The 255475-nt window shown below is 47.1% G+C and overlaps 3 protein-coding genes across 13 annotated transcripts; 2 read left to right on the forward strand and 1 right to left on the reverse strand.

Moving 5' to 3' along the window:
* The first annotated feature begins 14289 nt into the window (after positions 1-14289).
* Positions 14290-143836, forward strand: LOC102454880 (mitogen-activated protein kinase kinase kinase 3-like). Of its 7 annotated transcripts, none has more exons than XM_006120564.4 (17): positions 14291-14530; positions 49747-49826; positions 80115-80224; positions 97157-97200; positions 98242-98341; positions 106332-106445; positions 108390-108498; positions 122287-122420; positions 124915-124988; positions 125905-125972; positions 128019-128111; positions 128678-128872; positions 129966-130114; positions 130847-130978; positions 133289-133418; positions 133881-134058; positions 136756-143836. In XM_006120564.4, exons 2-17 carry the CDS (start codon positions 49823-49825, stop codon positions 136982-136984), a joined length of 1863 nt encoding a protein of 620 aa, XP_006120626.1. In that variant the 5' UTR covers positions 14291-14530; positions 49747-49822; the 3' UTR covers positions 136985-143836. The 7 variants fall into 7 exon arrangements, with proteins under 7 accessions (XP_075778982.1, XP_006120626.1, XP_006120627.1 ...); XM_006120565.4 differs by having other exon boundaries at positions 97160-97200; XM_075922866.1 differs by lacking the exon at positions 80115-80224.
* A 4389-nt stretch (positions 143837-148225) lies between these two features.
* On the forward strand, positions 148226-171031 carry ACAA1 (acetyl-CoA acyltransferase 1). Its single transcript, XM_075922868.1, has 12 exons — positions 148226-148455; positions 152509-152602; positions 152907-152964; positions 157458-157537; positions 159192-159234; positions 162434-162532; positions 163168-163248; positions 164385-164575; positions 164731-164910; positions 165336-165391; positions 167982-168127; positions 168890-171031. Exons 1-12 carry the CDS (start codon positions 148285-148287, stop codon positions 168963-168965), a joined length of 1275 nt encoding a protein of 424 aa, XP_075778983.1. The 5' UTR covers positions 148226-148284; the 3' UTR covers positions 168966-171031.
* A 2450-nt stretch (positions 171032-173481) lies between these two features.
* On the reverse strand, positions 173482-240463 carry DLEC1 (DLEC1 cilia and flagella associated protein). Of its 5 annotated transcripts, XM_075922860.1 has the most exons (38): positions 240348-240463; positions 237212-237352; positions 235459-235615; positions 231610-231720; positions 229167-229363; positions 228664-228884; positions 228010-228091; positions 225346-225433; positions 222397-222570; positions 221035-221171; positions 220588-220680; positions 217804-217894; positions 215695-215857; positions 214207-214399; positions 212877-212935; positions 211777-211948; positions 210477-210570; positions 208608-208738; positions 206647-206805; positions 204604-204743; positions 203257-203410; positions 201510-201620; positions 198617-198747; positions 197764-197952; positions 195616-195683; positions 194141-194292; positions 193301-193416; positions 192161-192231; positions 189716-189933; positions 186179-186331; positions 185490-185612; positions 183679-183773; positions 183494-183578; positions 182720-182902; positions 180638-180799; positions 175246-175399; positions 174262-174379; positions 173482-173618 (listed from the first exon to the last, which is right to left on the reverse strand). In XM_075922860.1, the coding sequence occupies exons 1-38, from the start codon at positions 240420-240422 to the stop codon at positions 173495-173497; spliced, it is 5085 nt and encodes a 1694-aa protein (XP_075778975.1). In that variant the 5' UTR covers positions 240423-240463; the 3' UTR covers positions 173482-173494. The 5 variants fall into 5 exon arrangements, 3 of the variants coding, with proteins under 3 accessions (XP_075778975.1, XP_075778976.1, XP_075778977.1); XM_075922861.1 differs by lacking the exon at positions 231610-231720; XR_012902132.1 differs by lacking the exon at positions 173482-173618 and having other exon boundaries at positions 175125-175399.
* Positions 240464-255475: the final 15012 nt, after the last annotated feature.

Genomic DNA, 255475 nt, shown 5'->3' on the forward strand with positions numbered 1-255475 from the left:
ATTGCTTCTATCCACAGAGGTTAAGAACAAACTCATAAAGAGGAAATAGGGTCAGGCAGCTGTGTGAGAACTCAAGAAGGGCAGGGATTACAAAATAATCATTAGTGTGGAGAAAATGAATAAGAAGAGTTATTTACCCCTTCACATAACAGAAGAATCCAGCATCACCCAATGAAATTAACAGGCAGCAGATTTAAAATAAATAAAAGGAAGTACTTCACACAATGCACTGTCAAACCATGGAGCTTGTTGCCAGGGGATGTTGTGAGGGTCAAAAATTTAACTTTGTTAAAAAATGGAATTAGATAAGTTGATGGAAGATATGTTCATTAATGGCTGTGTGTCAAGATGACCAGGGATACACCCACATGCTCTGAGGGAGGGGTATATGGGTGCAGGAGAGGAATCTGACCTGGAGGAGGAGCGTAACGGGGAATGTAGGTCTGGGGGAGGAGGGGTGGTGACCTTGGGCAGGGGTGCAGCAGAGGTTGCAGGAATTTGGGTTGTGACCTGGGGCAGAGGATCAGGGAGCATAGTCAGGGAGAGGGTATGGGTGCAGGAGCAGGGGTGTGCAGAGGGTTTGAGTTATGTGGGGTAAGGATGCAAGGGAGGGCAGATGGTTGCACGGGAGGAACTGGGGTATCAGAGGCCGGCTCTGTGGCCAAGAGGCGCTTACCTTGGCAGCTTCTAGACAGCAGGTCCCTCATCCAGGCTTCCTGCCTGCCCTTCCCCCAGCTGTAGACTGCTCCTTATTGCGCAAAAGCCCCTTGCGCAAAAACGGCAGCTCATTAATTATGCAAATGAGATGCCACGATATTCATCACTGTGCCTCATTTGCTCATGTTCTTGTGCAAAGCTGGCCAGTGTAGACGTAGCCACAGTGTTCAGAGAAGCATATGGCCCCCGCAGCTCTCTCTTGACCTTACAATGGAATATCCTGCAGGCAAGTGACGCTAAACAGAACTAATTTATGCTAGATTGAACCCGTGGCTTTAACCAAAATCTTTCCTTATGCCATGTGTCAAGTGGGTTAGATCCAGCTTCCTCGTGACCTATTGCTGCTTGTATGTGACCACAGATGTGAGGAAACCAAGACATATGGCTTTCGTGATAAGAGATTTATGCTAGTTGTCCATGGAGCAATGCGGCAGCTTTCTATACAAGTCCATTTATAAAACAAAACGTATGTAAACAGTCAGGTTCTCATTGTTTCTGTGATTGCTCTTCCCTCACATCTGCAGATTTCCACGTGACTGGGTATGGCATTCAGATGGATTGAAAGCCAATAGGACAGATCCTCAGTTGGTGTAAATCAGTGTAGTTGCACTGATGTCAGTGGAACCACCTCAGTTCCATTGTGTGGGCCCTTGTGCATGTTTGGGATGAAATAAAAATAAAATAAAAAACTCAACTAGTTCATCTCAGGTCATAAGACTAAGAATGTGCCGGTAGACGTATGCTGCCAGCCGCCTCAGCAGGAGCAGGTATTGAGTGCAAAGTACTGACTGAAGAGACAGCTGAGTCCAATAAAATAAGTATAATGGGTGACTTCAACTAACCTTATGTGAGCTGACTCAGTTTCACATCAGGTTTGAAGAGGCAGGACCAGATTCTCAGCTATTGTAAATTGCATTTAAATCAACGGTCAGGACAACCCAGACATTCAATCCAGAGCCTGACTTTTTTTTCTGCCAGTTTTAGCCCAGCCCCATCCAGTTATTACAAGCGATGGGCCGAATACGAGAGGTTCAGATTTGCGGGGCTTTGTTTAGACAGTGTCAAGGGGTTCTTGGAACTTCTTGGGAAGCTGTAAAGTCTAGCTAGAAATCCAGGCAATACCCTGGGATTTTTGGCCACCCTGCTCACAGTCCTAGTCACAATGGACTATTTAAATTGACACAAGGAGAGTCTTCCTCAGGGTATTTCCATACTGCTAGTTCTGGCCGTGGCTAAAGTCCTTGAGTGTTTTGAGATAAATCTGGCTCTGGCTGAGAGGTCATGCTCTCCCTGCTTTGTGCACAAACAGATGCCATAATGACCTGGGACTCTCAGACCAGCATGTTTTCACCAGCAGAACTCTAACAACACATAGGATGCCCTTGTAAGTGGTCTTGGAAGGGCAGAGGTTCAAAGGATTCTGGGGTGGGAAGAAGGGTCCTTGAAAATATGATCCCATCTCCCTTTAGTTTAGCAGTCCCCAGTGGCAAGCTCTGCATTTTCACTCTGCCCCTTTGGTCATTGTGTTCCCCTGTGGTTGGTCCATGCAGACGAGTGGTTTGCAAGACATGGACCGTAGGCAGTATGGGAGCAGCATGCTACTCTCAGCCCTTCTCACACCTGCAATAAGCACAGGGGAGCAAATTCATTCATTGTGTCATGCAATTGATCTCAGGGGAGTAACACCCTCCCTTTCAGGAGTGATCCAAGATGCAGGAGATAATGGAAATGAACTAAAAAGCTAGTTGAGTAGGTTCATATGGACAATTGCCTTTTCCTTATCTTCCTGTATGTGTCACATTAACCCCTCAGGGCATTATACATTGATATCTAGAGGATTTCATTTTTCTATTGTTAATGGGAGGATAGGTAAGTGCATACAGTAAATAGAATTAAGTGTCTGTACTAAACAGTGATAGAAATGTAGCCGTGTTAGTCTGGGGTAGCTGAAGCAAAATGCAGGACAATGTAGCACTTTAAAGACTAACAAGATGGTTTATTAGATGATGAGCTTTCGTGGGCCAGACCTTTTTGCGGGAAAGTGTCCATGCCAATCTAGACGTGCTTTTCCGCAAAAAAGCCCCTATTGCCATTTTTGCGATCGGGGCTTTTTTGCGGAAAACAAAGCTGAGCTGTCTATACTGGCCCTTGCCCTAATGGGAGCAGCATAGTATTTCCGCAAGAACACTGACAATCTTACATGAGATTGTCAGTGCTTTTCCGGAAAAGCAAGCGGCCAGTGTAGACAGCTGGCAAGTTATTCCGGAAAAGCGTCTGATTTTCCGAAATAAGTGGCCAGTGTAGACACAGCCCCAAAGTATAGGAAATAAATCACCCACAACTGATGCAAAGCCCCCTCTATAAAAGAAAGCCTGGCAGATGTCTAACCAAATACCACTGCACCATGCCAAAGGACAGAAGCTGAAAAAGAATATTGTATTAAACAGAAAGCATGGAAGATTTTTAGGCTAGAGTGTATTCAGGGGTACGGGAATTTGGTCAGTGCTCTGGGATATGTATTCATGTTCCACAGAAATCCAAATATAGCTTCAAGTCATCAGATCAAGTTAAATAAAGTTAGATCTCATTTTTTCCTATTCCCACCTCCCAATGTAGTTACATGTTAAGTCACATCAAAAAGAGGAGAAAATACAACTATGTAAGTTAGAACTCTATGGTTGTGTCTAGACTGGCCAGTTTTTCCGGAAAATCAGCCGCTTTTCCAGAAAAACTTGCCAGCTGTCTACACTGGCCACTTGAATTTCCACAAAAGCACTGACTTCCTACTGTAAGAAATCAGTGCTTTTTGCGGAAATACTATGCTGCTCCCGTTCGGGCAAAAGTCCCTTTTACGCAAAACTTTTGCGCAAAAGGGCCAGTGTAGACAGCTGAGATTTGTTTTGCGCAAAAAAGCCCCGATCGCGAAAATGGCGATCGGGGCTTTTTTGCGCAAAAGCGCGTCTAGATTGGCACGGACGCTTTTCTGCAAAAAGTGCTTTTGCGGAAAAGCATCCGTGCCAATCTAGACGCTTTTTTCCAAAAATGATTTTAACGGAAAACTTTTCCGTTAAAAGCATTTCCGGAAAATCATGCCAGTCTAGACGTAGCCTATAAGTAAACTATATTGTTCTCAACAACTCTGACAGCCCAACGTGCATAGGATAATCCTCTCTATATGAATGTGGAGGAAGGCTATTAACGCAGATTACTATTCATCTGTGGTTTTACATGACAACTCCCTTGTCGGCTCCATAAATACTGTGCAAGTGGGAAAAACTATATGATTACACCGAGACCATGGCTGGTCTAGTAAAATCATTTATGGAGTGAGAAAACACAGAGTGATCTGGGCTGCAGCCAGGCACTGTTGTTTGGTATACAAAAAGGGGTTTCTATGGATTCTATTAATAGGTCATGGCAATTATACACTAGGATGTCAAATGTAAATCTCTTCGGAGACTGCGTTGGGTTGGGTTTCTATGAGCTTTACAGACAATGCTGCTGACTTTCTTGCAGCAACTAATTGTTAAAAACCTAAGGAGAAGGGGGTCAGCTTTAGGATTTTGCCTGCGTGGGGATGAGGAGCGTGGTCAGCAAGGGTATTTTTACAAGCTCTATATCCCTCACGTTTAGTCTTTTCCTCCCTCCCAAATCCACCCCCTTGGGGTGAAATTGAATCCAAAGACTTTGCCTCACTTACTCTGTCTTAAATTCATAAGTGTTAGGTGGGATTTAAACCCAGGGGCTTTGTGCTGGGCTCTCTGTGCCGAGGTGAATTTCATCCTTAAATAAATGCTGACGGGAGAGGGGCAGTTGCCCCAGGGCCCCAGTGATTTAAAGGCGCCTGGGGCTCCCAGCCACTGGGGCAGCGACTGGAGCCCGGGACCCTTTAAATCCTTGCCAGAGCACTGTGGGGGAGGGGGTGCTGTGCTCTGTGTGGCCCTGTCCCCTCTCACACCTTGCTTAGATGCCCGCAGGGTCCCTGTGTAGGCCCATGTGAAGTTTCCTTTAAGGGGGGGGGAGCACAATGGAGCCCTGGAATGCACATTGTAAATTTAAAGTTAAGCCTGGAATAGCCTTAGGACACAGGTTATGCAGCAGCAGGCTCTTAAGACAACCTTTGATACCCCTCACCTTGCTGCAAGCCTAAGGATGGGGTCACGGAGAATCCCATCCAGGATTTTAAGCCAGGGGTGGGAAACCTAAGACCTGGGGGCCTGATGCACCCCACAGCTTGCCTGGATAGAGCCCCCAAGACTCAGGACACCCCCCTCTGCATTGGGGAGCCCACACTGGTGCTCCAGCCCCCTCCCAGACCTCTTGCAGGGCTGGAGCACACAAAATCTACTAGTCCAGGCCCCCCTAAGATCTGGTATGCAAGGGGAATGTGGGGAGCGTCTTTCCCCTTCTCTGTTGGGGGCCACGTCAGTGAGGGGTTTTTGGTTTGGGGGTTTTTTGGTTTTTTTTGCTTTTCACTTGTGTGCAGCACCTTGGCTGATTTTTCTGTGGATCAGCGGCCCCCAACCCCAAAAAAACATTCCCCACCCCGGTAAGTATTTTTAGCTTGCTCCACAAAGGAAGTGAGACACAACCAAAGCAAATGAAACAACCCAATCCCCCACATGGCCCCAGAGTTTCTGCCATGCAGAGAAGGTTGATTTCAAGGGGGGTGAAGGGCGGTGATACAGAGAATGCTGGGGTCATGGCCTGTCCCAGGCTTTGGGACTCAGTGGTTCCCCTGCTGGAAGTCCGTGCTGTATTGTATACCCAGCTTTGCAGTTGTTGGAGGCACACGAATGTGTCCGTCCTGCACTGCACAGAGCTTAAGCTGCGTCCACACTACAAAACAACAGGGCTTGGACCCAGGTCACAGTGGGACTCTTGGCCAGCAGGATAGGGGAATAATGAAGACTATTTAATTGCAGACAGTATCAGGGGAGCAAACCGCCAAGAGGCACCCAAACAAAAGTGGCCACGCTACAACAGGGTCTTAGCACCTGGGTCCTAAGTGCTTGCTGACCTCCGCCCCCACCTGCTTGGTATGTGCGGAGAGCAGGGGAGGCCTGGGTCCGAACGCAAGCCGATCCAGATTTAGCTTGCAGTGTAGGCATGGGTGGGAGGGGCTCCACTTTCGCTGCTCCTCCTGACTCCAGGGACTCGGGGAAAGGCGGAACCAGGCAGCAGCTGCCTGAGCCCCACTGGCTGGGGCCGCCTGGTGTCACCGCTTCTGCCCCCGCCTGCCATGGGGCAACAACTGGCAGCAAAGTTTCCTTGCCTGTGCGGCTCCTGCAGCAGCCTCCGCCCTCGGGGCTCGCAGCCGGGGCGGCCCTGATGCTGGGACTTGGGTTCTGCCGTGGAGTAGGCACTGGACCGGGGCAGGGGCATGATCTGACCAGGAGCCCGGGCGCTGCGCTGGGTGCGTTTCACCTGCCCCGCTTGCTGGTGCAGCAGAAGGTGCCCGCTATGGAGCGGCAGGTGTGAAGGCAGCGTTGGAAGAGTAAGGCAGGGAGCCCCCTGCTCCCGCCCCTTCAGGTCCTCTGCCCAGGCCTGCAGCTGGGTCTCCTCTTCCCCTGTTCCCAGCGCACAGAGCGCGCCTCCTGCAGCCCCAACGGAGTCCTGTTAGGGTCTGGGATGCAGCCCCAAGTTGGTCCTGGGTAGTAAGTTTGTGTCCTGCCTCCCTGCTCCCTGGCAAAACCCCGTTCTTCCCCAGCCACAGGTTTCCCGTTGTGTGTTAAAAGTTGGAGTGTTATTAACCCCCCCCCCACACACACACACACTCGCAGAAACAAAAATCAGGCCTACATAGCACTTTAAAGACTAACAAGATGGTTTATTAGGTGATAAGCTTTCGTGGGCCAGACCCACTTCCTCAGATCAAATAGTGAAAAAAAATTGGCACAACCATATATACCAAAGGATACATACTCGCAGAGTGCTTCTTCCTCCCCACCCGTGGAGTTTCTGTTCACGTATCATTATACAAAGTTGTAGTGTTACAACCCCCCAGCACACACACACTTTGATTGCAGGCTTCCTGCATTTCCGGGTCCCTGGGGAGCTGGTTGCATGAATAATTTAAGTGCCAGGAAAAGCAGCTGCTGTTGGGAGGCCTGGCATGTGAGAGGAAACCCTGCTGGCGCTTGTTCGGCCCCGATTCACAGCGTTCTTCATGGGAGCGCTGAGAAATCAATACCGGAGTGTCCTGCTCAGCAGCCCACCCGAGTTAAACGGGGAGGGGCAGGATGGTTCCTCTGCTGGGGCTCTGCAGAGCACTTCAGGGGAAGGTCTCCATGTGGCAGGAGTCACAGGTTTGGATGATGAGACATGGCTTTAGCTTTTCCAGGCTTGGTAGCAAGGCCATTGTACATTTTCCCCTAGAAATAACCTGGATCTAACAACAAGTAGAACAAAGTTAGTGCTAACAAAACAATGCATCTGACTGTTTTTTTACTCACAAAACTCAATAAATCGGTTGGACTGTGATGTACCACAGGACGCCTTGTTGTTTTTGCTGATACGGACGACCACAGCTATCTCGCTGAAACTTAGATCTAACAGATTAAAATACATATTGAGCTGAGAACTCACGTGAACTCTCAAACAGTCCAAAGTCTAGTGGGAGTGGATAAAGATCACAGAAATACTCACGTGAAATTTGCATTCTTTCTGTGTACCAGCCTGGTTGGTCAGGCCGCTACAATGTAGGGACACTGTTTTTGTTTTGTATTTGTGCAGTGCCTAGTACTACTTGTTCCTGATCCATAATTGAGGCTTCTAGATGCTACTGAAATTCCAATAATAATTCATGGACCATTGACCAATTAATCAATTGTATCCAACAATAGGCTTGCCCTAGAGGTATGTACAGAGTGGAGTTACAGGAATATGTAACATTTGTTGGGTCACATGCAATCCCAATTTAACTAAATTATCCTTTGCACTCATTTGGTCCCTGATGATTTGTAATCGTAAGTCTACAAGTCCCTGTGTGGAGCATGTAAACAAGCAGAGCTTCCTGCTCTAAACACCTGTCAATGGAAAGGTCGGATTCCTTTTATCTGTTGTGTGTGTGATGTCTATTGACATCCATACAGAGTTGGACAAGTGCTACAGATGAGTCCCAGAAGAAGCTCTGGGGTACAGTCAATGAAAGGGGACGGCGCAGGAGGATTTGCATCAGGTGGAGGTTTGAAGGCAGGAAGACAGAGGGTGTTTGGCACAAGGAAGATTGTTCCGAGTGTGGGGGTGTGGCATGAGCAATAGGCCATTACAAACCAGTGGAGCTGAGAAATATGGCACAGACTTCCCTCTCCACCCAGCTATTTGTGAGCAGATTGCAACACAGAATCACTTGCATCTTGAGCCGTGCAGGTTGATGTTGCAGGGGAGTTGATTTTGCTAGCACCAAACTTCAGACAGACGGGACTGGACTAAGAGCTGACGTGTAAGGGGCTAGAAGTTCATGCCAGTACGTAGGCGTGAGCCCGAGGGAATCTGAAATTGGTGTATCACGTAAATAGAAAAAAGTGTCTCTCTCACCGGCTAGCTATGCTTCTGAATTTGCCTCACTGCCACTGAATTTTCTGATGCCATCCTTTCCCTCTTTATGCGACGGGATGTCGCTTTGCAGATAGACCTGATTTAGTTCATTGCAGGGCAGAGGTTGCCTGCAGGAGGAGCTTTTGCCTGAGTAAGAGCTGAAAATCAAATGCTCCCTTCCCCTTTTGTAAGTGCAGAGCAGAGGATGTGGTTGAGGACTGTGGAGTTCTGTGCAGTCATAGAAGGAAGCAGGCCCCTGGAAGCATTGTAGAGGAAGAAGACTTGGTTTCCAGTGGAGTTTCTAGACTAGTTTGTGCTGATTTGGGATTATCCAAGGGGTTTATCTGGATTAAACCACCTGCCTGTTCCATGGAGGGCACAAGGGGGAACATCCTGGCAGAGAGGGCGGTAACTTGTTGATTTTTCTAGTCCCCCTGGGTACCGGTTGTCAAGCTTTAGGGAAAGAGACGTGTAGAACTGATTCCCGAGAATGCAGAAATGTTCCCAAGTTCTGCAGGAGCTGAACTCTCTAGGGGTGTGTCTAGACTATAGGGTTTTGTTGACAAAAGTGGACTACACTACTGCCGAGTTCTGAGTCGACAGAACACGGTAGTTTTGTCGACGGCGGTAAACCTCATTCTATGAGGAATAATGCCTTTGTTGACAGAATTCTGTTGACAAAAGGTCAACAGGGACGCAGGGAAGAATTTATGTCAACATTAACAGCCTCCATGAAGAAGCCCTGGTGGACACTCCTGCCACATCTTTCAACTCTATTGTTCTGGCCTGCAGCCATCTTTAAAAGGCACAGGCACCCAAGATTAGCATTCTGGCAGCAAGCCAGCTACTGCCAGGACCCTGAGACCACGCAGCTCTGTCCAGTCAGGCAGCTCAGAGCCATGTCCCAGGGACAAGCCTCCCAAGACCCCCGGCCCTTCCAGGGACACATCCCCGCAGGAAGCCAGGGGCACCAAACGCCAGGCGCCCTCCTGGTCTGGGCCCGAGATAAAAGCCCTCTTAGAGCTCTGGTCTGAGGAGGAGGCTCTTCCGCTCGCACAGTCGAGGCGCAGGAACGTGGACATCTAAGCCAGAATGGCTGATGGCCTGGCAAGGAAACGCCACTACCCCCGCACCGTACCCCAGCTCAGAGCCAACGTGAAGGAGCTGCGGCCGGGGTACGTCAGGGCCTGTGAGCGCAGCTCCCACTCTGGGGAAGCGGCACACTACTGTGCCTCCCTACAAGGACTTGGACAGGATCCTGGGGGCAGGGGAATCCCTGCCTCCTGAGAGGCTTGTGGAGTCTGGCTTAGACATCCCTGTGCAGCAGCAGCCGCAACTCTAAGCAGACGACCAGAAGCCCCAAGAGGAGGAGGAAGACAGCACCAGGAGCACCCAGGAGCCAGACGCCTACGCTCAGGAGGCCTCCCAGACAGCTTCGGACACCGGGGTGGGAACATCAGGTGAGTGTTGTGAGGGTCCAACACTCACAGGGCAGGGCAGGCGGGAGCAAAGTGGATGGTGCAGTGCTGTGACGTCATGCTGATCATAGCCGGGGGGGGGGGGCACACCTATAGCCGCCTACAGGGAGGGCCGTCCTACCCCTGCACCCGCATGGCTGCGAGGCACCACCTGCTCCTGCAGGCAGTGATGCCAGGTGCGAGCATGGGTTGGGGACCCTGGGGTTGCCACACAGTTTCAGGCCTCTCAGCACTCTGCGGGAACCCCAACCGTGACCTAACACTTGTCTGTGCTGGTTGGCCATGGGGTGTGGGGGGGGGGCAGGATGGTGGCCTGAACACCTTCTGGGCTCCAGGGAGGCCGTGGCTGCTGGCCAGGCCACACCATGCCTTACTGAGACGCACAGGAGCATCCTCTGACCCTAGGACAGGCACTGCCTGCTGAGAAGAAGGAGGGCGTGCCCTCTGAGGGGAAGTGTGAGCATGCATGACTGACGACTTTTCCCTCTTGTCCTCCACAGCTGGACCAGCTGACCAGGAGGGGGCGCCACACCACCCAGAGGCTGCAGGGAACCCGTCGTTACAGGCACACGTATTTGGACCTGGTGCGCCAGCACATCTCGATCCTGCAAGGGATGCAGAAGACATTTAACCGGACAATGGAGGCAGAGGCAGAGTGGCGCAGGCTCGTCCAGCAGCGCTGCTATCCAGGAGGTCATGGCCTTCTCTGGTTCTGTGCCTGGTCCTGCTCAGCTTGCCCCCCCCCCTCAGCCCCTGCTCCCCTCTCAGCCCCTGCCATCCCAGACCCAGGTACAGCCCCACCTGCCCAGCCCCCTCCTGTCCCAGCCCGCATGTGCGGCCGTGTGTGAGAAGGCCTCCACAGCCATAGTGCCAGGGGCTCTTCATCAAGGCACCACCTTCAGCCCTGAGCCTCCCTCCCCCCTTCCAGGCTGACATTCCCCCTTCCTACCTGTGAGAGTCGCTGAGGGAAGCACTTTACTTGGTTTACAAACCCTTTATTTTTCTGAACAAAAGAGTATTTTCATTTTAAAAAAAACCAACAGTGAAATAAGCTGTGAACATTTTTTCACCCACACCCGTCTCTGTTCTCAGTGTGTGATGAATGAGTACAATGTGTGAATGTGGGGCCAGAAGGGGATTTGGGAAGGAAGGCACTGGGGGCATGGGGCCATCCCACATTTGGAAGGGCCCGAGGAAAATCATCGGCCTCCTTGGAAGAATTGCTTCCTCGGGACTTCTCGAATGCGCAAGCCCAGCCGGATGGCAGCTGTCCGGGGCTGCTCAAAGTGCCTCCCCTCCACATCAGCCTGTGTCCCCCATGCTGGGAGGAAGGCCTCCCCTTTCTTCTCCACTAGGTTGTGCAGCGCACAGCATGCTGCAACCACATCGGGGATGTTGTGTTCCGAGTGAGCAGGCATCTAAATCTGCCCTTCAGACGGCCAAAGGCGCACTCCACCTGGAAGCGAGCCCTATTCAGGTGAGAGTTGAACAGTTCCCTGCTCGCGTCCAAGTGGCTGGTGTAGAGCTTCATGAGCCAGGGCATAAGGGGGTACGCTGCATCGGCCACGATGCATGGAGGCATCTGCACATCCCTGACTACATAGTTCCTCTCTGGGAAATATGCCCCAGCTTGCAGACTGCAGTACAGGTTGGAGTTCCGGAATATGCAGGTATCGTGTGCCTGGCCTGACCACCCGACACAAATATCTGTGAATTGTCCCCGATGGTCGACCAGGGCCAGCAGCATCATGGAAAAGTAGCCCTTTCTATTAATATACTGTGCTGCTCGATGGGGTGGTGCGCAGATCGGGATGTGAGTCCCGTCGAGTGCTCCACTGCAGTTTGGAAAGCCCAGCCCTGCAAATCCGGCCAAGATGGTAGGCAGGTCTCCGAGGCAGACATTCCTGTGAAGCAGCTCCAAATTGATGGCTCTCACCACCTGCAGAAAGGGACAAATACAAACACACAGAACAGGACATTAGAGGAGTTGCATGACCTGATGAGAGGTGCTCCCCCACCCTTCCCTCCCAGACCCCGAGAGCCCCCCCTCACGCAACCCCCCTGTGACCCCCGCACCACCGCAGGATGAGGCCAGGCAGGCTTCTATCACTCCCACCCCATCCCCTATTCCCTATGCCCGGTCCTGACCATTCCTCTTATCCGCCCGCCCCTGCCTCCATGGACTGTCCCCCGAGAGTGACTTACCTCCATCTAGACGGCTCTGACAGTAGACCTCCCCACACCGAACTGATGTCCCACGGAGCGGTAGCTGTTGGGGGTGGCCAGCTTCCACAGAGCAATAGTGACGCGTTTCCCCAGGGAGGTGGCGGCCTGCAAGCGGGTGTCTTGGCATTGCAGGGCAGGGGCAAACCAGGCACAGAGCTCCTGGAAGATGGACTTCTGCATCCGGAAGTTTCGGAGCCACTGGTCGTTGTCCCACTGCTGCATGACAAGCCGGTCCCACCAGTCGGAACTGGTGGCCAGCCTCCAAACTCGCCTTTCCAGGAATAAGGTAAGGGGAAAGGACAGTAGGGCTGCAGCCTGAGTGAGGGGCTCAAATCTGGGCTGTGAATCCAGCTCTGCTGCAAACGTCATGATGCTCTCATGAAGCTGCAGCAGAACTTCCATCATCACAGTGTGGGGCCATTACCTGCCCATGGGCAGCTGAAGCTCGATGGCCAAAAACACAGTGCAAAGCAAAAAACCAAACCTGAAAATAAACTGCTGTGGTGTCTGAGGAAACAGGGCAACCCAAGCAAGAACTGCAGTAGCTTTGCTTTCCCTCTAGGAGGTAGGCAAGCCAGAAGCAGGATTTGAGCAACAGCTGTCCAGGAGCATCCCTTTACGCACGCTCTGCAAAGAGCATGCAGCAGTGCCTGGACTTTACGGCTGCCCCGTGACCTGCCAGAAGCACTTCCAGGTGCCTTCTTTTGTCGACAGAGGATCTGCCAGTCTGCACGTCTTTGTCAACAAAGCGGATCGATTTATCGATCCACGTAATGCAGTCTAGTATCAGAGGGGTCTAGCAGTCTAGACGCTCTTTGTCGACAGAGGCTTTGTCGACAGTATCTGTCGACAAAGCCGCTGTTGACAAAAGCCTGTAGTCTAGATGTACCCTAGCTGTGCAGCTGCTGTACTCATGAGGAATTTAGGACCAAGGAGTTTTATATTGGTTTCAGGCCTGCCAGGAGCCGTGTGCAGAGTTCATCTGTACAGAACTGCATCTGCACAGTTCTGCAGTCTGTTGCATTTAGGGGGTTGATAGCGTCTAAGAGAACCTCTGTGGGTGCCAGAATGCACGGCTGAGTGTTTGACAGTCTTTTTAAAGACTCTTTTATATGTTCCTTCTCTAAAATGGTTTCAGTGCCTTACGTTTTTTCCATGGGAGGGTTTGAGGCTTTTTTCCTTTGAGGCAGTGAGAGGAGGTGCAGCCACCAAACGGATACAAATTGGGACCTGGACTGGAGGAATTGCCAATAGGGCGAGGGGGGTACTTGGCTAGTAGCCAGTAGGCTTAGGTTAAAGCCTCTGGAATGTGCCACCTCATGTTGTCTGCTGATGACTGGCATTATTATACTGTTTGACAGGCTTGAAATAACTCCCAAATCTACACTCCATACCAATGAGATAGGGAGGGTTATTCTTCCTTTCTGAGTGTGGCCAAATCTTTGCATGCTGAGGCTGGGGACCAAAGAAGACACACTCACCCCTCCTTCCCTCTCTTGCTCAGGGACCAAGCAGGAAAGGGTTAAGGGCTTTGCTTTCCAGCTGACTTGCCCCTCCACCTTTGACACATGGCAGGCTCTTAACCATTTCCTGCCCAGTGTTTGAAACCTGCTGCAAACCCTGGAGAGGGGAAGGGCTTTAGAGTCACTCTTCTCCAATGACTTCAGCACCCTCTTTTGACATAGACTCCTTGCAGGGGGGTTTCAGTGGATCTAGGACTTGGCTGTAATGTTATCAAGCCTTCTCTTGATTTTTTTTTTTTGCCCTACCTCTCAGATATTGATTAAATTACAAACGTAGAACAAAAAAATTTACAGAATGTCTGCTGAGTAGCACACAGATGGAAACATGATTTCTAGACGGATGAAGAGGGGAAATATGGAATTCAGTGTGGTTATTTTTTATTACTGTGAGACCTCAGACACTCTTCGGGCTTCCCGGAAAGGTCTATCTGGCCCACCAATCCTGAGACTAGCAGTGCATGGACTTGCCGTGAACCCCGCTTGTTTGGTTTTCGTTTAAAGCAACGCAAGATGAAATGGCAGATCCTGCTGTCTCTGTGAATCCCTTCAGGAAGGCATCAAAGGAATAATCCGGCTTGCAGCTGCAAGGACTGAGTTACCCGTTGGGGCAGAGCAGTGAGCTGGCTGCATAGAGCCATACCTGCTGCGCAGCAGAACTTGCCAGCCGAGCTTGTGTTTCCCGTGTTGCAATCATCTGTCTTGAACAAGTGTCTGTTTTCAGAGCACTCCGCAGCTGCCTGGGCCCCATTGGCCGGGGCCGCCTGGCGTCACCGCTTCCGCCCCCGCCTGCCGCAGGGCAACAACTGGCTGCAAAGTTTCCTCGCTCGCTCGGCTCCTGCAGCAGCCTCTGCCCTCGGGGCTCGCAGCCGGGGCGGCCCCGACGCTGGGACCCGGGTTCTGCCGTGGAGTAGGCGCTGGACCGGGGCAGGGGCATGATCTGACCAGGAGCCGGGGCGCTGCGCTGGGTGCGTTCCGCCTGCCCCGCTCGCTGGTGCAGCAGAAGGTGCCCGCTATGGAGCGGCAGGTGTGAAGGCAGCGTTGGAAGAGGTAAGGCAGGGAACCCCCTACGCCCGCCCCTTCAGGTCCTCTGCCCAAGCTTGCAGCTGGGTCTCCTCTCCCCCTGTTCCCAGCGCACAGAGCGCGCCTCCTGCAGCCCTGTTGAGGTCCGGGATGCAGCCCCAAGTTGGTCCTGGGCAGTAAGTTTGCGTCCTTGCTCCCTAGTAAACACCCCTTCCTCCCCAGCCACAGGTTTCCCCTTCCGTTCCTGGGTTAAAACTTGGAGTGCTCTTAAACCACTCTCCGCACCCCCCCCCCCCCACACTGGCAGAGCGCCCCTTCCTCCCCACCCGCGGGGTTTCTGTTCACGTCTCGTTACTCAAAGTTGTAGTGTTACAACCCCCCAGCACACACACGCGTTGATTGCAGGCTTCCTGCATTTCCGGGTCTCCAGGGAGCTGGTTGCATGAATAATTAAGTGCCAGGAAAAGCAGCTGCTGTTGGGAGGCCTGGCATGGGAGAGGAAACCCTGCTGGCGCTTGTTCGGCCCCGATTCACAGCGTTCTTCATGGGAGCGCTGAGACATCCATACCGGGGTGTCCTGCTCAGCAGCCCACCCCAGTTAAACGGGGAGGGGCAGGATAGTTCCCCTGCTGGGGCTCTGCAGAGCACTTCAGGGGAAGGTCTCCATGTCTGGAGACACAATTCTAAATAGGCAGACGTTCCCCACTCACTTCCTCACCAGAGCAGCTCAAGTTTGGATGATGAGACATGGCTTTAGCTTTTCCAGACTTGGTAGCGAGGCCATTGTACATTTTCCCCTAGAAATAACCTGGATCTAACAACAAAGGAGGACGAAGTTAGTGCTAAGAAAAACAATGCATCTGATAGAGTGTATTTCCCCACAAAGCTTAGGTCCAAATAATCGTGTGGTCTGTGATGTGCCACAGGACGCCTTGTTGTTTTTTGCTGATATGGACTAACACAACTATTTTGCTGAGACTTAGATCTAATAGATTAAAAAATATTTTGAGCTGAGATATGTACGGAGTGGAGTTACAGGAATATGTAACATTTGTTGGGTCACATGCAATCCCAATTTAACTAAATTACCCTTTGCACTCATTTGGTCCCTGATGATTTGTAATCGTAAGTGTACAAGTCCCTGTGTGGAGCATGCAAACAAGCAGAGCTTCCTGCTCTAAACACCTGTCAATGGAAAGCTCTGATTCCTCTTATCTGTTGTGTGTGTTATATCCTGACATCAGAGGGAGCTCCCCATGCAGAGTTGGACAAGTGCTATGTGACTACAGATGAGTCCCAGAAGAAGCTCTGGGGTACAGTCAATGAAAGGGGACGGTGCAGGAGGATTTGCATCAAGCGGAGGTTTGAAGGAGGGATTGGCAGGAAGACAGAGGGTGTTTGGCACAAGGAAGATTGTTCCGAGTGTGGGGGTGTGGCATGAGCAATAGGCCATTACAAGCCAGTGGAGCTGAGAAATATGGCACAGACTTCCCTCTCCGCCCAGCTATTTTTGAGCAGATTGCAACATAGAATCACTTGCATCTTGAGCCGTGCAGGTTGATGTTGCAGGGGAGTTGATTTTGCTAGCACCAAACTTCAGACAGACGGGACTGGACTAAGAGCTGACGTGTAAGGGGTTAGAAGTTCATGCCAATACGTAGGTGTGAGGGAATCTGAAATTGGTGTATCATGTAAATAGAAAAAAGTGTCTCTCTTACCGGCTAGCTATGCTTCTGAATTTGCCTCACTGCCACTGAATTTTCTGATGTCATTCTTTCCTTCTTTATGTGTTACAAGGGATGTCGCTTTGCAGATAGACCTGATTTAGTTCATTGCAGGGCAGAAGTTGCCTGCAGGAGGAGTTTTTGCCTGAGTAAGAGCTGAAAATCAAATGCTCCCTTCCCCTTTTGTAAGTGCAGAGCAGAGGATGTGGTTGAGGACTGTGGAGTTCTGTGCAGTCATAGAAGGAAGCAGGGCCCTGGAAGCATTGTAGAGGAAGAAGACTTGGTTTCCAGTGGAGTTTCTAGACTAGTTTGTGCTGATTTGGGATTATCCAAGGGGTTTATCTGGATTAAACCACCTGCCTGTTCCATGGAGGGCACAAGGGGGAACATCCTGGCAGAGTGGGCGGTAACTTGTTGATTTTTCCAGTCCCCTTAGGTACCGGTTGTGGCTTAGGGACTTTAGAACCAAGGAGTATTATACTGGTTTCAGGCCTGCCAGGAGCCGTGTGCAGAGTTCATCTGTACAGAACTGCATCTGCACAGTTCTGCAGTCTGTTGCATTTAGGGGGTTGATAGCGTCTAAGAGAACCTTTGTGGGTGCCAAAATGCACAGTTGAGTGGGGCTGAGTGTTTGACGGTCTTTTTAAAGACACTTTTATATGTTCTTTGTCTAAAATTGTTTCAGTGCCTTTACGTTTTTTCCATGGGAGGGTTTGAGGTTTTTCCTTTTGAGGCAGTGAGAGGAGGTGCAGCCACCAAACGGATACAAATTAGAACCAGGCAGGACTGGAGGAATTGCCTAGCCAGTAGGTTTAGGTTAAAGCCTCTGGAATATGCTACCTCATGTTGTCTGCTGATGACTGGCATTATTGTACTGTTTGACAGGCTTGAAATAACTCCCAAATCTACACTCCGCACTAATGAGATAGGGAGGGTTATTCTTCCTTTCTGAGTGTGGCCAAAACTTTGCATGCTGAGGCTGGGGACCAAAGAAGACACACTCGCCCCTCCTTCCCTCTCTTGCTCAGGGACCAAGCAGGAAAGGGTTAAGGGCTTTGCTTTCCAGCTGACTTGCTCCTCCACCTCTGACACATGGCAGGTTCTTAACCATTTCTTGCCCAGTGCTTGAAATCTGCTGCAAACCCTGGAGAGGGGAAGGCCTTTAGTCACTCTTCTCCAGTGACTTCAGCACTCCAGTGACTTTTGACCTAGACTCTATGCAGGGGAGTTTCAGTGGAGCTGTAATATTATCAAGTCTCCATATAAGTATCTCAGCTTGATTTCTTCTTTTTTGCCCTGCCTCCCAGATACTGATTAAATTACAAACATAGAACAAAAATTGTACACAATGTCTGCTGGGTAGCACACAGATGGAAACATGATTTCTAGACGGATGAAGAGGGGAAATATGGAATTCAGTGTGGTTATTTTTTTATTACTGTGGGACCTCAGACACTCTTCGGGCTTCCCGGAAAGGTCTATCAGGCCCACCAATCCTGAGACTAGCAGTGCATGGACTTGCCGTGAACCCCTGCTTGTTTGGTTTTCGTTTAAAGCAATGCAAGATGAAATGGCAGATCCTGCTGTCTCTGTGAATCCCTTCAGGAAGGCATCAAAGGAATAATCCAGCTTGCAGCTGCAAGGACTGAGTTACCCGTTGTGGCAGAGCAGTGAGTTGGCTGCATAGCTTCACACCTGCTGCGCAGCAGAACTTGCCAGCCGAGCTTGTGTTTCCCTTGTTGCAATCATCTGTCTTGAACAAGTGCCTGTTTTCAGATCTCTCCACGTGAATGAAGCGCGGCCATAAAAAATAAGGTGGTGGAGAGCGCTGTGGTCCTGCTGCCCACCCCCGCTGCACTTGACAGATGTTGGGCTGGCACCTAATATTACTAGTGTTGGTGAGCCAATGGGATTGTTCGATAGGCTGACTTTCACTAGGGGAAGTGTAAGGAGTGGGAGTCCGGAGGACTGGCTTCTATACTTGTGTGCCATTTGGTGGCTGCCTGATTTGGGGCAAGTCTCATTTTTTGTAGTGTTGTTTCCCTCTCTTTAAAAGAGTGTTGATGATACTTACCACTGGGGGTACTGTGAGGCTCAGCTCATTAATGTTGCAAAGCGCTTTGAGATCTGCAAAGACTGCATCAGAGTGTGAAATTTTATCTCAGTCCAATAGAGTAAAATCTGTTCTATTTGTCCATGAGTCTGAATGCTGTATGGAATTCATCAAGTACAGCATCCATACCAAACTGAAGTTTTATCAGAGCTGTGTTTTATCACCACTATTATGTGGATCAGAATGCTGGCGGATGACAGAGTACGACCTCGATAAATAGACGACTTTTCACACCAGAAGTCTTCGGTGGATCCTCTGTATTTTTTGGCCAAGAGTCATTTCAAATCAGGAACTGCTTGTGCGGTGCAAACAAGATGACATGGCTACCATCATTATGAAAAGACACTGGAGATGGATTGGGCATGTGCGCAGGAAAGATGGAAGCTTCATCACAAAGATTACTGTGCACTGGACCCCTGAAGAAGTGGAAACGAGGCCGACCCAAGACAGCATGGCACTGTACTGTTGAAGTAGAAGTGAAGAGCAGCAATCACACTTGGGGCACTATTGAGAGGCTGGCCAGAGACAGACAGAAGTGGAGGACCTTTGTTGCCGCCCGATATGCCAGTGGGTGTGATGGTGGTGATCTATTTGTCATCTGGTGTAGTGCCCATGCATGTGGAATCAGTTTGCCTTTGAGAGATGTCTAAAGCAATGTGACTCACAGCTGTTCTGTGTGGTTCAGTCTCCATTCCTTTCCCTAGAAAGGGAAAGAAAAGTCCTCTTCTGTTTGGATGGGACATTGTCTGTGTGTGTTTAGGTTGAATGTTTTTTTTTTTCATCTTTGCCTCTTCCTACGGTTCTCTTGAAGTCTAACATTGCAGCTGATCAAAACCAACGAGGAGTCCTGTGGCACCTTAAAAACTAACCAGTTTATTTGGGCATAAGCTTTTGTGGGCAAAATTTTACACATGCAAGTTATTCCCAAATAAATCAGTTAGTCTTTAAGGTGCCCCAAGACGACTCAGTGTGTTTTTGCAGATACAGACAAACACGGCTACTCTTCTGATTGCTGTTGATGATTATTAAAATCCTGCTGTTTTGTCCAAGCACCAAATAACCGTGATCCAATTCTGATCTTTAATAATAAAAGGACTTCAGCTATTTAAAAAGTTTCAAATAGTTACCTGGTCCTGCTTGTGTTGGACTCAGTGACAAATTGCCCATTGCAGAAGTGCGTCCCATGAGATTGGGAGGGGGTTGGCAGGCTTTGTAATAGCAATAGAAGATATCAGCTGGAGAATGAGCAGTTGGTGGGGGACATACAACTTCACCCCCTGTTAGCTGCATCTCTGTCTCACTGATTCCAGTAGGATTGGATCCTAGGAATGTAGCATGCAGAAACCCCCATTTTATAATAAGACTGGCTGAACTGTGTCTTATTTCACAGCCCTCTTGCTCAGGGAGCCCCTTTCCTGGGGGGGATACAGACAATTCTCATGTGTAGCACAGCTTGTGACGCTAAGGGCCAGTTGGGTGAACAGCTCTTGGTGCAAGGAGTCCCACTGAAGTCATTTGGAGTGAGAGTGTGAAGCAGTGTTTTTCAACCAGTGGTACGAGTACCCTCAGGTGTACTTGTGTTGACGTATCCTCCAGACTTCTCTCAACTGAAATGTGAAGAAAACTGAATTTTTGTGTTAAGTTTTACAGCGCTTTATTATTTTTGTACTTTTTACACCCCAAAATTTCATCGCCCACCTGGCTACGATTAAGTTGTTTAAGCAAATGTGTTGCCATGGTAGAAAAAAAATGTGTGTCTGAAACCTGTAGGTACTGGGGAGATATATATTGAAAAAGGGGTTATTTTTTTTAATGAAAAAGGGGTACTTTATATTAAAAAAAGGTTGAGGAAACACTGGTGTGAAAGGATTGCCCCACAGGTCAATTAAGGGCGTCACAATCTGGTCTTAAAACTTGCCACTGCTGCTCCTACTGGCTCACCTCTGCCACGAGCAGCGGTGGCAGGATCACAAACGTAGACAAAGCATTTTAGGCTCCTTCACAGACCTGTTCTAAATAGCTGAACGACACGGTTCTGGGAGTCTAGTGTGCAGTAGGGCTTCTGCTGCGATTACCACTGGGGCCACTGTGGCGGTGCGTTGGGGACCCCCTGATCCTGCATCCTGTCTACAGCAAGATGAGACTCCGCCAGCCAGTAAATCAAGAGGATTTATTGCTTCTGCGAGGTACAGCACAGCCCGGGGCCAGGTAGCCTCCAACCCCTTGGGCCCCTGACCTCTCAGTTCTCAGCTTAGTCTCTTCACTTCATCCCAGCCAATAAACTGCTCATCTCTGAGGCCCTGCTCTCCAGCCAGGTGGCCGTCTCCGCCTCCCTTCCTGTGTCTCTCTCCCCCTGCAACGAGCCTTGTTATCTGCTCAGGCTGGGACTAGGTGTCTGGGCCAATATGCATGTGGGGGAGTCAGTGGGAATCGCACATCACAGCGTAGGGGAACCCCAGGATACAGAGCAGACAGCACCCCCACTACGTCACAGCCACAAAAACAGAGACCCAAGAGTGGGAAACTTGGGGCAAAAAAAATCTGATGGCTTCATCCAGTTCTTATGGGGCAGGTCTCTTTGGAGAAGTCCAGATGAGTGAGGATTCTACCCTGGGCCTGCCCTAGTTAGAACGAGGAGAAGTTTGTCCCTGGAATTAGAGCCTCCCTGTTCTACATGCTGTGGACTGGGAGGTAATTTAGTGGTAGCCCAAGGAGGAGAAGCAGCAGCAACAGCAGTTAGGAGGGAGGGTGGAGCTCAGCTGGAGCTGGACTCTTGGACTTTGCCCCGCACAGCTCCCAAGGCTCCAAGTGGTCACGTGTGCAGTGGCTGGGATCCTGGCTAGGGTGGAGCTATGGCACGAAGCAGCAGGCATAACACCCAGGAATAAGCGCATGCAGATGAGGCCCAAAGAAGGGATGGACAGATCTACCCAGTCCCGGGAGGGGATGGAAGGCCAAGTGATTCTGGCCAGGGGCAAAGAGCCTGGAGTGTTTTTTAGCTAGTGGGACATGGCAGCTGGGTAGGGAGGTGTGTTCATTGACTAGCATGGTAGCTGGTAGGGTGGCATGTTGCCAGTTTTTAGGAAAGGGATGTCATATGAAGCTGGAGCTACCTGCTCTGGGAAAGCGGTCAGTGCGCTGTTAAATCCTTTTGCAAAACCTCACATCATCCCGGAACTGACAACACGTAGGCCTGACCGCTGCCGAGAGGGAAGCCTGTGGAGTATGCAGAGATGAGTAGGTTCTAGGATGGGTAGTGGCTGTGCAGATCCACACCGGCCCTTAACCCTGCCCTGGAGGGACTGCTGCGTGAAGGAAATAGGGATGTAAAATCCAGATTAATCAGTTAACTGGTTAAACATTAGGTTAATCTAACATTTAATCGACTAAGTGGGCTCTTGGGCAGGGGGCTGCTCCATCCTGTGGGGCTCCCACCCCGAGCTGTATGTGGTGCTGGCTGTTGACTCCTGGCCCCAGGCACCAGCCATGTGGGGTGGGCTGGGGGCTCTTCATGGTGGCCTGACGGGGCTAGAGCAGCCCTCCGCCCGCAGGGACTGCTTGCTCCCAGGAACCAGTTAACGATTATGTGTCACCCAGTAGGGGTGATGTTTACCAGGTAACTGGTTAACTAGTTACCTGTTCACATCCCTAGAAGGTGAGTTGAACTGCCATTCCCCAGTCTTTGCACTTGGACTAACTAGCACTCTTAGCTACTAGTTAGTCCCAGCTGGGGAAGGTCTGCTGAGGTCACTTGTTCATTGGGATATTTTTTGGGCTCTATCAGACTCAGAGTACATGGGTGCCACTAAACAGTGAGTTGTATTGATACTGCTAGGTGTGTTGCTTACATATTGCCAGAGAAGTGCATGGCACTTGGTATGTCCTGGGTCAGCTAGTTGGATGGTGTAAATCTTTTGACTTACCCAGGGACTTAGTGAGGATCTGACTACAGACCGATTCCCTGCCCAGAGCAGTTTACAGTGGAAGTTAAGACTAGAACGTCCATAGGATCTGATAATGCGGAGATGTGACATTGCCTATGCTACAGGGACCTACTTTTTAACATCCAGTGAACTGAGGCCTCGTTACCTTGGAGACCAACTCTCTCCTCCAGTGACCAGAAGAGGTGTTTGAGCAAACAGCTGTGTTCAAAAGAGAAGTGGCTGCTAGAAGAGAGTTCTTGATTCTGGAATTTGCCCTGGTAACCTTGATGGCCTATTACAAAGTTTTATTCCTCATGCACGCACACGCTTCTGTGCTGGAGGTGAGATAAGCGATACCCTGTAGTTTGGCCACATTTAGGAGCTTATTGGCACTATCCCCAATCTGGGAATGTCGTTGTCATTGGAGTGGCTTGTGTGGGCTGCTCAGATGGAGCACAAGCCTTAGATAAGATACAGACTCCTCAGGGAAAGGCCTGTTGAATATAAACCATTGCACAGCTAGATAGAATCTGGGTGACGTATGATGGTGATTGGTCTTGCTGAATGTGCCCAACCCCTGTTCTGTTCTATTCCTGTTTCTGTGAGGGTTCTTACAGCACACACACATTTCAGTATTTTGCAGCTATGCGTTATCTGTCCTGTGTGTGTTCTCTCCTCTGCCACCCTGGGGGAGAAGTATGTGCAGAGGTGCCATGTGGCTTGCGGTTTTTAAATCTGTTTGCCAAGAAGCAGCGGAGTTTCCTATCCAACCAGTGTTGTTAGAAACCATTGCCTGTGCTTTTACGGATGCCCATTTCCCAACACACATGCGTTCAAAGGCAGCGGTTGTGGCCAGATCTGCAGAGAGCTAGCAGAAGCCCACCTTTCTGGACTTGGCTCAGCGGCGTAAGTTGTGTCATTAGACACCCCTCCCATCCTCTCTTGGCTGGTTTCAGATGTCATAGGCAAGCTATGAAGGTGTTCCTCTCTGCAGCTCCTGTCCTTCAGAGATGCGGACTCGGAGGATTCACGCACAGACAGCTTGAGAGCCTGCTGCTCGCTTCCCTGCACATGTGAGGCACCAGCAAAACATCTACGTATCTCTACTGTTTATCTTTAGATGGAGGCTTGAAAGCGTCAGTAGATGAAACTTAATTGTTTCTAGTCCACGGTGTGGGAAGCTTACATCCCTTATGGATGTAATATTGTAGTCAATTAACTGATTAGTATTAACCTATAAGCTTTTGCTTTAGACCAGTGTTTTGCAACTTTTTTTATAAAGTACCCCCTTAAAAAAAAAAAAAAGTACCTCCAGTACCTACAGTTTTCATATACATAATTTTTTTTCCCTACCATTGCAACACGTTTGTTTAAACAACTTAATCGTAGCCGGGCAGGCAATGAAATTTTTGGGTGTAAAAAGTACAAAAATAATAAAGAGCTGTAAAACTTAAATTCAGTTTTCTCCAAATTTCAGTTGTGCTGACGTAACCCCCCCAGACTTCTCACAAGTAACCCTAAGGGTACTCGTACCACTGGTTGAGAAACACTGCTATAGACTCACACATTTCTCTGCCTCCCCTTCCTCCTGCCAGTAAACTTTTTAGCAGGTTTGCTAGCAGCGTGTCTCATTTTTGACTTGTGACAGATCTGGGACCTACCCCTGCTACAGCTCTGTATTTAAAGTGTTATTAGGAAGTAGGCAGGCAGGCAGCCTGGTTCAGTTCTGGCTCGCGCCGGATCCAGGAGATAAGACACCCCCCTGGACAGGCGCTGCTGCCACCCCTGTATCAGAGGCAGCAGCGGAGAAGGGGGGGGTGACAGGCAGATGGTCTGCAAGGAGAAGCTGTATGGAGTGGCAGGTGACCTCCCCTCCCCGCCCAGGCATGGGGCTGGAGCGTACTCGCTTCCAGCCTCACTTCCAGGGACTATAGAATAGTCGAGTAACCAATAAGAATTCATAAGGCTACTCAACTATTTAACCGATATTTAACATCCATTCGCCGCAACACTGCAGGGCTTGACAAACGTAGTAGGCGGTTGCTAGTCAGAAGAAGATATGTCCTCTCCAGAGAATGAGTTAAAAAATAACATGTGAGGGTTGGGGGTGCACCAGTGAAGTTCGTGGGTTTCAACAAGCTAGTTTCAACACCAACTGCTGAGGGGAAGGTGCTGAGAGTCCTACATAGCAGATGCCTCTCTGGTCTTTGAATCTGCCTCAGGCTCGCAGTTGCCTGATAATGTGAAGCAGTCCTCTTTGGTTTGTGGAGTAGGATAGGGCTTGTCTCTCTTCTCCTCCACATCCGTAGTCTCCTGTCTATTGATATTCTGGGTTCCTCTAGCCCCCTGCACTCTTGGCAGCTGTGCAGGGTGATATTTGGATCTAGTTTGGACTTGAGTTTTGTGCTCAGCTTTGAGGGCAAATAGAGGTTAGCGTTTAGGTCTGGCTATTCAAGGGAGGCTTGAATCAGCATCAGGAAATGACACTATTTGCTCTTTGGGGTCTGTCCTGGAGCCAGAACTCATGAGGGCAGGAGTGGCTCCAGGATTCCAGGGTGTTTGGGCCAAAATTCTGATTTGGTTTCTCATCATTGGGCCTAATGTGCTGCTTTAAAATAGAGGAGAGGAGAGCAAGAGAGAGAGACATTGCTTAAATGGCAAAAGTAAGGAGATGCTGTTTTCCATGACTCATGAAATGCACTCTAGGCTTTCCTACGAATGGGTGAGCTCATTATTTTGACTGGGACTTGGCATCTCACTTCCTCAGCAATCTTGGGGGAAGGGAACTTGTAGGAAGGATGGAGTTGCAGGAGGGGGATTTCCAAGCTTGTTTGTTTGAACATATGATGTGAACTCTTGGATTTAGTTAGTGTAAAATAGAAAGTTTTATGCACTGCCAACTTTATGGCAAGTTGTGTAGGTTTCATAATATCCCATTCATTTTCTCGGGAATTTTCTCCCCTAAAATGCTGTACCAGCACCCCTATAGTCCTTCAGTACTGACAACTGGAAGAGATTTTGCTGTTGGCATAGGTAATCCACATCTGTGAGAGGTGGTAGCTAGATTGAGAGGAGATCTCCTCTATCCGTGTAGCGCTATCTGCACAGGGGGTTAGGTGAAAAATCTGTACCCCGAGAGACCTAGCTGTACCAATGTAAATTCCTAGACCAATATATATTATTTATTCATGCTTTGTCTTACGGGGTGGGAGGAGAGGGAAATACTGAATAACATGATGGAACTGGATCCAGTATGTTCCAAGCAGGTGTTGATCTAGTCAATGAAGTGAAGAAAAGTAGAGAAGCAATTTTTATTTATTTATTTGGCAAATCTACTGATGTATTTTTGGCCTGGATTCTGCAGAAACAAGCAATTAGGGAAACTAGGGATGTAAACGACTAGTCGACTACCTGATAAGTCTAGGCTTATTAGGCAGTCGAGTCACTACTCAACTAGTCAGAGGCAGCAAGTGAGGGAGCAGGCACCAGCGTTGAGGGCAACTGGCTTAAAAGCCGGTTCCCCCCAGCACCATCTTTACGAGAGGCATGGGTACAGTGAGGGAAATTGCACAAGCTGGGATTGAGCAGCCGGGTCCCAGACGCTGTGGCTCTGTTTTTTAAATGTAATAAGAGCTACCAGGTTCTTACTACATTAAAAAGCGGAGCTGCAGCGAACCCCTTTATCAACTAATCGAGTAGTCAATAGAAATTCCGGTGACTACTCGATTAGCTTCCCAACCACTATTTAACATCCCTAATCAGAACCACAACCGTATGGATTAATACAGAATGTTTGCTGAAATATGAGATGGCTGGGTTTAGCAGCCTGGAAGAGGAAGCTGCATCAGCACAGATTTATGGGAGACCATCTAAACAAGATTCAGTTTCTCTTCTGGAATGTTGGGCAAGTTTGTTTCTCAGATCCTGTGGGGGCATGAGGCCTGATTCTCTTTAGTGTAAACCAAAAGAAACATCATTGAGATAAGCAAGTTAAACTAGTGTAAGACTAGTGTGGGAGGAGATTCCAGGGTATAATACTCACAGATTATTGTGAAGAGTCCCAAAACTTTTTATGAACTCTTAACCTGTTTCTCTTCAGTGGCCACCGGAATGCAGCTACCTCTGGAATGGAAGGTTGTCTGGTTCACAGAGCCTAGCAACACATCTTAGGGTTGGAAGTGAGGCTAAAATAGGGACAGAACAAGTTAAAATTTTCTTAGACTGGTTAGATGTTTTCCTCAGGCAGTCCTGATGAAATACATCCTAATATTTAAAGGAGCTGATTGAGGAGATAACTGAGCGGTTATCTTTGAAAAGTCGTGAAAGATGGGAGAGATTCCGGAAGACTGGAAAAGGGCAAATGCCCATCTATAAAAGGGGAAATAAGGACAACCCAGGGAATTACAGACCAGTCAGAGGAGCTTCAGTACTTGGAAAGATAATGGAGCAAATAATTAAGCAATCAGTTTGCAAACACCTAGATGATAATGTTGATAAGTAACAGGCAGCATGGATTTGTCAAGAACAATTCATGTTAAGCCATCCTAATAGCTTTTTTAGATAGGGTAAGAAGCCATATGGATGAGGCGTTGGAAGTGGTAGATGTGGTATAGCTTGAGTTAAATAAGGTTTTTGATCCTGTCTGCTCATAACCAAACTGGGGAAATACAACCTAGATGGAGCTACTACAAGGTGGGTGCGTAAGTGGTTGAAAACCTGTTCCCAGAGAATCTTTATCTGTGGTTTACAATCAAGCTGGAAGAGCATGATTCACAAGGATAAATGAGTCAACACTGTGAGACTGTTGCAAAAGAAAGAAAAAGCAAACATCATTTTGGGGTGTATTGGCAGGAGTGTTTGTAAGCATAGGTGCTGATTCCGTGGAACGCGCATGGAAAAAATGGTGGGTGCTTAGAATCCACCGGCAAACCACCCCACACACACCTTCTGCAAGGGTCCCTGCCAGTCGGCACCTCTCCCCCAGTGCCTCCACCAGCTGTGGATCAGTTGTTTCATAGTGTGTAGGATGCACCGAGGGAGAAGAGTGGAGAGGTGGAAATGAAGCAGGGACAGGAAGAGGCAAGGTGGGATGATGGCTTGGGGGAAGAGGTACAGTGTTTGGAAGCATTCCCTGTCACATGAGAGAGCTGGCACAGTTGTCAGCAAGACACGTGCGGTAACTCTTCTAGTTCTCGCCACACTGATTAGGTCTGAACTGAGGTATCTAGTTCTGGCTGCCACATTTCAGAAAGGATGTGACCAGATTGGAGAAGGTCCATAGAAGAGCTACAAAAATGATGAAAGGTCTGGCAATCATGATCCATGAGGAAAGATTGGGAGGGAAATTGATTTGTTTAGTTTGGAGAAGACTGAGAGGACATAACCACTTTTAAGTACCAAAAAGGCTGTTTCAGGAAGTCCCCGGGTTATGTACAAGATACGGACTGTAGGTTTGTTCTTAAGTTGAATTTGTATGTAAGTCGGAACTGGTACATATTGTAGGGGAAACTCTAGCCAAACATTTCTCCAGAGCTCAGTTTTATTCTCCCACACCTCACTTCCCTCAGTCCTTTATTCTCAAGCTGAGGTGTCTGCTGAGAAAAGCCACTCTGCATCTCCCTGGTCTGCTGGGGGGGGGGGGAGAGGGAGACGGGGAGCGGCTTTTCTCGCCGCAGAGGACGCGGGCGGCGGGACTGCGGCGCGTCTTGGCGGTCTGCTGGGGGGGGGGATGTGCAGCTAGTGCGGGGTTGCCTCACCCCGTTTGTAAGTAGGGATCCGATGTAAGTCGGATCCATGTAACCCGGGGACTTGGGATTAGGGAGACAAATTGTTGTTGTTGGACTCTGAGGATAGGACAAGAAGCAATGGGCTTAAACTGCAGCAAGGGAGGTTTAGGTTGGACATTAGGAAAAACTTCCTAACAGTCAGGGTGGTTAAGCACTAGAATAAATTGCCCGTGGAGGTTGTGGAATCGCCATCACGGGACATCTTTAAGAGCAGGTTGGACAAGCACCTGTCAGATATGGTTAGGTCAGGGTGGGCAATCATTTTTGATGGAGGATCCCTCCAAGATTTTGATAAGGGCCACACTTTGCTATGGAGGGGTTCAGGGTCTGGGATGGAGGTTGGGTGCAGAAGAGAGCACACGGTAGGGAACTGGAGTGCAGGAGGGGGTGTGGAGTCTGAGAGGGAGTTTGGGTGAAGGAGGGGATTGGATTGCAGGGTCCAGGATGAGTGCAGGAGAGGATTCTGGCCTGGGGAGGTGTGTGGAAGGGGGTGCAGGCTCTTGGACGGTGTGTTGTGTCCTGGGGAAGGGGTTTGGGTGATGATCTGGGAGAGGGGAATAGGGTGTAAGGTTGGGGAGAGGGTATGAATACAAGAGAGGATTCTGGCCTGGGGGAAGAGAGTAGTGGGGGGGTTGGAGGGTGCCCAGGGAAAGGGAAGGGCTGGGCTGGGAGGCGCTTACCTGGGCAGTTCCCAGCTCTGCAGGACTCCAAGGCAGGCTCCATGGCGGCTGCAGTCCCAGGCTGTCAACAGCTAACTATTCCCTGTGGCTCTCTGCTCCTGGGCTTTGTGCCCAGCATGATCCCTTGGTTCCTATTGGCTGCTTTCTGGATTGTGCTGTGGGCAGGGGCGGCACATGAAGCCTCCTCTCCAGCTCCCGGAACAAGCCACAGGGAGCAGCCAGCCACTTAAAGTAGCATGGGGCTGCTTTGTGCCTTAGGGTCCTGGCAGGATGGCCCGTGGGCCAGATCTGGTGACTTGCTGGGCCGGAGCCAGCCTGTAGGTTTTGTCTTGTCCGCCCCTGTTCTAGGTAATATTTAACCATGCCTTGAGTGTGGACTAGTTGACCTTCTAGTCCTATCATCGTGTGATTATCTATGATTATAAAGAGGCCTTCCCATGGCAGTTCTAGGTAGGTAGAAAGCAATTGGGATGTATCCCAAACACTGGCTTTAGTGCTCCTGTCTCTTGCTGGAGATTGAAAAGCAGTGGCAGCATTTAAATCATACCTGATGTAGGGCCCATAAAGATCCGTGTATGTAGCAACACCAGCTGGCATTAACTAATCCGTTCGTGCTGATGGAAATCCTGTTCTGTGTATTTTTTTGTGTATGGCTAAACATCCCCAGTAGGGCTGGTAGAATCACGCTCAATGTGTTGGTGAAAATCTGGTTTTCCGTTGAGTCGAGGAGGTGGAACAGCACAATGCAGAAACTGAACTAACCAGCCAGCAGGCAAGGAGTTAAGTGAGGCAGTATTACAGAACAGGTCTTTATTTACTTCCTTGTGATCCTAAAGATGAGACCATTTCAAAGCCCGACAGCATTTGCCAACAAAGAACGAGGCTTCCTTTTCATGCTTATGTGCATATCCTGCAAGACAGGAACAGCTGACTTGCTCTCTCAGCCTAGGCAGCCAGTGGAAAGCAAAACTTTTATGCTTTAAAAACAGCCAGGGCCAGATTCTTAGCCTGTGTAAATTGGAGTAGTTCATTGAAGACTTATACTATTTTGACTTATGGCAGCTGGATCTGGTTCTGAAGGTCTTGCCTTAAAATAAGTGGTGGTCTTGAGCAGCATAAGAGCATAAAGCTGTCTCTTAAAATCCCCCAAATAGCTTTTTAAGTTGAGATTTTACATGTATTTGGGGGCAGCCATGAATTTGTGGCAAAACATAAGGATCTCGGTGATTTACAGATCCTGCTGAAGGATGCCTCGCAACAACCCAGTGAAACTTTCTTGCTTGTTGTTGGTTTATATTGCAGTAGCAGCCCCGGCCATGACCCAGAGTCCAATGTGCTAGATGCAGCACAAACACAGTATAGAAGGTCCCTGTCCCAAGGAATTACAGTCCAAGCTGTTCTTGTGTTCTTCCAGTCCTGGGAATATTTTCACCAGCTAGAAGCTTTTTCAGTGCTTTATTTGTCCTCTGAGCACTCCAACTGGCTTGTTTTTTTTAAAGCAGTGGAGTCTGATGCCACGTACACTGGTGTAAATATATAGGGTTACCAGGTAGACCCTGCCAAAAAAACAGACACACTTGATCTAAATATCCCCCGCGGTATTTGCATTTACATGGCTGCTGCTTTTTTCCGGCTCGGGGTTATGCCGGAGAAAAGCTCCAGTCTAGATGCGATTTTCCAGAAAATAAACCCTTTTCTGGAAGATCCCTTATTCCTACTTGAAAGCATGTCTAGACTGGCGCTTTTCTCCGGCATAACCCCGAGCCGGAAAAAAGCGGCAACCATGTAAATGCAAATGCCGCGGGGGATATTTAAATCCCCCGCGGATTTGCAATTCCGACGTGTCTCATTAGCATCCCTTTTCCGGAAAGAGGTGCCAATGTAGACGTAGCCCAGTGCTTCCTCATTGGTATTTCCACCTCTCACGTTAGTGAATGTAGTTGTGGGAACCTGAGCTTTGGATCTTCAGACTTACCCATATCTTAACTATACCTGGATGAGATTCATAAACTTCAGATCCAGAGGAATTTGTAAGTTTCGTGTTGATTCTTCTGAAAATGGATTTTGTGGAAAACTTGCAAACTGCAAGAGTATTCATTGGAAAATACATTGGAGCATTTTGGAATGATGCATTTGGCTGGCCTGTAACTTGCTGCCTGGCCAAGGTTGTATTAAAATCAGACTCCCTGTCACTTGGAGCATGAATAAGTGATGGTGAAAATTCACTATAAATGCTTCTTTCTTGGGGAGGAGCCCATATAGCATTGGAAAAAAATTTCAGACTCCTCCGTTTTTTGTCTCGTCACACCCTTCAGCTGCATGGAGCTGAGCTCCTGCATGTCCATCATGGGAAACTCGGGCTGGGTACTTGGTGAGGGGAGTGAGGGTTTTTTTTTTTTCTTCAGTGCCTTAGGTACATGGATAAGGTCTGTGTGCCTTGGATTTTACCAAAGGTGACAGCCTCTTGGCTGTAAGTTGTTCCTTGGACAGCTTAACTCTGTCATGGTTCATCTGTCTTATGAAGCTGTTTGTTTTGATACCGAAGTTTTGTACTGTTAGCATCACCGAGATAACGTCAGTGAAACTAAACCAAGTCAGAGAGTAACACTCTCCCAGAATCAGTGTCGAGGTGAAGCCGACACATTTAATTATAAAATGGGAGGTGTTCATGCACAAAAGTTAGTGAAAAGCGCCTGTTGCCTGCCAGTGTGGGATTGCCCATTAGCACTAAAAAAGATGATAGTATATGTATGATATATGAGGTGATTTGCAAGGAGTTCAGTGTTCTATGTTCCATATGAACATGTAGGAAGGTTTTCAAATGACACAGTGGAAAGCTGCAGGTGGGAAATTCTCTTGTTATGACAAATGACTTAGTGCTGGAATTCCACGCTGCAACGCTGAGACCATCAGCACGACCTCGTTTATTGCCTTCCGGAACCGTTGCAAGGCTTCACGTTTTAATTTCTTCTCCTCGCCTTACAAAAAATATAAATTGTGATTCTCAGGGCTGAACTGGATGCCAAAAACCATCACTTCACACTGACTTCAGTGGCGGCTGAGTGTGGTCAGTGCCACGCACGATTGAGCTCATTAACATTTGTTCAGGAAGGGGCTGATTCTGGAAGGAATGTGTGCGTATGTCTAACTCCCACAATGGAACTTATGTGCATGCCTAAACTTAAGTATTTGCTTATGTGCATTCCTACATCAGGACTATCCTTTGGGTTTTGCACAAGTGTAGCTCCATTAGTTTAACTGGAGATGCACCTGGTTTACACTGGTGTAGGTGAGATCAAACTTGGACTTAAAAATGCCTTGCCTGCATTAACGCTAATAATCAGTGGTAGCAACAAGCAATTGTTTTATTGTGATTTTTCAGCCGCTGATAGCGTGTGCCCAAGTGGGTGATCTTGAACCAATCGAAAGGCCTATTTTGCGTTGCATGCTTTTTGAGGCACAATTTAGTCTTATCTGTGTCTGTTATATAACTTCTTGGAACCTTGAACATAGTATTGAGTAATGAAGATGTACAGTTCTAAGCAACATGCTGTACAAAGAGTAACTGATTAATTCTCACCTTACTCTAATAAGTGACCTAGTTTTTCCGAGGTGCTAAGTATTTGCTGCTCCCATAGACTTGAATAATAGGACTTCTGGGCTCTGTTCAGCTCCCCTGAAAATCAAGGACTCTTTCTGTTGATTACATGGGGCTTTGGATCAATCTCTTACTGAGGTGTCCAAATATGTCCGACTTTAGGCAGCCTGAAAAAGTGTAGCCTTTGTATCTCATCAGTGTAGAGTGATGGCCCTTGTCGGGTGTGTATCGAAATACAAAACTCAGCATCCTTTGTCCTCAGAAAAAGTCTGTAAAGTGTTTGTGATGGGTTCCCCTCCCTGCCCACCCACCCGATTTTTCTGAGCTCTGTTCAGCTGTGTTGGCATTCCCGTCGCAGAGAAGCAGTCCGCCTGTAGCCAGCACATTGCAAAGCTTCCTGTGTTTGTGTAGGCAGCCTGCCAGAAAGCAAGGGCAGTCTCTTCTGGCACAGGAGCTGTCACTGGTGTTTCAGAAGAAAATGGAAACCTTGGTGCCATTCATCCCTGGGGTTAGTAAGACCCTTTCCGGAGTGTCTTGATTGTTTAATTCCCTTTCTTTGCTGCCAGGGCTGTAAATTGAGCCTTGGACAGAAGCCAGCCTTTGGAAAGCAGTTGCTCCACCATATATCCTAGGTGACTCAGTGCAAGACGCCAGCCCCCAGAGTGAAGCAGAAGGGATCTCCTTGGACCTCTTTTGTCTGCTGAAGGAAACATCTTCTCCCTTGCTGAACCCTATGCGGCCCAAGTACTTAGCCAACAAAGAGGGAGAGGGAGCATTCCGAGTGGTCAAAGCAAAAGACTGGGAGCCAGGCGATTGGTAGAGGATGGTTAGACTTGTAGTTAAGGCCCTTGGGATATTTAGCTGTGGGACATACATGGCTCCCATGCCTGTAGTATCTGAGCACTTCCTCAATATATTCATTCTCACCATACCCTTGTGAGGTAGGGCAGTGCTGTTATTCCCATCATATAGATAGGGACCTGAGGCACAGAATGGTTGTGACTTTCCTAGGTCACACAGGAAGTCTGTAGCAGAACAGGGAGTTGACCCTATGTTTCTTGAATCTGCTAACTACAAGACCATGCTTCCTTTACCGGACATGTAGGTTCTGTTCCCACCTCCGGTACAGATTTCCCCCATGGGTCCTGGAGCAAACCAGTTTTAATCTACCCTCTTCCTAAGTTGCCTGGCCATAGAATGGAGGTGATTGGAAAAAACTTCCATCACGGGGCTTCTCTGAGAATAAACCCCTGGAGCCTGAGGTAGAGCTTAGATATTCCCTCCGTAGATCTGGTTGTCCAGAGATACATGGTGAGTAGATGAGTGGGGCTCAGATTCTATTTGTGGCTGTACTATGGATTCACTGGCTGACATTGGGCAAGTCACATAATTGCTCCCTGCCTCAGTTTCCCCCATGTCCCTCAGCTGCTAGATGCAGGGGCAGCTTTGGGAGCTGTATGCACTCCCCACCCACCTCCCAAATGCTCACTCTGAAGCTCCCATTGGCCTGGAGCCACGGCCAGTGGGAGCTGCGGGGTGGTGCCTGCAGATGGAGGCAGAGCGCAGAGCCAGCTGGCTGCTAAGGATGTTAAGAACTGACTAATTGATTAATCGCATTTTGCATCGACTATTCGAATAGTTGATAGGGTGCCTCCGCCTTTGAAGGCGAAAGTTCCACATGGAGCCCAGGGGTCAGCTGGGGACTTTCTTGCTGATCCCAGGTTCCCTGCGGCGCTGCCGCTTTGAAACATCATGAAGAGCCTGTGGCATTTCAAAGTGGCAACGCCGCAGGGAGCCTGGGATCAGTTGGAGAGTCCCCAGCTGATCCCAGGCTCCACGTGGTGCTGCTGCTTTGAAACATTGCATGCAGCCTGAGGACACCCCAGCTGGCCCCGGGCTGCACACAGTGTTTCAAAACTTGCCAGTCTAGACACAGCTGAGAAGTAGGAATGTAAAATTTCACTTAACTGGCCGACCAGTTAAGCATATTGTTTAACTGGTTAACTGATAGAAGGGGGGGTGAATGCCCCCACCTGCCTGTCTGTCACTGGGCTGGAGCTTTTCCTCCCCTCCCGCCACAGGCAAAGGATGCTCTGGCATACTGATCAGAGCAGCCCTGCTAGGGGTAGCCCTCTCCCCTCGGGGCAGGGGCAGCCCTCTCCCCTCGGGGCTGGGGCAGCCCCTCACCTGTGGCAGACAGGGAGCTGCTCCAGCCCCCAGCTGTTTAAGGTTAACCAGTAAGCCTTTCCCGTTAACCCCTGACATCCCTAATGAGAAGGATCATGCCTGTTCAGTAACTATCTGATGATCAGCATCTGTGTCATGAAGCATTTTTTTCCCCATTCTTGTTTTGCAAGGGGAAGGAAAAAAAAAAACCCTGCCCCATGGCAGCGGCGGCCTCTTTTTGAAGTGTGCTGAACAAGCTGCAGTCGCTAATAGTCTGACATGTTTGACCTTACCGATCGATTCGAAAGGTACATCACAATCGGCCCCGTGTGAGCACGCTGGGAGCTGGAGTGCACTAAAAAGCGTGCTGTGGTACGGCACACATGGGAGGGCATCAAGAGGGGCTATTGATCCGGGGGTGGAGGGTGTTGATGAAGGACGGCAGGGTTGAGAAAGGATGATGGCTGGCAAGAGAAACCGCTTGCAATATTTGAGCTTTTCTGCCAAGTGCTGTCAGCAAGATACTGAAGAGGATCAGAGAAAGTGGGTTAGTTTACAGACGGGCATCTTGAGAGAAAGCAAACAACTTGCAGCATCTGGTGCTAACTGAGAACAGCTACTGCTGAGGCCATATTGTTTTTTTTTTTTTTTCATTTGCTAAGTGCCTCTTGTCTTAAGTGAGGATTGTGACTCCCAGCTCTCTACCCTCAGTTCACAAACAGGTTTCAGGGAGTCACCACTACACCTTTTTTTCTACACCTCTAGATGCGGGGCGGGGTGTAAGCCTTGAACTTTTTGGATGAGTCTCAAAACTCTTCTGTGGTAACATAGGGTCACTGTATGGAAAAGGCTGAGACCCACGGACCAAAATTATAAGCTCTCCAGAGCAGAGACGGTGTGTGTACAGCATCTAGTGCAATGGGACCCTGATCCGTGATTGGAATTTCAGCTTGTGGAAATGGTTGCTGTCCACATTTGTAGCCTTTTGGATGTAATAAACTAAAAGACCAGGAACCAAGTTGTACATTAGAGAAGATATAGCACAAGCAAAAAGCCCAACTCGTGCCTAACTATGGCCTGAAACATCACTTATCTTAGTTTATTTGTGCCTTTTTGTTTTTTATTAGCCTTGACTTGATGGGTCTCTGGTGTTTCTCATGCCTAATGGATCTAGAGGAGGGGTTTGCCTCTTGTTACGTGTGGTTTGCATTTCCAGAGACTGCTGATCTTGATGGAACCACAAGACTTGTCTCATACACCAGAGTACTTACTGTGATTTAGTGTAATAGAGTTACACTTGTGTAAGGGGAAATTCAGGCTGAACATAACTCATTGGAACAGTTTCTCCTAGCTCTCTTAAAAATATGCAAGCAGGGGGTGGATTTTAAATCCTTTCCTTTTCCAAATCACTGGAAGGTGATAGAAAGTCCTTTTTTATTATTGTCTGTTAAAGTTCTCACTCTATGCCCGCAGTATGAAGTAGTCAGCAGGATGGTTTATATACGGAGTTTCCCTATCTGAATCACCGAAGCCATAGTTTTGATTCCTGGTAGGGTTGCGTCATTCTTTGGAGGTAGATGAAGTCCCAGGAAGTCGCAATGTGTGTGCCATTTGAAACATGTCATTTTCAAGTATCAGTCCATCCAAAGTAGAACTTTCGAAGTTTTGTCATGTGTACTTCCAGATAGCTAGGAGTTTGCATGGTTAAATACAAACCAGCAGGCTGCCCTAGTACAAGCAGAGGGCAGATATATTTGTAAGCGGCGGAATGGTTCTGGCTTCTATACTACCCCGGAGAAATGGACCAGCGAAAGGGTCTGAGTCCTGGCTCCCACTTCCTTTATCCAACCGCCTCCCTGACCCTGAGGGCTCCCCTTCCACTCTCCTGAGTAGCAGAGTCCTCAAAATCCCAACAAGGGTGGTCCCAGGTTTCCTAGGGCTTAATCCCCGACCTTGTAGTCACTTGGGGCAGAGGCTAGGGTGTCCCCATTCCGGGGTGCTCTCTACACTGGATGCTTTCTTGACCCAGTGATCATTACATACAGTTCAAAGCAAATACAATTTATTAAACATCAACTGATTGAAAAGAATAAGAACAAATGAGAGAGGTTAAATGAGAACACACAGTCCTGCTCTGTAGCACAGGGACATCAAAACAGCAGTTTGCAGAGTGTAAGGACAGTTCGCAGTCTCTTCCTTATGGGTCCCAGGGCTCTCTCTCAGGCCCTGGCTGTGCTGCAAGGGGGCTGCAGGCTGGACACGCTTGCTCTGGCAGTGACCACATGGCCTCAGGCTCTAGGTGGCAGGACCTCTCTCCCAGTCTGGCCTGCAGGGCCTCTTGGCTGGTGATATCTCCCTGCCCAGAGCCTCTCCCCGCACTTTGCGGGTCCCAGCTGCTCACCACACCCAGCTGCAGGCTGTGCTGCTTTGCCAGTCGCCAGCTCCTAGTGTTGCTTCTCTGTCCCCTTTGGCTCTCTGATCACTGCCAGTCTGCTGCTCAACACAGGGTCTGCACTCCTTGGGCCGTGTGTGCCTGGCTCTGTTGCTGCAGGACTGCCTCTTAGCACAGGGTCTGGGCTCCTTGGGCTCTAGCACTGCAGGTTGGTCTCTCCACACAGCTTGCTTTTCTTAGCTCTCTCTGCTTTCTCTCAGAGAGACCCAGAAAATCCCAGTTCGCACGGAGGACAGGGCCTGGCCTCTTAATTTTCTCAAAAAGCGACGAGGAGTCCTGTGGCACCTTATAGACTAACTGAAGTGTAGGAGCATAAGCTTTCGTGGGCAAAGACCCACTTCGTCAGATGCATGTAGTGGAAATTTCCAGAGGCAGGAATAAATATGCAGGCCAGGATCAGGCTGGAGATGATGAGGTGATCCAATCAAGGAGGATGAGGCCCACTTCTAGCAGCTGATCTGGAGGTGTGAATTCCAAGAGAATAGAAGCTGCTTTTGTAGTTAGCAAGCCATTCACAGTCTTTGTTTAATCCAGAGTTGATTGTGTCAAACTTAAAGATGAACTGTAGCTCAGCAGTTTCTCTTTGAAGTCTGGTCCTGAAGTTTTTTTGCTGCAGGATGGCTACTTTTAGATCTGCAATTGTGTGTCCAGGAAGATTGAAGTGTTCCCCTACAGGTTTTTGTATGTTGCCATTCCTAATATCAGATTTGTGTCCATTGATTCTTTTACGTAGGGACTGTCCTGTTTGGCCGATGTATATAGCAGTGGGGCATTGTTGGCACATGATGGCATATATTACGTTGGTGGATGTGCAGGAGAATGTACCAGTGACAGTATGGCTGATCTGGTTAGGTCCTGTGATGGTGTTGCTGGTGTATATATGTGGGCAGAGTTGGCACCGAGGTTTGTTGCAAGGATTGGTTCCTGAGTTCGAGTTATTATGGTGCGGTGTGTAGTTGCTGGTGAGAATATGCTTCAGGTTGGCGGGTTGTCTGTGGGCAAGGACCGGCCTACCTCCCAAGGCCTGTGAGAGCGAGGGATCATTGTCCAGGATGGGCTGAAGATCGCTAATGATGCGTTGGAGAGGTTTTAGCTGGGGACTATAGGTGATGGCCAGTGGTGTTCTGTTGGTTTCTTTCTTGGGCTTGTCCCGTAGCAGGAGGCTTCTGGGTACACGTCTGGCTCTGTCAATCTGTCTCCTCACTTCCTCGTGTGGGTATCGCAGTTTACAGAATGCTTGTTGAAGGTCTTGTAGGTGTAGGTCTCTGTCTGAGGGGTTGGAGCATATGCGGTTGTACCTCAGTGCTTGGCTGTAAACAATGGATCGTGTGGTGTGTCCGGGATGGAAACTGGAGGCATGCAGGTAAGTATAGCGGTCGGTAGGTTTTCTGTATAGGGTGGTATTGATATGACCGTCACTTATTTGTATCGTGGTGTCCAGGAAATGGACCTCCCGTGTAGATTGGTCCATGCTGAGGTTGATGGTGGGGTGGAAGCTGTTGAAATCATGGTGAAATTCTTCCAGAGTCTCCTTCCCATGGGTCCAGATGATGAAGATGTCATCGATGTAGCGTAGGTAGAGAAGGGGTGTAAGTGGACGAGAGCTGAGGAAGCGTTGTTCCAGGTCAGACATAAAAATGTTGGCGTATTGTGGGGCCATGCGGGTGCCCATAGCAGTGCCACTGGTCTGGAGGTATATGTTGTCACCAAATCTGAAATAGTTGTGTGTGAGGATAAATTCACAGAGTTCAGCCACCAGTTGTGCTGTGGCATCATCAGGAATACTGTTCCTGACAGCTTGTACTCCATCTGCATGTGGGATGTTAGTGTAGAGAGCCTCTACATCCATGGTGGCTAGGATGGTGTTTTCTGGAAGATCACCTATGCATTGTAGTTTTCTCAGGAAATCCGTAGTGTCACGAAGGTAACTGGGAGTGCTGGTGGCGTAGGGTCTGAGCAGAGAGTCCACATAGCCAGACAGTCCTTCAGTAAGAGTGCCAATGCCCGAGATGATGGGGCGTCCGGGATTTCCAGGTTTGTGGATCTTGGGTAAAAGATAGAACAACCCTGGTCGGGGCTCTAAAGGTGTGTCGATTTGTTCCTGTGTTTGTTTGGGGAGTGTCCTGAGCAGATGGTGCAGTTTCTTAGTATATTCCTTAGTGGGATCTGAGGAAAGTGGCCTGTAGAATTTGGTATTGGAGAGTTGTCTGGCAGCCTCCTTTAGGTAGTCAGGCCTGTTCATGATGACAACAGCACCTCCTTTGTCAGCCTCTTTGATTATAATGTCAGAGTTGTTCCGGAGGCTGTGGATGGCATTGCGTTCTGCACGACTGAGGTTACCAGGCAAGCGATGCTGTTTTTCCACAATTTCTGCCTGTGCACGTCGGCGGAAGCATTCTATGTAGAGGTCCAGACTGCCATTTCGGCCCTCAGGAGGAGTCCATGTGGAGTTCTTCTTCTTGTGCTGTTGGTGGGAAGGTATCTGTGTGTCAGTGCACTGTTCAGTGTCGTGTTGGAAGTATTCCTTAAGACGGAGACGGCGAAAGTAGGCTTCCAGATCACCGCAGAACTGTATCATGTTAGTGGGGGTGGCGGGGCAAAAAGAGAGTCCCCGAGAGAGAACGGATTCTTCTGCCGAGCTGAGTGTGTAGTTGGAGAGATTGACGATATTGCTGGGTGAGTTAGGGGTACCATTGTTGTGGCCCCATGTGGCAGGTAGGATTTTAGACAGCTTACAGTCCTTTTTCCTCTGTAGAGAAGTGAAGTGTGTAATGTAGATCTCCTGTCTTGTTTTAGTAAAGTCCATTTGTGCAGAAGGTTGGTGTTTTATGAGAGACTCCAGATTGGAGAGCTCTTTTTTGATGTTTTCCTGTTTGCTGTACAGGATGCTGATCAGGTGGTTCCTCAGTTTTTTGGATAGTATATGGCATAATCTCTCACTGTAGTCTGTGCAGTATGTAGATAGCAATGGATTTTTCACCTTCAGTCCATTTGGTATAATGTCCATCCGTTTGCATTTGGAGAGAAAGATGATATCTGTTTGTACTTGTGCAAGTTTCTTCATGAGGTTGATAGATTTCCACTCCATACGGCTAAATGCAGTGCCTTGCATGGTGTCAAGTATCAGAGGGGTAGCCGTGTTAGTCTGAATCTGCAAAAGCGACGAGGAGTCCTGTGGCACCTTATAGACTAACTGAAGTGTAGGAGCATAAGCTTTCGTGGGCAAAGACCCACTTCGTCAGATGCATGTAGTGGAAATTTCCAGAGGCAGGAATAAATATGCAGGCCAGGATCAGGCTGGAGATGATGAGGTGATCCAATCAAGGAGGATGAGGCCCACTTCTAGCAGCTGATCTGGAGGTGTGAATTCCAAGAGAATAGAAGCTGCTTTTGTAGTTAGCAAGCCATTCACAGTCTTTGTTTAATCCAGAGTTGATTGTGTCAAACTTAAAGATGAACTGTAGCTCAGCAGTTTCTCTTTGAAGTCTGGTCCTGAAGTTTTTTTGCTGCAGGATGGCTACTTTTAGATCTGCAATTGTGTGTCCAGGAAGATTGAAGTGTTCCCCTACAGGTTTTTGTATGTTGCCATTCCTAATATCAGATTTGTGTCCATTGATTCTTTTACGTAGGGACTGTCCTGTTTGGCCGATGTATATAGCAGTGGGGCATTGTTGGCACATGATGGCATATATTACGTTGGTGGATGTGCAGGAGAATGTACCAGTGACAGTATGGCTGATCTGGTTAGGTCCTGTGATGGTGTTGCTGGTGTATATATGTGGGCAGAGTTGGCACCGAGGTTTGTTGCAAGGATTGGTTCCTGAGTTCGAGTTATTATGGTGCGGTGTGTAGTTGCTGGTGAGAATATGCTTCAGGTTGGCGGGTTGTCTGTGGGCAAGGACCGGCCTACCTCCCAAGGCCTGTGAGAGCGAGGGATCATTGTCCAGGATGGGCTGAAGATCGCTAATGATGCGTTGGAGAGGTTTTAGCTGGGGACTATAGGTGATGGCCAGTGGTGTTCTGTTGGTTTCTTTCTTGGGCTTGTCCCGTAGCAGGAGGCTTCTGGGTACACGTCTGGCTCTGTCAATCTGTCTCCTCACTTCCTCGTGTGGGTATCGCAGTTTACAGAATGCTTGTTGAAGGTCTTGTAGGTGTAGGTCTCTGTCTGAGGGGTTGGAGCATATGCGGTTGTACCTCAGTGCTTGGCTGTAAACAATGGATCGTGTGGTGTGTCCGGGATGGAAACTGGAGGCATGCAGGTAAGTATAGCGGTCGGTAGGTTTTCTGTATAGGGTGGTATTGATATGACCGTCACTTATTTGTATCGTGGTGTCCAGGAAATGGACCTCCCGTGTAGATTGGTCCATGCTGAGGTTGATGGTGGGGTGGAAGCTGTTGAAATCATGGTGAAATTCTTCCAGAGTCTCCTTCCCATGGGTCCAGATGATGAAGATGTCATCGATGTAGCGTAGGTAGAGAAGGGGTGTAAGTGGACGAGAGCTGAGGAAGCGTTGTTCCAGGTCAGACATAAAAATGTTGGCGTATTGTGGGGCCATGCGGGTGCCCATAGCAGTGCCACTGGTCTGGAGGTATATGTTGTCACCAAATCTGAAATAGTTGTGTGTGAGGATAAATTCACAGAGTTCAGCCACCAGTTGTGCTGTGGCATCATCAGGAATACTGTTCCTGACAGCTTGTACTCCATCTGCATGTGGGATGTTAGTGTAGAGAGCCTCTACATCCATGGTGGCTAGGATGGTGTTTTCTGGAAGATCACCTATGCATTGTAGTTTTCTCAGGAAATCCGTAGTGTCACGAAGGTAACTGGGAGTGCTGGTGGCGTAGGGTCTGAGCAGAGAGTCCACATAGCCAGACAGTCCTTCAGTAAGAGTGCCAATGCCCGAGATGATGGGGCGTCCGGGATTTCCAGGTTTGTGGATCTTGGGTAAAAGATAGAACAACCCTGGTCGGGGCTCTAAAGGTGTGTCGATTTGTTCCTGTGTTTGTTTGGGGAGTGTCCTGAGCAGATGGTGCAGTTTCTTAGTATATTCCTTAGTGGGATCTGAGGAAAGTGGCCTGTAGAATTTGGTATTGGAGAGTTGTCTGGCAGCCTCCTTTAGGTAGTCAGGCCTGTTCATGATGACAACAGCACCTCCTTTGTCAGCCTCTTTGATTATAATGTCAGAGTTGTTCCGGAGGCTGTGGATGGCATTGCGTTCTGCACGACTGAGGTTACCAGGCAAGCGATGCTGTTTTTCCACAATTTCTGCCTGTGCACGTCGGCGGAAGCATTCTATGTAGAGGTCCAGACTGCCATTTCGGCCCTCAGGAGGAGTCCATGTTAAGTTTGACACAATCAACTCTGGATTAAACAAAGACTGTGAATGGCTTGCTAACTACAAAAGCAGCTTCTATTCTCTTGGAATTCACACCTCCAGATCAGCTGCTAGAAGTGGGCCTCATCCTCCTTGATTGGATCACCTCATCATCTCCAGCCTGATCCTGGCCTGCATATTTATTCCTGCCTCTGGAAATTTCCACTACATGCATCTGACGAAGTGGGTCTTTGCCCACGAAAGCTTATGCTCCTACACTTCAGTTAGTCTATAAGGTGCCACAGGACTCCTCGTCGCTTTTGCAGATTCAGACTAACACGGCTACCCCTCTGATACTTAATTTTCTCACTGGCCTGTCCAACCTGTCAATCAGGCTGAGCTGGAGTGTTGGCCTCTTTCCATTGTCTGTCTCAAGGCCCTGATTTCTCATGGACCCTTCCCCTTTTGGTACTGGGAGCGGGCCAATCAAAAACTCCCACTGAGTTTTAGTAAGGGGCTAACAGTCCCCTTACATATTGCTTAGTAGCTTGACCCGTGAACCCAAATAAAGTTTTACCTTCTAACCCTGAGTCATACAAGTAAGAATGATTTGTATGAGACATCCCACAGAGGTTAGAGGGTCTGTTTTGAGACTTGGGCTTGGAAGACTAGACTTAGTTTGTGTGCAAATTTTCAAAATGTTCATTGCTAAAGAAAACATAGGCCTACAACTCCCCCCCCCCCCGCCCCCAATCTCATAACCATAACTCCATGCTTAAAGATACAGGTGTGTCATTTTGGGCTCACCCACCTGAAAACTGCTTTGGAAAACATGACCAGCATGTTCCATGAGTATAGTAACTTGCAGTCACCTCGGGGAGGGGGAAGGGACGGACATCAGCCAGGTACACAGCAGGTTGTGCTACACTGGGGGGAGAGAATACCTTTTGGCAAAGCTCCCTGGTGCATTTCCATTAGGCTGTGTATACTGTCATTTGTAGAACAAAACTAGAATGTTGTAGGTATCCGGCTGGACAGACTATATAAATTATTATTAACAGGGAAGGTAACGAATCACTAATAATTTACAAGGGTTGTGGGAGATTAACCATCGCTGGCAAGTTGAAAATCAAGGTGGGATGTATTTCTAAAAGATCTGCTCTAAGAAACTCTCAGGGAAGTTTTTTGGTCGGCGTTCTACAAGAGGTCAGATTAGATGACAGCCGTGGTCTCTTCAGACCTCTGAGTCTGTGCAACCTGCTGTATTGTTACACTCTTCAATGCTTCTGACTTTATACAACCTGCAAGATTGGCTTGAAAGAAACAAACGTGTTGTAGGATGTTCAAGTTAACACCATTTCTCTGTTCGTTGCTGCTGTTTTGAATGCTGCCCCAGTCCTGGCCCCCAAAGCTTGTGAAAATAACGTTTAGAATAATATTTTTAACAGTTCCGTAGTATACAAAACTCCAGCATCCTGGCAGGCTGCCTGGAAACTTGCTGAAAGTTAATGCTGTTGACTCTTTAGAAGGACAGATATATTTTTTTTTTCCACTTGACTCCCTTTGCTTGTTAAGCTCTGAAGGCCCAACATGCTACTCCCTGCTGCTTGGAAAACAAGGAAAGTTTCCGAATTTAGCTAGGGATGCAAAGGGTTAACTGGTGAAGTGGTTACCCAGTAAGTATGGACCTTACTGGCATGCTTATTAGGGGTAACTGGTTAACTGGGTGGAGGGAAGAGAGGGGGAGTGGAGCGGCCAGAGCAGCCTTCTCTCTTCCACCCCCTCCCTGCCCGCAGGATCACGGTTAACCAGTTAAAATAGTTAACCACTTAAAATGAATTTTATCTGGAATTTTACATCCCTAGTTTTAGCAAAGTGAGCTAGGGTGTCTTTTTAACTAAGACACATCTAAGGTAGATTGTCCAGCACTAGCTTAGAGTCTCTAGCTAAGTTTGAAGACCCTTCCCTCCCCTGCTCTACAATAAGCAATAATCCCGGTCCTGAAGAACAGATCTAAATACACAAGCCAATGGGGAAGGGCTGGTGAGAGAGGTGGAAGTGGCATGCTTTTGCAACATGCACCAGTTGGATGTTCAGCAAGGGCTTGATGCTTCATTATATAGAGTTCATTTTTACATGGGTCTGGGAGTTGAATAAGACCCTCATGCGTTGCACCAGAGATTAAAGGATAGTGGTTTATGACTACGATGTCACTGAAAAACTAACCTGAAGGAGACCAGCATTCTCCCAACTGTTGCTTTTATTGCTTGGCAGGAGGTATTCCTCTGAGGCTGGGCTGTGCGCCAGTACTTTGTCAGGTGTGCTATTAAAAAAGCTTGATTGTGCAGGCAGAATTCACGGGTCGTCAGGAGACCTGGGGTCTATTTCAAATTGTAACCTGCCAGCAATTGAAAGCGCTAACAAGGGATTCTGGTGCTAGCGGAATGCTGTTTCATTCCACTGAGATGCATTGGAATAGGAGAAATGTATAAAAGGATGCTGTAAAATAGCAATATTGTGCTTAAAAACAAGGATTGGGCCTTCCTCAGCTAGGAGAGCTAGTATGTATTGCTGGGTATCTGGCAAAACCAGCAGAATTTACAATCCAATTCTAAGGGCATCCGTTTTCCTAGTCACAAATGTTAAAATGGAAACCTGCATATATTTACTTCATTGTACATGGATGCTGGCTTGTTGTTGTAGGGTTGCTTATGGGAACTAAACGGTGGGAGCTCGATGACTTGTAATAGAGGAAAGACAATATGCATGTACTAATTTGAGGTGGAAGGTCATGTAGGATCAGACTTTCAGGCATGCATCTATATGAGTTCCTTGTGTGAACAGTTATATACATTGCATATTTGCCTGGGCAAATGTAGAGATGTGTCTATTTGCCCATTCAGACAGATAACCTTGTTGTCATTGGTGTACTTGTGTGCACCAATTAGGCAGGGCTGTTCTTAGGATTTATAGGGTCCTACTCAGTACTGTTAAACTGGTGCCCCTATGTCTGAGGGCAGCCAAGAAGGGGACAATTTTGTGGAGATGTGATTTTTATATTCTTCAGCAACACACTAAACAGTTTTAAAGCAGATTTTAAACTAAACCCCTGACGACTAACACAGCACATTCAGAAACTGACAGTGTATATCTGGGGTTGGCACATGCCTGTTACATGGCTTCATTGCAACCTGACTGGCTCTGTCACAGGTTTAGCGTTCTGCAAATAGGTCTGGCAGGCTACTTCACTTTTTAAATTAACTAGATCCTCTCTGGAGGAAGTAGAGTCTCAGAACAGGAGTAGGAAGAGAGCGGTGGGTGAACATTAAGAGGCAGTGATGCCCCAAATTTTTGGATGCCTTACGCAGTTGTGTGTTCTGCGTATTGGTAAGGATGGCCTGCGTATTGGTAAGGATGGCCTTGAAACGAGGCATACAACTTTATTTCTGAACGTCTGATGTGGACTTTGCAAACAGGTGGAAAAAAGAAGTAGGTTAGATTCTACCCTTTTCCAGCCAACAAGGAAATTCAAATCTCATTGAAATCAGTTTGAGGGCTAGCCATCTTAATCTGTTTCAGCAAAAACAACAAGGAGCCCGGTGGTACTTTAAAGACTAACACCCGTATTAGGGCATAAGCTTTCATGAGATACAACTCACTTCCTCAGATGTGGAAGGGAAAAGAAAACAGAAAAGGAAGGGATACAGAGATGGGAGTGTGACGTCTGTGCTAATTCAGTCAGAGTGAGAAGGTGAGAGCATCTGAGGAAGAAATCAGCTGTTGTAATGGGAGAATCACTCCACCTGTCTATTTAAACCTTGTTTCAGGGTGTCAGATTTGCATAGGAATTCCAGCTCAGCAGTTTCTTCTTGCCAGTCTGGTTTTGAAGTTCTTTGCCTGAGAATGGCAACTTGTAAATCAAACTGTGTGTCCAGTAGGAATATGAAGGGTTATACTTGCTGGTTAACCTTTAACTGGTGATGCTTACCTGTTCCAGGTAACCATTAGGGGCTGGAGCAGCTCCTTGCCCATCATGGGCAAAGGAGTTTCAGCCCTGCGGAGTCCTCAGCAGATGGGGGCTGCTCCAGGCTTCTGGAACAGTCCCTGTCTGTGGCCGGCCCAGCATGTTGTAGATAAGGGCTGCTTCAGCTGGGCATCAGGAGCAGCCCCTGTCTGTGGCAGGCCCAGGGAGGGGAGGTGCAGGCAGGGGCTGCCTTGGACAGGTATCCAGAGCAGCCCCTACTTGCAACCGGGGACTGCTCCAACTCGGCTGTGGTGGTGGTGAGAGAGACTGGAGCATTACTGGAGCAACTCCTCTTGACTGGTTAAACTTCATGTTTGACCAGTTAACTATTTAAATGGGATTTTACATCCCTAGTTTCCAGGGAGGTTAAAGTGCTCCCCCACTAGCTTTGTAGGTTTCCATTCAGACCCATTTTTACTGAAATCCGTAACAGTTTTCCCATGGAATTTATTGGGCTTTGGATCAGGCCCGGAGGCAGGTCCATTTATCTGCGATCAGTGCATTCTTCCCTGGTAGAGATATTAAGCTTTTCCATGTCCCTCACTTTTGCCTTTGTCTTGAAAGGTTATAGAACATACAGTCCTCGGTGGCTTCATACTCTCAAGCTAAACAGTGCTGTTGCTCAGATAGGAAGCAACAACAGCAAAGGAATAACACACTTAGTGGCACATGTAAATTTCAGCGTATTGGCTGGTTTCTTATCTGTCTCCCTTCCTGCTTGTCTCTCTCAAAATAGGTTGGATAAATATGCTAGTGCTTGCCAGGACTAAAGACCAAAGTGTCAGATGTTTTCAAAAAATTAGTTTTAGGTCAGATCATGAAGTCGCTCTTGTATCTTCCCTGTGTCTTTTAGGAGTTGTTTTTATAGTTCTTTTTTAATCAGCTTGACACTCTGGGTGCTTTTGCTGCTTCATTGTGTTACTGGTGAAGCATCTTTCCTAATAGATCCAAAGATCTGCACAAAGATCCAAAATAATTGCCTATTGCTTTGCACTCAGACCTCCTCTTGATTTCAGTAAGAGTTGTGTGTGCAAAGACAGACCCCTGGGTAAAAACAATTTGGTGTCTTAGCTACCTCAAGCAATATTCCTTCTAATCTTTTCCATCCATGGGCGGTGTTTTTCCAGCCATGTTCAGAATAAATTTTTATGTGCACCGAGGCACATGCGAATGTGCATGACGGACAAACACAACCTAGCTGTGGACGCTCTGCTGATCAGCTGGGCAGCTTTTGAATTTCTCCTGAATGGCCACACAAGCGCACAGCTTACAGGGACCACGGACTTCAAGTTAGGTCCCTAAATCCAACAGCTCCCAGTGAAGTTTGAGTACATATCAGTTGACTTCAGTGTGAGTTACCTGGATGCTCAGTGCATCTAAAAATCAGGTGTGTAAATGGCATCTATGGACTTAGGCTAGGGATGTAATAGCATAAAGGTTTAAACTAGAGATGTAAGCCACTAATCGACACACTAGTCGCTTCTTCTCCCCCCCCCCCCCCATCCCCAACTTGCTACCTCTATCACAGAGGTAACCGGGGGGGAGGGGGAGAGGAAAGAGAGGGACTGCTGGAGGGAGCTGGCTTAAAAGCCGATTCCCCCCAGCTCTAGCTCCGTGGGAGGGGGTAGGGGCGCAGCAGGGGCCAACTTTGAAATGTACAAGAGTCCCCACTAGGGCTCTTGTACATTTCAAAGCTGGCACCCCCTGAGGAGCCTGGGGCCTGCTGACCCCAGGCTCCTGCTTTGAAATGCACAAGAGCCCCTACTGTGGCTTTTGTGCATTTCAAAGGCGGAATGCGGAAGTTCTTATCAACTAATCAAATAGTCGATGGATATCCCATTGACTATTTGATTAATTAATTAATCAAAATTTTACATCCCTAGTTTAAACCAGGGGTGTGGAACCTAAGGCCTGGGGGCTGGTTGCAGCCCCCCGACTTGCCTGGATCCAGCACCTGAGGCTCAGGACCCTTCCCCCCCCCAGCATCAGGGAGCCCACATTGGCGCTCCAGACTCTCCGCCACCTTACTGCAGGGCCAAAGCACACAAAATCTGCTATCCTGGGCACCCCGAGGTGGGATGAGATTTGGGGGGAGACTTTTCTCAGTCAAGGGCCTTGTCAGTGAGGATTTTTTTTTTTTTTTTTTTTTTTGCTTCTCAACTGTGTGTGGCCCCTGACTGGTTTCTCTCCCCCCCCCCCCCCCCCCCGTAGGTCAGCAGCCCCCAAACCAAAAAAGTTCCCCACCATTAGTTTAACAGATAAACATGAACTTATCAGTTACCGTAACGATTACATGCCAGCTCCTGGCTCCCAGCCCTGCTCCTGGGGAGCAGCTGCCACCCTGCACTGCTGGTTCTCTGTCAGATATCTGCTATATCAGAGGCAATCATGCAGGGCGGCAGCCGGCTCCCAGGGAGCAGGACTGCAGGTGGGAGCTGCTGTGCACCAGCTCCCAGGGAGCGGGCTGTGATTGCGGGCTCTGCAGTATAAGCTTTATATTGCAAAGTCTGCAGTGTGTAACCACTAAGATTTTCAGCGGTTGCACAGTGACCTAGTTAACATCCCTACTTTAGGCACTTATGTACTGATCTGCCTCCACTCGGTCCATAGGAAGTTTTGTCATTTCCGTAAACAGGAGTAGCATTTTGCCCTCTGGGTTTCAGACTTGTCTTTTGGACAATTCTCAGGGCTTACTTAACAGAGAGAGTCCTATGCATTTGTTCTAGTGTTGACCAAGTGCTACATGCTGGATTTAAAAAAAAATGGAGGTCTGTATCTATTTGAGAGAGAGAAGATTTGGAGACAACTGGAGATGGGTGAAGGGGAGAGGTATTGGGAGAGGGCATCTGGGATTGCTGTGGGAAGACAGCCTGCCTTTAAAAATGTAGTTGTTCTTTGGTACAGTTTCTCTCCATAGCTGCTGCTATCTTGGCTTCTCCTTAGGAGGAGGCAGCTGTACTAGGGGGAGAATGGTCCAATGGTTAAGCCATGAGGCTGGGACCTGAGAGACCTGGTCTGTTAGTCCCTCTGTCCTGCCCAGTCATTGTCTTGCTCAGATACATTGACCTCACAGGGACAGTGTGAGAAGAACTACATTCAATATGGCAAGGTGCTTTTACGCTGCACTAGGTGCAATAGATCGGTAATCTGCACTTGGCGGAAGAAGGTCTCTGAAGCCTGTGGATGAAAAGTATGTCAAGAAGTGAGTAGGTGTCATTATCTCTGGTTAACAGATGGGAAAATGGAGGCACAGCAAGTGAGTAGCTAAAGGCTCTGTACCAAGTGGAGACTGGACTTGTGGGGAGGGCAGAGGAGTCGAGACGCCTTGTTTAAATCCTGTCAGAATCTATGGGCTGCATAAAGAGGGCAAAAATGGAAACTGGGTTGATAAGAGTGAGCCAATCAAAGGTCTATGCTTATAGCTGCGTTGGTGTTTACCTGTAAATTCTGTCGTTATTGCAGGGTGGACACCTGTGAGTGGAGGACAAGGTGTGATTGTCCGTGACCCGTGGAATGGAGGCCTGATGTCAATGCAAACATGGGTAAGGAGTGGAATCCATTGGAGCAGTTGCATGTCTCACTGGTGGATACTATGGGTTTGTGGTCCTGACACAGAGCAGTAGATGCTGCAGAAGTAGCTTTGATCAGCATTAAATTGGCTTGCTCTTACCTTCCAGTCAAGAAGAGAGTCTCAACTAAAACACTGCCTTCGGGATTTTGTGATCTGATGGGCAAGTTACTTCAGCGGTTTCATGTTTATGCACAGAGGGGAGGCAGCTCTGCAGGAGCTGGCACGCATGCCGGGAGCTGGCTTTTAAGCCAGCTCCCCATGCATACTGGCTCCCATGAAGATGCCTTCCCTCCATGCGTAAATGTGAAACTGCTGAAGTAACTTGCCCTCTCCTCCCCTCCTCCATTGGGGGCTTGATAGCAGCCTTCAGCTTCCTGAAGGAAGGTTCCAAAGAGGATGGAGAGAGGCTGTTCTCAGTGGTGGCAGATACAAGGAGCAATGGTCTCAAGTTGCAGTGGGGGAGGTCTAGGTTGGCTATTAGGAAAAACTATTTCACTAGGAGGGTGGTGAAGTACTGTAATGGGTTACCTAGGGAGGTGGTGGAATCTCCATCCCTAGAGGTTTTTATGTCCTGGCTTGACAATGCCCTGGCTGGGATGGTTTAGTTGGGGTTGGTCCTGCTTTGGGCAGGGGTCTGAACTCGATGACCGCCTGAGGTCTCTTTCAGCCCTAGGATTCTATGATATGTGCTGCTGTCCCTGTTTCAGAGGCAGCAGGGCTTGCAGGGAGCCTGCTTAAAAGCTGGCTCCCTGCCCCCGCACTGCTGGCTCTGAATCACATCCCTAGTATAAAGGGGAGGGAAATATCATCCACTGTCCCCTTTTTCTATCTTCCCATCTTAGCCTTTTGTTCCCATAGGAAAAATGGGATTGGGGAGAAGAGATTATTAGGATGGCTTTTTTGCTTTAGTAAAAGATGTTAGAAGAGCAGGATGGAATTGGGGCAAAAAAAATTCAAAGAAAAAATATCCTGGGACGATGGGGAAAGAAAAAATTCAAACAATGAAAATGTTCATTCTTGACTATGTTTAAAATGGAAGACCAAAACTGCTATAGCTGTTGTCTTCTGATGACTGCTGTGCAGTGAGTTGGTGGCTTCAATGCAGTGCTTAATTGGCCACCTATGTGGTGACTTCCCCTTTTATTGTGATCCTGGAGTAAAAGTGCTGAGCTAACTCTGGGATTAGATCCCTCTTTAGTGTGTGAGGTGTGGCTGGGTTCCGTTTGACCGTGCCTCTCAGCACTCAGGTGGATGTCCCATGCCTACAGCTGTTTCAGTCTCTCTGGGACGACGCGCCTCTTACATACGAACTGTATTATTCAACATAGGTGCACAGTCCATGTGCCAGGCTACAGTGGACAAGAACACAATGTGCGCATAACTCTGATCACACTGGCCCAGGTGTTTGGGTGCGGTGGGTACAAGGTGTACAGTATATATTGCTGACTGACCGAGATGTTACTTTCACTGATCCATTTACTTCTCCAGACTGGGAGTTTATCTGAGGGTGCACTGAAACTGCAGAAATATGAAGGGGAGATGAATGTTCAGTCTACAGTGAATGGGAGTTTCATGGGTTTTTTTACTCTACAGCAGGCAGGGTTTTAAAGAATAACTAGAAAACACATTGCTTATTGTCCAGGTGTGAGCACTGGGATACCCCAGCAGCACTGCTTAACACAGCTGTGTCTTCAAAATCCTAACTAGGATTTCCTTTAGATTTTAAAAGAAACAACCACCCCAGATCCTTCATAGAGAAGATCATTAGCACAGACTTTCTTTGTGGAGGCATTTCTAAGAAGTAGCATGGCCCTATCCATAGAGCACAGGATGAGAAGTCAGAAGATCTGGTTTCTCTCTGTTTTGCCACATACGTACTGCGTGCCCTTGGGTGTGTTACTTAATGTTCATGTCCTATTTTGCTCCGTGCTAATGATATTGCTAAAGAATGGATGTTTCTGTAGGTGGCACAATAAAAATACCAAGTATCATTAGTTAGTAACCAATCAGAGGCATTTCCAAGAGGCAGCGTGGTCTAGCCATTAGAACAGGGTTCAGTGGACTTGTGCTGAAGATACACTTGTATGACTTGGGGCAGAACTTTCTATTTCTAGCTCTCTCCCTGGATGGGTCACTTACAACCGGATTTATCATTGCCCTATAACCCCTCTGCATTAGACAGTGTAACCCACAAATGTCTACTGTAGGCAGAAGCGGTTGGGAGGCACGTGGATTTTAGTTTGGCTCCTCTGAATAGGGCAGCTTTGGTTGAAGGCTCCAGAGAAGTCACAGAGACGGGGAGTGGTAGCTATTGGGCGTGCCGCATAGCTGTTTTGGAAGTGGAGGATAGGTTTCTGTGGAGGACAAGCAGTCTAGTGGGTTCCACACATGCACCACCCAAGCAGTCTGAGACAGGGAAGTTATAGATATGGGTATAGGAGTCAGCCCTGCAGGCACCGTGGGTGATCAGCAGGCTTAGTCTTGGGTGTGGACCAGGGTGCCATGGTCAGAGGAGTGCGGTGGTTGCCGGGGGCGAGGTGTAGTACAGCAGTGCAGAGCTGCATGTTGCTGGCTGGCGGGGGTGTGCTGCAGATTTGTAGAGGTGATGCGGGGGGTTACCCAGATTTCTCCCTGCTTTTTTTCTAGCAGAGGAATGGGGTGGGTGTGGTGAGCGGTGACACACAGAGTTTGCTCACTCTCCGTGGGCATTCTTCTGAACACCCAGAAGGTGGGGGGGGAGGGGAAGAGGAGGACCACCAAATGCTCCATGTATCTTGCTCACTTCCCCACTAGGGCTGTGTTTGTGAAGCGAGCTGCTGCTCTCCTACCTTCCCCTTGTGCAGCCCAACTGGGGAAAATAATTTGGATGCATGGAGACCTGATGTTGCCATTTGCTCCCCCCGGCATAGCATCCTTGAGGGTGCAGTGAAGCAGTGTTAGAGGTGGCAGTACCCTACGTGATCTGCTGCTGGTGGCATTGCTGCCTTCAGAGCTGGGCACTCAGCTAGCAGCCATCCTGCTTGATTTGATTTTAGCAAATATGGAGGAACTGGTTGAAAATTTCCAAGTGGATGGTAGCTTGGGTAAAAGTGATCATGAAACCATAGTGTGCATGAATCTAAGGAATGGTAGAAAGGAGAACAGCAAAAGAAAGATCAGGATTTCAGGAAGGCAGATTTTAGTAAACTCCAGAGAGCTGGTAGGTAAGGTTCCATGAGAAGCAAGACTAGGAGGAAAAACAATGGAAGGCAGTTGACAGTTTTTAAAGGGACGTTATTAAGGACCCAAAAGCAAATTATTCCACTGCATAGGAAAGATAGGAAGTTTGGCAAGAGATGACCGGGAGAACTGTATAGTGACTTACTTGCCTGCTTGGTGCGAAGGTTGCGGATCTCACGAGACGTCTAAATAGACTTATGTGTAGTGCTGGGGAGGAGCCAGCAGTCATGGTACATGTAGGTATCGGTGACATAGGGAAGGGTAGGAGAGAGGTTCTGGCGGCCAACCTTAGGCTGCTAGGAAAGAGATTAAAATCCAGGACCTCTGTGGTAGCATTCTCTGAAATGCTTCCTGTTCCACGTGCAGGGCTAGGTAGGCAGGCAGAGCTTCAGAGTCTCAATGCATGGATGAGACGATGGTGTAGAGAGGAGGGGTTTCGATTTATTAACGATTGGGTAAACTTTTGGGAAAGGAGGAGCCTATACAGGTAGGATGGGCTCCACCTAAACCAAAATGAAACCAGATTGCTGGCATTTAACATTACAAAGTTTGTAGAACAGTTTTTAAACTAAGGGCTGGGGGGAAAGCCGACAGGCACAGAGGAGAACGTGGATCGGACAGAGACATCTCTTAAGGGAGCGTCTATTAATAGAGATTCTCTGTGTTCTAGTTAGGAGGACAGGATGGAAGATGATGGGTAAAATGAGAAATATGGATAAAATTAGAAGTAATCAAATGGAAAAGAGTCTAACACATCAGGAAATGGCAGACAGTTACATAGTGGCAAATTTTTAAAGTGCTAATACGCAAATGCTAGACGACTAAATAAAAAAAATGGATGAACTATAGTGTTTTGTAAAATAATTGAGTTGGTAGTTTGGAAAAGAGTACACTGAGAGGGGTCATGATAGCTGTTTTCATGTAGTAAAAAGGTGTAGCAAGCAGGAGGAAGAAAAATGGTTCTCTTTGACCTCTGATGATAGGACAAGAAGCAATGGGCTTAAATTGCAGCAAGGAAGTTTTAGGTTGGATATTAGGAAAAACCTTCTAACTCAGGTTGGTTAAACACTGGAATAAATTGCCTAGGGAGGTTGTGGAATTTCCATCACTGGAGATATTTAAGAGCAGATTAGACAGACACCTGTCTATTAGGGATGATGTAGATCAGGGCTACTCAACTTTGGAAGCCCCGGGGGCCACAATGATACTCACAGCACATGCCAAGGGACGCAACTTAAGTATGGTTGCATAGACGTACAAATATATATGCAAACAGCTTCTTTCACACAATGCCCAGGTGCTCCTGGCACCTCCTCTCTGGGGGCTAGAAATGCTGACACCCTGTACCTGTCTGTTCCAGCCAGCCCGTCTGCTTGCATCTTTCAATGCTCATCCTGCCTTGGAGACACCTCACTGTTGTTCCCAGTGGAAGTCATGTTCAAAGGATCCCATCCGAGGGCTGTGTGCTGAGCCCCACGTAAACCCAAATTGCACCACGGGCCACAAACATGCCGCATGCAGCCCATGCGTTGAGTAGCCCTGATGTAGATGGTGCTTGGTCCTGCTGTGAAGGCAGGAGAATGGACTTGATGACCTCTCAAGGTCCCTTCCAGTTCCAGTATTCTGTGATTCCATGCTCCGGCTGCCCAGCCAATGCTTAATTTGTGTGGAGGCTCGCTGGGGCTGAATAGTGTCACCTCTTTCAATGCAAATTAAGCCCTGGGGGAAGTCACAGGGCTCTGGGTGGTGCTCATGGGAGCCAGCGGCACCAAAATACAAGGTTTTTCCAAAGCGCCATTTTCCCCTAAGGTCGTCCCTGATGATAAAACCGAAAGGCATCTGGTGTGAGGGCTGCATCCCAATTCCTGTTTCGGTTTGAATGCAGGCAGCCATTTCCTCACTGGGAACCAAGGAGAGAGCGAGCGGGCCAGGGCGAGACATGTAGGGGAGGGAATGGGCAAGGTGCCGGCCAGTAGCAGGTGGGGAGAGTGGGAGCTGGTGCCCTCGCACTTCCCGGCAGGGGTGAGGGAGGTGGTCGAAGGTGTCCCCGCCACTTTGCTCTCCCAGCCGCATCACTCCAGGGCCCCTGGCAGGACTGCTCGCGCTCTCCAGCCTGAAGTGGAGTGTCGCAATGGCCAGGGGAGCAAAGCAGAGGGGGCCGCCTTGCTCTGCTTACCCCACCACTGCCAGTAAGTTGGGGAAGCGTTGAGGGGGGGCAGAACCTTGCTGACCGCACCAGCTCCACTAGTCCCCAGGTCTGCTTCGGTTGAGGAAAGGGGCTAGGGGCAGGGAGAAGCAGAGCCTGGGATGGGGGGGGGGAGGGCGGTTGTCCGGGCCTTCCCCTGGGCTGGGGGGGGAGGTCACGTGACTGGTGGGCTTCTGGTTTCCCTCCAGCCAATTGCCTCTGGAGTTGGAGAGAAGCTAGAAGGCCACCAGTCACGTGACCTCTCCAGGGGCTGTAATTGCAGCTGGCCACGAGGTTCTTTGGATTGTGTTCCTGCAGAGATTCTGAGGTTTTTGGGGGGTACTGAAAGGCTGCCATTCTCCTTAGTTTAAGACAATCCAGTGACACCTCCCCCTTTTTGGGAATCCTACCACATGCCTTCACAAAAAGGGGGAGGTGTCACTGGATTGTCTTTATTAATACGTTTCCAACTACAGTTTGCAAGGGTGTTTTTTGTTTACTAAGAAATTGTATTTCTGTGAAGCTGAATGGGACCAGTTAACACCTCCAGTCAGGGTTTTGCATATCCTAGCTCTGCGGCTGAACTCTGTGGGGTTCTGCTGTCTTGGAAAGGTGGAACGCTGGAGGGTAAGCTGAGATGCAGAAAAAGGGGAGTAAAAACCTCAAGGGGGAGCCATCTTAGTCTGTAACTTAAAAACCAAATGGTTTTGTAGCACCTTAGAGACTAACAAAAATATAAATATGTTATGAGCTTTCGTGGACGCAGCCCACTTTGGGTAAGTGAAGCAGAAAGGAAGCTGGCTGACGGTGTGGCTGAGAGGGGCGGCAGTTGGGGCAGCTACTGGTGGATTTCATCCCCTTGCAAAACTCCCTAAGGACTGTATAAGCAGGGTGGAATCTGAGGGTTGCACCAGCCCTTGCAGCAATGAATAGAGAAGGTGCTAAATACCTTCCCTTGTCCCTATATTAGAGCCCACAACAGCGCAGTGATGAATCTACCCCTTCATTTTTTTCTGTGTTTGTTTCCCCATATTGTAAAATCAAGGCCAGGCCTACCTGTTTGTGGTTTGTTTGGTTTTTGTAAAAAACGTATTCTCTAGCTCCTGCTAGAGGAGTATCAAATGCAGCGGGTTCATAGTATTGTTCCACATTTCCCATAACCTTTCTTTCCCTGGTCACAAATTACGATATTTATTTGTGTTTATACAAGTGTTCATCCCTTCCAGATCCTGTGCTTCTGAGTCATCCCACATTCCTTATGCGCTCCTGACTCCAAGGAGGAGTCTGGGGTACCCAAGCAGTGCGAGAGCAGCCCAGTAATGCTGTATTTGGGACACAGCAGCCATTGTCCTGGCAACAGATTATGAACTCTCCGGTCCAGGATTGTGGTTTCACTATAGCACTGAGCACGAGGGGAAGTGGGGCTGGGAGGGAGAAAGAGCCCTTTATGAGAGTGCAAATACCTTCAGTGGTATCAGAGGGAGCACAGGAAAAAAGCTCAGCCAGCTATAGTTCTGTGTAAACATTTTCTTCTTTCAAATTTGCTCCAGCATCACATTCCTTCCTTAAGGGCATGATCCTGCATCCCTTGCTCACAGAAGCCTGAGGGAGGGGGGGTTTAACTTGAAGCAACAAAAGATAAGACTGTTGCAAGCTTGCCTGTTAGGCCCTGATTCTGCAGGTTACATGAGTCGGGGTGTAAATTCTGTAGGGTCCCTTAGGTTTTATAGAGTAACCCTGGGGAACCATTTAAAATCTCTTTCTGTGTTTCTACATATGCCTCCAATCTTCATGGCGTGGTCCTCTCTGTATGCGAGCTTTGTATGCCTCTGCATAGCATTAATAACTCGGTGCTGTTAATGTTTAACTGAGTTGAAGCCATGAAGGCTGGGTTCATTTTGATTTCAAGTTCCTTGGAACCTTCCCTCTGCACAGAGGGATTCCAGCTTGGGTTGCCCTGTGGTATAACAATTGCTTTTTCACACCAGGAGTCATTAATCTGTCTCTAAATTATTTTACAGATTTTTGAGGTGGGTGTGGGTGTATTGAAGTGGTGAATAGCTAATTATAAAAGAACTTCTGTAATCCTGGGCATTCATCTCTCTCAATACAAATACCTAGGTCTTTTCATCCATACATTTCAAAGTGCTTTACAAAGGAAGTCCAAGTTGCCAACTTTCTGACTGAACAAAACTGCACACCCTTGTCCTGCCCCTGATCTGGTGCACCATCATTTCTCCCTCCATCCCTCCCTCCATCATTTTCACAGTCTAGGGAGGGCCTCCTTTCGTCCAGGTGTTCAGTTAAAAATTGGACACCTGGCAATCCTTATTACTGATGAGGAAACTGAGGAATGGGGTGTGATGTGACGTGCCCACGGTCATCCAGCAGGCCAGTGGCAGAGCTGAAAATAAACCCGGTCTCAGTCCCTGTCTAGTGCCACTAAGCTATCCCCAGTAATTGTTGCTAATTAATACTAAGGATGTTACATTTTGATTAATCAGCTAATCGAGTAGTCCACCAATAAGTGAGGCTGCACCGCTGCCTTTGAAATGTAGCAAAAGCTGCAGGTTCCGACTGCTATGCCTCTGCTTTGGAAATGAAGCAAGAACTGCAGGCGGCTCTTGCTACATTTCAAAGGCAGAGGTGCAGCGAGGATCCCAGCGCTAGTGGGGACGGAAGCTGCTGTGCCTCTGTCTCTGAAATGTAACGAGAGCCCCTCTCTCTGCCCCCACCCCCGCATCATAGAGACAGTGCTGAGGGGAACCAGCTTTTAAGCTCCAGCTCCTGCTCCCTCCCTCTTGTTGCCTCTGATGTAAATATATAATGATCGTGTTTTTAAAATGTGTAATAACTTCTCTTACAATACACAACTTTGGAGGTCTCTGACTTAGGCATTTCTAAGACACCTGTCACCTTGTGCATTAAAGAGTAAGTCTTCCCTCTCTTACACTGATGTAAATAGGAGTACTGTAATTCCATTGCCTCCTGTGCAGTTGTACTAGTTTTCTGTTTCTTCATCGGGGAATTCAAATGGGAGTTAAATTCCATAACAACCATCCTGTCTAATCGGACTGTCAAGATGGAAACTTGCAAATTATTCTCTCATACAAACTAATTGGGGACTGACTAACACGGCTACATTTCTATCACTATTCTAATTGGGGACTGACGTTCATAAAATGGAACATTTCACAATTACAGAAAGTCCAGCGCATTACTTGCGGCATGGTATACTGCATCACTTTCTTTTTTGGCCTTCAAACCACTGTAGAAGGATTTCCAATGCATAGGTCAGGCCTGTACTATATCCAGAAGGTCGGCTTAAGGTACACAATTTCCGCTTCTTAAATGACGTAGCTGGAGTTGACATATCATGAGCCAAGTGTGACACCATCTTCACAGTGGGAGGTCAACAGGAGCTAATGCTCCAGTTGGTTTCTTTTACCCCTTGTGACTGTGAGTACCGGCTCCAACCAGGGGTGTCCTCAACATTCAATTTAGTGGTTTTTTTCCTAGACCTGCTAAATCAAGCACTGGAAGATCAATTTCCAGCATGGCAAGTGGTGATATGGCCATGGAAGGCATTAAAATGTGAACTGAAGTCAGTTTAATTGTGTCTTTTTGTTTTTGTTTTTTTGTTTTGTTTTTTTAAGTTTTGTTTTTGCTATAGTGGAAAAATGGTAAGCATAACCGGTTGCTTGTCAGATGGATCCTAAAATCAGAGCTCTGTCATATTAAGGTCCTCATCAAGCAAATGCTTCAGTGTTTGCATAACTTTATGTGCTAATTCCCTTGCAGCCAATGCCTATTCATGGGCATAAGTGTTTATAGAAGTGTCGTCTTGTTCTCCCATACACTTAGATGTGGTGGTCAGAATATATTCTGAGCTACACGGCAGTTATTTAAGATAAAAATCCACTTAAATGAGTTGAAAGACGCTTTCTGTCTGAGGAAACAACTTTTAACCGTGAACATGTCCCTGGAGATGTGGCCTAAATGTCCTCCTGGTTGGTCATATTCCTGGATTAAGGTGAATATGTGTTCAAGAGCTTGTAGTATCTTAGGGTACATCTAGATACAGGCTTTTGTCGACAGAGGCTTTATCTACAAAGAGCTTCTGTTGACAGAGCATCTAGACTGCATCCAGTTCTGTCGACAAAGCGACATGACAGTGTAGACGCAAAGGACAGCGTAGATGCAATAACGCCTTCTGTCGACAAAAGGCGTTATTCCTTGTAGAATGAGGTTTACCACTGTTGACAAAACTGCCGAGTTCTGTCAACATTATGTCGACAAAACTAGGCGGTAGTGTAGACGTAGGTATAGTTTTGTCGACAAAAGTCCACTTTTGTCGACAAAACCCTGTAATCTAGACACACCCTTAGTGTTTTCCTGTACAGCAGGAGTGGGCAATCATTTTTGAAGGGGGGCCACTTCACAAATTTTGGGAGTGGTTGTGGACTGCCCCGGAAGGGGCAGCGCCTCATGAGGCCAGGATACTTCTCATGATCCCCCACCCACAGACCCTGATTAGCCTGGGGGGGAGGGAGTGTTCAAATTCTCTCACCCTCCTCCCTGCTAGGGGTGCATGGTGCCTAGAGGGAACTGGTTTGGCAGGCCAAATCTGTCCCGCGGACACTGTCTTGCCCACCTTTGTTGTGCAGTGATCCCAAGTTGCTTAGAGCATCAATGAACAAACTTTCAAAAAGAGTTCACAAATCCTGCATCACAATAAGGTCTCTCAATACCTGATCGCATTCCACTGGTACATGTGACGTTCTGATCTACGTTCTCCCACAGTTACCCCATTGTAACCCCATTGACCTTTCTGATGAGGTTGCATGAAGGTGAATGGTATCATTGCTTATGACATGTCACATTCTGTTTTCAAAGAAGTGTGCTTTGTTGGTAACCATAGTTTCAGCACAATATGCAGCAGTCTCATAATGACTGGGGTTTTTTTAAGCTGAAATGTAATATTGCTTCTCCAGTGTGACTGGGTAAATGATTAATTTTGCACTGCTGGCTTATGTTTAAATGGAGGTGTCTCCTATTCATCTAATACTAGATGGACATTTATAATATTCTCTGTTGCTGAAGGCAAGAGGACCTTTTGCTAGAAAGAATAGGAAGAAGGCCAGAAAATCGCACCACAGGCAGAGGTAGGTCAGCTCCCTACTAAAGAGAATGGACAGTCCTGTCACCAGAGCTGATCCAGAGAACAGAAGTGTGTGCTTTCTGCTGGGAGCCAAGATATAGAATGTGGACCTGAGGCTGAAGCGGATCCTAGTGGGAGAGGGAAATGATACACTGATGGTTTGTTGTGTGGGAATAAATGATGCTGTTAGAGTCTCTCTGGAATGCATTCGGGCAGACTATGCTGGCCTGGGGAACACATTTAAAGAAATGGAGGCTCAGGTGAACTTTAGTGGAATTTATCCCTCCCTAAAGGAGAAAGGTGAAGACAATACAAGAATATGGTGATCAACAAGTGAAGCACCAAACAATGATGCTATGAAGAGGGCTTTGGGATGTTCAGCTATGAGAGGGTGTTTATAGCTAGACAACTGTTCTCATGTGACACACTCCCATTCTGTTGGGAGTTGATTACAAGAGTTCTAATCTAGAAATTTGGGGGAAGCAGTTGGGAGATGCTCATGTAATCTCCATGCCCGATTCTAATACCGAGTGGGAGGAAAATCAAGCAAGGGATAGAGGTTGGGAGAATGAACTTCAAGAGGAAATTGCCTATGTCAGTGATGCTAACAGTCAGGTAGACAACACCGTAAGTGGAATGATTGTGCCTTTTGGGCGAGGAATTTGGGTGAAGCCTAACAGAAACAACTAAGATGTCTGTACATCAGTGGAATAGCCTGGATAAAGCAACAAAATGGAGAAACTAGAATTAGAGGTGCAGGAAGTGAAACCAGATATTATAGAGATAACAGACATGGTGGAGTCCTGACAGGAATATGAGTATTGAATGTTGTGTGTGCTGTTCAGGAAAGGTGGAAGTAAAAGTGATGGCATAGCACTGCATATTAATGAGGTAAACTACAAAAAAAAATGAGAAGCGTTAGAATGGATAAAATAGAATCTGTGTAGGTTAAAATCACTTGAGGAAGAAAGCTAACAGATGCTCTATTGCAGGCATGTCCAAAGTCCGGCCCGCGGGCCAATTGCGGCCTGCGGTCGGATTTAATACGGCCCCCGCTTCTCCCGGCTCCCCAGTGCTCCTTTCAACTGGCGCGCGCAGCGCGCCACTTCGGGCTGCGCTGCCGCCGCCGCCGCAGTCCTAGACCCTGCCCTGTAGGGCACGTCCGCAGCCCCGCTCTCCCGTTTGGCTGCGGGTTCGCCCTGCCCCCGGGCCGCCGTGAGGCCAGCGTGCCCTGCGCTCTCCGACCCCGCGGGTCCTCTGCTTTGGGGCTGAGAGTGCGGGGACAGCCCCCGCTTCCTCCCCCTCTCCTGGCTCCCTGGTGCTCCTTTGAACTGGCGCGCACAGCGCGCCGCTTCCGGCCGCGCCGCCGCCGTCCATGGCGGCCACTGCGGTCCTAAAGCCTGCCATGTAGGGCACGTCCACAACCCCGCTCCCCCGCTTGGCTGCGGGTTCGCCCTGCCCCCGTGCCGCCGTGAGGCCAGCGTGCCCTGCGCTCTCTCAGTTTCACCCTTCACATTAGTGTAAGCAAGTTTTTTTTTCAATTGAGATGAATACATTGTAAAATCTCAGTTAATGTCAGTTGGTCTAAATCAGTTATAAATATATTTGGACACAACATGTACAGTTGGTGTTATGTTCCTGTTCATATTTTTTGAACTTAAAAGTTGATAATATGTAATGTACTTTACAATGTTCCTGACATATATTTCAGCTTCCTGGATTTTTTTTTCATCTGGCCTTCAGATATGAAAGACAGAGTGATTTAACACCTGTTTAGATTTGTCATCCATGTGACGAAATGAAAAGTATGCCGTTTGCAATAAACTTTGCATAAAATAGTTAATTTGCATTTAATTTTAATGGTTCAAAGAATGTCAGGCAAAATGGTCGGCCCTCACGCATGTTCACTTCTTCAAATCTGGCCCTCTTTGAAAAAAGTTTGGACACCCCTGCTCTATTGGGATAGTGCTTAGATTGTGCTACAGAGCCCAAGTGTCCATTCTGGATATGGATAGAAACCTACTAGGGGAGATCCATAGACACTGATCTTGAGACCAGTTTCATTTAATATTTTCAGTAAAGACATTGGCACAAAAAGTGGGAGTGTGCTAATAAAATTTGCAGGTGACCCAAAGTTGGGAGGTATTGCCAGTATGGGAGAGGATTGGAATATCCTACAAGATCTTTACAATCCTGAAAAGTGGAGTCCTAGAAATGGATATTTAAAATGGGGACGTATCAGTTGGAACTGCCCGAGGAGGAGAAACACAGGTTTTAGTTGATCACGTTTAGGAGTGTGAGCCACCAAAATGATGTGACCATGAAAAAGGCTAATGCAGTCCTAGGATGCATTGGATGGGGTAGTACCAGCAGAGAGAAGGAAGTGTTTGTACTGGTGGGACCTCACCTGGAATACAGTGCACAATTCTGGTGTCTCATGTTTTAGGAAGATGAATTCAGACCAGGACAGGTGCAGAGGAGGACTGCTAGGATGATCAGAGGACTGGAGAACCTATCCTACAAGGAGAGATTTAACTCAAACAGCAGGTGTGAACAGAGTCCTTGTTTAGCCTAACCAAACAAACTGAGAGAGGCATGGCTGCTCTTTTTAAACACAACAGAGAGATAAATACAAGAGAGGGAAGGGGAGTTACTGAAGTGCCTAGGTTGAGACAAGATGGAATGACCATAAACAAGTTTAGGCTTGAAATGCAACATTGTCACCATGAGATGAGTGATGTCCAATGGGAGCGAAACACCCAACTGGCTTGAAGACTGAGCTTGGTAAGCTTATGGGGGATGGGATGGTGAGGTTGCCAACAATGGCATGTGACCCAGATGCGACTGCTAGTAGCAAATAACCCCAACAGCCAGTGATGGGACACTAAATGGGGAGGGCTGGGACTTATTCCAGAGAATTATTTCCCAGATGTCTGACTGGTTGGTCTTACCCACATGCTCTGGATCTAATTGTTCGCCAATTTGGGGTTGAGAAGGAATTTTCCCCAGGTCCGATTGGCAGAGATCCTGAGGGGGTTTTGCCTTCCTCTGTGGCACGGGTCACTTGCAGGTTTAAACTAGTGTAAATCTTGGATCCTCTGTAATCTGAAGTCTTTAAATCAGGGGTGGGGAAACTTTTTTGGTTCTGGGGCCGCTGACCCAAAGATAATTCATTTGGGGGCCATACACAAGTGAGAAGTGCAAAAAAACCAAACAAATCCTCCCTGTTGTGACTCACGGTTGGGAAGCATTAAATAATGATTTGAGGATGTCAGTAACTTAGCCAGAGGTAAGGGTCTATTACAGCAATGGGTGGGTGAGGTTTCTGTGGCGGGTGAGGGACAGGAGGTCGGACTAGATTGTCCATGTTCTTTTCTGGCCTTAGTCTGTGAGGTACCATTAACATATGTATAGTGCTCAACACATAGGAATGTTTATATAGCCTACTGGTGAGCGTGTAGTACATGACCCCTGTCCTCCTGTGCCTTGGCTCTTTAGCTCCAGCTGTAGCAGCTTACGCTTCTACTCCATCCCCTACTGTTGTGGCCAAGATGGCAGCCGTTGTAGTTCTTACCTGGGAACTCCCTTCTGATGTACATTCTTGGCGTCACTGTGGATTTTGCTGGTTTAAATGTTGCACTCCTAAGTGATGTTGCTGGCAAGCTTTCTAGACTTGGCCTCTGCCTTGGTTCCCCTTCTGCAAAATGGGTATAGGTCATTTCCTCCACCCTTTGTCTGTTTAGAGGGTAGGCCCTTGAGACCGTCGCTGAGGACATAAGTTCCCTGGTGCGGCCTCTAAGGCGCTACTGTCAGGTAAATGGTAAGTAGTGAATGAGCTGCAAAATGAACTGAACCCCTTGATCAGAAATGCCACATCTTATAAAGTAGGTCTGACAGAAACAAGGAGGGAAAGATGAAAGGTCACTTAGGGCAGCAGAGCTCAAGTTGTTTGGGTCTTGTAGCTCTGCATTGGCCTGTTTCCATATATTTGGGTTTCTTTTAACTATAATCTGATCTATAAAGCCTAGGCTTCAAATAATAGGTTTTGATAGATGACATGTTCTTTGTCAGGTGTTCTTAAATACTCCTCTGTTACCAATCTGCCCCATCAGCCTTCATGTGGCTTTCTCTGTCAGGGAATATACACAGGAGTTCGATCCCCACCGACGAGGTGGGGTGGAGCCAGTGAGAGGGCGTGTGGAATTTACACCACCACCATGCTCAGGCCAGGCTAACAACGCTACTCTTCGAGAAAGCACCGTGGGATATTTGATGACTGTACTTGGTCAGGTCTGTGGTTTTACGTTTTATCCAGATGTTGGCACCTCTGACAGCAGAGAGCCGCTTTGTGGCATGCTGAGGCATTGGTTGTTCAGGCTGGAGAACGGTTACTATGGTGATCCCTGAGGAACTTCACTATTTGGGGTTGAGAGAGAAATTTCCCCTTGGTCAGACTGCCATATTTTTTTCACCCTTCCTCTGCAGTGGGCACAGGTCACTGGCAGGTTTAAACTAGTGTGAGTGGTGGATTTTCAGGTTTTTGAATCATGATCTGAAATTTTCAGTAACCAAGTCAAAGGTTTTGGGCCTGTGACAGATGGGAATGGGTGGGGTGCTGTATCCCACAATGCCCAGGGGGCCACACTAGATGAACATGGTTCCTTGTAGGCTTAAAGTTTAAATCTTTGGTTCAGTAATGACTCAGCAGCTGCTATTCTTCCCTTCTGTAGCACCCTGGGTTTTTCCTAGATCTCTGTCCCATCCTGTTTAGCTAGTGAGAGCTGATGAGATCATAGTCGGCATTGCACACAATTCTTCACAAGATCCTACTATTGCTGCCTCCTTGTCCTCACTCAGTGCAGCTGGTGCTTTTGTGCGTTGTTGATGGAAGCACATCCACGGATCTACCGTTAGCTGCCTCTTAGTAATGACTTCTTAGTGACGCCAACAATAACAGGACTGTCTAGACTCTAGGCCATCTGAAAGCTACTAAATTATTTCTTTGTCTCGTCTTCATGTTCTGTCTCTCTTCACAGCTGGATCATTTTGGGTGGTCTCTTATGACCTTTAGACTCTCAATTTCTGCTGTCATTTTTCTCACGCAGAAGCTTACTTTGCCACATCGAGACTGAAACTTAAAATCTCCGAAGCCCTCGGTCTGTTGCACACTGTAGAACAGTGTAGCAGGACTTTGAAGTATGCACCTGATGCAGGGAGATAGCCATCAAATTGCAGAAGCTTTAAATGGATTTCACTTGGTACCTGGTCTTTCAGAGTGCTGAGTCTCCTAAACTTCCCATGGTAATCAACAGCTACTGTGGGTACCCAGCATCTTGCAGGATTTGTTTGAGATCTTGCTGAAATGGATAGGAAGGGTTTCTTTAAGAATACTGCTCTGCCCACCTGCCACACCACAATTTTTGTAGAAAAAAGACCACAATAGATTTGGTAGCAAAAGTTATGAGAGAGGGGACACCACATACTCAGAGATGCTGAGCACCTGTAGATTATATAGAGGCTGATCTGAAGTCAGTGGGTGTCTCTTCCCCTCCCCCCCTTCTTCCTCATTGCTTTTATAGGAACTTGGATCAGGCCCCCTGAGTTCATTTAGTGGTGTAGGCACTGAGCACTTCTGAAAGTCAGCCTCATTTCCTTTGAAATGATAGTAGGCCATGGCAGCCTGAAATAAGAAAATAATTGCCCCCTCCCTCTGATATGGTTTTAAATTCTCCAGTGTGTGTTGGTGATTCAGCAATCAAAAGGAAGAGGGCAGAGGGGACAGTACAACGAATTCACCAGAATTGCTTAAAAGCAGTTGATGATGAATATGATGCAAGTGTGGGGTGGAGGAGAAAGAGGGAACTGGAGACAAAGGCAACAGATAATACAAAATGAAATACAGGCAGTCCCCGAGTTACGCGGATCTGACTTATGTCGGATCCGCAGTTACGAACGGGGTTTGCTGCCCGTCTCCCTGGTCTGCTGGAGACCAGCAGACCAGGGAGACGGGAAGTAAAGCCTCTGAGGATGCCGGCAGCAGGACAGCCGCGGCGCGTCTGGGCTGTCCGCTGCCCGCGTGCTCCGCGGCTTTGCTCCACGTCTCCCCAGACCAGGGAGACGGGGAGCAAAGCCGGGGAGCACGCGGGCAGTGGACAGCTCAGACGCGCCACGGCTGTCCCGCTACCGGCGTCCTCAGAGGCTTTGCTTCCCGTCTCCCTGGTCTGCTGGTCTCCAGCAGACCAGGGAGACGGGGAGCAAAGCCGCGGAGCACACGGGCAAGGGACGGCCCAGATGTGCCGTGGCTGTCCCGTTGCCGGCGTGCTCCGCGGCTTTGTTCCCCGTCTCCCTGGTCTGCTGGAGACCAGCAGACCAGGGAGACGGGGAGCAAATCTGCGGAGCACGCGGGCAGCAGGACAGCCGCGGCGCGTCTGGGCTGTCCCGCTGCCCCCGTGCTCCGCGGCTTTGCTCCGGACGCCTGTGGTACAGCAGCTGGGGCGCTGCTGGTTGGTCCCGTAGCGCTGCTCTGGGCGCTACTGGACCAAGCCGGCAGCACCCCAGCTGCTCTGCCCCAGGCGTCCTGATTCAGCCGCTGCTGGTCAGTTTCAGCAGCGGCTGAATCAGGACGCCTGGGGCAGAGCAGCTTGGGTGCTGCTGGGTTGGTCCAGTAGCGCCGAGGAGCGGCGCTACTGGAGCAACCCAGCAGCACTCAAGCTGCTCTGCCCCAGGTGTCCCCAAGTCAGCCGCTGCTGAAACTGACCAGTGCTGACTACAGGAAGCCCGAGGCAGAGTTGCTCTGCCCCGGGCTTCCTGGAATCAGCCGCTGATCAGTTTCAGCAGCAGCAGCTGACTTGGGGATGCCTGGGGTTCTTAAGTTGAATCTGTATGTAAGAACTGGCGTCCAGATTCAGCCTGTTGAAACTGATCAGCGGCTGATTCCAGGAACCCCGGGGCAGAGCACCTCTGCCTCGGGCTTCCTGTAGTCAGCCGCTGGTCAGTTTCAGCAGCGGCTGAATCTGGATGCCAGTTCCGACTTACATACAGGTTCAACTTAAGAACAAACCTACAGTCCCTATCTTGTACGTAACCCGGGGACTGCCTGTATACTTAGGCCCAGATTCACAGTGGTGTTTAGGCTTCTAAATGTGATTAGAAGTTGGGAACCTAAATACCTTTATTCTTTTCCTGAGTTATTGTTGCTGTCACTATCACCTTCTCTGGTGCCTGCTCTAGTGAGAGCAGTGATGCCTACGTTACACATGCTCTGTGGAGAAACAGTGGACTCAGCTCCTCCGGGAATTCATTCTAGAGATTGTACCTCTCTGGGCTGGCACACTTGGTACCTGGCTGCTTCAGGAGGGAGTTTGCCGGACCACAAGAGTTCGGCCCCTCTGCTGATGGATTCCAGGTCTATCAGCAGATTGCAGGGCTCCCCGACTACTGGGCTTCTGGCTCCATAGCCCTCCCTGGTACTGCTGGGGTTTTATGGTCACAGATTATGCTGGACCAGAGAGTCCTGGATCAGAGAGGTTCAACCTGTAATACATTTCACCAGTGCTGAATTAACTGGTGTAGTGAACAAAAGGATTGAGGTGTAAGGGGATTGAGGGGACTAATTCCCCTCACCAACCATGTCGGGAAAGCCGGCTTTGAGGGGATCTGGGTTTTGCATAGTACTTCCTTTGCAATATGTAGCTTTCAGTTGTTTTGCTCTAGATCAGCGACAGAACGAGGAGTTTTTCGTACTTGTTTGTAAGGCTGCAGAGCATTACCAAAGAACTTGATCTTGCAAATCCCTCGTGTGTGGGTTTTCTGGTGTGATTTCTGCCCATGGAGGGCTCACCAGTGTGCACCCCCAATTTTTTTTTTAATGCAGCTACGTAAAGAACAGCAAAGGCTGACGCATCTTTAGCAGGAGACTCTTAGGAGTGGCATTTGGTTTTGATTAGCCAGCAGTTTCTACTCCTTGTTTGACTCTTGATTGAACTAGCTGAGCTGGCTGCTCATGTCCATGAAACCAAGTTCCCCACCCTTCAGTCTGCTTGGGGATCCCAGGAGGTGCAATTAGGACAGACCAGAGGGTAAATCTGGGCAATGTCAGCCCTACACAAGAACTTTGTAAACAGGTCCGTGAAAGGACAGTTTTGCAACCGGTGATGTAAATTCTGCCTCTAGGCTAGATGCAGCTGAAATCCTGATGCTTGGAGCATTTGCTGTTCAGCTGGATGATTGAGAATCTGTATTGATTTGTGTTTCAATCTTTGAAGCTACTCTTGATGCTGAGAAGAGACAGGCTTTTCAAGGAGCTTAGAAAGGGGCTCCTGAAATACTTGTGTTTCAGTGGAGAGAGAGGGTTTTTCACGCTCCATTATTTGGCTTCACTGGCTCATCTTGTAGCAGGAGTGACAACTGTGTCATGCTTTCATACCCTGTTCAGTGTAGCAAATACTCTGCAATTATTTATGGCTCTTCATCGAAGGATCTCAGCATGCTTCTGAAGATGGGGCTTATTTACCCCCTTCAATAGATGGAGACGCCAAGGAATAGAGAGTTTTAAGGCCTCGGTATGTCATGTGTCCACTAATTTTGGTGTCTCCTTTTACAGGAACCCAACCTGAAACCACTAGGCTCTTACTTGTTCGATTGCGAAACATCTGCATTGCGTGTTGATTTTCAGGCAGAATTTGTGAGAGTGGGCATAAAATCAACTGATTCAAGTTGGACATCCCAAATTAGCGTAAGTGACTTGTGTCTGGCATAAGTGACTTGACTAGCATCCCAGAGCAAAGCATTAGCAGAGTCAGCATCAGAACTAGGATCTCCTGCTCAAGCCACTGAACAGTGCTGCTAGAGGAACTTTCCATTTGAGGAATGTTGTCTTGAAGTGAGCCATGTGCGGGTTGGTCTGGAACACAACTAGTGATGAGTTCTGTGCATGGTTGTGCTGTAGAGTTCTAGCGCTGCTGGAATTTCTGCTGTCCATGTTGTGTTGCAAAGGATAAGGTTCCATGCAGAACCTGTCAGGAGCTGTGTCGGGCAGGATTGTGAAACAGCAGTCACCGCTCACCTCTGTGATTATGGTGGGTCCAACCTATGCAGTGACACTTCAAGCAGGAGCAGCAGAGGAAGCAGCTTGCTCTCGTACTGCTTTGAATTAGGTTTTAGGTTTAACATAAAAGGAAATATTCTGGAGTGCGTGACCCTTATTGCTGCTCATTTGGGAAGAGTCTGATCCTGGTGGAATCAAGCTACTGACGTGATCTGATCTTGCCATCAATGGGCTTAGTGGAAAGGCAGCATAGTAAAGCCACATTGTGTATTTCTAGAAAGGGGCTCAAGATATGAGCTTTTCATGACTCCGTTAGCCTAGGCAAAAATCACAGCCTGTGAAAAGGAAACCCTCCCTTTCCCCCAATCATTATTGTTGTCACTAATATGTTAGCCAATGAAGTGGAGGAGTTTAGGGCTTCCCTCTTCATTATGGATAACAGTCTTCTTTCTATAACCTCATCTCCTTGTCCCTGGACCTTTATGCCACTAACATACATGTCCAATTGATGGTGCTCATTGGCTTGGTAGTGCCTATTACCCTCCAGCTAGCAGAGTTGTGTTCTGGTGTTGGTTAGTTTAACTCATGTCTGCAGTTGCTGGCATTCCAGTTTATATGCTATGACTTGTGTCCAGAAACCTATGTGAGGTCAAGGGGACAGCAGTGCACGAGTTCACAGTTCAAGTGCATGCTAGAGATGTTTGGTTGTTTCTCAGCCTGTTTGCATTTTGCACGGCTGATCAGCTCCAGTTTCCTTCTAGTGAGTTGCCTTGCAAGTGTCTCTTGGTCTACTGTCCCTGGAGCCAACTGAGATCAGTGCACGGAGATTGGGGGGGGTTCAAATTCAAGTTAAAAAGTGAGGTGGGTTGCTGAGGGGTGCCCTTTCAGTACTACCTTATCAATGATGTTGACTCAGATTATGCTTTAATCCACATTTTTTTCCAAATCATTTTAATGTTGGATTCTTTATAACTTGAAGTCTTTTAACCATGAGTGTATCAGCCGGAAGTCAGGGGTTCGTAACAGGAGTGGGTGGGGAATTTCTGTGGCCAGTAATGTACAGGAGGTAAGACTAGATGATAATGGCTTTTTCTGTCTATGAGTCTAAACATTACCACTTGGGAACAAAACTGAATCATTGATCCTGAAGACCTTTACAATAATATAGTTTTTGGATGAGGCATAAATCTGACATTCTGTTCCTTTGTGCTCTTTAAAGATCTCATGGTTTATTTTTGTGAGACGATTGTTAACCTTAGGGTGTGTCTAGACTACAGGGATTTGTCGACAAAAGTGGACTTTTGTCGACAAAACTATACCTGCGTCCACACTGCCTTTGAGTTATGTCGACATAACGTTGACAAAACTCAGCAGTTTTGTTGACGTATGTAAATCTCATTCTACGACCAGGGAGACACGAAGCTAGCCCCCTCCCCCCCCTCCCCCCAGCAGACCAGGGAGACGTGAAGCGGCTTTTCTCAGCAGACACCTCAGCTTGAGAATAAAGGACTGAGGGAAGTGAGGTGTGGGAGAATAAAACTGAGCTCTGGAGAAATGTTTGGCTAGAGTTTCCCCTACAATATGTACCAGTTCCAACTTACATACAAATTCAACTTAAGAACAAACCTACAGTCCCTATCTTGTACGTAACCCTGTAGTCTAGACATACCCTTAGTGTCCTAACCAAATTGTTAACATCAATGTGTTCTGCCTAATAGTAAATCCATTTTGTAGTTAAGAACATAAGAACAGTCATACTGGGTCAGACCAAAGGTCCATCTAGCCCAGTATCCTGTCTTCTAACAGTGGCCAATTCCACGTGCTTCAGAGGGAATGAACAGAACAGAACAGAGAATCATAAAGTGATCCATCTCCTGTTCCCAGCTCCTGACAAACAGCAGTTAGGGACACCAGCCCTGCCCATCCTGGCTAATAGCTGTTTATGGACCTGTTCTCCATGAGTTCTAATTGGATGTGGAAGAGTTTCTTAAATCATGGTCCATGGAACCTTCATGGTGATTCTCAAAACTGTTTCATTCTGTATACAGGCCGTCCTTGCTAAAAGTCCAAGATACGTTCCAAAAAATTTGGACTTACAGTGAAACAACTTAAAGTGGTGAATTTTTTTCCCTGCAGCTGACTTCCATTTGTGCAATTTTTTTTTTTTTGCGCACACTTAAGAGCAGAGAATGGGTGGACTTAAAATGCATCAGTTCCTACAACGTCAATAACTTTAGTGGGGAGCGAATGTATACCAGGGTAACTTATAGTGGGGACACCCTGCACTAAGTAGTGTGGGATAGCTGTCTATAAAATGAAAGAGCTAGAGAATTGTTCTGGGTTTTGCATAGTACTTCCTTTGCAAAACCCAGAACAATTGCAGTTTTTCTGCTCTAGACCATTCAGAGGAATGCTGGAATCACAGGGATCAGTCTTGTGGCAACTTATAAAACAACATACAGGCAGTCCCTGGGTTACGTCAGTCTGACTTAAGTCGGACCCCTGATTACGAACGGGGGGGCGCAGCTAGTGCGGGGTGCCTCCCCCACTGTCGCCACTTGTGGCGGCGCAGGGGGCGCTTCCCCCCAGCAGACTAGGGAGACGCGGAGCTAGCGCCCCTGCCCCCCCAGCAGACCAGGGAGATGCAGAGCGGCTTTTCTCGCCGCGGAGGACGCGGGCGGCGGGACCGCCGAGACGCGCCGCGGTCCCGCCGCCCGCGTCCTCCGCGGCGAGAAAAGCCGCTCCGCGTCTCCCTGGTCTGCTGGGGGGGGCGCAGCTAGTGCGCCCCCCCCCCCTCCCCCAGCAGACCAGGCTTTTCTCGCCGACGCCTGGGGTAGAGCAGCTGGGGGGCTGCCGGGTTGGTCCCACAGCGCCGAGGTGCGGCGCTACTGGACCAACCCAGCAGCACCCCAGCTGCTCTGCCCCAGGCGTCCAGATTCAGCCGCTGTTGAAACTGATCAGCGGCTGATTCCAGGCTGACTTGGGTACACCTGGGGCAGAGCAGCTGGGGTGCTGCCGGGTTGGTCCAGTAGCGCCGAGGAGCAGCGCTGCGGGACCAACCCAGAAGCACCCCAGCTGCTCTGCCCCAGGCGTCCCCAAGAGCAGCTGGGGTGCTGCCGGGTTGGTCCCGCCGCGCCAAGGGTCAGAGCTACCAGACCAACCCAGCAGCACTCCTGCTGCTCTGCCCTAGGTGTGTCCGATTCAGCCGCCGCTGGTCAGTTTCAACAGCGGCTGAATCTGGACGCCAGTTCTGACTTACATACAAATTCAACTTAAGAACAAACCTACAGTCCCTATCTTGTACGTAACCCGGGGACTGCCTGTACCGTATTATCCATGATTGACCGGTCTCAGAGTAGCTGTGTTAGTCTGTATCTGACTCGTCAATGTCCATTATTGTTATCCACTTGTGGCTTCTGGTGACATGGAATGAATCAAGGCTGTCTCTCTGGAGAAAGATCTTTGGGGGCAGCAGTTCGTTAGATAAATTTTTCTCATACTTTTTTTTTTTTTTACAGGGGGTACTTTATAAAAAAAAAAAAAGGATCCCCAGTACCTTCAGTTTTCAGACACACACACACACACGCTTTTTTTTTCTACCATTGCAACACATTTGTTTAAACAACTTAATTGGAGCTGGGCGGGGTATGTGAAATTTTTGGGTATAAAAAGTTAAAATAATAAAGCGCTGTAAAACTTAACACAAATTCAGTTTTCTCCAAACTTCAGTTTTGTTGACTAACATCTCTTGATTACCCCTAAGGGTACTTGTACCACTGGTTGAGAAACACTGCACTAGCTGTTCCATGGTTCAGATGTCTTCTCCATATTTGCATATTAGGGGGGTAGCCTACATTTTCCATTTGCATAGCAGGAGCTGGAATACCTGCATGAGTACACATGAAAGCTGCTGACATGAGCTCCTCAGAAGGAAGATGCTATAGAAGTGCAATTACTAATTTGAACCTCTGAAATGAAATAGCAATACATTTTCTGCTCAAGACTTTGGGTTTATTCTTTTCAGACTCTGTTTACCCCAGAAAGCAGTTTTCTTTGTGTGTAATCATGTCTTGGGAAAGATTCTTTCTTTGTATCCAACCTGGATTTCAGAGCAACTGAACTAGAGATTGTTCTCAAAAGAAATTGTTTGATTTATACCAGGCAGATTCCCATTGGAAGATTATCTCCCCATGGGCACACTGGCACAAAAAGTGGAGGAGTGGCGGCTGTCATTATGCAGTTGTCCATCTAGAGTTGCAAGGCTTGATTCTGATCGGATTTATATTAATTTTACTCATGCTTTATTGATCAGTTACTCCTGACTTGCAACATTCTAAACGAGGTCTTAATTGGACCCAGAGTTAGTAGGAGCACCAAATTCTGATCCATCTAAGACTCTTCTGTGGCCCCCCATTTCTGTAGTATCTGAGTGTCTCATCATTTTCAAAACACTTTATCCTTGCAGCATTCCTCTGAGGTAGAGTGATGCTATTATCCTTATCATAGAATCATAGGGCTGGAAGAGACCTCAGGAAGTCATCAAGTCCAGACCCCTGCCCAAAGCAGGACCAATCCCAACTAAATCAACCCAGCCAGGGTTTTGTGAAGCCGAGACTTTAAAACCTCCAGGGATGGAGATTCTACCACATCCCTAGGGAACCCATCCCAGTGCTTCACCACCCTCATAGTGAAATAATTTTTCTTAATATCCAACCTAGACCTCCCCCACCGTAACTTGAGACCATTGCTCCTTGTTCTGCCATCCGTCACTACTGAGAACAGCCTCCCTCCATCCTCTTTGGAACCTCCCTTCAGGTAATTAAAGGCTGCTGTCATCCTCCCTCACTCTTCTCTTCTGCAGACTAAATAAGCCCAAATCCCTCAGCCTCTCCTCATAAGTCATGCGCTCCAGCCCCCTGATCATTTTGGTTGCCCTCCGCTGGACCCTCTCCAATGCGTCCACATCTTTTCTGTAGTGGGGGGCCCAGAACTGGACACAATACTCCAGATGTGGCTTCTCCCATGCCAAATAAAGGGGAATAATCACTTCTCTAGATCTGCTGGAAATGCTCCTCCTAATGCTCCCTGATATGCCATTTGCCTTGACTACCAGGTCACACTGTTGACTTACGTTACCCTCTCTGTGTCTTGGTTCCTGATATGTAAGTGGCTTGGCCAAGATCCCACAGGAAGTCAGAGGTGGAGCAGGGACTTAATTCTAGGTACTAGGCTAACACCCTGGAATAGCCTTTCTCTAATTGGTTTTATGCTGCTTTTATTCCACAAACTTTGATAGAGTTCTGGGTGTACCTTGGTGTAGCTGATAACAGAACCAAGCCTTTTGTTGCAAGACATTAACTCCAGGCCTACTCCAATTTAGGAAACTGTAGTTGGGTTGCAGTGGGAGAGGGCAAAAAAAAATGCAAAGTCTTTCTCAGATCCCTGCTGATTGCATTTGTGCACAGTCCCATGAAGAAAAATAGACTGCCTGAGGAGTAAAGGTTTTGGTACATTGCTGCTGTGATAATTGGTAGAGAGGGCTGCATGCAGGCACATGCATACAGTTTTTCTAAAAATATGGTGCCTTTTGGGTGGTCATGTTATTTAATTAGTGCTAAATATGGCTCTGATCTAGCCAAACACTTAAGCAAGTGAATAGTCCCCTGCGGGTAGATCTTCAGATGCTGTAAAATTATTGTAGTTCCATTGGAAGTCAAAGATAAAGTTAAGCATGTGTCTAAGTGCTTTACTGGATTGACTTGCAAATATTTGGAGTAAGCACTTTCTCCGTAGAGGAGCTGCGGCAGCCTGATGCAAAACCCATTGGACTTGATGGGAGTCTTTCCTTTGACATGTTTTGGTTGTGGCCCATACTCTATGCCGATCCTGGTAGCGCTCTTATTCCAAGTAAACGCCACGGTCCAAGGCACATTTGGTCTGCTCCTTACCAGCTCACTGCACTGCTTAGCTCTTCATCTCTATGTTGCAAGAAACATTCTGAATTTTTTTTGTTCCAAAATCCACTTGTTCCTCACATGAGGAAGAGCAATAAGGAAATAGCTTGCACATGGTAGCAGCGCAGCATTGCTTTTGGATTCTCCGGCTGCTAGCTGAGTCATTTCAGAAATTCTTTCATGTTTGGCTGTTCTTGGTGTATTTTGCACTGGGCCAAGTTTCCCTAAAACAGCCTTGCCAATGCACTTCAACATTGATCTGCAACAATGTCTTCCGGACTTTATTGGAGCAGACATGATTGATTGTGCTAGTGCTTCACAGTTGATAGTGGGTGATTTTGTTATGTGAACAAATGTCCTTTTGGAGGTTTGGAGGCGACAGATGTTCTCTTGGAATGACAGATGCATTTAGGGCAATATTTCCGTGGGTAGAAGCTTCATGGTACATTCTGTATTCTCTTAGGATAACTCAATGGTGAGGGAGTGTCACAGGATTCAACTCTTTAGCCCATCCACAGAGGAGATGTCTTGGTTACAGCCCTCAGCTAGGCTATGTCTACACAGCAGTGTTGTTCTGAAATAACGTAGTGTACATCTACACAGCAAGTCCGTTATTTCAAATTTATTTTGAAATAACAGGCTTCTTACTCAGACTTCCATAAACCTCATTTCATGAGAAGTAAGTGAAGTCGTGGGGGGGGGGGGGAGAGTCCTCTATTTCGAAATAACTGCTGTGTAGACTGCGTCAAAAGTCGAAATAAGCTATTTTCAAGTCGAAGTAGCTTATTTCAAGTTTAGCCCTGCTGTGTAGATGTACGCTGCTAGAGAGCTGTGACTCAAGTTTAGCTCATGCTTTTAGGTCTAGGGGACCCTAGTTCAGTCCCTGATGTGTCATCCAAGAGGGTAGCCACTATTGCACTAGCAGACATTGGTCTCCATCATTCCACATTGGAGACCCATTTATCTGTTGTGGTATTTGTATCGGTGCCTGGTACACATTGGCAGAATCTTCCATGTTAATACTGATTGAAATATGTTGGGTTAAACTTCTTATTTTTCTTGAGGGGCAAAAGGCTTTTTATAGATTTTTGTGTGTGAAAAATACTTGGTATTTTTCCTTCATAATTTTCTGTTTATTTTTTCTAAATGAATCTGGAAAACAAGTAATCCTCTTCTTTTCACAAAAAAAAAAAAAAAAAAACCCATGAAAAATTCAAAATCCTTTTTATTCTAAAAGTTTAGGAGAGAACAGTTTTTTCCCCCCTAAGTTACTCAATTTTATTTTGGAAAAGTTCAGTATTCAATCCCCTACCACCTTTTTAATTCCTGCTACCACACCCTTCCTTATTTCAGTGGCAACACAGAAAAAGAAAAGGAGGTGCAATGGATTCTGAAACTTATTTTTTATACATTCCGAATAAATAAAATATTTCCCCTCTCAACCTACAGAATGAAAATCATTGAATTTTACTCCTCCGTTTGAGGAGGCATTGCCTACATAGATTATAAGGGTCAATGACTCATACTATGGCACCTCCTGCTAGTCACTCCAGGAATTAGGTGCTCAGAGGCTGGACTGAGCTCTTCTGGTGGTGTCTTGCGCATTGTTACCTGTCTCTTTTTGTCTGTTCTCCACCATTTGTCAGGACCCACATCCATCCCAGACTTCAGTGCCTTTCCCTTCAGGTACTGGCCTATGTCAGTGCCTACACCCTGACATCTTCCCCTCACGGGAACTGCAGTCCCTTCATAACAGTGGTTCCCAACCTTTTTTCATACTGGGGACCGGCAAACCTGTTCGCAAACTTGTGGCAGAGTGGCAACATTTGTGTATTTGCATATTCATTATGCAGATAAACCATTTCCTGTTTGCCAAAATATGTATCCTTGGCCCCTCATACACTCCAACCCTGACTCCTATAGCCCCCCAACTTTATTTTATTCAGTCTTGGTAGCCAGAGCAGCCGCCCATTGGATGGAACAGATCCTGGCCATCCGTCCGCCATGCAGCGGGTTCCACACCCCCCACCCCTGGCTTCCCCTGCCACGCAGCCACAAGCCTCCCTGTCAAGCTGCAGGGTCCAGCCTCCCTCCCTTCTTTTGAGCAGGCCCCACATGGCTCCAGCAGGCTCCTGCCTCTCTTTCGAGCAGGCCCCACACGGCTCCCGCAGGCTCCTGCCCCTCTTTCGAGCAGGCCCCACACGGCTCCAGCAGGCTCCTGCCCCTCTTTCGAGCAGGCCCCACACGGCTCCAGCAGGCTCCTGCCCCCCTGCTGGAGCAGGGCCCAGCCACCTACCATGCAGCCGTGGTGCAGGCCCTGGCCCCAGCTGCTCACCACGTGGCTATGGCGCAGGCCTGCCCCTGGCTGCCAGAACAGGTCCTGGCAGCTCACCTCACCACAGCACGATAGCATCCCAGCCACTCTCCACGTGGCTCCACCAGCTGGGCCATGTATGTAGCAGCTGTCAGAGCTGGAACTGGAGCCACGGTGAGGCTGTCCCAGTAGGAACAGCCTCACTGTGGCTCCAGTGCTGCCTGCTGCCCTACTCACCCTGCAGCTGCATGGTGAAGTGGGCAGAAGGGAATTCCCTTGTAGGTGGGGCTAATCAAAAGCTGAGAGTGTGGCCGGGCAATGTGCCACGGCCCAGCAGGCCGGGGTCTGTGGACCGGCGGCTGGGAACCGCTGCCCTATACCCACCTTGCCTCAGTGACCCACTGGCAGTCATCCTCTAGCTCCTGCCTCTGGGGCAAACTGCAGCCTGAAATACCTTATTGGCAAGGGGGGTTGGACCTGCGGCCTGTTTCTGACTTGGCTGCTCCCCTGCAGCCTTAATAGCTCCCTAGGCCCCTGTTGCTGGGGCTCATCCTGGGGTTTATTCAGGCCTGAGCTCCCCTGGCTCACCCAGCCTTCCCCCAACATTGTGTCCAAGGTACTGTCTACTAGCACGGCCCTCCCTGTCCCTCCCGAGAGAGAGTGAGCGTGCTTCTTCTGGCCAGCCATCTTTTATTACAGCCCTGCTGGGCTCTGGCTCCCAGCCTCGGCCCCCTTCCAGGGCTGTTATAACCCTTTCCATTCCAGTGTGGGGCAACCGCTCCGTCGCACTGACGTTAGGATGTACTGCATGTTTAGAGGAATCCCTTTCCCAAACTCTTCCTGTTGCAGGATTGCTCATCATAAAATCCAGCCCCAAACAGTGTTGGGGAGAGGAGCCAATGCTATTCTTGAGCTTAGGCTCCAAAGTCCACTGGATTTGAAAAGATTCCCAGGATCTTAGAAGCATTTGAATCAGCCACTACATGATTTCACACTATTTTCTGTGTGCGCCTGTTTGTTCGCTCTCTCTCTCTTCTCAAAAGTGCAGATAATGTCTCAGTATCTGTATTTTCTCATAGAATTTGCGTTTTGTGTGCTGGATCCTTCGCACCTACACAGTTGGGTGGGTTTCATAATACAGTTTCTTTCTTGGTTGCCGTGATTGAATCTTGGTGGGGGAGGTTGAGTGTTTGTTGGAGGCACTCGCTTATTTTAAACAGCTTTACAAGAACCAACACTTGACCAGTCTGTCTGATTTTAATAGCTAGAATTTTTTGCCAGTGAAGGCACCTGAAGCTGGATTTGGAGGATGTACTAGTAAGTATAGGCACCTAAAAAAGAAGCAGGTTGATTTCAGACTGAGATCCGTCAAAATGCCTCTCTCTACCCAGTCATCCAGTTTATTCTCCTTGTGCCTAGTGGATTCTGTGCACTTTCCCTTCCAGCCTACATGGACAGAAGTCTGGTTGCCCCGTCTATAGTCCCCCCCTCCCCCAGCAGCCATCGGTCGCAGGATCTAAGGAATGCAGCCTTAAGTATCTTTGGGTATGTCTACACTAGCCGTCTAGTTTGAACTACGGAGGCTAATGTAGGCATTCAAACTTGCAAATGAAGCCTGGGATTTAAATATCCTGGGCTTTATTTGCATCTTCCCGTCCGGTCGCCATTTTTAAATGCCACTAGTCCGGACTAACTGTCCACGGCTACTTGCGGCAGTTAAACGGTAATTTGAACTAAGTCCTTAGTTCGAATTAACTGTTACACCTCATTCCAGGAGGAGTAACAGGTAATTCGAACTAAGGACTTAGTTCGAATTACCCTTTAACTGCCACGTGTAGCCGTGGGCAGTTTGTCCGGACTAGTGGCATTTAAAAATGGCGACCGGATGGGAAGATGCAAATAAAGCCCAGGATATTTAAATCCCAGGCTTCATTTGCAACTTTGAATGCCTACATTAGCCTGCCTAGTTTGAACGAGGGGGCTAGTGTAGACGTACCCTTTGAAAAGAAATGAGGCTATAGATACGTGTATGATGGGGGACAATGAGAGCCTGATCCAAAATTCACCGATGCCAGCAGAAAGACTCCCATTTAACTCAGTGAGCTTTGGATCATGCTCGCAATGCTAATATTTTGAAGCAATGTGCCCCTTTCACAGATTTGAGTGGGAATACCCTAGGAAACATTGGGAAAAGGGAATCCTCCTCCTTGCTGGGGAGCTAAGGGAGGAAGCCTGTGCTGTATAACACATAGCTTGAAAAATAGCATCTATGCTGCTGCGACCGCTTTGCGTTTTTATCCTCTGCTAGTACTGTGTGTTCAAGACTGTGCTTCCGGGCGGACGCTTCTCGGCACACTACACTCATCCTCTTCTTTTGCAGATGAAGAGGAAGCGCTTAACTCTATTATGAAGGATCTGGCAGCACTGGGCAAATGCAGAGGACTGCTGGATAGCAACAGGAACAAAAACAGCGTCCACTCCAGCAAACAGGTGAGCTACCCACAGAGTCGCATCTGCGACACTCCAGAACTCTTGGAAGTCTGGGCGTGGCTTCAGTCACTGCATGGAGAAATGTGATTGTTCCTTCAGATACCATAGGAGGGCCTGGCTCTCTATGGGCAGCTAAAGAGATAACAGGCTCTCCGCTTCAGAATTTGTGTGGTCTAAGATGAGTGCCAGCCAACACCTACCAGAGCAGGAAGTGAAGAGTGGTGGGCCTGTTTCTCAGAGGTGCAGAGGACCTGCAACTCCACATACAGTTAATAGGACCTGTGGATGCTCAGTCGGTACCTCGGAAAATCAGATCACCTGACAGGGGTGCGACCAAGCAGTCGATGTATTAGATGTAAATCCAGTGATGTAGGTGCCTGGTGCCTCATAACACTGTGTGCTGATGAAAACGATAACTTGTCCCTGAGAAGTGGAGCACAGTTGAATTCAGTCTGCAGCTCTTAGGGGCCAAAATACTCCATCTTGTTAAAATCAGGCAGGGTTATTGCAATTCTGTATCAAAAGGAAAGTAAATGAGACCTAATTCTGAAGCTCCCATTGATTTCAAAGGCAGATGAGTTTTCCTTATTCGTAATAATTAATGTAGAGCCAAGGCTCCCTAGTCACAGACCAGGACCCGATAGTGCTAGGCATTGTACAAAGAGCAAAAAGGCAGTCGCTGCCCCACAAGCATCTCTCTTCCTATTTGTATCACAGTAATGTGGAGGGAGCCTGTGCTTTACAGACAGATGGTAGGAGTGAGGTTCCCTGCCCCAAGGAGCTCTCAGTTTAAATAGGTAAGCCCACCTAAGAGCAGGAGGAAGGCCGAATTGTTCCCATTTTACAGAAATGGGAACTGAGGCCTAGAGATAGTGATTTTCTACTTTGCAAGACCGCTTTCACGTAATGTATCAAGCTAGAAATTGGGCCTAGATCTCATGTGTCCAAGCACAAGACCATCCTTCCAGCCCTTCATTAATATTGTAATCAAATGAATCTATTGCTTACCAGGCTATGGATGCTGTAATGCTTTAAAAAATGAACCAGTCACATAAACTGAGTTGCCAACTTTCCAGTTGCCAACTTTCCAGTCCGTGGAAACCTAACACCTCTGCGGTGTCCCTCCCCCGGGGGCCCAGTCCTGCCCTGACTTGCCTTGCCTCGCCTCATTCTCTGAGCCACCAACCCCGTCCCTATTGTCTCTTCCACTCCATTGCTTACTGTCCACCTCTGCTCATGTCACTCACTCCCCCTCCCTTGGGACTCACCTGCCACCTGCAGTGTCAGACTGGGAAGAGCTGATGTGAAGCCTTCAACTGGGGCATAGTGACACATAGTGGGTAATTAGATTTCTTAGCTGTGCTGATTTGGTGCTGCCAGTTTCTCTTTTTGATTGGATGTTTCAGTTGAAAACCAGACACCTGGCAATCCTGTGTAGGATGTGGGCTACTGGTGCCTTTTGTTAGAGCTATGTTCTGCCTCTGATAGCATGGGACCACAGGTACTTGGCACACCTCTGTATAGGTGTCTGAATATGAATGTAGGTATCTAAGTTTAGGCTCCTAATTCTGAGAATTTTGGCCACATGATACACAGAGGATTCTGTCACTAAGAAGAAAAACCCTTACCCACTGGTTGGTAAGAAGTTCCATTGTCATCAATATAATGTCAAAGGTAGATGTGGTGTGCCATTTTATTTTGTATACAGTACAAAGTAGAGATTCCTTAAACAGCAATGTAGACAAAACAAAGAAATTTGCACACAGTTTATGTAATAGTCTCATAACAAGAAATGAAAAAAAATGAAAGAAATAATTCAACAAATCCACGTGGAAGTGTGTTTCTTCTAGTGCTATGGCTAAACAGTAGGTTGTAATTAATATCCCTGAGTGGCTATCAAGTAAGAAAAAAAAATAGTTTATAGTGTTCAGAGTTGTTTTCATGACGCTGGTACCTACACAAACATTTGCAAATGTGTTGGAGAAAAATCCTTTCCAGTAATTCCTCTAGAATTTGAAACAGACATATGCGTGTTCATCTCCCCAAGTGTGGCCTAGGAGTAACAGCTGTTTAAGTGTAATACATGCTGAACAACTGCAGTGATTGAGAGAATCCAAGATGTTTACAGAAGTGACCGGGAAACTCGGAGTTGGCGCTCTACAGCTGCAATAGAATCAGACGATCCAGCACAGATCTGGATGGCTTGCAGTTGAACACTTTATGCATGATGATGGGTGGAGAACATAGCAAACAGTGTTAGGACATTTTGAACTTAGATTCAGAGAACTTTTCTTAAGTATAAACAACAAGGAGTCTGGTAGCACTTTAAAAACTAATAGAATTATTAGATTATTGGATCATAAGCTTTTGTGAGCTCTTCTACAAAGGAATAAAATTCTTATTTGGAGACTGTGGCCATGCCCTGTATATACAATTATATAGTAGTATTTGTCTAGTTGAAGGCAAGGAGGATACCAGTATTCTGTGGGTAAATATTGAAAATGAAAGTTGTAAAACAGTGAGAATTTACAAGTGTGCTTGTATAAATGCATACTCACAACTTACCTTAATTTATAAAACAGTCTGTGTGTCATTCTCTGTGCTCTTGCCTTAAACATTATTATGGCAGGGAGCCATGTTTTCTCTGATTATGGCGTTAGTTCTTGGAAAAAACCTTTCTGGAAGCATTTGGACCAAACCACCATTTGCCTCCCTTGTGATTGTTAGCTGTAACGAGGAAAGGCCAGAGACACATGTTAAGTGGTATGGTCCTTTGGAACCGTGTACGGCGGGGTGGTCATATGGTCAGCACTTTCTGCTTCTTACGCACTGTGACTGTCAACTTGACCTAGCTGAGCTCAGTTCCCCAAGATGAAGGGTGTTGGAGTGCGCTGAATTATTGCTTCATTTATGGGTCTAGTTACAACACGTCAGGCTTCTGGTAAAACATAGTTTGTGAAGCAGGGAGTTGCAACCCTGGTGGGTGAGTTCTCGTTGAGGCTGACGGCCAAACATTTGAAAACAAACATGTTGGCTGAAAACCAAAGTATTTTCATTTGACTGCGCTGCTATAGGGCCTTATGTAGATCTGGTGCCTACTGTCCCTGTTTTCCTCTCTGGGCTAGACCAGGGGTGGACAATTTTTGATGGGATGCCAGTGGTCAGAGGCTGCTCTTTCTATATTAATAGAGAGGGTGCAGGGTCTGGGGTGGGGTTCGGGTGCAGGGAAGGAGCTCTGGGTTAGGGGTTTGAGATGCAGGTGGAGATATAGGTTCTGGGAGGGAGTTTGTGCGTAGGAAGGGGTTGTGATCACTGTTCCCTGTAAGCTGAGTGCTCGGATGGCTGCCTGGGGGAGAGTCAGATGCCACCTAGATGATTAGCAGAGTTCCCAGAGCTGCCCACAGTGAACGAGCAGTCGACTACCTGATAAGCAGGAGCTTAACAGGTAGCACTATCAACTACTCGGTCACGCACACCCCTCCTGATGCTGCTCTGCACTCTCAAAGGGACAGATGCTGACTCCAATCTCTGGTCCCCCACCAGGTTTCAGGACAAACCTCCCCCACATTGCGCCTCTGCATGCTGAAAGGGACAGATCAGTGGCAGCTGGTCCCATGGATCTCTCAGCACAATCCCCCTCCACCATTTTCCCCATTGCTACTCTGCACTCTTAAAGTGAGAGACACCCGCGAAACGGGCTGCCACTTCTCTGTCCCTTTAAGAGTGCAGAGTGGCAGCTGGGGAATTGGGGAGGCCTTGTGCTGAGATCTGGAAGTGAGCCTTTCCCTAATGACTAGTCAATGGAAATTCCATCGACTACTCGACTAGCAAGTGAATCGCTACTTAACAACCCGTAGCTCACAGCCAGCAGCATGGATTTGTACTGGTGGTGTGCATCTGTGCCTGGCTTGGTGCACGTAACAAAATGTCTTCCATACATGGTTGAAAAAAAATTAAAGGAAACTTTGATTGTGACCTGGGGCAGGGTGCAGCGCGGAGCCATGGTCAGGGAGGGATTTTGGAAGCAGGAGGGGTTGTGACCTGGGGCTAGGGGTGGGGATGCAGAAGAAGTTTCCAGGTGCAGGCTTTGGCCGGGAGGCACTTACTGTAAGCAGCTGGTGGCCCAGCAGGAAACTCAAGCAGGACCCTGCCTGCCACAACCCCACAAACCACTCAAAGCGGCTGGCTGCTGGGGCCAGCACGTGCGTCTCTGCGCAACACTCCCCTTGGGAGGCGAGGGGAGAAGTGGATCTCTCTGTCCTTCACCTGATCGCAAACACTGCCCTTGTAGCATCCAGTGGGAGGCTGTGAGGATGCTTCTAAGGGATGCAGTACACAGAGATCCCTTTCCCCTTCAGGGCAGGGCCGTGCAGAGATGCACATGCTGTTCCCAGCAACTGGACACTTTTTGAATGGCTTGTAGAGCCGCAGCAGGTAGCCTGCCTGAAGGTGCCACTGGACTGTCGTGGGCCAGAGCTAAATGTTTGGTGAGCTGCATTTTGCTCGCTCCTGGACTACAGTCATTGCCAGACTACATCTCCCATAATGCCGTGTCTCTTCTCTCACCACAACTGAGATTGCATTTCCCGTGACACACCGTAATCTAGCCAGGGAGGCTGGATTATAGAGGAGGATGGGAACATGAGGCAACTGAACTACAACACCCCTGAGGCACTGTATAGTAGCACATCCAAAGACAAAGATTTCTGTTTGTGAGTGTTCATTTTTTTTTATTAAAATCAAATTTTCCATAGAAAGTCAACTTTTGGTTTTTTTAAAAATTTTGGTTGTTCAGCAGCACAGTTTCCCTTTGAAAAATGTAGATAAACATTTTTATCTTTCTGTTTTTCACAAGACAGGTGTGCTTTGTGTGGAATAAACATTACAGGAATATTTGAACAACACCTACAGCCCTTCCACAACGTTCACTTGTCACCTATCATCCCACTTCCTCTGGCATCAGCTACACTAATTTGCTGACATTAGCTTACTACAAGAATCAGCCTGATATAGCGACTATTAAGATTGTGCCGACATAGGAAGTTGCATGTGCCCTTTCACAGGGAGAAACTTTCTGAAGATGAAATGTTCATAGACTGATAAGTTTCCCAACTAGTCATGTGAAAATGTGCCTTAGTGCAGCACTACATTTTGAATAGGAAATGCTGTACTGATAGGATAAGCTGTAAAAGGCAATACATAATAAATATTAGTTCTTATCCTTTCCTGCGAGAGAGCTTATCCCCATTTTGAGAGAAGAAAACTAAGGAGGCAAGAGATAGGAAACATAATATTAAAAAAAAATAATAAAGTCTTTGAAAAGATTATAGGCATTTATTGCTTCAGGGTATAACTTCAAATCTAACACATTGGGGATTTTGAGAGAAATTTCCCTGGGCACTGGTTTCTCTTTAATGCTTGCAGGTATGATACTGGACTGGCTGGACCACTGGTTTGATCCAGTCTGGTGACTCCTGTGTTCATATAACACAGGGAAAGAGACTGAGAGAAGGAAAAGAGTAAACCGTAATTGAAAATGTGGAGGAAGATGCACAGTGATATGTTAAAGGACTGCGGGGCGGGGTGGGGAATGGAGTAAAGCTGGAAGGGGGAAGAAGATTTAAAACAAAGCAAGGGGGAGAGAGAGAGTTATACATTTTTCATAAGCAATTGGTTGTGGATTCCCATTGTTACAGTTCAACAGCTAACACTTATAACAGTAACCTCTACAGTAGTACCTCAGAGTTACACACGTGCATCATTGAGTTCTGTCATTTGGAACAGGAAGTACATAATCAGACAGCAGTAGAGACACCCGCTACCCCAATAAAAGCAAATGTGGCACAATACTGTATTAAACTTAAACTACTGTACTAAAAAATGAGAGAGACACATTTAGTTCCAAAGCTGTGTTCAGTCACTGTTCAGCTGTAAACTTTTGAAAGAACAGCAATAATGTTTTGTTCAGAGTTATGAACAACCGCGGTTCCTGAGGTGTTTGTAACTCTGCAGTTCTACTGTACTACTTTCATCATGTTGTCAACAGTAGATCTCAAAGCATATTGCTCTGTTTGCTCCAATTTGTGTTTGGGGAAACTGAGGCACGTGGCAATGAAGTGAGAAGAACCCACTGCTCCAGTCACTAGTTGTCACTGACCCATGCACTGCACATTGTGCCTTCCTTTAAACTGCAGATCTGTGGGAGAGGTACATGAGAATCTTGCGCCCTGAGCTTGTGGGTGTGTGTAGTCCATGGGATAGGAAGTGTTGGGTATAATTTCTGAAACCCAGACCTTAGTGCTCTGTGCTATGTAAATCTAAAATACTGTGGAGAGGCTAACCTGGACCCAGGCAAAATACCCTCCGCGGGCAGGATCTGGCTGGTGAAGCTGACAGATCTGGTCCACAGATACAGCAGGGAGCATCAGGCAGACTCCCTGCCTGCCTTCCTCCCCACTGCTGAGAAAAGTGGCCATGACAGCATTGTGGGGCTCTGTTTGAATAGCTGTGAGCCCGGGGGAGGGGAAGAGGCTTCAGGCACTATACCTCCCCCCAGCACAATCCCATTGGCTGAAAACCAGCCAATGGGAGCTGCCTGTTATCAACAGGCAGCTTGCAAAGTGCCCTTTCCCTCTTTCCTCTGGCTTGTAGCTGTTCAAAAACCACCTGGCCCCTGCAGCCCGTGCTGGATGGGGGCAGACAGGGTGTCTGCTTGAGAAGGCTGCTGGGTGGGAGTTAAGCAGGTACATCTCCCCGCCAGAGCCTGCCTCTGACACCGAAACCCCCTGCACCCCAATCCCCTGCTCTAGGTCACAATCCAAACCCCTACACCCCCTCCTGCATTCTAGTCCTCATCCACAGGTCATAGTCCCCTCTTGCCCAAAGTCAAACCCAAACACCTGCACTCTAGTCTCCTAACCTAGGTCATAACTGCCTCCTACGCCCAAACTCCCGGACCCCACACCCTCTCCTGCACCCCAGTCCCCTACCTCGAGCTCCCTTCTGCACCCAACTTCCATTCCAGACCCTGCACCACCTCCATTAATATAGAGGAGTGCAACCCTTGACCACTTTCCAAATTCTTGGAATGCCCCTCTCCCCATCAAAAATTATTGCCCACCCCTAGGCTAACCTATTATCTGCCCTTCGCCAAGCAGGCCACTTCCACCTTACCATGGGCTTCTGAGCTAACCGCACATTGTGCCTTCCCCCATGAAGGGAAAGGGCTGAGATGAACAGGGAGAGATAAAAAACTGAATTGTTGAACCAATCTGGCAACTAGAAGTGTGGGGTATCCATGCAGATAATTCCTAATGCTGAGGATTAGTCATGTCCTATTGTGGTTTAGGGACATGGTCCAGATGTCTGGATTGTAATGTTTTGTTGCTAAAAACAGGGGAAAGTGTAGAAAAAATCCAAACAAAGTATAAGTGAATGAGTGAGTCGGGAAGCCCCCTTGTCTGTGTTGGAAGACTGAGTTCAGTTTGTTTGGGCTTCAGAGGTTTAGAAGGGAACCCATTGCTTCCTGGCCTCACAAAGTGTAGCTAGTACTGTACCAGTTGAATGCAGCAGTGCCCAGTGAATTTCAAAACTAGTGCGTGGAGAGAGAGGAAAACAATATGCCCTACACCCTACCAGGCAGTACATGAAGGAGCCACCTGTCAACAAATACAGAAACCACCCACAAGAGGAAAGGGACAGAAATCAGGCGGAAACTTTAGCAGAGCACTAACAGCTTCTAGAGCGGGTTTTTCATCTGGACATTTTAAGAGTTTTATAAACAAGGGTCAGTGCCATATCACCATTTTACAGAAGGGGAAACTGAGGCAGAGTGACCTATCCTAGGTCAAACATCAGGCCAGTGGCAGAACTGGAAATAGAATGTCTCCCAGGCCATTACACTAGTGCACAATAAGGGGAAGAGAATTCCAGGGTCCTGGGGCTTTAACAATGATGGTGACGGCTCTTATCTGAAATTTTTAACACCAGACTGTCAGAAGGTCCATACCCATCAATCTTGTTTGCTACAGGGGAATGTGAAGCAAGCAGCACTTCTGCCTGTGGCCTAAATTATTGAAGGCATTAGGCCAAGATTGCCAAGTAACTCGTGATTTTTGGGTGCCAACTGTTGATGCCTTTTAAGAGGTTCAGATATTCAGAGGCTGGGACACCCTGTAAGGTTCCAGATCAGTAACTGCTTTTGTGAATAGTGGCTTTAAAAAAAATAACAGGACATGTCAGATCAGACCGAATACCCTGAGCTGTTCCGAATTTTGCAAAAGGCACTGTTAGAACGGGTTGGTCCAACGCCTTTGAATATGCCTTAAATGAGGGAAAAGGGAGGGGACATTCAGAAATCTTGCAAAATGAAGTCTCTATTGGCTGAACCAAACCCTCACATCTGAACATTCTTGAACTTCAGGATGTTTGAATGTCAACCCAGATCTACCTTAGCTCTGTTTCAAGCTTCCATTACTGTAGCATTTGACCACATCTTGACTTTCAGTGTGTTTATCCCATAGCACCCTGGGAGCCAGGAAAGTGCTAGAGCATGGAATTAAATCCAGGTCTCAGGACTCCTGGTCCAGTACCCAAACCACTGGGCCATTCTTCCTCCAAGCTTTGGGTCTTTCACCTGTCTCTGACTAAGGGCGAGACTTCAAATCGCAGTCACTGAACTATTTGAATACTACTTAGTAGAGTTATCTTTGTCTCTCTCCCAGGCTGCTGCAGGGGAATGCATTAGTCTGCAGTCTAATGCCGCCACCAGACTGTTCCACTCTTCATTACACATTGTACCTCCCAGCTTCTGGTCCAGTTTGGACATGTACCCCAACCCGATGTGTCTCCCAGCTCTGAGTGAGACCTCTCTAGCTGGGAGCTGAGAGTGCTCCCAGCAGGATCTGTATGGTCTGTTCATTCTAAGCCATTTCCATTTGAGGCTTGACTGTGTGCTGCGGTGTGGGGTTTGTATGTCTTTTATTACAAAAGCAGACTGCTCTTTAGGGAACTCTGCATAAGATCATGACTCATCTCCTTTGGAAGCACTTTTTCCATTTCCCAACATTTCTCCTAATCTAACCCAGTGAGGGTGGCTGCTTTTCACAGGGAAAGACAGAGGAAGGCAACGTAGAGTTTGGCTCATCTCACCAGGGTGTGTGTTCTTTAGCTGGACGAGTTCTAGTTAGGAGAAGTTGATCCATTTACCCCTCGCTGGCCTACAGGAGTTGGTGTGGAAGAGACTTCACAGTCCCTGCCAATCATTCCCATTTGTATCTGACTTGCTGTGGGCTGCAGCTAGATTTGCTTCAACATTTTTTTTCTCAGAAACCAAGAGGTTTCAGCCCTCTCTTTAATTAGCATCTTTAAGGAAGAGGTCAACAAAAAACTGGAAAGTTTGTGACATGCTTGAGGTTGCCACAGTGACTTGTTAAATTTTTCCTTTTAAGGCAACCTAGGTCAGTGAGTGAGCTGCATGAGTGGCCCTCCTTCTCAGTGGGCCACAGGATATAAATTGGTCATGTGCATTAACTGGGGGCCCAAGGATAAGTTTAAATACATTAATTCATGACCTGCTGAATGTTTCAAAACAAGTAGAAATACTTTAATCCTTCATATAGTAATAGAACAGTTACCAGCTTCAAATACTAAAAAAGAAAACATTTACACTTGCATCAAATCCCTGCCCAGCCTCTTCTCCCAAGTGCGTCCTCTCCCTGTTCCTCCCTCTCCCTCACAGCGCTTCCGGAGCGCCATGAATCAGCTGATTCGTGGCACTCAAACTCTGAGAGGGAGGAGGAGGAGGAAGGAGGAGACACAAATCAGTTGATTCATGGAGCTTCGGATGTACTGGGAGGAAAAGGGAGGAGAGTAGGTAAAGGTGGAGCCCTCAGTGCATGAGAGGCGTGGGGCAAATGAGGAGTGCACAGACTGCACATGGAACCCTGATGGGCCACGTGCAGCCGTGTAGGCTACAGGTTGCCCATCACTGTTTTAAGGTGTTTGGAAGGTAGCAATTGAAATATCGGAAACATTTGTTATCTATGCAGGCGTGGCCTGAGGCCGGCTGTGGCAGCTGGCGCCCCAGGCAGAAGGCACGATCGGCGCCCCTGCCTGCATGACCGTCAATGGCTGTGACGTAATCATTGGGCGCCCGGGTGCCCAGTGACATCATCATTGGGCGCCCCAGGCTGGTGGCACCTTAGGCGACTGCCGAGTCTGCCTAGGCTCATGGGCCGCCCCTGTATCTGTTACAGGGAAACACTAATAGCAATACCTTGGAGGAGAGTGGTCAGAAATCAAGAGAACTTGATATTTCCTGTCACTTTTATTTACGGATTTATTATTAATTGTATCTTAAAACGAAGGCCAGAGATTCCATCCAAGATCGGGTCCCCATTCTGTTAAGTGCTGTACCAACATTCACGAGGGAAGATCATCGCTGCAAATGGTGGATCTTCTGGCATTCGATTTAGCGGGTCTAGTAAAGATCCGCTAAATCAAATGCTGATGATGCCCCCGTTGGTGCTGGTACCCCTTGCTGTTGCAAGGAGTGGAGGAAGGCAATGAGAGCTTTTTTTCTCATCGATCTCCTGATGTGGGACCAGCACCAAATTTCGGCTTAAGATGTATCGACACCAGCTACATTATTTATTTAAGCTGGAATTGTGCATTTTGAGCTGGTCTTCCCCCATTGTATAGACCTGGCCTTGGAGCCTGTTTATAGCAGGGTAAAAGGTGTCTTTTTAAAACTCTAGTGTAGATTCAAGTTTTTGCTACCACAGATTTTCCTGCATGACATCAGGCAGCTTATGCCTACATTGGCCTCAAGGGTGTGGTTGCAGTTCTCATAGGCACACCTCAGCTGGCTTTGTTCTAGCTAGCGTGGGTGCCAGCAGCAGCAAAAACTTGTCTCCTGTGCACAGCAGCCCTGCCCAGGATTCTAAAGCAGCTGCCATAACTACGCTGTAAGTGTTCCTTAAGCTAGCTTTGATCTAGTTACCTGCCTCCTGACTGCAGCGTGGGCCTTCCCAATGTCTTTGGGCCTCAGTTCTCTCCTTCTGTAAATGGAAGTAACCGCACTGCCTGCCCTCGCAGGCTAAACACATTGGGAAGTGCTCCGATGCAGTGGTAATGCGGGCCATATAAATATCCTGTGCAAATGGGATTTGGGCAGTATAACCGGAGCTGTATTTTTATATGGGTATGCTTGTACTGATCACTATTATAAATCGCTCTAGTGGCAGTTCTCCTATGGACCGTCTCTGACTAATGTCTTAGGTGTCATGCTAGAAGGTAGATTTTTGAGGCAAGGGGAAAGCTCTGTGATGCAGAGGACAACTTGTCACATATCAGATTAGCAGGGTCAATTGTTTGGTGTATGTGTCCCTCCCGGATGCGTTCCCAGCTCTCTGCAGTCCCTGGCTTAGCAGACCTCGCTAATATGCCATGTGGTTAAGTGCTGGAGGCTAGAATGGAGGCTTCAGTAGCGTTGCAGCAGACTTTGATATTTCACATAAAGAAACTCTGTGATGGAGACACTCGGCCAGGTTGATTGCCACCTAGGCATAGTCTCCGCTCCATGGTTACAGGTAGACTGATGCGAGTTCCTACTAGCAAGGAATAGGTCAGTCCTCAGTAGGAGTTTGTCGTTCTCCAGGCCGTGTCAAGAATTAAGGCAAAGTACCCTGAATTTATAGGTATTAGTTTGTCTCCACCTAACTTACACACCAAGTACATATGATGAGCTTTATGTTTTCTGTCCATTACTTCTCCTTGTTCCTAATATTTTGAACAAAACATCCCTATTCATTATACTGTCAAGCCATCTTACCTTGCACTAGATTGGCATGTAGCTGTACTTGGTGACATCTGTCTAGTTCACTAGCAACAACTTTGCAAAATGTATATACTGGCCAGTGAATTTGTAAGCGTGGACTTGAACATGTGGTCTGACTTTGGTTCACTGCAATTGGTTTAGGCCTGAGATCCGGCACCAATCACTCTGTGTTGGGTGCATGTTTGTGGAACAAAGCCTCTCTACAAATGTTTGTGCTACAAGAAGATATTAGACATATGAGAGTGATCATTACAGGGCTTAGATTAAAGTCAACTGTCTGCTACCACAACAGCTTAGAGTGTGAAAGAAAAGATAAGGTGATCTGCATTTTGTGCCACTGACCTGCTGTGTGACCTTAGGCCAGTCATTTGCCATGTGCCTCAGTTTCCCTATTGTTAACATTTTGAGAACATAATACTAATAATATTGGCTGAAAAAAGGAGTATTGTTGTAAATAGTTGAGGGGTATTTTGGTCAAAGGAATTATTTGATAGGAAAAAAAATGAAATTTTGTTCAACTCTAATACCTGCCCATTAAAGTCCTTTGAACTCTGGGGAGGAAACACTTGAGATCCAAGTATTATTAGTTAGAAAGTCCCAGTATCGTTGCCCCTTGTTTTCCTAAATGTAGCATTTGCTTTTCTGTCACTTCATCTTTTCTTCTGCACTGCCCAATACCTCAGGTTGAATGGAAGAGAGTCAAGTGACATGGGATACCTGACACATGTCGCTCAATTCATTAGGAAATCTCAACTTTCCAAAGGAGGCAGTGTCGCATGGCAGAGGTGAACACGGTAGTGCAGCGTCATAGGAGAGTGATAGGGTTCTTGTATAGCTTCTCAGCTACATGCAAAAGACTCGTGATCTAGCTCTGAATATTTGCAGAGTGCATTGAGATCCTGGTATGAATGGTGCTGTTGTAATTGCCAGAGTTGTAAAAAGTTGTTTAAAAATGTAACCGTGTAATGGTTTTGCCCACAAAAGCTCATGGTACTATACGTATATTTCATTAGTTTCTAAAGTGCCACAGGACTACTTGTTGTTTTTAAGTTAAAGACTAATAGGGCTACCCCCCTGTGGCCCATTATTTTATGTTTTTAGTGGGGGTTTTTATAGATGTAGCTTCACATTCAAAGTGTTTTTCTCCAATGTACTCTGCTTGTTTATGTTTCTCTCTTCACAAGTAGAGCACAATTTATGTGGTGTGTTATTGTTGGCTGCTGTCTGCGGAAGATCGGCCTTGTTGTTGTTGTTAATGTGGAAGAAAAAGATGCAGCCAGGGTGTGTGTTTCTCTCTCTCGCCGTGCTTTTACAAGTGTGTGTTTGACATTTTCCAGCAGCGAGCTGTTTTTTAACTTATTGGTCTGAGAAACTGTTTTGGTCTGAGAAACTGTTTTGCTCAGCATAAATCTGTATTAGGCTCCAAATCAACACAGCATTCGAGCATGTGTTTGCTGAAGTGGGGCAGAAATTGCATGGGCTTTACTCTCGTGTCTACCACTGCACAAGTAGGGTGAAGCTTCTGACCCTGACTTGCTTCTCACATAGAGCGTAGCTCAGAGGTGGGCAACTTATGGCCCGAGAGCCACATGTGGCAGATTGGGGTTCTGTGTGGCTCTTAAGACGTTTTGTTAACTGTTGCCCTTGTGCAAGGTTGCCAGACTCTTCTGGTTTTTGTCTGTGTAGTTTTTTTTTCCCCTGCCTGTATTACTGAAGTGACACGCACCTAAAGCAAGGGCACGTGAACTGAGGCGCATGCTGATGATGCACCATATTTACAGCGAGTGCCGTGTGATCCCTCTGCATCCAATCAAAGCACTGCTCTGGTTCAGTCAGCAAATTCTACATGCATAAGCCCAGTGAGCAAAACTGCCCTATCCCAGGAGGCCATCTTGGTCTTAAGAATCTTGTGGCCCACTGAGATGGAGGGCCCCTCATGCGGCCCACTCACTAGCCTAGGTTGCCCATCACTGGTGTGACTCCACTGATTTCCAGGGAGTGAATCCTGCTGTGAGAGAGAAGTGACTCAGCTAAGCCCTGTACATTGGTGTTTACCTATTGGGAAGGGCCCTGGCCCAGCCGGCAGAGGGCTGCATAATCCAAGCTCTGGTCCATATTTTGCAGTTGGCTGCTGCCTCTAGAAAGGCTCTGAACCCAAACTCTTGAACCCGAAACAGTTTTACCTCCTCCCTCTGAATGTTGGGATGTTTGAAACCCATTTGTTCCCCACTTAGAGCTGTCTCTCATTTGGGTGCTTTCGAAACAGGCCACACTCTTAGTGTTGCAGAAGCTGGCTTGAGAGAGACAGTGATGGGTGAAATGTAAGTATCACACACCTGGAATTCTCATGGGAACTCACTGCTCAATGCATTCTTGGTGCTTTTCCTTCTAGTACTGGCTGTTCACTTACTGGGAGAAGAGGCCTTTTGGGGATATTTTAGCTTTTGAGGTTCCAAACTGGAAATAAACAATCCCCTCTTTTCCTGAAGCTTCACATATTGGTAGCGGGTGTTCTTGATGATTCTAAACTGGGTCACCTCTCCCTGGGTACGTCTAAACTACATGCCTCTGTCGGCAGAGGCATCTAGATTTGTTTGTTCAGCAAAGGTAAATGAAGCCGCGATTTAAATGATCGCGGCTTCATTTACATTTACATGGCTGCCGCGCTGAGCCGACAAACAGCTGATCAGCTGTTTGTCGGCTCGCCGCTAGTCTGGACGTTCCCCCTGTTGACATCAAAGCCCTTTGTCCGCAGCCCCGTTATTCCTCGTGGAATGAGGTTTACCGGGGCTGCCGACAAAGGGCTCTGATGTCGACAGGGGGAACGTCCAGACTAGCGGCGAGCCGACAAACAGCTGATCAGCTGTTTGTCGGCTCAGCGCAGCAGCCATGTAAATGTAAATGAAGCCGCGATCATTTAAATCGCGGCTTCATTTGCCTTTGCTGATCTGTCTAATCTACATGCCTCTGCCGACAGAGGCATGTAGTCTAGACACAGCCCCTGTGCTGTGCGCTAGCTCTGCAAACATGGCTTTTAGGGGTACAGCCTCAGCTCAGCAATATTCCTGGATTTCCGTGTGTGTTGCGTTACTTGAGACCTCTCAGGAACTGGCCTTTTAAAAATAACCCTCCTGAGCAGCTAGCTCTGGGTTGGAGACAAACCCATTTTAGCTCTGCCTTCCTTCTGCAGGGTGAGAGAGTGGAAACTGTGCCTTCATGCTCTGGAAATGCAGAGTGAGCGATAAGAAGCATGCTTAGGAAGTGGTGCCACCCACCCATTCAGGAGTTATCCTTTTCAGAAGCCGGGAGTATGCAACTGATTCTTCATTGGTGCTCCACCCGCTCTCAGCCTGTGCTCGAGTGGAGGTGGGGCGTGCATTTGTTGCTAATTGAAAAAAAAATCATTAGTTGAACGTGTATCAGGGGAGGACAGGCTAGGACTAGAACTCCTCTGATTCATTGGCTCCCCTTTGAATCCCAGTATTTCCAAGTGCAGTGGGGTGAGAGGGGCAGGATGGCTATATGCGTAGTGCTCTGCACCAGAGCTGCAGCCATCTGGGCAGGAGCAGCAGAACATGCCTAAAAGTGTGGGGAGGGTAGGGGCCCACCAGCACTGGAACCGTGGCCCCTCCTCCTTATGCTGCCTTTTCTCCTGAGTCTCATTCGCTTCCTGTTGCTCACACTTATGGCTGATGATAAAGTGATGGGGCCATGCCCTCCCCCCATTCTGGCACCCCTGATCTGGGGTCAGTTGCCTGTTCTGGTATAGACTCCCTGGGTAGTGTTGGCTAAGTCACTTATTCTCTGTGTGTTGGGGCCAAGTCAGAGATGGCTGGGTGTGGTGATTGCAACAGGAGTTGGAACAGGAGTTGGAGTTGCAACAGGAGTTGGAGTTAAGTCAGGTCAAGGGTCCGAAATGGAGTCAATCAGTTTGAGGGTTGGGATTGGAGCCGGAGTTAGAGAGCCACTGGCTGGAAGTAGGTTCAGAGACTAGAAGCAAGAATCAGGAACAGGTCAGGAAAGCAGGATCCAGGAGTCCAGCAAGAAAATGGAGCCCTGCATTAGAGCCAGGTAGTGTCCAGTTGTGCAGACTTCCCAAGCCCCTCTTTGGGTTTACATAGAGCGCCTGACCAATCGGCATTCACATGTTCCTCCCACCAGGCCTAGGGAATCTGGCCTGATGTAACTTCAGATTTCATGGTTTCTCCTGCTGTCAGTCAGTCAGCAGTAAACCTCTGGATAGAAGCAGAGCAGCAAATGATGACCAGGAAATCTGTTAGGACAGTTTGCCTGGCTTCCGCAGCAGTGGGGCAAGGGGAATACTCGCTCGGCTCCGCCCTTTGTCTGCCTTGCTTATAAACTTATTAGGGTGGGGCGCCTCTCTGACTTCTAGCCTAATGGGTCCTTGATTTTCATCTCGATCCTAGGTGGAAGACAAGGGTGTGCGTGCGTGCGTGCGTGCGCGTACAATGCTCTGAGCATTGGGCCTGAGGTTTGGATTGGATTCTGTAGGTTATGCCATAACTCATCAAAGCTATCACCATCAGCTAGGGCTGGATGGATGTTACAAGCTAGTATCATATTCCTTATTCTTTATTCCTTATGCATTGCTGTGCTTTACCCTGCCGGTGGCTTTATTTCAGTAGATGAAGGGCTCTGAGAACTTTTGTTGAAAAGGACACTATGGGTAAAACTTTCCAAAGCACTTAAAAGCCTGAAGATCTGGCGTCCCCTTTACTTTCTGTCAGGCTTAAGTCACTTCTGAAAATGGGAGTGTATTGCCAAAGTTTTTGAAGGGCTTCTGCAAATGTCACCTTCCATAAATGTACCTTGTTAAACCAAGTTGATGAGTGGAGTAGCTTTGGAGGCGAGTCATGAACTGTTAATGGAGGTTCTGTTTGTTTACGCAGAAGTTTATCACATTGTGGGCCAAGTACAGTTTTCAGAGGTGAGCACAGAGCTCCCATTGATGTACTTGCCTTGTATTGATTTTTACACCCTGAAGGCAATGGTGGCTTGCAGTGGACTTTGATCACCTCTATTTCAATTAGCTCTCAAGATCCCGTGTGTCTAACTGATTTCCTCTCTTTCAGCAGCGGAATGCCAGGATCAAGTTTGAATATGATGGAGAGAAAAGGTGCGTTCCTGACCCATTCCCATGCTTCCCTTGGTGCCAGGGGGCAAAGGGCCTCTTGCTCACCCTCACCTGAAAGTGTGACTCCCTGTGAAAGCCGTGAGAGCTTGGCATGGGAGAGGCCTGTGAATTTAGCCATAAGTGTTTCCTGGGACTTGTCCACAGGCAGATTAGCTCCTAGCTGTGATTCATTAAATGCCACTCATCAGTAGCTTTAATCTCAGGCTCCAGTGAATATAACTGGACTTCAGGCCTCCCTGCATCAGTGTATCCTTCGATTAGCAGCCTGTCACACTCGCTTGGGAGAGCCAGATTCTGGGCACAGGTCCCACAATAACAGAGCAGGGATTTGAAGACTTCCTGCCCTCCCTGCCTGACGACGATGTGGAAGGCTCCCAGCCTGTGGGCGGGCCCGGTGACAACGGCAGAGCAGGAGACTTGGGAGAGTCAGGATCTCTCAGGCTGAGGTGCCAGATAACTAGTGCATTATGAACCAAGAGGATTAGCGAATACACCATAGTGCATCTCCGAGGGTAGGACTATCTGAAGTCAGTGGGCATTTGCATCCGAAGGTGGAATGGCCTAGGACTCACGGTATAACATCCGACCATCTACTGCAGTTCAGTACTGCTCACCCTCGCCACGGAGGTGACAGACCACAAAGAAAACTGGCCGGAGTGGCACCTCTGCTAAATGTAGGCAGTGGTGTGCTGCTGGGCTGGATCCTGCCTTGTGGAGGACCTATACACCATAGAGAGGGACTAGGCTGCAGCTCAGAGCCTCAGAAGGATCTTGGTAGGGTCGGCCTGGCTTCCTTGGGGTAGAAAGTTCCTTGGGTAGCACAGATAGCTACAACCACATTAGCAAAGAGCAGGATCTGTGCTCCCCAGCCATCTATAGCTGTTCGGAGGCAGGGGAGGAGGGGAAGTAGCTAATTAGCATGACACAGCATAAGAATACAAGTCCTTGCTTCAGAAAGGTGACCGTTTAATCCAGCTACCCACGTGACACTTGTGCTGTTGATTTTTCTGTATGTATGCACAGGATTCTCCAGTTTCCAAGGCCAATCAAATTCAAAGAAGTGCTACAGAAGGTCATGGATGCTTTTGGGCAGATGATGGATTTGCACTATGCGAACAATGAGGTACTAAGCTGTTTGTGTTTACACTCTGGCAGGGTCCCAGGTTCAGACTTCTAGAGAGTGGTTTATTCCTAATCCTCTAATGTGAGGACAGAACATAGCAATGGGAGGGAGGGCAGTCCTTCCTGGTGTTTTCTGGCCTGCTTAGTGCACCATTAGTGTCCTTAGTAGCGGCTCCGTGATAAGATTCTAACTGAACTGTGTCTAGACACCAGAAGAGGGGAGCGGTAGCTAACTTTGCTCTCTCAAAGCAACGTAAGCACAGGCTGGAGGGTGGAGCCCCAAACCAAACAGTCCACCCCCTCAGATGAGGGAGGGTTCACAGAACCCATAACTTAACTGACGGACAGCTTTGGAGAATTAAATGCTCTGCTTACCTACAGGATGGGCAGCACAGTCAGCAGCCTTCTCCACCAATGCGCCTGGTCTGAGGGGGCAGCTGTAGGAGTGGTTCACCACACCCCAAGGGTTGCTGCTGAGGGTGTCAGCAAACACTGTTTGTATGTAATGCAGTAGCTGAGGCTGCCAGTTAATACCCCGATGATGCAATGTGAGCACCTCATAGGATCATAGAATACTAGAACGGGAAGGAACCTCAAGAGGTCATTAAGTCCCATCCACTGGCCTCACGCTGCCCTTCTCACTAGGAACTAGGCTGCAGCCTTTAAATTAGTTTCATGTGCCCCATTGAGGAGGTGCCGGATGGGGTGGATTGGAGGTCACTGCTGAATCTGGGCTGACTTGAACCTATGCCCCGACAGCAGAAGAGGTAAGGAGGTTTGTCCTTCCACCCCTTGTGGTGCGCTAGTTCAGCGAGTAAGTGTGCCCCATGGGCCAGCGCTGAATTCCCTTTCGAGGGAGCTTCCCAGCTCCCAGGCATGTTCAGGTAGCCGTTTTCATACGCTTCCCAGTGTGTGTTTCTGTGGCCGACACTGCAGCCCAGTGCAAGCGTCAGCGCTACCATCATCCGCCACCAGTGTATGGACTCATGCGTTTTAAGGCCCAAAGAATTGGACCCAGAACTTAATTTGTAATGCAAGAGGTGCCGGGGATCAAGCGACTTTTTTTACTTTCCTAACGGATGCAGCGAGCCACAGAGAGGCCAGGGCTATGAACTGCCAAGCAGGGAGGTGGTTGAGCCCTGGTACAAATTAAGCAGTGAGTGTACCCTAATTAGGGTCTGTGTTTATCACAGAGGTTGCAGAAGTCACAGATTCCAGTGACTTTCCATGGTCTTTGTGACTTCAGTCCCCGGGCTGCCCAAGTAGCTGGCTCCGAGGCCAGCTACACACTGGCCACTTGTGGAGCAGCTCCACTGCCAGCTCGGGTGGCCCAGGGGACAACTACACTGACCACTACTCGAGCAGCAGTGGGTCGCAGGACCCAGAGACCACCCAAACTGGGGCAGCTGCAGCTGGCCCTGGGGACCACCCAAGCAGCAGTCCGTCATGGGGGATGGTCAGAGCAGCCATTGCTTGGAGACACCTGACCGCAGTCCTGGGGTGGTCAGAGCAGCTGGTACTCGGTGGCTCCCAGCAGCTGGAACCGCTGGATCTGCTGACCCCCACAGCAGCAGGTTCTGTGGGGCATGCCCCCCTTAGATTTAGGATTATTTATAGTATAAGTCATAAGCAGATCATGTGCCATGATTTTTTATTACCCGTGACCTGTCCGTGACTTCTAAGCAAAATACCCTTGACTAAATCATACCCTTAACCCTGACCATCTTATCCTCAATTAACGCATACCAGGGCATTACTTACTTAGCATCACATACCATGCTTTGCGAGGTCCCCATCAAAAGCTCAGAAGGGGCAGACTATGAGTTTCCTTCACGTCTGGTCCCCCTGTTAAAGAGAAGGTCAGCCCATGGGGGTTGTTCCTACAGTCACCCAGGCGCTCGTACTCTGTGCTTAAGGCGGGGAGGGCAAAAAGTTTTGAAGAGGGGCCACTTGAAAATTTTTTGAAGTTGTCGTGGGCCACCCTGGAAGAGGCGGGGCCTTGGGCAGAAGGGGTGGGGCATTTAAATAGCAGGAGTTGAAATGGCTCCCCTGTATCACGTTAGCGGAGGAAGGGGCGGAGCTGTGAGCCCTTTCAACTCCTGCTATTTCTAGGGCTCTCTGCTCCCGGCCTCACTGCTAGTCCATTGCCTGGGAGCTGGGACGCGAGAGCCCTTTCAACTGCTTCTATTTGAAGAGCTTGTGCCTTCCTATGGCTGTTGCCTGGCAGCTGCGGGGTCATGCAAGCCCTTTAAATAGAAGCTGTTGAAAGGGCTTGTGCGTCCTGGCTCCCAGGCAACACATTAGGGACGGGGCCAAGAACTGCCATGTGGGCCAGATAAAAGAGCTAGGTGGGCCGAATCTGGTCTGCCGAGAGACTCTTGCCCTCTCCTGGCTTAAGGCAAAATCTGCTTTGCTTGTGAAGCAGAGCTGGTCAAAATGTTTAATTCAGAACTTTATTTTGGTGAAAAATTGTGTGTTTAGTTAAAAAAAAAAATCTGTGGGAAGTAACCAATTTCGATGAAAATTTTCAGGATTCTCTTGGAGAACTTTGGGCATGTCCAGTTGTTTGACAGAACCCCAAAAACTTGTGAAGAAAAAGTTGACAAACCTTTTTTGTTTTCATGGAAACTTTCTGCAAGAAGAAAAACAACCACCAACTCTACTAGACTGCCTGATTCACATCCCATTGGCTTGAAATGGAAAGCAAAGAAACCCGCAGCCTGCCTGCTCATGTATAAAAGAGTCGTTAGGGGGCCCTAATTAAAGTACAAATGAAAAACACATTTCCTTTTTCCTTTGCAGAGTGAGATCAGACCAACAAATAGAAACTCTCACGTTTAGGGTCATGCCATTGAAGGGGTTTCTGCCAGGATTCCATTTGCATAAATACACGTTTACTTGCATAAATGACTTGCATATGTGATTGTGTGTGTGTGTGTGTGTGTGTGTGTGTGTATGTATGTATGCTGAATCCATTTGAACATGCCTTGTCACCTGGTTTTTGCATGCACAAATTGTGCAAGTGATGCTGCTGCTCATGATAAATGTCTAACACTACAACAGAATTGGCCCTCTAGACTGTAGCTTTTAATATAGCCAGAAATGTAACACATTTTCTAATCTTGGGCATTCTTTGATAGTCCCTGCTGGAAAAAACCTGTATGGAATTCTCCAGCAGTGAGTCATTTCATTCCAGGTTTCTTTCCACTGAAAGACTTGCAACAGGACCAAACAGAAGTTTATGGGAATGCCTTCCTGGGTTTTTTGCAAAGCAAAACCAAGGGGCTGCTGCGACCTTTAGAACTAATAAATAATTGCAAGGATAAGAATGGGCTTAGATTTACAGACAGAAAAAGAAATAGTCTCTGTGTGAGAATTAGGGTTGTAAAAATGTGTTTGAAAATGTAACCATGTAACCGCTAAAAATCATAATGGTTACACAGTTACATGCCTTAGAGTTGAAAGGGCTCTCGCAGCAACCCATTAGCAGCGAGGCTCGGAGCTGGGAGCCCTCGAAATAACAGGAGTTGAAAGGGCTTACAGCTCCCCCCTGCTAATGTGCTGCAGGGGAGGCAGGAGGCGTTTCAATGCCTGCTATTTAAATGCCACACCCCTTCTGCCTGAGGTCCCACCTCTTCCGGGTCAGCCTGCAACCACTTCAGAAAATTTTGCATGTCCATGGCACACTGTGTCTGGGCTAAGAGCGTACTCTGGGCCAAATTCTGTTCTTGATTACAACAGCATAAAAAGTGGGTTGTGCCCAGGAGAAAACTCATGATGCTATTTATATATTTTTGTTAGTCTCTAAGGCAGTGGTTCCCAACGCGGCGCCCGCCGGGGCATTCGTGGGCGCCCGCCGACAACCTGGGCTGGTCCCACCCCAGGTGCACGGGAGGCGCCGGCGCTGGGTGCGTGGCGCTCGGGCGGCCTCAGCCCCGGGACACATGCGGGTGCTCGGGCGCGCGGTGCTCGAGCGGTGCCGGCCCCAGGCGCGTGGCTCGGGCGGCAGCACCGGACCCAGGCCCACGGCACAAGGCGCTCGGGCAGCCCCGGCCCTAGGGCACACGCCGGCGCCGGGTACGAGGGCATCCCAGTCCCCTGGCGTGTCCCTGGACGCGTGGCCCCGCTCCCGGGCGCCCGGCACGTGAGTGGCCCCCACCTCCCGGGCTCCCGGGAGCCTCTAAAGGTTGGGGACCACTGCTCTAAGGTACTGCAGGACCATTGGTTTTTTTTGTTTGTTTGTTTGTTTTGCAAATCTAGAGTAATTCCACTCCCTTGAGAGCAGCCTTTGGCCTTTTTTTCATGAACGCCCTTTATTACATTCTTGAAGATTTACCCAGCATTCCTTCCTTTTTGTTTCTCTTCATTTAAATCATTGTTCTGAAGTGGGACCAGGCTGAGGGTTTCAGTGTGCAGGCTGCCCTGGAAAGGGGACTACCCCAGCCCTCTCTCACTGCAGCAGCACGGGGCCAGGTGAGATGCCCCTGTCCATGACTGCTGCAGTGGGTGCAGCCAGGGGAGGGGTGCATGTGCTCCGGCTGGGACAGGTCCCTTGCACTCCCCTGCCAGAGTGAGGAATGGAGCAAACTGTGTGCTTTCCTCTCACTCCCTGATAAAGAGCAACATCCAGCAATTCCCCCACTCTTTAAATTGGGGCAAGAACTGTCTGTCCCCATATGCTTGTACTGCACCTTTCACAATAGGAGCCCAAAGGGCTACTGCAGTGTAAATAATAAGTGAACAGTCTCACTTCCTCACTTTTTTTTTTTTTTTTAGCTCTATGTAAAGTGCAGTGGATTGGAAACTTAGCTCCCGTAGTAGCAAATGAGACATGCCATTCATGAGTGTAGAAGGGAGCACCAGCAAGTTCGTAAGCAGCCTTCTGTAACGTTTCTCGCTCTTTCCTACCTGTCTTCGTAGTTACCCAGTTTATAGATAGAAAAAGCAAAGCCACAGCCTTGCTGCTGAGTTTGTAATCTGCCAGTTAGTGCCTAGGCTGTGTGCATGCGCCCGTCTGTCTATATTTAGTGTCTATTGGAACCCCTGTTCCCAGAATCCATGAATACAGCAGCCTGGATGCTAAATGGAGCAAAATCCATTTGCCAGATGTGGGTGATCAGTAAAGCCAAGCTAAATACTGTATTCCCTCTGCTCCAGAGGAGGGCAATTTTGGCTTGATGCTTTTGGCATGCCTAGGCAGGCCTGTGAATGGATTAATGATGTGGTAGTAGAAGGAGACACCATGACCTACAGAACAGTTTGTTCAAAGCTGCGGCCGAGGGAATGCAGTTTGGAAAATATGAGAGGAGCTGGGTGAAGGGGAATACCTGATGGGTTGAGGGCCACATTCCTCTCTTGGAGGAAATCAGTAGGAGTGTAAGGATGCAGAGTTGCCCTGTGCATTTTGCAGTGAGGCAGCCTGAACCATTATAAAGCAGACATTTAAGTGCGAGGCTGATCCTGCTCCTAACTACACAGCTGCATTGAAGTCAATGAAACCTCCATGCGCACATCTGAAAGCAGGACTTGGCTTGACTCCAATCAGTATTTTGGGTTTACAAGAGACTGTGGGTAGCTTTTCTGCTTGATACACTTGCAGCATTCCCATTGACCTCAGTGAGTTTGAGCACTGCCATCCAAGCTAGAATAGTAAGGAATGATGGTCCCGTGATAGGGCCTGGGCCTGGCTTGTGGAAAGTCTGGGTTCAATTCCTTGCCCTATCATAAACTTCCTGTGTGACCTTGGGCAAGTCACTTAAGCTTAGATTTTGAATAGGAATTAGTTGCTTAAATTCCTCTAAATATCTGATTGTCTCTGTTTCCCATCTGTAAAATGGTTACTATGGTAATGGGGGCCCTATAGGTACCTAAGAGACAGACTTACATAGCAGAGCTGTGGTTCTTGGCCTCTTGTAGCAACTGTAGCAGTTTCCCAGACTGAGACAGCTGTACAAGGTCCCTCCAGTCCATAGCATAGTTGGAGCGGCTGTCCCAGGCCCTGCACTTCTGGAAGCCCTGTGGCAGCTGCCTAAACCGTCCCATGGATGGGAGGCACTCAAAGAAATTACAAGGGCCTGGCGCAGGGTGGCAGCAGGGAGGTCCCCTCGTGCACTCACTGTGGTGGCATGATCTGGAGTGGCCTGGCAGCCTTCTCTGCTCTGCCACACCACCCTCTCCCCATCTCTGTGCCCTGAAACAGAGTGCCCCGGCCCTAAAGCACTCTGCTTCCTTTCACTGTAATCCCCCGGCTCGCGTTGATCGGGGAAAGGACAAGGGGGCATGGGTGAAGCAGGGCAAGGCTTGTGGAAAGGGATTGAGTGGGGTGGAGCAGGGGCAGAGCCTGTAGTGGGGGGGGCTGCCCCAGGCCCTCTCCCCTTCCCCTGTCCAGGGACAACCCTGCCTACAGCTTCCCATTCACCTGTTTGTTCAGTGCACGTGCAGTCGGGTAATCAGGGATGTATTGACCTGTGGGCCAGCCCCTGACCCCATGACGGCAGTACGTCCGATGCCACTCCAGTGATGAGACACAAGTGGTTTTTCCTCCCATCTTATTATGTGGGTTTTAATCTGATCTGGTCGCATTGGTTGCTGTGGCCACATGGTGATCTGTGGTTCCATGAACAATGGGCCCGCCTTCTCCAGAGGTGTTGGCTGAGCACCTACAGCTCCCATTATTGTCAATCAGACGTTACTGGCAGCCATAAGTACTTGAAGGGCTGGAGGGGAGACCCCACCGTGCACCGCATGGCACGCCACAAAGCAATGTGAGGGCAGCATTACTGGTTAAATACTATGGGGTCTTGAGCTTTCTTACAGCCAGGACTTTGTCTTGCCCACTCTGTGGATTTGCTGCAGCTGAAAGGCTAGTGGATCCTGCAGGGAGCTGAACCTGTGGCCCTGGTGGAGAGGTATCTTAGTATTTCACATGTAGGAGCTAGGCCTTGTCTACCATTGGGACTAGCCCTGGTGGTTCCGAGTGGTGCCCAGCTGTGAGGGTAGCTGCACCACAGCAAGCTCTTAGTGTGCACAGATGAGGATGATACCAATTGACTTGGCATCTGTGCAGTTTCCACCCGCTTGAGGTCAGGGTAAGCTGAGTTGGTACAAATCACAACTGATATTGGCCGTGCCTGGACACACCTGAGGTTTGCACAGATGCAGCTACTTCGGTGTCACTTGAAATTGCCCAGCATAGACAAAGCCTTAGATCAGTTAGGCTGCTAAAGGGGAAGTTTGACTCAAGATAAGCAGCTCCAGCCAGGTTAATTATGTAGCTGGAGTCAACGTGCTTTGATTCGAGTTTTCCCGCTTTCCCCACAGCGTGGGCCAATGGGGAGCAAATGTTCCTGTCACTTCCCTTACTCCATGCAACAGTGGGTGTAGGAGCGGGTGTGGGGAGTGCCCTCTGAGTTTGATTTAGCAGGTCTTTATTAGACCTGCTGAATCAAACTCCAGAAGATCCATTTTGGCAGCGTCAGTCTTCTATGGAGTAAAGAGATGGCCTAAGACTGAGCCATATCCACCCGTAGCCTTGTCCACATAAGCAGCCCCAGCTCTGTATCTGGTTAGCCAATGCACAGTTGAGCATCAGCAGCATATGGGGATCTAAGGACACTCGGAAGGGGAGCCGGGATGATCACCGCCAACAGTCAGGCATCTGGGGAATGCTGGTAGTTTGGAGGCACTAGTAATGATTCTTCTGAGCCTTCTGGTTTTTCCACTGGCTGGATCACTGATGCGGCCTTTTGTTCTTTGAGAGCATTGTTGTTATAATTGTATCCTGTTCCTCCATTGATGGGGTCTGGGATTTTAATATTTTCTTCTCTGAATGCTCTGGGGTGCTAGACTCTCCTTCCCCTCCCCTGTCCCAGGATTGCAGCCTGAATCCCCACTGTTCTTCAGCTTTCTGCGTGCGGCATTAAGTTTTTACTTTCCTTGTTTACCCGGTTTGTGACGCTGCCATGCTCCGGTGTGTGTTCCATCCCTTCCAGCTCCTGATCCCGCTGAAATCGCAGGAAGACTTGGACCGCGCAGTGGAGCACTTGGACCTTAGCCCTTCTCTGAAGAGCCTGAGGGTGGTTGTGAAGGCTCCAAGGAAAGCGAACGTGAGCCCTTTAGCTTTGTTCCTTTTTGTGCAGAGCGAGCTGCACTATTGTTGTCGGGGGAGTGGAAAGGAGACGTGCTGTCCTAGGGGTGGCCGCTTGTAGCGGTCTGAGTTGGCATGAGGCTGCCTTCCATTCGTAGGTCTCTGCTCTGAAATCCCTCCTGTCGGCAGTGCAGCATAAATGCTCCGGTGCCGTCTGAGAGGCAGGCTTGGGTGCTGGGGCAATAGATGCCTTATCGATCCTGGAGACAGGCAGCAAGTGTATGTCTGTGACTGGACAGCCACACTGTGTATATCTTCCAGGGGGCTCCTGTGCGGCCTGCAGGGGAGTGTTTGTGTGAGCCATTATCCTGCGCTCAGACCCTGGAATATCAGTCTCGTTCTATGGCCACGCAGGGCCAGATTGCATGGGATTTTAGAGAAAGCACAGTAAGTTCTCTCCCCTTTGCCCATCCTGCATGGCAGACAGAGCAAGCGCAGGCTCTGCACCTGGGACAGAACAGGGACTGGTCCCGCTGCGTGAGGCCGGATGACACACCAAAGGAGCAGAACGAAGAACAAACTCTCCATCCAATGGGACACTGCAGACTGCCATGTCCCTGCAAATCCTCTGCACTTGTGCCTAGTAGAGTGAACCGCACCCACACTGGGTGTCCTGCTGAGAGGCACTGTCTGGATCTGTACATGTGCAGATGCATCCTGCCAAAGCATGAGCCGCACTGAGCATGCTCTCTGTGCACTGTCTCATGGGACAGCTGTACAATCCTAAGACACTGGCCATTTCACACGGGTGCTGATTGCTCTCCTCTCCCATGGACTTGATGGGAACCTGAGGGAGCTCTGCACTTCTGCAGGTGTCCAGGACCTTGCAGTATAGAACCAGAAAAGAGAATTGAACTGGGTGTCTCAAGTCCTAGGCTAGCACCCGAGTCATTAGACCTTCCTTCCTTGTGTCATTCCAGGGCACCTCCTGCTGGCCAGCCTGTAGACTGCAGAAGGCCCTGCTGCTAGGACAGGGCAGCTGAGTTAGTGAGATACTGAGGCATGCCAGTGTGGAACAGACTGGCCAACGGCTAAGTCTCCCAACATTTTTTCATATGCTCTTCCTTGTACTATAAAATTGTACATGCTGTGACCCAGCTGAATGTCAGGACCACTGCTTTCTGAGGGCAATCTACGAATTTTCCCTAAAAACAGCATGGTTATTAAAGCACCATATTGCCTAGGTGTGGCAGTTACCACCTTACTGGATATGCAGTTCCTGTTTCCTTATTATTTTTGTCCATCTGTCAGTTTTTCTTTCAAGTCCATCAATGGCTATTAGCCAGGATGGGCGGGAATGGTGTCCCTAGCCTCTGTTTGCCAAAATCTGGGAATGGATAAGAGGAGAGGGATCACTTGATGGTTACCTGTTCTGTTCACTGCCTTGGGGGCACCTGCAATTGGAAGACAGGATACTGGGCTAGATGGACCTTTGGTCCGATCCAGTACCGTTCTTACGTTCTTAAGTCCCAGTTCTCCAGATGAATCCGTGCAAATGGAACCTTACACTGCATGGAGTTTCAGTAAAGTCCAGGGTGTTTTGCAAGGGTCTGGATCTGACCGAAGGAATGGGGTCTGATATTGTAAGCGTTTTGGGGCAGAGACCTTCCCTTTCCTATCTGGAAATAATACATTGTAGGTGCTACCAGAGAGAAATAATATGACTTGTTTCATAATCTTTTTATTTATCCTTGGTAACCAAGATCTGATGTTTCTGTGTTGAATAAATGAATAGGCAGTGTAATTAATAATAATTAATTTACCCTCTCTGAGTTGGTTCATGTGGTAACCTCAGTACGTGGCGGTAGTCACCAAATGCTGTCGTTTTTGTGAGACCGTCTGGAAAGGTACAACTCCCGGCATGGGGCAGAGTGTAACCGTTCCTTTTCTCTGATTTTTTTAGTTTCTCCAGCCCAACAGTAAGCAGCATGAAATGAGAATATCTAAGTCCATGGGTGACATCATGGGGTCCCTGTGTAAAGACGCTGAGAGGACGCGGAAGTATTCAACAGGTGAGTGAAAGGCGATGGGCGTAGGTTCCCTGCAGACCGCTGCTGGTTCTTTGCAGGCCAGCCATACCCCTCCCCCTATCCCTGTGGTTCGTTTTTGTCTCCTGACACTTTTGTATCTGGGCAGGGCACTGAAGGCTCAGTGTAGTAAGGGTCTAGGACTCGAGCTAGGGGAAAAGTTGTGCTGGCTGAACTGGTGTGTGCATAGCTGCCCTGCCTGGACTGGAGAGGAGCCCTCTCAGTCACCTTGTTTCAGAGCCAGAAAAAGTGCAGTGTTCCTGGTTTGGCTGGAAGGGAAAACCCATGTAGCTGTAGAGGAATCCAATGAATTCAGTGCTGCTGAGTTTGATCAAGGCCTGGGACAGGGAGGACTCTGAGGAAGCTCAGTCTTCTCAAGCGTTTGCATTAACTGTTCTCTCCCATTTTCTTGACTTTTGAATTCTGCTTCACTCCCTTCTGTCAGCAAGGAAGAAATAACGAGACTGAGCGAGCTGGGGTTTGGCAGCTCCCATGTTCGAATCCCAGCTCTGCCCCTGAAGTGAAACCAGTCACATTCCCCCCTCGCTTCTGCTGGCCTCAGTACAGTCACCAGTGAGAGAGGAGACCCTGCCTCCTTTTGTAACTCTAGAGGTGTGTCTGAACCTCTCTTGACCCACATGGTGAAAGGTACTTTCCTCCCTGAAGTGTTGTGAGAATGAATGTGTGTGAAGTGCTATTCAAACGAAACTGAATATCCTTTACTCTTCAGCCAGGGCTGTGGTCCTACCCACTCTGGTCACTAGGCCATGATCCCACGGCCGTCAGTCCACATGGACGGCGTCTGCTGAGTGTGGTTTCTCTCCTGGCTCTGCCACAGACTTGTGTAGGCTTGGGCATGTCTCTTCATCTTTCTCCCTTGGTTTCTGTCTGTGAAATGACTTCTCTCTTTAAGTACTTAGAAATCATTTGATGAAAAGTGTTGTTAGACTTCTTTTGATTGTTAAAAAGACCCCTATGGAAAATCCCGTAGGATTTTAATTGAGGATGGTATTCTTAATCTAGATCTAGTAAACGAACGTAAAAATTTTTATACCCAGAATATAATTCACTGACACTGTGTTGCCTGTCTTGAAAATTCTGTATGCATCTGGCGAAGTGGTTTTTACCCACACAAGCTCACGCCCAAATAAATGCCCAGATAAGTTAGTCTTTAAGGTGCCATGGGACTCCTGGTTGTTTTTTTAAAATTCTCCACTACATGGGTTACTTTATAATGTAATTTCTAGAGAGCCTTATTGGTTTCATCCAAATTATCATATATATAGTAGCCCAGTGTCTGTGAATCTGTAATGCTGATGTACATGGCCACGCCCCCCCCCTCGCTCCCTGGCAGTTCGGGCCCCTGGACACTCCCCACCCGCCAGCGCTGCTTCCCTCTCCCCTTCCTCTGGGCCCCCCCCCATCTTCCCATCCAGCCCCACAGCCCCCAAACTCTCCCAGCTCTGCTTACCACCCCCCTTCCGGCCAGCCCCGCCCCCCCAGCTCTGCTTACCACCCCCCAAAGGGCCGCTTGCTCCCCCACCGGGGCCCGGCAGGAGCGCTGCTCTCAGCTGAGCGGCGCAGTGCAGCGTGCCATGGAGGGGGGGAGGAGGGAAGGGAAGAGGGGCGGGGCGGAGCACCACACAGGGAGGGGAAGGGGGCGGGGCTGGCCGGAAGGGGCGTGGGAAGCAGAGCTGGGGGGAGATTGGGGGCTGTAGGGGAGGATGGGGGGGCCCGGAAGAAGGGGGAGGGAATCAGTGCTGGTGACGGGGGGTGTCTGGGGGGCCGTGGGCCTGGCCGGCAGGAAGAGGGGGTGGGAAGCAGAGCTGGGGGAGGATCGGGGGCCGTGGGGCTGGACGGGAAGAGGGGGGCGGGAAACAGACTTGGCGGGTGGAGTGCAGCCACAGGCCGCTTGCTGCTGCTTGCTACCCCGCTGGGGCCGAGCTGAGCGCTGCTCAGGTGAGCCCAGTGGGACAGGAAGGAGGGCGGGGTGGTGATGTACACGGCCAGAGGGCGGGGCCGTGTACGTCACGGCCCCCCCTTCCTCCTCCCACCGTGGCACTGAGTGATGCGCCCCTCAGCCGGGCCACCGCCCTCTGGCCATGTACGTCACTGTCCTGCCCCTCCTCTCCTCCCCCACGGTGGCCCGGCTGAGCGCACAACACTCAGCCGAGCCACCACGGAGGGAGGGGAAGAGGGTGGGGGCGGTGACGTACACGGCCAGGGGGCAGGGCTGTGTACGTCACCACCCCCCTTCCCCTCCCACTGTGGCACTCAGCGGAGTGCTGCGCCCCTCAGTCGGGCCGCTGGAGGATCTAGCAGCGCAAGGGGCTGTTTGGGCTACCCCGGGGTGGGAGGGGAAAGGAGGGCGGTGATGTACACGGCCCTGGCCCCAGCCGTGTATGTCACCACCCCGCCCCCCTCCCTCACGGCAGCCCGGCTGAGCAGGCAGCACTCAGCAAAGCACCATGGCAGGGGGAGAGCGGGAAGGGGAGAGAGAGGCAGGAGGAGGAGGACGAGAAGAGAAAGGGAAAGTGAGAGGCAGGAGGGGGAGAAGAGAAAGAGATGGAGAGAGAGGCAGGAGGTGGAGGAGAGTTGAGAAAGAGAGACAGACAGCTCAGGAGGGAAGACCTGAAAATCCCGTTTTATGATGGGATAATTGGCTAGTTATTTAATGTGTAGACTAGTAGTGCCAGAATTTCAGTCTAGATCAGGGCCCCACTGTGCTTATGCATTATATAAATAGACACAATTGCTGCTCCAAAGAACTTGCAATATTTATATGCTATAGAATTTTACCATTGCGATAAAGGAATATCTCTTCCTGGAGATGTACCATTTCTTGCTTGGATGGTATCTGCTGTCAGAGGGTATGTCTACACTTGAACCCTCTTTCGAGAGAGGGATGCAAATGCAGCTGAGCGAAATTGCAAATGAAGCGCGGATTTGAATTTCCCGTGCTTCATTTGCATATTTGCGTTATGGCGCTATTTCGAAAAAGCCCTATTTCGAAATAACAGACGCTGTTAAGACGCAGTTATTTCGAGAGAAAACCCTTCTCTAGAAATAACTGATAAACCTTAGTGTATGAGGAATAAGGGTTATTTCAAGAGAAGGGTTTTCTCTCAAAATAACCATGTCTTAACAGCGTCTGTTATTTCGAAATAGTGCCATAACACAAATATGCAAATGAAGCAGGGGTATTTAAATCCCGGCTTCATTTGCAATTTCAAATGTCTTAATTTATATCTCTCTCTTGAAAGAGGGTGCAAGTGTAGACATACCCAGATAGTGTAGGCTGCAGTTTGTTGACATATTGCACAGTGATGTGTGTGAGAGATTCTCCTGTAGTCAGTCAAATTCCACCCTGGGACAGCCATGCACAACGCCTGTGGAAGTCAAGGGAGCTGAGTGTGCAGATATAAGAACAGTATTTGGCTCCGTTCTGTTTATTTGGGTCTTTTAGCTCATGCTGCTCTTGAGTGTTTGCCTAGAGCCTAGCAGAGTCTCTGGCTGCATCTGAATGAAACATGCATTAATACATGTTATTGTACAAAGCCTCAGTAGGAACTGTTTGTACTTAAACAGAATAACATCTCTGCTTTTTTTCCTTGGGGCATGTTAAACTGTTAACACATACCCATAAACGCCAGTGATGGCATTGGGAGTTAATGTGTGCGTGCAGATGGCAGAATTGATCCCACATGTAGCTACGCTAATGGGAGGATTGAAGTATTTGTTGTTCTAGTAATGTGGGGCACTTGCTCAGATTTACAGCCAAGCCACCTTGGGCTTTCACCATTATTATTTGTATCGCACTAGTGTCTACAGGCCTTAATCAAGATGGGAGTCCCACTATGCTAGGCACTGTGCGTGTGTGTGTGTGTGTATATATATATATATATATATATATATATATATATATAATAAGAGACCACACCAGTCTTTACCCTGAAAAGCTTAGTCTAAAGACTAAACAAGGAAGTATTGTTAGGTCTGCAGGAATAAGGACATAGAGAGAGTCCATGCATAGCCTACAGTCTATGGCAGAGCTGGCATGTGAACCAAGATCCGCTGTGAGCCAGACCACTGACGTTACCACCAGGACATCCTAACCCAGTTAGGAATGGTCAGTTTCTCGGTCAACACGAGGATGGTGAGACCTCTTGCGGCAGCACCTGGATCTTCCATGGAGGTGTTGGCAACAGAGAGGCCGACAGACTTGCTGTTGGCAATGTGGCAAGGGGTCGGCTTCGTGCTCGCGGAAGGGGCGGTTCGGGACGGGCAGCCCGGAGTGCACCATTCTGTGCTCCCCTCCGAAGCCCTGAGAGCCACCCAGAGCACGCCACGCAGGGCTCCAGCATCTACTTAAAGGACCTTGGGTCTCTGGCTATAGCCAGACCTGCAAGCCAGTTGGAATTTCCAAGCCCCGGGGCAGTTGCCTCCTTTATGCACCCGGCTGGCAATATAGCTATAAAGCAGGCTGCTCTTTTCCTTCTGAGTCCGTATGCTCCAGTGGGGTGGTTGGAGACCCTGAGTGGATGGGGGGGGCTGTTTTTTTTTTTTTTCCCAGATGAGGTCTAACACTGGCATTCTGGCCTTTCTGGGTCATTAACAACTCCACGGTATCTTCCGCACACACAGGGATTTACTGAGCCTGGTGCCCAGGCCAGATTCTAGCTTAGGAAATTGCTATTTCAGCTGGTGGCGGTGGTCTACACATCCAGCCGCAAAACGCTGTATAGTGTTTGCTTCAGCGTTAACCGAAGTCAGTGAGGTTAAGGGGAAATCTCACCTCAGCCTTAACTTTAGAGCTGCAGGTGTCACCTCCATAGCTGAGCCAGGTATATTTTAAGGGAGGTTCTGTTCTGCAAAGAGACTGTAAAAATGGAAACTTAGGAAGGAAGGGGGAGGGGATGTTCGCAATGATTCTGTTTCAAAAAATTGCTCAGTTGGCTGGGGTTTTTTTTGTTTTTTTTGTTTTTAAAGCGCGTGGGAGGAGATGGGAGGGTGTTTTCTGTCTGCCTTTCAGAGTCAGCCTGACTTCTGAGAGTCAGGTCTGAGCAAATCCCTCCTTGCAGGCCATTGTCCCTGACAAAGGAACCCCAGATGTCCTTACCCATATACAGAATATGCAGCTATGTAGGGCACCACTGGGTCTTAATGCCCACCCACATATTCTGATCTTTGTTCTGTAGTTCTGCTTCCTCTGGAGAGGATCTAGTTAAATTAAAAGAGAAGAAGCCTGCCAGAGCTATTAGCAGAACATTGAACCTGTGAAAGCACCATTTAGGTGGCAGTAAAGCCGTTTAACTGGCATTTGCCAATCTGATATATACTGTCTGTTTCCGAACTTACTGTGCTAGTCTACAGCAGCTTAGTTTAAAATTTGCTTTAAGACTATTTCTTTAATGTATTGCTGAAGAATATAATATCACATCTCTAAAAAATCCTCATCTCCCCCTGACCTGGGCTGTCATCAGGCACAGGGGTAGCAGTTCAATAGTATTGGGTAGGAGCCCATAAATCCCAAGGATAGCCCTGGTCCTCACCTCCATCTGCACAACCCCACTGCTGTTCATAGGGAGATGCGATTGATTAGAGCATAAGAAATTATTCTGTTGGTACGCAAGAAGGAACAAACTCCAGCTCCCTCGCCCATCGCTGTGCAGGTTTTGCTCCATTAATGGGCGTAAAAAAATCATCAGATCTTGGATTTGTCTAGGAGTCTCACTCCAGCCAGCAGGAGATCTGCTGAGGAATAAGGGAATGGTTCTGCCACAGCTAGACAGAAAATACTCTTCCCCTTTCCTCCCCCCCCCCCAAAAATGTTTTTCAGTGAAAATAGATTTTTGTTTTTCATTTTTCATTTCAACTTTCGGGGGGGGGGGGGGGAAGAGGGGAACTTTGATTCCCCACTCCCACCCCCCGCCCTCAGAAACAGCAAATGTTTAAAAAAAAAAAGGAACTGCCTCTGAGGAGAGCAGGTGCCCTTTGAAAAAACCATCAGTCCAAACTCTAATTGTCCAAAATAAAGCGAATGGAAAAGTTTCTGACCAGCTCTGCTTTTTTACATAGGCCCTTTCCAGAGCTTAGGAGCATTTGTAAGCCATAGAGACAGAGAGGAGCTGTAGAGCTTCCCTACGCCAGCAGGAGGCGCTGTACATGCCAGATGCAGACACCAGCAGACTGTCCCGTCCCCCTCGTGCAGTTCTTCCCAGGTGCGGCTTACCCTCTCCATGCTGTCTGCCTTGGATTGCCAGGCAGCCTGCAGGATGGTAGGGGCCAGGCTGTCTCCCAGCCCCTCTTCTGAGTGTGTAGCATCCCAGCCAGCACGTGAACCACCTTGTAGTGCAGAAAGCAGGCTGCAGATGCCATACAGATGTCCAGCAGCTGCTGTCTTTGCTTACGCACGGGGGATGAAACTGGGAGACTTTCTGAGCTAGGAGGACCACGGCTCTCCACTTGGAGCTACGACACTCAGTCCTCTCTGGTTTGGCTCTGAGAAGGATGCGTAGTACATGCTGACCTATGAGTCGCAGGTGCACGGGGTGGGGGGAAGGGAGGGAGGGAAGTGCTCGCTGTGACTTGCTCTTCACTTGTGGGCCCACCCAGGAGCAGCTGTAATCTGACCCGTGTTGTGTAAGGAATAGCAAGGCTAGGGAACTTTTTTTGGTGTCTGGGGCCACTGACCCAAGGAAAATAATTTGGGGGCTGCACACAAGTCCTTTGGACACCAAAGTCCAGGGGAGCCCAGGCTAGTAGATTTTATGTGGCCCTACCCCATATTGGGTGGTAGTAGTGCAAGGGCTGGAGTGCTAGCATGGGAGCTCCAATGCTGGGGGGCCCTTGAACCTCTGGGACTGGGTCCATGTAAGTCAGGGGCCAGAGATTCCCCACCCTGAGCTAAAGGCTGGTATGCTCTGTCATAAGAATGGTGGCCACACTGGCTAAGACCAGTGGTCCATCTAGTGCAGTCTCCTGTGTTCTGACAGCAGCCAATGCCAGGTACCCCAGAGAGAATAACCAGAACAGATAATCAAGTGATCCATCCCCTGTCAGCCATTCTCAGATTCTGGCAAACAGAAACTAGGGATGCCAGCCCTGCCCTTCCTAATAGCCATTGATGGATCTATCCTTCATGAATTTATCTAGCTCATTTTTGAATCCTGTTAGTGTCTTGGCCTTCACGACATCCTCTGGCAAGGAGTTCCACAGGTTGACTGTGTGCAGTGGGAAGAAATACTTCCTTTTGTTAGTTTTAAACCTGCAGCCTATTTATTTCATTTGGTGACTCCTAGTTCTTGTGTTATTGGGAAGATGTAAATAATGTTGTCTAATTTACTTTCTCCACACCAGTCATGATTTTATAGACCTCTATCATATCCCCCCCTTTGTTTCTTTTCCAAGATGAAAAGTCCCAGTTGTATTTAACTCCACATATGCTCATTCTCCTTAAATCCTGGGCTTCTTTGCTGCTGCATCCCAAGCCCCTGAGTCACAACCCGGAGACTCTAATGAACATCAGATCTTTGCATTACGTCCCTCGTTCTGTTTTGTGGCGACATCGGCCCGCCCTCAGCTTCTGGAGCCTGCAGCTGTGAGCGTAGGCAGTGCTTGGTGACCCCTTTGCAATCCTGACGGGTGCGTTTGTAAACAAACACACACACACACACTCTCTCTTTTCTGGGTCTCTGCTTAGCCAGGGGAGGATGGTTAAGGATAAGCAGTTGGTAAAGATTTGGGACCTACTTAAGCAAAGGGAGAATTAAACCAGAGAACATTTAGGCAGAGGGGAGCCAAGCCTGGCACTGGGGGAATCTAGCTGTACGTGCAACACCACAAACTTTTTCTGCACATGCTGTATGAAAACTTCTTTAAAAATAAAACCTTCATGGAAAGGAACATGGAAGATCACTGCAAATGCCAGGAGTGGTTGTCACAATCTCTGCACTGGCTTGGCTGGCCCTGCTCAGGACATGCTGTACTCTAGATCCGAACAAATGGCTTTATGTTCTGTTGTGTGTGGAACAAGGGGGGCCCTAGCTCCCTCCCCTCTCAGCTGAGCTGAAAATTCTAGGCCATCTCCTTAGCTGGTGCAAGTTGAAATGACAAGACCCCTGCATGGGTGCAACATTTGGTACCTGCACCTGTATCCACACAAGTGAGGATGTGGATACCGCGGATATAAGGCAAATACCCGCAGATTTGCAAGGCTCTAGACTTGAGTGATGCTGCTCTGTTTACTCCCGCTCAGGATCAGGTCCCAGGAGCTCAGCTTTTGTTGTAAGCTAATGTTTCAGAGAACCTGCTCCTTCCTGCTATTTCTGAGCAGGGCAGAGACTGAATTAATGCTTTAAGAGGTGGAGGAAAAGCTCGGTTAGATGGCTTCTAGGGCACCTAGTCTCTGTCCTTGGCGCTGCTGCTGTTTTTTCGGTGCCCAAAATCCAATGCAAAGAGCGCTTGGTAACTCCACCGCTACCTTGTCCTTCGAGCAACCTCTACAAATGAGCTGGGCCAGCCCAAAGCCAGAGTTATTTATCTGCCCCCTCCCTCCCTGTCTCTCTGGATGCAGGTTAGGGTCTCTAATCTGTCAGAGGTGCCTACTGCTGTACTGCCTAAGTGTTCCGTGTGGGTACCATTATTTCGGTCGTTAGCGGTGCACAGCCCAGCTGCCCAATTTCCATCCTCGTCCCATGCTGAACAGAGCTGGGTGCTGCCGAGTTGCATTCTGGCTTTGTTAAAGGAGGAAAAGCTGGGGCTGCATTGTGCTCTGGCGGTGGCTAAATCAGGCTTCCCCTGCTTGTTGGGAGTCGTGAGTTTGGACCCTTCCTCTGTCCAGAATGCCTCACTCCCAAGCCTTGAGCCACTTCTCCAGTTGCGCCAGTGAAGAAGGTGTAGGGGCACCCAGAGCAAGGCTGCAGGAAAGTCCCACGTGCGTTGGAACGCGCACTCCCCTGTAGGTGTCAAACTGTGAGCTGTTCGTGTCAGCTTCTCAGACAGTTGTGCTGTAAGTCACCTCGCCCAATCAGTAACATCCTCCTCCTCTGTCCAAATTACTTCCTGTTCTGCAAAAGAATGTATCGCGTTTCTTTTCCTCCTTGAATCTGGTGGCAGAAGCATAACCCTGAAGGTCAGACAAAGCTGACCTATGTCAATAGGAGGGTGGTGGCAGGGTTTTGTGGGAGGCCAGCAGGTCTAGGTGGGCAGGCCATGGCTGGACAGTACTTCCACCCTCTAGTGAGTTGCTTTCAGGCCAGCGGGCTGTGGCTTGTCGATTTCCCAGCGCCCAGGCGTTCTCCCAGACAGGTGTGGAAGGAATGAAAAGTAGGGGACCCAGCCATGAGCGAGAGATCTTGGACACCTCTTTCTGGTGCACCTGACCAGCCTGCCTGGGATGCTGTCTTGCTCTGGACATAGTCCCCATCTGCTTTCCACCAATCAATCCTACAGCTCTGACACTTACCTGAGCATTCCTGAGCTCTCTTCCCACTGTCCAGTTGTTCTCTCTCAGTGGGGAGGGAAAAGGGGCAGGCCCTAACCCTCCTGGTTGGATCTCACCCCCCACTCCAGACCTGCTCTTGTGGATTGCTTTGTCCCCAGAAGATCCCATCTGCGTTCCTCTTGGTAGCTGCGTCTTCACTTTCCCTCCCTGCTTGACTGGCGTCCTCTTCTTCGCAGATCCTCCATGTGAAGCATGCTCTGCAGAGGCTGTGGGGGTCCCTTTGGCTCCATGCTGCTCCCTCACTCCCTGAGTCTCTGTGAGATCCATCGTAAGGAGTTACTATGCAGATAAGGACTTGATCCTACAAAGATTTCAGTGCAGGCATGCAGAGACTTCCAATTACACGCAGTCCTGTTTAACTAAGTGGGGGCTACTCTCATATTTGAAGTTAAGCTGGGGGCATTGAAATCTTCGCAGGCTCATAGCCTTAGGGTACGTCTAGACTACCGCGTTTTGTCGACGGAAGTTTTGTCGACAGATACTGTCGACAAAACTTCCGTCGACAATTTGCGTCCAGACACATGGAGTTCTGTCGACAAAGCAAGCCGCTTTGTCGACAGAACTCCGTAGTCTGGACGCAGTGTTACAGGCAATAACACCTTCTGTCGACAGAGTTCTGTCGACAGAAAGTGTTATGCCTCGTAAAACGAGGTATACCAGCGTCGACAAAACCGCGGAGTTCTGTCGACGTTATGTCGACAGAACTCCGCGGTAGTGTAGACGCTGGTATTGTTTTGTCGACAAAAGTCCACTTTTGTCGACAAAACTAGGTAGTCTAGACACACCCTTAGACGCCTTTGGAAAGAACTAGGTAGGGAAGAGAGAAATGGTAGCAACAGCACAACGCCCCATCTTACAGTAATGGTAACAAAAGAAATTCCCAATGTCACTCGGACACAACAGTCTGTGTGAGATCTACATGCATTTCAGGGCGAGGACTGCATCTATTTCTGTGTTTGCTGAGCACTGCTGTAGTAAGTCGTCGACTGATAATACTGTGGACCTGGTTTATTCCAGGATACAGCGACCATACGTGGCTACGTTCTTGTTCTGAAGCAGTGGTTCCCAAACTTTTCGAGCATGTGGACTCCTTTTCGATCTATTAAAATGTTACAACCGCCCCCCAAATAATAGAGCTGTTTTCAAACATTCCATTACTTGATAATCATTGGACACGTATAATAGTTCATGTTGTCTAAACAAATGTCCCCACAGAGTACAGCAGGGTCCACAGCACTTCCCAGGGTCACTTCCCAGCTCGGCAGGCAAACTGCTGGCACGCTGGGACTTATCATCCATGCGGAGCATCTGCAGGTTTGGAGCCTGTCAGCTCCCTCTCTGCTTTTCACTGTTATGGGCCAAGGGAAGCGGCAGCAAGCATGTCCCTTGGCCCGTGCTGCTTCCTCAGCTCTTGCCTCCTCTCTCCCCTGCCCATCCACGGAGGATAAGGCGAGGGGGCTCTCATGGCCAAAGGCAGTTCCTGCCCCAGTACTCTTGTCCTTGGCCAGGCATGGAGCCCTGAGGGAGGTAAAAAAGACAAGGAAAAGAAAAGTAGGGATCGGGCCTTTTGTCTGGAAATGGGTGACAGGAGTAGGATCATGTGAGGATTACCTGTTGTGTTCCCTCCCTCTGGGTTATCTGGTATTGACCACTGTCGGCAGACAGGATACCGGGCTAGATGGACCTTTGATCTGACCCAGTATGGCCATTCTTTATGGGATCACTGCAGGACTGGGAGGGGAGAGAGGGCTGGAGCGTAAACAGCAGCACAGCTGTTGGAGGATGGATAGTTGCGAACAGCGAGCCCTGGGCAAGAATCGCTTGGCAGAAAATCCCAAGCTTGAGGTGGGCCCGATCCTCACTTTTAAACTTTCTGCGGACCCCCTAAAGTACCGTCGTGGACCGCAGGTTGGGAACCACTGTTGTAAAGAGAGAAAAGAGTCTGCATTGTACTTTGTTTGATTTTGTTATTAGGGCTGGTTTGAAGTCTGTTCAGTAAGAGATCTGTAATAATGGGAGATATTTTCTTTCCTTAGTCTTGGCATTAGTTGGTATCTCAGTTGGTTTTGGGTTTTTCCTATGCTGTGCTTCTCCTGTAGAAAATTTGTAAAGGGAAAAGAAGAGGTGAGGGGTGGGGGAAAGAATGGTCTCAAAACTGTATGGCTATTTTTTTTTTCAGATCCTAGTAGGAGATCTGAACTGGCTTCTCTCTCTTCTGTACCCCACTAGTGGTGCTTTTACAATGAAACAAATGCCATAGAATCCTAGGGCTGGAAGAGACCTCAGGAGGTCATCGTGTCCAGCCCCTACCCCAAAGCAGGGCCTTTGGTAGTGATCCAGGATGTAAATACAGTGAGCCTGATCTGGTGAGCTCTAGCACTTCAAGAGTGACACCTGATTTAGACCAGTTGAAAAGAAAGGAGAAAAGGTGAAAGACCAGTTCCTGAAGTCAGTGGAGTTACACTAGAGATGAAGTTGGCCCGTTACAAAACACTAGGGCTACGTCTACACTGGCATGAATTTCCGAAAATGCTTTTAACGGAAAAGTTTTCCGTTAAAAGCATTTTCGGAAAAGTGCATCTAGACTGACACGGACGCTTTTCCGCAAAAGCACTTTTTGTGGAAAAGCGTCCGTGGCCAATCTAGATGCGGTTTTCCGCAAAAAAGCCCCGATGGCCATTTTCACGATCGGGGCTTTTTTGAGGAAAACAGTACTGTGCTGTCTACACTGGCCCTCTTGCGCAAAAGTCTTTCGGAAAAGACTTTTGCCCGAACAGGAGCAGCATAGTATTTCCAGAAAAGCACTGACGATCTTACATGAGATTGTCAGTGTTTTTCCGGAAATTCAAGCGGCCAGTGTAGACAGCTGGCAAGTTTTTCCGCAAAATCATCTGCTTTTGCGGAAAAACTTGCCAGTCTAGATACAGCCCAGGAGATTATTATAGATCTTGCATCAAACTGGCTTTGGATCAGCCCTAATAACAAAGGTCAGTGCCGTTTCAGAGTGCATTGGTGTTGGCATCACCTCTCAGGAAAGGGAGATGCTAGATCCTCTTCTGGGGCATCCTACATTAAACATTCATTCAGCCCGGGCCTCTGGTTACCAGAAAGATATTGATGGTCTGGAGGAAGTTCTGAGGAGCGTGACAAAGATCGCAAAGGAGCTGGAAAGAGCAAGGATGGATTTGAAGAATTACGTCGGTGCAGCTTGGCCAAGTGATGGCTAAGGCGGGGCACGTGAGACTAGTCTGCAGATATTGCAGTGATGTGTGTAAACATTAATGCTGTGGAGGAATTGCTTATCGTGGCTCAAGCAACAGTGGGATAAAATGGAAAACTGGCAGTGAGCTCTGGAGTTGTCTCCCAGGCTGAAAAGGAGAGAGCCCATCTACGAGGATGTTTAAAATTAGACTGGAACAAACACTGCAGCCCTAGTCCTACAATGAGCTGCTGCAGAGATCTGACGGTGCAGAGTCACAGTATTGGGGCCTAATAAAAGAACAGAAGGGGGCAGACCTATATCAGGTAGGAGATGGATTAGATGCCTGTTCATAGAGTCATAAATCCAATCCTAGGAGGGACCACTCTGAACATCTGGGACTTTTCCATCTTCACCTTCTTTTGGTGCTAGGGTCTTTGAGCTTAGGAGAACATTGGGAGGGAGAACTCAGCAGGAGAGGGGCGGGGTATTTTTAGTTGGTTTCTAACCTACGTCTCCTCGGTTCACTTGGCTGCCCAGTGCTGCACAGTGAATGCACACAAGGCGAAGAGCGGGTCAGTTTCCAAGAGCATCACAGCTTCCATGCTGTAGCCACCGTAACTCGATCTGGGACTGAAGTGCCAGAGGCCAGGAGATCAGGAGGGTCTGGGTTCGTGCCCATCACTGGGTATAACAGCTAAGCTTTGGAAACCTGTTTCTCTGGAATTGTGTGAGTATGGCTGTTTGTACATGTGTGGGATTGTGTGAGTGTGGCTGTGTGAGTATGTGCTGCCAGGGAATGTGGCCACACACCGTAAGGCATTGTTCTCCCCCCTCCCCCAGCTAAAAAGACAGTACCTGCTCGAAAAGCCTTTCACCCCATGAGCTCAATGGCAGCATGGATTCTCCAGGCCCTCCAGGCTTTCCCCCCAAGCGATCAGCCAGCTCTGCAGCCTAGCTCAGGCTGGGTCTAGCAAAAAGCGCACACATGCTATGAAACAGCCTCCTGGCGGGGCCTGACAGTGACAATTCTTCTCTTCTTCACAAGCAATTCTGTCTGTGTTTGTAGGTTCCCTGCACACGGGCCGGAGTTCCCCACCCCCGGGGAGCGTGCCTGAAGAACAGCAGCAGATTGCACGGCAGGGCTCCTACACTAGTATTAACAGCGAAGGGGAATTCATCCCTGAGATTATGGAGCAGACTGTAAGTGAAGCTGGCGTGTGAGAGCTGGGGGTCACCAGCATTAGGCTGATCAGATTGTTACAACCCTCAGGGCGTGCAAGCTCCCTTTCTCCAGCAGTGGAGGGTTATTAGGTGTCAGCCTGCGACCTGATCCGGTAGGGGCAAGCACGATTGGTATTTTAGATGCAAGGTTGCTTTTAGAAATGTATGCCGCCAAGAGGCAATTGGAGGATATTTCAACCCTGAAACAGGCTGAGGTCTAACTTAGTTTAGCACAAGTGCTTGACCTGAGATCAAACCCATTAGGAAATATGGGGTGTAAACAGGCTTTGTTAGCCATCCGAACCTTAAATATGATCTCCGAGAATGAGGAACACGGGCAAGGGGCTGAAACAAAGGGAGAGCATCCCCATCCCTTCCCTGTGATTGCAGAGGGAGAGAAAGTGCTGAGCGGTCTTCCCTGCATCCTACATCTGCGTGAGCTCCAGATAGGGTCCTGGTCTCGCTGCTTACAACTGTAGTGAGATGGAGTTGAAAGCAAATTATGCCCCAACCGTTCCCGTCTTCATTCGGTAGGCCCTGATCCCGCAAGTGTTCCCATGCAGATGGAGCCTGGTGCCCAAGAGAAGTCAGTGGGACTACGTGTGGGTGCAGGGGTCGGCCCGCAGGGAGTTCCTCACAGGATCGAGCCATAGGGCCCTGCAAATGCTGGCCTGGTGAGCACTGGCCATGTGGGTGGGATGTGGCGCTGCCCGTTCTTATCACACATTCTGGACAGTACGCAAATGTCTGGAGGAGGACACATGCCTTAAGAAATGGGATGCGCCTGCACTGCTGCCAAAGAGGCCATAGGGGAAGAAGTGTGTCTGCTGCGCTGTAGTGGCCCTCGCTAGCAACACGCGCGGGAAGGCTGGGCCAGGGTTTCCATGACAAAGCTGTGTTTTCAAAGGGTTGTTCTGTGGCCAGTAATACATTGAACAGTCTCCCGGGGGGGAGCCTTGGCAGCGTCCCAGTGCAGCTGCTTTATGTGCCTCGCAGCCAAACGCTGGGCTTGGACTGTTTGTAAATGGTTTCTGAGCTGCGCTCATCAGGGTTAGAACGAGTCAAGGGAGGAGCCGCGGACTAGATCCTCGGCACATGTCGGGCAGCGTGTGGCCCGTGACTTGAATGAGTCGAGTTCTGCCAGCTGAGACCCTGACCCCCTGCTTTTACTGCCTTGCTGAGGAAGACTCTTAGGGTCTAGTGTTGGCTGTCACCAGCAGTGTGCAGTGGGCTGGGCACTGCCTATCTCCCCCTCCCCAGAGGTGGCTGCACTCTGCAGTGAAGTGGCTGCCTGTAGTTGTTACACTAGAGCCAGCTCAGGAGACATGGGAGGAGAGGGGGGTGTAACTCTGGGGGCAGCTGGTCTACTAGTATTGAGAACCTGGGAAGCCAGAGGGTGACAGACTGCAACACTCAGCTGCTATTGGTGTATTTCCCATTGCTTTCCAGTGACCCCCTGTGGCCATTGCATGGGGTGGCAGGGTGGAGATCTCCTTGCCTGGATTGCTGCAATTCACCAGCCTTTGGGGTAGAAGGGGGAGGGGAGGAGTCACTGTTTCCATTGGGACTCTCCTTCTAAAACAGATGTGTTGCTATGGCAGCCAGTTAAATAGCTATAGCCATAGAAACATCACATGGCAAGAGAAGCATGCTCTAGTACCCTGAGTTTACCATGGGGGATGAGGAGCTCCTTGGCTTCGAATCCCACCTCCAAGCCTTCCACGGCTCTGGCCAGGTCGTTTCGTCAGCCTGCCTCAGCTTCCCCCTCTGAAAGCTGGGCTTAGCAGCACAGAAGTGCAGGGGGAGGGAGGGGTGTTAGTTAACTGTAAAGTGTCTTGCAGATGGAAAGGGAGTAGGTGAGTTGTTACAATGCGGCTGGGTGGCACGAGGAAAACGCCAGGGTAGGGAAGAGTGCGTAGCCCTGGGTTTCCCTAAGCCATCCAGGAAAACACTTCTGTGGGGAAAATGCCACCTCCAGGAAGCCACCCAGATGCAGTGTTGACGGGCTGAGCTGGGGAGAGCAGAGTAAATTCCTTGATCTGACCCCCATGCCAACAGAGAGGAAGAAGGGGCTTGTGATTAAAGGCAGTGACCAGGGAGTCCAGAGTTCTCTTCTTTGACATGCCCCAGGTTAACGGCTGGCTTTGGGCAAGGCTCCTATGCCGACTTTCAAAAGCGCTGACTCTGCTCATGTTCAGTAATCAGCACGTTAATCTCCGGGCCTCAATTTCCCTCTCGGTAAATAACAGCAAAGACGAATCCATCCCTATGGAGCCAGAGGATTTAATGAATTTGTTTTCAAAATGCTTTGAGATCCGGATGGGATAACAGATGTGCAGGGCCAGATCTTCCACTGCTTGGTTTACCCCTGCTGAGGATATGGAGGATTATGTAAACCAGAGTATTAGGATTTGCTGAATCACAGTTTCCAACATGTTGTGTCAATGTTTTCCCCTTTGCTTGTTGTCCAAAGATGCTTGAACCTTTCATCAGCCCTGGCGAGTCACTCTCTGGGAGCTGCCAGTCCCTGGACCAATCTATAGACAGGTAAGTCGGATACATCACTATGGGCTTCCTGTGTAAATAAAACCACCCCCTTCCTGTGAGTGTCTGAAGGAGGGAAAGGGATTGCTAACATGCCCTGAGGGGGCGGGCAGGAGAGGGGGCGTTACGACTAGGTGGAATGGGCCACACATAAGCAAAGGGAAATGAGAGCGAATCCAAGGAATAAATCCTAACACAAGAGAATTGTTAGCCTGTGGCATAGCCTCCCCATGGAGGTGATGGAAGTTGTATGAGATTGGACTGGACAAAGGATGGAAGGAAACAGTCCTGTACTGGTAGGGGAGTAGATAGCCTATCTGGCCTTTTTCCTCTCTGATTTCTCTGGTTCTTGGAAGATATTTTCCCCCTTTTGTCCCTACATTTCTACATCACATGATCAGTATTGTTGTAGCCTCTCCCTGCCTTTTACAGGTTCATGTGTCCAAAGTGTGGCTGACAAGGGGTGCCAGTGTGTAATTCTGTGCTAGTCAAGCAACTTTTAAAGACCAGGAAAGTTGCAAAGTCAAGCACTTGCTCGTCAAAGATTTGAGGACCTGCATTCTGTCCTCTTGTGCATATGCATCAGTGTGGTACAGCCTGTAATTATAGGATCCTGCGCTGTTCTTTCCATGGGATCCCTGCCTCATTCAGTGCACACATTGGACAAGGAGGTCACCAGAAAAGCACAGGCTTAACTTTTTAAGCTCCCCTTGAGTACCCCTGGTTAAAGTTGAGCACCTGCTGGATCAGGGCCTGCATGGAAGAAGCTTGCATAGTAGATTGGCCTGGAGTTCCGTGCATGCTGCCTTGGTTCTGTGCAATAGTACTGTGTAATATTATGGGTGGATAATAAATGCAGATGCCATTCTGATTGCTGGATTGGTTTGAAACAATAAGGTGTTTCTGTCTTTTCCCACAGCCCACCCTTTACCCAAAGCCCTGTTCCCAGAAGGAAGAGCCAAGCCAAAGACAGTCTTGATTGCCTGGGTAAGGATACATGAGGTTTAGTGTCAAAGAAACAGCAGTAATGTGGACTTTCAAAATCTGTGTGTGAATCAGACTTAACAGACTTAATAACAGAATATTACTGGGTTCAAATCGTTCAAGACAAACCAACTGGCTTCCTTGCTCATGTTCTAAATAGCCACTGCAGTTGAGGATCCGAAGTGCAGTGGGTCCTGATTCCACCCCTCTAGTGACCCTGATTCTGAAATAAGTTTCCTCCTCCCATCCCCAGTCTCAATCCGGAGTAACTTTGGTGCATCTCCATTGACTTCAACAATGTCAAGCTGACCTGAAATAAGTATCGGGCCCTATGCCTACTAAGTACTTGCAGGATTGGCCCTCCTGCTTGTTCTCTTTGTTTGCTTTCATTTGGAAAGATGAAATAAGTTAATTGACTTAATATTTGTTTCTGGACAGATTCTAATCTGTACTCATGAAAGCTCATGACCTAATCAATGTGTTTATCTCAAAGGTGCTGCAGGACTCCTTGTTGCTTTTACAGTGAAAGACTAACATGGCTACCCCTGAGATTAGAATCTGAAAGGGATCTCAATTTGCATTAATAAGAAATACAATTAATAACCTTGAAAATGGCATTAAGGAAAGTGTATTGGTAACTTGCACGGACCTTAGTCTCATGTTCTGCTGAGAGGAAAGCCATGGACAATCTGTAGTATTGTTATAACTTTTGCTACTAAAAATGGCCCAGTGGCTTTCTGCCGATGGCTGATAACAATACACTTTTGGCTTGAGTCAGCATTAGAGACTGAGCCATGGAACCAGTGCTTTGAGTCCGTACTTGCAGTGGAGTGTTAATATGTCTCTGAGGACAACGGATTTGTTTCACTTGAAAACACAACTCAGTATCGCTGCTGGCTCGGGGCTAAAACAAACAACCCTTCAGAATAGGCTATTTATTTAGTCAGGGTTTGATAGGGGAGAAAATAGGAGGTGAAAGATGGGGGAGGGGGGAATTGAATATATTTTAATTGAATGTTGTTCTGTTCTATCTGTGGTGATACCCTGTACTTCTCAATATGAATGTTTCTGCCCCATCTATCCAGTCATCTCCTGTCTCATCATCTCATTTTTAACTCGGATTTCGGCGCTTTTACCCAATATACTCTCTTGTATCTAACCTTATTTTCTCTTTCTAGTTTTGTTCTGACTGTAGTTAAATTCCTTGACTACGAGGTTTAATAATCTCAAACATTTATGGCTCAGTATGCTCCCTCAATGGAAGCAGATTATTTCACATCTGGGGTTCTTGCCCTTTCCTCTGAAGCATCTGGCTCGGTCCACAGTCAGTGATGGGATACTGGGCTAGATACACCTTGGGTCTGATCCAACATAGAAGTTCATTCATTTCCTAAGTGAGAGATTTATAACCCTGAATAGAACCAGGCATAGTTCTGTGTAAATTCCTTGCTCTCTAGCTAATGAGGTGCAGAAACTAGCTGTGGTGTGGATTAGGACAGAGGCCGAGGAGTTAGGAAAGACTGGAAAAATGTGCGCGGTGGAGCAGAGAGAAAAGGGAATGGAGGTAACTCGGGACAATGGGAGGAAGAAGACAGCAAAGAGATGAGGACAAGAGACACAATTGTAAGAACATGTTACCCCAGTGGCTCGTCTTAAGAAGTCAGGCTCCAAGACAGCCCAATCTAGTTTAGAAAGAGGCAGGAGTAATTGTGATGGGGCCCAGCCATCCGAAGAAATAAAAATAAACTGGGTTTTGAGCTTTTCTTTAAACATAGTGGTCTTAGAATCTGCTCTGCTTGAAGTCACTGGCAAAACTTGTATTGGCTTCTTGGGGCCAAGGTTGGTCCTTTTCACTCTAGCCTTCTATCAGCACTGGGCAGATTTCAGAAAGGAGACGAGGAGACTGTCCCATCTTGGGAATGAGCACTCTTCTGCCTGGGGTCTCCATTGCATTGGCATGTAAAGAACAGAATTTCCAGCATGAAAATGCCCCCAAGAGTTCCTCACCGAGTTAAACTAACCAAGACTTTTCTCTTTCTCTCCTGTCAGATTTCGACATCCCGTTTTGTGACCGATTCGGGAAAGGCGGGACCTTCCCCAGACAATATCACCTTTCGCAGAGCCGTAAAGACTATAGCGACGGTGAGACAATGACCAGTTCAGGCAGGCTGGGCGGAAAAGCTTCCTGATGCTTGGAAAGGATGCCCAAGCCAAGAAATATGGCATTGGCTTGGGAATGGAGCAACTTGGCTTCAGTTCTTGGCTCTGCCACAGTCTCCCCATGTGACCATGGGCAAGTCACTTAAACTGTGCTGCGCCTGGGTTCCCCACTGTATAATGGGATACAGTCATTGCCCTGCCTCCTGGGGTGTTGAGAGGATTAAGTTCATAAATGCTTGTGAGGTGCCTACACAGCTGGCCCTCACCACTGTAGTAAGCCCTAGATAGGGATGTGAATGGTCTGGGTGTGGTTTTTCAGTGCTGGGCTGGGGATAGAGATAAGGACTTGTTTATAAAGTGCTTTAGTCTACACCAGAGGAGTGTAAATTCTGGTGCGTGCTAGCATGCTGTGCCCATGTAGGCCCAGGTAGCACACGTTGTAAGTTCCCTGGTGAGTGTTAATGTAGCTACTATTGGAACTGGGCCTCTTGTTAACACAAGCTAGGGAACTGCTAGTGGCTGATGATTCTCCTGCTTTCCTTGTGAAGGTCGAAGGACTTTCCCGAGGAGTTACATCCCTCAGGAGAACCAGTTTCAGCTTGTCCCCTCCAGCAGAACCAAGAGCTTCACCGGGGACAGCAAGCTCCTGACCTTGCAGTACGAGAAGCACAGGACCAAATGGTGGCTGGACTGTGACAAGGGACTGCAGGTCTTCAACAAGTCCCCCAGCAAGTCCAGGAATTGTGAGTGAATTTCATCAGGTTGCTGTGAGATCCCAGGGGTGGTTCAACACATGGCACTTCCCTCTCAGGCCTGAGTCAGCACCAAACTGGTGTCCTAAGCGCTGTGCTCCAGGGATATGGCTCCAAGACAGAGCACAACTTCTCTGCTCGTGAAAAATCACCTGGCACTTTCCATGGAAATACGTGTGTTCTAAGGATGTTAAGTGTCGGGTAATTGACTAATCGACTAGCCCATGCATTTTTGCATCGACTCTTTGCTTAGTCGATAGGGTGCCTCCGTCTTTGAAGTGCAGCAAAAGCACTAGGGCTGTTGCTACACTTCAAGGCGAAAGAGCTGAAGCCCGGGGTCAGCTGGGGACTCCCCAAGCTCCATGCAGCGCTGCCGCTTTGAAATGCCACATGGGGCCCGATCGCAGGCTCCACATGGCGCTGCTGCTTTGAAATGCCGTGAGCAGCTTGACACTGGACTCCCCACAGCATTCAAAGCAGCAGTGCCGCTTGGAGCAGCTGATCCTGGGTTGTCGCTTTGAAGTAGCCTCCTTACTCCCCCTTGCTTCCCCTATCTGACAGAGGCAGCAAGGGGAGGGGGTAGTGATTAGTCAACTAGTCTTTCACATCCCTAGTGTGTTCTGGCCAAATTGCATCCGGGGTGATTACATCTCAACTGCAGCTACAGCAGGGCCAGTGTTTCTCCACTTCCTGCTCTGACCCGCTGCCTAGCAGCGCTGTGCCCGGGTAGCCACTGCATATGTTCCACTCCAGCTGCATGTCAGTGGGGGGCAGTGAAGGGACTTAGCATTATGCAGCAAAGCCCTCGCAGCCCTGCCCAGAGGAAAGGCGCCTGGTCAATATACATCTTGGGGCCTGATCCTGCTCTCCCGGATACTGGTGTAAATCAGGGGAAAGCCAGTGGAGTGACTGGGATGGGAATCAGGCTGTGGGGGTTGCTCTTTGCGGTTGGTGCTAATGCACCCTGCCCATGCCCAGATACCGCACAGCAGAGGGGATCCGCGTTGCACAGGGTCAGGCGACCCCTTAGCGCAGACCCTGTCTATGCCGTGTCCTTACTGTGCCATCGATTCCCCTCCTGTAGCTTTGCAGGCGCCTGTGAACTGGAGGCTGGGGAAGCTGCTTGGCAGAGGGGCCTTCGGGGAGGTTTACCTCTGCTACGATGCGGACACCGGCAGAGAGCTCTCGGTGAAGCAGGTGCCCTTTGACCCAGACAGTCAAGAGACGAGCAAGGTGAGGGGCAGAGTTAGACTGATCCTTCCTGAAGTGCGTATAGGGCTGTTTAAAACTGGGAGCCAGGGGTTTGTCACCAGGTATTTGGGGGGCTGGGGCCCTTCCCATATCTCTGGGGGTCCTGGGATGGGGGCTTCCTGCACCATTGGTCCCCATGTCACTGCGAGGCCATGCCTGAATGCCATGCACAGTGGCGGGCTGGGCTGGTCCTCCTGGCTCAGAGCTCTTTGTGATTCCCACAGAGCCCAAGGATACTTGCCATGGCCTAAGCCTCATCCCCACCAGGATCTGCACGATGCTGCCCCAGCCTGCATCGTCAGCCTCACCTTCTCCTGTCCTCTCTGCTCTTCTGTGATGCCAGCACCTTCCTCTCCCCTCTCTGGACTGCGCCTTACTCTGCTTTGCCCAGCCTCTGCCTTTCCCTCCTTCCAGCCGCACCTGGTGCTGCCCGTAAGAAACAAGGGACTAAGTCAGTCTCTCTCTGTGTCTAACCGTCCCAAGCAGGGTCCCTGCTCTGCCTTTCCCAGTGCATCTTGCCTGTCTCTTCATCTGTAAGCTCCTTGAGAGAGCACCGATCTTTCTCTGGGGGTCTTGCGCAGTACTGGGGATAGAGCCAGGGCTTCAGAAACCCTCTAGGAGGATACGCATGAATGCGGTTGGATAGCATTTCTGCAGCGATGAGGCGTTCGTAGGGTCTTTCTTTTCATTGTGCACCGTTCTGTATCCTCATAGGAAGTCAACGCCTTAGAATGTGAGATCCAGCTGTTGAAGACGCTCCGCCATGACAGGATAGTCCAGTATTACGGTTGTTTGCGGGACCCGGAGGAGAGGAAGTTGTCTATCTTTGTGGAATACATGCCAGGGGTACGTATGGCGGTAGTCTGTCCATGTGGTTCTTTATAGAGATGGGCTTGAACTAGAGAGCTGAATCCAAATGCCTCCCAACTCAGGTGAAGTTTGGATCTGGAGTCAGATTTTGCAATCTAATGGGCCAAATCTCTGAAGATTGGGACAGTCAGATCCCTATTTGAACAGAAGGGCCCTATCTGCGTGAGGCAGGCTGGAATGTGAACATTGCCGAATTTGGGATCGGATCCAATCTCTGTGGCTTGGGCCCATCCCTAGTTATTTATTACAAAGCACTCTGGGAAAAGTTCTTTGTAGTTCGACCAGTACACAGCTATCGTAGGTCACTTATTTATTCTGATAGGTGCATGTTGAAAACACATCATTCCTAATTATCCTCTTCTTGGAAACCGATAGCATGTGAAGACGTCATCAGCTCATGAATCTGTTTGTGTAGAATGAAATATCTCCAGGGACAATGGAAGATCGAGATGTTTTAATGTTCTGCGCCAACTAGCAGGGGATGTAACTTGTCTCTTTTCTTTCTTCTCCTGAATGTGTGTTAAACCCGTGTAAACTCCCTGGAGCAGAGCTCCAACTGGTGTAAAAAGAGCAGTGCTGGTTTACGCTGGCAGAGGATCTGGCACCCTTGGGCCCACCTGCCCATGTATTACTTACATCCAGAGATGATATGTAAGGAGGTGTGTTCATGAAGGAGCAAACCTGCATTTATTCATATGTTTTTAAGACCAGAAAGGACCATTAGATTATGTAGACACAAATAGTTTTGGTATTTAGTAAACATAATAGAAAATCCCCCATCAGATCCGTTTGAATTCATCTCCTAGTCCCCCCCCTCTAACTCCAGCCCAGTTAACCTGTATATTTCTGGAGGCTATCTGTCTGGGTCCCTGACATAAACCCCCACACCTGGGACCAGAAGAATGAGGGCAGTGCAGTGTGATCAGGCTGTTGCCTGCTAGGAAGCCAGCATGTGTGCCAGTAACGTGTCTGGCCTAGCACAGATCGGAATGATTTTGTTTCCCAATCAGCCAGCATTCTGATCAAATAAAGATTGACTTTCACTCCACAGCTCGATTGGCAGCAACGGTCCAGGGCTCTGCTTTTTTTTGTACTGTTTGTGGAAGAGAACCAGCTTCCAAGCTGTAAGGGGCAGCAGTTCTGAAGTGTTTAAAGTCTCCCCAGGAATTGAAGCAAACTGCATTTTTTCCCTCATTCTCTGACAAAGGGGAACAGCCAGCAATGTCCTTGTACAAATTTGTGGGGGAGAGCTTCAGCCCCACCCCCCTAAAGGGTGCCTGGGGGGCAGAAGGCTGGGGGTTGGGGCAGTCCCAGATGGAGGAGAGAGGGTGCCTCCAGCCAGCCCCTTTCACCTACCTGGTGACTGTCTTTTCTCTGTGCGGTTTTCTGAGAAGCAATCCCATTCCAGGCACATGTCTGTTTCCTGGTACACCCAAACCCTGACCTTGCTTTAAGTTATGATAAAAGGAAGCTGTATACTGAATTTGGTTGTCCTAGTTCTTACCGTTTAGGAGAAGTCGTTGAACAGACAGACATACTCTCAAGATAGTAACTTTCCCATAAACCAGCTGACCAATGATGTGGTCCAGCCACTAGAGGGAGGTAAAGAACTATGTGGAGTTAACAAGGTTAAGAATCCTGCCTGTATATAAAATTTGTTTCAGTATCCGTATCCGCTGGGCTTGACAAACGGCTGCGAAATCTACTCGCCAGCCCCGCACTGCGTATGCGCAAGACCCGCATTGCGCATGCACGCGCCGCCAGTGAACGGGGCGAGTAGAAACAGCGATTTGTCGAGCTCTGTGTATCCATATCCATATCCACAAAAATGGGTGGCAGATATTCACGTCCACCTCTGCGGATGTGGATAACCGTGGATATCCGCAAATTTGCAGCACTCTAACAATACTGATCCTTTCTCATCTGTCCCATATAGTTCCTTGCTCTTTTATGTTTATCAGCTTCTCTGATAGAAAAATGGAATATATGCGTTAGATTCAGTAAAGCTTTTTATAAACCAGAAAATTAACTAGAAAACTTTGAAACGGGTAAACCATTTATGCTGCAGGATACGTTCCACCCTGTATTTAGCTGTGGCACTGTGAGGGCATTTCCAGTGCCCTCAAAAGCTTGTTTGTCTCACCCACAGAAGTTAGTCCAATACAAGATATTACCTCACCCAGCTCATCCCTCACAGAAGAAAAAGCCAAAGCCATTGTGACACAATAAATGTGCCTCATTCACTGTACTCCTATGGTTTGTGTATGTGTTTTTCATTTCCAATAGGGTTCCATAAAGGACCAATTAAAAGCATACGGTGCTCTGACTGAGAACGTCACTCGGAAGTACACCAGGCAGATTCTGCAGGGAGTCTTCTACTTACACAGCAATATGATTGTCCACCGGGATATTAAAGGTCAGAGACTTAGTCCCAGGTATTGAGTGTCCAACTGGAAATATTTGAGGCCTCATTTTGAGAGCCCCCATTGTCTCCCCTTGTATCTGTAAAAGCTCAGCACCAAGGCTGAGTTGTTAGGCATCCAAGACATGTTGAGTTGCCATAAATCACAAGCCACTTTTGGAAGATATGGACCTAATGTTTTCTGTGGCTTAGTTTATCTCCCTGTTAAATAGGAATAATAAAGTTGACTTAATGCCTTGAAAATGCTTTGGGAGGGGGGGTTTTCAGGTACCTAAGAGACAGACCTCTTTGAAAATTCCAGTCTAAAACAAGAGGTTCCCTACCATAGTGCCTTCATGTAGCTAGATGTTACCTTTCCCCACTCGGAAGATGCTGGCCCTTTTCCTGAGCTTCCCCGTGCTGGAGCTGCTTTGGATTGCAATTCCATCTCATGGGTTTTTACGTTTGATCCCCTAGGTGCCAATATTTTGCGAGATTCTGCTGGGAATGTGAAACTAGGAGATTTTGGAGCCAGCAAACGGATCCAGACCATCTGCATGTCAGGAACTGGCATTCAATCTGTCACCGGGACACCATACTGGATGAGCCCAGAGGTGATCAGTGGAGAAGGCTATGGAAGGAAAGCTGACGTGTGGTAAGAAACAATGATCCCAGGGTAGAGAGTCAGCACTGCCATTTTGTAATGTAGCCCATATCTGGTCATCTCTTCCAGAATGACAATAGTTGATTTTCCAAGGCCAACCAGTATAACTCGCACTTGAGACAGTATAGGTTAGTGGCTGGAACTGTGTGCCGATAGTTAGAACTGACTTTTCTGTAGTGATTCGTGACTTTTTTTTTGGATGCTCAACTTAAGACACCTTAAAGGGTCTGCTTTCCACTGGGTGGGAGTGCAGCACCTACTGAAATTCAGGTGCCTTTTAAGGTGTACCAGGCTGAAGACCCCAAAATAGAAGCACCCCAAATCCATACTCTCTCTTGGAAATTTCCACCCTGGATACTGAGTTGGAGAGCTCCAGTTTTTACATGTCCAGCTGGAAAATCCCTGAGCAACCTCCTCTCTTTGGGAACTCCAGGAACTCTGAAGAACTGGAGGTTTGCAGATGGGATTGCCAAAAACTGGAGGCATCCAAAATTGGTGGCAACTCTTGAATGTTTTGCATCCTTGAGGCTTGCAGGAGTGGGCCCTGAGTCTGAACAGCTGGCATAACAGTAATTCTCCTAATGAACTACAACAGTACTGTTTGCACAGCATGGAGTCTCTCCATTTGTCTAGGAAGGAGTATGGCAGAAAGGGATCTAGGGGTTATAATGGACCACAAGCTGAATATGAGTCAGCAGTGTGATGCTGTTGCCAAAAAAGCAAACATGATTCTGGGATGCATTAAACAGGTGTGTTGTGAGCAAGACATGAGAAGTCATTCTTCCGCTCTACTCTGCGCTAGTTAGGCCTCAGTTGGAGTATTGTGTCCAGTTCTGGGCACCACATTTCAAGAAAGATGTGGAGAAATTGGAGAAGGTCCAGAGAAGAGCAACAAGAATGATGAAAGGTCTAGAGAACATGCCCAGTGAAGGAAGGCTGAAAGAATTTGGTTTGTTTAGTTTAGAAAAGAGAAGATTGAGGGTGGACATGATAGCAGTTCTCAGGTATCTAAAAGGGTGTCATAAGGAGGAAGGAGAAAACTTGTTCATCTTGGCCTCTGGGGATAGAGCAAGAAGCAATGGGCTTGAACTGCAGCAAGGGAGGTTTAGGTTGGACTTTAGGAAAAAGTTCCTAACTGTCAGGGTAGTTAAACACTGGAATAAATTGCCCAGGGAGGTTGTGGAATCCCCATCTCTGGAGATATTGAAGAGTAGGTTAGATAAATGTCTATCAGGGATGGTCTAGAGAGTATTTGGTCCTGCCACGAGAGCAAGGGACTGGACTCGATGACCTCTCAAGGTCCCTTCCAGTCCTAGTATTCTATGATTCTTCAAACAGCAAGTGTCAGTGGAAAGCTGCCATTGTAGCTGCTTCACGCTGAGAAGCCTGGGGAGAATGCCTGAGGGGGTCACTGGCAGACGGCATTGCTGTCACCCGCTCCAGTTGATAGGCAGGAAGTGCAGCTACATTTGGTTAATTGTGATTACAAAGTTGCTGAGCTGGTGTCAGTGAGGCTGGAGGAAACACTGCGCTGCCAGGATTCCACACCAAGGGCTGGCAAACCCTCTTGCTTTTTCCTGCCTCTCCCCCTCCCACCCAGGCCGCTTCTTCTGGACTCCTTCACAGATGCAAATGGGAGATGAAGCCAGAGAGGAAGCAAAGCCTTGTTTGGCTGCAAATGCCTTTGGTAGTAAACGTAATTTGCAAGGTTGACTCCCATTGACTGTCCACACCGGCTGGTCTGTCAGTGTCACTAAGGGAGGTGTTTTTTCACACCCCTGAGCAACATAACATAAGTTACACTGGCAAAAGTGGCAGTGTAGAAAAAAGCCTTAGCCATCTCAGTAACTTAGGCCTGGCAGTGCCTAGCAGAGCAACACCCTGGACCTCAGTGCACCAGCTGTAAAATGAAGAAGTAACACTGCACTACCTCTTGGGGGAGATGAGGCTAACTGAATTAAAGAGCGTGAGGTACTCAGATACTGCACTGTTGAGGACTGCGTAAGTATCGGAGATAAGGAGATGCTGCAGCACTTTGGTGGCAATCCCGTGTCAGTTTTAAAATTGGAGGGTTGAGTGAATTAACTGTGAAGTTGAACAGTGCAATCACTACAACTGCCTTGGATTTATTTTTTACATTCAATTGATTTTACGTTTTGTCCCAGTTCTAGATTTCAGCATAGCACAGATTGTCAACTTTAAATTTTGGAGTTAACAATCGGTTAAAATGCACAAAACAATTCACATTTCTCAAAGCTATTGTTTCAGGCTCTCTGCAAATACATCATTGTATCTCTTTTCCTTGACAGTGTGCTTCCCATCTATCTGTGCAACCTTAAGGGCTAGAAACATAGTTTCAAAATGACAGCTGAAAGTGTGGAGCAAATTCTGCAGCAAGGGGTAAATCTTACAGCAGAATCTGTATCGCAGAACATGTATTGGGTTGTGTTGTTACATCCCACTGGGACTTAGATATGTGGGATTTGTGCTGACTCTCTGGCACCTAATTCACCTAACTAGAGGACTTCCATTTCCAAAGTGGTCTGTTTTATCTGTATAGCCCTGAATATAGTGAATTTGAAATCTAGGGAATAGTTTGGGGTGAAAGGGGTAGAGAATGAGCCAGCAAAATGTCTGGATGAACAGTCTGTCTTCTAATCCTCTTGCTCTCCCTGTTCTCTGCTGCAGGAGCGTGGGCTGTACTGTAGTGGAGATGTTAACAGAAAAGCCACCCTGGGCAGAATTTGAAGCCATGGCGGCCATTTTCAAAATAGCCACTCAGCCGACCAAACCCCAGCTCCCGGACGGCGTCTCGGACTGCTGCCGCAACTTCCTCAAGCAGATCTTTGTGGAGGAGAAGCGGCGGCCTACAGCAGAGGACCTGCTGAGACATCCTTTCATGACCTGCAGTCTCTAGGCCCTTGCAGAGGGTTAGGGGACATGCAGGTGGAACATAAAAGGAAGTGGGGGGGGGAGGGTGAAAAAATAGACCCACTGAGCTTTGCACTCTGAGATGTAGACCTCCGTCTAGGTCGGCATCCTTCGCTCCTCACCGTTAGGTGGTGGGCCAGTGGGGGTTTTCCTTTGTAAGCTGCACTTACGACCATCTGACTGTGGAGATGTGGCCGTGGCCATGCTTGGGGCTAGAGGGAGTTCAGAATTGGGGATCCTCCTCAGAACACACTGGCCTTAATGCTAGTGGCAAACTAACCTGCCCTGTTGTTGATTGGATGTCTATAGCGGAGGCACTTGGGGTAGTAACACATTTGCCTCAGAGGATTGATGTGAATGAACCCTGATGCCCCCTGCTGGCCATGAAAGCAGCATGCGTCTCAAGGGAGCCTTGTCCTCAGCAAAGCAGGATGTTGTGTATCCGCGCTGCCGTTTACAGCCTGTCAGACTGAGGAACTGAGGCGAGAAGCCAAGAGCAACAAAACCAGGACCGAGGCATGATCGGGAGAGGGGTACCAATCATTTCTAAAGGGGAGAGGAATCCTGGTGTGTACAGGGAAGATGAGAGGAAAACTGAGTCCATAGCGACATCTCCAGCTCTTCAGAGGGGTGGATTAGGATTGTTTTGTGCCTTAGGTGGTTACAGTCAAGGAGCAATAGCCTGATTCAGCACAAGGCATCCAGTCAAGGACGTAATAACAATACAGTCATTCTGAGTTGAAGTTCTTATACCTGTAACGTAGCGTAAGTACATGGTGGCGTTCTTCTCTGGATGCGGGAAGGTCCCTGTAGATTATTCACTGCTGAAGCTGGCTGCAGGACCTCGGCGTGTTCTTTCATTGTTCAGCAGATCAGTGTGTCTAGATGATGCCGATGCCAGTGGCCCTCTTAGCTCAGCACAAGCTCATTCTTCAGCACCTGATCCTGTTGCCACTAAAGCAGGGCAGGCTTGGTCACTGATTTTCATGGGAACAGAACAGGGGAGGCTGTAGCTAACGCTCTTGTCCTATCCCTAGTTGTGACAGCCTGTGACCATTCCAGCATGCTGCTAACGAAGGGTCCAGCCAGCAGGGCATCGAGTGCTTTCAGCTCACTCCTTTGTAGGATCAGGCCTTAGATGACACTGCAGAGTACTGGGTGTGGAAAAGTCATGTGTGAGGTAGAATTCATCCCACCACACTGGGCTAGCATGAGGGCTGTGCCTCCAAAGGGGACATCTGTGGGACTTCAATGATACACAGATTCTGTGCAAGGGCATATTTCATCCAGAGGCCGGGTCTACGTCACACTACAGTTCCATGGGGGTATGAAAAATCCATGCCCCTGAGCAGTGTAGTTATACCAGTCTAACCCCCCATGTAGACAGCAGTAGATCAATGGGAGAGCTTCTTCACCCACCTAGCTAAAAGGTGGATTACCTACGCCAGTGGGAGAAATCTGTCCGTGTAGTAGTGTCTTCACTCAAGTGCTGCTGTGGTGCAGCTGCTTTGGATTTTATAGAAATGTAATGGGGATCTGTACAAAGCGAGCTTAGTGTACCCAGAACCTGATTCTTATCGGGAACCAACTCCCAAGAAGTCTCTAAAGTTACAGCAGAGTGACTCGGGTGTGAGAGCAGAACCCTGCCTACAGAACTGAACAGAGACTAGCATTCTGGAGGGATCTCCAAGAGGAACGAATAGATTCTGCACTACGAAAATCATGGAAAGTTGTGCTCTTGACTTTAATGGGCCTGGGATCAAACCAGTAATTCTCTATTAAATTATATCAGATAGGTCCAAAAACCTCTATTATTATTATTTATTTATTTGTATTCCCGTAGCACTCAGGAGTTCTCGTCATGGGTCACGGTTAGGACTCTGCTTGTGACTCTGTCCAGAAGCAGTCACAAGTCAGTCCTTTCTTAACACCACGCCAGAGATCGACATTCTGGCATTTGACTTAGCGGGCCTAGTAAATCAGATGCTGAGGGCAGCTCAAGCTGGCATCTGTTCTCTGTGAAGTCACGAGGAGTAAGGGAAGCTGACGGGAACGTTTACTCCTGTCGGCCTCCCACTGTGGGAACGACGCCAAGCTTGGTTTTAGGTAATTGGAGTTGCATGCCTTAAGCCAACCTTCCCGATTGAGTGCAGACCTGGCCTTAGAGTGACCATATTTCTTAAAGGGAAAAGAGGACATCACATGGGGCTACACCCAAGCACCCTGCCCTCCCCCTATGTGGTCTGGCCTGAGCCACTCACCCAAGACCCTTCCCTGTGTGAAACTAGGACTGGTGTCACTGCTTGCCTGAGCCCTGCCACCCTCCCCTCCCATTGATCAAGTTGGCAAGAGCAAATAGAACAAATGCCCCCTTTTGCCCAAAAAGTCATTGTGTTGGGTTCTTTTATCACTCTGTTGTACAGGTCGAACCTCTAAAATCTGGGACTTTCTGATCCAGCAACATCCTACTGGACTCTGGATACTGCTGGGCCAGAAAGAATCTTGGCAGCTGGTAGTGGGGGCCAGCCAGGGTGAGGGGCCTAGTGACGGGAACAGGACGGGGCCAGCGGCTGGGAGTGCGGCCCTGGTTGGGGCTAGCACAGTGGGGACTGCAGCCCAGTGGCCAGGGCTGGTACCCAGGAGCAGGGCCAATGGCTGGGAGGGGAGCCTGATCTCTCCTGGTCTGGCAAACTCCCTGGTTCAGGACCGCTCAGGTCACAAGGGCACTTGACCAGGGAGGTCCAATCTGTGTGCCGCAGGACTTTCCGTAGAGTTTAAAGGATTATTGGAAAATTGAAAAAAATGTTTTAAATTATTTTGTATCTTGCAGTTTCCCCGTTCACTGCCCTCATTTTAAAAAACTGCCCTCAGTCACTTTTTCATATTAACTGAGAACAGAGTCTGACTCCCAGCCAATCCATCTGGATTTGATTCTCGGAGGACTGGTGGGGTAATGTTGACCGTAGGCGCTGAAATATGAGCAACGTGGTGCTGTGCAAGGGTAGGGCGGAAATGTGACCTACTTTTTAAAGATCTGTTTGCAGGCTTCGTGGAACTCCTTCTAGAAGCCATTTCCAAACAAATTCCTCCATGTTTCTTTTCTTCCTGCCAATTACAAGTGCATTCCCGCGCCCAGCACTTTGACTGGCACTTTGCAACCGGTCTGAAGTGCCAGGCGTGGCTGAGTTGCTCCGGAAGCAGAGTCACGAGTCTGTCCCTCCTTACGGAAACCATATTTCCTCAAGGGAAAAGGGGACATTGTGTGGGGTAGACATGAGTCTCCCTGGCATGAGCTGCTCACCTGAGACCCCCTCCCTGCGTGAGGCAAGGGCTGGTGTCGCTGCTCCCCCGAGTCCTGCCTTCCTCCCAACTGATCAAGTTGGCAAGAACGAACAGGACAAATGCCTGTACCTGCTTGACCTATAAGGGCAGTGAGCGGAGTCATCCCTTCTCCTGGCACAGTTGTCTCCCCCTACATCTTGGCTCAGCAGTGTTTTGGTTGCTAGAGTCAAATCTCTGCCCACCTGTGCGGGAAGGGGAGTAGCAACCTCTCAGCAGCTCTCCTGCAGGGAGGTGAGGAGGCATCTGACACACCTGGAGGTACCTGCCTGAATCGGCTCATGACAGCCCTATGAAAACAAACTTGAGTGCACATCCAAGGAGGGATGACAGACCCCTGGCTCCGCTGCAGGCTGCTGAGAGGCTCCTTCTAAATAGTGAGGGGGACGGGAAAGCTTTTATAATCCTGATGGTAGCCAAATTGTGACGGTTTGCCCTCGTCCTCCTGAGAGCGAGCCCTGGGCTTGCAGGGCAGTTTTCTCTCCCGCCCTCCTTAAATGACATCCCACTGTGATGCCACAGGTCGTGCCTCGTTGTTTGATTTTTGCACTCACCAGGCTGTGTCATGAGGTCCTGATATCCCGTAGGGCAAAGGCTTAGCGAATGTCCCGGGGCTGGCAGGGGTTCAGCTGTAGGAATGCTGGGGGCAGGGGGGGGGGTCAATCCTGCAGGCCTTGTGCGAACAGAATCTGCCAGTACCTTCCCTAGGGCCTGATCTGACTTGCTTATGCATTGCTGCCCTTGGGAGTAGTTCTGCAATGGAGAAGTTATCTAACTCTGCACGCAGCTAGGTTGTCTAGGGCAATGCCCACCAGCAGAGAACTCCACCCCTGTGCAGAGGGACAGCATAAAGCGCTCTCACAGCCTGCTCCATTGTAAGGCTTATGGTGGGCATGGCCCTGCACAGGTGTGAATTTCGCCAGACCAGGGCGCTCCTAAAGCATGCTCAGCTCTGGTCAATTGAGGCATTCCTTCACCCTCCCTTCCCCTGTCGTGTGTGTGGAAAACCGCTCCTCAGGTGCCTATGCCTTTTTAAAACGCCCTTGCAGTGTTTTGCTGTATAAAAATATAACAAGGGACAGAGAATGTAATAGGATTCCATATACATTTTTTTTACATGTTGTGTATTGGAAAGTACATTGATCTTATGTATAGTAGAAGCACTTCGCTCGTATCAACTCTTGCTCTTTTTTGCAATATTATCAATACTGTGTCATGTCTATGTATTGTAATTTTTTCCTTATCTAGGGAAAAGGCTCAAGTGTGATATTGTATATCATCAAACTTTATATTGTAGCCTATACATCTGTATAATTCCTTCACACCAGGCCAAATATCATTAGCCAGCAAGTTGTACATAAGAAAACAGAGTGGGATGTAGAAAGCTGTCTCGTGGAGGGTAAGATTGAGGCCATAATTGGAACCAGAGGCCTTGTATGATTCAACCTGCGGCGACAGCTCTATTTTTTTTTTTATTCTTGGAAAAAAAAACCTAATGAAAGACTATTTAAGCCAGAGATTACTGGGTTTTGCTAGAAATAATGTATTTAAGGTCTGAGACTTGAAATTTGTTTGCATCACTCTGTCTAATGCTTGGCCATTCCTGCAGTATGGTTTGTCCCACCTTGCTCTATATGCACTGGTCCAGTTAGGGTTATTGGATGAGCTGGGAAACTAGGCTTTACTAGACAAGGAAGCACCACACAGGGTGGTGTTTGGGAATAGAGGATCGCACAGCCCATATGAGGACCAGAATTGAGACATTGTACCTACAGTTGTGTTTAAATGTGTTGGGAGCAAATTCTGTTCTGTTATGCTTTTGCTGCGAATCTGAAGGTGGTCCAATTACTTCAGCCTCTTTGTTCAATATCTGCCTGCCTCCTTCCATGCATGTATTTTCCAAACCAGCCCTTCTTCAAAGGCTAGAATCTGACTTGAGAAACAGCTGTGAGCAAAGGCTGGTATATCATGTGCATGTTCCCAGCAGAAGATCTGGAAGGCTTAGGCTTAGGCTTAGGCTATGTCTAGACTGCAGTCTTCTTTCAGAGAAGGAGCTTTTCTGGAAGAGATCTTCCGAAAAAACTTATTCTAAAAGAACATGTCGACACAGCAAAAGCACATCGAAAAAGCGATCTGCTTTTTCGAAAGAGCGTCCACACCGAATGTACGCTAGCTCGCATTTAAGGTGTGATTACTATGGATGGAGTGGCCACTGGGGCACCTGTGCTTTTTCCTCTTTTCCTCTTCTTTCGAAAGAACTCCCTCTTCCCCGTCCACACATGCCTTTTTTAAAAAGAGCTCTTTTGGAAAAAGGCTTCTTTGTAGAAAGATGTTTATCAATGTGGGAAAAAAAACCCTCTGTTCTTTAGAATTTTTTTTTGTCGAAAAAACGCGATTGTAGTGTGGACGTGAGTGAAGTTTTTTTTGGAAAAAAGCTCTGTAGTGTAGACATAGCCTTAGTAACCCAATGCTGAGACACAGTTGCTCCTTGCTTCTCCCTTGCTCCTGACTGACAGTGATTTCTGTAGACCCACACCTACAGTAAATGACTGTACACAGCCTTCTACCTGTGCTGGTGCAGCTGCTCTGTCTAGAGAGTAATGGAAGGAGGGAGTCAAAACTTAGCCATTCCCTTCCCCCCTGCTCCAGGGAGGGAGTAAGGAGGTGAAGCAGGCTACTAAATGTTAATGCTGACAACTACGATCAAACAGCGGTGGTTTATTCACTGGGGGGAAAAAAATCATCGATTTTTTGTAACCCCGGATAATGCAACAGAATTCTTCTTCCTTATCCGATGAGCTAGGCCCTGATCCTACAAATATAGTGACCCCTCCACATGGGCTATTAACAAAATTTGAACTCGTGTTAACATCGCTAGTAAATGCATGAGCTGGAGTGGTAACTCTAGTTGGCAGTCCGTTGTAGTAGACTTTCATCCTCTTTTGTGTACCTGCCACTAAAGGGAGACAAAGACCCCCATTCTCCAGCTGTGGGGTGGGTGGCTATTCATGCCCCATAATTCTCAAATCAGCCAAACTACTCTCATACTTTACATTAAGCACATGCTTAAGTGTTGTGTTGAATTGGCACCTTGAGTAATTTTACACATGTAAGTAATTCCATTAAATGAGGCCTCTCGTGAGCCTAATGCTACATGTTTTAAGTGTGTGCGGGATTGGGGCCAGTGTTAGAAAGGAAATGCTTCAGGAGGCCCACGGGCTATGATGAAATGCATTTGCAACTTTCTGCCTCTTCATTAATCTGATCAAAGATGTAGTCACTAGTGGTACCCTTGCCTGGAAACACACAGATACTCACTGTAGTATCTGTTCATCAGGCATCTCAAAATCACTTCTGCTTTAGAAAAAACAGCCCATATGAAACAGAAGCTAATACTGCAGGTTTGGAAAGCAGGACACGTTCTCGAGTGTACTTTGTAAAATTCTGTAAATGCTTTCCCCCACCCTCTGTGCATGAAATTAAATATTTTTTAACTTTGTGGTATTGTGTAATCAGTGTTTTGGTGTTATTGGCGGGGGCAGCTAAGAGAAGTGTTTCATTTTATAAATACAGCACTATGGTACACATACACATGTAATGTTACTGGAGGTGCATGCTCTGTCATATATATTCTGTCCTTCAAGGGCTTGCTCATATCAATTCCAAACAGGTATTTGTGTGCACTGTGCTTGCAGCTGTTGGAAGTTTGCCCTAACAGACATCTATTGGGTCAGCTGTGAAATCCCCTGATATGGCACCAGTATGGTGCTCTATAGATGACTCTGCTGATCCAATTCCCCCTCCCCCACTTCAGTTCCATCTTAATGCCAGTGACAGTTGTTGGAACAGCGGGTTCTCTTGCTTAGCAAGCGCTCCACTCATCCTTCGTGTTCCTTTTCCCCTACTTAGTGTTGTTAAACCTTAATTAGTTGTAGTTTTGTTAGCAGAGGGCATGAAGGGTCTCTGCCTTTCCTGCCCGTGTCCCCTCTGGGACTTAGGGTATCCCCAAGTCTCAGAGATTCAAGCCCTGCGGTTCCTGCTCAAAGCCTATGCCCACAAGCAACCCCCGCAATGTCTTCAGTATCTGGTGGAGGATCACCAGTCTGCGAAGTGCATGATCTGCAAGAGTTTTAATAATTGGTCCAGAAGGGAGTGAGACTTTGGCTTCAATCAGCTACTTATGGAGTCGGCAGTCCATCCCCAGCCGAAGCAGGACCTGACACTGGGTGTCTCAGTGTGAAAGGCCCCTTGGGCAGATTCCAATATGGTGCAGAGAAAGGACTCAGTACTGCACCCTCTGCACCATTGTTCGGCACCCAAGCAGCCAGTTTTCCAGCACTGCTCCCGATCCCTCATTAGGCCTTTTTAAGACCATGATCGGCTTCCTGTGTCCTGGAAGGCAGTAGGTTCTGTGTGCATGTGACTGCAAGCCATAATACTAGGAGAAATTACCATTCGTCGAGTGATTGTTCATTTTCAAGTCCATTGCATGAAGGTGTGTGCACACGTAGTCAGAAGTTTTTCCCTAATGGTACCCATTGGGCCAACAGGGGAGCCCCCTGGAGTGGTGCCACTAATTTAAGCTAATATATACCTATGCTGGCCTTCCACCCTGTCAGTTCCTTCTTACTGTTTGTGATGTTGGATGCGCTTTGCTCTTGCTCTGCAGGCGCCTTTCTCATTCTCTTGTTAGTTTCACAGTTAATTGTTCTTATCTAAGTTTTTATTAGTTAAGTGTTGTGCTTAGTGTTAAGTACGCAGGCTCGGGGCTCGCTTTGCATCCCCTGCCCATCTGGCTTCAAGCCCTGTGAAAAGTGCCAGAAACCTATGCCCTGCAGAAACCCTCATGCAGCCTGCCTTAAGTGCCCCAGAGAGGCCCACTTGTCCAAGGCCTGTAAAATCTGCAAGGCCCTCAAGCTGTGCCTCAAGCGAGAAAGGGAGTCCCACTTGAAGATTATCCTTATGAAGGTGGCTTTATGTCCGGCACCGGCATCCGATTTGACACCAGCAACTTAGAGTGCACTAGCTATGGGGGCACCCAGCCACTTGCGTACCTCCCCAGTGCCACGTAGGCCTCGGCACCAGTTGCCAATCCCCGGTGCCCTAGAAGAAGAGACCTAGCAGGGGCAGGTCTCCTTCAAGGCACGTGCCCTCCATGCACCCTCAAGTGGGGCACACGGCACCAGTGAGTGCTGCACCTGGAACACTGTGGTCCGGTTGGCACTGCTCTAGTCTGTGCTGAGACTCCAGCCCAGCGGGGGACTTCCCAGAGCCCTCCACTCTGGATACCTTTGAGGCAGCAAGACATTGGATTAAACTCTTTCTTGACTTCGGTACCAGGCTGGGGGAAGAAGCCTGAGTCCAGACGACTCTGTCCGTGCCCCAACCCCAGAAGTGAGAGGGCACCATTGCCCCGCCCTGGTGCCAGCAACTTGGACCCTGGTCCCGAGTGCAACACCGTCTCCAGCCTAATACTAACATGTTCTGACATCTGTCAAGTCACTTAAGCAAGGGACACAGGTTAAGTTTAAAATTTAAATGTATATTTTTACTTTGTTATAACTCAGTGGAGAGAGGCCGAGCCTGTTAGGACTTTTGGGTTCTAGCTCAGCTCTGAGAAGGAAATGGAGTCCAGTGGGCTACAGCAGGGAGCAGATAAGTTAGACTTATATATAAGAACATCAGCATGGCCAAGACGAATGGTCCATCTATCCCAGTATCCTATCTTTGAACAGTGGCCAATACCAGATACTTCACGGTGAATGAACAGCACAGGCACTCATCATGATTCATCCCTTGTTGTCCATTCCCCACTTCTGGCAGACTAGTGCCATGAAGAACATGGTGTTGCATCCCTATCCACCCTGGCTAATAGCCCTTGATGGCTCTAATCTCCAGGAACTTACATTGTTCTTTTGTAAACCTATTAGAGTTTTGGCTTTCACAACAGCTCCTGGCACAGAATTCCACAGATGGACTGTGGAAAAAATACTTTATTTCAAATCTGCTACCCATTAATTGCATTGTGTGACCTCTATAAATAACGTTTCCTTATTCACTATTTCCACACCATTCACAATTTAATAATCTCTTATGAATTCTTCCTTAATCATGTCTTTTCCAGCCTGAAAATTCCCTGATTTTTTAATCTCTCCTTATATAGTAGTCCATTCCCAGTTTCTGGAAAACAGGTTGGGAACACTATCCCTTCCCATCTTTGTGAATAACCATTGGTAGACCTACCCTCAAGGAAGTTTAGTTCTTTTTTTTAACCCTGTTAGCGCCTTGGCCTTCACAACATCTTGCAGCGAAGAGGTCCACAGGCTGATTGTGCATTGTGTGAAGAAATACTTCCTTTTGTTTATTTTAAACCTGCTATTTATTTCATTAGCAACCCCTAGTTGTTGTGTTATGAGAATTTACATTCCTTATTCACATTATCCACAGCTGTCATGATATTATATACCTATCCCATATCCCACCTTAGTTGTCTCTTTTGTCAAGCAAAAGTCTCCTCCACCCAAATAGTACTCCCTGCCTTTTACACTAATTTGCTGTGAGTGCAACCACTCCTGGTCCTGCTCTCACACAGCCTCCAACATGTAAATAACTCTCAGCTGAATTATGTGAATGCTTTGGCCAGCCACTCATGAATTTCATCCAGGGAGCCACCAACAATTTCCCAGCTTCAGATCCTCCTCCAGAAATGTGCCTCTTGTACTGAATAGTGCCATCCGTCAAGGAATATCACAACTCAAACAGCAGAATAAGAGAATAAATAATATTAGTAAGAATAATAATACCTTCTTAGTGAGCACAATGTCGGCAGGCACGATACTGGGCTAGATGGATCTTTGGTCTGACCCAGTATGGCTGGTCTCATATTCTTATATTCATTGGGCAATAATGCCAGTGGTTCAGTTGTGAGGTTGCTTATCTGAAGGCACTGTACAGTTCTCCTCCAGCAAAAAGGTGCTACTGGACTCAACATCTAAAATACTTAGCACCATTCTTTGTGTTCTAACAGAACATTTCCCTGCGGTGTAGGATGAGCTTTCTTCGGTGTCAAGGAAATACCTGTGAATATATACACAAGCTGGTTATTCTCTTTAGTCTTCCCTTGTGGAAAACTCTTAGGTTGCATCTACACTGGCAGCTTTTTACGCAAAAACTGTTTTGCGTAAGACTTCTTCCGCAAAAAGTCTTCCACAAGAGCGCGTCTACACTAGCATGTGCTTTTACGCAAGAGCGTCTATGGCAGTGTGGACGCTTTCTTGCACAAGAAAGCTCATTTTAGCCATAGGGGTTTCTTGCGCAAGAAATTCATGTTGCCTCTCTACACTGCCCTCTTGTGCAAGAGGGCTTATTCCCCGTTTTCCAACGCTAGCCTGTAACTTTACTTGTGCAAGAATGCGCGTGCAGTGTAGACACCGGGCACGTTTTTGCACGAGAAGCCGCCAGTGTAGACGTAGCCTTATTTAATAGAAAATGGAAACGTATATTTTATAACTATCATACAGACTTTAAACGAGAGTTGAGCCCCGCCTAGACACTATTATGGGATGTTAAAGCAAACCACCCCACTCCAAAACCAAACTCGAGCAGGCCCTTGGCTGTGACACCCTGCTCCGGGTTGTGCCTGGCCGGGGCGGGGGGGGGGGGGGGGGGCTCTGACTCCCTGGGCTTGCGGCGCCCTTAGCTGCAGCCTCCGATGCACGTAGACTAGGGTTACGTGGGAACTGAACCGACTGGCCAGAGCAGCCCCAGAATGCAACGCGCCGCCAGTCTGGCCACTCGCTGTGGCGCGCTGCAGCCTGGGGCTTGTAGTCTCCTGCGTGCGCAGCCCCTGACCGTAGCACGTTTTCCGGGCGCCGTGTTATGCAAATCAGGGGGCGGAGCCACTGGCGGTTCCGGGGTCGGCGCGCGGGGCAGTTGGCGGGGCGCGCGATGCAGCGGGTAACGGTGGTGTTGGGGCACCTGGCAGCGAGGCCGGCGCCGCGGGCGGCTCCGTGCGCGGGGTCAGCGACGGCTCCCGGCCGTGACGGGGAGCTGGACGATGTGGTGGTGGTGCACGGGCTGCGGACCCCCATCGCCAGAGCCAAGCGGGGCGGCTTCAAGGTAACCCCGGCCCGGGCTGTCCCGAGGGGCTGCGGCGGGGCAGAGGCCTGAGGGGAGGGGGGGGTAGGAGGCTGAGGGCAGGAGGAGGAGGGGGTAGGGGGCTGGGAGGAGGAGGAGGGGGTTGGGGTAGGAGGCTGAGGGGGTTGGAGTAGGAGGAGGAGGAGGAGGGAGGGGCTTGGGGTAAGGGGCTGGGAGGAGGAGGCTGGGGGGGTTGGGGGAGGAGGAGGCTGGGGGCAGGAGGAGGGGGTAGGGGGCTGGGAGGAGGAGGAGGGGGTTGGGGTAGGAGGCTGAGGGGGGAGGAGGTTGGGGTAAGGGGCTGGGAGAAGGAGGAGGAGGAGGTTGAGGTAGGGGGCTGAGGGCAGGAGGAGGAGGGGGGTTGGGGTAGGAGGCTGAGGAGGGAGGGGGTTGGGGTAAGGGGCTGGGAGAAGGAGGAGGAGGGGTTGAGGTAGGGGGCTGGGAGGAGGAGGAGGAGGAGGGGGTTGGGGTAGGAGGCTGAGAGCAGGAGGAGGAGAGGGTAGGGGGCTGGGAGGAGGAGGAGGGGGTTGGGGTAGAAGGCTGAGGGGGGGAGGGGGTGGGGTAAGGGGCTGAGAGAAGGAGGAGGAGGGGGTTGAGGTGGGGGCTGGGAGGAGGAGGAGGAGGAGGAGGGAGGTTGGGGTAGGGAGCTGGGAGGAGGAGGAGGAGGAGGGAGGTTGGGGTAGGGAGCTGGGAGGAGGAGGAGGAGGAGGAGAAGGAGGGAGGTTGGGGTAGGGAGCTGGGAGGAGGAGGAGGAGGAGGAGAAGGAGGGAGGTTGGGATTGGGGGCTGGGAGGAGGAGGAGGTTGGGGTAGGGGGCTGAGGGGAGCGCTGAGGGGGGAGGGTTGGGTAGAGTATGGTTGGGGTTGGGGCTGAGGGGGTTGAGGTAGGGGGCTGAGAGGAGGAGCAGGAGGAGGGAGGTTGGGGTAGGAGGCTGGAAGGAGGTGGGGAGTTGGGATGAGGGCTGAGGGTAGGAGGAGTTTGGGGTAGGGGGCTGAGGGCAGGAGGAGGAGAGAAGTTAAGGTAGGGGGCAGAGGGCAGGAGGTGGAGGAAGGTTGGGGTAGGGGGCTGAGGGGAGCACTGAGGGGGGAGGGTTGGGTAGAGTGTTGGGGGAACAGAAGGTAGTGGCTGAGGAGAGGGTGCTAAGGAAATTCAGGGCAGCAGAGGTTGGGGCTGAGGCACAGGGCCCCTGTCAAAAGGTGTTTTCCTTTGTCTGGTCTGGTCTTGTATTGTGTCCCCTCATTTCCCCCACTTTAAAGGAGGCTCTGCGCTTCATGCTGTGCATTATTATTCGTGGCAAGGTTGTGACCCCGTACACTGTGTTTTCAGGCTCTTCCCTCTGCTCCAGGCTGGCTACATGGGGGCAGACGCCTATTGTAGAGGTGCTGTGTGGATGTTAAAAGTGTGCAAGTGATTATATTGGTGTAAGTGGCTTTCTGTGCAAGTGCAGTGCCTGGTTGAGGACATGTCTGCGTATACAACGCTGCAGCTGTACTCATGCATCTGTGGTGAAGACATGCTATGCCAATGGGGGAAGTTTTCCTCTCCACATAATAAAATAATCTCCATGAACAAGAGAGCTGTGTTGGTGGGAGAATTTTTCCTGCTGGCATAGGGCTCTGCACTTGAACACTTATATTGAAGTAACTTGTATCTTTTTTTTTGGGGGGGGGGGGGGTTATTCACACCAGTGGTGGATTAGGGGCCTTGACCAATTTGTGGGCTTCCCAGCACTGTAATCTGGGTACAAGTTGTGTGTGCATGTGGTGGGAGGGGTCATCAGCACCAAAACTGTGGCCTTACCTCCTGCTCCTCTTCCTTTCCCCCTGGGCTTTGCTCCCTGATCCTCCTTTTCTGCCCATTCTCCTCAGGCCCTGGCCATGTCAGAAGCTGGAATTGGGCATTTTTGACAGCTGTCCAGAGTCCAAGTTGCTGTGGGGGAGCCCTGGAGTCTCTATCTGCCTTGAATGGAGACTGGGAGCTGAGAACACCTCTCGGACCATGTCCCAGGATACCCAGCTGCAGATGGGACTCAGGGATGCAGGCTCTGGTCTAGCCTCCTGACCCTTCCTGAGGGTCTGCAAATGCACTCTTCTGGAAGATGCAGCCCTGTCTCTGCCCAAGAGGCAGCAGGAGGCTCTTGGAAGGTCATATGCAGCAAGGAGCTGGGCAAGGAGGACTCTTCTGGCATAGCTCTTGTTACTGACCTGGTCTCAGCAACCACCTACTTCGTCCAGGCTCTCGCTATCAAGTTGCCTCAGCTAGATCCCTCCACTCCCATGCTACACCCACTGGGTCCCTCCTGATCCCAATGACAGTCTCCCCTGCTGTCACTTGGACTTTGTGCCTGAGGCAGCAACCCCTTACAGTACTGCTCCAAATTTTGGCCCAAAGCTTGCAGTTTGGATGCCAGTGTCCACCCTTTCATCCACCTCCAAATTATGTCCATGCTGCTGCTGCTCTGCATTTGCCCTAGGCTACTATGCCCATGTTAAAAGGGAAGGGGGAGACCTGGCTCCCTCTAACCTTTTCTATCCATGTGTAGATTTTTTCCACACCTGTTCAGAATATTTTATGTGCACCAAGGCATTTGTGAATGTGGACCACCAGTAGAAACAAAACCTCTCTGTGCTCTGCTAATTAGCTGGGTGGCATCTGAATTTCTTCTGAGCGGTTGCGTAAGCATACAGCTTACAGGGAACACTGGCGAGTGTGAAATAAAATGTCTTAATGAGCAAAGTTTTAAAGTGTGTATACACATATAAAACTTTTCAGTCAGCCTTTGGAATACAGATAGTCCCTGACTTACGAATGAGTTACGTACCAAACACTTGGTCGTAACGCGATCTGTTCATAAGTTGGACCCCATTCATTTAAATGGGACCGAGCTGTTTGTAAGTGCGGATCGCGTTCGTAACTCGGGGACCGGCTTAATGGGAGGTTGGTCGTAAGGACAAATGGTCATTAGTCAATGCATTTGTAACTCGGGGATCACCTGTAGTTGTGAATAACTTAAAGAAAATTGTTATGGGGTAATTATGTTGCAGTTTTTCCACACAGATTTCCTTGCTTAATTGCTGTTATATAATTTTTAGTACAAGGTATATCTTGGTGCACATACATATATACTCATCTCCAATCTTCTCTCTGAGATGACTTCTCAATCCTGAAATGTGATTCAAAATAGATCAAATATAGAGTGATTGCTTTGTGAAAAGTGGTCATTTACAGGTGAAGTGGTGTTTTTGTGTTTTATCATTTTCCTGTAAGGTCATTTGAGAGCATAGGATTGTCTGCTTTAACCTACACAGTTGTTATTGGGGCATTCATTGTGTTGGATGAAATATACTACATGTTGTGATCCATCGATCTTGAAAGATGTGGTGTGCGGGGTGTTGATTTTTGTAGCAGTGGAGATATGTCTTCAGGTTTGCATCAGTTTTGGGAAAGGTCTGGTGCCACTTTGAGTTTGTGTGCCTATGGAGAGTTTGCTTCTGATAATGAGCTTTGGAGAGGTTGGTAGGTTGTTTGAAGATCAGAGGGTGGGGTTCAGGAAAGATTTTTTTTTTCAGGATGGAGTCCCCATTGAGTGTGGGTTGTAATTGTCTGATGATACCTTCTGTGGGTTCCAGTGTGGGGTGATAGCTGACAACTAGGGGTGTGCAATTGGAGGGGTTTTTATTTCTGTACTGAAGCAGGTTCTCTCTGGATATAAATGACATAGTTTTAATCATTTAACTGGTTATCTGAGGGCTGGTGCAGAGTGGTTGGAGTCCCGTTAACTGGTTACCCTGGTAAGCGTGCTGGTCAGGCTAACTGGTTAACCTTTAGTAGCGGGTGCCAGCTACTAAAGTACATACCTTGATACAGAAATAAAACCCCCTCTGACTGCACACTTCTTTGCTTGAAAGATTGTTTCTCTCACTATCAGAATTTTGTCCAATAAAATATATTCCCTCAGACACGTCTGCCTAGTATCCTGAGATCAATGCAACTACAACAGCACTGCATAATTCATAGAATGTACTGTTTTTCCCTTCAGGATACTACTCCTGATGAGCTGCTCTCTGCTGTTATGACAGCTGTCCTTAAGGATGTCAATCTGAGTCCTGAGAAAGTGGGAGATATCTGTGTTGGTAAGTGAGCCTTCCATCCAGAACTGAAGCTTCTGGTCTTGGGCAACTCTGAAAACAAGATTGCTCTTTGTGACCAATGGATGCCATTTGTGCAGAGGTCTGAAATCAGTAGGTTGTTAATGCTACACTAGAATAGTATTAAATTCCAGTGCATCCTCTGCTGGGGGGTTGTTTCCTCATCTGTAAGTGGGGTAGGCTCTGATTTAAGAGTTTTTCTGAAAAACTGATTGTGTCTACACAATGTTAAATAGCCAGGGTAAAGGAAATACAGCTAATCAGTTGGAATTAATGTATTTTCACACAGGGAATGTGCTGCAGCCTGGAGCTGGGGCTTTCACTGCAAGAGTTGCTCAATTTCTAAGGTAAATTTTCTTCCTCTTTGGGTGAGTCTCCTTTCATTGTGCTCTCTGGCACTGAGTTCTCTTGGATACTGAGAGAAAAGTAGAGATGGGAATTTCAAACCCTTCCAAAGTTAATACCCCTAATCTTTAAACTAGAAGTCAAACCTTGACTCCTAGTTCAAAGTCCCCATTTATTTTGTCACACATTTCAGACAGCAAAGAGCAAGATCTGTTACACAACATAGTTAGCTTTTAATATATTCTCTTACATGTAATTACCAACTTCTAAACTAGCAAAACTGAAGTAGAAAAATAATTCTGGAAGGCAAGAAGGAAATTAGTAATGATGAAAAGCCTTTCACCTCTAGAGGTGAATTCAGGTTGGGTTGATAGTAATTAAGTCATTACCATACAAATGAAGTTTAGTGGCTCTTGTGAAATGATTTGTTGACTTTTCCCAGTACCGTGTGGATCATTATCTCAATATTTTACCCCAGCACAACTGATAGTGATAACAGAGAGGTTAAGACTGAATTCTCTTTTCCCTACTGGGGTTCACTAGATGGCAGGTGAAGTTAGACCTCAGGGGTTGGGTGCCAAATTGGCTGTCAAAATTACGTAAAAGAGCAAATTCTTCTCTCTCTCAGCAAAATGACTGACCAAGTACAGTAATTACTTGTTTAACACATGACCGCTTAAAACGTTTTTGCAATAGCACAATTTTTTTAGGGAACTTTTTCGAATAACTTGACCGTCCCCGAAATAACACAAAAATAATCAAATGGCAGACTACTTCGGGAGGCGGTATAAGTTGGTGAAAACAGTGGTAATATGCATGAGCGGATGAATACATGTGGTCACAGCATTCCTCCACTCACTCACATGTTTATCTTTGTGTTTTAACATACCGCTGCGACTTGTGTTGCTAGTTATCTTGTGTTGCTAGATATCGAATGTTGACGTTGACCCAGCACCAACAAAAAATTGACTTTGCCACCACCACGTGAAACGCAACCCCCACCTTTTCCATTATTTTTAATGGGAAAATTGACTCTGCATAGCATGTTTTCACTTAGCACGAACATTTTCAGAAACGCATCTATAGTGTTAAATGAGGAATTACTGTATTGTTGTTTTATCAACTACAATTGGTTCATAGCAGCATATACACACATTCTGATTGGTTAATAACTTAAGACTGGTAAATGAATAAATCATGCCATGTGTTAATATTATGTGCTTCTTCGTCGAGTAGTGTCCTCGAGGGTGCTCCACTCGAGGTGCTGGGCTCGTCCTTGCGCCGCAAACCGGAGGATTTTCAGTAGCAGTAGCCCCTCCACCGGACCGTGCATGCGCGACTGCTGCTTCCCGCCTCTCAGCTGAACATGGTCCAGCTAGTCCAGTTTCCTTCCAACCATCCACGGCCACAGACGGAGTTAGCTTATGTTCCCCCCTCCTGTCTGAGGAATGAGGGAGATTAGTTAGTTGAGCTTATTCTTGTGTTTCTTTCAATAGTTATTAGTGTTAGTGTAGTTGTTATTGTAGTAACTCTCTCTTCAGAGAGCCATGGGAGACACATTAAAGAACCACTTGTGGCATGAGAGCCTCAGTCTCGGTATCATTGGATTAGATTATAATAATATGCATATGCACATATGTTCACACCTTAAACTTTAGCAGTTGGGATCACCAGTGTGGTTCGATTTTGATAGATATTTGGCTGTATGTATCCATTTCCTCCATGTGCTTGCCCTAGGTCTGTACAGACAGCTGGCATGGCAGACCTTGAGTGATTTGCCCAATGACCACTACGTTCATTAAGGAACAATGTAAGGATGTTAAATTGTGGTTAATTGACTAGTTGATAGGCACTTCCGCATTCCTCCTTTGAAATGTACCAGAGCCCCAGTTGAGGCTCTGGTACATTTCAAAGGAGGAATGCGGAACTCCACATGCTGCCGGGGACCAGTGGGAAGTCCTGCTAACTCGGGGCTGCATGTGAGTGTGCTTGCTTTGAAAAGTACAAGAGTCCCCAGCAGGGGCTCTTGTGCATTTCAAAGCCATGGAGCCCGGGATAATCGGGGGACTCAGAGTCCCTCGCTGACCCCAGGCTCCATACTGCGCTGCATGCCGCACAGAGCCTGGGCTGACCCCGGGTTCCGTGTGGCATTTCAGCAGAATACAGAATTCAGCGGAATACAGCGGAAATGCCGCTTCGGTGTTTCCAAGGGGCAGCCGCACAGCTGATCCCAGGCTCAGCTGTACGGTGCTGCCCCTTTGAAACGGTGAGCCAGGGATCAGCTGTGCAGTAGCTGCCCCTTTTGAAATGCCGAGGCGGCATTTCCAATGGGCAGCGCCAGGGAACCTGAGGTCAGTTGGGGGACTCCCCAGCTGATCCTGGACTCCACATGGTATTTCAGTGGAACCTGGGATCAGCTGGGGACTTCCCAGCTGACCCTGGGTTCCACACAGCACTTCCCCGGAACCCAGGGTCAGCTGGGGTTCTGTGGAAGTGCCATGTGGAACTGGGGTCAGCTGGCCAGTCTCTAGCTGATCCCGGGCTGCACTGCGCTTCGGCATTTTAAAGGGGCAGTGCCACACATCTGAGCCACGGTTCAGCTGTGTGGCAGCTGCCCCTTTGAAATGTCACCTTGGGGTTTCAAAGCAGCAGCACTGCACAGCTGATCCCCAGCTTACCTGTACAGGCTGCCGCTTTGAAATACCCCTTCTCCCCACCCCCTTGCTGCCTCTACCTGATAGAGGCAGCAAGGAGAGGTGGAAATCAACTCGTCAGCTGACTAGCTGATAAGCATTTGCTTTTTGGATAGTCGACTAGTCCTTAACATCGTTAGAACAAAGGCACCCACCCAGGTTTATTGTTGACGAAGCATGGTGCTAGTATATTGTTGATGAAGCATGGTTCTAGACTTTACTAGGCCACTAATATATGTATGCCCGTAACAATGGACTAGCTCAGTAGACCACAGGACTTACCATTCATCCCTAGACCGAACAAAAATTCTCCCTCTGAAATACATCTTTATACCCAAATATAAAAAGTTAATGCTGCCCTTCTCATATAATTAGTTATTAGCCCTAACTTAGAATAATAGAATCATAGAACTGGAAGAGACCTCAGAAGGTCATCAAGTCCAGCCCCCTGCTCTAGGCAGGACCAATTCCAACTAAATCAACCCCGCCAGAGCTTTGTCAAGCCGAGACTTAAACACCTCTAGGGATGAAGACTCCACTACTTCCCTAGGTAACCCATTCCATGATTCACCACCCTCCTAGTGAAATAGTTTTTCCTAATAGCCAACCTGGACCTCTCCCACCACAACTTGAGACCATTGCTCCTTGTTCTGCCATCTGTCACTACTGAGAACAGCCTTTCTCCATCCTCTTTGGAACCTCCCTTCAGGAAGTTGAAGGCTGCTATCAAATCCCCCCTCACTCTTCGCTTCTGCAGACTAAACAGACCCAAGTCCCTCAGCCTCTCCTCATAAGTCATATGCTCCAGCCCACATTTGGTTGCCCTCCGCTGGACCCTCTCCAATACATCCACATCCTTTTTGTATTGGGGGGCCCAGAACTGGACACAATACTCCAGATGTGGCCTCACCAAAGCCAAATAACGGGGAATAATGACATCTCTGGATCTGCTGGCAATGCTCCTCTTAATGCAACCTAATATGCGATTAGCCTTCTTGGCTACAAGGGCACACTATTGAGTCATATCCAGCTTCTCATCCACTGTAACCCCCAGGTCCTTTTCTGCAGAACTGCTACTTAACTGGTTGGTCCCCAGCTTGTAACTATGCTTGGGATTCTTCCGTCCCAAGTGCAGGACTCTACACTTGTCCTTGTTGAACCTCATCAGATTACTTGTGGCCCAGTCCTCCAATTTGTCTAAGTCACTCTGGACCCTATCTCTTCTCTCCAGCGTATCTACCTCTCCCCCCAGCTTAGTGTCATCCGCAAACTTGCTGAGGGTGCAATCCATCCCCTCATCCAGGTCATTAATAAAGATATTGAACAAATCTGGTCCTAGAACCGAACCTTGGGGCACTCCGCTAGAAACCGACCGCCATCCTGACTTCGAGCCGTTGATCACTACCTGCTAGGCCCGGCCTTCTAGCCATCTTTCTATCCATCTTACCATCCATTTATCCAATCCACATTCCCTTAGCCTCTGCTACATCCCTGAGCCTGCATCCCCAGACTGGAGCAGCACCTATTGTGGATGTTCTCCACTGAAATGGGGAAAATTGTGTGAACATGTGTGAGTGATGTAATTACACTGGTATATGATCATTAACATAATTTAAGTCAACTTAACTATGTAGCATAGGCATGGCCTTAATCAGAGCAGTCTGACAATAGAAATTTCTGTCATTGTTAGAAGTCATTGAAATAAAGGTAGTTTAAGAAATTAGCTTTCTTTTTAAATTTGTTGTATTTTTGTGTGTAATGTCTTTCATTCCATGTCTTATATATCATGTCTTTTGTTCTAGTGGTTTTCCAGAGACTGTACCCATATCTTGTGTTAACAGACAGTGTTCCTCTGGGTTGCAAGCTGTGATCAATATAGCTGGTAAGCACATAATTATCTTTATTATGAGCAGAGAATCAGAATTTTCCCTTTTTTGATGGTGATTAATTATTTGATCCTTAATTCTCTTTTCCTTATTAATTTAGGGTTACCATATTTGAACTACAAAACAGAGGACACCCCTGAGAGGGAGTGTATCTGTATCAGTATCTACCAACTCATGTATTAATGTGTCACGTTAATACAATGTGAGTGGGTAGATACTGATACAGATACACTCCCTCTCAGGGGTGTCTTCTTTTTTGAAATTCAAATATGGTAACCCTAATTAATTCCGATACTTATTTTGTATCTAAATGAAGTTTATATAGCTTTTACATCTGGAAGAAGCTTTTTGTGAAGAGCTAATAATTCTACTCTGTGCTAGCAAAAGAAATTCAATATACAGGCAGTCCCCGGGTTACGTACAAGATAGGGACTGTAGGTTTGTTCTTAAGTTGAATCTGTATGTAAGTCGGAACTGGCGTCCAGATTCAGACACTGCTGAAACTGACCGCCAGTTCTGACTTACATACAGAATCAACTTAAGAACCCCAGGCGTCCCCAAGTCAGCTGCTGCTGAAACTGATCAGCAGCTGATTCCAGGAAGCCCGGGGCAGAGCAACTCTGCCTGGGGCTTCCTGTAGTCAGCGCTGGTCAGTTTCAGCAGAAGCTGACTTGGGGACGCCTGGGGCAGAGCAGCTGGGGTGCTGCTGGGTTGCTCCAGTAGCGCCGCTCCTCGGTGCTACTGGACCAACCCAGCAGCACCCCATCTGCTCTGCCCCAGGCGTCCTGATTCAGCCGCTGCTGAAACTGACCAGCAGCGGCTGAATCAGGACCTGGGGCAGAGCAGCTGGGGTGCTGCCGGGTTGGTCCAGTAGTGCCCAGAGCGGGCGCTGCAGGACCAATCGGCAGCGCCCCAGCTGCTCTGCCCCAGAGTCCAAAACAAAAGCCTGGTCTACTGGGGGGGGGGGGCGGGGGAGCACAGTAGCTGCGCCCCCCCCCCCCCCCCCCAGCAGACCAGGGACACGGGGAGCAGAGCCGCAGCGGCAGCGGGATCCCGCGCCTCTGAGGCTTTGCCAGAGCAAAGCTTCAGAGGCGCGGGGAACCGCCGCTGCTGCCGCTTCAGTCTGGGTGCCTGTGGTCTGCTGGGGACGGTCCCCAGCAGACCACAGGCACCCAGACTGAAGCGGCAGAGGCGCGGGACCCTCTTGTTGCTGCGGCTTCAGTCTGGGTGCCTGTGGTCTGCTGGGGACCGTCCCCAGCAGACCACAGGCACCCAGACTGAAGCGGCAGCAGCGGCGGTTCCCCGCGCCTCTGAGGCTTTGCTCTGGCAAAGCCTCAGAAGCACGGGAACCCGCCCGGTGCCCCTGGTCTGCTGGAGACGGTCTCCAGCAGACCAGGGGCACCGGAGCAGCTTACGAACGGGGCTTTCTTGCCCCGACCTCCGGGGCGAGAAAGCCCCGTTCGTAAGTGCGGATCCGACATAAGTCGGATCCGCGTAAGTCGGGGACTGCCTGTACTCAAAAAAAATATTCTCTGAAAATTATCATCTATTTTAGAAAAAGAGTGAGCTAGTTTATTCCAAGAACAAGGCGCTGAACAAATATTGATTCCAAATGGTGGTAAAAATGTTTACACACTACTTTTGTTCCAGGTGGCATCAGAAATGGGTCTTATGACATTGGTTTGGCCTGTGGGTAAGAATATTTCTACTCCTGTAGACTTCTTGATAGTACTTTTTCTTCGGTAACATTTCTAATATGATAATCTCAAAGTGCTCTCCATACAAACTTTAGAACTCGAGTTAGGCATTTTCCCCCTATTACAGAATGGACGAGCAGAGTGTGAGATTCTCTTGACTTAAAAAGTGACTGGTGATTTTGAGTACCTCATAGAAGATGCTTTAAGGAGGCCAGACTCAGAAGTTATGAGAATCCATCTCCTGAAAACCAGGTGTCTCAAGCAGGGCACTTGGTTTCTTGTTTCTCAAGAAAACGTATGCCACAGTCTGAATTATACAAAAGCAAAATCTTTTAGATTAAAGTAGTGAGTGTACATTTTTCTGCAAAATTTCAAATCTGGTGTAGGTTACTAACTGAAATCAATAGGGAGATTGCTTTGTAGCCCACAGTGACAATCTGTTATACTAATTGTTACTTTTGTAATTCAACATCTTTGAAAATCTCAGTTTAATTAAAGATTTATGAGTGTTAGGGTATGTTTGCACTGTAGCTAGGTAGCGTAATTCTCAACTAGGATAGATATATATGTACTAACTTTGTTGTGCTAGTCTGCTAAAAAAAACTCTGTGGCAAGGGCAACTTGGCTTGCCACCTGACACACACAATCCCATTGGACCTTCATGCACAGGTGGCCAAGGCAGCACAGGCTGTGGCTCACTTGCTGCTAACTTGAGCCAAGCTAGCATGTGGATGTTTGCTTGAGCTGGGAATTGCACCCCTTAGCTGTTGTGTAGATGTACTCTCAGATAAGAGAAGTAGTCACTATTCTTCTTAGGACTGCTGTGAAGTAAATAGTATAGCAAGGTAACAAGTTAGTCTCATAGATGTGTGCAGAGCAAATGGTATGTACCAGGAACTGCTCTGTGTACTGGCCAGACATGGCACACTCTCTTCATTCAAATTAAGGATGTTAAGTAGCAAGTAAATGACTTATTATGTACCAAATGTAATCTGTATCAAGTACACGATTAGTTGATAAGGGGCCTCTGTGGCTCTGCAATTTAAATGTATAGGTTGAAGCTCTCTCTTCCAGAACTCTCTTATCCAGAAACATCCATCATCCAGAATGATTTTAGTTAGCTGGATGACCACTTTTCATGGATGTGGCCAAGTTTCCTGCAGCCCCATAAAGTGTGTTTACAGCCATCAGTCCTAGTTCTCAATGTTCTGTGCTGTTATTTAGCTCTAATTTAACCCTAAATGTCCTCTAAAAGCACAGTGAGCAGTGGAAGTGTAGGTAATATTCCTGACTTCCCGTGGTCCTGAAAATTCATTCAGAACCAGTCTGGTCCCGAAGGTGCTGGATGAGAGAGGCTCAACCTATAGTAGCAGCCGGGCGTGCAGGCAGCCTGGCTCCTACTACATTTAAATTGCAGACTGCAGCGAAGCTAGATCCGGGACCCAGCACAAACCTGGTTTGAAGTAGCCCTGGCTCATGCTAGGTCGCACCCTGCGCCTGTGCCTTTTAAATGCAGTAAGAGCCAGGTGGACCTGGCATGAGCCGGGACTGATTCAGTCGGGGCTCACACCAGGTCCTGCACTGCTGCTTTTAAGCCAGCTCCCCGCAGCACCGGTTACTGCTTCTCCAATGCAGGTTGTTAACTCGACTACCCGATAAGCCTAGGCTAATTAAAATGTAATCCATGTTTGTTCCAGGAAGTGTCTCAACAAACATGTAATCCATGTTTGTTCCAAGAAGTGTCTCAATTTCCTGGATAATCTCAAAGTGCTCACTGTGCTAATGCAATTTAAAGGGATAGTTCATGGCACTGGATCCAGCCCTTTCACCTTCTGCTCCACAAGTTATTGGGCTCAGTGTAGGAATCACTGAATGAAATTCTTTGGTCTGTTACACAGGTCAGGCTGGTTGATCATGATGGTCCCTTCTCATCTTGTGTTTAGGGATTTTAATGAACAAATGGTACAAAAAACAGCTTTTATGTGCTGATCTCTTTATGTGCAGTATTCCCTTCCCTCTTGTCACCCTTTACTTAAATCCTGCTCATTTGTATTTCTTTTTAATTTAGAGCCTGAGTTTTTCCATCCTTACTTTGAGTAGTTTCAGTGAATTCCATTTAAGGAATAAGATACTACTCAGAGTGAAGGTTCAGAAACAGACCTGTAAATTGTAGGCTTTTTGGTGTGGGGGACTTGTCTTCCTGCTTGCCTTATGTTGGTATGTAAATAATATGTCTGGAAAATAGGTATGTGAATGGAATGGGGTATAAAAGCAAATCTTTATCCCAGTTCAGGACTCATGGCTTTGTTTAATTTTATGTTAACTCATTAGTGTAATAAATGGCTTCATAATCATGCTGTAGATATTTGCAGTTCTTAATCTATTAATTCACTTATTAGACAGCCTCTGATTTTTCTGTTGGACAGTAATTCTTTCTTGTTTAAACTGTGCAACATAAGACAAATGACACCACTCACATGAAACCTGTAGTGTTCTGCTTAGCACTTACCCTGTTAGGCTTCTAGCCAGCTTTTTTTAAGCAGTAACTCTTGCATTTTTATTGCTTGTTTATATTTTACCAGTGGAAACTCCTTCCCAGAAAATTTTGCTTTCCCATTATGTTTACTGCAGAGAAGTGCTCCTAGAACAACAGTAAACTTTAATTCCAGGCTGTGAAAACACTAGATTAAATTAATTGACTGTGATAATCTGCCCTAGAAAAATAACAAACAGCTTAATCTAGTGGTGGGCAGCCTATGGCCTGAGGGCTGCATGTGGCCCATTGCTCCAAGTGGCCTGGAAGACACTACTACAGTTCAGTTAGCACACCCCACAAATTCCAGGTATGCAAACACAGTTAACAAAATTACCCTATCCTGGGACATCATCTTAGTTATGACAATCTTGCGACCCACTGAAATGAAAGCCCACTCATGTGGCCCACTCACTAGCCTTTGTTGCTCATCACCTGCTTAATCTGTATGGAGGTGGTTTTATTGTTTCACATTTATGTTGCTGATTGAAACCAGAGTGGTGTACAGGTCAAATACATGCTGCTTAGTTGCTTCTGCAGTATGATATACAAAGTTTTTATTAGGATTCTGAGCTTTTGACTGTACTAATGGTACTAAATTTGCATGAGTTCTTCTAAGGCAAACAATGGTAGTGAATTCTAACTTTTTTCTTCCTCTTCAGAGTGGAATCAATGTCTCTCAGAAATGTAGGCTCCCCTGGTGATGTTAGTTCACGTATGATAGACAATAGTAAAGCCAGAGATTGCCTTATTCCTATGGGGTATGTATCATTTTTCTTCCTAGAACTTATATGATTTTCTAGACTCTATTTCATAAGACAATGTTTTGTTATATTTAAAAAGGTACTGAACTTCTCTCAAACTCACTTTCTTCAATGGTTAACTTCTAAATCCACTGCTGAAGTCTATGCACTTTAGCTGTTTCCAGTGGTTATGGTAGAAGATTAATTGTGTGAGGACTGATAGGAATCCAGACCTTTGAAAGCTGTCTTCATTGCTTAATAAGCAGGAACGAGAGAACATTTTGAGGGGCTCGGATCTGCAGATTTTACGTTTTTAGTGTTTCTAGACATTTTTCTATATTTCAACAACCTGCAGTTTCCATTATTTTCTATTGCAAAGATGCAGCCAAAATCATATTAGGGGCTACCTCAGCACTCCCCTTCCTACTAAAGGATGAATTAGAAGCTTTTGCTTCATTAGGAGAGCAAGTAAGTGGATTTGAAAGGTGGTGTTGTTCTGTCATATGGTACTGCAAAACATTAAGTCCAAAGAGGGATGGTTCAGGCAGATTGAGAGTAGAGTTTGTACTCTTTCCTCTCTGCTGGTCTTGGATTGCAAATTGAATTTTAATAGACTTCTGTTTTATTGAATACCGGTGGTATATTTTCCCCAGAATAACCTCAGAAAATGTGGCAGAAAGATTTGGCATTTCCCGAAAGAAGCAAGATGACTTTGCCATGGCTTCTCAGCAAAAGTAAATATATGGGTTTTATTTATGTGGGGTTGAAATAAAATTACATGGAAATTATAAAATGCTTAATTTCTACAGAGAAAACTTTCCTATTCACAGTTTTTTGTTCTTGTGGTAAAGGCTTAAAACTTAACATTTCAAATGACAGCAATATAGTGAGCTATAAATAGGTGACAGCTAAAAGAAGAAGGTTCCTGGAGGTGGGGGTTTCTGTAACTTCTGATCTGTAATGGGAGTCACATCACTAAACCTTCTTCTACTTAGTATATGTACAACATACCTCAGTTGGCATGTGACAAGGATTCATCACTAAATTTGATCAATTGGTTGGATCATTAGCTTTCCCAACTCAAGCAAGACAGAGTGGAACATGAATGCTAATCCATGTCCCCATTAAGCCTCCTGTGCTAGAAAACTTAATCTAGAATGATAAGAGTATCTGTAGTTGAGATCAGGCTTTCTATATTCCTCGCCATCCAGATGGGTCACAGCTTTTCATGGTTTCTGTGAAAACCAAAATGCAGTTAAATGTGCTTATGCTGGCTTTAGCTAGATAGTTTGAGATCTTCTTGGACTGAAGTCAAATGCTGTGGTAGGAGAAGACATTTCTGGAAGGGAAATAATAGGTGCAGACACTTACTTCTAGAGACGCCATAAACTTGTGAGTGTAACTGGCCGTCACTGCTTTGGTATTTTGCTTCATATGAGCTCTGTCCAGTCTCTAGTAACTTATCCTTTCTTTAGCTTAAATCAGGGGTAGCCAACCTGAGCCTGAGAGGGAGCCAGAATTTACCAATGTACATTGTCAAAGACCCACAGTAATATGTCTGCGGCCTCCCTCAGCTTTTACCCTTCCACTCCCCAGCATCTCCTGCCTGCCAGCAGGCCCACTGGTCGGCACCTCTCCATCCACCCATGCATCTCCCTCCCACTGTAATCAGATGTTTCTAGGCATGCAGGAGGTTTGGGGAGAAGGGGTGGGAGAAGGAGCGAGGATTTGACAGGCTTGGGGGAGAAGACGGAAAGGAGTGAGGGCCTTAAGGGAAGAGATTGAGTGGTGGCAGGGCCTGGGGCAGAGCCTAGGGTTGGTACAATCCTGTTCCAGGTTTTTAACCCCTCATGCATTCTATACTTAATAGAGCTGCAAGAGCTCAGCAGATGGGATTGTTTAAAAATGAAATTGTTCCAGTGAGGACCACTGTTAAGGATGACCAAGGCAATCAGAAAACCATCATTGTAATCCAAGATGAAGGAATCAGACCTAGTACAACTCTGGAAGGCTTGGCTAAACTGAAGCCTGCATTCAAGGATGATGGCTCCACTACAGCTGGTAAGCACACTCAGTATATGAATAGTTAATTTTGAATCCATGTTCTTTTGGCATGTGATGTTAGTCATTTTGTTATCCTCTCAGATTCGCCTGCATTACTGGTAACTAAACATGCCCAAGCAAAATGATACTGTAAGCAAAATATCTCCCAACAGGTAACTCTAGTCAGGTCAGTGATGGAGCTGCTGCAGTTCTACTGGCAAAACGCTCTAAAGCAGTACAATTGGGGCTTCCAGTCCTAGGAGTGTTAAAATCTTATGCTGTGGTTGGAGTCCCACCTGATGTCATGGGTATAGGGCCAGCCTATGCCATTCCAGTAGCTTTGGAGAAAGCTGGTAAGGTATCATGTTTCTTGTTCTGTTACACTTTGAGCTGTTTCTACAATTCTTTTCATACTCCAGGAGTCTCGCAGCACTTTACAGAATGAGTTTGAAAATGGCTATTGCAGAAATTAGGCAAATTTTAACAGCAGTTCCTTTGCTCTTACATTCTCTCTGAAAATATCCTAAGGTCTTTAATTTCTATCATAAGGATGGAAGGGAATTTTGTTTATATCTGATCCAAAGGACTAGTAGTGATAAATAATTAGGCATAATTTTAAGTTTTATGACCTTTTGATATGCTGCAATTGCATGTATGTCCTTTATAAGGGGGAAGTGCAAATGTTTCACTGAAAGCCTTTTGAGGCATATTTTCTTTCAGACACTATTTTTGAGTTATCAAATCTTCCTTTAACTTCTGGTCTCTCTCTAACACGCAGGTTTGACTATGAATGATATTGATATATATGAAATTAATGAAGCCTTTGCTAGTCAGGTGAGACTGCCCATTTTATTTAATATTGCGTTCTAGGTTACTTAGTGGCTGAGCAGAATTTCATATTGGTTGCATTAGTAAATGTAACAATCTGGGTTTGTTTCAAATATTACAGACCCGATACAGTTTAACCTGTTAACCAGGAATCTCTGGTCTGGCAACATCCGTGGTTCGACATGGATTTGCAGGACCAGAGTGTCCCAGTAGAGGGTTGGTGGAGTCCTGCGGGGCCCCCCCCAGTGAGTCCAGGGAGCCCAGCAGCAGCATCCATTGGCACGTAGCAGTGGGGCTGCCTGGCGAGGCCAGGAAACTCAGCATGCAGCAGTGAGGCCAGCCCCCCGGGGAGTTCTCACATTACTAAGATTTTTCTATTAAAAATATATGACTGTATATTTGCTAGCATAGTTTGAAATACTGCTAATTAAAACCAAACTAAATTTGTGCAGTAAAGATTGCACAGCTTGATACTTTTTTTTTGCCTTTTTAGAATTTTGTATACATGCTGGCATGTAAAATTCAGTATCACTATGGATATTATCAACATTGGTGTGCTTCCCATGTAAATGTATCATGTTCATGAAATATCTAATAAGAGGGATGTTTGATAAAAATGGAATCTCCACTGTAGTATCTTCTACTTCAGAAACCAAACTTAAGTGTGTCTCCCTAATTTTATTTATGGCTTACATTTATAAATTCACCTTTATAAAATATTAGCCCAGCTCAGTTCCCCGCGTGTCTTGGTACACAATGTAGTTCCAGCGTATTCCATGGAGATGCATGTAAGACAGGCTGTCATGGCTCCTTCCCCACTCTGGCATGATAAATGCAGGAGTGGGGGTCAGAAAAAGTACCCCAAAACCTTATCTACCAGGCTTTGGTATAAAACTCCCCCCCCCCCCCCCCCGAAATCTTAATAACTTAGATTTTGGGGATAAAATCTCTGCTGCCACCAGCCAGGTATTAATGTGAAAAATCAGGGGAGAGATCACTTGGGAAATGTTAACCCTAAAGTACAGACCAGGACACATCCATTAATCAATACCAGGTTAATAAAAAGAAGAGAGAGAACTTTTATCACCACAATATTCCTGTTGCAAGCATAATAACTAGATGGAAAAGTAACAAAATAATATATTCATGGAGAAACTCCATGGGCCTAGAACTTAGTTACAAAGGAAAGCCAAAACATCAGATCCCATTTCCCAAACCATAAAACAATAAAACCTAACGATTTATCTAAACTTTATCCTACTTACAGATTGTGAAGAGTATTTTCTTAGAGGGAGACATCCTGTCCCCTTCAATAGCTGGAGAGAAACTACCCGAGACACAAAAAGAGGGAAACCCAAAAATTCCTTTTGTCCTAGTTTGAAATTCCTACCTACATTCCTATTGGCCAACTCTACCTGAGTTAGGTACAGTTAACCCCTTAGTCCCCAGGCTGCTGGCTAACCCTCATGATCATGACACGGGCCTACTATCTTCACTCTTAAGTATTTAACACAAATCATGGGCTCAGCGACTAACATGGGCTCAGCAACTAAATTTATTGAAGTACTTATCTGGAGTGGCAAAATCTGAATGTCATGTTTTCCCTTGTATACAGAAATGCTCCAGTGAGGGTCAGTTAAAAAGGCTGGGACTACTTGGCTTAGAAAAGAGACGACTAACGGGGGAGTACGATAGAGGTCTATAAAACCATTAATGATGGAGCAAGTGAATAATTAAATGTTGTTTTTCCCCTCACATAATGCAAGAACCAGCGGATCTAATATGCAGCAGGTTTAAAATAGGGATATGAATAGTTAGTGGATAATGCTTACTGGTTATGGTTAACCAGCAGGGGCTGTGTCAGTCCCCTGCCTGCCACGAGCAGAGGGCTGCTGCAGCCCTGCAGTGCTCACTGTGGGCAGGGGCACTCCAGTCTGCTGGAGCAGCCCATGCCTGCAGTGGGCCCAGCCTAGTGCGCCACAGGCAGTGTGCTTGAGTCCAGCCCATGCAGTCCCCGCCTGGCCCAGGCTAGGTGCACTGCTGGCAGGGACACTTCAGCCCAACTGGAGCAGCTCCCGCCAGAAGCAGGGCGGGCTGCTTCAGCCTTGCTGTGGCTGGAATGGCTCTGCTGTTTATCCCCATTTAATCAGTTTACCAGTTAAACTAATTAAATGGGATGTAGTTTAGAACAAACAAAAGGAAATAATTCTTCATGCAAGATATAGTCAACCTGTTGAACTCATTGCCAGAAGATGTTGTGAAGGCCAAAAGCGTGACTTGGTTTAAGAAAGAGGGAATTTTAAAGAGGATAGGTCCATCAATAGCTATTGGCTAAGATGGTCAGGGATGCAACCCCATGATCTAGGTGTCCCTAAATCTCTGATTCCCAGAAGCTGGGACTGGACAACAGGATGAACCACTCGATAAATTGCCCTGTTCTGTTTGTTCCCTCTGAAGCAGCTGACGTTGGACACTGATCTGACTTGGTATGGCCATTCGTATTTTAATTCAGGTTGCTCCTCAGTGTGGGATACATGCTGAAAACTGACACACAGGTGACTAATTTCATAAGGTCATTCTTGTTATGTCTTTCTAGGCTGTTTATTGTGTTGAGAAACTGGGGATCCCAGTGGAGAAGGTCAATCCCCTCGGAGGAGCTATTGCATTGGGGCACCCACTAGGCTGTACTGGGGCTCGTCAAGTTGTCACTTTACTCAATGAACTGAAGCGAAGAGGGAAAAGGTGAGCATTAAAAATGATGTGGTAAATAGCTCTTTCTGTAAAGGGTTAAGAATCCAAGCTTGTGATGTTCTGTCCTTAAAATGGAGGGTTCATGTTTCTGTCATTGCCTACTGGAGGATAGTAGGAGATGGCAGGCTATTAATTGCTTAATGCGTTGAGTAAGCAACTCTGGTGCTTTCAAAGAGTAGAGTAACTTAATTTAGGGTTTCCTGGTGGATTTACAGATAGTTTATTACCCCCACAAGTTCTGATGAACATCACAACAGATTCACAGTACACCTGGAGTAGATTATAGCTGAGCTTCCTGAAGAGTCATGGAGGGAGAGGGGTGTGGTTTTCTTGTCAGTCATTTTTAACTGATCCCACTCCTTCATATTGCACGGTGAGTTTCTCTCTCAACATAATGTCAGTCAAAGCAGAGTCTGAAGTCTTATCCACTCAAACCCACATTCCTCCTATTACTTTATCTGCTTTGATGGCTGAGGGGCACAGTTCTTTGAAGTGTGCTACTGCCAGGAGAGCAGATGTAGCTTTAATGTTGTGGGATATGTGAGAGTTGTCTGAGGAAAATCTTGTATAAGGAATGCCTCTTTCCCACTTCAGGGAAATAAGGACCAGAGACTGTTTCTGAATTAGAATCTTTGTGTATCAAAGCCAACCTTCAGGTTGTGAGCAATATAAGTTAACTTTATTGGCTACTTTTTTCAGGCAATGTAGAACTAGTTACTGTTTCTAACCACACACTAACTTGTTTTGTTCCAGAGCCTATGGTGTTGTATCCATGTGCATTGGAACTGGTATGGGAGCTGCAGCAGTATTTGAATACCCAGGGAAGTGAAGTACAATATCTGACTCTGCATTCTCCAATGATAGTGAATAATTTACAGTGTACAAATGCATATGGTTTCAGCAATGTATTTAATGGAATTTATTTAGTAATTTTAGACACAGTTGACTTGGAGTATAAACTTATGTGCACTGTTTACTGAAATACTTTGGGGTAGAAGGAAAAGAGATTGGTGCCTGCTTCAAAGCTAAGGTGCATGAATGCCAGAGGAAAAAAGACTGTGCAATTTAGCCAGTCTTGCCCTTAAAAATACAAGCCCCTATTCATATGCATGTATGCATATTAATAATCTCCCTGGATTCCATGGGACACGTGTAAAATTACTCATGTGGAACCAAAGGACCAGGGCTGTAATTCAGAAAGACGAAGTTCATGTGGGTCTTGCTTTTTTAAAAGAGAGATATACAGTTGCCTAGACAACTAAATGTTGATGCACATGGAACAATTTTTTCAACACATGTACACGCACTTTCTCTGTGTGTATGTGTATACACACATACACACACACACACATATCTAATTTTAAAATTCTTAAGGAATCATCCTGAGATTGATTAATTCTATTACTGATTAAATCAACAATAGCAACAATACAAATAATTTTTTTAAATGGTTAAACTACTATTTCATCAATAGCTTGACCTATTATATTCAGGTTATAATTTTCCTTTAGGGCTTATTTAATGTGCCCATATGTACCTTGGTATGTATGTACCTTGCATACATACCATATGTATATGTGTTTAATTTTAAAAATCCTGTGTTTTCTCAAGTAAACACATTTGGGCAGAGTAGATAGAATTGTATACAAGTTGATCCACTAATGAATAAGATTTCTCTTTATAAATGAGAATGATGAAATTAAAGGTACAGAAGAGCTGAACTGGCTGCCAAAACTAATAATTTTTAAATAAAATCTGACCATTCCATCCTTAACTCTACAGCATTTTTATTTAATCTTGGCTTATTTTGTGACTTTTAAAAATCAGCATTTTTCTGAATTACAAAATAAGCTTATTAAATATTATCTTACTACTGTAATATAGGACTGATTTTTGGCACATGTATTTTTTATTGTTAACTCTGTGAATATCAGTAACATTCTTCATTAGTCCGTAGTTCTTTTAACTGTGCAAAGACATATTTTTTGTATTGTACAATCATTTCCCTTCTATACTATCTTCAGTTGCAAACTAATGTACTTTGGTCACATTAGGCATAGAGAGAACCTTGAAACAGTTATTATGGAAGAAATGGTGGAGGGTTGTCATAATAGGCCCCGATGATGACCAGAAATGAGAGGGATGGTGTTTACAGATCGCTTGAAGGGTAGCTGCTGGAAGTTAGTGATCAATTATGAAGTCTTCCAAAAATTCTGCTCTGTTATCACCAATATTCAGACATGATTACACTGATTTACTTCCTCCCTTCACAAGATGATTTAAACTCCTAGGTTGTGTCTAGACTGGCCAGTTTTTCCGGAAAATCAGCCGCTTTTCCGGAAAAACTTGCCAGCTGTCTACACTGGCCACTTGAATTTCCGCAAAAGCACTGACTTCCTACTGTAAGAAATCAGTGCTTCTTGCGGAAATACTATGCTGCTCCCATTCAGGCAAAAGTCCCTTTTGCGCAAAGCTTTTGCGCAAAAGGGCCAGTGTAGACAGCACAGATTTGTTTTCCGCAAAAAAGCCCTGATCACGAAAATGGCGATCGGGGCTTTTTTTGCGGAAAAGCGCGTCTAGATTAGCACGGATGTTTTTCCGCAAAAAGTGCTTTTGTGGAAAAGCATCCGTGCCAATCTAGACGCTCTGTTCTGAAAATGCTTTTAACGGAAAACTTTTCCGTTAAAAGCATTTCCGGAAAATCATGCCAATCTAGATGCAGCCCTAGTGCTGTTTTTAAAAGAAAAGTGCTTATTGTCATCTGACATTACATTTGAAATGTTTAAATCAGCAATGCAAGCTGAAAAGTGTTTCTTGGTTATGCACTTTACATAATTGGGTACTTGAATGTAATTGCTAACTTCTAAAAATAAAGATCGGTAATTAAAAGCCACAGTTAAAGATGTGCTGAATTTTTTATATTCTTTTGCTACTAAATGGGAGGAAAACCTCACTAAACTAATCACAGTTCTTCTAATGGTATTGTGAGGAGGGAGATAGTTCCAGGGCAGAAGTCTAAGATGAGCTTGCAAAGTGCAACATTGAAATCATATGGAGTGGGAGGTACTAGTTCTTATCAATGAGAAAGGAGACTGCTTTGATTTGCATGAATTATTAGAGAGAATTCTTTCCCGGGTCTCTGGCTGGTTGTTTTGCTGATATACCCCTGGTTCAACTGATCAGGAAGGAATTTTTTTCCAGTTCAGATTGGCAGACGCTTCGGGAGGGAAGGGTGTGGAGGGGAAGGGTTCGCCACCTTCTGCAGCATGGGGCATTGGCCACTTTCTGATTTAAATTAGGGTTGCCACAGCAATTAAAAAACAAATCATGATTAATCATGCAATTAAAAAAATCACAATTGTGCTGTTGATAGAATACCATGTATTTAAGTATTTTGGATGTTTCCACATTTTCAAATGTATTGATTTCAGTTAGAACACAGCATACAAAGTGTACAGTGCTCATTTGATGTTTATTTTGGACTAGAAGATTTACCTGGCATTGCTCAAGTCCTTAACTCAATTTTTCTTCATTTAAATCATTGCTCTGGGGTGGGACTGGAGATGAGGGGTTCAGTGTGCAGGCTTTCACGGGGAGAGAAGACTACCTCAGCACCCTCCCAATGCCACAGCTTGGGGTCAGGTAAGAAGCACCTCTCCATGGCTCCTGCAGCTCAAGTGGGCACAGTCAGGGGAGGATTGCATTGTCCCTTGTTCCCCAGACAGAGTGAGGAATGCAGCAAACTGTGCACTTTCCCCTCATTCCCTAACAAAGGGGAACAGCCAGCAATGTTCCCATGTGCATGGGGGGAGAGTGACAGCACCCCACCACCCTCCCTAAAGGACACCTGGGGGGGTGAGGCTCGGAGCTGGGGCAGTTCCAGACAGGGGGAAGGGTGCCCCCCAACTAGCCCTTCACCTGCTTGGTGATTGTTTCTCTTCTATATGGTTTTATCCATTGGAGGACTCTTCTCTTCTCCTCCCCCCCCCCCCCCCCCCCCCCCGTGCACAACCAAACCCTGACTTTGCTTTAAGTTATGATGAAGCTGTACACCAAATTTGGTGGTCCTAGCTCTTAGTGTTTAGGAGTTTTTTGTATGCAACCCTGTAAGAACTGGGGGAAGGGAAGAAAGCTTCAGGAGTAGGGGTGCAGAAAGTTTGGGTTACATGGTGTAGGGATGCTGGATGGAAGGGTAGAGCTGGGGTGCCAGAGGTAGGCTGTGACTGGTAGGTGCTTTCCCTCTGCAACAACTCTCTCAGCCTTCCATGCCCTCCCCATGCTATTCAGAGCAGCTGACTGTGGGGCCATGTGCTTCTCTAAATGCTGTGAGCCCAGGGAAAGGGGTACTTCGCATGCTACCTGTCCTGCAGCAGGCAGGTCCCATTGGCCGGAAACCTCTTCTTCTCCCCTTCCCCCCCTTGCAGTATTCAGAGAATCTCATGGGTCCTGTAGCCTGCTTCTCTGACCAGCCCGCAGGCACAAGGCAGCAGGGAGCCTACCAGAGGCTCCCACAGGCTGCAGGCTGGATCTGTTGGCTTAGCAGGGTGAATTTATGGCCCTTGAGCTGGATTTTGTCCCCTTCCCCCGTCTGAGATGCCTCACTTTGTAATCCCACATTTGAAAATTCTGGCCTGGCTTTTTATGGATAAATAAGGTTCTCATTATGCTCTCAGAAATGGGAATGTCAGACTGACCTTTGATTGTTTTGGTATTACTGTCGACTAGAAAGTATGAGTAGGTAGGAATCAAGGGAGTGTAAGAAAATTAAGTGGGATGGAATCCATCTTCTATAGTTGCACAAGCAGGGGGCCATGCTCAACTCCCAGATGCTACTTAAACATTTAGGTTGGTGTTTCTTCAAAGGTGCCTATGCAATGTGGACATCAAGCTCCTATTGACTTTTGTATTAAAGAAACTGTGTCAGTGAGAATGTTGGTCTTGTTCAGTGTTTCTCACTCTAGTTGCACTTAAATAGTACAGTGTGGAATTAACTGATGACTTTAAAGAAGCAAACTAAAGTGTATCAGGAATCTCCTTCACAATTTTTAGAATTCCCTTCTTTATCTGCAAAGCATCTGTTTCTATAGTGATGGGAGTATGCCAATAAGAGAACTATAAAACTCAACACATACTATTTTGAGTCAACATCTGTTGAATTATATTTGTTCAGTAGACACTTATCCTAGTTCAGTAAAATTCTTTTTTATATATTACTTGGAATGTATTTTAAATCTCAAGTACATGAAAATGTAGGCAATGTAGTTTCAATAGTATCATTCAATATACATATGTATCTTGCAGTGACTTCAGTAGCCAAGAATGACTCATTACATTGACACCTAATCTGTACCATCTCTCTTATATTAAATGGAGATCTTCATATTTCTCATCATAGGATCCTCTGCCTCTGATCTGTAATTTGCAGGGCTTTTCTCCCAGCATTCCAGAAACAGTCACTGTAGTTTCATATTCCACGTTACTCCTAAAATACAAAGGAAGAAGACAGTTCAGTTAGCTGGCCGTTCTACTACATGCAAAAACACAGCACGGTTCTTTAAAGGAGCTGGGATGAGAAGAAGTATGGGGTGCTGGAGGGGGATGCTCTGGCAGTCCTCACAAGCAGCTCCCCATCCCTGTTGCTCCTGGCAAAGGTGCGGCCAGGTGGCTGTATTGCAGTAGGGATGCTGCCTCCATGTGAAGGCAGTGTGCCCTCAGCTCCCACTGGCTGCAATACCTAGCCCATGTGCTGGAAGGCGTTGGGTCCATGCTCTGGGAGGGGGAACAAACGGTGTGCATTCAGAGCCACCTGGCCATGCCTGGCAGCAACAGGAGGGTCAGGGAGCCACTTGCAGGGAAGTGAGCACCTCCCGCCTGTGTCCCAAGCCCCTCCCACAGCCCAGCCAGCCCTGTACCAACCATACTGTAGACAGGACTTTCTGTGCAAATCAGAAATGCCAGTTTATTGAGCTTGCTAGTTGGTGAAGTGCCAGATAAAAGGGCTAGTACTGTAATTCAAAGAACTGGGCAGCAGTATGGGAGAGGCAATTACTCCTTGCAGAGCAGCAGTCTGCAAGGCCTTTCTTCGTCAACTCCAAAGACAGCAAAATGCTGTTCTCTTACTGTACCTTGCAGTAAAACTGATCTTTAAAGCTACTTTGGTGGGTGAGCTGGCTTCATGGGCCTCGAGAATTCCATGAGCGGGAGAGATGGAAAATACTTCAATGTTATGCCGTTCTCGTTGGTCTGCAGCAAAGAATGAAAATATCGATTGAAGAGTCTTCCCTGTTGTGTATAATGCAGTATTCATGTAAGCAAAGAGTATATCTCCTCACTTGTCAATTAAAATTGGGATTGTCACATGCCTTTGACTAGTCTAAATCTCATTTGCAGGGCCAGCTGAGATGGTGGTAGTGGTAAATGGCAAAATAAAATGGTCTGGTCTGGTCCTGCTCTCACTGAAGTCAATGGACATTTTACCATTAACCTCATTAACTTCAGTGTAAGCTTGTTTCTAGTGGGAGTTGGTGGTGCTCACCTCCTACCATCAGGCCTTAAGGGCCATCTACACAGCAGGGCAAAACTTGAATTAAACTACGCAACTTGAGCTACATCAATTGTGTAGCTTAAGTCAAAATAGCTTAATTTGGCTTTTGGAGCTGTCTACACAGCAGGAAGTTAAAGGAAGAACACACTTCCTTCAACTTCCCTTACTCCTTGTGAAATGAGGGTTAATAGGAGTCGGAGTAAGAAGTCCTCCAGCTCAACTTTATTTCGAAATAAAGGCTTGTAGTGTAGACGTGCACTGTGTTATTTCAGAATAACATCAGTTATTCTGAAATACTGCTGCTGTGTAGACATACCCTAATTTGGAAAAATAAATATGGTGGATCTGACTCTGTTCTCTGGTGTACATCTGAAGTCATTACTGTAGTCAGTGAAAAGATACTGGAGTAAAGACAGTGTGAACAGACCCTGACTTGGTTCTTACCGGATGGTTGTTATCATGTTGTACGTACTGACTAGGATGCATTCCCATCTTACTATAGAAGAAGACTAAAACAAGCATTATACTCTTCTAACAAAAGGAATCTATTGCACAGGCTTAGTACCCAGTAAAGCAGTCCAGTAACTTCTGCATCTGCTCCTGTTTAACAAAAAAACATCTTCTGTCCTAGTTTGGTCTACAAAGCAGGTCTCAAAATCAACTGTCTCACAAGAGAGTTCCAGTAGCGGGACAGTAAGGTATGCTGTCACTGGCACGAGCTGGAAAGATACAAAAGAGGAAAAGAGTTAAAAAAAAATTCCATAACTTTGTCCAAAAAGAAATGAGCATTATTTAGGGCAAGCTTACACTTAAACAATGCATCGGCACAGGTGTGCTACTGTAGCACTTTAATGAAGATGCTTCAAGCTAATGGGAGAGAGCTCTCAGTCAGCAGAGTTAATCCACCTCCTGGAAAGGTGATAGCTCAGTTAGCAACAGAGGCTCTTCTGCCAGTGTATCATAGATTCATAGAGCTGGAAGAGACCTCAGGAGGTCATCAAGTCCAGCCCCTTGCCCAAGGCAGGCCCAATCCCAATTAAATCAACTCAGCCAGGGCTCCGTCAAGCTGAGACTTAAACACCTCTAGGGATGGAGATTCCACCACCTCCCTAGGGACCCCATCCCAGGGCTTCACCACCCTCCTAGTGAAATAGTTTTTCCTAATATACAACCTAGACCTCTCCCACTGCAACTTGAGACCATTGCTCCTTGTTCTGCCATCTATCACTACTGTTCCTCTTTGGAACCTCCCTTCAGGAAGTTGAAGGCTGCTGTCAAATCCCCCCTCACTCTTCTGCAGACTAAACAAACCGAAATCCTTCAGTTTCTCCTCATAGGTCTTGCGCTCCAGCCCCCTAATAATTTTGGTCGCCCTCCGCTGGACCCTCTCCAATGCATCCACATCCTTTCTATAGTGGGGGGCCCAGAACTGGTCACAATATTCTAGATGTGGCCTCACCAAAGCTGAATAAAGGGGAATAATCACTTCTCTGGATTGGCTGGCAATGCTCCTCCTAATGCACCCCAATATGCCATTAGCCTTCTTGGCTACAAGGGCACACTGTTGACTCATATCCAGCTTCTCATCTACTGTAATCCCCAGGTCCTTTTCTGCTGAATTGCTACTTAGCCATTCAGTCCCCAGCCTGTATCAATGCTTGGGATTCTTCCATCCCAAGTTCAGGACTCTACACTTGTCCTTGTTGAACCTCATCAGATTTCTTTTGGCCCAATCCTCTAATCTGTCCAGGTCACTCGGGATCCTATCCCTGTCCTCCAGCATATCTACCTCTCCCCCTAGCTTAGTGTCATCTGTGAACTTGCTGAGGGTGCAATCCATCCCCTCATCCAGGTCATTAATAAAGATGTTGAACAAAACCGGTTCAAGAACTGATCCTTGGGGCACTCCGCTAGAAACTGACCGCCAACCTGACATCGAGCTGTTGATCACTACCCATTGTGCCCGACAGTCTAGCCAGCTTTCTATCCATCTAGGGGTGTGTCTAGACTACAGGGTTTTGTCGACAAAAGTGGACTTTTGTCGACAAAACTATACCTGCGTCCACACTGTCTTTGAGTTATGTCGACATAACGTCGACAAAACTCAGCAGTTTTGTCGACGTATGTAAACCTCATTCTACGAGGAATAACGCCTTTTATCGACAGAGTTCTGTTGATAGAAGGTATTATTGCATCTACACTGTCCTTTGCGTCCACACTGTTATGTCAACAAAGCGGCTTGCTTTGTTGACAGAACTGGATGTAGTCTAGACACTCTGTCGACAGAAGCTTTGTCGACAGTATCTGTAGACAAAACTTCTGTCGACAAAACCCTGTAGTCTAGACATACCCTTACAGTCCACTTATCCAATCCATACTCCCTTAACTTGCTGACAAGGATATTGTGGGAGACCGTATCAAAAGCTTTGCTAAAGTCAAGTTATATCACATCCACTGACTTTCCCATATCTACAGAGCCAGTAACCTCACCATAGAAGCTAATCAGATTGGTCAGGCATGACTTGCCCTTCATGAATCCATGTTGAATATTCCTGATCACTTTCCCCTCTTCCAAGTGCTTCAAAATGGATTCCTTGAGGATTCCCTCCGTGATTTTCCAGGGCTGACTGGTCTGTAGTTCCCTGGATTGTCCTCCTTCCCTTTTTTGAAGATGGGCACATTTGCCTTTTTCCAATCACCCGGGATCTCTCCCGATCTCCACGAGTTTTCAAAGATAATGGCCAAAGGCTACGCAATGACACTTGCCAACTCCCTCAGTACCCTCACATGTATTAAATCCAGGCCCATCGATATGTGTATGTTTAGCTTTTCTAAATAGTTCCTAACTTGTTCTTTCCCCACCAAGGGCTGTCCACCTCCTTCCCATACTGCATTGCCTAGTGCATTTGTCTGGGAGCTGACCCTGTTTGTGAAGACAGAGGCAAAGAAAGCATTAAGTACTTCAGCTTTTCCCACATCATCTGTCACTAGGTTACCTCCCTCATCCAGTAAGGGCCCCACACCCTCTCTGAGCACCCTCTTATTGCTAACATGCCTGTAGAAACCTTTCTTGTTACCCTTCATATTCCTTGCTAGCTGCAACTCCAATTGCGCTTTCGCCTTCCTGATAACTCCCCTGCATTCTTGAGCAATATATTTATACTCCTCCCTGGTCATCCATCCAAGTTTCCACTTCTTGTAAGCTTCCTTTTTGTGTTTAAGCTCACAAGGATGTTCCAGACAAGCCAATCTGGTCGCCTACCATATTTGCTTTTCTTGCTGCACATCGGGATGGTTTCTCCCTGTGTCTTTAATAAGGCCTCTTTAAAATATTGCTAGCTGTCCTGGACTCCCTTCCCCTTCAGGTAAGCATACCAGGAAATCCTGCCCATTAGTTCTCTGAGGGAGTCAAAGTCTGCTCTTCTGAAGTCCAGGGTGAATATTTTGCTTCTCTCTTTTCTTCCTTTGGTCAGGATCCTGAAATCTACCATCTCATGAGGTTGTTACCCACCTCTGCTTCCCCTACTAGTTCCTCTCTGTTTGTGAGCAGAAGATCAAACTGCGCCTGGTCCCTGGTCAGTTCCTCCAGCACTGTAGCAGTGTCTATAAAGTTCCTGTAGCAGTGTCTATAACCACATCACTTAGTGAGGTGGATTTTTCACTCCTCTGAATGAGGTCTGGGCTACACGACAGTCAATTTCTCAGATGCTGACTTAGGTAAGAGAAGAGAGAGAGAATCCACTCTACAATTTCGATTTAGTTTAAGCCTATGGCCTATTATGAAAGTAAATAGTGTTGCTTTTTCAGGGAGGTTTTCAGAATAGCCATTGTATGTTCTCAAGGACATACATTCATTGTGCATTCTGGTTAACTTTTGAGTGCTGTATGAAGACACAGACATTACATTTCACTCTAGCTTCTCTTCATTCTTCAGAGCTGTATCTAGCACATTGGGCTTTGCTCACTCTGGTATCTAAAGATATGGACAACATGGTAATCATCAGGGCTCAACAAATACACTCGCCCGCTCGCCCACGGCAAGTAGATTTTACCAGCTGGTGGTGTGACGGGCTGGCCGAAGCCCGCATTACGGGCGGCACGGCCCCATCCGATCCGCCGGCCGGTGGAGGAGCAGAGCGCCGCTGGGAAGGGGGAAGTGTGGTGATTCTCAGCAAGTGGTGATTCTCAGTGCCGGGCTGCCTGCGTGCAGCTCTGGCACAAGGAGGTGGGGCGTGAGCAGAGGGCAGGATGCCGGCAGATGCCAGGACGCTGGCATGACGTGGCATCCTGACGTCACGGCCAGCGACTGCCGGATTCAAAAAGGCTCCGGCAACCCCGCAAAGTGGAAGGCAGAAGCCAGGTAGGGGAGGGGAAGGGGCTTGTGCTGTGCTGTGCGGTGCTGTGTGGAGGCGAGAGGAGGGGAAAGGAAGGGGGAAAATATGGGGAAGGGGCTTGTGCTGAGGGGAGGGGAAGGGAAAATATGGGGAAGAGGCTTGTGCGGAGGGACGGGAGGGGAAAATATGGGGAAGGGGCTTGTGCTGAGGGGAGGGGAAGGGAAAATATGGTGAAGGGGCTTGTGCTGAGGGAGGGAGGAGGTCAGGAGAAGAAGGGGGAAGGCACCAAGGGACAGGGGTGCAGGAGAGACAAATCCCAGGGGGCCAACTGCAGACAGTGAGGAAAAGGGCAGAAGGGGAGGTGTCAGTGGGAGGGGAGACAGTGATGCTGGGAGAGGAGAGGGTATAGGCATTGGCGGCTAGAGGGGGGAAGTGGAGGTGCTGGAAGAAGGCTTGAAAGAAGGGGTGGGTATGAGGAAGGCGGGGATGGAGCAAGGCATTTGTGAGGGCACAGGGGCATGAGGGGAACGGGGGCAGAGGGTGGTGAGGGGGTGGGCATCAGGGAAAAGGAGGGCAAAGGGGGCAGGGGCAGTGAGGGAAGGGGGAGGCACCAGGAGGGTGCAGGTGCCTGGGGATTCTGGGGGTGAAGCAGAAGGGCAGACACCTGCAGGGGAGGGACCAGCACCAGAGGAGAGAGGCAGGGCAGGTGTGTAGAGGGAAGTGTTAGAAGAAGGGATGAGGAGGGGTAGCTCACATGATCAGAGTGGGGCTACTGGAGGAGTGGGCACATGGGGGAGAGAAGGGCTGGTAGAGGGGGGCAGGCCGTAGGAGGGTTGAGGGCAGTGAGAAGGGCAGGAGTCAGGACAGCAGAGGAGGGTGAGGGGTTGGGGGGCAGCAGGCACCAGGGGAGCTGATGGAGCAAGGGGAGGAGACATGGCAGCAGAGGGAAAAGGTAGAGGTTTAGAAGATATTTATTAATAACTTATTAGTAATTACTGTTCTTATTCTTCTTAGGAATTTATGCCATTAAGAAACACTTTTTTGGGCGGGGGGGGGGTGGCGAGTCCCTTTTTTGTCTGGCGAGTAGGGTTTTCCATAATTTGTCAAGCCTTGGTAATCACAGTCAACTAGTGTGAAATATAAAGTCTCACTGGAGAGTGCCACCATTTGGTTGAAATGTAAAATCTAGGTCTTCCTGCTATACAAAGAAACTACAGAACTCTTTGGAACTGGCCTGGCACTAATGTTCTCTGTAAGCAGAGGGCTTGTGCAGCCACTCAGGAAAGACTCAAAAGCTGTCCAGCCGATTTACTTCATGCTAGGTTTTTGTTTCTGCTAGTGCACATAATTTATTCCACAAATTGGATGGAAAAGTTTAGATGGAACATTGGCTGGCACACTGAGATTAAAGCTGTTAACTTGAGAGTCTCCTGCAGTTAAAAAGTTATTACTTTTGTGCATTGCTGCTGCTCATTATTGATTATCTGGCATGCTTTACCCTAAAAGCAGCTGCATTTCAGTAATGGGTAAGTTATGAAAAATATCTGAACATCATTCTTTATTAAAGGTGCATCATGGATATAAAAGCTTTTGCTGTTACTTTTGTTCTGAAGTACTTGTTACCTGGGTTGTTCTGTTACTATATTCAATGACCAGATTTTGACTGAATTTCACTTTCCTATCTCCATTCTCAAACCGGAGCACTTGGATTCCTGAGACCAGCTGGACTGCTGGCAGATCCTGATATGTAAGTAACTCCAGACTTGTGTGAAATGATACTTTCACCTGAGGGGAATTCAGATGAAAATGTGTGAAGTCACTAGGAAATTCACAGTAAAAACATCCCAACAGCTCCTCCCCCATATGCCCATTCCCATCATGACCCAACAGCATTATACCACTGCCCAAAATCCTATGGGAACTTGTACAACAAAGCAAAGCTAAAACAATAATCTTGATATTTTTCAAACTGCAGAACTATTTCCTAAAGGCAAGTTCTATGAAAGAGAGGAGAGGGTGAACTGCACTGCTTTAAAATATGAGGAGAAACCCCCTCAAGTTTGAGTCTGAATTCCCCTGATTCTCTTCTCCCTGACACCAATTTTTACAAAAATAATTCCATTGCTTTCATGGAGTTAGTCATTAAACTAACCTGTGGAGAACCTGTGGAACTCCTTGCCAGAGGAGGCTGTGAAGGCTAGGACTATAATAGAGTTTAAAGAGAAGCTAGATAATTTCATGGAGGTTAGGTCCATAAAAGGCTATTAGCCAGGGGATAAAATGGTGTCCTTGGCCTCTGTCTGTCAGAGGCTGGAGAGGGATGGCAGGAGACAAATCGCTCGATCGTTGTCTTCGGTCCACCCTCTCTGGGACACCTGGTGCTGGCCACTGTCGGTAGACAGGATACTGGGCTAGATGGACCTTTGGTCTGACCCAGTACGGCCGTTCTTATGTTCTTATATTACTTTTATGTATGGGTACGCAGTCAGAATCAAGCCCTGTGTGCCCATGTTGATGTGTACATTTAAAAATGATACATACATTTTAAAAGTGCATTTGAGTTATTTCATTCTTTACTTAGTGACTTTCCTGACACCAGCACATAAAACCCTGCAAATCTGCAGCTATCTGCTTTCTATCCATGGGTGGTTCATTTTTATGGATGTAGATGCGGATACAGATTTTATATCGGGAACTCTGCAAATTGTGGCTCTCCGCATCTGTGGATGTGGAGATCTGTGGATCATTTTTGCAAATGTAGATATAAATTTTATATCTACACATACATCTAAAACCAAACAAGATGTCTTCCCCTGTCACTTAATATATGGTTTGCAGACGGGAAGATCAGGATTTGAAAGGAAGAGTGAGAAGCCAGAGATTTTCTTTTACATTGTAAATACATTTATCATTTTGATATTAATACTCATTTAGTGCTTCCTGCAAAGTGACTTCAACGGGACATAGCTGATAAAGCATAACAAGCACCATTGTACAACTGTATTTTTCCTCCCTCCCCAAAGCTTTTGCAGTTCACCTAGATCAGGGCTACTCAACTTTGGAAGCCCTGGGGGCCATAATGATACTCGCAGCACAAGCCGAGGGCCGCAACTTAAGTGTGGTTGTACGTACATGCAAATATATATGCAAATAGCTTATTTCACACTAGTGGGAATAAATAAAAAAATTAAAGCAAGACTACAGAACACACAGGCCCCATTTAAATCAGTTCTGCTGATATTAATAAAATGCAATATTTACTTGATTTCCACTCATATGACAGCACTTTTAATGACAGTCCAGGAATTTAACTACTAAAACACGTATCAACAGAAGACCATTATATTGACTACTTTTTTGTTTTGGCTTCCACCCGCGGGCCGTGAGTTGAGCCCCGCGTAAACCCAAACCGCACCGCGGGCCGTAAACAAACAGGCTGCGGGCCGCATGTGGCCCATGGGCCGCATGTTGAATAGCTGTGACCTAGATCATTATCGTACATCAATTGTTAAGGGCTTATCTACATGGTGCATTAAGCTTTACAAGAGGAGTGGGTGTAAATTGTAGAGATTATCACAGTGGACACCAATGGCTGTTGAAACAGTACTACATTCACATATATAAGGAATGAGTGAGCATACACTGGAATTTACATCCTTATAGTGTGGAATAATGTACTGGCCTGAGGAACTTTTTTGAACCTACCAGCATGTTTTGCTGTGGATGAAGTAGAAGCTCCTCCCTGTTGGTGTGGGATGTTTTCAGGTTCTTGTTGGGATCAATACTAGACACAGTGAAGGGCATAGATAGGAGGATCTTGAAGTGCAGAGGAGCCTCTGTGGAATTGGTCAGTTTCAGGTTGTAAGTAATGACTGACTCTGTCAAAACCTGAAGAAGAATGTGTTAAACTATTTTCTATCTGAATTCACTCCAGAGGTTTCAAAGCTTTCTAGTCTCTTGAGACCTTGTATAGCATCTGAGATTGGAGGATTCTGTCCCAAATAACTTTTTTCTTAGTGTGGGTGCTTCAGAATCCTGTTATATTTTTTTTCATGTTTAATAAAGTTTTAAAACAAAATTTTGATAGGACTTTGTGAGTCACCAAAATTCACAAACTATATTGGAAACTAAATCACCTTCATTCTGCTTCCAGATTCTTTTTTAATCTCCTGAAAATGAATAATTATTTTGATACTTAAAAGCCCTCTAGAGTAAATTAACAAAAGACAGAATAACCATCTTCCTGAATTAACATTTCCTTTCTTGGTTTATAGTTAATTATACTCCGTGTTCTCTGGCCCAGTTTGTACTCTTATAAAAAAAGTTATCCTATTGGATGTTAACTTTTAACACTGCATTATGAGGACATGTCATTAAAACCATTGTTTTACAGATAATATGAATGTTGCCATGAAATTTTCTTAATAGCCGAGCAATAGATTAAATAAACTTTAATGAAACAATGTGTATGATACTCACTCCAGAAGACAGTTGATCTGGTATGAGATCACTTGCCATTGAATGAAACACGATTCCGCTATCATGATCCATTTCTACAGTTAACCTGAATGTAGAGAATCAAAGCCTGTTAAAAACCTTTCCTTAGGTTCTAATTTCATTTAATTTATTATAAGTTTGTGAACTGTCAGAGCTGTTATACTTACAGAGCAGGCTTTACAAAAGCTTGCAAGTCCATTCTCAAAGGTTCAACTCCATGGCCTTGTGAACGAGTCACCTTGCCAGGTATCTCTTGTGCAAGCTGATGGGAGCAGGAAGAATACATGAAGATCAAATTAGTGTTTCAAGGATGAAGCACTAACTTTAATCTGAGAGGGTATTTCTCAAAGGCATCAGCCACAGATCAACTTTGACACTGTTTGGCCTATTTGGAACAAATTATGCTACCTCTATAAAAATTCTGCTCAGCTATCAGAATCTGAACTACATTGCATTTTGAATACAAACAACATTTCTCATTAGATTACATGAAAATTTCTCATTAATATGAAGACTACTCTTGTTTCCTAAAATATTATAAAATTGCATTGCTAAATATTTTATTATAATTAATAACACATTGTGTTTAACAGTTGAGAGTCTCAAAGTGCTTTACAAACATTATTTAAGCTTTGCAGCAGCCTGGAGATTACATTTTCCATTTTACCAGGGAAAAGTCTCATCAAAGATAAATGACTTGTCCAAATTCACCCAGGGTATGTCTACACAGCAAAGTTATTTCGAAATGACAGCCCTTATTTTGAAATAACTTCCCTGGCGTCTACATAGCCAAACTGCTATTTTGAAATTAATTTGAAATAGTGGAGGGCTTATTTCGAATTTGGTAAACACCATTCCATGAGGAATAACACCAAATTCGAAATAACTATTTCAAAATAACTGCTGTGTAGACACTTATATCGAAATAGGGGGCCTCCAGGTTTCCCAGGGTGCCCTGGTGCCCACTCCGCAGCAGCCACACACAGTAACTCCTGACCTGATACCCTGCTGGACCTGGTTCTGGCCGGCCTTAAATGTGATTCAGGGTGTACTCAGTGTGGACGCGCTATTTTGAAATAGCAAAACGCTATTTCGAAATGCATTTTGTGTGTAAAAGTGTTATTTCGAAATAACGCTGTAGTGTAGACATACCCCCAGTGAGTGAGAGGCAGACCTGGGAATAGAATCGCAAGTAAGTTCTGATTCCTTATTCACTAATTAAGTATTAAAAATTGTTATAGTACGGCCAAGATTCCTGGAACAAGTGGGACTCTATTGTTCTAAGGTACTGTACAAACATAACACATGACAAGTCCTACCCCAGGGTGCTTACAGTCTAAAGGATGACATAACAGGTGGATGAAACAAATGCGCTATGGCAGGGGTAGGGAACTTCAGGCCCCAGGAACTGGATGCAGCCCCTGGTTTGCCTAGATCCAGCCCATGAGGCTCAGGGCTCCCCACAACACTGGGGCACCTGCACTGGCACACCATCCCCCCCCCCCCACACTGCTGCACCATGGGGCTGGAGCACATACAATCTACTAGCCTGGGCCCCCATAGACTCTGGTGTGCAAGGGGAATGTGGGACGTTCCTTTCTCCTTCTCAGCTGGGGGCCATGCCTCTGAGGGTTGGTTTGGGTTTTTTTTTTTGCTTCTCTCTTGTCTGCATCCCCTGACTTATTTTTCTGTGGGTCAGCAGCCCCTGACCCAAAAATGTTTCCCCACCTCTTGGCTATGGAAGTGAGGGCAGGAAGTACTGGGTAACAAAAACAACAGGGGTTTTAGTATCAATTAGCTGTGCATGAAGTTATTAGCCAGTCAAGACCAGAAATCAAAATTTACCACTTGCCTCCCATGTTGTAAGGAATAATTATTAAAATGTTTCACTGTTACAGAATAACATTCAGAGCAGAAAGAAGCAAACTGAAGTGACAATACTACGTAGGTAAACACTTAGCTGTGTTAGTATATTTACCTTGCTGTCTAGGCTCATGAAACCTAATGCATACCCCTGACATTCAATTTTGTTAATGAGCTCCGGTAACATGAGTGGAGTGAAGGAAATATGGATGGAGGCACTGCCACCTGCAGGAACAATCTGGAGCCAAAAGATTATACAGGCATTTAGCTAAAGCAAATGAGCAGTTTTGTATTAAGGAAGCATCTTAACAGATTTACAGCTAAAATCCCATTGAGATTTGCAGTAAAAGCATAGATAGAATCTCTTTGGGCTGCTCTATGCCCAGACTTGTCAAAAGAGACAAAATATGAGTTAAAACGAATGTAACAATTTCCATGTAAATCCACACCTCTAATTAGTCTTTGCTAGGCAGTTTAAGCACAAGGTTAGCCTTAACAAAATACATTTTTAAAGGTGTCCTTTGTAAATTCTTGGAACTTAAGTTTATTTAGAAACTTGACTTAATTTTCTGAAAATTAAGCCCTCCACATCTCCAAGGCCCTGCCCTGATTCCTGCACCCGCCGCACTGCCAGACCCCTGCCCTGAAGGAGCTGCACAATGCTGGGTAAGTCTTCTAGTTTCCAAATAAAAGCAGCTAAAGTTGAATGCCAGTTAAAAGCCTTCCCTTGCTGCCCCTTCTCCCCAGTCTCATACATACAGCTGGATATTTACAAACTACAAAGAGGTAAGAGCCACAGCTTACAATCTGTCTAGGAGTTATACAGTAGGGATAGTCGGAGAGAACCCCTTCGTGAGCTCGTATAATTGCAGAGATGATTTTCTGTTGATTATTTACTGGTCTCCAGATTTCAGAGTCACTCTTTCCTTCCCATTCCTTGCTGTCTACATCTGACTCCTACAGGTAGGAAAGGGATAAGGAATGTTACACATCCAGCACACGGCTACATCATTCTCAGAACAAAACAAGAGCAAAATTAGCTAATACCATTTTGTCTCACTTTCCAGCATAAACCCATGTTTCTCCTACTAAACAGTGTGACTAATGGGGGGCCAAAATCAATGGGAGATCAGGGTACCATCTTTGGACTATCTTGCTCATCGCGCAAAACAGCATTCCAGGTCTATGGTATTCTTGGATTAATGTTTTCCAAACAAATTTATAAATTATTTCAATAGTTAATTACTCTTACCATTAAAAAGGTATTCATTCCAATCAGACTGTCTAGCTTCAACTTCCTGCCTTTAGAACATGTTATTTATTTCTCTGTCAGATTAAAGAGCCCCTTATTTAATATTTGTTCCCCGTATAGGTACTTACAGAGTAATAAAAGTCACCCCTTAACCTCATTATTAAGCTAAAGAGACTCATGGAGCTCAATCACTAGAGCGCATGATTTCTAATCCTTTTACCATTCTTGTAGCTCTTTGAATCCTTTCCAATTTATCAACATCCTTCTTGGGGGCACCAGAAGAGGTTACTCACATGTGCAGTGAAGTAAAAAATCTTAAATGAGTCAAAATGTTCCATAGAATCTCTATGGATAGTAATCCCATGCTCCAATAATAAGAATATAGCTGTAGGGATATATTATCGACCACCTGATCAGGGCAGTGATAGTGACTATCAAATGCCTGCACCCTAACCCCCTCATCCTTAGCCCAAACCCAGAGCCCGCACCATCAGCCAAAGGCCTTGCACCCAAACCCTCTATCCTAGCCCTGAGCCCCTTATCCCTGGCCCCACTCCAGAGCTTGCACTCCAAGTAAGAGCCTTTACACCCACAGTCCAATCCTCTGCTCCAAGCCTGAGCCTCTTCCCACACTCAGCACCCCTTGGTCTCACACTCCCACATGAATTTTGTTATGTGCACCTATAAAACAGTGATGAGCGACACATATCACCTTTGTATTGATGGGCATAACAAAATTCATTCTGCTCGGGTGGGAAAAAAATTAGAGGGAACACTGCTGGGCACACCATACATTACATTACTGGAACAGATTCCTCCGTATATTAATCCAATGTGGATTCTGTAGGTAAGATTTTACCCACTGTAAGGATAAAGGGCAGAACTGGCACTGTAAGGCCCTGAGGAGTAAAGCTGGTCAAACCTGAAAACTTTTGTTCTCTGAAAATTTTCTTTTAAAAATTTGCCATCAATATTTTTGTGACAAGTTTCAATTATGCTGCTGGAAACTGCCCCAAAGTTTGCCTTAAATGACGGTTAACAAGGGCTTCAAACAGCAGAATGCATGGACGCAAATTGTATGGTAATATGTAAACCAGCTTGCAAGAGAAATTAAAGTCTAACATTGACAGGGCTTGAGAGCTTAAATGTGCAGTCCAAGTACATGCTACTTCTTGGCAAAGTTTTTCTCCAGCAACCCATTGCTCTGCAATAGCAGTGGTAAGAATGGCCATACTGGTCAGATCAGTGGTCCATCTAGTCCAGCATCCTGTCTTCCAACAGTGGCCAAAGCGAGGTGCTCCAGAGAGAATAAACAGAATGGGTAATCATCAAGTGATCCATCCTGTCACCCTTCCAGCTATTGACAAACACAAGCTAGAGATGCCATCCCTGCTCATCCTTGTAAACAGCCATTGATGGACCTGTCTGTGAATTTATCTATTTCAGCCCTGTTGTAGTCTTGGCCTTTCTCATCCTCTGGGAAAGAGTTCTACAGTTTGACTGTGTTGTGTGAAAAAATACATCCATTTGCTGCCTATTGATTTCATCTGGTGACTCTTCGTTGTTGTTATGTTATAAGGAGTAAGCAACATGTTTACTTTCTCCAAACTTGTCATGATTTTATAGACCTCTACATATCTACCCTTAATTGTCTCTTTTCCAAGCTGAAAAGTCCCCATCTTATTACTCTCTCTTCATATGGAAGCTGTTCTATATGCCTAATCATTTTGTTGCTCTTTCCTGTAACTTCTCTAATTCCAGTTTTTTTTTAAATGGGGCAACCATCTCTGCACACAGAATTCAAAATATGTATATCATATGGATTTATATAAAGGCCATATATTTTCCATCTTACAGGCAGTGCCCGGGTAACGTACAAGATAGGGACTGTAGGTTTGTTCTTAAGTTGAATCTGTATGTAAGTCGGAACTGGCGTCCAGATTCAGACACTGCTGAAACTGACCGCCAGTTCTGACTTACATACAGAATCAACTTAAGAACCCCAGGCGTCCCCAAGTCAGCTGCTGCTGAAACTGATCAGCAGCTGATTCCAGGAAGCCCGGGGCAGAGCAACTCTGCCTGGGGCTTCCTGAAGTCAGCGCTGGTCAGTTTCAGCAGAAGCTGACTTAGGGACGCCTGGGGCAGAGCAGCTGGGGTGCTGCTGGGTTGCTCCAGTAGCTCCGCTCCTCGGTGCTACTGGACCAACCCAGCAGCACCCCATCTGCTCTGCCCCAGGCGTCCTGATTCAGCCGCTGCTGAAACTGACCAGCAGCGGCTGAATCAGGACCTGGGGCACAGCAGCTGGGGTGCTGCCGGGTTGGTCCAGTAGTGCCCAGAGCGGGCACTGCAGGACCAATCGGCAGCACCCCAGCTGCTCTGCCCCAGAGTCCAAAACAAAAGCCTGGTCTGCTGGGGGGGGGGGGAGCACACTAGCTGCGCTCCCCCCCCCCCAGCAGAACAGGGACACGGGGAGCAGAGCCGCAGCGGCAGCGGGGTGCCGCGCCTCTGAGGCTTTGCTCTGGCAAAGCCTCAGAGGCGAGGGACCCCGCCGTGGCTGCGGCTTCAGTCTGGGTGCCTGTGGTCTGCTGGGGACGGTCCCCAGCAGACCACAGGCACCCGGAGTGAAGCCGCAGCCGCGGGGGGTCCCGCGCCTCTGAGGCTTTGCCAGAGCAAAGCCTCAGAGGCGCGGGGAACCGCCGCTGCTGCCGCTTCAGTCTGGGTGCCTGTGGTCTGCTGGGGACGGTCCCCAGCAGACCACAGGCACCCAGACTGAAGCGGCAGCAGTGGTGGTTCCCCGCGCCTCTGAGGCTTTGCTCTGGCAAAGCCTCAGAAGCGCGGGAACCCGCCCGGTGCCCCTGGTCTGCTGGAGAAGGTCTCCAGCAGACCAGGGGCATCGGAGCAGCTTACGAACGGGGCTTTCTCGCCCCGACCTTCGGGGCGAGAAAGCCCCGTTCGTAAGTGCGGATCCGACGTAAGTCGGATCCGCGTAAGTCGGGGACTGCCTGTATTATCGATTCCTTTCCTAATAATTCTGAACATTATTCACTGTTTGATTAAGTGGTTTAAAAAACAGACTGCCTTTATCTTACATCATCTGTCAGCAGGGAACATGGCGAAATGGTGTCTGGGCTGCTAGGGATTTTATCCCAGTTTAACACGATTTCAGGCTCTGAGCTGCTAATACTTGATGCAATCTCATTCTCATCTATGTCTTTAATAGGAAAATGAGGCCCATAAAACAACAAGAGATCCACCAGCTTCTCTTCATCTTTTTCTTGATTATAAGTTTCCCAGTCCATGCGAATGTCTGAATGAAAAAGAAAAAAAACTATTAATGTTAATCAGGCCAATGATATGTAGCTTTTTTGCTCCATGAGAAAAAGTGGAGTAGGTAGCTAATGGTACCTGGATACACTGATGCCAGACACATCCTAAAACTGCTCTTTTTATTCTAGGACCAGTCAGGTAATCCATCAAAGGATCAGGAGAGTATAAATGTGACTTAAACCCATTTTTGCCTATCATCGATCTTGCACTAACATAAGAACGGCCATACTGGGTCAGACCACAGGTTCATCTAGCCCAGTATCCTGTCTGCCGACAATAGCCAATACCAAATGCCTCAGAGGGAAGGATCACAACAGGTAATCCTCATGTGATCTCTCCCCGTCACCCACCTCCAGAGAAGCAGAGGTTAGGGGTACCATTCCTATCCATCCCGGCTAATAGCCATTGATGGACCTAACTTCCATGAATCTATCTAGCTCTTTTTTGAACCCTGTTAAAGTTCTAGCCTTCACCGCATCCTCTGGCAAGGAGTTCCACAGGTTGACTGTGCGCTGAGTGAAGAAAAACTTCCTCTTGTTTGTTTTAAACCTGCTGCCTATTAATTTTATTTGGTGACTCCTAGTTCTTTTATTGTGGGAATAAGTAAATAACTTTTCCTTATTCACTTTTTCCAGACCAGTCATGATTTTATAGACCTCTATCATATTCCCCATTAGTCTCCTCTTTTCTAAGATGAAAAGTCCAAGTCTTTTTCATCTCTCATCATATGGGACCTGTTCCAAACCCCTAATAATTTTTGTTGCCCTTTTCTGAACCTTTTCCAATGCCAATATATCTTTTTTGAGATGAGGCAACCATATCTGTATGCCGTATTCAAGATGTGAACATACCATAGTTTTATAGAGGCAATAAGGTATTTTCTGTCTTATTCTCTATCCCTTTTTTAATGACTCCTAACATTCAATTTGCTTTTTTGACTGCTGCTCTACACTGAGTATGCATACTAGACACAGTCTAGCCAGCTCCAAGATCCCATCCCGCCTACATCTTTATTAGCATTAGCCATGATGAATGTTTTATTTAAGTAAATAAGTCAGAATATCCATATTGGGCCTAGCCCAGTGTCATGTCTTCTGACAGTGGCAGATGTCAGATGCTTCAGAGGGAATGAATAGAATAGGACAATTATTAAGTGATCCATCCCCCTGTTGTTCAGTTCTGTCTTCTGGCAATCAGAAGATTAAAGATACAAACAGACCTGCATCTTTGGTCATCTTGGCTAATAGCCATCCATGGATCTATCCTACATGAACTTATCTCATTATTTTAAGAATCTATAATTTTGGCTTCTGCAACATCCCCTTGCAATGAGTTCCACAGGGTGACTGTGTGCTATGTGAAGCAATTCCTTAGTTTTAGTTAAGCCTGCTGCTTGTAAATTTCATCAGGTGATCGATGGGGTAAATAACATTTTCCTATTCACTTTCTCTGCACCATTCATGATTTTATAGACTATTATATCCTCCCTTAGTCATCTCTTTTCCTAACTGAACAGTCCTAGTCTTTTTAATCTCTTCTCACGAGAACTATTCCCTGTCCTTAGTCATTTTTGTGTATGTTTGGTGATGTTCAAGCCACAGAGAAAGATGTGGCCCATGCACTGAAAAGTTTATATTGCGAAGAGGACGACAAAGATTAGATATAAGTGGGAGTTAGGCAAGCCAGATGGTGCTTAAACTTAGTGTGGGATTAATTCCCCTCCCCTCCCACTCCCATAGTAGCATGATGGTAGCATTTTATTGATATGTGTTAGCTCTAGGAGGGTTTCACAGAAAAAGTGACTTTCAGAGAAGGATCCAGATGAAGACTATTCAGTCAACCACACAATGCACTGGAATAAGATGTTCTTCCATTCACACTACATACTAAAGTTATAATAAAGCTAATTATATTCCTTCACTAGCCTCAGGCTCAAATCCTCCTGCTCTGCTACTATACCAGTGGACTAGTCTGATGTGTAACACCACAATGATAAATGTTTTCATACAGCTAGAGACCTAACAGCATTGACTATTGCTCTATATTAGCTATATTACTGAATTAACTGTTATTCTCTCCTCCTATTCCTTTATTGCCCTAAAAATATCCTAATTAAGAAAGCTGAAGGTTCGTTAATTTCTTTGCTTTCTACTGTAGGGATTGCAATGCTAGGTAGTAGATCTTTTAGAATATGAAATCAGCCTTACCACAAGGAGTGGGGTTGTTGAGCCTGATACATCGGGAGATGGTATCCCCACCAGAGACGTGAGCACCAAACCTAGGAAGAGGAATAACTCTTCATGTTACAATGTGCAATTGCTAAGTCAGCTCCTCAGAATTTTTCTTTTAAATGAGTCATTAACAAAGTAGAAACAGATCAGTTTAAAGAGTCAGTTGTTAGCAGTTTGTTATATTGGAATCAGATAATCTATGGTTAGTTTAGGAAACAGGTATTTTGTATATTCAGCTGATATTCCATTTTCCATTCCCTTCATATTCTGGCCACATAGCTGCCTCGGACTCTTGTGTATGCAAGCAAACGTAATGCTCATGAAACAAGGAGGATCAACAAGTCAATTAAGTGTTGCATTGAAGTGACAGTCCTCAGTGAGCAGTGCACTATGGGTACGTCTAAACTACATGCCTCCGTCAACGGAGGCATGTAGATTAGCCAGATCGGCAGAGGGAAATGAAGCCGCGATTAAAATAATCGCGGCTTCATTTAAATTTAAATGGCTGCCCCGCTCTGCCGATCAGCTGTTTGTCGGCAGATCGGGGCAGTCTGGACGCGACGCGCTGACAAAGAAGCCTTTCTTGATCGGCACAGGTATGCCTCGTGAAACCAGGTTTACCTGTGCCGATCAAGAAAGGCTTCTTTGTCGGCGCGTCGCGTCCAGACTGCCCCAATCTGCCGACAAACAGCTGATCGGCAGAGCGGGGCAGCCATTTAAATTTAAATGAAGCCGCGATTATTTTAATCGCGGCTTCATTTCCCTCTGCCGATCTGGCTAATCTACATGCCTCCGTCGACGGAGGCATGTAGTCTAGACACACCCTATGAGAGAAGAGGGCAGTGATCTCTATCCAGGCTGGCCCTGAATCATTTGAGCCTTCCTATATATGGAAATAGCATTATACAGTCATATTAAAAAAAACAAACATAACTGCATGCTAAACTTAGCTACAGCAAATAAGACCTTAGTGTAAAGTTTGACTGTCTAAACAAAATAAAGCACAGAGTATGTTGACAAATATACCATTGAACACTGTTCAGTAAGGAGGCAGGCAAAGGCAAATAGCATTTACAACTTCTGGCATCCCTACAAACAGTATTTTGGGAGTTATACCTGATTATCGGTATCATTGTTTGATATTCAGTCTGTGGTCCTGTCATCTGTAAGAAGATTGGGCAACCTTTCACAGTCATTTGCATAGGGATTAATGTAGATCGTAAATCTCCCACCTAAGAAAAACAATGCATCTTGGCTATTAGAATTAAACATGGTTTACTTAACTAAATTATATTGTAGCCTTTGAGCCAAATGGATTTAAATTTTTTTACTCTCTTTTAAAGAAAATCAGTGAAATAACTGATCTAATAAGGACTCTTGTTAGCAGGAAGGTCTCAATACCGTGATTTGTCCTTTTCATATTTGTTCATTTTTTTTAATTGTATCCTTTGGTATATATGGTTGTGACTATTTTCTTCCACTATTTGATCTGAGGAAGTGGGTCTGGCCCACGAAAGCTCATCATCTAATAAACCATCTTGTTAGTCTTTAAAGTGCTACATTGTCCTGCATTTAGTTTTATTCATTCTGTCTGATGCCTTTCTTAGACCCCTTCCACCAGGCACAGACAACATACTGGGTTGGCAGAGCACAGAAGTGATGGTTACAACTCTATTTTGTAGATGGAACACATTTATTTTGTGAAACTCTGTTACAGCCCTGTAAAAAACAAAGCCTTCAGCTTGTGACCAAAACTAGGTCCACATGATTTAACAGGAGAGGACAAATGTCCACTAAACCTTGTTAGAAGAAATGATCTAGAAAAAGCTACTCTGAATCTTTACTGAAATCCTAGCAAGCAAAAGAATGCATTTTAGCAAAGAGGAATTTGGGGAAAGATAATTGGCCAAAACCTACCATGCAAATCTGGTGATCAGAACAAAAAGCCTCACCTACCCTACAGATGAGGTCATCATGGTATTCTCCCCACATGTTGTTATAAGCCGTTATTTCTATAATTAGCTCCTGGAAGGCTTGCAGAGTTCCTGTGGAAGGTTGGACATGGAAAGCCACTCCTTTCCCCTGAGACAGTAATGCCTGTGCAAATGCTGAAAGAATAGAGCAAAAGAGCACTTGATAAGATTTCTAGGAAATGGAATAAGGCTTATCTTTCAAACAAATTACAAAGTCAGATCATCAGCTGGTATTAATCAGGGTAGTTCCTCTGGCTTTATGGAGCTATACCTGTTTATACAAGATGAGGATTCAGCCTCCAGAATAGAGGTTCACAAACTTTCCTTATCATGTACCCCCTTTTAGATCTACCAGCTGTCTGTGTACCCCTACCCTTCTAATCACTGATACGTTGTATGTTCTTCTTAACACTACTTGTCTTTAGTCATCTGTCCATATTTTGTTGCTATATACAGATACAGTGCTACATATACAGCCTTAAAACTTCCTTAAATTCTGAACTCCGTTAGCTGAGACAGTTCCTGGGTAACTGAATCTGTTCTGCAAGGTAATTGGATGTAAGGGCTCTATATATTAGTGTATCTGTGTTCTCTTTGGTACATCTTGAAGTAAATTAACTACCGTATTTTATATAACAAATTCACATAAATCTTTAAAGCTTCGTCTGAGAAGCCTATTATGAAAATGCAATAAATAAAATCCACCATTGCACAATTTCCCTTATTGCAGATTGGGGGGGGGGAGGGGGGGCTATCGCGATTACTCTGTTCTAGTGCCACAGTGAACCCTAGTGGGCAAAGGGCACAACTGCAGCAACTTTCCAGCTGAAGTTATTTTCTGTAAAAAACATAAACCGAACATGAATTAGGCGCATGCACAGCGGCAGATTTTCCCCAAGATTAGACACTCTACTGCATATTTTAAATTATGTTTTATTTGCCATGGGCTAGAGTCTAATATCACTACCTATTCATAGTACCTTGCTTTATAAGTAGTCGTAAGGGCAACAGTGCTCTTCTAGATTAATACGAATATCATAGTCTGATCCTTTGTAGTGGAATAACACCTTGCACAACAGAGCCATGAATCTTCCTCATTAGGACCTACTCCAATATAAATAATAAACCTCAAAGGATTCCTCAGTCCACCCAACTCTACTGACATTGAAGGGATGGAAGTCAGCTCAGAATGTAGTCTAATTTTTAAAATGTTAAAGCTCGTAGAAAGGACCACATTGAAAGCCCTGGGCCTGGACTTCTCTAGTCACAGAATAAATACTGAATCCTATGGACAAGCCCCGCAAAGTCTACCAGTAACTTTCAGTTCTGCCCTGGAGGTCGAAAATCTAATATAAAGCGATTTCCATTTCCATTCAGCCCTCTTCCCATGGACACTTGCTGAGTGTATCAGTTGTGAGAACATATCTTTCTGGACAACAAAAACAGCTATTCTCATACCTGATTGTGCTCTCTTGGCTGCATGTCTTCTGATTTGTGCTGTCCTTTTTGCTAAGCTGGCTGTAGTGCTTGTGAAAGGAAAGGACTCAATGATCATTTTGTGAGCAGCACAAGTCTTTGTTAACTTTACAGGCTAGTTCATGCAAACTCTTATGCTGTTGGTAGTAACTATTGCTCAAGGAGGGTATGTCTACACTACAGCGCTATTTCAAATTAACTTAATTTGAAATAGTTAATTCGAATTAAGCTAATTCTAAATAACACATCTATACACAAAACCTATTTTGAAATAGTGTTTTGCTATTTCAAAATAGCATATCCACACTGAGTGGACCCTGAACCGAAGTTAAGGCTGGCCGGAACCAGTGCCGGCAGGGCATCAGGTTAGGACTTAGTGTGTGGGGCTGCTGCCTGAGGCTAACTGAGCTCCGTGCTTAAAGGGACCCTAACCCCACCCCAGACAGACAGTTCTCAGGGTTCCCCGCTTGCTTGTCTACCTCGATGAGGGACAGCAAAGCAGTCCTGTCTTGGAGTGCCCTGAGTGCCCGAACTCGGGACACCACAGCACTTGGCCACATGGAGCCAGAGCTGCCCGTGGGCACGCTGGTGCGTCTTGTGGAGTTGTTGCTATCAGCCCATCTGCACTTGCTGCAGGCTGCCATCCGGGGGGTCCATCGGGTGGCTGTCAGGATCCAGGAGGCCCTGAGGGAGAGCGTCCACCCCAAGGAGCCCTCAGAGCCTCCCCAGTCCTCTCCACCAGGGGCTCGTGCCCCATTCCTCCCTCACGTCCTTCCACTTACCCCTCCCTAGCCCCCCTTCCTGATGTCAAATAAAAGACACGTATGTTCAAAAATAGAAACTGGGTTTATTGAACAAAACTGGGATGGGGGAGATGAACCTCTAGGAAGACTGGGAAAAGGAGATGGGAGAGGGGAAGAGAGAGGCTGGGAGAGGGGAGGGGGAAACCTGGGAGGAGGGAGCTGGAAGTGGGAAGCAAGGGGAAGAAGAGGGAGGGGAAGCTCAGGGTTGGGGGTCTCACCAGACCAACTTGACTTTCATGCAGACCTGCTTCTGGGTTTGCATGTGGCCTTTGGTGGCCAGGCTGGCAGCTATCCTGCCATGTTCCTCCGTCTAGCGGAGATCATGGACGTTGGGGCCATCCCCACCCCAAACCTGAATAAGGTCCATGATCTCTACGCTGGACCAGGAAGGCACCCACCTTCTCCAGCCCGTCAGGCTCCTGGGAGCTGGCAGACTGCTCCTAGGGAGCGGTGGAGGGGTGGCTGCCAGTGGCTTGTTGGCTCATGTTTTGGGGCCACTGGGTCAGGGACCCGGTGGCCACTGCTGGCTCTGGGCTGGCAGGCTTGGAGCTGGCACAGGCACTGTGGCCAGGGTCTACCCCTTTAATGACTCCGGGGCTGGCGGAGAGGAGAGTACGTTTTCCTGGTTGTGCCCAAAGTGGCTGCCAGGGCTCCCTAGAAAGGGCTGGAGGGCCCCTATTTTGAATTAAGTGTCTACACAGCACTTAATTCAAAATAGCTATTTCGAATTTGGCGTTACTCTTCGTAGAATGAGGTTTCCAAATTCAAATTAAGGGCTCCGCTATTTCAAATTAAATTTGAAATAGTGGTTTGCATGTATAAACGCTATTAAAGTTAATTCGAAATAACGACTGTTATTTCGAATTAACTTTGCAGTGTAGACATACCCAGACAGACTACTTAGAATCACATGCTAAATGAATTTTTAAAATAGCTTCTTTAGATGTGAAGCCATTTAAATGCCAAGACACAAGTTCAGGATTATTCAACGCAAATCCTCAGTTGGTGTAAATCAGCAATGCCATTAACATCAATTGATAATCTGGCTCTTTATGTTTCCTGCAAAAGCTGATGGCCTGCACCCCTCACACTTCAGCCAGAGGGTTCATCATTTCTCATAAGCAAAGTCAACTTAAGAAACAACCAGTATTGCAAGAAGTGGTACTGGCCGTTCAGTCCATACTGAATGCTACAGCATGGCAACAGGGGATTGTCCCCTCACACTAGTATACCACCATTTCAAAGGTATTATTCCAGATTTACACAGCAGTGTGAGAGGAAAATCAGCCCCAGTATCTGATTGATTAGCAAGAAAAGGACAACTTACAGTCCGTTTCCGTGTTCCTCTGAGATAACTGGACAGCTACTGAAATATTCAGCCTCTAGTATGAATGGAGCTTCAATTCCAGTATGATTGGTAAGTATTAGCTGACGTGTTACTGTGCTCTTCAATGCAACTTCAGATCCAAAGTCCAACAGAAGATCTTGAGGACTTTGTAGTATTTGCCTCTCATCACTAAAGATAAAAATGATCTCCGATATTAAGCTAGCACTCCTCTTTCTTCATAGCATAGAAACAGTTTTGGCAGACTTGAGATGTCTAGCATAAGGCAGTTTTGATATCTTTTTTTAAAAACACCAACTAGCCTAAGATTTATACTATCAGCATTTGCCAATATTGATTTTCCTTAATTATCTGCCAAATTTTTGCTAATCTGCCAAATTAATGTTATTTCTTGCTTATCTGAAAAAAACAAACAAATCCAAGACGAATGGCTTGAAATACCTTACATGACTACTCTTGTTCAGAGTGTATCACCAGGATAACATTAAAAACACCAGGCAGGTGTAGTCTTTGAAATTATCAAGGAGAGTTGCATTGTCTATATATCAGATTTGGCAATGTGGCAGGAAAACATCTGAACAGCCCAGGATATTTTATCTTAAATTGTATGGTATAGAACTCAACACTTTAATATCCATATCTGAGCATTATATTTACACATTTTAAACATTGCAGAGTTACTTTGGCTTGTGAGGATATAGGACTCCCATCCCTCAGCTGGCAGCAAGAGAAAGCACAGATACTGGATCAGATAATAGATGGATAATTACAGTGTACTGGATGTTAAAAACCAACAAACAAGTTTGGGTAATGATTTTATATCACCTTCATTTACCTGGTAGCTTCACTGTCACAAGGTATCGAATATGTGACATGCAGTCCCTTCACTTGGCCAGAAATGCTCAGTAAAAGAGGTTCAAGCATGTCTTCTATGCTACCGCAGAGGGTAAGGTTGTTCAGCTCACCCTAACAGGAGAAAAGTCACATCTTCTTTGGAAATGGAGTCAAAGGGTGCGTCTACACTGTGGTGCTAGCTCGAAATAAGCTATGCAATTTGAGCTACACCGACAGCACCAAATTTCAAAATAGACTGCTATTCCGACAAGTCTCTTATCCTCGTGGAATGAGGTTTACTGGGATGTCAGAATAACACGCCCACTATTTTGATTGCATTTTGAAATAATGGGTAGCTATAAAGATGTGGAAAACGCTATTTCGGGATACCGGACGTATCCCAAAATAGCACCACAGTCTAGACATCTCAAAGATATGGAAGAAAGATGTCATCATCAAAAGTTTTAGTAAAACATACACCTCTTACTGGATTAAAAAAAAACCAGAATCACATGGAAAGACTGAGAAGTCTTAAAGGTTGCTTAACATGGATTTCCTACCAAAATACTGCATCAGATTTATTTGGTAATAGTACCAAATTGAAAATTTGCTAATGTTACTGTATGTTTTCCATCAGCTCAAATTATGTAAACCTAAAAATGCACCAGACTTTTCTGACTTCTACCAGAAAATGCGGCAGACGTCTGTCTCTTCACTGGTAGGCTGCTTGTGGAAGTGGATCTCATTGCCTGGACACACTGATACTGACCTCCCTCCTTTAACTTTTTCCAGGTAAGGAAGAGTTAGACTATGTCTATACTATAGATGCTATAGTGCAGCGCTTCTCAAACTTTAGCAACCCAAAGACCCCCATTTAGATTCAGAGTTTTTTGGGGACCCGCTGCCTCATCCCTTCTCTAAAACCCCACACCCTGCTTGCTCCATCCCCACTCCCTCTATTGCTCACTCTCTCCCCCCTTCAATCCCTTTCACCAACCTGGGGTAGCAGGTTGGGATGTGGGAAAGGGGTGAGGGCTCTGGCTGGGAGTGCAGGCTCTGGGGCTTGGGTGAAGGAGGAAGCTCAGGCTTGGGGTTGGAGTAGGAGAGGGGGTTCAGGGTGCAGAGTCCTTGCAGTGCTTACTGTGGCTCTCAGGAATGGCTGCCAGGTCACTGCACCCCCGAGGCGAAGGCACTGCCCTAATGCATGCATGCACCGCCCTTGCAGTTTGTACTGGTCACAGTTCTCGGCTAATGGGAGCAGTAGAACTGGCACTTGGGCAGGAGACAGAAGGGACCTAGTGGCCACTTCCTGAAGCTGTGAGAAACCAGGGCAGATAAGAAGCCTGCTTAAGAGGGTGGGGGTGGAGTAGACTTGCCAACCCCAGTTTGAGAAATGCTGCTATAGTGCCATAATAGTGGTCCTGCAGTTGTAGCACCATTGGGTAGACACTTGGTACAATTTCAGAAGGGGCTTTTCCAATGCTGTAGTTCAGCGGTTCCCAACCACCGGTCTGCAGACCGGCAGCAGGCTGCAAATTGCTGGCTGCTGGGCCATGGCAGCTCTGCATGGCTCTCCCGCTGCACAAGGAAGTGCTTTTCTGTGGCCAGGAGGAGACCCTGCCCCTGACTGACACTGGTAGGCTGAGAGGCAGGGCAGGATACGCCTCTCCCAATAGCCACGGCGGGAAGGGAGGTGCTGGGCAGTGTTCCCCAGCCCCAGCCCGACGTGGGCAGCAGCTCTCAGCTGGGGACTAGGAGGCAGCACAGGCCTAGGTATGAGGAATGGGGCAGACACTGGAGGTTCTGGAGGTGGGGCTAGTGCTGGGGGCTCTGGAGGTGGGAGACTCTGGGAGAGGAGGGGTTCTCAGAGGCAGGGGACTGAGCGAGTAGTGGGAGGGCTCTGGGAGCAGGGCTAGTGTAGGGGGTCTAGGGACAGGGCTAGTAGTAGGGGGCCTCTGGGAGCAGGGCTGGCACTGGGGGGCTCTGGGGATGGGGCTAATATTGGGGGCTGGCACCAGGGGAAGCTCTGGCAGGGGTTGGGTGAAGTGGGGGTCTGGAAACAGGAGGCTGGCATTGGGGAGTCTGGTGTTGCAGGGCTTTATGGGGCATGGAGCTGGCACTGAGGCATTTGGAATGAAGGGCTGGCACTGGGGGGGTTGGATGCAGGGGACTCTGGGGTCAGTGACTGGTGCTGGGGGGTAGTGTAGGGCTCTAGGGGTTAGGGCTGGCACTGGGGAGCTCTGGGGGCCAGGGCTTTTGGTGGAACAGCAACATTTGCATATTCATTATTTCCATAATGAATATGCAAATACAATGTTGCTGGTCCACCAAAACTTTGTGAATGGGTTTGCTGGTCCCCGGCATCCAAAAGGTTAGGAACAACTGCTGTAGTTCATCCATCCTCTTGAGAGGCAGTATGTAAGGAGACACAAAAACCTTTTTGAGTTGTTCACACCCCTGAGCAATGTAGCTAGGTTGACCTAATTTTTATGTGTAGCCCGACCTTAAAATGAGAGAGAAGAATGGTGAGAATTCATGTAGATGTTTTCAGGACCATAAAGTAAGATTAATCAATTTAACATGTGCATTAAGATTAAAGGTTAAAATATGCTTGTCAGTCTTGTGCATTACAAAAGCAGAATTAAAAAGTAGTAGAAATAAAAACAACCAAAGCTGCAAGCAAACAGACTGCAAAGTAAGATGCATATAATTTAGAATTTTAGATCATATGAACTTCCATCTTCAATCGTGTTAGTTTACAAAGTATATCTGAAAGGCAGTTTGAGAGTTTTTATGCAAAATTGCATTATACTCTATTTGCAAATGCTGCTTTTGCCATATGGGCTTGCTATAAGAAGCCCAGTGTTCTCTGTCCTATTAAAATTAGACCTTACCATAACATTAGCTGTTAGCTCTATAAACAATTCTTTTTCTTCATGTGGGCCCAAAGTACCTCTTGCTGGAGAGACAGTGGCAGAGCAGAAAACTGACTGACTTCCGATAAGCTGTTAAATAGGATAAACACTTGATGATTCAGTTAATTGTAACTGAAAAAAATCTACTCTAAACTCCATCTTCAGATTGGAAATTATTTGTGAGGATGAAGCAACACACAGAATCTCTGTTTCAGGATAACAACAGATATGTAAAGACCAGGCTCACTTTACACACCCATTAATTCCACTACTGTCAATAATTACTTAGATGCTTTTGTCCATTACTTTTTTCTTAATACTAATGATTATATGCACGCTTTCGCCTCCAAGGCCAAATATGGCATAAAGACCTGTGACGGGGTGTATTAGGCCCACAATGGGGCAGAGGGTGTTAACCTAGCTCACTTGGCTGAGGAGGCTCTGCCCCTACAGCTCTACTGGGCATGCGCCAGATGAAGGCCAGCTATCAAAGCCTGGGGAGCTGCTCAGTCTGGGCTGACTGCTGCCGGGGAAGGAAGATATCGCTGCAGCTCCTGAAGAGGAACCACCAGCAGACCAATCCACAGATGCCAGCCAGCAGGAGGCTGTAGATGAGGCATCCAGTTCGGAAGGGAGAGACGGAACGACTACCCTGAGGACACTGGTAGGAAGTAGCTCAGGGCAGGAAATTGTTCCCTGGGAGCTTGGCATGTTGCAGTAGGATTCCCTACTCAGCTAGCGGTCAACTCCACCACTGACAGGGCCCTGGACTGAGAACCAGTGGAGTGGGTGGGACTGGGTCCCGCTACCCCCTCTTCACCAATCCCACGAGGAGACCCACACTTGTGATTATAGACTCTGGCTATTGGGTCGCACTGCCCTGAGACAGAGGTGTTATTATAGACTCCAAATATTAGGCCACACAGCCCTGCTAGAGAGGGGCATTACTATGAACTCTAGCTTCTAGGCCACAATGCCCTATAGGAAAGGGACACTAGTACAGATTTTGGCTGCTAGGCCATACTGTTATTTTGGCTCTGTGGCTGCTAGACCATGCAACCCTGAACACAAGGGGAAGTATATAGACTCTGTGGCCACTAGGCCCTACTGTCCTGAACACAGGGAGAAGTATATAGACTCTGAATAAGTCATGCTACCCTGACCACAGGAGAACTGAGTTGATTCTTTGGCTGGTGGGCCTTGTCACCTTGAAAGAGGAGTGGGCGTTACTGTACAGTGACTCTGGCTGTTAGGCTGCACTACCCCAAGAGGAAGTTTGAGGGGCCGCACAGGGCCCGTTGCCGCCTTCAAAGGTGGACAGACAAGGTGCCCCACTACAGGCCCAAAATGAGGGATTGCTCAGTTACCTCATAATATAATCACAGAATCATCAGTTAATTCCAATATATCAATGGAATTCTTGACACAGCAAAATACTTTGGCTAAGTGTGCATGTCCCTTCTCTAGTGGCTGGTCAATATAGGGAATAAGATACATCTACTGATCCCAGTTAACAGAGTCACTCCTTTAACTGAAGGGGAAAAGACTGTGCCTTAGAGCAAAAGGTCCCAGGATTAATTCCTGTGGATGACCCAATCAAGAGGTCACATAGGACACATCACAGAAGCTATCTTCTTATTTTTTATTATTTGTATTGTGATAGGGGCTGGGCTCTGCAGTTGCTATCTTGAGTCTTCACTAATTGTCACACTTGAAAGTCACTTACCTCTTCCCAAAAGTATTTTGCTGGCAGCAGTGTCTGGTTAAAGAGTTTGACAGTTGCTTGTGCTGGAACTCCAATATAAATGTCATTGAAAACCAGCTGACTAGACATCAGACATGCATGGGGGGTCTGGACTTCAACAAAAACAGGAAGATGACTGAAAATAGGCACAGAGGTGGCCCATTTTACTGTGTGTAAATTCACTTACTGCACAAGACATTCTAAGAAGCATGGGGGTTGTGTTAGTTTAGTAATATGTGTAACTGACTAGCTTCTCTCTCTCTATAAAAAACCTTTTCCAATGTTGCCCTACCCCCCAGTCTGAGCAGAGTCCCCAAAAGGTGGCCATGGGTCGGGGTTCCCCCTCCTTGGGGGTGCTGTCTGCTGTCCTGATGTTCCAGGACCCAGCAGGGAACCGCCACCTCGGTCTGGCCTGCACCCTAGCCTTGAATCCTTCTCCCCCCTATAAGATTACAGCGCCAGTGCCAGCTTCCAGCGGGAGGGAGGAGGAGAAAGCCATGAGACTCTGCTCTGGAGCCAGCTTGCAGGGAAGCATGCACGCTGCTCCTCCCCTCCCCACAGCAGAATGTGTGTGCGCTTTCCTGCAAGCCGACTCCGGTGCAGAGCCTCTCCCACCTCCCCCTGCAGGAAGCCGGTATGATGTAGAGAGCTGCTACAGTGTAATGTTGCGGGGTGGGAGACATTTGAGACTGGAGCGCCAGGTAGGCAGCGGCTCGAACATGGGCCAGGTGGAGATGGCGGTTCCCTACAGGGTCACAGAGCACCAGGTCCCCAGAGTGCAGCAAGGAGCCACTAACACCACCCCCTGGTCATCCCCAGCCCTCCTCCGGCAGCTGGAGGGGGCCAAGAGGCTGGGGCTGCGACCGGGGATGGGAGATGGGGAGGGCTGGGGCAGGGAGAAGCCAAGGCTGCGACTGGGGAACAGAATGGGGGTGGGGAGCAGAGACCAGGTCTAGCTGAGGTCGGTGGATGGGGAACGGCCAGAGCTGGCATGCTCCTGGCAGCCAGGGTGTGGTGAGGCCCTGAGAGGCTGGGGTGCCACGGCCCCAGTTCCAGCCCTCCCCTCCCTGGTGGCTGGGTAGGGGCAGAGGCTGGCGCTTGTGTGGCCTCGGCCCTCCCCTCCCTGGTGGCCGGGGGCAGAGCCAGGGCTGCCTAACCCCAAAGACAGGGAGGTTGGCGAAAGTAGCAAGCAGAGGACACTGCCCCCTAGTTGGTATATTATAAACCATGCTCTGAGTGCTGGAGATCTGGGTCATTGTGGGGCTTCAGGAGATACAAATATCAAAACTAAAACATGGCTTAGAGGAAAACTTCCATTTTTTTCCTCACCTTCCTGTTCCATTTTCAACATCTAGCTCTAATACCGTCTGGAGACGTTGACATAGCAAGGAACTGAATAGGACTGACACGCTGCATTTGCCCAAAGGAGGTAATTCACCATCAGATGGCTGAATCGTGAATGGTGATTCCTAGGTGACAAAGAAACATAGGTGACTGTCACTCAAAAGCTGGGTAGGTTGTGTTACATGCTGAACCCAGGCTGTCAGTTTTGTAAGCTCTTTGCAGGTCATGCAGATAAAGTCCCAAACTGAAGAACTCAGGATAAAAAGAATACAGCACATGACATGGTGTATCTTCCACTGTTTAAATTAAGACATAACTTTTTATTCATTTCTAGGTCTTTTAATTCTCTTAGACTGATCCATTCTGTCCAAGAAAACAGGGCTTTTATCTTCACACCAATTTTTGGCCCCCAACAATCCTGTCCAACTTTTGCTGACTACAATAGGAAATACATGAACAACACTAAGGGCAGAATTTTGCCTTCTATGTTTTGGAGATATGAATCTAGAATGATTCCTCTTATAAAAATAAAAATAAAAAGCATCTATTCCAGATTCTAGGTGCCCTAGACATTTCTTTTAAAACACAAAGCATGACAAATCCAGCCACAAACCCCACCATATGCTAGCAATAATCAGCTAACTTATACAACATCTTATTAAAAACACCCTATTTTCCTCAGATTCAACCTTCAGCCACAGGGCTGCCAAACACCAGATTTGTAGCTTGCTCTAAATGTCAACATATTCTGTCAACAAATTAAGGGGGGAGTGTTTTCACAAGCCAACAGACCCTCCTGGGAAAAACCCTGCCAATAGCCTTTTCTCTTTTAAATCAAGGGACCTCCATCTTGACTGTACCTGCAGCTAGTAATAGAAACTAACAAGATGGTTTATTAGGTGATGAGCTTTTGTTGGCCAGACCCACTTCCTCAGATCAAATTCTGAGAGAGAATTGGCATGACCATATATACCAAAGGAATACAATGAAAAAAGTGAACACATTATAAAACTGACAGCTGTATAGCATGAAGAGAGACATGATCTTTCAAGCAGTTAGGTTCCAGGCTTTCACGGGTCAAAGAAAATCATAATAATTCAGAAACTCTTGGGTAGCCTGCTCAGATTACAAAATACCAGTGTAATATGTTTGCTTAACTAATTTCCAGCATCAACTTCTGAAGAGATTTAATATGTACCCAAAGCAGAGCATGACAATGGAATGAATGATTATGTTCACCAAGTCTTTCTCTTGAAAGAACATGGAACCAAATCTGGTTTTCAATGAGGGTGGCAAAGACTCACCTCCCTGTTCATAATAGCGTTCTGTTTATAACAGCTATGAATGTACTAAGATTAATAGTGCCAAAATATTCTAGGGAGCAGATAAATCTGGCACTTGGGACAATGTATACAAGAACATTAGTGTGAACACCACCATTTAAAACCGCGTCTAAGCCAGTTCTTGTCCAGCCTATACCATCTAAGACAAACAATGGGGTTAAGAATGTGGATGGAATATATTTGACACATAACATTGTAGGAGAGCATAAACAGTAGTTTTGGTATTTTATTGGGCATAAAATTTTCTAGATTTTTTGTGACAAATTTGCACTTTTTCAAATGTATTTTTAATAACCATAAGGCCCAATTAGCAAGATGCTGATAGTCATCCGGGAGTTTCCTATCAACATCAGTGGGAGTTGAGGTCACTCATTAGCTCAGAGGACATGCTCAGCATATCACAGAACTAGGCCAGCAGAGAATTTGTGCTAGGCACATTATAAATAAAAAGAAAGTGGCAAAGCATTATTGCAGGTATTAAAACTTGTATTGTACTCTGCTTATGTGCAAAAATTGGTTTGTTCATTATCATAAGAAAACCCAAAATTATCTTCCTGATTTGGAGGATGATTTTTAGTGCCCCTGAAACTGAGAAACAAATGACCAAGAAGATAGTGTAGCTGGCTCTGGATGGGGTCCTATTAGACCTATAATATCAGCCTTATAAAGTCTTGGAATGACTTACGTTTTCGTTCCTTTCAGCTAAGCAAGCTTGACTTTCTTGCATATTCCACCGTGCTGGCAATTGACTTAAGTTTTGAATCTCAAAGGTATTTAACACATTTTCTCCCAATTTAATCAAACCTAAATGGAGTGATGGAACATCGATAATGAGAGCTGGACCCTAGGACCAAGAAATATACATTAAAATGGATGTCAACACTGAAAACTGCCTGATTCAAAAGCATACATTACCTAAGATTTGTGTCTAAATTTACTTACAACAGAAAGCAAAAATTCAGCGTCTAACAAACAAGAGATATAAAATCATCAAGAAAATATCCATCTTCTGATTGTCTCACTACCCCAGGGAGTCTCTTAGTGCTAACTGGCAAAGGGCACCCCAAACCATAACTCACCTGAAGCCTGACCCGGACATTCCCCCAAAACACAATTGTTATAATCTGTATCTAAAAGGTGTCTTGTAAGACGTCATATGCAACCTGGTAACAGGATGGTCATTATTACTGAATGACTGCACAAGTGGTGTATGAAGCATTATAAATGTGTGCTGGGAATAAGATCGTAAAAGGTGTTCTTTATTCGATATTTAACATCCTTACAATGGGTCCCATTCCTGGGTCTTGTCTCTGTTCCCTCAGAACAAGGTTGAAAAGAGTTTGACTGTTTGCATAAACAGTGCTACACACATTTGGGTTACACTTAACTTGATGACATCTATTGTTAGCTTGAAACACAGTAACACCTAATCAATTCCAAAATTTCCAGGAATGCGTTAGGCAGCAATGGACAGAAAACTATTGACTTTGGTGAAAAGTGGAAGAGGGAAAAGGAGGATACATGGAGCTTCTGGCATATGGTTAGCAGTTTTAAACCACCTTTGTAATTGTCTCAAAGACAGATGGAAGAATTGGTTAGTGGCAACCACTGATACCTTCCAATATAACAATACAAAGGACATAAATATAAGTTTAAAAAGCTAACTGGTTAGACAATTAAAATTATATCATTTAACCAGTTAACTGTTAAATGATGCTGCTCTGGCTGGCTCATCTGGGGCTGGGACTCCTCTTGCAGGCTGGTATGGGGCAGCCCGGGCTGGGGCTGCTGTGGCTGGCTTGGCCCGGCTGCTGTGTCCCGGTTCTTGCCAGCCCAACCACCGCAGCTGTGGCCAAGATCCTACCGGTCCTGCACAATCACTACAACTAGCCAGTTAATAGTGTTAATGGACAAGGTTTGGTTAAGCCCAATACTTACCAGATAAATGATTAACCATTTAACCTTTTATATCCCTAATTTCAGTTCCGCTTCTTGTCCCGATATAGTGTAAAATGCAGAATGACTTAGCTTCCAGACAGGAAAAAAAAGCGAAATAAAAATAGTTGGAAGGACTAGGGACTTAGCACCTTGAATGGGGAGGTGGAGAAGAATCCAGGAATCTCAACATGGAATAGTAAAAGAAGGCTGCAGAGGAACTGGCACAGGAAGAATGGGGTAGGTACTCAAAGCCAATGACACGGGAGCCTAATATGGAAGGCGGAAAAAGGAATGAGCACAAGAGCCCCTGGCATGAGGAGGGGAAAATGGGGGACAGTGGTAATAGGGGGGAGGAATAGAGGACATATAGCCACTAGAATGTGACAGAGCAGGGAATGAAGGGATATACAGAGCCCCTTGAAAGGAGGAGGTAGAATGTGATAGGGAGCAAAGAGAATCCGTGGTAGATGGTAGTGGGTTGCAGGGAGTCCCTGAAATAGAGGCGGAAGTTAAGGTAGCACACAGGGTCCGTGAGGAATGGAGGAATGTGAGGAGCCCTGTCTCTGAAATGAGCTCAGCCCATAGACACAACAAAGTGTGCTGCCCTCTAGTTTATGTAGACCTACTACGTAGAAGAAGTGATGAAACAAAGGATTGCTTCTAAGTATCAGTTCCCTTAACCGACCCGTCCTCCTGAAATACTGTTACCTTGAAAGCTGCTTCCACATGCAGCACAACTGGCTCCAGAGAATGTTCGATTTTACAGTGCAGGTTATGACTGGCAAAGCCAGGTTTGCCTCCAGTAATATTCAATTCAAACTGACAGAAATCATTAGCTTCTAGAAAAGAGAAAATCAATTTTTTCATAATCATTGTCTTTCCCCTCCACCTCCTTTCTCTCACATGCACACATACTCAAAATCCCCAAAGCCTATGGAAGTCAATGGAAGACTTTGGATCAGGCTCTTATTTCACAAACATACATTGACAACATCATACTCTGCCACTTCTTTCTTAATGTAAAATTCAGCAGTTTAAAAAAGGGAAGAAGGACAATCCAGGGAACTACAGACCGGTCACCCTCACCTCAGTACCCAGAAAAATCATGGAGGAGAGTCTCAAGGAATCCATTTTGAAGCACTTGGGAGAGAGGAAAGTGCTCAGGAATAGTCAACATGGATTCACCAAGGGCAATTCAAGCTTAACCAATGTGACTGCCTTCTATGATGAGGTAATTGGCTCTGTGGACATGAGGAAATTGGTGGATGTGATATAACTTGACTTTAGCAAAGCTTTTGATACGGTCTCCCGGAGTATTCTTGCCAGCAAGTTAAGGAAGAAGTATGGATTGGATAAATGGACTGCAAGGTAGATAGAAAACTGGCTAGATTGTTGGGCTCAACAGGTAGTGATCAACGGCTCAATGTCAGGTTGGCAGTCGGTTTCAAGCAGAGTGCCCCATAGATCAGTTCTAAGGCCGTTTTTATTTAACATCTTTATTAATGATCTGTATAAGGGGATGGATTGCATGCACCCTTAGCAAGTTTGCAGATGACACTAAACTAGGGGGAGAGGTAGATGCATTGGAGGGTAGGAATAGGGTCCAGAGTGAAGATGACAAATTGGAGGATTGAGATAGAAGAAACGCAAGCACTGTTACAGGCTGGCGATCGACTGGCTAAGCGGCAGTTTGGTAGAGAAGGACCTGGGGATTTATAGTGGGTGAGAAGCTGATATGAGTCAACAGTGCCCTTGTAGCCAAGAAGGCTAATGGCATATTAGGGTACATTAGGAGAAGCATTTTCAGCAGATCTAGAGAAGTGATTATTTCTGTTTATTTGGCACTGGTTAGTCCGTATCTAGAGTACTGCATCTAGTTCTGGGCCCCACACTTCAGAAAGGATGTGGATGCATTGGAAAGGGTCCAGCAGAGGGCATAAGAGCCAGGCCTGCCTATCCCTAACCCCCTCTTCCCCACTGAGAGACCGGGAGGTTGGCGAACATAGCCAATCCTCTTTGGGGGTCTGATCTAAAGCCCACTAAAGTCAATGGGAGCCATTCAATGTACTTCAGTGGGTTTTGGAATAAACCTTTCCATAGAGGACATGATTAGGGGGCTGGAGCACATGACCTACAAGGAGAGGCTGAGGGATCTGGGCTTGTTTAGTCTGCAGAAGAGAAGACTGAGGGGGATTTGATAGCACTCTTTAACTACCTGAAGGGAGGTTCCAAAAAGATAGAGAGGGGCTGGGCTGTTCTCAGTAGTGACAGATGGCATAATGAGGAGCAATTGATTCAAGTTGCAGTGGAGGAGGTCTAGGTTGGATATTAGGAAAAACTATTTCCCTTGGAGGGTGAGGAAGCACTGGAATGGGTTACCTAGGGAGGTGGTAGAATCTCCATTCCTAGAGGTTTATAAGTCCCAGCTTGACAAAGCCCTGGCTGGGATGATTTAGTTGGGGTTGGTCCTGCTTTGGGTAGGGGGCTGGACTTGATGACCTACTGAGGTCTCTTCCAGCCCTAGGAGTCTATGAAATGTTTCTACTAATAAATATTTACAGAGCACAGAAACTTTACCTAAGACTCCAGTGTGAGGTTCAACTTCAACTATATCACATGCACTGATTTTTCCCCATGAATATTTGATGGATGATTTGCTGTTATTCCACATCTAAAATAATTGAAAAAATCAATGAGCTAAATAATTCATTCTAAGCTCCTATAGCAGTCTGTAAAATGCCAATATGTTGTCAATAGTGCTACCTTAGAAATAAGATACTTCAGTGTGTGCACTGTTTCAGTCCTCAACAGTGGATTCATGTTAAAACCTGTCTACTATAAACATGCTACGTTCAGTTTTAGGATCCCAAAGCTCAGTCAAATTAAATGTGTGGCATGTCTCACCATGGTTCCCAAGCACCTTCCTTGAAATAAATCAAGACCAAACAAAAACCATAAAACTTGAGAGTTTAAAACAGGGGTCTCAAACTCCCATCCTGCAAGCCATCCCCATCTGGAGTGATTGCACAATCACTTGGGGACTCCCCCCATCCCCCGGGGACTCCCCACGTGCAGACGGGTGGGGGGAGTCCCAAGCTCCATCCCTTCCCACAGTCACCCTGTCACCTTGCCCTCTCCCCCCATGGCACCCTATCCCAGAGGACATAGCTTCAGGGATCACTGGGGGGGGGGGGAGAGGGGGAGGGCAGCGCCACTCAGTGACAGTGATTGTGCCCCCCCCCCCCACCGGCACTCCTTGCAGTGGCAGGAGCTGTGGCCGGGGGGGAGGGAGAGCAGAGTGCACTGGACAAATAAACTCACTCCACTGCATTCTGCTTCCCTGTGGCTCCAGCTGACATAGGGAGTGCAGGGGCGTGACAGCTGCTGCTGCATGGCACCAGCTCCCCGCAGCGATCCCCGAAGCCACGTCCTCAGGGGATGGGATGGCGGGGGGGGGGGGGAGAGGGCGGAGTGATGGTGGGAAGGGGTGGGGCTTGGGGACTGGTAATGGACCATCTCCTTTTCCCCAGCCCACCATGAGTCCCAGGCTGAATTGCACAATCGCTCTGGCTGGGGACAGTCTTCGGGCAGGAGTTTGAGAGCCCTAGTTTAAAGCACCATGGAGGGTAGAAGTTAAACCCAGAAAACGATGGCTGATCAAAACTGATGTTAGAATATAGCCCGTAGTGTTCAACCAGTTCTGAAGCAGTAGCCACTACAATGGCTACTGCTATAGTAAACTAGCCACACTCAACTGGCCAAATAGCCACATGTCTAGCATGTTGGACACCACAGATATGGCAATATATGTGCTCCAGTAATACTCTTACCTAGTTGCATGCACAGAACAACATCATAAAGTTAAAAGCAAACAAACCTTAAATGTTTTTTTCACATTTACGCCAATAAAGTTTTCTCCGGGGATGATGATGGCATATGGTTCCAAAAGGAGTTGAAATGGTTCTGTTGAACCTTTAACTTCTATTTCTAGTGCAATCACATCCTCTGTTCGGGATTCTGAATTCCCAAGCACCTCCTGCTTTTCTGCACTGTGTGACGAAATCATTAGAAATACTGAGCAGATTTTGCACTTATATATAATCTAATCTAGTGTATATAGGGGGTCTGATTTACCTGTAATATACACTGGTGTGAATCAGATCTAACTCTATTGAAGCCACAAAGTAAAACTGGAATGAGAGGAGAATCAGGCTCTGGGTATCTAATGGTTAGGATAGGATACTGGGAGTCAAGACTCCAGGGACCTATTACCTGGTTTGCTACCACATTGCCTTGTGATAATGGGAAAATGCTTAGATTCAATTTTTTTAAATTCTGGATGTCTCTATATTGATGTGTTTTAGACACCGAGAATCAGATTCTCCTCTCAGTACACTGCTGTATATCCAGAAGTCAACAGATTTACTCTGCACTCACCCAGACCCTCCACCCGCACCTTCAGCCTGCTCCTGCGCCCAACCTCCTGGCCAGACCTAGCACTCCCACCCTCTTCTGCACCCATTTTGTTATCATGGGTGGCTGGCTGAGTTGAGTGGGGTGAGCTGCGGGCCAAAAAGTTTGAAAACCACCGGTCCATATGAAACAGGTTTAGTAATTCCAGTTCAATTTCTAGTGAGCAGGTATTCATATCACAAAGACCAATATGACAACTGACAATAATTACTAAAGTTGTTAGTGTCAGCAGAAAGGCCCTGGAATGAATAGGAATGGACACTGAATTACCTCTTACCCACAGAGGTGGTCCCTCTGGGGCATGTTAAAGCATGTGGGGAGGCTTTCAGTGTTACTCTGTGCTACTATCTGTTTTGTGGATAAATTATTTAGCAGCGTCAATCCAGGACCTTTCATAAGCACTACGATCACGAGAGAAATAAACAACCACAAATAAAGTTAAGGCTAATAATGTAGTTATACTATTATATGTCTGTTGCATGTCACTACAGCTTCTAAGCTTACCTAGGCGGCTCTGGGATGTCCTTCAGTACAATTTGAATCACACTGTGATAATCTTTCAGCTATGTGAAAAAGGATAAAACATAAATTAGTTATGCCAAGGTATCTACCTCATCCCACCCACAAGATCAAGAACATTTCAAATGCAGAAAAAAGGGATGCAAAATATTCTATAATTAAAAGGTAAAAGATTATAACTGTATTGCATGGTTATAATAAAAATACTCAGTACGGTAGGTAGAACCTCAGAGTTAAGAATGTGTCAGAATGAATGTTTATAACTCTGACATGTTCATAACACTAAAGAAAATGTTATGGTTTTTCTTTCAAATTTGCAATTGAACACTGCCTTAATACAGTGTAAAAATTTTACTATGCAGAAACAGTTTCTTTACCTTGTCAAATCTGTTAACTTTCCTTTTAGTTTTCTAGTAGTTTACGTTTAAGACAGTGCAGCACTGTAGTTGCCTTTTTTTTTTTTTTGCATCCTTACGGTTCCAGATGAGGTGTGTGTAGAAGAGCAGTCAGTTTGTAACTTTGGTGTTCATAGCATTGAGGTTCTAATGTAATATATTTTATAATCTGCCCTGGTATTTTACATACTGGTGACAAATAATTTGCAAGATTTCCCTAAATCGAGAATAAAATTACTTTAATGCCTTAATAGCTGAAGTATTCATCTATCTGTCCCACTAATATCAAAATTCAGAGGTCATCAACCCCAAAACTGGACTTGAAAAAGCATTGTTGTACCTACTGACAGTACTAAACTTGAAGATGGCTTTTCTTTTATGTTACTATTGCGAAGGAATGGCCAAAGTTGAACCTTAATAATGTAATGTGTTACAAAGAGCTTACTTATTTATAAATATTCAGTAATCTGAATAATGTAATATGAGTCATTTTATGTTATTAATTCTGTTTTCTATTAATTTGTATTAAGATATTAAACAACAATAAATTTCACTCCTTTTGAAGCATTTATATGATTCTAATCAGTTCATTATAGTATTGGAGTACCCCCTCACTCTGAACCTAATCTGTTTGGATCAAGTACTTTTAAATACACTTTTGCTCTTATACGACTGTAGATCAGGAGTACCTCAGATAAAATTAATGGACCTGAATCAGTATAAAATTGAGATCAGAATCAGGCTCACTTTTATGCGCCAAAATTTATTTTTCATTAACACTGTAGATTTTTAATATTGTTTGTCACAGCATCACAACAGCTGGCTAATCTTCAGTCAGAAAATTCTACAGGAAGGATTTTATGACTTGCATAAAAATACACATCTAGAATTTATAGAAAATAAGAAACTTTGATCCATACCTCCTTTGGCGTATAAGTGAGAATAAACTCATGATCAGTATGAGGCTGCAGAATTCCCAGGTTAGGCTTTAGAGAGAAAGCTGACTCTATATCTAGGTGGTACTTGACCTTTGCTAGGTCCTGAGTTTCTTCAGGTGTTAATGGATATAGGTTAGGCTTCATTATCTGCAAGTGAAAAGGAAGTTCCACATGGCTGGAAATAGATTAATAGGCAGAAAAAGACTATAATACCAAATATTTAGATAACTTTTATCTATAAACTCCTAGTATAAAATTGTACCATGGTCTACAATATCCTTTTCCTTAAAGATCATAAGGAAATCTCTACTAGTCACTAAACTGATAAAGTTGTGTAGGAAGATTGTTACACTATAAAAATACAAGGAAGCCATGACAATCTAGATAAATATAAAAATGAGTAGTCCTATGGCACCTTAAAGACTAACAAAAATATATATAGTATCATGAGCTTTCTTGGGCAAAATGCACTTCTTCAGATAATCTTGAATGGAGAAAAAAGGGGGATTCTCAGAATTTATAACAGAAAAAGGAGAGAGAAGGAAAAAAATGGACCTGTCAGTTGTAATGCTGGTGCTAATGAGGGTAACCGAGTGAGCTGCAAGTGTCCCATACTAAGCTTTTGATGGCAATGAGTTGTTAAATGTAAGAAAGGCTGTTTTTATAATAGGCCATCTAGTTAATGTCTTTGTTCACGTCTAGGGAAACAGTATCAAATTTGCATATGAAGGTCAATTCCACATACTCTCTCTTTGTAATTGGCTGGTGACATTCCTTTGTAGATGAATGGGTACTTTTAAATCCATGATTGAGTGCCCAGTCAGGTTAAAAGGTACCCCTACAGGTTTATGTGTGTTACCATTTCTGATATCTGACTCGTGTCCAGATATCAGAAACGGTAATTCTGAGACTACGTAAATATAGAAGTGCTGTTATCACAAGATGTGGACAAACTGGAGAGACCAGAGGAGAGCAACAAAAATGACTAAGGGTTTAGAAAATCTGACCTATGGAGAAAATGTTTAAAAAAAAAAAAAACCTTGCCATGCTGAGTCTTGAGAAAAGAAAACTCAGAAAAAACCTGGTAACAGTCTTCAAGGCCTGGTCTACACTAGACCAGGCAGATCGGTTTAAGGTACACCATCCAGCTATGCAAAATGCATAGCTGGTTTCAGCTTACTGTAAGCCAAGCTGCCACAGCATCTACACTGCAGGAGGCCGATGGGAGCATACCCTCCCCTTGGCTTCCCTTACTTCTCACAGAATGAGGAGTACAGGACGCCAGTGAGATCTACCCTAAGCGTTCAATTTGAGGGTCTGCTCTAGACCTGCCACATTGAACAGTAGAAGATCAACATCTGGAGGGTTCTTGCTGTCACAATCTAACAGAACAATGTAATACATATGAGGTCATAAAACAACACTGTGCAGTCTTTAAGTGCTACCATACTATTATTAGCAACTACATACGTAGAATTTCTTATAAGAAGTTTCTTCTCTGTTGTGGCATGTGGATTCTGGGAGTCAAAACGTATGAAATGCTGTGCTGCTATATCCGTAGGCTCACCAGGAGCCAGTTGGCTTTCTCCACCAGTGACAGATAAAAGCTCTAAAGCTATCAGCTGTCCACTTCCTGCAATAAAATAAATATGAATCACTCTTTATCATATCACAGTTAACTTTATTCATACTATTTACTTATGGACGCACCCTCAACGTTCCATTTAGTGGGTCCTTATTAGACCTGCTAAATCGAATGCCAGGTCAACCTCCGAAGCATCAACCCAGCAGTAAGTATAGATGTGGCCTGAGCTTCAACATACCAAGGCTGTGTCCAGACTCCATGCCTCCGTCGACGGAGGCATGTAGATTAGCCAGATCGGAAGAGGGAAATGAAGCCGCGATTAAAATAATCGCGGCTTCATTTAAATTTAAATGGCTGCCCCGATCTGCCGATCAGCTGTTTGTCGGCAGATCGGGGGAGTCTGGACGCGATGCCCCGACAAAGAAGCCTTTCTTCATCGACACAGGTAAACCTGGTTTCACGAGGCTTACCTGTGTCGATGAAGAAAGGCTTCTTTGTCGGGGCATCGCGTCCAGACTCCCCCGATCTGCCGACAAACAGCTGATCGGCAGATCGGGGCAGCCATTTAAATTTAAATGAAGCCGCGATTATTTTAATCGCGGCTTCATTTCCCTCTTCCGATCTGGCTAATCTACATGCCTCCGTCGACGGAGGCATGGAGTCTGGACACAGCCTAAGACAACACAACCTTCATGACATCATTTCACTGCCAATGTACACCAGTATATACAATAATTTTCCTTATGAATTTAACACATTTTGGGGATTCAGAACCAGCTCATCAGCTAGTATAAACTACGGAAGTGAACGTGTATCAGTGTACACAATTAACTGATGAGCTCATCGGTTAACCCTCACAGTTACACACATCCTCCCAAATTCCCCCACCCCCATTTCTTCTGTAATAAAGGCAGTGGGGGGAGAAAGGAAGGAGGCGGGAGAGGGGAAACAGCTGCTAAGCTGGCTCCCATCACGTGCTGGCTCCTGCCTGCCCCTGCACCTCCATGCTGTCATTTCCATGGGGTGTAGCAGCGCAGTGGGGAGGGGCAGGCGATTCTCCGGGAGCAGGTATGCACAGGAGGATACAGAGGCAGTAGAGTAGGGGGTGGGAGCTGGTGCTCACGGGGAGCCAGTTTAAAAGCTGGCTCCTTGCAAAGCACTGGTTCCCACCTACACCCTCCGCCCCCCACCATGTGTAACCACTAAAAATTCTAGGGGTAATATGTTTACAAAGATAATCGCATCTTAACAGCTCTAGTATAAACAGGTAGGATTTAGTCAGCTGAGGTATGAGTGTTCATTTGAGAATTTGACCCCCCAATCTTTATCACAGAAAATAAGCAATTACAAAAGAGTGGCATATTAACAAAAACAGCATATAGTAAAAACCTTTGCACTGCTGCAAATGTTTCAATACAATCAATAAGCAGACTGGAAATTATGTATAATTTCTAAAGTATTTACCAGCCCTTTGTCAGAAACTATTTAGATTAAAAATCAAAAGATTGAATTAGCTTAGCAAACTTAACAACTGCCTGCATATTTTAAAATTGGGTATGCCACAACACATGTTTCAAACTCAAATGCACATCTCTCCTATAAAAGCTAGAATTTGACAGTTTGTCACTGCACATTACTGATATTATAAATATGGAATCTTGAATCAATGCCAAATGATGTAATATCCATAGAATGAATCACACATTAGTTTGTTTTTTCCCTTGCTAATTCCCCTCATTATAGGACTTTCTCACATAGTTTAAAGACCAGCATCACACATTTGACCTCATCGAGTTAAGAAGCAGGTCTCTAATGCTGCTGGGATTCCAAATGTTTCATTTAGTAGGATAATGTAATAATAATAAACTGCATAGAGGTTAACATCTTTAAAATGCTTTATAAACACTGATTAATCCATTGATTTAAAAATGTTTAAATCACTCATCATGTATTTTCAGCTTTATATAATATTTCAAAACACATTAGAAACAAACCTGTAACTATGATGTCATTAATCTGGCAATTATCACAAACAATGATGTATGTTTCCTTAAAGTTTTCAGGAGAAGAGGGGGAAAACACTACCTAAAAGAGATTACACACAACGAAATAGCAGTGACCATAACCAATTCCACACAATTCTTAGACTTCTATATAGAGATGTTCATTACAAGAAAATTCTAGTGATTAATCAATCAATTATAAAATATTACATATTTCATAAAAGATCTGGTCAGATTCTGCACTCAGTTACTTTGAGGTAAATCAAAAGTAGGCATTGTCAATTCATTGGTGATACACCAATATAAATGAGGGAAGAATCAAATCTTCAATATGGTATCAATATATTTCAAAAGAGCGATCTATGAACTAAGTGTGGATAGCATGCAGAGATATCTGTCAATGTTATTCATCCATCTTTGTTCCTCCTTCAACTAATCATCACTCTGTGGCAGATCTCTGTCTAATCTGGATCTGAGAAAACAGGAAAGAACAGCAAGGAAAGTGGTGGCATCAGCAAGAGCTATACACCAACAGGAGTGTCTCTCTTAGAAAAGAGTACAACTGTCATTCAAAATGGAGCAAAATGTCTGCAGGCATGCAACAAAGGAATTTATACTCCAGAAGGAGAGAGAGATTGCTCTTCCTCCCCAAGGAAATCTGTCAAGAAGAGCAGTTTCTTGGATTTGACTCCCTCCATTACAATAAGGGATGTACTCCTATGATCTCAAACTGTTGTCTTTGGCTTCATACAGAATCTTTTGATTAGGGTCAAATTTGGCTTGTCCTCTGAATAGGTGATCAAATCTGGAAGGACACAGGAGCCTTCTCCCTTTACAAGCACCCATAATTGCAGTCCCTGTACACTCAAATGCTACTCACAAGCACCCTCTGGACTGGAGCACAGGCCTTCCCAAAGGGCACAGAGAGGAGATAAGACCATGCCTCCATGCCCCTCACCACTGTCCACATGCTTGAAGGAAAGGAGCGTGCATTGCAGCCTCCTAATGGATGACTTAGTGAAAGCATTCTTCCTATACACAGGAGCCCTCCAAGAAGCATGGTGTATATATGGGTCATATATGGAAAAGTATAAATATATGGGTTTAAATCATTTCACCCTAGACAAAGGAATATGGTTGTACCTACTTGAATGAGTCTTCGATGTAAATTGAGCAGAGAGAAACCACAGAAGTATATTTACACAAAAAGCAAACAAAGCCAGCAAATGAATGAGTGGGGAGATAACCCTTAACTATCATGATGGGGGCAGAGACTATAAAATCTAACATGGCCTCACTTCCATGGTGGACACAAGGAGGACTTCAACAAAGATAAACTTTGAGGCTATAAGAAGAGAGAGAAAACCATTTTGGCACACTTCTCCCAGGGAGACAAAGAAATTAAGAGCTTGGGCTCTATTGAATCCTGACTAAAGACTGGCCTGCCACACTGAAAGAACAACTGTGGTGAGAAATCTGTTTTGAACAAAAGACTCTAGTTTTTTAAATGAGGTTTTAGCTTTAGAAGCATATTTTTATTTTTGTTCATTTCTAACCATTTCAGTTTCTTACTTGGTATCACTTAAGTATCTGTTCTTTGTTAATCATCTTTTATTATACAATCATGACAGGGCAGTGTTTCAAACTGAAAAGTAAAATCCACAGCCAAACAGGCTGTTGCTGTGAACTGCCTCTTTAAAGGAACAGACTACATAAGGTTTTGTTAGTGCCAAAGTGAGAAGGTCTAAGCACTACAGAGGAGATGGTTTTAGGTAGACTTGGAATTGGAAGGGCTGCTGGTGTTATCCTGAAAGGAGTGAGCTGCCTAGTGTAAGCCAGGGTGAGGTAACCAAACTTGTGTAAGCCACTTCTGCTATAAGCAAGTTGTTGGTGTTTGAGCTAAAGCCGCATGGAACAGAAGCAGTCAGGGTTACAGGACAGGCTGAAACACAATCCATTACTGTTCTCGGGGGAGGGATAGCTCAGTGGTTTGAGCATCGGCCTGCTAAACCCCGGGTTATGAATTCAATCCTTGAGGGGGACGTTTAGGGATCTGGGGCAAATCTGTCAGGGACAGTACTTGGTCCTGTCATGAAGGCAAGGGACTGGACTTGATCTCTCGAGATCCCTTCCAGCTCTATGAGATAGGTATATCTCCATATAGTAAGCCCAATGTCTGTGAGTCTGTAATGCTGATGCTGAAATGCTGGCTGTTCCCTCTGGGCAGCCATGCTGCATGGGGAGTGCAGAGCCCAAACGGCCGCTTGCTCCCCTACGGAGGCCTGGCTGAGCGGCACAGAAGTCAGCCGAGCGCCACGGTGGGAGGGGAAGGGTATTAGGGTGGTGACGTGCAGCGTGATAGTGACTCCAGGCCCTCCGCCCTGTCCCCTCTTTGCCTCCCACCTTGGCGCTTGGCTGACTTCTGCACCGCTCAGCCGGGCCGCCACATGGGAGCAAGTGGCGCAAGTGGCCGTTTGGGCTCTGCGGTCCCCTGAGTGAGAGGCAGAAGGGGGAGGAGAAGAGAGAGAGGCAGGAGACGGAAGAGAGCTGAGAGAGGAGAAGGCAGGAGGAGGAGGAGAGAGAGAGACGGAATGAGAGACCAGAGGCTCAGGAGAGAAGACTGATGTGGAGGAGAAACCTGAAAATCCAGTCTTATGATGGGCTAATTGGCTAGTATCTCCATATTAACCCCATAAGCATCACACTCAGGGTTTCTAAAATGGCCTATATTGCTCATATATTTGGTAAAGTACAAAATATTACTGAATTACTGACCTCTATTAACATAGCTTGACTTGGATCTAGCTCAAACACAGCAGGTTGGATCCCAAATGGACCTTGCTCCACAAAACCAATAGCTGCAACAGCCTTGAAGTTAAAAGAATAAAAGAAAATAAATTGATCATGTCAGGTTTTTGTAGCCAGCTATTTAGAATAGGTGACATCCTGTGACAGTTTAAACTGTTTTCTTTCCCCACAATTCTTTTTTTTTTTCAATAAATCTCAAAGGTGTAAATACCATTGCTTAATCGGAAGAAAATTCTAATGGTTTTCTGAATTACCGGGGGGAAGGGGGAATCAAAACGCTGGAAAGGTGCTGTTATCACAATCAAGTGACAGATACGAGGAGCATGATATGACCTCAAGCCAGCACTGCTGATTGTCACCAGCCCACAAATTCTTTATACTTTTGAGATATATAAATTGTCTCCAAACACTTACCCTGAAATTAGGAGGTGGCCATACTTTCTTTGGCATTATACAGAACTTTCCATTACTGAACCCTTCATTTCTGCACACAAATTCTATTATTTTTATTCCCCCCACAAGGCAGGAACCACAATCGATGATGCGAGGTACTGTAACAAATAATGCAGCAAAGCAAAATACACATGCAGTGAAGGCCACCACAGGAAAAATTATTATTTAATCAAGTACTCCTTAAACATGGACTTATTGAATATGACTTAAGACAACTCTAAAGATGCTAAACACTTTAAATGCTTACACTAAAGGGCTATGTCTAGACTGGCATGATTTTCCGGAAATGCTTTTAATTGAAAAGTTTCCCATTAAAAGCATTTTCGGAAAAGAGCATCTAGATTGGCACGGATGCTTTTCCGCAAAAGCACGTGCCAATCTAGACACGCTTTTGCGCAAAAAAGCCCCGCTCGCCATTTTATCCATCGGGGCTTTTTTGCGCAAAACAGTACTGTGCTGTCTACACTGGCCCTTTTGCGCAAATGATTTGCACAAGAGGGCTTTTGCCCGAACTGGAGCAGCACAGTATTTCCGCAAGAACACTGACGATCTTACATAAGATCGTCAATGTTCTTGCGGAAATTCAAGCAGCCAGTGTAGACAGCTGGCAATTTTTTCCGCAAAAGCAGATGATTTTGCAGAAAAACTTGCCAGTCTAGACACAGCCAAGGTGTAGCAGTTAGAGCTGTAACATACTACAACTCTCCCATATTAAATGATGCTTCCAGCTCCAAGTACTTAAGGATTCTATCAAACTTTGATAACAATAAAGAAAATATTGTAAAAGAGTTTTGTGCTGGGGGAAAGGTAAATCACTGGTGGCTAACAAAACCAGCACAACTTCAGCTGGAATAAAACAGGCATAACTCCACTGAGCTATGCATATTTATACCAGCTGAGATTGAGATTTGAAATGTTATGGGGGGAGAGGTTAGATATTTTTAGAGGAAAGTTTTGCTGTAAACAGCACCAAGAGATTTAATGTTTAACAATCAAGAAAGGGATGGACACAGAAAATATATAGACTGGGTTTGAAAAGAGGCTTCTGGTTGTTAGACCTCTGCATCCTCAAAATAACAGTTGGAACAATTTGGCAAATACAAATAATTAAGGGAGTGTTTTACAGATGTAAGTCTATTAATCAGATTATACATGTAAATGAGATAGTTAGACACTTAAGTGTTATAAAATGCACCTGCAACATTGCTCTACAATCTTTTAGGTCATAAAATTGGAGTTAGTCAAGGTTCTTAAAAAATCGGGGCCCTAAAGCGTAACAGAAACTATCCGAGTGCTTGTAGCATATGACATAACACTACCTACATGTCAATACAGGAGGTGGTCTCTTAGCTTCTATAGGAATTATGAGAGGGTATGGTGTTTGCGTCTCCACTGCTATATAATCTTCATAATCTGCTAAATATTCAGGAATAAACTGAATTGTGTACTGGCAGCTCATCCCAGGAGCAACAATTCCACCCTCACCTGGAAATTTTCCTAGGAAAGAAAAATGCAGGTGATTTAAAATTGCAAATATAAATTGTTCTATTAATTCATAAGAACATAAGAACGGCCATACTGGGTCAGACCAACAGTCCATCCAGCCCAGTATCCTGTCTGCTGACAGTGGCCAATACCAGATGGCCCAGAGGGAGGAAACACAACAGGTAATCCTCATGTGATCCCTCCCATCACCCACCTCCAGAGAAACATTCCTACCCATCCTGGCTAATAGCCATTGACAGACTTAACCTCCATGAATCTATCTCGCTCTTTTTTGAACCCTGTTAAAGTCGTAGACTTCACCACATCCTCTGGCAAGGATTTCCACAGGCTGACTGTGTGCTAAGTGAACAAAAACTTTCTTTGCTTGTTTGAAATTTGCTGCCTATTAATTTCATTTGGTGACCCCTAGTTCTTATATTGTGGGAATAAGTAAATAACTTTTCCTTAATCACTTTTTCCACACCAGTCGTGATTTTATAGATTTCTATCATCTCCCCCTTAGGCTGTGTCTAGACTAAATCCATCTGTCGACAGAGGGATGTAAATGAGGCACTTCGAAAGTGTAAATGAAGTGGGGATTTAAATATCCTGTGCCTCATTTGCATAATCGTGTCATGGCGCTTTTTTGAAAAAGTGCCATTTCGAAAGCAAAACCGCGGTAGACGCGGTTCTTGTACAAACAGCAGGCTTTTTCAAAAGATCCTGTACTCCTCAAAAAAATGAGGTTTACAGGATCTTTCAAAAAAGCCTGACGTTTTCAAAAGAACCGCGTCTAGACTGTGTTTTTACTTTCAAAATGGCGCTTTTTTGAAAAAGCGCCATGATGCGATTATGCAAATGAAGCACAGGATATTTAAATCCCCGCTTCATTTGCACTTTCAAAGTGTCTCATTTACATCCCTCTGTCGACAGAGGGATGTGGTCTAGACACCACGTTAGTGTCCTCTTTTCGAAGCTGAAAAGTCCAAGTCTTTTTAATCTCTCTTCATATGGGACCGGTTCCAAGCCCCTAATCATTTTTGTTGCCCTTTTCTGAATCTTTTCCAATGCCAATATATCTTTTTTGCGATGAGGTGACCACATCTATATACAGTATTTAAGAAATGGGAGTACCATGATTTTATATAGCGGCATTAAGATATTCTCTATCCCTTTTTTAATAATTCCCAACATTCTATTTGCTTTATTCACTGCCGCTGCTTTTCAGAGAACTATCCACAATGACTCCAAGTTCTCTCTCTTGAGTAGTTGTAGCTAAATTAGTCCTCATCATATTGTATGGACAGTTGGGATTATTTTGTCCAATGTGCATTACTTTACATTTATCAACATTAAATTTCATTTGTCATTTTGTTGCCCAATCACTTAGTTTGTTGAGATCTTTTTGAGACTCTTTACAGTCTGCTTTGGTCTTAACTATCTTGAGCAGTTTGGTATTGTGACGTGGAGGGTGGGGGTGCTGTCTCCTTTTGTAGCCCTGTGTTCACTCTGGTGTTGTATTCACTGTTTGTCTTGTGAGGTTATATATGATCCCACTGCCCTATGTTTGCCTCAGTTTCCCCAAGCCCTGAAGCACTATCTGCATGAGGAGGGGGAGGCTGGGCATGACTCACTGGGAAAGTGTGTTCAATCTCTCACGTCCTGAGGCCCAGGTGACAGCGGATAACACCGTGGGCCTGGAAGTAGGGCAACGTAGGAGGTGGGGCTGCCTGGGGTCGGTAAGCAGTGGCGGTGAGTGTGAGTCAGTCTTGGCTGGGCTAGGAGGAGTGAGGAGGTTGAGAGCAGGAAAAGGAGTTGAGGGACCTAGCAGCCCCTTCCCCCAGAGAGGGATAATACTGTCTGCTCTGTGTACCTGCACTAACATCGATCCTGTGCTACGCTGTGTCCCTGTGAACCAATAAACTTTCTGATCTACCTGTTGGCTGAGAGTCACATCTGGCTGCGGATGGGGGTGCAGGGTCGGAGCCTCCGACACGCTGTCACTGGTATCATCTGCAAATTTTGCCACTTCACTGTTTATCCCTTTCTCTAGATCATTTATAAATAAGTTGAATAGAATGGATCCCAGGACAGATCCTTGGGGGATCCCACTAGTTACCTCTGTCCATTTGGAAAACTGACCATTTATTCCTACCCTTTGTTTCCTGTCTTTTAACCAGTTATCAATCCATGAAAGGACCTTCCCTCTTATCCCATGACAACTTACTTTGCTTAAGAGCCTTTGGTGAGGGACTTTGTTAAAGGCTTTCTGGAATTCATGACCATATTCTGCCCTTTAAAAGCCTCTCATCGTGAGCTCTTAATATGTACTGTCTTAGATAATTTGCCATAAATGGTGTAACCATAAAACAGCCTGATCCTGCAGTCCGTATACACCTATGGCTCCCTCTGAAGTCAGTAGGCAGTAAGGGACTCTTTATATTGATTTCAATTGGCACTGGATCAGGCCCTAGAAGAGATTTTGCAGTCTCAGTCTAGATGTGTTACACATTCCATTTCTTTTGTTTCAGTCCAATCTCGCTACATTTCATTTTTAATTAGGCACTAGACTCTAGCAACTAGAGTCTCTGACTGCTGTTTGGGAATTTCATGTAGATTGTTCTAGATAGGTGAGACAATCTCCAATGTCTAAGATGTGATAGGAGACTCTCTGTGGGATTAAGGTTCTGCCCACCAAGATCCCATTGTAGATGGGAGACACAGAAAAGGAATGTACTATTTTTAAGTCAACAATTTTGCATCTTCAGAGCTAATACAGCAACTTACCTGGCCCAATGGCAAAGGCTGAAGTAGAGGGAGGAATGACTCTTACATGACGACACACTGAAGTCATGTTCTGCAGCTCTATAGTCATCTTCATTTAAAAAAGAAAATATACCAAATAGAATCATAGAATACTAGGACTGGAAGGAACCTCGAGAGGTCATCGAGTCCAGTCCCCTGCCCTCATGGCAGGACCAAATACTGTCAAGTTCATTCCTGATAGACATTTATCTAACCTACTCCTAAATATATCCACAGATGGAGATACCACAACCTCCCTGGGCAATTTATTCCAGTATTTGTCTACCCTGACAGTTAGGAACTTTTTCCTTTTCTAAACTAAACAAATCTAATTCCTTCAGCCTTCCCTCATAGGTCATGTTCTTTAGATCTTTAATCATTCTCGTTGCTCTTCTCTGGACCCTCTCTAATTTCTCCACATATTTCTTGAAATGCGGTGCCCAGAACTGAACACAATACTCCAACTGAGGCCTAACCAGCGCAGAGTAAAGCGGAAGAATGACTTCTCGAGTCTTGCTCACAACATACTTGTTAATACATCCCAGAATCATGTTTGCTTTCTTTGCAACGGCATCATACTGCTGACTCATATTCAACTTGTGGTCCACTATACCCCCTAGATCCCTTTCTACCATACTCCTTCCCAGACCGTCGCTTCCCATTCTGTATGTATGAAACTGTTTGTTCCTTCCTAAGTGGAGCACTTTGCATTTGTTTTTATTAAACTTCATCCTATTTACCTCAGACCATTTCTCCATTTTGTCCTGGTCATTTTGAATTATGACCCTATCCTAGAGATTAGTCGTAACCCCTCCCAGCTTGGTATCACTTGCAAACTTAATAAGCATACTTTCTATACCAATATATAAATCGTTGATGAAGATATTGAACAGAGCCAGTCCCAAAACAGACCCTTGCGGAACCCCACTTGTTACGCCTTTCCAGCAAGATTGTGAACCATTAATAACTACTCTCTGAGTACGGTTATCCAGCCAGTTATGCACCCACCTTATAGTAGCCTCATCTAAGTTGTATTTACCTAGTTTATTGATAAGAATATCATGCAAGACCGTATCAAACACCTTACTAAAGTCTAGGTATACCATATCCATTGCTTCTCCCTTATCCACAAGACTCGTTATCTTATTAAAGAAAGCTATCAGATTGGTTTGACATGATTTGTTCTTTAAAAATCCATGCTGGCTGTTCCCTATCACCTTGCCACTTCCCAAGTGTTTACAGATGATTTCCTTAATTACCTGCTCCATTATCTTCCCTGGCACAGAAGTTAAACTAACTGGTCTGTAGTTTCCTGGGTTGTTCTTATTTCCCTTTTTATAGATGGGCACTATATTTGCCCTTTTCCAGTCCTCTGGAATCTCTCCTGTCTCCCATGATTTTCCAAAGATGATAGCTAGAGGCTCAGATACCTCCTCTATCGGCTCCTTGAGTATTCTAGGATGCATTTCATCAGGCCCTGGTGACTTGCAGGCATCTAACTTTTCTAGGTGATTTTTAACTTGTTCTTTTTTTATTTTACCTTTTAAAACTACCCCCTTCCCACTAGCATTCACTATATTAGGCGTTCCTTCAGACTTCTTGGTGAAGACCGAAACAAAGAAGTCATTGAGCATCTCTGCCATTTCCAAGTTTCCTGTTACTGTTTCTCCCTCCTCACTGACCAGTGGGCCTACCCTGTCCTTGGTCTTCCTCTTGCTTCTAATGTATTTATAAAAAGTCTTCTTGTTTCTCTTTATTCCCGTAGCTAGTTTGAGCTCATTTTGTGCCTTTGCCTTTCTAATCTTGCCCCTGCATTCCTGTGTTGTTTGCCTGTATTAATCCTTTGTAATTTGTCCTACTTTCCATTTTTTATATGACTCCTTTTTTATTTTTAGATCATGCAAGATCTCGTGGTTAAGCCAAGGCGGTCTTTTGCCATATTTTCTATCTTTCCGACACATCAGAATAGCTTGCTTTTGGGCCCTTAACAATGTCCCTTTGAAAAACTGCCAACTCTCCTCAGTCTCGATTCCCATGGGACCTTACCTATCAACTCTCTGAGCTTACCAAAATCCGCCTTCCTGAACTCTATTGTCTCTATTTTGCTGTTCTCCCTTCTACCCTTCCTTAGAATTGTGAACTCTATGATTTCATGATCACTTTCACCCAAGCTGCCTTCCACTTTCAAATTCCCAACTAGTTCCTCCCTATTTGTTAGGATCAAATCTAGAACTGCTTCCCCCTGGTAGCTTTTTCAACTTTCTGAAATAAAAAGTTGTCTCCAATGCAGTCCAAGAACTTATTGTACCATTGTTCATCTTTATAGTACTGGGTAAGCAGCAATTAATTACTTCTCAAACATGCCTAGGAGGTAGGTATTTTATAGATGGGAAAACTGAACATTTCTGTCAGCATTTGCAGTAAAAGATATGTCACAAAAGCAACCTGAGGTTGAAAAAGATCCAATGTGATACTCGTTGGGGAAGTTCTGGTGGTGATTGAAAGAGAAAGGAAAACGAGGCTCATGATAGTTTTGTTAACTATGTGGAAGTCTGCATAGGGATAGGGGAAACTATGAAGGTCATGGAGAGATATCAAGTTTCTCAGAGGTAAGAGTAAATTTTTTGTGGATGAAAAAGCTCTTACCTCATAAACCTGACCAATTTCATACTCAGAAAACAATACAGTGGATGGGGTAGGTAGAAACACAGGAACAGGTCGAGGATCACTGAAATAAAATAATGGGGGAAACTTTGAAAAACATGCAATAAGCTCTTAGGTATGTCTATATAGCAGTGTTATTTTGGAATAACTGATGGTATTCTGAAATAACAAAATGTGCATCTATACTATAAGCCTTTATTCTCTGAAATAATGTTGAGCTGAAGGACTTCTTACTCCAACTTGTGGTAACCCTCATTTCATGAGGAGTAAGGGAAGAATGTTCTTCCTTCGACTTCCTGCTGTGTAGACAGTGCCAAAAGCTGAGTTAATCTATTTCGACTTAAGTTATTCAACTGATGTAGCTGAAGTTGTGTAGCTTATTTTGACTTTAGCCCTGCTGTGTAGATGTACCTTAACAGTGTCAGTAATTTATCTATGCCTAGGAATATCTTGCTTGCATTCATTAGCAAGAGCAACAAAAATCATAAAAACTTTACAACATATTATTTCTGAAAGATCATAATAAAGATACACAGGAGAAAATACTATTCTGGTTAAACTGCTGCAAATCCAGAATAATTCCAAAGCAAATCTCTCTTCAGAATCAAAGTCTGAAACAAGAGTCAAGATATGTACCTTTTGTCAAATGTCACTTTTCTTCCTGCTATCATTCGTTCTACCTTCTTCTGATGAATAAGAAGACATTTTCCTCCGTTAAGAGTATTTGGTGGGAAAAAGCGTGGATTCTTCAGATAATTGTGTCTGTTCTCAAGTCTGGCAAGGTAAGCACGGTCTTGTTCTCTATCTGCTTTGTACATGTCATCTTTCCGGAGTGATTTGTGAGAGAAGCTTGATTTCTTTGAAACAAACAGAGAATGTGATGTAAAAATCAATTTCAAATACAGCAGCTTTGGTGGTTGGGGATGGATTATACAAATTCCTATTCCTGATTATTTAAGCTTTATGCAGCAGTAAAGAATTTCACCCTTAGCAAACTACTGTATTTCTCTCTTCTCCAACAAAGAAAGCAACTAGTAATACTAAAATAGCAATGTGCTAGGATTTGCCTCTTTCTGAAGGGATAGTATAAGTCCTAAACTATTTTGACAAGCTAAAAAGAGTCCATCTCTGAAATATACCTTACTTGATGGTTTCTTAGTTTGATATGTAGGCTCAGGAGTTGAAGACAGTGTTACGGTGGACAAAGATACTTCTGGCAGACTATCTAATGTTTTCCTCAAGTGTGGGATTTCTATATGTTTCTGCTCCCTTGGACTTTTAGAAATGCGTTGCTTAAAACTAAACGTCTCCTTGATATAGTCAGGCTCTTGTTTTCCTGAAGTTGAAAGAAAAGTATTGACATTTTCTAAGCAACAGGGAGAAAAGTATTAATTATAGAAACTTACTGTAAGCAGAGAAACATTAATAATACATGATTGGTCTTGGAGTTAGCAAAAAAACCCAACAACCCTGTATATTTAAGTGCTCTAATGTTTCATCCATATTTACAGTTTATTTTGTACAAGTACATTAATTTATTGCAATCACAAATCATACAGATAATGTTTAGGACAAACTTACAATAATAATAATACAGTAAACTTCCGATAATTCGGCACCTTTAGGACCCAGGGGGTGCCAGATTATCAAATATGCCGGACTATCAGAAGTGTTAAATGGTTAATTAAGCCTTATAACTCCCCCTCTAAAATAGATAAATTATCTCCACTTTACAAATGGATAAACAGAATAGTGTTGATCAAAAATGAATCTCTCACACTGAAGAAATTCCAAGATTTGAAATTTCATATCAAGTCTAATTTGGACAAAAAGCAGAAACTATCTTTTTTTGCAAAATGAATATTCTGATCTTATTGCATTTTTTTGTTTTGACTAATATACTTGTATTTCTGCAATATCAGCCCTGTTCTTGCCAGGTTCTGTGAGCAGATCATGCCTCTTGCTCAAACATGTCTTTGCTTTATATCAGTAATGCTCTAAGTGCTACTTTAACATTTAAACACAATAATATAAATATAAGTCAAAATGATAAAGTCAAAGTGTAACATTTCACCTTATTGAAAAAAAGTTTTCATAAAGTAAAAACTAAATATTTTCATATTATCAAAGTCAAATACTGCTGCATTTGCTAGTATCTAAAGTGAATGAGCTGAAAAAAATAAATGAACAACACTGATAATGAAAAGTATATTTGATATTTAAAACTTTTCAGTTTTAGTAATTTATTAGTTACACAGAAACAAGAACATCTATAATATATTGAAAATGTAGTATCTTGACCTTCAAGCTAATTCTTAATACTTTAAATATTGGTTTTTATGTATATGAACATTTAGTTCACAGCAAGCTGGGTATCAATCTACCTCACACTAGCCTGAAGCATGCTAAATGTCTGTGTGGACCCTGTTGTCATACACTAAAAGTTCCATCATCCTCTTTAAACTACTCCCATTTCAAAGCAGGGCACATCAAAGTGCACTATAGAATTGTTAGCACACAGCAACATGGTCTACGTGGACACCTAGGGTGTGTCTAGACTACATGGCTCCGTCAACGGAGCCATTTTGATTAGGGTTGTAGACATAGGAAAATGAAGCGGCAATTTAAATAATTGTCGCTTCATTTAAATTTAAATGGCTGCCGTGTTGTGCCGATCAGCTGTTTGTCGGCACAGTGCTGTAGTCTGGACGCTCCGCAGTCGACATCAAAGCCCTTTGTCAACCACCCTGTTATTCCTCGTGGGATGAGGTTTACTGGGGCGGTCGACAAAGGGCTTTGATGTCGACCACGGAGCGTCCAGACTACAGTGCTGCCGACAAACAGCTGATCAGCACAGCGCAGCAGCCATTTAAATTTAAACGAAGCAGCAATTATTTAAATCGCAGATTCATTTCACTATGTCCAGTAAATAAATCTCCGTCGACGTAGCCATGTAGTCTAGATGTGCCCATAATGCACAGCAGGTTAAAGCCAGTAGTTTTATATCCCAGTTTGCCATGAACTAAGTGTTCATATGGAAAATCCCTTCATGTTTCTGTTTATTTGGCCATTATACGCAGGCAGAGCCAGCCTGAGCCCTTTTGGTGCCCTGGGCTCGGGCACACGGCGCATGCGCGGGCCCACCCCCCCAGGATGTGCGGGCTTGCCCCCAGGGCGCACGGCACATGCGCGGGCCGGCCACGGCCACTGGCGTGCAGCCCAAGACCCGCACCTGGGGCGTATGGCGCATGCGCTGCCCAGCCCGGCCTGGCCAGCACTGCTAGCGCACACACCGGGCCATGCAGGGCCCCGCGGCCAAGAGGGGAAGGGCACTGCTGGCCGGTACCACAGGGCCGGTGCTGCGGGAGCTGGGCGTACAGAGCCTGATGGCAGCTGTAAGGGACGCTGCACGCCCCTTACAGCTGCCATCAGGCGCCCCCCATCGGTTGGTGCCCCGGGCAGCTGTCCAGCTTACCCATGCCTCAGTCCGGCCCTGTACGCAGGCTATTCATATCTAATTCTTCATGTCCTAGAGAAATCAGAGATTATCAAAAATCCATGTTAGACGGCATTAAAAATTACCTTTAGGTGCTTTGGTAATGGGTACTCTATCAGTGATGTAATCTTCAGGACAGATTAAATTATGCTTTTTGAGAAGGTCACTATCTACACTCCATCTGAAGGAGGACTCCACTACAATATTAAAAAACAAACAAACAAATGATCGGTGTTTTAAGAAGCACTACAATGATCAGTCCGCATTTCTGTTCTCACCTTATCATCACTATGAAGAAATATTTTGGAGTGAAATATGAATTGAGGGTTTGTTCACACTGCAAGCTTCTTTCAGAATAAGCTTTTCCAGAAGATATCTTCCAGAAAAGCATATTTTTAAATAGAGCATCTACATGCAAAAAGCACAACTAAATAGTGATGTGCTATTTTGAAAGATAGCATACAGTGTGGCCACCCGGAACCAGTTCAGGAAGGGCATCAGGTCAGCAGTTAGCCTCAGGCAGCAGCTCCAGGAAATATCTGAGACACATGCTTAAAGAGACTCCCCCCAGACAGCTGTTTCTCAGGTTCTTCTGCTTGCTTGCCTACCTCTCCAAGGGACAGCAAAGCATTTCCACTGCATGCTTTGGTTGCCCTGCTTCAGGACACCAGAGCACTCCCTGCTATGGATGGAGTCAGAGCTACCTCTGGACACGCAACAGCCCCACACTGCCGGGCTGCAGTTTCTGTAGCAGTTTCTACAGGCTGCCGTCCTGGCCCTGCATGAGCTCGACCCCAAGCTCATCATTGAGAACCTCTGCATGTGTTCAGGAGTGCTGCTCTTGCAATCGCACCCCACTGTAGAGCGACACTTCTGGCGGGTGGACGAAAAAGCTTTTTTGGAAGAGGTCTTATTCCCCATGGAATGAGGTTTACCAGCATTGGAAAAGCCGTCCGTTATCTCGATTTTCTTTTGAAATAACACAACTGCAGTGTGGACGCTAGTATTGTTTTTCCGGTATAACGGCCATTATTCCAGAAAAAAGAGCAGTGTAGATGCATCCTGAGGCACAGACCTAGAATCAAACTACTCCAGAGTTCTAAATTCAATTCTGACTCCTGGCTTTGGGGTCTTCTACCAAACACTTAATCTCTGTATCAGTTTCCCTGCCTGTAATAACACTTATCAACTTCACAGGACAATTCTGAAGACATTTCCATTTTTGCACAGCTGTATTTCCATATGCTTACAATAATATTAAGGCATAGAATCATTAATGGCAGATTTCAGGCCTTGAAAGTGGCCTGCCCAATTAGTTTATTATGTAAGGTAATTTTTTTTCTATTCAATTTTCTGCTTACATTTTCTCAAAGCTGCTCTTTTATCACTAGCCAATTAGCCCATCATAAAACGGGATTTTCAGGTCTCTCCTCCACGTCGGTGTTCTCTCCCGAGCCTCCAGTTTCTGGCTCTGTCTCTCTCTCTCTCTCTCTCTCACCTCCTACTACTGCCTCCCCATCTCTCTCTCAGCTCTCCTCCACTTTCTGCCTCTCTCTCCGTCTCTCTCTTTCTCTTCTCCCCCTCCTCCTGCCTCTCACTCTCTCTCCACTCTCTTCTGTTGCCATTGGGGATGCACGCTTGACAGGCCCCACCCCCGGGGCGTGTACATCACCACCCTGCCTCCCTTTGCCTCCCACCATGGAGCTTGTCTGACTTCTCTGCTGCTCAGTCGGGCCGCCGCGCGGGAGCAAGCAGCGCAAACGGCCTCTCTCTCTCTTCTCCTCCTACTGCCTCACCCTCTCTCTCTCTCAGCTCTCGTCTGCCTCCTGCCTCTCTCTCCCTTTCTCTTCTCCCCCTACCACCTCTTACTCTGTGTTTCTCTTCTCCTCCTGCTGCGTCTCTCTCACTCTCTCTCTTACTGTCCTCCGCCTCCTCTCTGCCTCTTCCGTTCTCCTCTCTGTCTCTTCCACATCCGCTCCGCTTTCCTCCTTTAGAATCTGGCGCCCCTTTCCTAACGTCAGAGACGCATGCTCATCCAGGCCCCTCCCCCTGGCTTTTCCCTCTGGGCGGCACTGTTGCATCCCACTGTGGCACTCGGCTGTCTTCTGCGCTGCTCTGCCGGGCCATCACATGGGAGCAAGAGGTGCAAGCAGCCATTTGGGCCTCACGCTCCACATGCAGCACCCCTCCCGCTTGCTCCCGTGCAGCAGCCCGGCACAGAAGTCAGCTGAGCGCTACAGTGGGAGGAAACAGCGCCGCCCAGAGGTAACAGCCAGCATTTCAGCATTACAGAGTCACAGACATTGGGCTACTATATATATGATAAGTAAGTGATATTAAACCCTGGCAGTTTTCAAGTATCTAAAAGGGTGTTACAAGGAGGAAGGAGAAAAATTGTTCTTTGGCCTCTTGATGATAGAACAAGAAGCAATGGGCTTAAATTGCAGCAAGGGAGATTTAGGTTGGACATTAGGAAAAACTTTCTGACCATCAGGGTGGTTAAACACTGAAATAAATTGCCTAGGGAGGTTGTAGAATCTCCATCACTGGAGTTATTTAAGAGCAGGTCTGATAGGCATCAATCAGGGATGATCTAGACAGTGCTTGGTCCTGCCCCGAGGGCAGAGGACTGGATTTGATGACCTTTCAAGGCCCCTTCCAGTTCTAGTATTCTATGATTCATAAACTGCATAATCAAAATGCAGAACACCCATGTTTCACCTGGGGTCCCAGTTGCTGGCCCCACATGTCCAGAGTTCCAGCTGCCAGGACCCTGGACATAGGACCAGCAGCTGGGACCCCAAGCATGGGACAGCAGCAGAGTTTAGTCATTAACTGAAATGTGTTACCGATAAGTTTCTAATTATCAGTTAATCCAGGGCTGGGGAGCCTTTTTCCTATTGGGTGCCACTGACCCACCAAATCATGGAACACACACACACATATCAATCATGGAATACACACAGTCCTGCAGCGAGAGGGGCTGAGGGAGGGCGGAGTCTTGGGTCTTCTCCTAGGCTCTGGAGTGGGGCCAGAAATGAGGGGTTCCAGGTGCAATAGGGGCTTCAGACTGGGGTGAAGGCATTTAAAGTGCAGGAGCGGGCTCAGGGCTAGAGCAGGGGGTTGGGGTGCAGGTGTGGAAGGGGTTCCAGCCTGGGCATGGGGTTCGGGTACAAGTGAAGATATGGGGTCTGAAAGGGAATTAGGGTGCTGGAGGGGGTTCCAACATGGGGTAGGGCATTCAGGATGATGGTGTGAGGTCTTGGAGTTTGGCTGTGGGATTGGGCTCAGGACTGGAGCAAGGAGTTAGGGTGCAGGAAAGGCTCATGTGGTTCTGGGTGGAGACACAGGCTCTGGAAGGACATTGGGGAACAGGAGGGTACTCAGGGGTGGGAACTGAGGTACAGGAAGGGCTGAGGGGTGCAGGCTCCAGCAGAGCACTGCTTACCTCAGGCAACAGCCTATTGATCATACATGGGACTTAAGGCAAAATCTTCCCTGCCCTGGCCCCATGCTGTTCCTGGACGCTGCTACAATGCGTCCAGGCCACTCTGCGGGGTGCACACATTGGCTGACATTTCTGGCCAGTGGGAATTGTAAGGAAAAGCATATGTAGACTAGGAGTTTCCCGATTGTTCATCCCTGAACTTAGGGACCATGGAGTCAGCTCATCAGCAAGGCCAGCTGGTGCTCACAGTTCCAGTCTGGTGTGGTGGGGGAGGGGGCAACAATGCTTAGTGCTTGCCGCAGGTCTAATGAAATTAAGCAAGAGGCCAGATCTAGCCCATGGGATAGAGGTTTCCCACCCATGAGTTAACCAGTTACCATTTTACATCCCTAAATGGAAGTATTTCCATTGACTTGATTGAGCATTGAATTTAGCTCCAGATCCCACAAATGCGTACTGTGATAGGTAACATTCCCAGAAACCTTACCTGGTGGCAATCCAGTGTTGTAGATGTCCTCCCCAGCATCTGCCTTCAACATGTTCAGAGCCCTTTCTTCTTCAGCTGTTGCTCGAGCTCGTGCCTGAATGATGTGCTTTTCTATCATGTCAGCTTCTGTCAATCGATGGTTATATTCAGTATGAATCTGCCATGTAAAGTGGAGAATGTAAATAAACAAATACACTTTTAGCTATCACAAATTATTAATAATCTCAGTACATGTGATAGAAAAATAAATGTTTTCTGTTTCTTTCTGAAGGTTTGCTAGAATGTTTTTACTTGTAAGAATAAACTCCCAGAATATAATGCATTATTTTCTAACACTTAACTTGGGTGTGTGGGGGGCAAGAGGGAGGGTTGAAACATTTACCAGATGCCTACCAGTTTACTAAACTTTATAACTAGAAGCAGGTATAATGAAAAGAACCCCTTTACCAAGGATTTCCAGGGACATCACCCTGCAGAGAAGCCTGTCCTTCAGCCCCTGCTAGTGGAAAGAGAGACGTGCTATGCTTGGACCCTGTTTGTATTCCAGCAACTGTATCAGGTACATGATTCAATTTCAAGTGTTCCGTAGGAAGCTTTTTAATTCACTTCTTCAGAGCAGGGACGTGAACCAAAGCTCCCACATCCCAGGTAAAAAAACCAGACCAATGGCTATTGTTGTTTCTCTCTGTCCTTCTTCCCTAATCTCACAATTCCATTCCGCATCTGAGAAAATGTCAGTTTAAAAAAAAATAGCATTTATCATTTTTTTTCTACTGGTTTTGAATATCAGCTGTGAAAATGAGCAAAGTCTTGTTGATTTCATCCCACTGCTGCTCCAGCAAGAGAGGTTCTAAGATTACTTGTCTGCACTCTCAGGTATGTCTAGACTACATATCTCTGTCGTCAGAGGCATGTAGATTAGGCTACCCGGCATAGGGAAATGAAGCCGCAATTTATATTATTGCGGCTTCACTTAAATTTAAATGGCTGCCGCGCTCTGCGGACCAGCTGATGATCAGCTGTTTGTTGGCAGCTCAGGGCAGCCTAGACGCGCCACAGTCGACAAGGAAGCCTTTGTCGACCGGCACAGGTATGCCTCGTGAAACCAGGTTTACCTGCGCCGGTCGACAAAGGCTTCCTGCGGCACGTCTAGACTGCCCCGATCTGCTGACAAACAGCTGATCATGAGCTGGTCGGCAGAGCATGGCAGCCATTTAAATTTAAATGAAGCCGCGATTATTTAAATCACGGCTTCATTTCCCTATGCCGAGTAGCTTAATCTACATGCCTCTGACGACAGAGGCATGTAGTCTAGACATACCCTGCATATCTATCCAAATGTAGGACTAAAAATACCTTTTAAAAACCCTTCAGAACCTGAAGCTTAAAGTCTGCATGAGTTGATGGCTCAGTTTCCCCCACCTCTAACTTTAAGCCCATTGCTTCTTGTCCGATCATCAGAGGTTATGGAGAATAATTTTCCCTCCTCCTCCTTGTAACACCCCTTTTAGGTACTTGAAAGCTGTTGTTATAACAGCTAACAGATGGCTAACACACAATGAGATGAGAGGCTCTATGAGAAAATTTGGTCCCAAGAAGAGTATTTCAAACTGCTCATGAAAATATCTTTGTGATTCTAGGAAACCATTTTGAAAAATAATCCTGGAAGGTTTAATTAAAATTGACAAACATTTTACTAGTTGTCAGAATAGCTCTGAAAACTACCTCTAATTTGTTTGTTTATTTGCTTTACCTTTTGCAATTCCTCCACAAACTTCTCATGATAGATATTGTCTCCTCCACGGGATTTGATCAGATTTGTTCCAGTATCCATCCCTATGACATCTGCAGTATACATGCTCTTAAATATACTAGTCAACAAATGGGAAATGTCCTGTGGGGGGAAAAATTAGAGTGAGATATTGTTAATCTTTAGAAACAGAGACAGGATTGAGAGTGGAGGATCTGGGTATTAAATCATACATGCAGCAATGATTAAATCAGTTTGATTCCACAGGAATAGCTTCAGATTACCAGTGTTTCGGTAAGAAAGAGGTCTGTATGCATAATGTTCTGAATATAGGAGCTAGGTGCAGACCCGTCAATGTGGGGGAAAATGAGGGAATTGTCCCAGGGCCCAGAGATTCAAAGGGGCCTGAAGCTCCCAGCCGACACCGACACCACTACTTCAGCAGTGGCAGTGGCCAGAGCCCCCGGCTCCTTTGAATTGCCGGCAGAGTGTTGCTGAGGGTTGTGGGGTATCACACAGTGGTCTGGGTGGGGAGCCCCAAGCCTTCCATGGGCAGGGAGCCACCCACCCCACCTTGTCCCAGAGCTCACGGTGGCTGTCAGCCCTGCTGGCTCTGCGTATCTATTTCTTCCATAAAAGTCTGGATTATAAGAAGATACAGGCTGCAAAAGCGAATGCCATTCAGCTCCTCCAGAAAATGGCTGGTTGTGGAATCCACTGCACTCTCTAGGGTTGGAAGGCTTTGTCTCTGGGAAGGACTGTCTGGAGGGGATTTAGGATGTAGAAAGAATATCAAGTGGTGGTAGAAAGGAGTATCTTCTCTGCAGTGGATACTACAGGAACATAAAAGGAAGTTCATGGGATGGTCCAAGAGTGGCCTGTTTGGGAATAAAGGTGTGTACAGTAGTGTCTTCCTGGATAGGAGGGGGAACATCTTTTCAAGTGGGGTAAAGAGGCTCCCTGTGGGAATTCTGAATGGTGTGGGGTGTACAGGCACAGTGAATAGGCTGCTGGGGTGTGTGTCTCTTTTTCTTTGTGATTGATAGATCCCTAGGCTACAAGAGATCATTGACTTCAGGTATAACACAGGCCATAAACTTCTCCGAAAAAAATCCCAAGAGCAGATACTTTAGAAAAAAAAACAATCTTAATTTTAAAATAGTCAACGGGGGAGACTCCATTGTGATGCTTGGTAAATTGTTCTAATGGTTATTACTCTCACTGTTAAAAATCTACATCTTGTTTCCGATCTGTTTTGTCTCACTTCAACATCTAGCCATTGGCTCAAAGGTGGAAGGGTATCTCTGAGGGGGAAGGTGGCACAGGGGTGTGTTTGAGGGAGGTGTCTCTGGGGGAGGGGTGACCTGCAGGAGGGGGAAATCTAAGGGTGGAGGGGCCTCTGGGAAGTGCTGGTCTCTTGGGGGAGGGTGTCTGAGGAGAGAGGGGAGGCCTTCAGGGGAGTTTATCTCTGAAGGCAAACTGGCATGGGGGGTCAGTGATGAAGGCGGGGGAGGCCCTGCGGGGGGGGGGTCAGTGATGAAGGCGAGGGAGGCCCTGCGGGGGGGGGTCAGTGATGAGGGCAGGGGAGGCCCTGCGGGCGGGGGGGGTCAGTGATGAAGGCAGGGGAGGCCCTGCGGGCGGGGGGGGGTCAGTGATGAAGGCGGGGGAGGCCCTGCGGGGGGGGGGTCAGTGATGAGGGCGGGGGAGGCCCTGCGGGGGGGGGTCAGTGATGAAGGCGGGGGAGGCCCTGCCGGTGAGGGGGGTCAGTGATGAAGGCGGGGGAGGCCCTGCGGGCGGGGGGGGGTCAGTGATGAAGGCGGGGGAGGCCCTGCGGGCGGGGGGGGGGTCAGTGATGAAGGCGGGGGAGGCCCTGCGGGCGGGGGGGTCAGTGATGAAGGCGGGGGAGGCCCTGCGGGGGGGGGGTCAGTGATGAAGGCAGGGGAGGCCCTGCGGGCGGGGGGGGGTCAGTGATGAAGGCGGGGGAGGCCCTGCGGGGGGGGGGGGTCAGTGATGAGGGCGGAGGAGGCCATGCGGGGGGGGGTCAGTGATGAAGGCGGGGGAGGCCCTGCGGGCGGGGGGGGGTCAGTGACGAGGGCGGGGGAGGCCCTGGGGGGGGGTCAGTGATGAGGGCGGGGAGGCCCTGCGGGGGGGGGGTCAGTGATGAGGGTGGGGGAGGCCCTGCGGGGGGGGTCAGTGATGAAGGCGGGGTAGGGTCTGGGGGGGTCAGTGATGAGGGCGGGGAGGCCCTGCGGGGGGGGGGTCAGTGATGAGGGTGGGGGAGGCCCTGCGGGCGGGGGGGGGGGTCAGTGATGAAGGCGGGGGAGGCCCTGCGGGGGGGGGTCAGTGATGAAGGCGGGGGAGGCCCTGCGGGGGGGGGGGTCAGTGATGAAGGCGGGGGAGGCCCTACGGGCGGGGGGGGTCAGTGATGAAGGCGGGGGAGGCCCTGCGGGGGGGGGTCAGTGATGAAGGCGAGGGAGGCCCTGCGGGGGGGGGTCAGTGATGAGGGCGGGGGAGGCCCTGCGGGCGGGGGGGGGTCAGTGATGAAGGCGGGGGAGGCCCTGCGGGCGGGGGGGGTCAGTGATGAGGGCGGGGGAGGCTCTGCGGGGGGGGGGGTCAGTGATGAGGGCGGGGGAGGCCCTGCGGGCGGGGGGGGGTCAGTGATGAAGGCAGGGGAGGCCCTGCGGGCGGGGGGGGGTCAGTGATGAAGGCGGGGGAGGCCCTGCGGGCGGGGGGGGTCAGTGATGAGGGCGGGGGAGGCTCTGCGGGGGGGGGGGGTCAGTGATGAGGGCGGGGGAGGCCCTGCGGGCGGGGGGGGGTCAGTGATGAAGGCAGGGGAGGCCCTGCGGGCGGGGGGGGGGTCAGTGATGAAGGCAGGGGAGGCCCTGCGGGCGGGGGGGGTCAGTGATGAGGGCGGGGGAGGTTCTGCGGGGGGGGGGGTCAGTGATGAGGGCGGGGGAGGCCCTGCGGGCGGGGGGGGTCAGTGATGAAGGCGGGGGAGGCCCTGCGGGCGGGGGGGGTCAGTGATGAAGGTGGGGGAGGCCCTGCGGGCGGGGGGGGGTCAGTGATGAAGGCGGGGGAGGGTCTGCGGGGGGGGGTCAGTGATGAAGGCGGGGGGGGGGGGCGGTCTCCGGGCCGTTACCTGGGTCCGCTCGGAGGCGGGTCGGTGTCTGTACATGGAGGGCTCAGGGCTGCTGGGGGCCCCCCCCGCCGCCATCCCCCCAGCCAGGGCGGCGCGGCCAGGCCCGTTGCTAGGGCCGCTCAGTTCACAGCTCGCGGCCCTAGCGACGGCGCCGCCCCCCGGCCAGCAGCGAGTCCCCGCCCCGCGGGGGGGGGGGGGTCAGCGTGTGGGCAGGCTGGGGCCAGTGGGAAGGGGGGTCTCGCGCCAAGGGGCCTGTGTCTGTGCATGGAGGGCTCTGCGCTGCTAGGCCCCCCCCCCCCCCCGCCCTAAGGCTTTATAGCTCCCCCTCCTGCGATGTTCATTGCTTGGAGGGGTTCCCCCTCATCCCCGTGAAATCTCCCCTCACACACACACCGGCTCCCACTGATCGGTGTTTCTCTACTTTTTTTTATTAAGTGCCCCGTTTAAAAAAAAATTATAAGTACCCCCCAGTACCGACAGCTTTCAGACACCCACACTTGTTTTCTACCATCGCAACACATTTGATAATAGGTGGTTAAGTCATTGAGAAACACTATCCCAGAGGACACTACTGCCAACCTGATAGCAGACCTATGTAACTTTGTTCTCACCCACAATTATTTCCAGTTTGAGAACAACTTATACCTCCAGATCAGTGGCACAGCCATGGGTACACGCATGGCCCCACAGTATGCTAACATCTTTATGGCTGACCTAGAACAACATTTCCTCAACTCCCGTCCCCTTTCACCCCTTCTCTACCTACGGTACATCGATGACATCTTTATGATCTGGATGCATGGCCAAGAAACACTGGAGATATTCCACAGAGATTTCAACAACCTACACCTCCCCATCAACCTCAGCCTAGACCATTCTACACGAGAAATCCACTTCCTGGACACCACAGTACAAATCAACAATGGAAAATTAGACACCACTCTCTAAAGAAAACCCACCAACTCATACAGTTACCTACATGCTTCCAGCTCCCATCCAAAACACACCACACGATCCATCGTCTATAGCCAAGCCCTTCGATACAACCGCATCTGCTCTAATCCCACTGACAGAGACCAGAAGCTTCAGGATCTCTACCAAGCATTTATAAACCTCAACTACCCACCCGGAGAAATAAAAAAGCAAATTGAAAGAGCCAGACGAATACCTAGAAACCATCTACTTCAAGACAGACCCAAGAAAACCAACAATAGAACACCACTTGTCATCACCTACAACCCCCAACTTAAACCTGTCCAACACATTATCAATAAACTACAGCCTATACTGGAACAGGATACCATACTCCAAGAGGCTCTGGGAGACAGACCCATAGTCTCCTATAGACAACCACCTAACCTCAAGATGATTCTTACCAACAACCACAGGACATACCACACTAATACCAACCCTGGTACCTTCCCTTGCAACAAACCCCGTTGCCAGCTTTGTCCACATATTTATTCTGCTGATACCATTATTGGACCTAACCAAGTGAGTTATAAGATCAAGAACACATATTCCTGCGCATCCAGAAATATAATCTATGCTATCATGTGCCGAAAGTGTCCGTCTGCTTTGTACATTGGACAAACATCTCAGACACTTCGCCAAAGGATTAATGCCCACAAAACAGATATCAGACAAGATCACAAAGAAAAAACAGTTTCTTGCCATTTTAACCAGAAAGGACACTCTCTCAATGACTTAACCACCTCCATTCTGCTACAAAGACCTTTTACATCTGCACTTGAAAGGGAATCCTCTAAACTGTCATTCATGTTAAAATTCGACACTTTCCAAAGAGGATTGAACAAACACTTGAACTATCTTACACATTATCAAGATAGCTTTCCCAATTATCACCTCTAATACCATTAACTCACAAACATCCCACTCTCCCCACCTCTAATATCGTCAATTCACAGACACTTACCTTCCTTCCTCCCCCCCCCCTGCATCCCCCTCCTCTTCTGAAATGTGATTTGTCCTTTTCATATGTGTTCATTTTTTTTAACTGTATCCTTTGGTATATATGGTTGTGACTATTTTCTTCCACTATTTGATCTGAGGAAGTGGGTCTGGCCCACGAAAGCTCATCATCTAATAAACCATCTTGTTAGTCTTTAAAGTGCTACATTGTCCTGCATTTTGCTCCTACTTAATTGTGTGCCCCCTGGTTCACATCAATTAATTCTGAACCCCAAGACCCCATATCAACTGTGAGCCTCCAACCCTACATGAAGTAATTCTGTGCCTCCTCATCTTTCCTTTAGTTCTCAACATCTGCTACAGGCAGCTCTGGGGGCTCTGCCCCAGACCGCTGCACCTGGCAAGGCACGTGGAAGGGCCCATCTCCTTTATCTCAGTCTGGTTGATGCTGGAGGGGTGTAGAGGGGAGCAGCCGGGAACAGGCCATAGGGATTGCTCGGTCCCACTGAAGACAAAGAGTAATAGATGCCTTTCTAAGAATGGTCACATGCAGACAGTGTATGGCCTCAGGCCCACTGAAAACAATGGGAAAGAGCAGGCATTTTGGAGGAGGGCAGTTCTGAACTGGACTCTCTTGAGTAGATCCTTTGTCAGTCCCTGTAGAAAGAGAACTTTTCAGTTCTGACCAAGGGGGTGATGGGAGAAATGAGCATTAATCCCAGAGAGAGAGAGAGAGAGAGAGAGAGAGAGAGAGAGAGATTCAAATGTTGCCCATGCACTAGGTTTCAGGGAATATTAAGGATCGGAGAAGAGCACTGATTTTTAAGGTCAGAAAGGACCATCACCAGTATTGCCAATTTCATGATATCACAAATGAAGAGTCAGGTCCCAAAAGTAATGAACTTGGCGTAAAAATGAGATGTTTAACACAAAGTCAATCTTGTCCTCCTAATAATTCTGGCCCTTCCAGTGCCCCTACCATTTTGAGCTGGATCCTTTGTGAAATTGGTTCTTGTAAAGAACTAAGTATATAAATCACTGGTTAGGACTTTATTCTCTTTGTAATTGTACATAATTTACTATGGATTTTTAGTTCTGTGATCAGTTGCGTTTTATCTGTCAAGATGGGGTCAAATACAGAATACTCCCATGTTAGAGTCAACACTTTTTGAGTTAGGAAATTGTCACCTATGATATTTAGAAATTTCAAGGTGTTTTAGTACTGGCAGCATTACATCTTCAACATATGATTCTATGATTCTATATTTATTCAAATTGATTTCCCCCATGTTCATGAATCCTTTATCCTGCACATAATAAATAGGTGTGTAGAGAAGAAGTCATCCTGATTCCTAATGTAATTTGGTGGTCTGTAGCAGACACCAGCGAATATACTATCTTATGCTTTCTCTGTTAGCCGAATGTTAGCCGAAGCGTTCAAGATATTCTTCCAAGATTATAAGTGACTTGGAAACATGTAATGCCAATTTTTATATAAAATGCCATTTCCTCTTTCCTTTTGTCCACACACTCCTTCCTAAATAGACTATAGTAAATCACCATGGTTCAATGATAGCAACTAGATCAATGCTCATAAATGAGCTCTTCCAAGTCCTTTTATTTGTTACTCCATTCCTGGCATTGGTGTACAGATAATTAAATAATTTCTTCTCTTCATGTCCTTTGGTTTCTTGATTAGTTTTGTTCTTAACATCTCAGTTTTATGCTGTGCAGACTAGATGGGATAAAGCAGTCAAGAACAGAGATACTGTACAGATGCAGTACAGAAAAGTTTGAAGTCTTGTCCAAAGTCTCAACAAATTAATGGCACAGCTGGAAATACATTGCAGGAATTCAGACTCCCTCTTCTTCCCAATAGACCACATTTACTTAACTGGCATTGTAGTTACTTTACATTATATTAATAGCAGTCTCGTGGTTTCTTGTTTTATTTTCCAAGTATTGTTTCTATAGACACAGTTTGCCCCAAATTGCTTGTCTCCACTCCTCTTTCATTAACATCTGTGAGAAATGTGCGTGTGTATCTGAGGGCTTTTATTACTTGAGAATCCTACAAACAGGAGAGAAAAGGAAATGAATCATTTCAACAAGAAGCTTTGACAGTATTGAGGCAGCAGATCTGATAAGGATGTGCCAAAATATACAAACCCATTATAAAACTAATGAAACCACTTCCTCTATAGGCAACCTGCAGTTTTTTTCTACACCCGTTACCATCACAAGTTTCACTTCTACAAGTTTGTAGATGGAATACCAGATATGGCTTTACTTGATCTTGCCATGATTACAGAAAATGTAATTGAACAATTATGGAGGTGTTGCATATGCCTCTATTGCTAAGTTTCATTTTGCACTTAAAGCAAAGCATTTTGCTTTGCTGTGTTTGAAAAATACAGCATATGCTCCCCGAACTTACAGCACTTGCTTTTTAAGTATAGCACAGTGCAGCTGAGGCAGCAGCATGTCAATGCCCTTGGTTATGCCAGCAATGAATTTGGCTCTATACCTGTAACGCCAGCTTTGCACTCCTATTGACAGAATTTGCTCTTCATTACAGAGACATAAATGTGGAATGACTGTGCTGGAGCCAGTGGATTAACTTCAGATTTATGGCTGGAAGCTTCCAATGACTTTTAAGCCTGTTTCTTTCATATGGCCCAATACTGTAACTAAGGACTTGGCCTTGTCTACACTGGCACATTTTGTCGCCAAAAACTGCCTTTTGGTGACAAACCAGCGAGAGCGTTTACATTACAATGTGACTTTTGTCGGGAAAAACACCCAGTTCTGGCAACAAAAAACGTCCAGCCCTGTGAGAGATTTCGTCTTTCCCCTCCCTTTATTGTCAGCTGGCCTTCATCTATGTGAAGATTTCTGGCAGCGGAGCTTATGGATGTTAAAATGCGTTTAATTATGTAAATGGTTACACTTTTACATCCCTAACGGAGATCCAGTGACAGCATTAGTTCTTAGATTCGAAAGTTTTATGGGCCACGAATGCCTCTTATTTGCTCTTTGATATGCTGTGTCCATCTAAAGGAGATAGAATCATATGAAAAATAAGACCAAGATTTTCACATTTGTGTACCTGAAGTTAGGTTTCTAAATCCACATTCATACACCAAAGTGATCTGATTTGTAAAATGTGAGCCTTCAACAGCTCCTAAAATGAGAAAAGCTATTGACATGTTAATGTTTTGCTATTTATTATCATATTTATATAACAATAGCTCCTAGCGAGCTTAGCTAAAATGGGCTGCTGAGAGTTCCTGCCCTAAAGAACTTCAAAGCAAAGTTGACGCAGACCGGGAGAAAAAGATTCAGCATACCAGCTGGGATGGTTGGCAAACTAAGGTCCATGTTCTGACCTTTGCTTTGATACAAATTTCCTCTGACATTCTTATGAAAAATGGCACAGGCTACACCTTGGGACTCAAACCTCCCTGTAGAATACTCCCTGAGCCGTTCACACAGGTGTAAAGGGGATGGTTAGCTCCTTACCATGGGCAGTGAGGGAACTGGACAATGGGGGAGGCTAGCCCCTGGCCACTCCCCTTCCAACTGAGACTCTGCCCCTCCCTCTTTCCTGTTGTTCCCCCTCCCCTGCCCAGAGCACACCCACCATGGCCATCGGCCCTCTCCTGTGGCTCCAACCGCAGCCCCCTCACAATCCCAGTCCCAGAGTGTGGGGTGGGCAGCATAACCACAGCACCCCCAATCCCAGTCTATGGGGCATTCTGCTGCAGCCCCCTCCCCAACCCTAGCCTCAGAAGGGGGGGGGGGCAGGCGGCACTCCACAGCTCCCTTGACCCCAGCCCCAGAGCATGTCCCAGCTGCACACCTGAAGCAGGTGCCATGACTGGAACAATCCCAATCCCAGCCCTGGACAACATGGAGGGCAGCACTGTCACAGCACCCCCAACTCCAGCTGTGGAGTGTGCCTCTGCAGTGCCCCCAACCCTAGCCCTGAAGTGCAGGGTGGGCACCAACCAGCCTCAGTTTACCCGAGTCCCAGGCAGCTGTTTTCCAGCTCCAGCCGGGCCCTTGATGGAAACTCACATCGGGGGCAGAGAATGGGTGGGGCCATATTAGGTTATATGGGGATGGGTGGGGCTATACCAGACCATTTGGAAAATACATAACCTCATTATGTGGGTACACTGTCCATCTCCCTTACTGAAACTTAGTATTTTTTGCTGACTGTCTCCCAGTACCAAAAGAAAGGAGAAAGGACCATGAGAAATCAGGACCCTGAGATTGACAATTCCCAGGAGCAATAGGGTGAGTCCAACGCTCCAGGTCACCCAGCTTGATAGGGCAGGTAGGTCAATGGGGGAGTCAGGAGGCCAGGGGTCCTGTCCTCCAGATGAACTGGAGCTGCCTGGGGCAGAGCGTGGCTGAGCTAAGGAGAGAGCCAGCGTTGGGGCTGAGCTATGGAGCAGAGCAGCGCCAGCTAGAACCAGAGGGGCCAGAGTAGCAGCCTCGGGAGCTGCGCTGGAAGTGGATTGGGTCTGGAACAGTCCAGAGCTAGGTGTGATGGGCAGCTAGGAAGAGTGAGGGAGATCCTGAGCATCGTGTGGCCGGGTGCCAGGTTTTCAACCAGAAAGGCCAGTCAAAAAGGGGGCCTGACGGTGTTTGGTCCGATCTACCAACCGGATACCCAGTGTCCAGTTGCTGTGGGTGCGGGAGGCAGAGATGCGCTCGCTCATCAATACTCCAGCCCCTGTTCTGCTGCCTCCTGCCAGTGTTGGGTGGCTGAAGCTCCCAGGCTTGGCTCCACAAGTGAGTCCCTCTTGACCTTGGCGGCGGCAAGGGCTGGGAGGGGAAAAGCAGTGAGTGATGCGGGGAGAAGGGAAGAGGAGTAGATGGGGGAAGAGGTGGAGCTGGCCTTTAGGAGGGAATGGGCATGACCGGGGCAGGGTCTTGGCAGGAAGAGGTGGGGCTGGAAAGGTTCCAGCAGCCTGCTGGGATATCTGGTTTTTAAATGTTACCAAGTTTGCAACTCTACATGGGTAGCAGGCCTAGTGCAGGGAGACGCCACCAGCCAGGAGGTCTTCAGGCCAGACTTGGAGGGAGACCATAACCCTGACTGAAAGGCAGACACAGGGAAGAAGAGTCCTGCCTCCTAGAGCCAGAGAGCATGTGGCCACACCAGAACAAGTGCCCGACCCACACGGCATCCCATGGCTAGGAGGGAGGCCTGGCAAATGAGAGGAACAGACAGTGAATTTCCCTTGTATTCCAGAGACAACAGTGTGTGATGTTCCTGGGGCCACAGAATGGGGTGACATGGTTTCCTTTAACCTTTCCATTTTTTCCTTATTTTTCAATAGTTTGCTGTTTAATTAAACTGCATTTGCGTGAACTGTATGCAATGATCAGTGGATCAAGGAAGAGACCCGTGCTGAGAGAGCACACCAGAGTGGTGACACCCTAACCCCTCGTCCTAAGTGACCACACAGGATCAAGACCCTCCTGGAATTCTGGGCCCAGTCTTGTTGGGGTTCCAAGGACTCTGCTACATAGGAGAGGAGAATGGATGTCTTCGAGGTCAGGCAGACCTCTGAATAAAAGGCCTGGGAGCAAGGACTTGTATCCTTTCACCAACCAATTTCACCCAGGGAGCGTGCAAGCCAGGAAAGTTCCCCACAGTCGCTGGTCCATGCTCCTGCTTGCATAGAGAAAAAAAAGTAGTCACCACAGACTTTGGAAGAGGCAGCTTTTTCTCCAGGGGTGAGGGTGTGGGCAAATGTGAGCTTGGGTGGAAGCAGGCAGAAGGAACCTTCTCCTTAGGAAATACCCAGTAATCCTGAAATGTCACATTCCTTTGAGAAATTCTTCCTGTAAGTGTCATTCAACAAACACATTAATCAGACCTCTATCAGAACATCAGTACATAAATCTCTGCTTAATTTGAGTTTCCTTGTAGCTTAGAGTTCACCTCGAAATAGAAGCACAGCAACCTTTCTTCCCTTTACATTTCACAAGCAGCCGGCTTTCCATGGGCTGGATTTTCTCTGACTTAACTTGTCCACATGGAATCTGCCAAGGGGTGGGGACAGTTATCCTTTACCCTCCACGTTTCCTGTTTGTTGCGGAAGTGTAATGTTATATGGGAAGTAGGGCACAGAAGAGCAGGGACACATTTACACAGATCCCCTCTCCCTGCAGAGAGGCTACTCTGATTCCTTTCCACACAACATGTCAGGCTAATCAAGTTGTGTACTGATTTAGGAGTCAGATTTTGCCACACCAGAACAAGAATCCAACCCTCACGGCAACCCTGCAGTGCAGCCAGAGGCTGGGAGGGAGGCCTGGTGCATGTGCGGAACAGACTGTGAATTTCCTTGATATTCTAGAGACCGCAGTTTGTGATGTTCCTGTGGCCACAGAGTGGGGTGACATGTTTTCCTTTAACCTTTTCCATTTTCTCCTTATTTTTAACTGCTTGCTGTTTAATAAAATTGTATAGGCTTGAACCATATGCAACAATCAGGGTCAGGAAAGAGTCCAGTACCAAGAAAGCACCCCAGAATGGTGACACCCTACTCCCCAGGCTTTCGAGTTCCTAGTCACATTGAAAAAAAGTCAATTTCTACACTCATAACTAGGAAGTTAAGAGACAGTTTCTACACTGATAACTGGGAAGTTAAGCAGATTAGAATTCTAGGCTAGAGTCCGAGTGCCTCATGGGAATTCTGGGCTAGAGTTCCAATGCTATGTGGGAATTCTGGGCTAGGGTCCCAGTGTCTCACAATTTCCATGCATTAATACTTTGGATTCATGCTATTAAAAAAGAGATCAGAATCTGGCCCACTCACTTTGATGTCATGAGCTGTGTAACCAGAAGGAGATGGTGTCATTCTGTTTCCTATGTATAGTGTCTTTCAGTGCAGAGGAATTCCCACCCTGCTTCCATTGTGTGCTTCAGTCCAGTTAGAGATTATTGTTGAGAAAGTCACTATTTTCTCTTTCTGCATCATGGACTCTTTGGCCCTAACTCTGGGCTGTGCGGAGCCATGGGAGATATGGGGAGCAGAATCACTGGGTGCCACCTTATCATCGCTTTGATTCTGAAGACAGCTGGGGGAATGGGGCTGTCCCCACCAAAAGTCTGAAGGGCTGGATGCAGAAGTAGCCTCTTGGGGTATGTCTACACTACAGCGCTAATTCGAACTAACTTAGTTCAAATTAGTTAATTTGAACTAAGCTAATTCGAACTAACGCGTCTAGAACTAAAAACTAGTTCGAATTAGCGTTTTGCTAATTCGAACTAGCGCGTCCACATTAAGTGGACCCTGAAGCGGGGTTAAGGATGGCCGGAAGCAGTGCCGGCAGGGCATCAGAGGAGGACTTAGAGCGTGGAGATGCTGTCTCAGGCTAGCCGAGGGCTGCGCTTAAAGGGTCCCGACCCCCACCCCGGACAGACAGTTCTCAGGGGTGCTACGCTTGCAAAGCAGTCCTGGCTTGGAGTGCCCTGAGTGCCCACACTGGGCACATCACAGCACTCGGCCATCAGCCCGGCTGCACTTGCCGCAGGCTGCCATCTGGGGAGAGGGGGCAACTGGGGGGCTGCAGGAGAGCTTTCACCCCCAGAAGCCCGCAGAGCCAGCCCAGTCCTCCCCATCGGGGGCTCGTGCCCCATTCCTCCCTCACCTCCTTCCACTTACCCTTCCCTAGCCCCTCTTCTTGATGTACAAAATAAAGATAATGTGTCTTCCAAAATGGAATCTGTCTTTATTGAACAAAACTGGGAGAGACTGGGAAAATGAGGTGGGAGAGGGGAGGACAACTAAAATGATCAGGGGTTGGGAACAGGTCCCATATGAAGAGAGGCTAAAGAGACTGGGACTTTTCAGCTTAGAAAAGAGGAGACGGAGGGGGGACAGGATAGAGGTCTCTAAAAGCAGGAGTTGGGTGGAGAGGGTGCATACAGAAAAGTTCTTCATTAGTTCCCATAAAGAAGGACTAGAGGACACCAAAGGAAAGGAATGGGTAGCAGGCTTCAAAGTAGTAACAGAAAGTTGTTCTTCACAAAGCAAAGAGTCAACCTGTGGAACTCCTTGCTGCAGGAGGCTGTGAAGGCTAGAACTGGAACAGAGTTTAAAGGGAAGTGAGATCAAGTCATAGAGGTTGGGTCCATGGAGTGGTATTAGCCAGGGGGTAGGAGTGGTGTCCCTGCCCGAAGTTTGTGGAAGGCTGGAGAGGGATGGCACAAGACAAATGGCTTGGTCACTGTCTTCAGTCCATCCCCTGCAGGGTCCCTAGGGTTGGCCGCTGTCAGCAGACAGGCTACTGGGCTAGATGGACCTTTGGTCTGACCCAGGACGGCCATTGTAAGCTTAGGGCTCAGGGTCGGGGGGCTCAGTGGACCCCCTTGATTCTCTTGCACACCTGCTCCTGGGTGGCCAGGCTGGCAGCTATCCTGCCCAAGCCGGCCACTTTCCTGTGCCTAGTGCCGAGATCGTGGACGAGGTCCACGATGTCCGCACTAGACCAGGCGGGTGCCCGCCTCTTGCGGTCCTGGGCAAGCTCCTGGGAGCAGCCAGCCTGGTCCCGGGTAGAGGGGGAGGGCTGGGGAGCATCGGGTGGGTGGCTCGATCCGTGCCAGGTGCAGGGTCTGCTGGCTGGGTGCTGGCAGGCTTGCACCTGGCACGGGCACTGTAGCCAGCCCGTGCCCCTTTAAGGGGTCCAGGGCCAGGAGGGGGGAAGTAGAGATTCCCTAGTGTTGGCCAGAGTGGCCACCAGGGAAACTTGGGGAGGGCCAGCCTCCCACTAGTTCGAATTAAGGGACTACACACCCCTTAATTCGAACTAGCTAGTTGGAACTAGGCTTAATCCTCGTGGAATGAGGATTACCTAGTTCGAACTAAGCGCTCTGTTAGTTCGAATTAAATTCGAACTAACGGAGCGCTAGTGTAGCGCCTATGAAAGTTAGTTCGAACTAACATCTTTCATTCCTGGCGAAATCTTGAACTGCAGTGGTATTCTTTCCTGTACTGTAAACGACTCCTTCTCTTTCCTCAGTTTCCTGATTCTTTAGTTCTGAGGTAAATTATTTTCAACAAACATCTGTTTGTTCGAACTAACTTTGTAGTGTAGACATACCCTTGGTGAGAATCATGGGAAGCACTGCATTTGAAGAAGAGTGTGGGTTGCAGAATTTATTATGAATGTTGAAGACCTCAACTTTCAGAACTGTTCCCTAAGGAGCACAGCTCCTTAGCACTCAGCATGGAGTGAGCACATTTTGGGGTTTGTGTGGGGACCATGTGTGCACAGGATTCAGAACCAGCTCTGGGTGATGGTGCAGCTGAGGTTGTAAGGGCATAAATAGCAGATAAATCAAGGGGATGGTTTCCACAGCAGCTGTAACTCCTACTCGATCAGCCAGTAGGCCAAATTTTGGCTGGCAGCCAATGTTCCCTCTAATTTTTTTCCATCCATGTGTAGAATAAATTTTGTTATGTGCACCTAGGCATATGCAGATCTGCTCCACTAGTAGAAATACATGCTGCCAGCGGAGGGTGCTCTGCTAAGCAGCTGGGTAGCATCTTAATCTCTCCCAAGTGGCTGCCCAAGTGCTCAGATTACAGGGAACACTGGTGGAAGCTGCACAAGGAAACTCTCCTCCCCTCTGATGACCCTGTGTCCAATGCGGGGCAAAGGGGTGCAGGCCCTGCTCTACCCTAGAAATCTCATGCTCTTATCTATTTGAAAGTGATGGGAAAAGGTGGTGTGAGAGTAGAGCCATGACCACTTCCCATCTCCGCTTTGGTCAGCAGGGCTAGACAGACAGAGATAGGAGGGCATGCAGCACTGTTTCTAAAGTTGGTGTAGCTATCATGCAGGGGTGTGTTGGCTGGGCACACTGGCTGTATATGCCCTACTGTATGTACTGTATGTCTTAGTATACGGGGTGTGTTCACTGTGTCAGTGAGCTCTCAGACTAAAGGGTAGTCTCTCAAGCGAGGGATGGAAGGTCAATTGCCTGAGTCATTTAAAAGTGGACTGGAGTACTGGAAGGAATTATCCTGCACTGGCAGAGGCTGGATACATAGCCTACTGCTATGGGGATGTCTGCACTACAAAATTACATTGATTTTATTTAATTTGACTGAGAGCATCTGATTGAACCGATGCAATTTTTCATGTCCCCACAAGGTGGCTATGGTTGATGGAGCTCATCCGCACAGCCCGAGATTGCTTGGACTCTAAGGCTGCGTCTAGACTGGCAAGAACTTGCTGCCTGGCTACACTGGCCGCGAGTTTTTGCGCAAGAACACTGACGTTCTAATGTAAGAAATCAGTGCTTCTTGCACGAGAACTATGATGCTCCCGCTCAGGAATAAGCCTTCTTGCGCAAGTGTTCTTGCGCAAGAGGCCAGTGTAGTAGACAGGCAACATGAATTTCTTGCGCAAGAAAGCCCGATGGTTAAAATGGCCATCGGAGCTTTCTTGCGCAAGAGAGTGTCTACACTGGAATGGATGCTTTTGCCCAAAAGCACATCTCTTGCGCAAAAGCACATGCGAGTGTAGACACTCTCTTGCGCAAATACTCTAACGCAAAAACTCTTGCATTAAAGAGTATTTGCGCAAGATCATGCCAATGTAGACGTAGCCTAAGCCTCATTTTTTCAGGAAGAACGGCTTTGTGCAAGAGGGGGTGTTTGCACAAAAAGGAGCTGTGTAGATGGCTCCTTTTCATGCAAAAGCCTCTTGTGCAAAAACAGCCCCTAATTAATTATGCAAATGAAGTGTGGCAATATGCTAATCCACGCTTCATTTTCATAGGCTTTTGCGCAACAGAGATGCAGTGTAGACATAGCCAAGGAGCGATGCCCTGTGAGTATCTATCCCACAGTCCCTATATCAGACTGGATTCTGGGCGAGGGTCCCGATGCCTCATGGGATAAGACGTTGTTGTGGATAGTTATGGGTGCATATTGTCAGTCGCCCATGGCTCAGGACCAGCCTTGTCCTGTGGTAGGCTTGTCTAAGCTCCTTTATTTTCAGGCGGCAGTGCTGTGTGTTCCTGGAGTAGCCCGTATCCATTATGCACTGTGCGATTTTGGCAGAGATGTCAGCATTTCTTTGGCAGGCTTAGCGCACTGCCTATAAAAGACCCTCTCCTCTGCCCCCAGCATTCAGAGCTGCTGTCTCCTGAATGCTCCATGCTGGAGGTGTTTGTGATGCTGGGCATACATGTTCAGTTAGGCTGGGGCGCTCTCTATGCTGCTCCAATGGAAAATGAACATTCAAAAGTTCCCAGAGCTTTTCCTGCTCACTTTGCTGAAGTGCACTGGAGTTCCTTTGTCCTTGCACAAGGGAACACTCTGATCCATCACCTGGAGGCCAGTAACTCTGAATTACAATACAGTGTTTACACTGCCCTTAATGTGAAGCATGAATGTTGCTTCAGGCCACATCTTCACTTCCCGGAAGACTGGACAAAGTGTGTGTGTTGTGGCGGGGGCAAAAGGGGGGAGAAGGGCAGTGGCTTCACACTCACAGAAGGTGTGGGGCCTTGTCTGGAAGGAGCAGGGCCAGAGCAGCCAGCCCTCTGCACTGCCTGGAGTGCACCACACAAGCCATCAGGCAGCCCCCAACACCACCTGGAGCATGGCATGCTCCCTCCCCCAGTTCTGAGCACTGCCTGGAGCATGCGGTGCAACACTCCGGCGGTGGTTTAAAGGGCCTGTGATTCCAACCGCTGACACTGCCATAGTAGCAGTGGTGACGGCCGGGAGCCCCGAGCCCCTTCAAATCGCCAGGTCCTGGGGCTACTGTTCTCTTTGTCCACCCCCGCTAGCGGGCTTGTGGTTGCCATTGTGCTGATGGGTCACAGTGACATTAAATTGGTTCCCATCCTGTTAGAATCATAGAACCATAGAACTGGAAGAGACCTCAGGAGGTCATCAAGTCCAGCCCCCTGCTCTAGGCAGGACCAGTTCCAACTAAATCAACCTGGCCAGGGCTTTGTCAAGCCGAGACTTAAACACCTCTAGGGATGGAGACTCCACTACTTCCCTAGGTAAACCATCCCAGTGCTTCACCACCCTCCTAGTGAAATAGTTTTTCCTAATATTCAACCTGGACCTCTCCCACCACAACTTGAGACCATTGCTCCTTGTTCTGCCATCTCTCACTACTGAGACAGAGCCTTTCTCCATCCTCTTTGGAACCTCCCTTCAGGAAGTTGAAGGCTGCTATCAAATCCCCCCTCACTCTTCGCTTCTGCAGACTAAACAGACCCAAGTCCCTCAGCTTCTCCTCATAAGTCATGTGCTCCAGCCCCCTAATCATTTTGGTTGCCCTCCGCTGGACCCTCTCCAATGCGTCCACATCCTTTTTGTAGTGGGGGGCCCAGAACTGGACACAATACTCCAGATGTGGCCTCACCAAAGCCGAATAAAGGGGAATAATGACATCTTTGGATCTGCTGGCAATGCTCCTCTTAATGCAACCTAATACGCCATTAGCCTTCTTGGCTACAAAGGCACACTATTGAGTCATATCCAGCTTCTCATCCACTGTAACCCCCAGGTCCTTTTCTGCAGAACTACTACTTAACTGGTTGGTCCCCAGCTTGTAACTATGCTTGGGATTCTTCCGTCCCAAGTGCAGGACTCTACACTTGTCCTTGTTGAACCTCATCAGATTTCTTGTGGCCCAATCCTCCAATTTGTCTAAGTCACTCTGGACCCTATCTCTGCCCTTAAGCGTATCTAGCTCTCCCCCCAGCTTAGTGTCATCCGCAAACTTGCTGAGGGTGCAATCCATCCTCTCATCCAGGTCATTAATAAAGATATTGAACAAAACCGGTCAAAACCAGCAATATGAAGAGCGGTGTTCTCAGAGTTTCATTGTGTTTCTTATTTTCACACCTTTCACTAGCCAAAGCCCAAATATAGGACACAATGTGTGACTAAGACCCAAAACGAGGGTAACACAGACTTCATTCCTGGCGAAATCTTGAACTGCAGTGGTATTCTTTCCTGTACTGTAAACGACTCCTTCTCTTTCCTCAGTTTCCTGATTCTTTAGTTCTGACGTAAATTATTTTCAACAAACAAAGGAGGGGAGCCCCCTATGTGCATGGAATGTAAGTAATGGTGGAACTCAAAGGAATGTTCTCTCTTGTAATGAGGGTCAGTGGAGAGGTATGCAGCTTT

This window comes from Pelodiscus sinensis, chromosome 2 (genome assembly GCF_049634645.1).
Source record: "Pelodiscus sinensis isolate JC-2024 chromosome 2, ASM4963464v1, whole genome shotgun sequence".
Classification (NCBI taxonomy): domain Eukaryota; kingdom Metazoa; phylum Chordata; order Testudines; family Trionychidae; genus Pelodiscus; species Pelodiscus sinensis.

Coding starts and splice junctions, on each gene's coding strand:
- ACAA1 (XM_075922868.1), top strand. CDS start 148,285: ATGCAGCGGGTAACGGTGGTGTTGGGGCACCTGGCAGCGAGGCCGGCG. Junction 157,538..159,191: donor AGCTGTGATCAATATAGCTG/GTAAGCACATAA, acceptor CTTTTGTTCCAG/GTGGCATCAGAAATGGGTCT. Junction 165,392..167,981: donor ATGAAGCCTTTGCTAGTCAG/GTGAGACTGCCC, acceptor ATGTCTTTCTAG/GCTGTTTATTGTGTTGAGAA.
- LOC102454880 (XM_006120564.4), top strand. Junction 98,342..106,331: donor TGCACTATGCGAACAATGAG/GTACTAAGCTGT, acceptor CATCCCTTCCAG/CTCCTGATCCCGCTGAAATC. Junction 108,499..122,286: donor GACGCGGAAGTATTCAACAG/GTGAGTGAAAGG, acceptor CTGTGTTTGTAG/GTTCCCTGCACACGGGCCGG.
- DLEC1 (XM_075922860.1), bottom strand. CDS start 240,422: ATGGCGGCGGGGGGGGCCCCCAGCAGCCCTGAGCCCTCCATGTACAGA. Junction 197,953..198,616: donor TGTGACAGTGAAGCTACCAG/GTAAATGAAGGT, acceptor TTTTATCTTTAG/TGATGAGAGGCAAATACTAC. Junction 175,400..180,637: donor ATAGTAACAGAACAACCCAG/GTAACAAGTACT, acceptor GTATCTTTCCAG/CTCGTGCCAGTGACAGCATA.